This window comes from Macaca mulatta, chromosome 19 (genome assembly GCF_049350105.2).
Source record: "Macaca mulatta isolate MMU2019108-1 chromosome 19, T2T-MMU8v2.0, whole genome shotgun sequence".
Classification (NCBI taxonomy): domain Eukaryota; kingdom Metazoa; phylum Chordata; class Mammalia; order Primates; family Cercopithecidae; genus Macaca; species Macaca mulatta.
The window spans coordinates 63979426-64238439 of NC_133424.1; the positions used below are offsets into that span (position 1 = coordinate 63979426).

A 259014-nucleotide genomic window follows, 5' to 3' on the forward strand; every position below is an offset into this window, starting at 1 on the left:
GATCCACCTGCTTCAGCATCCCAAAGTGCTGGAATTACAGGCGTGGGCCACTGCGCCCTACTTTTATTTCTCAAACACACAAAACTTACTCTTGTCTCACAATCTTTGTACTAACCACTCCTCTGACTGGAGTATTTCTTCCCTTGAACTTCTGAAACCACCTTTGCAAAATTATGACTGAGACAGTGAAAGAGATCTATCTAATTTAATCAACTCCACCTTGCTTCTAACCTCCGAGCTGTACTTGTTCATTTCTGGGTGTAGGCTGAACTTTGGGAAAAACTTAGTTTGTAGTTTAAAACAAAGATAACAGCAGACCTTTCCCAAAGCAGACCTCCTTCTTGCCTGGGGACTAGATTGCCTTGTAGGACTAACATTAGCCGCAAGATTAGAAATTATGGTTAGGAGTCATGCAGCTGGAGGCTACAAGATTCTGACCCTCCCTAAACTGCTCCTAAGATCAGTGTTGGAGATATTTTGCAGACCCCACACTGGATGGATCAGCGGGCACCATCCAGACGGATAAACTGGCTCATCTGATCTTGTGGCCTCCACCCAGGAACTGACTAACCGCAAGAAGACAGTTTCAATTCCCTGTGATTTCGTCTCTGACCCAACCAATCAACACTCTTGACTCCCCAGTTTCCCCTTACCCACGAAGTTCTTCCTAAAAACTCTGCTTTCTGAATGCTTGGGGAGGCTGATTTGAGTAATAATGAAACTCCAGTCTCCTGCACAGCTGGCTCTGCATGACTTACTCTTTCTCTATTGCAATTTCCCCGCCTTGATAAATTGACTCTGTCTAGGCAGCGGGCAAGGTGAACCCACTGGGTGGTTACACTTCACATTAGCAGTTCATGTAATGCTGATTTCAGCTTACATGTCACCTCCTCAAGATATTGTTTTCCGAGCCTCTAAGATAAAGTAGCCTCTCAGGCACTCTCCATTCTAGTCCATGAAACTGTATTTATTCTCTTGATAATCTTCATTGCTGCCTTCTGTCAATCACAAAATTACCCTTTTCCCTCAATCTTTACAATCACTGATGTGAGTGCCTTTGTATCTCTCACTCTCTGTCTCTTCATCTACTGAAACAGCCTCTGCATTCACCTGCTATTCTGTGAAAGGGAGAGTAGATTTCCATCAAATGATGTCTGCACCAGTTCTGGTAGAGCTTGGTAAGTCTAAGTTAGAAATTTGGAAACCACTGGAGAATGAAGAGCAGGGTAACGTCATGATTTGATATGTTTAAAAATTTTTTTTTTACTGACTCTGAAGCTGAATAGCAACTTTCAAAAGAATAAGCATTTTCCATTTTAATTAAGTCCAATTTATACTTTTTTCTTTTATGGATTGTGTTTTTGGTGTCATATCTATGAACTCTCTGCTTAGCCTTAAGTCTTCACTATTTCTTCTATGTTTTCTTCTAAAAAGTTTGTAGTTCTGCATTTAATATTTAATCTGTAATCCACTTTGGATTAGCTTTTATAAAGGAGGTAAAACTTAGGTTGAGGGCTTTTTTGGTTTTTTTTCAGACGGAGTTTCACTCTTGTTGCCCAGGCTGGAATGCAATGGCGCAATCTAGACTCACCACAACCTCCACCTCCCAAGTTCAAGTGATTCTCCTGCCTCAGCCTCCCAAGTAGCTGGGATTACAGGCACCCATCACCATACCTGGCTAATTTTTTTGTATTTTTAGTAGAGACGGTGTTTCTCCATGTTGGTCAGGTTGGTCTTGAACTTCCAACCTCGGGTGATCTGCCCGCCTCGGCCTCCCAAAGTGCTGGGATTACAGGCGTGAGCCATCAGGTTGAGGGTTTTTTTAAAAAAAGGAATTGATAATGGAGCCTTCTGCAATGACAGGAGGATTCCTGCCAGTGAGAAAAAGCTGTGCCGTGATGACTCCACCATGGTTTGAGGGAGAAAACCCATGATTTACAACGAACAATAAACACAGCGGATACCGCTTTTTTGAACTCCTTCTTTGTGGCAATCACTGGATCACACTCTCATCATTCTCACCTCTGATCTCAACAGTGTTGACTCTACCTCATCCTCATTGTGGGACAGGAGAGGACACTAGGCCTTTGAGAGGGGAGGGGACCAGCCCAAGTCTGCAGTTCTTGAGAAGGTGGAGCTTAATTCTAGCCAAGTGTTCCATGCACCATGGAGGACCTGTCTCTTCATGTGGAGACTCATCCCTGCTCTGAAAGGTGACCACTTCCACATTACACCCATTTTCCCATTACCCGTAATAATCATTGGGGCCCTTCTGTTTTTCTTTTCAAAGCTGTGAAACTCCTCACTGATCCCCACTCATGCTCTCAAGCTGACGCCTCTGCCTCCTACTTCACCAGATTTAGCCTCCTGCCGGTTCCTGCACCACTGTTCTCTGCCTTCACTTTGATATTGAGAAACAAGTGTTCCTTCCCAGGGGTTCCTCTACTGGTTGCAAAACTCACATCCTCGTTTACTTAAGAACTTCCCTTCTTTACTTGCTCCCTGTGTCTCCTGCAGTATCAATACTTTATCTATATTCTATCATTCCTATTAGCACTCTGATACTCTCTGGAATCTCTTACATGTTGTCACTTATAAGTGGGAGTTGAACAATGAGAACACATGGACACAGGGAGGGGAATATCATACCCCAGAGCCTGTCAGGGCTGGGGGGCTAGGGGAGGGATAGCATTAGGAGAAATACCTAATGCAGATGATGGGTTGATGGGTGCAGCAAACCACCATGGCACGTGTATACCTGTGAAACAATCCTGCATGTTCTGCACATGTACCCTAGACCTTAAAGTAAAAAAGAAAATAAAAGAAAAAAAATTTTTCTTCCACTTCACATTCTTCTTCTACTCACTCTGAAGAGTCTATTGTACTCCAAAGGGTCTATTAAGTATGCCCTTAACAAGCTCCCCATCCCCAGAGATATGTACTTCATCTGGCTTTTATTTTCCACCAGCTGGGTCCTTGCTCTGGGAAGTTCTAGGTCCCAGTTCCAGGAGACAGTGACTGTCATGTAATTTTCACAGCAGAAGTTACCCCAAGGGACAGGAGGAGTAAGAGAACTAAAACCAGTTGGGAAACAGGAAACAGAAACCAGAGCTCCTTCCGATTTTTAATAGCCCTGAGAACACACCAGTATACTACTTGTTTTAATAGCATTTGTGGGTTGGGGTGGGCCCATTTAGAAACTAAAGTACCTGATTCTGTTTCTCAACCTCAGTCTTTGTGGGATGCAGAGGTTCAACCCTCTCAACATAAAGAGCCAAGGAATCTGGGTGTCCAGGCCCCTTCTCCCTTCAAAGGTCAAGGTAAGGAGAGGAGCAAGTGCTGTGATGATGTCAGAGGCACTGGAACCAGAGCAACTCCATCTTGAATAGGAGCTGGGTAAATGAGTCTGAGACCCACTGGGCTGCATTCCCAGACAGTTAAGGCATTCTAAGTCACAGGAAGAGATAGGAGGTCATAAAGACCTTGCTGATAAAACAGGTTGCAGTAAAGAAGCCAACCAAATCCCACCAAAACCAAGATGGTGACGAGAGTGACCTCTGGTCATCCTCACTGCTACACCCCCACCAGCACCATGACAGGTTGCCATGGGAACATCAGGAAGTTACCCTATATGGTCTAAAAAGGGGAGGCATGAATAATCCACCCCTTGTTTTGCATATCATCAAGAAATAACCATAAAAATGGGCAACTAGCAGCCCTCAGGGCTACTTTGTCTATGGAGTAGCCATGCTTTATTCTTTTACTTTCTTAATAAACTTGTTTTCACTTTATTCTATGGAGTCACGCTGAATTCTTCCTTGTGCGAGATCCAAGAATCCTCTCTTGCGGTCTGGATCAGGACCCCCTTCTGGTAACAGTGAGAAGAATCAGAGGGAAACATCTGGGAAGGTGAGAAGGATGGAGACCAAAACCACAGAGAGATTGAAGGGAGGCAGAGAAGTTGACAGGACAGAGCATCCACACCCAGGCACGTTGCCAAGATTAACCCCATAATTTTTGGCTCTATTGGAAGCTCATTTGTAGGTTTCCAGTGCAAAGAGGTGGTGGGCTTTCTGAAATACTAGGTTCTATCCAAGGATATCAGAGTGGTATAAAGAGAAATGGGAAGCAGAGGCAGAAATAAAGTAGTCATCCTAAAGCATTATTCCCAAGGCTTTGTGTCATTAAGGCTGTTTACAATTTTAAGTAGTTTAAAATTTAAAATTGCATCTAACAATGACTTAAACCAAAGACAGCATTTATGGTTTACTTTCCAAAGATTTTGCAAGTGAGTAGTACTCAGTTACGTTCTGTCTGAATAATATCATTAAAAAAAGTTTATTTTAATCTTTTCACTTTTTCATCACTAGTTTGGCATTTTTGTTTGTTTGTTTGTTTGTTTTATTTCCTGGAAATTGCTACCTCACAGCCCCAAGATAGCTCCTGACCTCACAATACAACATCTCATGCCAGGAAGATAGGGATGAAATGAAAAAATACTGAAGATTTAGATCTGAGGTGAGAGGCCGGGCGCGGTGGCTCAAGCCTGTAATCCCAGCACTTTGGGAGGCCGAGACGGGCGGATCACGAGTTCAGGAGATCGAGACCATCCTGGCTAACACGGTGAAACCCCGTCTCTACTAAAATACAAAAAAAATTAGCCGGGCAAGGTGGCAGGCGCCTGTACTCCCAGCTACTCGGGAGGCTGAGGCAGGAGAATGGCGTGAACCCGGGAGGCGGGGCTTGCAGTGAGCTGAGATCCGGCCACTGCACTCCAGCCTGGGCAACAGAGCTAGACTCCGTCTCAAAAAAAAAAAAAAAAAAAAGAAACATTCTCAAAGCCATCCCTTTGCAGGACTACAGAACAATATTTTTCAGAAGCACACACCTGACAAGTCACTTTCCTGCTTAAATGGCTTTTCATGTATTTATGAAGAGATTCCAAGTCCTTCTTGTAGCATTCAAGACCCTCCAACAGATGGCCTCTGCCACTTGGTACACACAGTGTTTATTGCTGTCTGCCTCACCATCTATGCTCCAATAACCACAGGTAACCTGCTATTTCTTGACCCTTTTCTGTGTGCTTTCACTCTCCTCTGACTGGAATGTATTTTTTTTCTTTTTCTTTATCTGAGTCTTTAAGACTCATCCCGGATGTTAGCTGCATTGCACTTGGAAGTGACCCTGGACCCTTTCAGTCTCAGTTAGTTGTTCCTTTTGGGAAATCTCATAATGAACCAGGTATCTGTCTATCACTGTATACCCCCACTCTACTGTGACTGCTTAGGGAAATGGCAGAGGACACCATTGTGCACAAAGGCTGCATAAGACTATGCTTAGTCATAGCAGAGTGACTCTCTCATCTCTTTACCTGGGTAGTTGGCATCTCCAGGGTAGAGCACATGTCTGTTTAAGCTCTATGTCTGCAGGAGCCAGCAAGGGAGCAACTCTTCAGAGGCCTCACCCGTGCAATACCCACCACCCTTTAGTATACTGATAAGTACATTTCATTTTAATCAGGTGGCAGGTAGCAATGTGCCACTGTCCTAGGAAATCAATCATGATTGGCCTAAGCCAATATGAGCAACTTCTTTATCTTTTTATTTATTTATTTATTTATTTTTTGAGATAAGGTTTTGCTCATTACCCAGGCTCGAGGGCAGTGGCATCATTATGGCTCACTGCAGCCTCCACCTCCCTGACAAAGCAATCCTCCTACTTCAGCCTCCTGAGTAGCTGGAATTACAGGAGCATACCACCACACCCAGCCAATATATATATATTTTTTTAGATATGGGGTCTCACTATGTTGCCCAGGCTGGTCTTGAACTCCTGAGCTCAAGCAATCCTCCTGCCTCAGCCTCCCAAAATGCTGGGACTACAGGTGTGAGCCACTGTCCCTGACCTTTATTTTTATGTATTGGTATTTTTGTTATTTCTTGGCCATTGATTGGTCTAGAGATGGCATGCTCTGGCAATGAAAGACAAGAAGAGGTCCTGAAGAGACTCTGGACTAGGTTTCCCTTTGTGGTAAAATGAAAGAAGCATGTGAATGAGTCACATTTTCTGCTTGTCTCATGCTTCTGGCTCAGGAGGGCCTGTTGATGTGATGTCCAGAACAGTGGCAGCCATTCTGTGGTCACTTTCAAGAAGGCCCTGGAAGAAAACCAATATGATGATGGAGTGGAAGGGTGACATTAAACTCAATTTTTGTTCAGACTCCAGATCTATCCCCTTCCAAAACTTTTTTTAATAATAAATTTCTCCATGGCTTATGTGCTTCATTGGTTTACTCTACCTTATCATTGAAAACATCCAGTGAATCAGAGAGAAACTAGAAAATAGTTGACTCTTGTTTTGTGGCTTTCTACTGTTTTTCATGGTTCTATTCCTTGGGCTTGAGAACAACATTCTGATGGTGTTTAAAAACTCAGAAAGAGTCCATCTCCTCAGATCAGTGGTCCATAGAGCATCTCCCTAAGAGCAGAAGGTTAGGGGGTTAATCTCGGCAATGGTGTGGGATGAAAGGTGTCTCTCATTCACCTCCCTTACCTCCCTCCATGCTCCTAGTTACTGCTTCTTTTTGTAACTCCGAGGTGTAAAATACCTCAAAGCATATTTGATTTTGTCACAGATTTCTGGTACGGGGCTCTTAAAACCCTTGGAATTCCCTGAGTGATAGGAGTGTTTTTTTGTTATTCGTAAAGAGCCCCTTTTGATCACAGCTGAGTTATGCTAAGGAGATGATGGCCTTTGGATGGGACTGGTCACCAGTAAGACCAAGGGATTAGAGGGCTAGGGCCATTGGCCCCACCTACTGACCTCCAGGAAGGGGAGGCAGGGACTGGAGATAGAGTTCTATAAAAACTCTTGAACAGTGAGATTTGATGAGTTTCCACATTGGTGAACACTTAGGGGTGCTGGGAGAATGGCTGCCTGGAGAGAGCAAGGAAGCTCCATGTGCCACCCAACCCCTTTCCTGCCACATACCTGCCATATGCTTCTTTCCAATGGATTATTCCTGAGGTGTATTCTTTATATAAAGCAGCAAACATAAACAAAGTGCTTTTCTGAGTTCTATGTGCCATTCTAGCAATTTATTGGTGTCATTGGAACACCCAGTTTATAGCCTGTCAGGCAGAAGTACAAGTGGTCACCTGGGACTTGCAACAGACGTCTGATGTGAGAACAGTTTGTGGGAGTGAGCCCTTTAACTCTTGAGATCTGATGATAAATCCAGGTAGACAGAATCAGAACTGGATTTTTAATTGCAGGTGGCCCAGTTGGTGTCCCCAGAGAATTGGAGAATTTCTTGGTGCGGAGAAAAACTACATTTGGTCAGAAGGATTGTGAAAGTAGAGAATCGAGTTTTTGTTTAACCATGCATCTTTGATATTTATTGTTGTCCTCTCATTCTTCTCACCTTGGTAATTGTTTCTTTCATTTTCCTGAATCTCTGAAAAGAAAGGGCCTGGACTCTCAGATTCCTTGGCCTTTCATATTTGGAAGGATGGACTCCGGTCTCCCACAGAGGGCTGGAGGTGAAGGAACATTCAGACACATAAGTTTCTAAGCGAAATGGTCTGACAACATCTCCAAGGTGTCTTCTGGGAAGGGTAAGAAACCCCGCGTTTGTGTCAGGGTTGATTCCAGCTCCATTGTCCCTGTGTCCTTCAACCTACGTCTCTGCTGAAACCTGTTCTATAAAAACAGGAAGTAAGTGGTTTGGACTGACCTACTGCACTAGGTTCTACAGAGCAAACCAAATGGAGTCAGTCATACTAAAACTCCACATCACCAAACCAAAACTAATTTGTTTACCTGAACTTTTGAGAAATCAGGAGAGAGAGAAAATGGACAAATTCCTAAAACAGGCCAGTTTCAGTGGACATGAAAATGAAGTTCTCTCTGCTTTCATCTTCACCAAACAAAAAAAAAGTAATCTGTGGTAACTTGACTTCAATCAATCAGTTGTTCCTTATTGCTGTCTCTCTATTCCTGCCGCACAGAAAAATGCAACGTCCAAATGACGAATCAATTTTTTGTTCTTGTTTCTGCTTTCTTTAGCCCTCCTGTCCCTATAAAACCAACTTTCTCGGCTCTAACCATCAAAATATTCGTGTTATTTTATAGCATGAAAGACTGTCTGATTCTATTATTACAAAGCCAATTAAGATCTTAAAACCAAACGTGTAACTTCATCTTTTGACAAGTCCTTAGAGCCTGAGTTGCTCCACAAGAATCCAGGAACTGGGCACAGGAAAAGGATCTCAGCTGGTGGTAAGTTGGGGTCTGAAAATTTTAAAGTTATTGTTGAAATGCCTGCTACATGACAGAGCCCTTCTAACGCTGGAGTAGTGCAGTCCAGTGAAGAATCCACTTCTCACACATGGCTATTGATCTCCTGCTGTTCCTAGTCTGACCTGAGTTGTGCTGTATGGATAAAAATGCACATAGTATGCTTGAAGAGTTAGTGTGAAAACAATGTTAACTATTTCATTAACAATGTTTAATTTGGTTACATGTTTCAGTAATATTCTTTTTGTTTGTTTGTTTGTTTGTTTTTTGAGACAGAGTCTTGCACTGTCACCCAGGCTGGAGTGCAGTGGCGCAATCTCAACTCACTGCAACCTCTGCCTTCTGGGTTCAAGCGATTCTCCTGCCTCAGCCTCCCAAGCAGCTGGGATTGCAGGCACTTGACACCATGCCCTGCTAATTTTTTGTATTTTTATTAGAGACGGGGTTTCAATATGCTGGCCAGGCTGGTCTTGAACTTCTGACCTTGTGATCTGCCCGCCTTGGTCTCCCAAAGTGCTGGGATTACAGGTGTGAGCCACCGTGCGTGGCCAATTCTTTATCATGTATGTAATTAAATAAAATGTATTACTAAAATAATTTCCCCAAAGGTGTTTTACTTTTAAAAAAAAATAATGGCTACAAAAAAGTTGTAAGTCCCATATGTGGCTAAAGTTAACATATTATATTTCTATTGGACAGTGTTAGTCTAAAGATGTAGCACTGGGGCCGGGCGCGGTGGCTCAAGCCTGTAATCCCAGCACTTTGGGAGGCCGAGGCGGGCGGATCACAAGGTCAGGAGATCGAGACCACAGTGAAACCCCGTCTCTACTAAAAATACAAAAAATTAGCCGGGCGCGGTGGCGGGCGCCTGTAGTCCTAGCTACTCAGGAGGCTGAGGCAGGAGAATGGCCTAAACCCAGGAGGCGGAGCTTGCAGTGAGCCGAGATTGCGCCACTGCACTCCAGCCTGGGCAACAGCGTGAGACTCCGTCTCAAAAAAAAAAAAAAAAAAAAAGATGTAGCACTGGATGATCTTGGCAGTCCTGTGGATCTTACGTACTAGTGTGGAGGGTATTTAAGAGAGAAAATAAATGAACAACAAATAAAGGAGATAAGTACCTGGTGAGACAGGCTGCACCTGGGCATTCTGCTTTGCAGAGTGGGTCAGGCGGGATCTCTCTGAAACAATATTTGACCTGAAATATGAATATTCAGGATGAGCCAGATGCGGGAAGCTCAAGACGAAGAGCACAGTAGTCAGAAGGAACAGAGAAAGCAGAGGCCCTGAGATGACAATGAGCTGCAAGTTCAAGGAACAAGAGCCCAGTGGGTGGAGCCCAGTGAGAGAGTACAGAGATGAGGTTTGAGGGATGCACAGGGCACATGTGGCAGTGAATAAGGGAACCTAAGATAAGGGTAACTTAGAAGTCTGGAAGCCGTCGGAAGGTATGGAGAATAACGTCACCATCTTATTGGACCTTTTTAAAGCTCATTTGGTTTCTGTCTGGAGAATGGATCTTAGGGGAGGGGGCAGCAGGACCAGGAAAAAGCTACTTGCAAGGTTTGCGCAAATATCCAAGCCTGACAGGGCCATGGAGATGGCAATAGTTCTGGCTGGGCATTCAGCATGTTCTGTAGATACAATGCATAAGATGTGGATGGCGTTGGGTGGTGAGGAAAAGAGAAATAAAAGGTGAGTTCTAAATCTGGAGCTTTAACAACTGAACGTTTAATCTCCAAATAGATACAGAATATTGGAAGAGTGGCAGGTTTGGGAGGCAGGGAACATCAACAGTTTGGTAAAACCATGTGAGGTTTGGAGTGTCTATGGGACTACCATGGGGAGAGGTTTTATCAGACTTGAGTGCCAGTGAGAGGCCACGGCTGATAATTTAGATGAAAAGACACACAATGGTTTAATCCCAGAGACTGGATGATATCATTTATAGAATGTGAGATGCCCCAACATTTGGAGTCAAATTTAGAATAGAAAACACCAGTAAATTGGACTGAAAAGAGGAAGTGAATTGAGCTGTAGAGAAGACCAAGAGTGTATTGTGTGTACATATCTCTTGGATATATCGCATGGCATAGGAAAAATGTGTTTGAAAAGGGAGAAAGTGATCCAATGGGTCCTGTGTCACTGGGATATCGGGATAAAAACTGAGAAGAACTCACTGGAGTTGTCAGCCTGGGGGTCATAAGCATTCTTGGGAAAACGCATTAGGTGGAGTGCTAAGGACAGAAGTCAATATGGAGTGGATTAAGGAGAACAGCTGAGGCGAGGAAGAAAAAGGAGGAATTAGAGACATTATCTTTGGATGTTTGGCTGAAAATTCCCCTGACAGAGAGGTCATTTGGCTGAATAGGGTTGAAACTGGAAAGAAATATGGTTCAAAGGAGGTTTCTCTTCAAAGAGAAGGGGGTGTGATTATGTGATAGAATGATCTAGTAGAAATACAATTTTCAATTTTTTTTTGGTATAAAAAACGGTCTTTTGTCCCTCACCACATCCCACCCCAATCTAAGTCTCAACTTTCTCATCTGTACAATGGTTATACGAATTAGAACTAACATTAATCGATATTCACTGTGTCTCAGGATGTGCTCAGTGCTTACACATATTAACACATCCCATCCGCAGAGCCTATGAGAGGAGTTGTGAGGGTTACGGGAGAAGCTCTTGGTGTGTGGATTAATGTTCATAAGTAGAAGCTACTATTGCTATGAGCATCGTTCTTGTCCCAACCCTGAGCTTCATAGTGCAGGGTTCGGGATTGCACCCCACAACACATCACACAGCCTGGTGAGGGCTAAGGGTTCTAATTTGTTATAGATTTACAGATCTATCCTAGACGATTTCCATGTCTATTCTTTTTTTTTTTTTTTTTTTTTTTTGAGATGGAGTCTCTCTCTGTTGCCAAGCTGGAGTGCAGTACTGCAATCTCAATCTCAGCTCACTGCAACCTCCGCCTCCCAGGTTCAAGCGATTCCCCTGCCTCAGCCTCCTGTCCATGTCTATTGTTATTTAATCCTCCCCTGAAAATCAGTCTTCATCAAAAAACCATTTCAGTTCTGCAGAGGGGAAAACAGGGGCTCAAAGAGATGTCACTGATCAAGAATTTACACTGTCGAGGTGTCAGAGATAAGATTATAGTAGAGATTTAACTGACTCCAGAGCCTGGTACTCTTTACACGGTCACAGTGATACTCAACTGGCAGGGGGAGGGAGTGGGGAGGTATTTTGCCTCCCAAGGGATCTTTGATAATGTCTTTTGGTTCTCACTCCTGAATGAGGAGTTGCTACTGGCATCTATGGATAGGGGCCAGGGGTGCCGCTAAACATCCTACTGTGTACAGACCAGTCCACCGCAACAAAGAATTAACCAGCCCTAAATGCCATTGGTGCCAAGGTTGAGAAAACCTGAGCTACAGTAAACAATGTCCCTTGGAAGGCCTCAGTGAAAGTGACTGGTAATGACAGGAAAAAAAGGAGGAAATGCGTAAAAGAAGTAGGAGAAAAAATTTATTATATGAGGGCAGGACCCTATCCTGGTAATTTTGGGAGAACGCCTTTCAGTGGCAGCGCTTGAGCTTGCAAAGGTAGTGGCTCTGGGCTTGTTCAGTCTGGTTTTCAAATTTTGCTGCCTGCACTGATTGGCTGGGCATGATGCTGAAAAAACTACAGAAGTCCCTGGGGCAAGGATTCTCCCTGGTAACAAAGGGATAATCATGGCTACCTCGCCGTGTTATTATGAGTATTAGATGTAAACAAGTGCTAGATAATTGCTATCATTCTCAAAGAGGTTAAATAGCCCACGGTGGGAAGATTCTCAAATTTTCACGATCATAGAAAATCACCGTAGGTTGGCTGGGCACGGTGGCTCACACCGGTAATCCCAGTACTTTGGGAGGCCGAGGAGTTCGAGACCAGCCTGGCCAACATGGTGAAACCTCAGCTCTACTAAAAATACAAAAAGTTAGCCGGGCATGATGGTGGTCGCCTGTAATTCCAGCTACTGGGGAGACTGAGGCAGAAGAATTACTTGAACCCAGGAGGCAAAGGTTGCAGTGAGCCGAGATTCACGACTGCACTCCAGCCTGGGCGACAGAGGAAAAAAGGGAACCATTACAGACATTTGCCCCTGAACTTGAAGTGCGCCACACCCCACTCCCACTGCCAGTTGCCACCCCCGTCAGCTCTCTTCCTGCCTGTTCTCTTGCTCCTCTGAGTGTGGCCTCTAGATGTCTCATGTACCTCCCAGGGTCTGTGAATACCAAAACCTCTCAAACTTTAACACTGTGGTGGCATCATTGAGCTGTGCCCACAATCTGACCAGCGATGTGAGGTTGCCCGAACGAGACCTGGGCAGGTGGATCCCCTCCTGATGTTCTTTTGTCCTGGCTTCTGGTGGCTGCTGAGGACGGTCACTACCAGCTGAGTTGATAGAGAAACTTGAAGAGCTTCATTTAATACCACTGGCATACCAGGCAGGCTTTTGGCTGTGTCTTGGACACAATCCCAATGTCTGTGTTTGTGGATGACTCACACACTTCCTGCCCAGTCGGTCTGGGATGGCACTACTGCTTGCTGGTGCTTGATTTTGCTGCTTCGTGCAGCTTAGTACTGCTGTCCTCAGCTGTTACCTTGGAGATTCTCCAGAAATTCCAGTGGCTGTGGACGGCTCTCCGAGGCTTCGGGCTCCCCAGCAGCTGCTGGAGGGCAGATCCTATCGTAATGAGGGTGTTTCCCTGTGGGACATCAGACACCCTTTCTGGGATCAGGCCCCTGACAGGGGTGCCACTAATGGAGGGTATGTTGCCCCTTGAGCCATACCTGTTTATCTGGTGACCTAGGGCCTCCGTAGTGGTCCGGCCTGTATTGGCTCTAAGTTGCAAAGTACTGGCCTCTGGCCAGAGAGAGCTGGTCAGGATGGTGAGCTGGCCACCTGGTAGCTGTGGCTCTATCCTCAGTTCTACCTCCATCTTGCTGACGATAGGGCCATGGGCCACCAGGCTCCTGGGGAGCAGCGATTCCCCCATAGTGAGGTTGAAGAGGATGACAGAATGCTGGCTTCACTGTGTCAGTGAAGGGTTGGTGGGTGAAAGGATCCAATCGCCTAACTCTAACCTGTGACAGGGCAACCGTACCTGAGTGTCCAGGACACCTTGCGAGAACAGGTGCTGCTGAGGCCAGCGCCTCCTTGGTTGCTGCATTCCTTGGTGCTATCACTTCTCATTCTCCCAGCCCCTCAGAGGTCGATCGGGTCACCCTGGAAAGAGAAGCAGCTGCCTACAAGGCCGGTGCAAGCGGAACTCATTGTTCGGTTTTGAAGAGAAAGTGAGGTTAAAGAAAGACACTCGAAGAGAGAGAGAGCATCTCAACAGCAAATGCAGGCATTTACGTCTAGCATAAACCTGCAGCGGTGCCAGTGCCCACCACTGCTTACAGGCTTTGGCAATTACAGGCCTGGGTGGGGGAGGTCTGGAAGTGGGGCATGGCCTGTTGCCTGGGAAAATGTTGATAACATGTTCCCATGATGAGGCGGTTTGGCACTTGTTCCTGCAGAATGTGATAGTGAAATGCCTTGGGCCTTTGCCCGGCTGGGTATGATAAGGATGTTCTTCTGCCTCGTGGTCAGGTGGTTAGGAGGATGTTTCTCATGGCCCGAAATCCCGTGGAATGTTTGCAGACCTTTGATCAAGGTCTGCAAAATGGTGGCGGGCTTACAAAGTGGTACAGTTTGGACTAACTCTCATTACCATTAATTTTTTCCTTTTTTGATAACAATGTGTAAAGTGAAAAGAGCAGAGTGCTACTCCATACCACTGGGATCTTGTCCAGTAAACATCCGGAGAGTGAGGATAGGAAATAAAAAGTGTATAAATATTGGATGCCTAGAAATGCAAGCCATTTTAAAGATTTTACAGAAAATAGAAAAAAAGAGAGGAGAGGGACTCATTGTCTTGTAATGGGGTCCTTCCCAGAGAGAGTTGACTATTTAGTGGCACCGGGCCCTTTTCCTCCTTCCCCTTTTTCTCTTATCAACCAGGGCAGAAACTAAGAATTTTGGCTTCAAATGGCTAAAAGACTGATGGGGGAAAAAAGAAAATAGAAAAAAATAACAGAGAGACTGATGCTCTAGGCAGCTACAAGTCCAAGAAAAAAGAGAGAAACTTTTAACTTTAAGTGCTGAGCCAAAACCAGGTCTAGCAAACATAATGCTGGCCCTAGATTACTTACTAATTTATGAAGAAAATTCTAGATATGGGGGTGACAAAAGGAAATTAAATCCATTATATAGGCATATATTTTAATGTAAATATATAATAGATAAATTATGTATACATAATATATAACCAAATTGAAACAGTTTTATAATTTGATTTGACTAGAAAGTCAAAATCCATATATTAATTTTTGTAGTAAAAGTTTATGTAAAAAAAAGACAAAAAGGACACTGATTGGCTTTTGTTCCTCTACAATATAGGTTCTAACTTAACTTTTAACATTAGTGGCCAGGTGCGGTGGCTCACGCCCGTAATCCCGGCAGTCGGGGAGGCCGAGGTGGGCAGATGACCTGAGGTCAGAAGTTCAAGATCAGCCTGGCCAACATGGTGAAAACCCATCTCTACTAAAAGTTACAGAAATTAGTCGGGCGTGATGCCAGGTGCCTATAATCCCAGCTACTCGGGAGGCTGAGGCAGGAGAATTGCTTGAACCTGGGAGGTGGAGGTTGCAGTGAGCCGAATTGTGCTACTACACTCCAGCCGCATGAATTGACAAAAATTTATGGACTTAATAGTGGGACTCAACTTATAGTAGTACATCGGGATCCCATTAAATTTACTTACTCTACCCCCATAATCTTGAGAAGCTAACTAAAATTTTGAAAAATGAGTAGACCTCACTTTATCTGTAGTGTCACCTAAATTTCCCAAAGCCATACAGTCATTGCTCTAAAATATTCCATGTTGCATGTAGACTCTGTGACACAATTAATAACAAATTAAAATTAAAGTAAGCTTTTGGCACTTACAAATTAGCTTGATCAAATGGGGCCCCTTAGTCCCACAGTTAAGATAATTTATTACAGCCCAACAGAAGTTGAAACAGCACCTTCAAGGATTAAAATGTATTATACAAAACCTGATTAATAAAAGCGTGATTATCGACACCACATCTCCATTTAGCAACCCAAAAGTTCTTCCTGTTCCCAAATCTAAAAAAAAGAATTTCCTAAAAATGCCTTATGATGGATGACTACAGCAGATGGGCTGTTGAGGGCTGCCTCAACCCCTCAGCCCAGACCAGTGACAGAGCTACAAACACTGCTTCACTTCCTGCAGAGGTGGAGTTACAGGCAATGTGAGGAGGGGGTCAGGGATATTTTTTAGCTCTTTCTCATCCTACCCTCATGCCAGTTCCAGCTTCATCTACCCTTCAGTCATATTAAGCCATTCAAGGATGAGTGATCAAGTTTTTAATCAGGAAAAAACACTTCTGTGCCACCTGATTTGAGAGTAAGAAATAGAAAATGAGGCTATTGTGAGTGTCATTTCTAATTTCTGGACCTCAGCCTGTACCCTGGGGTAACTGGAAGTGCAAAAAAACTACAAGAAAACAGAAAGAGTGGTTGGGGTTTGTCAGGCTTAGATGAGATCGTTTACATTAAAGGGTAAACTTAATTACTTTACCCTTAAGTATAATGTTTGCTGTCACCTTTTTGTATGTTTCTCTTTTTAATCAGATTATTGAAGGTGTCTTCTATCCTCATTTTTTAAGAGTTTTCTTCTTCTATTGCTTAAATTATGAATGGATGTTAAATTTTTTTAAATGTAATTTCTGCCAATATTAACATGATTATTTTTATTCTTTCATTTTCATCATTACAAATTAGGTTGATGAATTCTTCAATGTTATACTACCCTTGCGTTTCTGAAATGAATCACGCTTGCTCATGATATATCTTAGATACTTGTAATTGATCTTCTAGATTTGTTTAGAATTTCTGTATTTATGTTTATGTAAAGATGATTCTGTTATTTCACTTTTCTCTACTGTCCTTGTTAGGTTTTACATCCACCCCTAATGGTCTCCTGAATGGAGTTGGAAAATGATTTTCTGATTCTCTTCTGTAGTATTACATCTTTTTTAACACTGTTACACTTAAACTTTTTTTTTTAATTTTCAAAAAAAAATTTCTTTTGAGACAGTGTCTCACTCTGTCACCTAGGATGGAGTGCAGTGGCGTGATCTTGGCTCACTGCAACTTCCGGCTCCTGGGTTCAAACGATTCTCATGCCTCAGCCTCCCGAGTCGCTGGGACTACAGGCATGTGCCACTATGCCTGGCTAATTTTTAGTAGAGATGGAGTTTCACTATGTTGGCCAGCCTGGTCTCAAACTCCTGCCCTCAAGTGATCTGCCCGCCTCGGCCTCCCAAAGTGCTGGGATTACAGGCGTGAGCCACCGCACCTTGCTTCAAAATTTATAAAAAGTGTTTATTAAAAATACTTTTTAAAAACATTTACATGAAGCCAACTGGGTCTTGGGTTTTCTTTCTGGGAAGGATTTTAAATATAGGTTTAATTTCTTTAACAATTATTACATTGTTCAGTTTTCTGTTTCGTATCTTTCACTTTTGGTAAACTATTATTTTCAAGAAATTTGGCCATTTCATCCCAACTATGAAGTTTATTGGCATGAAGTGGGATAACAACTGTATACAAACTTCACATCGTTCCTTTCATATAATAAGAATGTAAGCTATCTGAGGGCAAAGATTGTGGTCTGTATTGCTTACAGATGGATCCTCACCCCCTATGTGTAAAATAGTGTCTGACACGTGGTAGGCACTCAATAAATACTGAATTAATGAATCAATAAATAGTAGTGTCACCTAGATATTTAGGTGAGAAACATTTGATGTCTAAAATTATCTCCAGCCCTCATAACATGAACCAAGTCATGTCTAGTAAATTCTCATCCTCATGTGCACAATATTTATAAATTCCCAGGTGGCTTCCATTTTCATGAACACCTTAAATTTTGAGTTTCCGCTTCAATAGAGTACTCTCGCTAACCACTGCCTAATGACTTTGTATTTAAATCAACCAGCTCATAACTCAGCCCTTTACCTTGCTTTCTCCACGTAAACACTCAGAAATTGTCATTTTTGTATTGTGTAACATACTTTCCTGATGCACTGGCAAAAGACACCACTCAACAAGAAGATCAAGGAGTCCTGTTATCAATGTCCTCTCTCACTCCACTGCTTTACTCACTCATTTTTCTCCTGTCTTCCCTAGAGTTCTGTGCATTTCCAAGGCAGAGCAGTTTGCCCATTTCGTTCACACTTTTGACTCCTATAAATGCTTTTAATTTCAAAAAAAAAAAAAAAAAAGTATATTCTTTAATGCCCAACTAAGTTGTGGCCATAGAAAATGAGGAACAATGAAAAAAAATGCAAGAGAGAAAGTCAGGAGCCATGAAGGACAGTGTGTGACTTCTAGATAAGAGAGCCAGGGCTTCCAGATGGGCTAATTAAGAGACTTCCTCCACCATCAGGACAGGAGATTCTTACTATTCCTTCCCACTGGCCTTGGTTAATTGCAGTAGAACAGTGCCTGCTGCATCTCCCCGTTTTTCTTTTCCTCATTAGGAGTTTCCATTGTGGATTCACAATTCTCATTGCATCGTGGTATATTGGGGCTTTGAATCTGAGTATTCTTTTAAGTTATGGGACAGTTATCACAAAGAAACTTCAACATAAAACGTTGGGGATATCATCCTTGGGAAGGATGGCTCTACTTCTTCTATTTGGGAGAAGAGTGTAAAGGGATCTTGAGTACCCGAAGGCATAATTCTGGCCAAGACTGACAGCTGCCTACCCAACATTCATCACTCTTCTTCACTGCAGTGAATGCTTATAAGGGTCTGTTGCCTCGGCATCCAGTCTGAAAACAAGCTTAATTTTCTCATATGAGGCTCAGGATTCAGTCACCCTTGACACAGTTTCCAGTTCTACACCACAGTCATGAGTCCAAGGAAAAAAAAAAGAAGAACTTTAAGTACTGAGCAGAATCCAGTTCTAGGAAACATAATCCTAGCCCTAGAATACTTAGTGATTTATGAACAAACTTCTAATGGGAGGGTGATAAAAGGAAATTCAATACATCATATTTATATATGTATATATTTTCATGTAAATATATGACAAATAGGTGGATTATGTACATTTAATATATAACCGCATCAAAATAAAGTTTTACAATTTCATTTGTTTGGGAATTCAAAATTCATATATTAATTTTTATACCAAAAAATCTATATAACAAAAAGATAAAAATGCACTGATTTGGTTTTGTGCCTTTACAACATAGGTACTAACTTAACTTCAACAACAGCAAAAATGCTCAAATTGACAAAAATTTATGGACTTTACATTGGGGCTCAAATTATACATGAGGATCTGTTGAGCACTCGATTATCTCGCTGTTCGGGGTGCCACTATGTAACCTGCCATGATCCCTGGTGGACTGAACAAAGAGGGGTGAACGTGGGAATAAAAGACAAGAGACAAAATAGTATATTTGGAAGAAGGGGTCAGGGGGCACCTTGCCTCTAGTGGACAAGGGCCCTGAACTTTACACAGCCCTCCATATTTATTAGTCAAAAGAGATAGTGAGAAAGGGGGTGGGAGAAGAGGTCAGCTGGTTGGTCCAGAGTAGGCTTACAAGACTACATTCTCTAGATGTCCCAGTAGATAACTTCAAAGAGCTTGGCGCCAGGAAGCAACTGCCCTCTGCAAACCTTCTGGCGGCAGGAGCAGTTGTGAGTCTGCTCACATCCTGTATTCATGATAAACAGTTTGCTCTTTCATCATATAGCCTCCAGTGGAATGCTGAGTTGGTCATGTCCCAGGGGCCTTCAGCTCCCTGCATATCTCCCTTTCTGGGCAGTTCTCATACTTCAATTGGCGGTCCATCCAATTTTACAGACTATAAACAGAAGATAGAGATAAAACAACATAATTCCAAGAACTACATATAAGATGTTACTGTGGTACTTTAGATAGGTCCAAGGGTTGAGGCTCTCCAGGCCTTCCTGGAATTCAGTCCAGTCTTCTAAAGAAGGCTGAAATTCTTGAGTTTGCCTATTTAAATGAAGAATTTTGTTTTGTAATTCACCAATATCAAAGGTGAGGTTGGATGTGAAAGCTCCCTGCAAATGGGCTTTCACAAGGTCCCATGGATACTCACTTTGGTTGTATTCTAAGTTGGTTACACAAATATGAGTGTGATTAAAATGATGACGCAATTGCTGCTGCAACTGCAAGCTTTGTACTTGTTCCCCTAACCACAGAACCGTGGATTTCAACATTGCCACTTCAGTTTGTAACTCAGTGTTAACTTTATTCTGAAGTAGCCACGCTTGTCTGTACGTGTCCAGTTCTCTACGTGCTGAGCCATTTGAACAGAATTATGCAAAGCTACAGAGGACATCACAACAGAAGTTATTAGTGTGACCAAGGAAACGATAACAAAAATTATTATGCTTAAGGCTCTATAGGCACAATGAGTAAGCTGAGTTAGAAGAAGTTTCACAAAATGCAAAGCAGGTGTGGCAGCCCAAGCCTTGGACAGATGAACAGGAATCCATAGCCCAGGGATGCAACCTAAAATGATCAATGTAGAGATACTATGTGTTCGCAATGTGCTATGATTAATGCAATGATACAACTGGCAAGCTTTACAGGTCAACTGGTTATTGTTTACCTGGAACTGGTCGTTCTTAGCTGCCAAAAAGACATAAGTATTAAAAACACAAACTGCAAACTGGTGATATTCTTTACAAATGTAACATTAAGACTGTGTCGTGACTCCAGTCGGCCTTCTCTCCATCTCTGCACTCAGGCTCAGCTGACTCATGGCTCGTACCGGAGGGACTGGGCCCATGGTTGGCCACCTTGGGTCCCTCCAGTCTCCCATTCCATGGTCGCACACACCTTGAGGGCACCCACACAGCTTGTCCATCTCCTGTAAAACACAAGCATATCCTCTTCCCCATGTCAGTAAATCCACCGGGCCTTTCTATTGTTCTTCTTCTGGGGATTTCCATAACATTTTTGGATAAACTTTCCTCTTTTCCTCTAACAGTTGCCAATGTCTTTCTGCTGGAGTCTTACCATCCGTACCGGGAGTCAAAAATTTTAAAGTAAGTAAGGCTAAATGTAGCTTTGATTGAGGTGGTAGTTGGCCTCCTATACCCCATTTTTGTCTTTTCAACATGCAGTGTAATGTTTGATGTGCCTGCTCTATAATGCCTTGTCCTCTAGGATTATAAGGAATTCCGGTTTTATTGGTTAGAGCCCAAAGCTGTAGGAAATTTTGAAAAGCATGACTAGTATAAGTGGGTCCATTGTCAGTTTTTAATTGTTTAGGTATCCCCACATGAGCAAATGATGACAGACAATGTCACTGTGCATGACCAGCTGTCTCACCTGTTTGGCATGTAGCATGCAGCATATGAGAATAAGTGAAACAAATTAAGCAGTTCTGGGCCTAGTGTACTTTCAACTGTAGCAGTTTCTATGCGACTGGCTACATTTACAACATAAGCTGAAGAAGAAGAATCTCCTTGCAGGGTTTGGTAAAGATGTATAAGTTGATAGGTAGCAATACCTAACATCGGGCGTAGCCAATTAATATCTCCTAATAATTGTTGAAAATCATGTAAAGTCTGCAACCTGTCTTTATGGTTGACAATGTTGATTGTAGCCTGCCATGGTCCCTGGTGGAGTGAACGAAGGGGGCGAGTGTGGGAATAAAGGCAAGAGATAAAAGAGTATATTTGGAAGAAGGGGTCAGGGGGCAGCTTGCCTCTAGTGGACGAGGGCCCTGAGCTTTACACAGCCCTCCGTATTTATTAGGCAAAAGAGATAGCGAGAATTGCCGGGGGGGGGGGGGCGGGGGGGGTGTTGTTGGCCAGCAGCTTCACAGCAGGCTTGCAAGACTGCATTCTTAAAACAATAGGCGCTAGATTTCTCAATAGATAACTCTCAATAGATAACTTCAAGGAGCCAGGGAGTGAGGCCCTCCGCAGACCTTTTGGTGGCAGGGCAGTGTGAGTTTGCCCACATCCTGCATTCATGATAAACAGTTTGCTGTTTGATCACATAGCCTCCAGCGGAATGCTGAGTTGCTCACATCCCACGGGCCTTCGTCTCCCTGCAGTTGATAGGATCTGAAGCTGTGAGCTGTAAAACCTCGCAGCTGACTGCAATTAGCTCTGAGTGTTGAGCTGAAACCCGAGATCATTATTGTTTGAGTATGTTTTGGTCCATAGATAGCGGCATGACCTTTGGAAGAGCCATCAGTACAACAAGTGTGCCCACCTGGTATAGGTTTGTGATGAGTAATAACAGGAAGAATGAAAGAATGGATTTTATTAAATGTAAAATTTTGTCTGAGGGTAATGGTTATCTATAGCACCCATGAAGTCTGCGAACGCAGTTTCCCAGGCAGTCTTCATTTCCCAAGCTGCAGCTTGTTGCTGGGAGTCTAAAGGAACAATAATTTTGTCAGGATCATATCCCGTAAGCATTTTTGACCTATGCCTGCCCATAGTTACAATTTGTGTAATTAAAGAAAGATAAACTTGCAAGGTTTTGACTGTTTGATTAGATAGAAGGAACCATTCTATCACTGTTACAGACTTGTCTATGAACTGGCCCAAAAGTCCTGTTGGAGAGTGGGGGGTAGGAAGAATAAACAAAAGCAAAGGTTTTTGTGGTTGTAGCCATGAGGCATATCTCTGTTGTAACATTTGCTCTACAAGCTGTAATTCGGCTTCTGCCTCTTTAGTTAGTTGCTGCCGGGAATTGAAGGAAGAATCTCCTTGCAGGGTTTGGTAAAGATGTGTAAGTTGATAGGTAGCAATACCTAACATCGGGCGTAGCCAATTAATATCTCCTAATAATTGCTGAAAATCATTTAAAGTCTGTAACCTGTCTTTACGGAGAACTACTTTCTGAGTTGGTACACTTCTCTCTGTAACAATCGTTCCTAAATATTGGTCTGGGGAAGTTGTTTGTACCTTTTCTGGAGCTATTTTGAGATTCCATTTAGTCAGAGCCTGCTTCGTTTCTCTGAATAACTGATGTAGCTTTTGATCTGTAGGAGCGGCCAAAAGAATATCATCCATAAAATGAATGACATAAGCGGTAGGAAACATATTCCGAGGCTCCTTGAATGCCTGTCCTACAAAATGCTGACATAGTGTAGGCCTGTTAAGCATGCCTTGGGGTAAAACTCTCCATTGATAATGGGAAACAGGTTCTCTTTGGTTAATAGAAGGCACAGAGAAGGCAAAACAGGCTTATTCTTCTCGTGTAAGGGTGTAGTAAAGAAACAATGCTTAAGATCTATTATACAAGAGGCCAGTCTCTTGGAATAGCCGCTGGAGATGGTAAAACTTTTTGTAAGGCACCCATCAGTTTTACGTGTACATGAATAGCTCTTAAATCATGTAGTAGTCGCCATCTTCCGGACTTTTTTGGAATAACAAACACTGGAGAATTCCAGGGTTATGTGTCTGGCATCCCATTGTTCTTTTACTAGCTGCTGAAGTTGCATCAGGTTCTCCTGAGATAGGGGCCATTGATTCACCCATACAGGTTTTTCACTGAGCCATTCTAATGGTAAAGGCAGTGGGCGGAGGAGAAATATCAATGACCCTCATCAGAAATCCTGACATCCTATCCCTTTTCTCTCTGTTTTTCCATTACTGATACTGGGTTAGGATTTCCTTGAAGAAATTTTCCTAAACATTTTCCCCTCTGATAGCCCATGTTCTTCAACATTTTAAATCCGGGGTTATGCAAGTTTTCATTTGTAAGTCTCCTATCCCATGCTGTCAGTCAGTCTCAACCCCATAAATCGATAGCTATATTTGCAACATAAGACTGAAAAGTACATGACTGTCCATCCGGACCAAGACAAGGTAAAATCTCAGCGCTCTGTTGAACACTTTCAGCTGTTCCTACTCCCACTAAGGATGGAGAAGTTAATTGCAAAGGCCAGGATGGGGGCCAATTGTCTTTAGATATTACTGACATATCAGCTTCCTTATCCATAAGACCATAAAATTTCTTTCCTTTAATTTGTACTACATAGGTGGGTCTATTAGAGGCTATGGGTTGGGACAGATAGATTTCCCATGTAGTTGTGCTCCCAAACCCTTTATTTCCTCATTTCTCCTTTCATGGAGAAGGGTGTGATTTGCAGAGAATAAGCAATAATTGAGCAATATATTCTCCCAGCTCAAAACCCCAAAGATTTTGTGACATTAAAACTACTTGAATTTCTCCATAATCAGAGTCAACAACTTCTGGGACTACAGTAATGCCCTGTAAGTTAAGGCAGCTTTTGCCTAAAATTAGTTCCACATATCCTGCTGGTACAGGTCCCCAAATACCAGTGGGAACTTAGATGGGTTTGTCTGCCCCAACTAACATTACCCATTCTCTGACTGGGAGATCTAATCCTTCACTCCTGGTGTTCCTGGGGTGAGGGAATCAATGTGCCTCTGGGAACCCATGCCTGAAACAGGGTTGAGGTCTGGACTGGGAATGCCCTCATTGTTTGTGGGGCCTGGGTCCAGGCCCCTGTCTCATTTCCCAGCAGGGGCGTGCCATTCTGATGAAATTTTGGGTGGCACTGATTAGCCCAGTTATTTCCTCTGTTACAGCAAGGACAAAGCCCTGGCGTTTCTTCCGCTGGGTGGGGCACTGCATTGTAAGGTCCTTTCTTTCCTGAGATCTGGTGGCATTCCTTTATAAGATGCCCAGGTTTTCCACAATTATAACATTTTCCCATTTTAGGGTTTGACCTTTGGCTCCTTTTAGATTTGTCAATTGCTAAATTAGCCACTGCTTGCATTAATATTGCAAAGTGATGAAGCTCAGTTCCTACATCTTGACAAGCTCTGAGAAAATTTCCCAAGTTTTTTATACACCTCACCAGTGCCAGTGCATGTTTACAATCCGTGTCTGCATTCTCAAAAGCTAGAGTTAAGGTTAGCATTTCTGCAGCCGTGGTATGAGGAATCTGATGCTTCACTGCCTCTTGTGATCTTGCAAGAAATTGCACATAGGGTTCCTGTGACCCTTGCATGATTTGTAAAAAGGATTGTACTGGGACTCCCTCTTCAGGAACAGTGGCCCAGGCGCATTCAACAGCCTGTGCACACTGCTGATAAGCAGCATCTGGGAGTGCCATTTGACTTCCCAGGTCTGAATAAGCGCCATTACCTAATAGCATATCCTCTGTAATGTCTCTGTTCAGCAACACGGTTCTGTTTAGCCTGGTCTGCACACATTTCTTGCCAATTTAAATTCCATGTCAGATATGCATTAGCGGACAATCAAGTGTGCACCAAGTGTCTCACATCAAAGGGTGAAAGACGCATAGCACCAAACACAGATTCTAGCAATCCTAAGGTGAATGGGCTCTGTATGCCATTATTTACCACTCTGCTTTTAATTCCTTCAACAACTTAAACTCCAGTGGGGTGTGTTCATGAATAACCTGCTGTGGATTGTTTGGATCAGGCCTTATGGAAATAGGAAAAACACAAGATCCTAAGGGCTCTTCAGCTATGGCAGCAGAGCATAAAATTCTTTGTATTGGGGTCTCTATTTCTGCTACCAAAGGAGGCGGTACACATGTTTCTGCAACTGGAGGAGGCGGTATAGGCCAATTTTTATCCTCCCTCTCCTGTTTTTTATTTTCAATTGGAGCTGTGAGTGGGACAACAGATTCAGATTTTTAGATTCAGCCTGCTGTCCCGCAGAATAATAAAGAGATAATGGCACAAGTACAGTATGAACTAAACTCCAAGTGGATAAAACAGAATAATCAATTTTAAGACCTTTTTGATGAGCTTGTTTTAATCCTTCTCCTGCTCTGTCCCAATTTTCCACATCAACAGTGCCTGCCTGTGGAAACCATCGGTTATGTGTAATAATCTCCTGCAGCAGCTTAGTTAATGTCTGAGAACTAACCTGAGCACCAGTTTGTTTCAACAAAACTTTAAGCAACTGCACATAATGTTTTTTTTCAGTAGACAAAATCTGCCCCATGTTACCCTGATTCAGAAAACTTCCCATTCCCAGTACTTCTTTAAGGCACTGCTCCCAGTACCTCTTTAGGGCACTGGTCAGTACCTCTTTAGGGCACTGACCTTATATCCACTGCCGGCCGACTCGTCCTGGGGTCCCCGTTTCCCCTGTTCCAGGAGATCTTCTTCATTCATGTCCTCATAGTCCCGTGTTCAGACTGTCGCCTGTTTGAGTGCCACCTGTAGAGCACCCAATTCTGGGGCTGTTCGGGACACCACCATGTAATGTGCCACAATCCCTGGTGGACTGAACAAAGGGGGATGAACACGAGAATAAAAGACAAGAGACAAAAGAGTACATCTGGAAGAAGGAGTCAGGGGGCACCTTGCCTCTAGTGGACAAGGGCCCTGAGCTTTACATAGCCCTCCATATTTATTAGTCAAAAGAGATAGTGAGAAGGGGGGTGGAAGAAGGGGTCAGCTGCTCAGTCCAGAGTAGGCTTGCAAGACTGCATTCTCTAGATGTCCCAGTAGACAACCTCAAGGAGCTCGGCACCAGGAAGCGATGGCCCTCAGCAAACCTTCTGGTAGCAGCAGTAATCGTGAGTTTGCCCACATCCTGCATTCGTGTGCTGTTTGATCATATAGCCTCCAGTGGAATGCTGAGTTGGTCATATCCCATGGGGTCTTTGGCTCCCTGCAAGGATCCCGCTAAATGTACTCACTCTGCCCCTATTGTCTTGAGAAGGCAACTATATATAAAATTTTGAAAAATGAGTATACCTCACTTTAACTACAGCCTTGCCTAAATTACCCATAGTCATACCTATTGTTCTAAAATAGCCTATGTTGGAGGTACGTTGCTCTAAAATAGAACATGTTGGAGGTAGAGCAGACATAATAAATAATACATTAAAATTCAAGTAAGTTGTTTGCACTTAGAGATTGGCTTGATAAAATCAGATCACTTAGTCCCCCAGTTAAGATAGTTAATACGGCCCAATGTAGGGTGAAACATGGCCTTCAATAATTAAAATTTGTTACACAAAACATGATTAATAAAAGAGTGACTATCCATACTGCATCTCCATTTAACAGTCCAAAGTGCTTCTTGTTCCCATATCTGGAAAAAAAAAATCATAAAGAATGTCTTATGATGGACGACTACAGCATTAAGGCTGTAGTCCCATCTATCAGGGCCCCCATATCTAACATCTAATATTATTAAAAATTGCTAATACTATTCAATCAAGAACTGGTAAACATTTTGCTCTAATTCATTTGGCTAGCATGTTCTGTTAAGTGCTTATTTCTACAGACCCTCAGCTACAGTTGCCTCCACCTCTGAAGAAACACAATACACCTTTCCAGGCCACCTAGGGGTACCCTCATAGCTTTGTCATCACAAACAAGCTTTGCAGACAAGAGCTTAATGACATCCACAATCTCCATGAGCACACATACAGCATTACGTTGAGGACATCCTCCTCCAAGAAGATTCACTTGATACACACATTATGGTCATTTAGACTAATTTGTCTCTTAGTCCATTCAAGGTACTATAACAACATTTATTATGCTGGATAATTTGTAAACAACATAAAGTTAGGCCAGGCATGGTGGCTCATGCCTGTAATTGTTGCAGGAAGTCAGGGACCCTGAACGGAGGGACCGGCTGAAACCATGGCAGAAGAACATAAATTGTAAAGATTTCATGGACATTTATTAAAGTTCCCCAAATTAATACTTTTATAATTTCTTACACCTGTTTTTACTGCAATCTCTGAACATAAATTGTGAAGATTTCATGGACACTTATCATTTCCCCAGTCAATACTCTTGTGATTTCCTGTGCCTGTCTTTACTTTAATCTCTTAATCCCATCATCTTCGTAAGCTGAGGATGAATGTCGTCTCAGGACCCTGTGATGATTGCGTTAACTGCACAAATTGTTTGTAGAGCATGTGTATTTGAACAATATGAAATCTGGGCACCTTAAGAACAGGATAACAGTGATTTCAGGGAACAAGGGAGATAACCTTAAAGTCTGGCTGCCTGTGGGCTGGGCAAAACAGAGCCATATTTCTCTTCTTTCAAAAGCAAATAGGAGATATATCACTGAGTTCTTTTTCTCAGCAAGGAACATCCCTGAGAAAGAGAATGCGTTCCTAAGGGGAGGCCTCTGAAATGGCTGCTTTGGGAATGTCTGTCTTTTACAGTTGCAGATGAGGGATGAAATAAGCCCCGGTCTCCTGTAGCGTTCCCAGGCCTATTAGGATGAGGAAATTCTCGCCTAATAAATTTTGGTCAGACCAGTTGTCTGCTCTCAAACCCTGTCTCCCGATAAGATGTTATCAATGACAATGCATGCCCGAAACTTCATTAGCAATTTTAATTTTGCCCCAGTCCTATGATCTCGCCCTGCCTCCATTTGCCTTGTGGTATTTTATTAATTTGTGAAGCATGTGATCTCTGTGACCCACACTCTATTCATACACTCCCTCCCCTTTTGAAAATCACTAATAAAAACTTGCTGGTTTTGTGGCTTGCGGGGCATCATGGAACCTGCCAACATGTGATGTCTCCCCTGGGCACCCAGCTTTAAAATTTCTCTCTTTTGTATTCTTTTCCTTTATTTCTCAGACTGGCTGACACTTAGGGAAATAAAAAAGAACCTACATGAATTATCGGGGGCAGGTTCCCCTGATATGTAATCTCAGCACTTTGAGAGGCTGAGGTGGGTGAATCACCTGAGGTTACAAGTTTGAGATCAGCCTGGCTAACATGGTGAAACTCTGTCTCTACCAAAAAATATAAAAATTAGCAGGACATGGTGGTGCACCTGTAGTTCTAGCTACTGGGGAGGCTGAGGTAAGGGAATTGGTTGAACCCTGGAGATGGAGGTTGCAATGGACTGAGATCATGCCACTGCACTCCAGCATGGGTGATAGAGTGGTGCTCTGTCTCAACACACACACACACACACACACACACACCATAAATTTATTGATCACAGTTCTGGGGGGTGTAAAGTCCAAGATCAAGGTGCTAGCAGATTCAACATCTGGTGAGGGCCATTACTCACAGACAGTGCTTTCTATCAGTCCTCACAAGGTAAAAGGGAAAGACAAGTGCCTATAAGACTCTTATAAGGCACTCATCCTACTTATGAGGGCAGAACAATCATAATCTAAAACCCCCACCTTTTAATACCATCACCTTGGAGATTAGAATTTCCCATACTAACATTTGTTTCTCCCCTCTGTATATTGGGGGAAGCTCCATACTGGTTTGAAGCTCCATCTATGCTCCATACTGGGGAGGGGAGAAACAAACATTCACATCATAGCAGATGAGTTACAATAAAGCAATCACAACTTAAGGAATGTGGGATTTATAAAGAGCACTCATTCTTCCTCACTCTCCATAGCCATCCAGTCTTCAAGGCTCATCTACTAAGCCTGGACAATCTCTCCCTAAACCACACCTCTTCTGTGTCACACTATTTCTCCCTGAGTAAGTCTTCAACAAGTTCACCTTGATCTCCAGCAACATTCTCCACTCTACAGCCTCTGCCTCTAATCAGAAACATTCTCAAAGCCATCCCTTTGCAGGACTCTAGAGCAATATTTTTCTGAAGTACACACCTGATAAGTGAGTCCCTTTCCTACTTATGTGACTTTTTGTGTCCTTAAAGAGAATTCCAAGTTTTTCTTGTAGATTCAAGATGCTCCAAGAGATGGCCTCTGCTTCTTGCTTGCACACTCAATGTGTATTGCTGTCTGCCTGTCTGCCTCCATCTATGCTCTAACAACAAAAGATAGCCTGCTATGTCTTATCTTTTTTCCTGTGTGCTTTCACTCCCTTCTGCCTAGATTGAATTATTTTTTTCTCCTTTACCCAGGCCTTTAAACTCAGCTCAGGTGTTACCTGCTCCAGGAAGTAATCCTAGACCCTGTCAGTCTGAGTTAGTTGTTCCTTTTGGGGGACCCCATAATGAACCAGGCATCTGTCTATCATTATATACCCCAAGTCTACCATGACCCAAGCACTGCACTCTCATCTCTCTATCCAGGTGATCGGCATCTCCAGGGCAGAGCCCATGTCTGGTTGATCTCTATGTCTCCAGCAGCTGGCAAAGAAGTACCTCTTCAGAGACCTACATCAACATAATACCTGCCACCCCTCATTACCTGATAAGTAAATTCCATTCTAATCAGGTGGCAATGTACCACTATGCTGGAAGATCCACTATGATTGGCTTAAGCCAATATGAGCAACCTCATTTTTATTTTTAATTTTTGCCTAGGGAATGATCTAAAGGAAGACAAGATGTTTTCTTTTTTTTTTTTTTTTTTTTTTTCCCCACAGAGTCTTGCTCTGTTGCCTCGGTTGGAGTGCAGTGGTGTGATCTTGGCTCACTGCAAGCTCCACCTCCTAGGTTCACACCATTCTCCCACCTCAGCCTCCTGAATAGCTGGGACTAGAGGTGCCTACCACCAAGCCCGGCTAATTTTGCTTTTCTATTTTTAGTAGAGACAGGGTTTTACCGTGTTAGCCAGGATGGTCTCAATCTCCTGATCTCATGATATGCCTGACTTGGCCTCCCAAAGTGCTGGGATTACAGGCATGAGCCACTGCACCTGGCCAATGTTTTCCTCCTTTATAAAATGAGACAGGCATGTGAATGAAGTCAGTTTTTCTGTTTGTCTTTATTCTTCTTGCTCAGGAGGGCCCGTTGATGTGATGTCCAGAACAGTGGCAGCCATTCTGTGGTCATTTTCAAGAAGGCCCTGGAAGAATGCCAATAGGATGGTGAAGCAAAGGGCTTAAATGAAACCCAGTTCTTATTTAGACTCAGATTCTATCACCTTGCAAAACTTTTTGTAATAATAAATTCCTTTTTGGTTTATGTGCTTCATATGTTTACTATACTTGATCACTGAAAACATCCTTTTGGTATAGTGATTGGGGGAGAAAAGAGAAAATAGTTGACTCTTGTTTTCGGCCTCTCCACTTGTCTTCACGGTTGTGGTGCTTCAGCTGGAGAACAATGTCTTGATGTTGCTTAAAATCTCAGAAAGGGCCCATCTCCTCAGATTTAGACCTTTAACTCTTCTCAGATTAAGATATTTGAACTAAATTTGTTGTAATTTTGTCTATTAACTAATCCTTAGAGCTATGTTGCATGTCCGACAAATTATCTCCCTCTGGAGCAGAAGGTTAAGAGGTTAATCTTGGTAATGATATTGGATAAAGGGTACTCTCTCATGCATCTGCCTCACCTCTCAAGGTTTTTTGTTTGTTTTGTTTTTGTTTTGAGACAGATTCTAGTTCTGTCACCCAGGCTGAAGTGCAGTGGTATGATCTCGGCTCATTGCAACCTCCATCTCCTGGGTTCAAGTGATTCTCCTGCTTGGTCTCCTGAGCAGCTGGGACTACAGGCATGTGCCATCATACCGGGCTAATTTTTTTATTTTTAGTAGAGATGGGTTTCCACCATGTTGGCCAGGCTGGTCTTGAACTCCTGACTCAGGTGATCTGCCCACCTCAGCCTTGCAAAGTGTGGGGATTACAGGCATGAGCCACCAGACCCAGCCTAAAAATCACTTTTTTTGGTTTGTTTGTTTGGTTTGTTTTGAGATAGAGTCTCGCTCTGCCCCACAGGCTTGAGTGCAGTGGCACAATCTCAGCCCACTGCAACCTCCACCTCCTGGGTTCAAGCGATTCTCCTGCCTCAGCCTCCAAAGTAGCTGGGACTACAGCCACCTGCCACCATGCCTGGCTAATTTTTGTATTTTTAGTAGAGGCAGGGTTTCACCTTGTTGCCCAGGTTGGTCTTGAACTCCCGACTTCAAATGATCTACCTACCTCGGCCTCCCAAAGTGCTGGGAATGCAGGCGCGAGCCACCTTTTATCACATCTCATTTTATGTTAGTGAGGTTATTTAGGGTGAGGTCCCTTGATAGCCTCAGTTAGGGCTGGCCACCACAAAAATAAAGTGACTGGAGGGTTGGAGTTTTCAGTTCCACCTATTGACTTCCAGGAAGGGGAAGTGGGGACTGGAGATTGAGTTCTATAAAAAAATGTTGGCCTCACGCCTGTAATCCCAGCACTGTCAAAGACCGAGGTGGGTGGATCTCGAAGTCAGGAATTCGAGATCAGGCCTGTCTCTACTAAAAATACAGAAATTAGAGAGGCATGGTGATGCGCGCCTGTAGCCCCAGCTACTCAGGAGACTGAGGCAGGAGAATCGCTTGAACCTGGGAGGTGGAGGTTGCCGTGAGCCAAGATCCCGCCACTGCACTCCAGTCGGGGGGAAACGGTGAGACTCTGTCAAAAAAAAAAAAAAAAAAAAGTTAGAGACCAGGCATGGTGGCTCACACTTGACATCCTAGCCCTTTGTGAGGCTAAGGCGGGCAGATCACTTTAAGCCCAGGAGTTTGAGACCAGTCTGGGCAACACAGTGAAACCCTGTTTGTACAAAAAAATACAAAAAAGTAGTTGGGCATGGTTATCTCACGCCTGTAGTCCTCACTATTCAGGAAGCTGAGGCTGGAGAATCCCTTGAGCCCAGGGAAGTGGAGGTTGCAGGGAGCAGAGATCATGCAACTAGACTCCAGCCTGGGTGACAGAATGAGACCTTGTCTCAAAAAAAAAAAGAAAAGAAATTAGCCAGGTATGGTTCCATGTACCTACAGTCCCAGCAGCTCAGGAGGCTGAGGTGGGAGGATCACTTGAGCCCACGAGTTTGAGACTGCAGTGAGCTGTGACTGTACCACTGAACCCCAGACTGGGGAAGAGAGTCAGATCCTATCAAAAAAAAAAAAAAAAAACCCTCTTGAAAAATGAGATTAGATGAGCGTCTTGAGTTGGTGAACACATAGAGGTGCCAGAAGGGTGAGTGCCTGAAGAGAGAGCATGGAAGTTCCATGTACCACCCCAACCTCTCCCTTGCTATATACTTGCCCTATGCATCTATTTTGACTGTTTTTGAGCTGTATTCTTTTCTCCTTTTTTTTTGATACAAAGTCTCACTCTGTTGCCCAGGCTTGGAGTACAGTGGCATGATCTCGGCTGACTACAACCTCTTCTTCCTGGGTTCAAATGATTCTCGTGCCTCAGCCTTCTCAGTAGCTGAAATTACTGGCATGTGCCACCACACCCGGTTAATTTCTGTATTTTTAGTAGAGACAGGGTTTTGCCGCATTGGCCAGACTGGTCTCCAAATCCTGGCCTCAAGTGATCCACCAGCCTCAGACTCTCAAAGTGCTGGGATTACTGGCGTGAACCACCATGCCTGGCCTAAGCTGTACTCTTTAAAATAAACCAGTAAATGAAAGCAAAGTGACTTATTGTGTTCTGTGTGCCATTCTAGCAAATTACCAAACCTGATGAGGGGGTCACAGGAACCCCTGATTTATAGCCCATCAGTCAGAAGTACAGGTGGCCACGTGGGACTTGGACTGGTGTCTGAAGTGAAGACAGTGTTGTGGGAGTGAGTGCTTTAACTTGCGTGATATGACGCTGGCTCCAGTTAGACAGCATCAGAACTGAATTTAATTGTAGGATAGACAGTGGTGTCTCCAGAGAATTGAAGAATTGCTTTGTTTGGAAAAAAGCCCACACATATGCTGTTAGAAGTACATGTGTAAATAGAGAAGTGAGTTTTTGCTTAATCATGCATCTTTGTTGTTTATTGTTTTCCTCTCATTTTTTCACCTCGGTAATTGTTTCTTTCATTTTCCTGAATCTCTGAAGAAGAAGAAGAAGAAGAAAGGGCCTGGACTCTCATATTCCTTGACCCTGGTTATTTGGAGGGATGAACTCCAGTCTCCCACAGAAAGTTAGAGGTGAAGGAACATTCAGACACATAGGTTTCTAAGATGAGTAGTTTGATGACATCTCCAAGGTGTCTTCTGGGAATGGTAAGAAACTCTGAGTTTCTGCCACTGGATTGATTCCAGCTCCATTGTCCCCTTGTCCTTCAGCGAAGTCTCTGCTGAAGCCTATTATGTAAAAATCACAGGACACCATTGGCTTAAACTGAGCTACTGTACTACACTCAACAAACAAACCCAAAATAGAGTCACTCATACTAAAGTTCCATGACACCAAACCAAAAATTAAGTTGTTTATCTGGCTTTCTAAAAAATCATAAAGAGGGAGAGAGAAGATAGCCAAATTCCCAAACAGGTCACTTTCAGTAGCCATGAAAATGCCTCTGCTTTAATCCTTACAAAAGAAGTAACCTAAGTAACTATGTCAGTCAATCTGTTTTTTTTTTCTTAAATTATTGTTTCCCTATTCCCACTGTACAGAAAAAGCAACTTCGAAATTACTATTCAGCATTTTTTTTCTTTGTTTCTGCTTTCTTTAGCCTTCCTCTCCCAATAAAATCAAACTTCTCTGTTCTACTCATCAACACATGCATTCTATTTTGAGGGATGAGGTGTTGATTCTTGAATTACAAATAAAGTCAATAAAAACTTTACACTAAATTAGTTGTAATTTTGTCTTTTGACAAATCCTTGGAGCTTGTGTTGCTCGACAGGAAGTCAGGAACTGGCCACAAGAAAAGGAACTCAGCTGGTGGTAAGTTGGGGTCTGGCAACTTAAAAATTATTGTTGGAATGCCTGCTCTATGACAGACATTTCCTAAACTCTGGAGCAGGGCTGTGCAATGAAGTATCACTTGCCAAATACAGCTTTTGGGTGCTTGCTATTTTTCTCATTTAACCTTAAGTGTGCTATAAGTATAAAATGCATTTCATGTCTTCTAAGACTTAGTATGAAAAAAGAATGCCATTTATCTCATTCATAATTTTTATTCTGATTAAATGTTCCAATGATATCCTTTTAGATATGTAGGATTCAAGAAAATACATTATTGGTGTTAATTTCCCAAATGTTTCCTACTCTGTTTACACATGGCTACTTGAAAATTATAAGACACAAATGTGGCCCATGTTTACAGATCACATTATGTTTCTTTTTTTTTTTTTTTTTTTTTTTTTTTTGAGACGGAGTCTCGCTGTGTCACCCAGGCTGGAGTGCAGTGGCGCGATCTCGGCTCACTGCAAGCTCCGCCTCCCGGGTTTACGCCATTCTCCTGCCTCAGCCTCCAAGTAGCTGGGACTACAGGCGCCCGCCACCACGCCCGGCTAGTTTTTGGTATTTTTAGTAGAGACGGGGTTTCACCATGTTAGCCAGGATGGTCTCGATCTCCTGACTTCGTGATCCACCCGCCTCGGCCTCCCAAAGTACTGGGATTACAGGCTTGAGCCACCGCGCCCGGCCCACATTATGTTTCTATTGGACAGTGCTATGCTAGAGACATAGCACTGAAAGAAGGTGCTACTTGTGGAGTTTGTATATCAATGCAGAAAGTATTTAGGATAGAAAATAAAGGAATGAACAAAGACGAAAAGCATCTGGTGAGATAGGTTGGACCTGGGGCAGCCATTTTGCAAATGGGTCAAGAGGATATCTCTGAGGACAAGCTATTTAAGCTAAAATATAAATATTCAGAAAGAGCCAGGTGTGGTAAGCTCCAGAGGAAGATCATAGTAGGCAGAAGGAAGAGAGAAAGCAAAAGCCCTGAAATGGCAAGAAGCTGGCATGGTCAAGGAATCAAGGAGTCCACCATGGGTCCAGCACAGTGTGTCAGGTGAGAGGGCAGAGATGAGGTCTGGGGATACACAAGACAAATCCCAGGGTGCTTGAGAAGTGTGAGTTAGAAATGTGGAAGCCATAGAAGAGTGCTGAGAAGAATAACTCATTGTCTTATTTTTCCTATTAAAACACAATTTGTCTGTGTCTGGGCTTTAGGAGAGGGAACAGCAGGGCCAGGAACAAGCTATCTGCAAAGTTTGTACAAATATCCAAGTCTAACAGGGCCATGGACATGGGTAGTGGAGATGGAGATGGCTCTGGCTGTGCATTCAGCATGTTCTGCAGATATAATCAATAGGACTTGGATTGTATTGGCTGGTAAGGAAAACAAAAGGTGAGTTCTAGATTTAGAGCTTTAATAACTGAATATTTAAACTCCAAATAGATAGAGAATATTGGAAGAACGGCAGGTTTGGGAGCATGGGACAAACAACCGGTTGGTTTGGGCAATGTTTGGTTTGGAGTGTCTATGGGACTCTCATGGGGCGATATCAAGAAGTCAATTGATTATATGAGACTAGAGCCCCAGGGGAGGCCAGTGCTAACAATTCAGATGAGAAGACAGCATGATACTTTAAGCTGTGAGACTGAATGATATCATCTATAGAATGTGGGACACCCTAAATTTAGAGACATTCAGAGCAGAAAGCACCAGTAAATTGGACTGAAAAGAGGTGGCCAACTGAGCCGTAAAGACAACCCAGAGTGGATTGTGTGTACATCTTATCATCTTATGATATGGAAAAAAATATGCTTGAATTAGGGGAAAGAGATCCAGTCGTTCCTATGTCACTGGAACATCAGGATAAAAACTGAGAAAGGTCCACTGGATTTGGCAGTCTGGAGGTCATGTGCATCCTTAGGAGAGTGCATTAGCTGGAGTGCTAAGGAGTAAAGTCAATATGGAATGGATTCAGCAGAATAGGTGAGGTGAGAAAAAAAAAAAGCAAGCAATTAGAGACAACCATTTCTAAGGTTTAGCTAGGAAATCTCTTTACAGAAAACACTTCTCTTAAAGAAATAGGGTTGAAGTTTGGAAAGAAATAGGGGCCAAGATTGGTTTCTTTTTAAAGGGAAGGAATAGGATAATGTTTATGTGGTAACAAGAAGTATCTAGTAGAAATAAAATCTTGAGAGTTTCTTTTTAGCAGAAAGCAGAAGGACAAATACCAGTTCTTGGGGAAACAAGAGAGAGAGGGATGGAAAGCAAATGTGAAGAGGGAAGTCACTGGGAAAAAGAAGTCTTTATTCACAATAACAACGGCAGGTAAATTGAGGGTTAGGAAAGAAAAGGCTAAAAAATGCACATCTAATTGTTACCATTTTCTCATTAAAATATCAGCCAAGGCCATCAGCTGAGAGTGGAACAGTAGAGGAAGTTGGTCAGTTTGAGGAGAAAGCAGAAGGGCTGAATGTTATTTTAATGCATCAGAAATCATATGTGCTGGAGAAGCAGATGCTAACAAGGAAGTGCTGAGTTTCCATTTGAAATCTGTAATCATACATCCATTTGAGCCTCTCAATAACTGTGACATTGAACAAGTCACTTCCCCTCTCTGAGCCATGGTTTCCTATGGATTACACAAGAACCGTATTTGTCCCAAAGCAAGGATATAGAAATAATAAAATATACATTGGTTGACACACATTGGGATTGCAACAAATAGCAGCCCTCATAATCAGTACAGGTGTCATCTCTAGTCCATGGTTCTCTTCTCCACTTTATAACTAGGGTGGATCCAAAATTTTACAACATTGTCTTGTTGGTCTGTCCCCACCTGTCACTGCACATTCATCTTTTCCTCTTGTGTCAACATTTCCAAATGACTTAGAGAATATGGATACATCATACTGTCTGAATGTCTTCTAGGATATTTGGAGAGTGGGTGGAGAAAATCTGAGTCTGCTGAGGAACTAAGGAATGGGAGAGGGTTAACCATACAATTCTGTTGAAATCAGTCTGGTTGAGCTCCAACTCTGGTTCTACCCCTTTCTGACCGGGGGCTTTAAATAATTAATGTAACCAATATAAGTCAACTTCCTCATCTGTGCAATGATTATACTAATTCAAACTAAGATTAGTCAATATGCACCATGTCTCAGGGTGTGTTCAGTGCTTACACATATTAACACATCTCATCTGTAGAGGCTGTGAGAAGCATTGTTAGGGTTAAAGGAGAAGCTCTTGGCATGTGAGTAATGTTCATAAGTAGTAGCCACTATTGCTATGAGCATTGTTCTTGTCCTGACCTTGAGCTCTGTAAGGCATGACCCAGGATTGAGCCCCATGACACAGCACACAGTCTGGTGAGGACCAAGAGTTCCCATTTGTCACAGACACTCAGTCTAGCCTAGATTTCCATGTCCAGTCTCACTTAATCCTCACCTGAAAGTTAGACGTCACCACAAAATTGTCCTTGTTAAGCAGAGGAGAAAACTGAGGCTCAAAGAGATGTCACTGACCAAGAACCCATATTGGCAAGGTACCAAAGAGTAGAGATCTAACTGACCCCAAAGCCCAGGGCTCTTTACTCTGTAACCGTGATGCACAACTAGGGGGAGTTTTGCCTCCCACGGTACCTTTGACAATGTCTATAGACACTTTCAGTTGTCACTCCTGAAGGGGGAGTTGCTACTAGCATCAGTGGATAGAGGCCAGGGGTGCTGCTAAATATTCTACTGTGTACAGAACAGTCCCCCACAACAAAGAATTATGCAGCCCCAATTGTCAGTAGTGTCAAGGTTGAGAAACCTGGAGCTACATTAAACAATGTCCCATGAAAGACCTCAGTGAATGTGACTGGTAATGACAGGAAGAAAAGAAGGAAGAGAGAAAGGGAAAGGAGGAAAAAACCATGATACTAGGGTATGACCATATGCTGGAAATCTTTGGGGAACTCCTTTCAAATGCAGCACTTTAGAGTTGCAAAGGTAGTGGCTCTAAAGTTGTTCATCCTGAATTTCAAATCTTGCTGCCTCCACTAACCCGCTGGACATGATGCTGAAAAATCTAAAAAAACCCGTAGGGCATGAATTCCCTCTGGTAAAAAAAAAAGGGGGTAATGATGGCTGCCCACAATGTTACTATGAGTATTAGATGAGAACAAGTGCTAGATAATTGCTGTTACTTTTAGAGAGGCTGGATAGCCCAGGGTGGGAAGAGTCTCTAATTTTCATGGCCATAAAAATCACTGTAGCTTTTACACAGAGAGATTCTAGAGTGGGGTTCATGAATATGCACTTTAACAAATACCTTGGATGCTTCTGATAAAGCCCACAGACCACAGTATAAGCAAATTTGGTCAAGTGGCAAAGACACAAGGGACACAGAGACCTTTGGGTTGAGTTGGATGCAACAGCTTCCCATGTGACCTGGTGCAGAGACAGGGACTGTAATTTTGTGATTCTGTTTCTTAAAAGCAAGGAAATAGATCCCAGAAACACACCAGGATATATTCCCATAGTGTTATTGCCCAGAATTTAGTCATGTGTCCACCAATAAGCAATCCCTTGCAAAGCAAAAGAATTCTAGTTAGAACAAATTAGAAAATCAAGATATGCCCGCAAAGATGGAGGAGGGATACCTTCCCCAAAGAGTGAGTAACTGAACAAAATTGCGATTTGATTTGCAGAGAAGAAATGATGAACAGTTATTTGTGGGGGAGGGGCACCACCAGCAATATCTGTCAAAATTGTTGCATAGAGATAGGGCTTAGAATTCAGACTAAGCTAAATTAAAGATCTTTGTCTACTGTTTCCTACTTAAGTGACCAGCAGATTTCACAATTGCTCTCAACATTGAGTCATTCCTATGGAAACTACAAACAATGAATATTACAGAGCTATTATGTAGACCAAACTACAACCCATACATAGCAATTAACACAGTGAATAGTCTCTGATAAGAACCCTACAAATATTAGCTAAATATTCATGCTCATTCTGTTTATCCCACAGACCTTGAAGATATACAACGAATGCTAATTCACTGCATCCCAAGCACAGAACTTTATATCAAGTAGGGACAATGAAAAGCAGAAGGGAGAAAGTAAATATAGGGTCCCCTTTGTTGACTTCCTCTAGCATAGAATCTATAGGATGTAATATATTTCTGCTCTTTTTTTTTTTTTTTTTTTTTTGGTGGGGGCAGGGGGACGGAGTCTCGCTCTGATGCCCAGGCTGAAGTGCAATGGCACGATCTTGGCTCACTGCAACCTCCGCCTCCTGGGTTCAAGCAATTCTCCTGCCTCAGCCTCCTAAGTAGTTGGAGTTACAGGCTCTCGCCACCACACCTGGCTAAGTTTTGTATTTTTAGTAGAGATGGAGTTTCACCATGTTGGCCAGGCTAGTCTCCAACTCCTGACCTCAAGTGATCCATCCTCCTCAACCTCCTAAAGTGCTGGGGTTACAGGCATGAGTCACCACGCCCGGCCTATAACACGTGATATTTGTCTACATATTACAGGTAATGGTTCCAAATCCTCTTCAGCTATGAACTCAACCCAAATCCTAAAACTTTAAATTAAATATCAACTAAAAAATAGGTAAAGGGTCCTCACAGTGGGAGGGACAGGAGCTGGGAGACTGGGAGAGCATGGGGCCGAAAGAAGTTGCAGAGCTTGCCAGCATGTTTGCATTGAGTGATAGAGGCCACAGATGTGAACCTTCTGACTCTGAGTCTTGTGCCTTCCTCACAACGCTGAAGCTGCCTATGCTCAATTTCCATTGTCCACACACTCTTAGTTCAGTATTTCCGCTGGTGGATAGAGCCCTTTAATCCTCCTGCTAATCAGCCTGATAGATGGAATGCATATTAATAATGACGGGGATATGGAGAACTATCCTTTCCCAAAGGAACTCTGAGAGAGTGCCAATTTTATGTTATAACTATTCACAAGGCTCACTAGGGCGGGTCTTGGTAGGAGGAGAAGCTATAGTGGAAGTTAATGAATAGTTGTACTGTAAGATGGTGCCACAGCTGAGAAATGGCCATTGCTGAAATGTTACAGGTGTGGGAAGATGGAAAGCGACTTCTCCATTTCTCTGAATGAATCTGAGGTGCTCCCTGAGCCTGCTGGCTACACCGTTCTGTGGATCTTCTCACTGCTAGTCCACGGAGTCACCTTTGTCTTCGGAGTCCTGGGCAATGGGCTCGTGATCTGGGTGGCTGGATTCCAGATGACACGCACAGTCAGCACCATCTGTTACCTGAACCTGGCCCTGGCTGACTTCTCTTTCAGTGCCATCCTACCATTCCGAATGGTCTCAGTCGCCATGAGAGAAAAATGGCCTTTTGGCTCGTTCCTAAGTAAGTTAGTTCATGTCATGATAGACATCAACCTGTTTGTCAGTGTCTACCTGATCACTGTCATTGCTCTGGACCGCTGTATTTGTGTCCTGCATCCAGCCTGGGCCCAGAACCATCGCACCTTGAGTCTGGCCAAGAGGGTGATCATGGGACTCTGGGTTCTTGCCACAGTCCTTACCTTACCAGATTTCATCTTCTGGACTACAGTAAGTACTGAGAATGGGGACACACACTGTATTTTCAGATTTCCATTCTGGGGTGACACTGTTGTAGAGAGGATGAACGTGTTCATTACCATGGCCAAGGTCTCTCTGATCCTCCACTTCATTATTGGCTTCAGCATACCCATGTCCATCATCACAGTCTGCTATGGGATCATCGTTGCCAAAATTCACAAAAAGCGCATGACTAAATCCAGCCGTCCCTTACACATCTTCACTGCTGTGGTGGCTTCTTTCTTCATCTGTTGGTTCCCTTATGAACTAACTGGCATTCTAATGGCAGTCTGGCTCAAAGAGATTTTGTTCAATGGCAAATACAAAATCATTATTGTCCTGCTTTACCCAACAAGCTCCTTGGCCTTTTTTAACAGCTGCCTCAACCCAGTTCTCTACGTCTTCATGGGTCATAACTTCCAAGAAAGACTGATTCGCTCCTTGCCCACTAGTTTGGAGAGGGCCCTGACTGAGGTCCCTGACTCAACCCAGACCAGCAACACAGACACCAATTCCACTTCACCTCCTGAGGAGTGGGAGTTACAAGCAATGTGAGGTCGGGGATATTTTGGGGCTCTGTCTCTTTCTACCCTGCATTAAGCGGAAAAAAAATTCTGACAGTGTTTTTCTTCTACATTCATACTACCACCACCACCACAATCATCAACATAAAAGAAGTCTGTACCAAACGTGTAGGAGGTTTTCCCCACAACCAAGCAGTAGACACCATCTGGGTGTCGTACAATTAAATTCCAACACTATCTACCTGGAGTTAGTGTCAGATCCCACAGATTTAAGGCTCATTCCCCAAGTCTGCTCCTCCAGTTGAGACACAAGTCACAAATCCAGCCTTCTGAAACTCTGGACCAACCAGCTTCAATCAGGGTTCCCACTACCCCCTCTTTAGGGGTAGAGTGGCTCATGGAACTCAGAGAAATAATTTAACTGCTAGAGTGGCTCACAGAACTCAGCAAACATTTATTTTGGCTTGCTGGTTTATTATAAAAGATACTACAAAGGATACAGATGAAGAGGCGCATAGGGCAAGGTATGCAGGAAGAAATGAGCAGGTTCCATGCCCTTCCTAAGTGCATCACCCTCCGGGAACCTCTGCGTGTTCACCTCTCATGAAGCTCTCCAAATCCAGTCCTCTTGGGTTTTTATGGAAGCTTCATGATGTCAGCATTCTTTCCTCCAGAGTACAGGATGGCACCCTCCCTGGGGAGGGTCTTAAGACCCACAATTAGAAAGGTGAGGGAAGATTAGAGTCCTGCTTTGGGGTAGATGAAAGGAAAGGAGAGAGATTCTGTTTCCTGAGGCTTAACCCACCCAACATTATAACAAAGGCGTGTAGCAAGGGATACGGGAGTTATGAAGCAGAAACCATGGGCTAAAACCAACATACATCTTAATACCAGATACCCTAATCTCAGTCCTAACTTCATTTAACCTTGGTCACATTGAGTCATTACAGGATGAGTGGCTCAAGTATTTCCTCAGGGAAAATATTTCAGTGCCCTCCCTGATTTGAGGGTAAGAAGTAGATAATAAGGCCACTGTGGGTGTTATTTTTCATGTCTGGACCTCAGCCTATATCCTGAGACTAAGTGGAAGTGGGAAAAGAGTACAAGAGAAGAGACAAAGTGGGGGGATTTGTAAGGCTTAGATGAGATAGTGTTTTTTTAGAAAAAATCTTTATCTACCATTAAGTAAAATGTTTGCCATAAGCTTCCTCGGGCTTTCTCTTTTTAAAGTCAGACTGTAGAAGGTTTCTTCTATTCTTATTTGTTAAGAGTTTTCTTTTATTGTTTAAATTGTGAATGAATATTGAACTTTATTAAATGCGGTTTCTGTAAATATTAACAAGATCATATTAGTTTTATTCTTTTATTTATATCATTATAAATTAGATTATGTTTTCAATGTTACACTACCCTTGCATTTCTGAAATAAACCACGCTTGCCCATGATTTTTGAACATTTATAATCTGTGTCACAGATTTGTTTAGAATTTCTGTATTTATGTTTATGTAGAGATGGCTCTGTTATTTCACTTTTCTCTACTGTCCTTGTTAACTTTTACATAAAACGCATATTTTCCTGAAAGGAGTTTGGAAGCAATTTTCTAATTCTATCCTCAGGTATTATATCTTTTTTAAACATTTAGAAAAATTTGCTAGTGAAGTCAACTGGATCTTGGGTTTGTTTTTTGGGAAGGCTTTTAAATATAGGTTCAATTTCTTTAATAATTATTAGACCTGGCCATTTTCTTTTTCACATTGCTCACTTTTGGTAGACTGTGATTTTCAAATTCAAGAAATTTGGCCATTTCATCCCAACTACCAAACTTATGTAATCACCCAGTGGGTTCTTCCTGCCTGCTGCACAGACAAAACCAGTTTACTGAGACTGTGGTATTGCAGTAAAGAAAGAGTTTAATTAACATGATGCTGGCCACATGGATGAACTGGAGTTATCATTCAAATCAGTTTCCCTGAGAGGTTATGGTTTTTCAAAGATAGTTTGGTGGGCAGGGGACTAGGGAATGGGTGCTGCTGACTGGTTGGGAAGGCAACCACAGGAGAGTTGAAAGTGGTCCTCATGCACTGAGTCTGCCTTGGAGTGAGGGGGTCACAGGACCACTTGAGTCATGAGTCATGAGCTCTCTGTGGGGTCAGTCAGTTGCTACAATGAAAGTCTGAAAAACATCTCAAAAGACTAATCCTAGGGTCTACAATAGAGGTGTCACCTATAGAAGTGATTGGGGAAGTTACAAATCTTGGCCTTTACTGCCCAGGTGTCACCGGCCACATGACACCTGGCAGTAAAGGATTATAGAAACTATAATCCTTCATTTTAGCAGAATTCAGACTCCTCACACAATCCTAATCTTAGGCCTTTCATTGCCTTTCAGTCCCAGAACAAGGAGGGTGTGAGTTAGGGAAGGCCTACTATCATCCTTGCTTCCATGTTAAACCATAAACTAAATTCTTCCCCTGGTTATCTTAGCCTATATACAGGAGTGAGCAAAGACAGACAACCTTTGAGGCTAGAGGCAGGAAGGAGTCAGCCACGTTAGACATCTCTCACTGTCAAAATTTTTGCAAATGTGATTTCACTTATTGGCATGAAACAGTATAATAACTGTATGGTAGTTGATATGTTTCTTTCAAGTAATGAGAATGTAAGCTATCTGAGGGCAGGAATTTTGGTCTATATTGTTTGCTGATGAATCCCAATCCCCTGCATATAAGATAGTGTCTGATATGTGATAGATACTCAATAAATGTTTACCTCATTAATAAACAATAATATCACTTAATGTCCAGTCAAAATTATCTCCAGTCCTCATAATATGAATCAGGTCAGGTCTAGGAAATTCCCATCCTCATGTCCACAATATTTGTAAATTCCCAGCTGGCTTACATTTTCATGAACATTGCTGATTTTGAGCTTCTGCTTAAGTAAACTACTCTGGCTAATTATTGCCTAATGACTTCATATTTAAATAAATAACTCATAACTCAGCCTTTTACCTTGCTTTCTGCACATAAACACTCAGAAGTTGTTAATTCTGTATTGTGTAACATACTTCCCTGATGCACTGGCAAAAGACACCACTTAACATGAATATCAGGCAGTCCTGTTATCAACGTTCTCACTCACTCCACTGCTTTACTCCGTTTTCTTCTCCTTTTCCCTTCTGTCTCTCCTAAAGTTATTTGCATTTCCAAGGTAGAGCAGTTTGCGCATTTCATTTGCACGTTTGACTCCTATAAACGCTTTAGAGTTCTCAGGAGGTGTATATTCTTAAATGCCCAACCAAGGTGTAGCCATAGAAAAGAAGGAACAAGGCTGGGCATGATGGCTGACTCCTATAATCCCAGCACTTTGGGAGGCCAAGGTGGGTGGATTATTTGAGGTCAAGAGTTCTAGACCAGTCTGGCCAACATGTGGAAATCCTGTCTCTACAAAAAATACAAAAATTATCTGCGCATGGTGGTGCGCACCTGTAATCCCAGCTACTTGGGAGGCTGAGGAAGGAGAATTGTTTGAACCTGGGAGGCAGAGGTTGCAATGAGCTGAGAATATGCCACTGCACTCTAGCCTGGGAGAGAGAGAAAGATTCCATCAGAAAGAAAGAAAGGAAGGAAAGGAAGAAGGAAAGGAAAGGAAAGGAAAGGAAAGGAAAGGAAAGGAAAGGAAAGGAAAGGAAAGGAAAGGAAAGGAAAGGAAAGGAAAGGAAAGGAAAGGAAAGGAAAGGAAAGGAAAGGAAAGGAAAGGAAAGGAAAGGAAGAAAGAAAGAAAGAAAGAAAGAAAGAAAGAAAGAAAGAAAGAAAGAAAGAAAGAAAGAGAAAGAAAGAAAGAAAGAAAGAGAAAAAGAAAAAGAAAAAGAAAGAAAGAAAGAAAGAAAGAAAGAAAGAAAGAAAGAAAGAAAGAAAGAAAGAAAGAAAATAAAAGAAGGACAAAATTTAGATAGGAATGCCAGGGCTTCCAGATGGGCTAATTAAGAGACTTCCTCCACTGCCAGGACAGGGGATTCTTACTATTCCTTCCCACTGGCCTTGGTTAATTGCAGTAGAACAAAGCCACTACATTCTCTCCATTTTTCTTTTCCTCTTCAGGAGTTTTCATTGTGGATTCTCAATTCCCATTTCATGATGATATATTGTGGGTTCAGGAAACTCAGATTTTTTTTTTTTTTAATTATGGGACAATTACCACACAGAAATACTTCCCAATGTGTGTTCATGTGGATGGCTCACTAACTTCCTGTATCAGGCCTGGTCAGTCTGGGATGGCACTACTGCTTGGTGGTTTCAGATTTTGCTGCTTTGTGCAACTTAGTACTGCTGTTGTCAGGTGTTGCCTTGGGGATGCTCCAGAAACTCTGGTGAATATAGACGGCTCTCTGAGCCTTCAGGCTCCCCTGCAGCTCCTGGAAGGCAGGTTTCATTGTAATGAGGATGTTTCACTATGAACAGCAGTCACTCTTTCTCCAATCCGGCCCCTGCTGACGGGCCACTACTTCAGGGCATGTTGTCCCTTGAGCTGTATATGCTGTTCTTGTTACATGGGGTCTTGGTAGTGGTCTGGCCTGTACTGGGTATAAGTTGCAAAGTCCTGGTCTCCAGTCAGAGTGAGCTGGCCAGTATGGTGAAACTCTACGTTCATCTCTGCCGGATCCGACCTGCAGAAGCTGGCTGAACGATGGATGAACAAATGCATTCTGATGCTGATATCCAGTGAAAAAGCAGGCTAGGGGACCGGGAAGCTCACAGACACTGAGGAGGGAGCTGTAAAGAGTCAGCAGTCACGGCCCTGACAAGCTGGCACTGCGGGCATTTATTCAGTACAGATTTAATGACAAAGGCCTCAAGTCAACACATCTTGTGGGTAATTAACATTGTCACCCTGCCCCCCAAAAGAGAGCAGTCCTGTGCATAGATGACTAAAGACCAGGTTCCAAGGCCTAAGTAAACAAACTTATCTAGATCAATTCCTTTACACTTCCTTGTTATCCATTCTGCGAAAATTCAGCTGACTTCAGCCAAATCCTCTTCTGAAGCTATGCAAACCCCAGGCCTTCCGAGAAGGCTTGTGTCCTTTTCCTATAATTTATCTTACAATTTTTCCCACCATCCTGACCGATCTCCTACACATCTCACTGATGAGAGAGCCATAGGATACCAGGCTCCTGGGTAGCAGCAATTCCCTCACAGTGAAACCAGAAAAGATGATAAAATGCTGGGCTTCAGTGTGTTCATAAAGGAGAGCCAGGATGAAAGGATCAAGTCACCTAAGCCTAACCTGTGATATGGCAACTGCACCTGAGTCCCCTTGGCAATTTGCAAAAGCAAGTGCTGCTGAGGCTAGTGCCTCCTTGGTTGCTACATTCCTTGCTGTTATCACTCCTTGTCCCCACCAGCCACTCAGAGGTCAAGTGGGACACCTTCAAAAGGGAAACAGCTGCCTACAAGGCCAGTGCAAATGGAGCTCACCCCCAGATTTTTTTAGTAACAATCGGTAAAGTCAAAACAACAGGGTGCCAAACCCAAGGTCATCTAGATTTTCTCCTGTTATCTTCTAGTTTTATAATTTTGTCTTTTACATTTAGGTCTCTGATTCATTTTCAGTCCTATTTATCTGGTGGAAACCTGACTGACACAGCATATGTTTCTAGTGTTTAAAAACAAACAAACAAAAAAACACAGAGGAAAGATGAAGCATTAACTAATAGAAATTAGTAGAAATTGAGTGGTAGAAATGGAAATAGTCTTTCTCTCTCGGTCTTCTTTATTACGAAATTTTCTTTTTGTGTTTTTGCCATCAGCATATACATCTGTTCTCTCATTTACTAACTGAAAATGTAAAAACCTCTTGTACCACACACATCCTCCTGAACTTTACAACCAATTTCTCTGCTCTCCTTGACAGCAAACTCAAGGGTCACTTCCAGTTCCTTTCTCTACTTCCTAATTTCACATTTTCTCCAGAACTCATTCTAAATGGGTTCATGTCCTGATTACTACAGTGGGACTACTCTTATCAAGGACAACAGTGACATCCATTGCCATGTTATTGCACTGCAGGTTCAGACATTTGGTGCCTGACTATGAATTCAACGGGGTAAATCTAAGTCATATATGCTTATCTGATAATGATGGGAATCTTAGGCCCCTAAGCATATATGACTCCCTTTTATTTTAAAATATATAATTCTCTTGGCAACATCCCACTTGTTTGGTTTTCTTCCTACCTCCATGACTTATCTTTCTCAATCTCCTTGACTGGCTCTTTTCTGACTTTTAAATGTTGGTGTACCCGAGGGCTCAATTCTAGACCCCCTCATCTACTTGCTTCAATGCAGTCATCCTAGGTAATGTGTTCCCATAACTTGAAATCCCATCTGTACATAAATGACTCCCCCTAAACATCCATCATAATCCACAACTTCTCTTCAGGATTCCAGAGTGGTATCTACCTCCTTCCTCTGCATTACCACTTGAAAACCTATGGGGCATCATCAAAGTAAAACTATCAATTTGATTTCCCCTAAAACAGTTGCTTGCCAAATCTTCTACATTTCTTCCAAATTTAGGAAAAGTCATCACACTCTACCAAATGTCTTAAGTTCCAAATACAAGTAATTATTGGTTCTTTTTATTTTGTTTATTTTTTATGAGACAGAGTCTCGCTCTGTTGTCCAGGCTGGAGTGCAGTGGCATGATCTTGGCTCACTGCAACCTACACCTCCCAGGTTCAAGCAATTATCCTGCCTCAGTCTCCCAAATAGCTGGGGTTACAGGTGCATGCCACCCCACCTGGCTAATATTTGTATTTTTAGTAGAGATGGGGTTTCACCATATTGGCCAGGCTGGTCTCAAACTCCTGATCTCAAGTGATCTGCCTGCCTTGGCCTCCCAAAGTGCAGGGATTACGGGCATGAGCCACTGCGCCCGGCCTATTGATTCTTTTAATCTAATCCATCACCATATCCCATTGACTCTATGTCAAAAACATGGACGAAATCTGTGTGTTTCTTTCCTGTCCACCACCACCTGACTTCAAACCATCACCATTCGGACCACTACAATAGTCTCCTAATCTTTCTGAATTCACTCTTGCTCTATAGCAGTCAGTTATTCACCCAGCAGCCAAAGTTTTTTCTTCTAATATAAATATGAGCATGCCCATCTCTTGATTAACACCCTCCAACAGCTTCCCATCGTGCTAATAATAAAAACATCTGAATCTGCTATCTAACTCCCAAAGCCTCATATTATCTGGCTTTTGCCTGTCCTTCTGATGTTCTTCCTCAACAGTTTTTCTTTCATCGATTATGTTGTTAGTAATTACACTAGTAATATCTTTATTTCTCAAACATACCAAATTCATTCTTGTCTCAGAATCTTTGTACTAACTGCTCTCCTGCTTGGAATATTCTTCCTCTTGAACTTTCATGTGACCAGTTCATGTAATTCCAATCTCTGTTTAAACATAACCTCCTCAGAATATTTTTTTTTCTGAGTCCCTAAGATAACGTAGCCTCTCAGACGCTCTCCAGTCTAGTTCAGCAAATATTTTAGTTCTTTTCATAGCACTCGTTGTAGCTTTCTGTCAATCACAAAATCACCTCCCTTCTCTCATTCTTCGCTGGTCTGAGAGCCTTCGATGCCTCTCTTTTTCTTCATCTATTGCAACAGCCTCCACATTCATCTGTCATTTTTCAGTGAGAAAGAGAGTGGGTATCCAGAAAATGAGGTCTGAGCCATATACAGCAGAGTTTGTTAAGCCTGAGTTAGATGCCTCGTAGCCATTAAAAGATGCAGAGCAATGTGATGATCTGCTCTATTTCTTTTTAAATTTTTATTGAGTATAAAGCTTAACCATAACTTTCCTTTTCATTTTTATTTTTTATTTTTTTGAGACAAGGTCTTACTCTGTTTCCCAGGCTGGAGTGCAGTGGTGCAATCTCAGCTCACTGCAGCCTCTGACCCCTCCGGCTCAAGTGATCCTCCTGCCTCAGCCTCCCAAGTAGCTGGGACTGGAGGTGCAAACCACCATGCCTGAGTAATCAACCATAACTTTCAAAGTAAAATTTTTTCATTTTTATGAAGTCCAACTTATTCCTTTTTCACAGATTGTGCTTTGGGTGTCATGTCAAAGAGTTCTTTGCTTAGCTCTTGGTCCTGGACATTTTTTAATGTTTTCTCCTAAAAATGTAGTAGTTCTGCATTTAACATTTAAATCTATAATCCATCTTTATCTTTTGCAAACAATGTGAGGCTTAGGTTGAGTTTCTTTTTTGTTAATATTTGTTTGTTTGTTTGTTTGTTTTTTCAGCCCAGAAGTCTTTTTTTTTTTTTTAACACCTATTATGCCATGAATTCATAGGGAATAGGTTCCAGCAGCTCAGGCTCCTTCCCATTGGTTCTCACAAAGTGTGCTTCTCTGGGTGGAGCAGGCTGGCGCTTCAGTTGAACCCAGGTACCTTTCTCTTTGGCTTCTTTCTTTTTCTGATCATTTTCCTTCACGCGTTTCAGGAAGCTATCTCGGCTCTTAGAGTGCTTAATGTGCTCAATACGTACATTAATTCTCTTGGCAAGAATCTTGCCCTTAACTTGTTTGTTTACAACAATGCCAACAGCATGCTGGGTAATGTTGTAGACTCTCCCAGTTTTGCCATGGTAACACTTGTGGGGCATTCCTTTTTGAATGGTACCCATTCCCTTGATGTCTACGATATCACCTTTCTTATAGATTCGCATATACGTGGCCAAAGGAACAACTCCATGTTTTCTAAAAGGCTTAGAGAACATATATTGGGTGCCTCTCCTCTTTCCCTTTGAGTTCGTCATTTTGGCAAATTACTGGAAGATGGCGGTTCCCTTTGTTAATATTTTTTAATCTCCAATTACGCCAGTACCATTTGTTGGAAACAATATTCTTTTTTCATTGAATTTTTTACGTATGTCAAAAGTCAATATTGTGTGTGGATCTATTTCTGGACTCTATTGTGTTCCACTGGTCTATCTGTCTACCGTTTAGCCAATATCACACTGTCTTGATAATTGTAGCTTAAGAGCAAGTCTTGACATTAAGTAGCATGAGTACTTCAATGTTGTTCCTTTTCAAAAGTAGTTTGGCTATTTTAGTTTCTTTGCCTTTCCATATAAATTTTTAGAATTTGGTTGTTAATGTTTTTTTAACTTGAATCACATTGAATCTATGGATTTGCTTGAGGAAGAATTGATGTCTTAATCATATTCTGTCTGCAATACTCTCTTATTTAGTACTAATCTTTGAAATCTATCTGTCTTGTTCTTCCCAACTCTCAACTTCATCTTCTTATTTCAAACTCATTTCAAAGGGTCTACTGGGCTCTACCTGTGTTTCCCCTCCTGCACTGCGGCCTGGAAACTCTCTTAAGTCAGTAAGCAGGGCAATCATGGGGATCATCTTATTTGTTTCCCCTTTTTTTGGAGATTACAATGCTACACTACTTGTTGTCCAGTGTCAGAAAACCACTCTTTCGCATTTTCCCTAGATTTTTAGTTGTTTAAGGTAGGAGCATAAATCTGGTCTCTCTTACATGTCATCACTGCTGGAAGTAGTTATGTTGATTGTGTTTTAAAGAGTCATTTTTTGCTTCTGTTCATGGAGAGAGAGATCTGTTCGCAAAAGCCAGTTCAGGCATCCAGACAAGAGATGGCATGAGCCTGTAGGTGATTCTTGGGGTGCATAAAATCAGCAGCACTTGGATTTTGCTTACCAAATGAGAGAAAAATCAATAATAAATTTTAGACTTGGCACTTAATCTATTGAGAGGACAATGCCTCTGATTCCTAAAAGAAAGAAAACTGAGGAAGGGGCAGGTCAGGGAATAGGAGAATTGGGGATACTGTTTTCAGAATGTTTAGTTTGTCATGCCTACTGCTTGTGTCCACAGAAATTCCAAGAAGTTGACTGATTTTATGAGGCTGAAATTTTGGGAAGTGGTCAGGTCTGATGGCTTAGACTAAGAGTTGGGGTACGATATACTTTTTTCTTTTAGTTTTAGTTCACATCATAATTGTACATATTTAAGGGATACAGAGTGATATGCTGATACATGTATACAATGTGTATAATAGTCATAGGGTAATTAGTATATCCATCACCTAAAACATTTATCATTCCTTTGGGTGTGAAGATTCAAAATCCTCTCCTCCAGCTTTTTGAAAACACACAATAAATTTTTTTTTCTAGTCACTTATGTAGCTAGCAAAAATAGTACTGGGGTAGGGTCAGGGTCTTGCTCTGTCACCCAGGCTGGAGTGCAGTGGCACGATCACAGCTCACTGCAGCCTTAAAATCTCGGGCTCAAGTGATCCTCCACCTCAGTCTCTGGAGTAGCTGAGGCATGTGCAGCCACACTCCTTTTATTTATTTATTTTTTCGTAGAGACAAGGTTGCTAGGCAAACTCCTGGCCTCAAGATAGAGAGATTTAAACATCACAATCAAGTAACCTAACTGACATTTATAAACTATTTCTTACACCTAAGAGTAGGATATTTCACATAATATCCAATCTAATTCTTTTCAAGTGCTGGGTTATAAAATAAGTTTCAATAAAAATCTAAGGCTTTAAATTATACTAAGTATATTCCATGACCATAATTTATCAAATTAAAAACCAGTAATAATAACATAACTAGCAAATGCCCAAATCTTTAGAAACTAAACAACATATAATAAATAACCCATGGGCCAAATAAATCTTAACGAAGATTAGAAAATATTTTAAACTGAATGATAAGAAGAGTAGATTTCAAATTTTGTGATTTAAAGCTAAAGGTAGTGTGCATAGGATTTTTTTTTTACACAGGGTTTTGCTCTATCATTCAAGCCGCACTGAAGTGGCAGAATCATAGCTCACTGCAGCCTCAACCTTTTGGGCTCAAGCAATCCTCCTGCCTCAGCCTCCTGAATGGCTGAGATTATAGGCACTCACCACCACATCTGGCTAATTTTTAAATTTTTTGTAGCGGTGGGGTCTTGCTATGTTGTCCAGGCTGCTCTTGAACTCCTGGCCTCAATCAATCATCCAACCTCAACCTCCCTTATGGGGAAATTTTTACCTTAAGTGTTTTTATTAGAGAATAAATGTGTGAACTCAATGATCTAAATTTACACCTCAAGAAGCTAGAAAAAGATCAAATTAAATCTAAAGAGAATATAAGAAAATAATCTTTAAAAGTGGAAATAAATGAAATAGAGGTCAACAGATGAGGAAATATTAAAATTATGTTAAGAGATCAATAAAATGGATAAGTTTCTAGCAATACTAATCAAGAAAAAAGAGAAAATGCAAATGACTAATTTTAGGAATGAAAAAAGGAACATTATTACAAAGACTAAACACATTAAAATGATATTACAAATCACTTTATACCATTATATTTGACAATTTAGATGAAATGGACAAACTCCTTGAAAAGCACACATATGAAACTGCCATAAAAAGAATTAGAAAATCTAAATAGTCCAATACCTAGTAAAGAAGTTGAATTTCTAATCAATACCCATTAAAAAAACAAAAAAACAAACAACAAAAAAAAACTTCAGGCCTGCATTGTCTCACCTGTGAATTCTACTAAATATTTAAGAAAGAAGTAACATCAGTCTTACAAGAAATACTTGCAAAAGACAGGGGAAAAAGGAACACTTACTAGTTTACTTTTAAATACATCTGTTCAATACAAAAATTGTGCTTGAAAAATAAAGTGATTTTTATGAACTGAAGTTAAAATATTAATTCATTTTTTAATTTTAACCAATATTTCAGAAAAGCTGTGTTTTCATTGACATGACCAGACGTAACTGAAATCGGTATCTTTTTTTTTTTTTTTTTTTGAGATGGAGTCTTGCTCTGTTCCCCAAGCTGGAGTGCAATGGCACGATCTCGGCTCACTGCAACCTCCGCCTCCTGGGGTCAAGCAGCTCTCCTGTCTCAGCTTCCTGAGTAGCTCAAACTACAAGTGCCCACCACCACACTCAGCTAATTTTTGTATTTTTAGTAGAGATAGGGTTTCATCATGTTGGTCAGGCTGGTCTTGAACTACTAACCTCAGGTGATCCACCTGCCTTGGCCTCCCAAAGTGCTGGGATTATAGGTGTCAGCCACCGTGCCTGGCCTTGAAATCAATATCTTAAGTAATGTTTGGATCATCCAATTTTAAAGTGACACATACTTTACACATTAGTGGTTTTAAAAAGTTTTTCTCATATTGATGTCATGGCAATAAATGGAAGAAAAAAATATCTAGTTCTTGAAAACAATAATGAAAACCTTTGTTTCTGATGATTACTCATCATGTGGAAATTTGCAGTGAAACAAAAATGAAGCCAAGTAATTTAATATCTACTCTTCAAAAATCTCTGCATGTAGTATTTCTGGAATACCTGACTAGTATAATAAGGTTTTTTTGCCTTTATTGTCAGACACTTCATTAAATCTTAAGGTGGTAAAAACAGTGTGAAATCATCATAAAATCTTACCGCTTAAATAAATTAATTCCTTGATTCAAAGTACTTATATTTTACACTTTTTTTCAAATAGATATTCTGACGGCGGTAAGATAATATCTCATTGTGGTTTTCATTTGCATTTCTCTGACGATTTGTGATGTTCGGCTTTTTAAATGTACCTGTTGGCCATTTCTATGTCTTCTTCTGAAAAACGTCTATTCATGTCCTTTGCTCACGTTTTAATGGAATTATTGGTTTGGTTGTTGTTTTCACATGAGCATTTTCAGATGAACATTCATTGAGGTTTTATTCATAAAAGCCAAACCTAAAATAAATAAATAAATAATAAAATATTAGCAAATCGTATACCAAAATAGATAGAAAAATATTGTACTATGACTAAGTTGCATTTATTACAGAAGTGCAAAGGAACTGATTTATGCCAACCACCTGACTGAGCTTGGAGCCAACTTCTTCCCCAGTCTTCAGATAAAAGCCCAGCCCAGACGACACCTTGGTTTGATTTTGGCCTTAAGATCCTATGCAGAACATTCAGCCAAACGCATTCAGATGCCTGACCTACAGAGCTATGAGCTAAAACATGAGCATTGTTTTACACTGCTAAATTTGTAGTAATTTCTACATAGCAACTAAGAACAAATACAAATATTATAATACCATTTATAAAACTTAAAAATCTAAATATTGAGTTCTTTAGGTATCCACATATAAGTACATATTTCTAAACATATTTCTAAAAATATGTACTTATGTGGAAATCACATACACAATTCTAGATGGAAATTTTCAGCGGGGTGGGAATGATTAGGCAAATACACGATTGATGCAAAGATGGGACAGAAATGAAAGACTTTGTCATTTGCATATTATCAAACATTACCTTTATTAAGCAAAAAGAGCCAATGGTTAAATATGCATTTAAATGTTTAATTAGAAACTAAATTATTCATTGTGCACATGTACCCTAGAACTTAAAGTATAATAAAAAAATTTTTTAAATAGTCATTCTTCCTGGTATAAGAGGGTAAAAAAACCTTAAATTATATTTATTATATAAATTTTATATATGTATAAACATAAATATATTATATATAAATTTATATTAAATTAAATAGAATTTAATTTAAAATTTAATTTAAAAGTTTATGCATTTAACCTGATCTGCTTTATATATTTAAAAAAATGAAATATTCATACTCTGCAGTTCAATTTAATAACATAGCACAAAAGATAAATTTGCTATAGGTGGTAAATCGTAGATGCTTTTACTATTACTGCCTGGTTTTTTATTTACAAGCATGTAACAATTTTTGTAATAAATAATTGTTGTAAGGAGATCTTTATTTAAAATCCTCAGAAGTTTTCAAATATGTACTCAAAGATAAATTCATATAGGAAAACGAACTATATGAAAGCAGAAAAGGAAAAGTTAGAGAATTAAAATTCCCACAGAAAGATATATATTTGAATAATAATAAAAGACCATTTCTCAATTATCTACTATAAACCAGGCACTTTGCTAGCATTTCAGGCACACCATTCCAATAATCTTCAAAAGAAATTTGCCAAGGAGATACCATCATTTTTTCCTAACAGTAAAACTTATAGTATTTCAATACCTTGCCCGAAGTCATGCAGACAGTAAATAGCAGAATCGGTATAAAGAATCAGGACTAAAATGTTATTTCAAAGGATTCATCAAGAAATAAACTACGTTAGCCAGGCGTGGTTGAGCATGCCTCTATTCCCAGTTACCCAGGAGGCCAAGGCAGGAGGATCACTTGAGCCCAGGAAGTTGATGCTGCAGTGAGCTATGATCACCCCTCTGCACTCAAGCCTGGGTGACAGAGCAAGACTCTTTCTCTAATAATAATAGTAATGATAATAATAACAACAGCAACAAGAAGAAGAAGAGGAAGAGGAAGAAAGAGAAGAAGAAAGAAGAAAGAAGAAAGAAGAAAAGGAGGAGGAGGAGGAGGAGGGGGAGGAGGAGGAGGAGGGGGAGGGGGAGGAGGAGGACGAGAAGAGAAGAAGAAATTACACACACATACCCATACACATGTACCAGGTATTTATGACACGATTTTAGTAATTGCTGAATCTAGGTGATGGGTACACAGATGACCACCATGTTGCTATTCCTTCAGTGTACTTCAAAGGTTTCAGTATGAAATGTTGGGAAATACGGTTGGATACTTAGCATAGCACCCAAATCCCTGACATCTGAAGCAATGAAGTACCTCCTTCCCTGGCCCCTCCCACCACTGATAGCCATAACGGCCCCCAACTCCGCATCGCTTGCTCGCTCTTCCTGGTTCCCCAGACACCGACTTCCACTCGACGCTGAGGGTGCTCCAATACAGACCACAGAAGCCCTCAGTGGCTAACCCCCAGCCTCAGATTCCACTGACCATTCCCTGAAGCCTTCTTACACCGCAAACCGGTCTCATCCGGTCAAGCATTCCACCAGCACCGGGAAACTCACCCGACAGCTGGAGTCGCACGAACACTCACTTGAGGACTAGCAGGCTTCCGTAGCCTCTTCACTCGTTGCCGTACCCACGCTCTTGCGCAGACTCGGTAGCACTTTCGCTGTACACAAGATGTCTACAGACTTTGAGGCCGCGCGCGGTGGCTCAAGCCTGTAATCCCAGCACTTTGGGAGGCCGAGACGGGCGGATCACGAGGTCAGGAGATCGAGACCATCCTGGCTAACACGATGAAACCCCATCTCTACTAAAAGTAAAGTACAAAAAACTAGCCGGGCGAGGTGGCGGCGCCTGTAGTCCCAGCTACTCGGGAGGCTGAGGCAGGAGAATGGCTTAAACCCAGGAGGTGGAGCTTGCAGTGAGCTGAGATCCGGCCACTGCCCTCCAGCCTGGGCGACAGAGCGAGACTCCGTCTCAAAAAAAAAAAAAAAAAAAAAAAAAAAAAAAAAGATGTCTACAGACTTTGAAACTAGGCGTGCATATGGAAGCAGCAGTCTTGGAAGATGCTTCTTACAGATAGCAAGATGGGCATTTTCTGGCGACTAAATTCCATTTTGCTGGAAAGGAAAGAGGCAATGCAGCTGATCTACTATCCTTTTATCCTTTTCACCACCTTCCCCGCTGTTACCAGCAGCATTGTGCATTCTCGGGAACAACATTCAGCGTTCTCACCTGTCTACTTCAAATCTAGCAACAGCCCTAAGCCAATCACAGACAAGACCTAAGCAGAAAATGGCTGCACCTACTGAGCCCTGTAGGCCCTTAAAGCAGCAGGTAAGGTGCAGCCATTTTGGAAAACGTTTTGGGATCTGTTGAACAAAGACTAGGCAGTGGAGCAAGGAAGTGGGAGCAGGAAGAGGGTGGATTCAGGGAATGCGTTTGTTGAGAAAAGTCTTAGGAAACCAGAATTGGGTCTGGAGGAGCTCAGGTAGTAAGCGGGGAGCCATCTGGGTACAACTGGGTGTGGGATTGTGGAGAGAGACCTTGAGGGGTAAGGACTGGGCCAAAATGGTTGTTGAGCAGACACTGACAACCACAACCCGTTCCAAGAGAGTATTACTTGTACTTCAGAAAGATCACATGTATTCTGAACAGTCATGTGAAATAGATGTAAAAGTCATGAAGAAATTATTAGCAATCAAATCTAGCATTATATGAAAAGAATGAACTTCAAGATCAGGTTCCCAGGAATACAAGGATGTTTTATACCTTAAAAATAAATATATGTAATGTCTGGTGCCAGCCCTGATTGAGTAAGCCCCCTAGTTTATCACTCCCACTGGTTACACTTAAAACTTTTGGAAAAAAAAAATAAAAAAATAAAAACGACTTGAGAACTTTTAAAATGAATAATTGCAAAGAGATCGGAGAATATAGAGTTGAAAACCAAGCAATACACAGAGTAAGTTCCCTAATTTTTTTTTTCTGTTTGTATCTCCTGCCTTTGACCTAAGAGTAAGACAAATTAGGAAAGTGCCAGTCCAAACTGCACCATTTTGGAAGCCCCTCACCATTTCACAAACCCTGATCAAAGTGAATCATTTCACGGGGGGTTCGAACTGTGAGAAACATCCTGCCTCTTATTATATTCCGCTGGGAAAAAGTACAAGGAACACTACTTTGCGCGGGAACCGCCTCATCCTGGGAACACGTTATCCATGCCACCCCAGGCCCCTCCCACCCAGGCCTATAAATTGTCCCAGCCTATAAGCAGCGGTGGGCACTGGCATTAGGCTGTTTCCCCACTTCTGTAGGTCTTACGCTGGACATAAAGCCTGCATTTGTTGTAGAGCCACCACTCCGTGTCTTTCTTTCACCCTTGCCTTCCCTTCAAAACCCAACAGAAATTTTACTGCTGAGGTGAAGAGCAAGGACACTAAGAAAAACCAGTCTTGATGGCCATAAAATAGAGAAAATGAATCCCCATGGGCCAAAAAGTGTGTTGTGGGGATCTCTATTTTATTTTTTTCCGTTTTTCTAGTTTTTCTAGCATGGTCTTGCTAGCTCTACTGTTGAAACTGCACTGCCACAGTACTGGCAGTGACATGGACACCTGAAACTCAGGGAAAAAAATCTATAGATAGAAAATATTAGGCCCAATGCAGTGGCTCACACCTGTCATCTCAGCACTTTAGGGGGCCAAGGCAGGCGGATCACTTGGGGTCAGGAGTTTGAGGCCAGCCTGGCCTACATAGTGAAACCTCGTCTGTACTAAAAATACAAAAATTAGCCAGGCATGGTGGCAGGTACCTGTAATCCCAGCTACTTGGGAGGCTGAGGCAGGAGAATCAGTTGAACCCGGGAGGTGGAGGTTGCAGTGAGCTGAGACTGCGCCATTTACTCCAGTCTGGGCAACAAGAGTGAAACTCTGTCTCAAAAAAAAAAAATTAAATTAATTTAAAAATTAAAATTAAAATTATAAAGAAAATATTGGGAAATGATTCCCTATTGTGCAAAGAAAATGGGGAAAATATCTTTTTTCCCATTATTTTTATTTCACTGCTTTGTCATTGGGTGAGCCTAGCATAAAGCTGCCTGACTTCATAGAGAGAACTCCATCTTTTGAGGCAAAGTGCTGGATAAAAGGGTCCCCAGGAAACCAGACACTGTGGGGGAAAAAATCCTGGAAAGAAGATAGTAAAGAAGTGAATTCCTTAAGACGTAAATCTAAGACTCACCCCCCTGCTTGCACATGTATAAAAAACACACGAAGAAGCAAAGACTCTGAAAATTACTACTGTGAGGTGGCTTATGTGAGGGCTGCATCCAAAGATCATAGCAAGGATTTTGAAAACTGCACTGACATTGGAACCACTACCCACAGAAAAATTTATGGTCTGAATATAACCTGATTGACTTCAGTCTAAGACAAAAGGAATTAACATTTTCAAGAGGATTTTAAAAGGACAAAGTCTCACAACATAATATTGAAAATGCTAAGGGTACAATAAAAAGTTACTTAACATACAAAGAACCAGGAGACCCTGACCAATTTTAAAGAGAATGTACAATCATCAGGTACCAAACTTGTGATGACTAAGGCATTAGGATTATCAGGGGAAAAACTTTAAAGTAGCTGTGATAAACTTAGTTCATGAGGTAAGTATAAACACTCTTGAAATCAATAAAGATGGAGTTTTCAAGTTCTCAGTAGATAAATAAAAGCAACAAAAAAGAAAATAATGGAAATTTTACTATTGAAAATATCTTACATTAAAATTTTATTAGGGTTACTTTATAGCAGAATGAAAATGCTAGAGGAAAGATTCAAGAAAGAGCAACAGAAAATTATTTCTACCATGATCATAACTATTGAAAAGAGTAAAGATGGAATGTTTGTGCACTTTATTGCAGTTCCAAAAATAGATACAGATAGAACCTGAGGATATGGGAAATGGGAGAGAATAGTATCAATACAATGTAAACACTATATGGCCCTCTCTGATAAAATCTTCCCCTGCCCCAAATCCCCACAATAATTGCAGCCCTCGCAAATTTTATCTTCTTACTTTCTCTTTTGTCTGTATTTGGCCGTATGTGGAAAAACATAGTTGTTTTGTAATTTTTCTAATTTAATAGAAGTTATTTTTAAATCACTCAGGGTTCATCAGGACTGAGAAATTATATCAGTAATTTGACATGTTCTCAAAAATTAAAAGGAGTTAACTATTCAATGGAGTAAAAGAGAACTCCAAGCAATGCAGAAGCAGCAGATGCAAGAAGTAGCTAGTAACTCTAGAGCTAAAGGAAGCTTAAAAAGAAGGCACTAAGAACGTCAAAGGGGAAACTCAATCCCCAAAAGCTAAGATGTACATTTCGTTGGAGAAATGTGGCTGCTATAGGTACATGCAACCTGCCAAGGGGAAAGTAACTTGAAATAAAAGCAGTCTACAGGGTGCCAGAACTCACAGAAGGGTGCCAGCAGAACACACTTGATCTGCAGAAAGTGGCCTAAAGGTGGTGGAGGAGCCTACTAGAGGGTACAAGAGAGGTGAGCTCAACAATGAGGGACACTAAAGTGAAGGCAACCAGAACTTCAGCTTGCCAATCTGCTGGCAGTCACATTTTCAGAAACAAGTACTGGAACAAGGAAGAGAAGCTCCTTTGCTATGACCGTGTATCTTTACTACTGCACTCAGTATGTCCTTGCCAGTGCCAGCTGACAAATAAATGTTCATCAGTTGCAGTTCCAGGACCACAAAGTAGGTTTAGGAAGGGTAGATTTGGGTCTGAGAGTCAATACAGGCAGTAAGTGGTACAAATACACTAAATATGTTCTTATCTAGTTTGTGTACCTGGTTTGTGATGGTCATCCCTCTGCCACTTATTTTTGCTGTTTTTGGCATTCTACTGTGTGAATAGTACTGCACATTCAGTGTAATTGGAAAGCCCCTGCCCCCTTTTTAAAGAACTACCATATTCATTTACATTAATCAGTAAACAGATGCATGGTGTTATATTGCAGAGTTCTTTAATCTTAAATCTGATTACTTCCCTTGCAATTTATATGATACACAAAATTTTACAGTCATGGATTATTCTGGATGGAAACTAAAGTTTTTTCATACTTATAACTGCACTTTAACTTCGGGTATGTCCACCATATTGGGAAGAACACTTTACATCATTCCTTTTGTGTTTTCACCTTGTTTTTCCAAAGGAGAAGTGAGGTATCATATTTGTGAGTTATGAAAATAGTTCATGGATGCATAGTTTATACTCTTTTTGTGTTTGGGTTTACCTGTCAGCAGAATGATACATTCCATCTCGTATGTGCTGTCACAGTAGTAAGCATCATTGGTATGGGATTCAAGGCTTACGTCAAAGAGACAGATATGCAGATTGTTCTTTTCATTCTTCAGTGGGGAGGCATGACAAGTGTACCTGTGTCTGAATGTGTCTGATCTGAAATTGAGACTATCTTTACAGATTTACATTTAAATCGCTAGGTTTTATGAATAGAATAGCCTCACTTCTTAAAAAATAAAAAAATAAATAAATAAATAAAATAAAAAAACAGACATTTTGAAGTCCTAATCTCTAGTACCTCAAAATATGACTTTATTTGGGACTAGAACAGTTGCAGATTTAATTAGTTAAGATGAGGTCAGAATATAGTAGTATGGACTCATAATCCAATGACTGGTGTCCTTGTAAACTAGCTATATGAAGACTCAGAGGCACATAGGGAAAACACCATGTGAATGCAAAGATAAAGATTGGAGTTATACAGCTGGAAGCTAATGAATGCAAGAATCTGAACAAACCATCAAAAGTTAGGAAGATGACAGGGAGGTTTCAGCTTTCAGAGGGAGCATGGCCCTGCTGACTCCTTGATTTCAGACTTCCAGCTTCCAGAACTATAAGACGAAAAATGTGTTAAGCCACCCAGTTTGTGGTACTTTGTTATGCAAGCCCTAAGAAACACATACACTAGGTTTTGCAGGGATACAGTAAGAAGCACATCTGGTAATAGGTCCAACCCCCATTCCCCATTTGAGCAATACCACCACCAAAGTGACATTTTAATTCCATTTCTTTGAAAATAGAAGCTGTGTCTACTTTTTCAGAACTCAGCTAGGGACAGAAGAGTTGTGATTACTGATCAGTTTTAGAGTTCAGTCTTTTTAATAAACTTTTTTTCCTGACTGACCAGAGTACAATTTGGTTTTAAAATCTTACTATTCAAGCTGGGCATGATGGCTCACGCCTGTAATTCCAGCACTTTGGGAGGCTGAGGCAGGTGGATCACTTGAGGTCAGGAGTTCAAGACCAGCCTGGCCAAGATGCTGAAACTCTGTCTCTACTGAAAATACAAAAATTAGCTGGGCATAGCGGTAGTAGTCTGTAATCCCAGCTACTTGGGAGGCTGAGGCAGGAGAATCACTTGAACTTGGGAGGCAGAGGTTGCAGTGAGCTGAGATCATACCATTGCACTCCAGCTTGGGCAACAAGAACAAAACTCTTGCTTAAAAAAAAAAAAACAAAACCAAAAACCAAAAACCTCTTACTCAACAGGCTGAAAAGAACTACCATATCCATTTACATAAATCAGTAAAGAAAAAAAAGATACACGCTATTATATTACATAGTTCTTCTTTAATCTTAAATTTGATCACTTCCCTTGCGATTTATATGATACACAAAAATTTACAATGATGTATTCTGGCTGGAAGCTAAACATACAAACTAGGACAAGTAATATCTGACAGACAATTTTCTTTCATTATCTTCTGAAATTTGAAAATCATTATATATATGTTCTACAAACTCACACACAAAGCAAATACATACATATGGGACCATTCTTAACTTACTGCTCTGACTATACCACATATTCAAATATGCAACAAAGTGATATTTGTCATACTGAGGTTATTTACTCTTCATAACTATTTGGTGTTGTTTTCCATGAATGCATGGTAATGTGGCAGGATGAGAACTTTTATTCTAAAATTGCTTATGTAGACAACCTTTCCCCTTATCACTGCACTATTTCTCCTCAATAAATATTCTCTGATGCACAGTGAGTTTTGGCTTTATGCCAGAGGCATCTCATCCACAGGTCTTCAGTTATCTGTATTCTCGGGTATAAAAATTCATTTGCTTGAAAAGCAATCCAGGATTCAACATATTCATGAGATTTTTTTTTCTCAGTAAAAATTCCCTATTTTATGATGGCCTATGCAAAAATATTTGCTGCACTCAAAAAGTTTTGTTTCTGTGTGACATACAATAGAATTTATCTTCTCAAAATTTCCAGCTTTCAATTAATTCATATTGCCTTTAACCGAATATGAGGCTACACTGTTAGGAGATAATATTCCCTTGTTCAATGCATTGAAAAAATCTGTCTCCTGAATAACTTTTCTGATGCTTACAAAGGCCAAAATTAATGAGAAAATAGCCAACTTTCTCTGAACTCATAGGTTGTCTCTCATATGAATCATCTTATATTCAGGGATATTTGACATCTTACTGAAGTCCTTCCAGCACTTACTGTGTTTGTGAAATTTGTTTCCTGTATGAATTTCCTGATGGGTAGTGAGAAAAGATTTGACAGAAAAAGATTTCCCACATTCACTGCACTGATAAGGCATCTCTCCTGCATGACATCTCTGATGGACACTGAGGTATGATTTCTCAAAAAAGCTTTTCCCACATTGACTACATTGATATGGCTTTTCTCCTGTACAACATTTCTGATGCCTGATGAGCTGTGACTTTTGGTTGAAGATTTGACCACATGGAATGCATCCATAGGGTTTTTCTCCAGTATGGCATCACTGATGGATAAGATGGCTCTTTTGGCAGAAGGCTTTTCCGCATTCATTGCATCTATGGGGTTTCTCTCCAGTATGAATCAACTGATGTCTACAGAGCATTGCCATACTGCTAAACGCTTTTTGCCATTCAAGACACACAAAGGGCTTTTCTCCTGTATGTGTTCATTGATGTATAATGAGCATTGCTTTTTGTATAAAAGCTTTTCCGCTCTCGGCGTTCGGCTCAGAGGGGGCGAAGGTGCAACCTTCTTCGGTCGTCCCGAATCCGGGTTCATCCGACACCAGCCGCCTCCACCATGCCGCCGAAGTTTGACCCCAACGAGATCAAAGTCGTATACCTGAGGTGCACCGGAGGTGAAGTCGGTGCCACTTCTGCGCTGGCCCCCAAGATCGGCCCCCTGGGTCTGTCTCCGAAAAAGGTTGGTGATGACATTGCCAAGGCAACGGGTGACTGGAAGGGCCTGAGGATTACAGTGAAACTGACCATTCAGAACAGACAGGCCCAGATTGAGGTGGTGCCTTCTGCCTCTGCCCTGATCATCAAAGCCCTCAAGGAACCACCAAGAGACAGAAAGAAACAGAAAAACATTAAACACAGTGGGAATATCACTTTTGATGAGATCATCAACATTGCTCGACAGATGCGGCACCGATCCTTAGCCAGAGAACTCTCTGGAACCATTAAAGAGATCCTGGGGACTGCCCAGTCTGTGGGCTGTAATGTTGATGGCCGCCACCCTCATGACATCATAGATGACATCAACAGTGGTGCTGTGGAATGCCCAGCCAGTTAAGCACAAAGGAAAGTATTTCAATAAAGGATCATTTGACAACTGGTGGAAAAAAAAAAAAAAAAAAAAGCTTTTCCACAATCAGTGCATTCACAGGGTTTCTTTCCTGCATGAGTCCTCTGATGGACAATGAGATGTGACTTATCTATAAAAGCTTTTCCACACTCAATGCATTCATAAGGCTTCTCTCCTGTATGAATTCTCTGATGTGTTATGAGAGATGACTTTTTATTAAAGGCTTTCCTACATTCCCTGCATTCATAAGGTTTTTCTCCTATATGCATTCTTTGATGAACAGTAAGCTGTGAGTTGTCTATAAAAGCTTTCCCACATTCACTGCATTCATAAGGTTTCTTTCCTGTATGAATTCTCGATATTATGAAGTGACTTTTTATTAAAGGATTTCCCTCATTCCTTGGATTCATGAGGTTTTCTTCCTGTATGATTTCTCTGATGTACAGTAAGCTGTGATGTGTGTATAAAAGCTTTCCCACATTCAGTGCATTCATAAGGTTTTTCTCCTGTGTGAATTCTTTGATGTGTTATGAGGTGTGTGTTTTTATTAAAGCCTTTCCCACATTCCTGGCATTCATAGGATTTTTCTCCTACATGAATTCGCTGGTGAACAACAACCTGAGATTTACTACAGAAGGCCTTTTCACATTCTCTACATCAATAGGGTTTATCTCCTGTATGAATTCTTTGATGGATAATTGGGTTTGACTTCTGCATAAAACGTTTTTCACAATCACTACACGTGAAATGTTTCTCTCCTGTATGCACTCTGTAATGTAATCTGAGTGTTGCCTTCTCCCTGTAAGCCTTTCCAAATTCTTTGCCTTCGTAGGGTTTTTCTCCTTTATGAATCCTCTGGTGTAGAATGAGATGATACTTTGTTCTGAAGGCTTTCTGACACTCAGCACATCCATGTGGTTTCTCTCCTGTATGAGTTCTCTGGTGCAGAGTGAGATGACATTTTGTACTGAAAGCTCTCTGACATTCACTGCACCGATATGGCTTCTCTCCTGTATGAGTTCTCTGGTATATGATAAGCTTTGACTTATACCCAAAGGATTTTGAACATTCACTGCATTCATAAGGTTTCCTTTCTGTGTGAATTCTGTGATGTCTTGTAAAATTTGTCACTACACTGAAAGCCTTTACACATAAATTATGCTCACAGTACTTGCCTTGAGAGTGGAAGGTTTCAAGTATGGTGCAGAAAAGTGATTTCCCATGACTGTTTAATTCATCAGAGTTCATTTTTGCATGGCTTTTACTCTGAAAATTTGAATATAAATTCTGTTTCAAACTTACTCCTCCTGAGTCACGTTTATGGGATCTGTCTCTGAAGGGAACAAAGCTTGCACTCCAAGAAAATATTTTTCCCAATGCATTATTTTCACAGTCTATCTTCAAAGGTTCATCCTTCTTAATATCTTCCTGATGCCAATCATATGCTTGCCACATTAGTTCTAGTGAAAAACAAACAAAAAACAATGAATTCTACCATTATCATGAAATGGAGAGGGATGGAATCTCAAGTTCATACACAAGAAAAATTCAGAAAGTGATCTGCAGATACACAGTGTAAGGCTGAGACATTCAATAAAAGAAATATATAATAGGCTTGAAGGACACAGGTGTCATCAAACTTGGAAAAGATTCTAGGAATATTTGAAAGCATAATAGAAGAGGTCTATAAATATTGGGAGGAGGTGAAGGGTGGTTGTATCTAATAGGCTGCAAAAGAAGAGTGACTAAGCAAAAAGGCAAGGGCCAAATAGGCAAGAATCTCAACCAGAGGGAGAAAAAGAGGCACATCTCCTATGAGTCATATATAGAAGCTGTGTCCACTTTTTCAGAACTCAGCTAGGGACAGAAGAGTTGTGATTACTGATCAGTTTTAGATCTCAGTCTTTCTAATAAACTTTTTTTCCTGACTGACCAGAGTACAATTTGGTTTTAAAATCTTACTATTCAGGCTGGGCATGGCGGCTTATGCCCGTAATCCCAGCACTTTGGGAGGCCGAGGCAGGTGGATCACTTGAGGTCAGGAGTTCTATGTGCTATGTATCATTTAGAAATTTTACATATATTAACATAATAATCTGCACAATAACCCTTGTTTAAGCACTATTATGTTATTTTTATGAGAAGAGATTTTTAAGTTTCCTAGCTGTGCCTTGTAGATCTGCCACATTTCCTTAAAGATTACTGTTCACTGGGTCCCTATGCTGGAACACAAAAACTGAAGAGGAAGAGGAAGATCCATCAAAGATATTTCTTCACACTTGATGCCCAGGAAATATTTACTGATATCAAGGAATTTATGTGCTTTCTCCTTCTGGACAAAGTAAATCTTGTAACTTTTAAAAATTCTCTTGTGATGGTTGACAGTACTGCCACAGAAATTTTTGCAACTTAATTTAGATCCTGCTACTTATACGGCATTGTCTAATTATTAGCACCTTTCAGGACCCTATGACCTGAAGATAGATCTCCCTTCCTAATTGGCTACTCTTGATCGTTTATTCTGTCTCCTAGTCTAACCACATCCCTGCCAGCCAGAGTGTACTTATATTTGTTTTTCTCTTCGACTACATATATTGTTATAAACTTCTAAAAATCTAATGGGAAGTAAATAAACACGTCACCTGGAACTCTGTCACGTTCAAGAGCTTTCAGAAAATGGCCAGTACTTTTAGTATCTGTTTGTCCTGCAATTCTGATAATGTCTCATCAAGGATATCCTCAACAAAGATGAATTTCTAGATATGAGATATACTTTTTTCCTTTACAGGAGCTGCCTCATTCTAAGAAGTCAGCATCTATGGATTCAAACAAAAATGTGTTTTAAGTAGAAATAATAAAAAGGAAGTCCTTATACATAAAAAGACTTTTCTTTTTAAAATTAATTCATTTCCTATACCTAACAAATAAAACTGTATTTATCAGTACAACACGTTGTTTTGCAATAAGTATATACTGTGGAATAGCTAAATCAAACTAATTAACATATATATTACTTCACATACTTGCCATATTTTTGTGGTGTGAACACTTAAAATCTATTCTCTTAAGCAATTTTCAAGAATACAATACTTGGCCAGGCACGGTGGCTCACACCTGTAATCCCAGCACTTTGAGAGGCCAAGGCAGGTGGATCACCTGAGGTCGGGAGTTTGAGACCAGCCTGACCAACATGGAGAAACCCCATCACTACTAAAAATACCAAATTAGCCATGGTGGTGTATACCTGTAATCCCAGCTACTCGGGAGGCTGAGGCAGAAGAATCGCTTGAACCCGAGAGGTGGAGGTTGTGGTCAGCCGAGATCACGCCATTGCACTCCCGCCTGGGCAACAAGAGCAAAACTCCGCCTCAAAAACAAAAAAGAAAGAAAAGAAAAGAAATACTACAAACCTTGTTATTTACTACAGTCACCATGTTGTACAATAGATCTCTTAAACATAAAAGTTCATGTCCTATCTAACTGAAATTTTTCATTCTTTCACCAACATTTCCACAACCCTCTCCCTCCCCTAGTCATGGTAACCACCATTCTACTCTCCATTTCTATGAATTCAATAATTTTAGATTCCACACGTAAGTGAGATCAAGCAATATTTGTCTTTCTTTGTGAGGCTTATTTCACTTAACATAATGTATTCCAAGTTCATCTATGTTGTCACAAGTGACAGGATTGCCTTCTTTTTTATGGCTCAAGAGTATTCCATTGTGTATATATGCCATGTTTTCTTCATTCATTGTTGCTGGACACCTAGGTTGATTACTTCTCTTGGCTATTGTGAATAATGCTGCAATGAACATGGGAGTGCAGCTATATCTACAAAGTGCTGATTTCATTTCCTTTGGATATGTGCCCAGTAGTAGGATTGCTGGATTATATGGTGGTCATATATATATATATATATATATATATTTTTTTTTTTTTTTTTTTTTTTTTGAGACAAGAGTCTTGCCTTATTGTCCAGGCTGGAGTGCAGTGGCACTGTCATGGCTGACTGCAGCCCCAACCTCCCAAGCTCAAGCAATCCTCTCACCTCAGCCTCCTGAATAGCTGGGACTACAGGTGTGTCCAGCTAATTAGTCCACCATGCAGCTAATTTTTTATTTCTTGTAGAGACAAGAACTCACTATGTTGTACAGGCTGGTCTCAAACCCCTATGCTCAAGCAATCCTCCTGCCTTGGCTTCCCAAAGTGTCAGGATTACAAGAATGAGCAACTTTGCCTGACCTATTTGTAATTTTCTGAGAGAAACCTCCTTAATGTCTTCCATAATGGATATACTAATTTACATTACCACCAACAGTGTGCAAGGGTTCCTTTTTCTCCACATGCTTACCTTTTATATATTTTTTATAACTGCCATTCAAACAGGTGTGAAGTAATATTTCATTGTGGATTTAATTCCCATTTCTGTGATAATTAGTGATGAATATCTTTTCACAAATTGTTGGCTGTTTGTATGTCTTCTTTTGAAAACTTCAGGCATGGGACTGTTTTAGGCATGTTATTATAATCTCATTTAATTGTTACAACAGCCCTATGAAGTACAGTCTAAGATTATTCAATTTTAGGAAAAAAAACAAGAAAGGAAAGACCACACATCTAGTTGACTTCTAACAGAATCTAATAAGGGTATTGCCTCAGTAATGGAGACCAAGTGATGCTAGATAAAAGACTGTTTAGGACCCCCCACGTAACAAAGTTTACAAGCAAGCCTCAAAAGAATTAAGCCATTTTAATGTAGCTTAACTACATCAAACCTCAAAAACAGTTGAAGAAATAAAAGAAGTCCAGTAAACAACAATGTAATGTTGACAATGTCTGACATCCAATTAGTCAAAAGTTACCAGACATGCAAAGATGCAGGAAATGACCTACTGCCAGGCTGAAAATCAAGCAAGAAAGACCAAAAATGTCAAAAGTGATAGAACTGGCAGGCAAGTCCATTAAAAAATGCTATATTATATATACTCCATATATTCAAGATGTTAGAAAAAAGCAAGAGCATGATGTGGAAAATAAAATGTTTAACAAATATGATCAAAACTATTAGATATTCATCTTTGCCTTGCACTTCACACCAAAATTAACTCCACATGGATTACAAATATAAGAATCAAAACTGTAAAACTTCAACAAGAAAGCATAAAAAATATGTAAGTAACCTTGTATTAGGCAATGATTTCTTAAATAGGACACTGCATAATAGAAAAAAATAATAAATTTAGACTTCGCAAATAGTAAGCAAGCTTCAGAATACCGTATTATAATACCTTCATTATAAAACTTACAAGCAAAACTAAAGAGTATAAATTCTTAAAGAATTCATAAATATGTGATAAAACTAAGTAAGTTTAAGTTGTTGTAAAACCAAATCAAAGGCTGTAATTATGCATTTAATCAGGCCTACTTTTATAAACTAAAAAAAGAAAAAATATCCATAATATGCACTTCAGTTTTAAAATGCATGACAGATACTTTGGTGTAGACAGTAAATTTAAGGGGAGTTTTATTATCTGCTTTTTATTGATGATAGGCATGTAAGGATATTGTAATAAACTTAAAGATCTCACTACTGAGCATATTTCCAAAGGAAATGAAATCACTGTGTGGAATAGATATCTGTACTATATATTCATTGCAGCACTATTCATAATACCTAAGATATGGAATCAAAGCAGTGTCTGTCAGTGGATGAATGGATAAAGAAAATGTGGCACAGATACACAATGAAATACTATTCAGCCATAAAAACAGAAAGAAATCTTGTCATTTGTGACAACATAGGTGAACCTGGAGGACATTATGTTAAGTGAAATAAGCCAGGCAGAAAAAGATGAATATTATATGATCTCCTAGCACTGACACCCATAATGCCCCCATGCTCAATAGCATAGGAATGGATAAAAAGGACTTCTGGAATGCTCCATTGCTTGATCTGAGTGGTATTACACAGTTGTCCACATATAGGTGTTCCCATCACATGTTAAAATGTCATGTGTGTCTAATCGTGTTTAATATACTCTTCTGTAATGGCATGAATGTTTTAATAATTGCATACGCCCTGTCTTTACACAGCTAGTTGTCAGGTAGGGTGAATGGCTCTACTCAAAAGACAGTTTTCTGTTTTTTGCTTTGTTTTGAGACAGGGTTTCACTCCCGTTGCCCAGGCTGGAGTGCAATGGCACAATCTTGGCTCACTGCAACCTCTGCCTCTGCCTTCAGGCTCAAGCAATTCTGCTGCCTCAGCCTCCAGAGTAACTGGGACGACAGGCACAGGCTGCCCCACCTGGCTAATTTTTGTATTTTTTGTAGAGACAAGGTTTTGCCATGTTGCCCAGACTGGTCTCGAATTCCTAAGCTCAAGTGATCTGACCGTTTTGGCTTCCCAAAGTGTGGGATTACAGGCGTGAGCCGGGTGATGGGCCCTGACCCAAAAGACAGTTTTCTTACTTCCTACTCCTTACTCCCTTTCTCTAACTCAACACCATTGGGTCTTAAGTGGTCTGCTCAGCAATTACAGATACTTCTTAGAACCCACTATCTCAAACTTCCCAATAGGGACAACAATTTTTGGCCAGCCACAAGTAAAAAGTGAGCCAGGAGCCAGTAATCTCATGTGAAAAGGGCACTATCCTAAGATTTAACATTTTTTCTCTTTCTCTTTTACCTGCTGGATCTTGGGTGATCTGCGTTGTATTCGTCTTTTTACAGATGCATTAGAGGATTTCAGTCCTCAACTGGACCAATCTAAAGGATAGTGGCTGTCCAGTTTCCAGAACAGGTAACTGTATGGGAGTCTATGTAGTACAGCCTGGTTCTGAACCTGGCCATATGATCTTTAAATATAATGAAGGCTCTGTTGCTACCTTCTATAATATCCCCAGATCTGTAGGCTTCTTGGCTTCAGAAAGTTTCACTGTTGCTTTCTTGCTTGAAACTTTCATTGAGACTAAGTTTCTCTTTTTCAGCTTGCTAGTCTTCTTCAGTGTGTAAGCCCCCTTCTTTCTTAAATACTACACCCTTAAAGGATTGACATCGTGACGGTGTTGTGCTTTGTAGGACAATACATTATTGTAAGATCCAAGTTGAGGCATTTGGGGGTGAAGGGTTATGATGTCTGCTATTTACCTTCAAATAGTTCAGTCAAAAGCAGCAAACTGGATAGAAGAGCGATATAGATTACAGGTAGAAGATAAAGAAAATATGGCAAAAATTAACATTTGTTGAATCTATGTGATGTATGTAAGGGTCTCTGCTATACTATTCTTTTAAGTTTTTCTATGTGTCTGAAAAATTTTATAATAAAATCCTTGAGAAATCTACCAGTGACTGATACTGGATTGTATATAATTGATTCTTGGGTTGCTTGTTTTCTGTGTAGCAGGAAATCCAAGAATAAAGTGGAGGTTCTGTCTATCATATATCATTGGCATAAATATTCTCAGTGCTCATCTGATAATAATCCATTCTGCACCCATCTGGGAAAGACCAGGTTTCTGTTTAGTTTACCAGGATGAAAGCCTGTGGAGAAGGTAATGAATTCATGCTACTTGGAATTTTTTTTTTTTTTTTTTTTTTTTTTGAGATAGGATCTCACTCCAGATGGGGTGCAGTGGCATGATCATAGCTCACTGCAGTCTTGACCTCCTGAGCTCAGGCAATCCTCCTGCCTCAGTCTCCTGAGTAGCTGGGACTACAGGCATACACCACCATGCCCAGCTATTTTTTTTTTAAGAGGTGAGGTCTCGCTATGTTACCCATGCTTCTCTTGAACTCCTGGACTCAAGCAATCCTCCAATCTTGGCTTCCCAAAGTACTGGGTTCACAGGTGAGAGCCACTGTGCCCAGCCTATTTGAAATTGATTGACTTTCTTAGATGGACACAATAATTTTCATCAAATTTGGGAAAGTTTGGCCATTATTTCTTCAAATATTCTGTTCCTTATTCCCTTTATTCATGCTCTGAGACTTACATTACATATATGTTGGTATGCTGGAAGGTATACCATATGTTTCTGAGGGTCCATTCTCTTTATGTTTTTCACTATTTTTCTGTTTCACTTCTTCATGTTCCACAGACTGGATAACTTCCATTGACCCAGCTTCGTGTTTGCTTATTCTCTCTTCTGCCAGCTTGAATCTGTTGTTGAGACCTGTTCTCTTTGTTGCTACTTCATAGGTCTTTATACATGGTTTATTTCAGTTCCTTGAACATATTTAACATAGCTGACTTTTAATCTTTGCATATAAAGTCTGACATATGAGCCTCCTCAGGGATAGTTTCAGTTGACAACCTCATTACCTGAATATGGACTACACTTTTCTGATTCTTTGTGTGTCACAAATTTTTCTTGAATACAGAAATTTTAGATCATATAAAGTTGTTTCTTTGGAAATCAGATTCCCTCTCTGCCCAGGGTTTATTGTTGCTGTTGTTGCTGCAGTTTGTTTAGTGGCATTCCTGGAGTAATTCATGTATTCCCTGCAGTGTGCAGTCACTTGAAGTCTCTTCTTGGTTAGCTAATGATTAATCAAGATTTCCTTCATTTCTTCGAGCAAGTTTTCCACTCTTTGCTGAGGGCACTGTGTGTGTGTGTGTATGTGTGTGTGTGTGTGTCTACTTCAATGCTCAAGCAGTTTATAAGTCTACTTTAGCCTTCTCTTCCTTCTTCTCAAGGGCTTCAAGATCAGCCAGAGGTGAACTACTGGTACCCTCAGGTATCTCAAGGGCATGCACACATCCCTGTGTATGTGTTGGGCCTTCTAGATCCTCAGGAATATGTCAGAGTATTCAAGAGCTCCCTATTAACATCTTCTTCTTCAGATGTCCCTTTAACAATTTTTTCAGAGCTCCTGTTTGCTCCCTAACGGTACTGCAGGCTTAGGTTACTACAACGTTAAACAATTGAAGCTGATTTTTTTTGACCAGTGCCCTAGTATCGCACTTTTCCTTCAAAGTCAGCTTTGAGTCAGGTGAAAGAATGACTTAGGACAAAGAATGGAACTGCATCATGGAGCTGTAAGATAACATACATAATGACATTGCTCTGAGTATGAGGCTTTTTGAGGACTTCCATGCTTATTTGTCTCCTCTGATGTAAGGGTGGTGATTGCAAGGCTGATGGTTTTCATGGCTACTGTGGTTCTGAGGCTGCTGTTTTCCAAAGGTAATGCAGATCTGGGGAAAGGGATATGGAAGTAGGCCAAAATTCCACATACCCCAGTATTTTTAATGAAGTTCAAAATGTTTTTCTTCAAAAAGAAAAATGCTGTTCAAAATACTGTAAGGCTTTGGTTATTTTCCAAACTTGACTGTGACAATATTTATGTTGATTTAATGAAAGAATGGATATACAGAGGCCTTGCCTCTGCTATTCTGGACATCATGCCTTATCACGTAATTTATTTTTTGCGCAGTAATCTCTAGGATAAAATTTATTAATTTTACAAGTAAAGACCCTAAGTCTTCTAATGATTAAATGGTTTACCATGGGTTATACAGTTGATGCACAAAGCCATTACTGTTTATCAATACATAATACTGCACCAATTTAATAATTGTGCTAATGAACCGTTAAAAATTTGAATATATCCCCAGATTATTTCTACCCAACCTCACCTCCATGCTTCCATCAAGTTATCTCAAAGGAAAAATACAGAGAGCATCAGGATAATGCTAACACACAGTTTTGTGTTTATTTGGTTGTATGCCTGCCTTCTGAGTAAAGCCTCTAGTCGCTAAGTCAATGTCATGCAAATCCTTTAATTATCCATATCTTAGGTGCATGTCTGTCATATTCTAGACATCCACACATCTGTGGGGAAAAGAAAGACAGATCAGACTGTTACTGTGTCTATGTAGAAAGAAGTAGACATAAAGAACTCCATTTTGTTCTGTACTAAGAGAAATTCTTCTGCCTTGAGATGCTGTTAATCTGTAACCCTAGCCCCAACCCTGCGCTTGCAGAGACATGTGCTGTGTTGACTCAAGGTTTAATGGATTTAGGGCTGTGCAGGATGTGCTTTGTTAAAAAAGTGCTTGAAGGCAGTATGCTTGGTAAAAGTCATCGCCATTCTCTATCTCGAGTACCCAGGGACACAATACACTGCAGAAGGCCACAGGGACCTCTGCCTAGGAAAGCCAGGTATTGTCCAAGCTTTCTCCCCATGTGATTGCCTGAGATATGGCCTCGTGGGAAGAGAAAGACCTGACTATTCCCCAGCCCGACACCCGTTAAGGGTCTGTGCTGAGGAGGATGAGTGAAAGAGGGAGGCCTCTTTGCAGCTGAGATAAGAGGAAGGCATCTGTTTCCTGCAGGTCCCTGGGAATGGAATGTCTTGGTGTAAAACTCGATTGTGTGCTCTATTTACTGAGATAGGAGAAAACCGCCTTAGGGCTGGAGGTGAGACATGCTGGCGGCAATACAGCTCTTTAATGCACTGAGATGTTTGTGTATGTGCACATCAAAGCACAGCACCTTTCCTTAAACTTATTTATGACACAGAGACCTTTGCTTACATGTTTTCCTGCTGACCCTCTCCCCACTATTACCCTATAGTCCTGCCACATCCCCCTCTCCGAGATGGTAGAGATAGTGATCAATAAATACTGAGGGAACTCAGAGACCAGTACCGGCGCGGGTCCTCCGAATGCCTAGCATTGGTCCCCTGGGCCCACTGTTCTTTCTCTATACTTTGTCTCTGTGTATTATTTCTCTTCGCAGTCTCTCGTCCCACTTGACGAGAAACACCCACAGGTGTGGAGAAGCTGGCTTCCTTCACAAATCCTTGCTTTATTAAGTCAATAACCAGATTCTTTGAAGAAGAGACACTGTTGTGAACAGGACCGTCAGTAATTTTGGATTTTTTTTTCACCATTTAAGACCAGAAACATGGTGCTCGGGGACCTCGAAGCATCACGATCAGGGGGCTGAGGGAGGGATAACATGCTGTCTGAAAGGTGGTAGTATGCTGCAGCCAGAGGCTTGATTGGAAAAGAACAGCATTATAAATGAGCAGGACAAAATTGAAGAAGTAAAACAAAATGAAAGTACTTCCTAGAAGCAGCATGATTTGAATGGCTTTTGCCTCAGGGGAGAATCTGTAGGAGTTGCTGAGGGTGTGAATATGCCTCACTCTCCAGTGGTGTCTATGTAGGAGGAGTACCATGTAGATACTAGCTCCAACCATGAGTCCCATGAACACAACATCCGGGAAAGTCAACAGAAATGTGTATTTTGTGTAATCTCAGCACTTTGGAAGGCCGAGACAGGCAGAACACGAGGTCAAGAGATCAAGACCATCCTGGCCAACATGGTGAAACCTCACCTCTCTAAAAATACAAAAATTAGCTGGGTGTGGTGGCACATGCCTGTAGTCTCAGCTATTCAGGAGGCTGAGGCTGGAGAACTGCTTGAACCTGGGAGCCGGAGGCTCCAGTGAACCAAGATCATGCCACTGCACTCCAGCCTGGCAACAGAGCAAGACTCCATCTCCAAAAAAAAAAAAAAAAAAGAAGAAAAGAGAATAAATATGTATTTTGTAGTAGATGTTTCAGGATTTTTAGAAGAGCATAGACCACAATTTCTTATCTTGACAGAATTGGGGATATGCTGAAGGGCCTCCACATGTATAAGAACAAAGATTTTTATTAGTAGGTTGGTGAACCAATACAGAAAACAGGAGAAACCAATGTTCTTCAAAGCTGTCTTTGAACTTCATCCATCCACCAGCTCTCAGGTGGGTGACTGCCGGACAACTGCTCAAGTGGCAAGTGACCGTAGCTTTCAGGCTGCTCACCAGAAATACATAGATACATATATATCTGCACACACACACACAAGATACATATATATCTGTACACACACACACAGGCACACACACTGAACTCTAATAACCTATTATCTCATATGCTGCTTTTAAATCTTCCTAAAATTATTATTTTTAAATATTTTATAGAGATGGAGTCTTGCTGTGTTGCCCAGGCTGGTCTCAAACTCCAGGGCTCAAGGGACCCTCCGACCTTGGCCTCCCAAAGTGCTGGGATTACAGGTGCAGGCCATTGTGTCTGGCCTGCTTTTAGTCTTTGAGCTTTACAGAGCCCTGAAGGCCTATCGTTGAATTCCCTTACTCTCACCAGATAGGCTTCCACTGCACAGGAAAGGCTCCCACCCAACTAACTCCCCAATCAGGTGAACAAGCTGCACCCAACATGGTCCTCAATCGATATTCAGCCCATGGAATTATACAAAGCAATTGCATTCTTCCACGGAAACCATGGGCACATTACCCTCTCCATTACTATAAAGCCTACTTCCCATAATCTAAGTGCCTGTTCACTCTATTCCTGAGTGCAATACCTATATGCAATGACCATCCCTCTCAGGCTGTGAGTATCTGTGACTAATAAACTGCTGTCAATTTCAACTAGCCAGTGTCAGGTGTTGTGTTCAGCCATGCCATACCATTTAGGGTAGGGGATCCCTCCCTCACCCACCAGGGTGAATAGGAGGTTGTCAGAATATATGACACACACAAACACACACAGAAAAATGTTGCAATGGTCAAATCCAGATTAGTGTTTACTTTAGTATTCCTTAAACATCTTTATGTCTGAAGATTTTCATAATAAAATGGTGAAGAAAAGGTTTCTTGACAACTGTCAAACAAAGTGGGGAAGGGGCAAAAATCTAGAGAAAAAAATAAGCAAGATTTTGCTGGTACATTTTTATAGAATTCCTTGCAAAACAATAGGTTTCACTGATAACTAAAATAGGTCAGGTATTTCACATGGAGGTAATAAAAACCTTGATTTTTAATAACTAGAATACTCACTAGAAGTTTTATAGACGATTCAGTCAAGTAAGTCTCATTTTGTTAAAAAAAAGTCCATATTTGAAGTGCCAGAGTTCACGCAATATTTTTCTTTTTAAATATAATTTTATTCATATAAAAATTCAAATATTAACAATTTCAGAGTGTACAATTCAGTGAAGTTTAGTACATTTACAATATTATGCAACCACCATCTCTAACTAGTTCAAAAACATTTTCATCATTCTAAAAGAAAACCCCATACATACTACACAGATGGTTTCCATTCTCCCTTCCCCTCTAGTGCCCAATAACCATTAATATGCTTTATTTCTCTATGGATTTACCTATTCAGAGGATTTGATAAAAATGAAAGTATAAAATGTGGAATTTGCATTTGGCTTCTTTCACTTAGTATAATGTTTTTGGGGCTCATTCATGCAACATGTCATCAGTACTTCATTCATTTGTATAGCTGAACATTCATTTATGTATTCATATGTACAGGCATGTAGCACATTTTATTTATTGATCCTTCGATAAGCATTTGAGTTTTTTCAACCAAATGCCATTTTGGCTATTGTGAACAGTGCTAAAAAACATTCATGGACAAATATTTGGTTGAGTACCTGTTTTCAATTCTCATGGGTATTTTACTTAGGAATGGAATTCCTGGGTCATATGGTAATTCTGGATTTAACTTTTTGAGGAACCACCAAAGCAATGGCATATTATCATAACAAATCAAAAGTTTCTGTGTGACACAAACTTGAAATATATAGCCATAAACTCACCTCATATAACCTCACACTTTTTTCTTCCATTACTCTAATGTGTTGCTGGATTTTAAAAATTTTAGGTAAATCTTTTATAATCTTTGGATGTTTCAGAGTCACAAGGCTTTAGAAAAATGTAAACTTTTACTTGTGATGGATCATCACAGTTGGCAAAAATACTACAAATGACAGTAAAAATAAGGAATTCACACTTACGTGGTATAATTCTTTAAACTCCTTAATAATGAGTCAAATTATGTATTACAAGACATTTTGATTCATAAGAAAAAAACATTTTATTTGCACTACATTGTATTATTCAACATTTTGTCTTATGTTGAGAATTTCTTTAACCCTGAAAATTGTTTCTCCGTGTGATTCCAAATAAACAATAAAGTTTATAAATATGTAAAGTCCATGTCACATAGTACAGTCCACAACATAACCCCTAAAATCCTTTGTCACTATTTGACTAATCCTTATTATATTCTTATTTTTCATATATTCAAAAGGAATATTTGACAATGAAATGTCTAATATTTATAGAATATTTTCTGGAATCCTTTCTGTAATAATGCAAAACCATTGTAAAATTATATATACAGGCAAGTGTAATTACTCAAATCTAAACTGCCATCACACATTTAAAAAGCCCTGACAATTGCTATGACATTCCAGATCACAAGATGCTTCACAATTTAAGACATGGTAGGATGTGAAGAAGTGAATCCATGAAATAAAAAATAACTTATCACTGATGCTTTTACCACTTTCACTGTGTTCATAAAATCTCTGTATGGAGCAAATTCTGCTCCTATATTTAAAAACTTATGATGCTTAATGCTATCTAATCCTCCACAGAAACTATTTCCTGTGACTATAACCATAGCTTTTAGGTAAATGTATGAATCTGCTGAAGCAGAATAGATATGGCTCCATTAGGATTTTATACCTCATTGAACCTAAATATTATTGCCTTCTTTGAGAATAGGATCTCTCTGATAAGTGAGTTAGGGGAAAATTCAGGAGCTCTGAATTTTAAATAAGAGTTTTAGACAATCACTGCAATTCTTTCCTGCTATGCAATGGGTTTTGTGGCCAATGGCCAAGTTTAACTCTATCATTTTCCCTTCTGATTTAAGTACCTGATGTATACGTCACTTTCAAAAGCTTTCCACATTCCGTTTCAGAAGGACCTATCTACTACATGGGTTTGCTGATATAATTAGTGACCTTCGGTATCTACATGAAGGTTTTACCACATTTACTGCATTAATAGGGGTTTCCTCTTGTATGAGTTTGCTACAATAAGGAAGATAAACATTAACTGGGAAGACTTTATCACAATCACATTCACTGTATCTATGAGATTTCTCTCTTAAACAAGATATTCAAAGAGTTTTGACTTTCTGGAGAAGGTTCTCATTATAAAAACGTTCATGAGATTTTAATTTTTACCTGCAATGAGGTGTGATTCTTCTTAGCTTTCCCGCATTCACTCGATCTGTAGGGTCCTTCTCCTGAATGAATACCCTAATGTGTAACAAATATAATTTGGAAATGACTTATCATTTTCATTACATCCACAGGTGCTGCCTACTAAATGCAAAGCCTCTCATTTTCTAATAAGCTCCTTTGACAATAACTGCACTCATGACTCTCTCTCTCCTCCACCCTTTTTTTTTTTTTTTTTTTTGAGACAGAGTCTCACTCTGTCACCCAGGCTGGAGTGCACTGGTGCAATCTCAGCTTGCTGCAACCTCCACCTCCTAAGTTCAAGAGATTCTCCTGCCTCAGCCTCCCGAGTAGTTAGGATTACAGGCGTGCACCACCACACCTGGCTAATTTTTTTTTTGTATTTTTAGTGGGGACAGGGTTTCATCATGTTGGCCAGGCTGGTCTCGAACTCCCAACCTCAAGTGATCCGCCTGCCTCAGCCTCCCAAATTGCTGAGATTACAGGCATGAGCCACTGCGCCTGGCCAATCATTCTTCTTGGTGAGATCCCTATGGTAAATGAGGGAGATCTTCAAAAAAGAAGGCTTAAAATATTCATGGCATCTATAAGGTTTCTCTCCCACAAGAGTTCCAAAAGGGCCCATTACAATCATAGTATTCATGGAACTTCTATTATGTCTGAGCTGATGTGACTAATCAAAAAAGCTTTCTCATATTCCAAGTCACTGCATGAAGGACTTTCTTCCTTTATGCTGGGTCTTCTGATGATTAATAAGAGCTGATTTCTGAGTGAAGCTTTTTGACATTCACTGCATCTATAGGGCCTCTTTCCTGTGTGAGTTCTCTGGTGACCAATGAGAGTTGACAAAGTAGCGAATGCTTTCTTACAATCACAGCATTTATATGGTTTCTCTCCTGTATGAATTCTCTGATGTAGAGTGAGACAGGATTTAACTATGATGGCTTTATCACACACGCTACATATGAAGAGTTTCTCACCTGTATAGGTTCTCTGTTATTTATATAATGAGAGTTAACTTACAGGACAAAACCTTCCCACATTCACTGCATCCATAAGATTTCATTCTTGAATGGCAAGTTTTATGATGCTTAGTGAGACCTGTCTTTTGGGTGAAAGCTTGTTGACTTTCATTGCATTGATAGGGTCTCTCTCCTGTGTGAACTGGCTGATGATTCATGAGATATACCTTACTGGAGAAGGCCCTATCACAGTCTGAGCATTCATATTATTTATTTCTTGTATGAGTTCTCTGATATACAATGATATTTCCCTTTAATATGAAGGCTTTATCACATACATTGCATTTGAAGGGTTTCTCACCTGTATGGGTTCTCTGATGTATAACAAAGTTTTTTTGGGGAGGATAAAACCTTCCCACATTCACTGCATTCATGGGATTTCCTTACTGCATGATGAGTTTTCTTATGATTGTTGAGATCCAACTTCCAGATGACAGCTTCTTGACATTCACTGCATCTATAGGGTCTTTCTCCTGTGTGAATTCACCGATGCTTCATAAGCTGAGCCTTTTTCAAGAAGGCTTTCTCATAATCCAAGCAAGCATATGGTTTCTGTCCTGTGTGAGTTCTCTGATGCATAGTTAGCTGTGTTCTAACAATGAAGGCTTTATGACAGACTTTGCACCTGAAAGGTCTCTCTCCTGAATGAGTTCTGAGATGCAAAATGAGGTTTGACTTCCAAGGAAAAGCTTTCCCACATTTACTGCATCCCTAGAATTTTCCTTTTCTATGAAAAACTTTCTGATGATAACTGAGCTCAGATCTGGTCTTCAAAGCTGTTTGACATTGAACACATTAATAGGGTATCTCTCCTGTGTGGATTCACTGATGAATCATGAGTAAAGCCTTTTTTGAGATGGCTTTCTCACAATCTGAGCAAGCATATGGTTTCTCTCCTGTGTGAGCTCTCTGATGTACAGTGAGATGTGTCCTAACCACGAAGCCTTTATCACATACTTTGCAAATGAATGGTCTCTCTCCTGAATGATTTCTTTGATGTAAAATGAGTTTTGACTTCCAAGGGAAAACTTCTCCACATTTACTGCATGTACAGACTTTCCCTTCTCTATGATGAGTTTTCTGATGATACACAAGACCTGAATTTGCAATGAAGGCTTTATGACATTGATTACATCAGTAGGGTCTCACTCCTGTTTGAGTTTGCTGATGAGCAATGAGCTTTAACTCACTAGGAAGGGCTCTCCTAAAATCATGATATTCCTGGGATTTCTTTCCTGCATGAGTTCTCTCAGGTATAGTCATGAGTAGTTTACAAGTATTCACTGCACATTCATTGCATCCATATGATTTCTTTCCAAAAGAATTGGTTATAATTAGCAAGCTCTGACTTCCGGATGTTATGAAAGCTAGTGTATGCACAACAGAGTAAGTGAGATAACAAGAAGAGGTCCAGAAAAGGGCTTCTTTTCCCATTTACTATAAAAAATATTAGTAAGATGGTTAAATTTGGTAAGCTCTGTAGTTTAGATAATAATACTGTATCAATGTCAATATTTTGATTTTGATCACAGTATTCTGATTATACAAAAGAATGCCCTTCTTTCTATGATATACACACTTAAGTTATAGGGTAAAGAGTTCAGAAAAACCATACCTGTGTGTGGTGTGTGTGTATAGATAAAATAAAGCAAATTGGCAAAATATCATATTTTGGGGAACTTGCAAAAAGAATGTGCAAGAAATTTGTATATTATTTTGGAACTTCTCATTAAGTCTAGACCATTTGGAGATAAGCATTTTCAAAAGCAGAAAAGAAAAAATAAATAAAGATATTCATAAAAAACATACATAGGGACACTAAGTATAATGGCCTGAATGTAAAACAGATAAACAGTGTAATATTCACCCAATGCCATTCTGCACAGAACTCTGATTCTTGATCTAGGTGCTGGTTGCACAGTGTGCTGACTAGAAAGTTACCTAGCTGTAGAATTACATTATATGTATGTTATACCAAAACATTTTTCATTAATAAGTAAACAAAAACATCTAGGCAGAAATCATGGCATGCTCCCTTGTAGGAGGATCCTGAAAAGAATTTGGATCTTGTGCTAACAGTAACAGGATGCCATTCCCAATGATAGTGGGAGCAGGATGACATGTCCTGATTTCCAATTTAAAAGCAACATCCTGTGTGTATGTTTTTCAGTAACTAACACTGACCATTGTCTTAAATATTACAGCATAAATATTTTTAGGCTTGTGCCCTGTGAATGAGTATAGATTTGCTATATCATATAACATTTTTAGACCATAATTTAGATATTTCCATCTTCCAACTAAGATTTACCTTCTTATATGAAGCTTTAATTACCTTCCACACTTTTGTCAGAACCTGAAGTCTTTAAGAACCAAGATGTTTCTGATAATTTATCTTAATGTTTAGGGATTTTGGAGGTGAGAGGCTAGAAACATTGACTCCTGCCCCTGACTCCCATATTCATTTTTATAAATAAAAATAGTAAAATAAATTCCTTAAGGGTATTATGTGGAGAACAGAAACAAGAGTAAAGGACTGAGAGTCTATTAGAGAAAACTATCATAATTTTGGCAAGAGATAATGGACATCGAAGCTTGAGTGAAAATAACTGTTAGAGAAAGGAGTAGACGACCTTGGGATATAAGGAGAAAGACTAAACTTGCTAAATGGACTGCATTTGTGGGATGAGTGAAATGGTGAAGCAAGGATGACTTGAAGTTTGAGTCAGCTATTAGATCTCCAAGAAATTCCCAGGCAAATGTAGGAGGATAAGGAAATATCTAGCCTGTAGAGAGAAATCTGTGAGTCATCAGCATATAAATAGTATTGTTAAGTCCATGAAATCGAAGAGATCACACTGGGAACAAAGAAAGGAAACTACCAACGATGAACTACCCTTATGCTGTCTGACTCTGAAGGCTTTAGGAGAAGGAGATGCCCAGAGAATGGAAAAAGTCCATCCATCAGGTTCAAACAATGAGTACCAAGAAAAGAGGCCAACTTAAGTCTTAGGAACCAACATCTGTCGGAAGCAAGATAGAATGAAGTCTTCTCAGCTCTTCACATAAAGGTAAGTGCAGTCATCCTGTTTCACTGATTCATTCTTCTTTAATTCTAAATGCAACAGTCAATGAACTTTCCCACAGATTTCTTTTTTCTCTTTTCTTTTTTTGAGACAGAGTTTCGCTCTTGTCACCCAGGCTGGAGTGCAATGGCACAATCTTGGCTCACTGCAACCTTCACCTCCCAGGTTCAAGCAATTCTCCAGCCTCAGACTCTGGAGTAGCTGGGATTACAGGGCACTCGCCACCATGCCCAGCTAATTTTTGTATTTTTAGTAGAGACAGGGTTTCGCCATGTTGGCCAGGTTGGTCTCGAACTTCTGACCTCAGGTGATCCACCCACCTTGGCCTCCTAAAGTGCTGGGATTACATGTGTGAGCCACCAAGACCGGCCTTCCCAAAGACTTCTAACACCGTATTTACAGGAACACCACTGTGGTGAGCACTCCCACCTTCTAGGTTGCTTTGATACATTCTCATATGACTCACTGAGGTCTCTAGGAAATACAAAAATCAGGCCAAATACCCTTACCCCAGGAAAAAAGGTAGTGCTGTGATGATGTGGCAATTGTGAGAATCTGAATCAATATAAAGAGAAAAAAAGGCACATTTTCTTTGAAACGCCAAACAAGAGAGCCTCATCAACGATCTAGGTATCTGTAGTCACCTTCCAAGTCTTAGCCCTGTTAAACACATTTGGAAGGGGTCCACCCCTCATGACCAGTTACTTTACTTTCCAGGTCTCCCATCTTGTTGGTTCTCACTCACCTGAAATGCACTGACCTCGCATTTTACCCTCTATTCTCCATGACTCTTCTCCATGTTTGAAATTAAATATCACTGGCTGGGTGCAGTGGCTCATGCCTGTAATCCCAGCACTTTGGGAGGCTGAGGCGGGAAGATCATGAGGTCAGGAGATCAGGACCATCCTGGCCAACATGGTGAAACCCCAGCTCTACTAAAAATACAAAAATTAGCTGGGTGTGGTGGCACACGCCTGTAATCCCAGCTACTCAGGAAACTGACGCAGGAGAATTGCTTGAACCCAGGAGGCAGAGACTGCAGTGAGCCGGGATGGTGCCACTGCACTCCAGCCTGGTGACAGAGCAAGACTCCATCTCAAAAACAAAACAAAAAAAAGAAAAAAAATTAAAGATATCTGGTTTGGTAGCTTGAGAGCCTGTTTATGGGAAATGACAGACTTGAACACTTATAATTGGGCTTGATGGGAGGTGTCTATGAACAGCGCAGAAATGTTTCTGGAACTGACACACTTCCAGCTCGGCAGATTCAACATCTACTATGGCAGAGGTTGCAGTGAGCCGAGATTGCACCACTGCACTCCAACCTGGGTGACAGAGCAAGACCCTGTCTCAAAAAAAAATTAAAAGTAAAAAAAAAAAAAAGTAAAATAAATAAATAAGAACAACCCCCAGCTGACAGCCAGCAAAGAAACAAATCTCAGAATTAGTCAGCCAACACCGTGAATCAGCTTGAAAATGGATTCCTCCCAGAGTCTTCCAGTAAGAGCCCTGTTGGCCCACACCTTGACTTCAGTCTTTGAAATCCAGATCAAAGAAACCAATCAAGCCAATCCAGACTTCTGACCTAAAGAACTGGGAGATAACAAATTTGTGTTGTTTCAAGCTGCTAAATGTTTGTGAGAATCTGTTTTGGCATCAACAGAAAATTAATACATTATTGACACCAGAAACATCAGAAACAGACCAGTTGTGGTGGCTCATGCCTACAATTCCAGCACTTTGGGAGGCTGAGGTGGGCAAATCATTTGAGGTCGAGTTTGAGACCAACCTGGCCAACATGGTGAAATCCCATCTCTACTAAAAATACAAAAATTAGCCAGGCGTGGTGGCACACCTTAATCCCAGCTATTCAGGAGGCTGGGGCAAGATAATCACTCAAACCCAAGAGGCAGAGGTTGCAGTGAGCCAAGACTGTGCCATTGAATTCCAACCTGAGCAACAGAGTAAGACTCTGTCTCAAAAAAACAAAACAAACAAAACCAGAAACTTAAGTACATCATACATTCTTACATATTTATTCACCTGTATTCAAACTTAAGGCACTCTGTATGAAGCTACATTTCCTCATTCTATCTTTGCCTGAACCTTGATTTGATGGTTTCTGAAATTTTTAAATTAGAAATGTATTTCCATTTAATAGTTATTTGTCTGAAGCCTTGCAAAGCCATTGGAAAGAAAGGCAAAAGTAAGAAACAAAACCTCACCAGGGCTTTTATGGTTTTCTTCGGTTCTTAGGAAAAGGCTATTATTTCTAAGGTATGATCTAGCTGTTGTCTTTTCTGATTCTGAACATCTGACAAAAGATCTCTTATCAAGAGTAAAGGAGACATTTCAGAGAGAGGCCCAGCTTTTAGAATTGTGACAATTACTCAATTTCCCTCCCTTAATGAAGGACAACTTTTTAAAAATACAAAGCTGGCCAGGTGTGGTGGCTCACACCTGTAATCCCAGCACTATGGGAGGCCGAGGTGGGCGGATCACAAGGTCAGGAATTTGAGACCAGACTGGCCAACATGGTGAAACCCCATCTCTATTAAAATACAAAAAAAAAAAAAAAACGCAGCCAGGTGTGGTGGTGGGCACCTGTAATCCCAGCTACTCAGGAGACTGAGGCAGGAGAATCACTTGAAACTGGAAGGCAGAGGTTGCAGTGAGCCACGATCATGCCACTGCACTCCAGCCTGGACAAAAGAGCAAAACTCCATCTCAAAAAAACAAAAAACAAAAACAAAAACAAACAAAAAAAAGCTAGGGTTGGAAAAAAGCCTTCGGAGGGCAGACTAATCAGCACCAATGAGGAATTTCCAGTTCTCTACCCCCACCCCTAAATACAGATACAGAGCAAGGCAATGAGAACCTGGACTGTCTTCTCCCTTGCATGGGATCACAGTCATGCAAATTCTGGTGGGAGAGCTGACACTGAACTTCTACTCTGAGGTCTGACGGGTTCTAGAATCTACAGACCCAAGTTCTAAACTGGGAATCAAGACAAAGTGGATGGAATCTATAAATCTGTGCACCAGGAGTTGTAAGTTTTTAAGTGTGTCAAATTTCTTTATACATAAATCATCTTCCCACTTGTAACAAAAGTTCTATTTAAAAGTTGCTGACTTAGTCCTCAAAGCACTGCACTGTAGACACTGTTCTAGAAGCTTTCTGTTAACAGTGATGCAGTTAATAGGCCAGTTCTGGACACCCCATAGGACACACAGACACCTACACACCTAAAAAAGTTTTATCTGGCGTGTAAAAGGAGAAAGTCAGCAGAGTAAGGTTAAGTAAGACCCATGCCCTGAGTGCCCTCCCCAGCCTCCAACATGGGATCCATCTGGCCCATGATGGCAGGAAGAACAAGGGCAAACATGTCCCACACAACAACGGGATTCTGTAGGGCTGCTTCCCACCTCAGCCACACAGCAGGGCAGACTCATCATGAACTGACTGGGTCTGACCCACCAAAGTCTGTCCCGGCCAAAGCAGAACTGCCAGATGAGCTCAGACTTAATATGCCCAAGGCCAATTCCCTCATAATGCTGCCCCAGCAAGCACTGGCTAAGGTTCTGTTACCCTCTTCAACTGCCTTGAAACCCAGATAGAATTCACTCACGTGGAGAAAAATGGCCAAAGGCAGATGTGTGACAGAAACCCCTACAGGGGCTAAACAGTCAGGACACACCAGCTGCTACCTAGAGTAACAGTTGTTAGGCCTCCTAACTATACTTCCCAGAAACCTCAACAGCCCAGCACAGGTGTCTCAGGCACTGCCCATGGCCAAACTACACTTCCTAGGAAGCTCAGCAGCCCTGCTCAGAAGCCTCAGTTCCCAGAAAAGGCAAAGAGGGGCTAAACACTGGGTAGACTACGCTCCACAAATTCAGCTGAGCTTGCTTCTGCCTCCCAGGGAACCTGGTTTCAACTGCTGGCAACTGCTTCCTTCCGGTGCCTCCCTGGGAGGATGAACATCCTAGGGGCATTGGCTCCTGTGCCTACACTGAGCTTCATCTGCCTCTTGTTCAGGTGGGGGGAACCCATCAGTAAATTATAATTTTTATAATCCACTTGATTCATATGGGACATTTATAGCAGCTGTTTCTAACATCCTTTTCTGCTATCAGTGTGTCACTTCTGGGTCTCTACTGACTTTTCTTCATGTTATGGGGTTATATTTTCCTGCTTCTTTGCACACCTGGGTAACTTTTGATTGGATGCCAGACATGGCCAAGTACTGACTGATAGACTGCTTTCTATTTCTTTATTAGTCTCTGTCTGGAAAACTGCTAAATTACTTGGAAAGTCTGGCCTTTTCGTGGATTGCATGTATGCTTTCTAAAGAGGGTTCCAGTCAGCCTTTACTGTACAGCAAATCTGAGCCACCCACAGAGGCAATACTTCTTACTTAAGGTCCACTGTGATTCTCCAAATGTTAAGAGGCGTTTCCATTCCAGCTGGTGGAAATGCCAATTACTCCCAACCTTGTGTATAATCCAAGGATTTTTCTGCATGTTCATTTCTTCCTGTTCTTCCTCCAGCCTAGGAGGGTTTTCCTCACATACATGTGCTGATTACGACTCAAAGGCTTGTGGGGGAAACTCGATAGAACTCTCAATTCCTGAGTGCAGCTCTTCTCCAGTAATCCAACTCATGAATTTGGGTCACCTTGAATTCCTCAAACCCTAAACTCTGTCTCAATTCAGAAAGATGGCTGGGATCTGCTTGGCTTTCTCCTCTCATTGCTGCAGGCTGGAAACTTTCTCCAAGCACTAAGCTGGGGCAATCATAAGGCTCATTTCATTGCTTCCTTTCTCTCATGGAAAGCCATCCTGAGCCCTTCACTTCCCAATGTCTGATGAAGTTCATTCATACATTTTGTGTATCTTTTTTAGACATTTAAGGCAGGAGATTATATATATTAGACATTTACTGTAAAAGAAAAAGGGACTGTTGGAGTTGGCTATGAAAAAGATTAGTCAATATCCAGGTGCATTATGTCATATGCATTCCATACTCATAATAAGGCACGTTAGTTCCACCCCCCTCCAACCTTTTTTAAGAAACAGAGTCTTGTCACTCAGGCTGGAGTGCAGTGGCACGATCATAGCTCACTGCAGCCTAGAACTCCTGGGCTCAAGCAATCCTCTTGCCTCAGCCTCCCAAGTAGCTGGAACTATGGGCACACACCACCATGTCCAGCTATTATTTATTTTTTTGTAGAGATAGAGTCTCACTATGTTGCCCAGGGTGGTCTCAAATTTCTGGGCTCAAGTGATCATCCTGCCTTGGCCTCCCAAAGTGCTGAGATTACAGGTGTGAGCCACCATGCCTGGCCGGGTATGTTAATTTATGTAATTTCGGAGTAGATATAAATTTATGTTTAGCAACATTTCAAGTATCATAAATCTCATGTTCTTTCTGGACATTTAGGAGTTATTTTCCATGCTGATGCAATTTTAACATTTCAAGAGCATCTACAATGTTCACATATAACAATCATAGCATAACATTCTGTGATTATAGAGTAAAATGTTAAAATATTTGGATCATAATCAGATAGGGAGATTATCCTGGCTTATCTGGGTTTTCCCAGTGTAATCACAAGGGTCCTCAAACATGGAAGAGGGAGACAGAACACTCAAGTGTTTGAGTGATGTCAGACTGATTGGCCATTGCTGGTTTTGAAAGAAGTCCCAAACCACAGAATCTGGGCAACTTCTAGGAGCTGGAAGGGCAAGGAAAGATGCTCCCCTAGAGCCTCCAAAAAGAAAAGCAGCCCTGTCTACAGCTTGATGTAGCCCCGTGAGATGCATTTGGACTTCAGACCTCCAGAACTCTAAGATAATGATTTTGTGTTGTTCTAAGTCATTAAATCTGTGTTAGTTTGGTGCAGCACTCATAACAAACTAACATAATTTTACTTCCATATTTGTTATATTCATAGGTTTTCATTACATAATACCATTCCTGGGGTTCACGATTTCATTTATTAACCATGTCCCTCCAAGACTCTCAAGACATAAAAGTGTGATACAGGAGTTAATTTGGTGAGTTTCCATCATGTCTTACTTTCAAGAGTTTTTCTTTTCTATAAATTATCCCATTTTTACTAAAAATGTTTTCCATATCCATTGCCTCTACAGTTGTCTTTGTTTCTTTGGCACACAAGGCACAATTTAGTGCTAAAAGCACCATCACAATCTTTCATAAACATTCCTGTAAGAATTCTTTTGATACCAATTGAGATATCATATCCAGGTAAAGGCTTCCTCATAACAGATGCATTTCTGCCCAACATGATTTCAATGGCATTTAACAGGTTTGACTTCTCACAGAAATGTCCTCCACGACCACTGCCTTCAGTGTTTCAGCCCTAAATGAGCTCTCCAGCATACAGTGGCTGCAGGATTCCTACTAAAGATTTTCCCACCTTTCTGGTATCAGATTTATTCTTATACAATATCTGTAACATACAAGATATAATTTATTACTGATGGGGCCACATTCACTTCATTTGCGAGGCTTATTCCCTGTTCAAATTCCTGATTAACTACAAAGGCTTGACTTCTTGGAAAAGGTTGTTCTACAATCACTACATTTCTACCCACTAGGCGCTCACTCTTGTTTAACAATGCTGGGGTTCCTGAGGCAGGCATTTCTATAGGTACAGTCTTTTGCTCTTGCATGTGTTCACTCATGTATAAGGAGGTATGACTCCTTGAAGAAGGTTTCTCCACCTTCAGTGAATGTATGGCTTTCTCTCTTATGTGAGTTTTCTTATGTTTAATGAGGACTGACATGTGGGCAAAGGCTTTGCCACATTCGCTGCATGAATATGGTCTCTCTCCAGTGTGAGTACGCTGATGCTGAATGAGCTTTGACTTGCTTCTAAAGGCTTTTTCACACTCATGACATTCATAAGGTTTCTCTCCTGTATGAATTCTCTGATGTCTGGTCAGGTCTGACTTAAAATAGAAGGTTCTCCCACAATCACTGCATTTATAAGGCTTCTCTCCTGTGTGAAGTCTCTGGTGTGCAATGAGGTATGCCTTCTGAGAAAAGGCTTTCCCACACACACTGCACCCATAGAGTTTCTCTCCAGTATGGGATCGCTGATGTCTATTGAGCCGGCACTTCCGGCTGAAGGCTTTTCCGCATTCGCTGCATCTGTAGGGTTTCTCTCCTGTATGGGTTCTCTGATGGACCATGAGCTGTGACTTTCTGGAGAAGGCTTTTCCGCATTCACTACATTCATGGGGCTTCTCTCCCGTGTGAGTTCTCTGATGCTCAGTGAGCTGAATCTTCCTCATGAATGTTTCCCCACATTCACCACATCCATGGGGTTTCTCTCCTCTTTCAGTTCTCTGATGTTGAATAAGCTGTGCTTTCCTGGAGAAGGCTCTCCCGCACACACTGCATTCATGTGGTTTCTCTCCTACACAAATTTTTTGATGGTCATTGAGCTGTGATTTAGGGCTGGTGGGTTTAACACATCTATGGTATTTAACTTCAGTAAGAGTTTTGTCACGCTTGATATGGAGGCATGATTTCCCATATCCACCAAATGCATCAGAATCTTTTCCTGTGTATCTTCTATTCTGGATAACAAACCCTAAATGAGATTTCAGACTTTTACAATGTGAGCCAAACTTATTGTGTCTTTATATTAAAGGAACAATGCTCTTAAATAAATCAAACTTATTTCCAAGGGCATAACTTTACTGACATCTTTTGAAATGTTTAAGCTCATTTTGGTTTTCTGGGTACCACTGCATATGGTCAATCCCCCCAAATTTCTTCTAGGAAAAAGAACAATAAGAACATCCATGATAATTTTTTGTGGAGGTAGCAGAAGGTACAAAAATGCCATGGTTTTGGCTGGCTTTTATAAGATCTCAGTCTCAGAGTAGTGTACCTCACCCTCTGTGAAAAAGGATGATACTATAAAACAGCAAAAGGAAAATTTAGCAACTTTAGCAACAACAATGGATACTCTATAATGAATCAATACAACTTGGGCTGCCTCCCAAATTGGACCTTGCAAATGGAGACAGAGTAGAAAGAGAAACACATTGTAACTGGAATAAATCAAAAACAGATGGAGGGGATGGATATATTCACCCAACAAACACTGAATGGACTGGTATTTGGGATACTACAGTGACTAATAATATATTCTCTCTCTCCATGAACCTGTCATTCAGGTAAAGATAGAGAATCAACAGGTATGCAAAGAAGTAAGAAAATTACAGAATGTGAAGAACAGTACAAAGGAAGTGGCTCACATCATAGGGTAAGAACGAGCAATGTTATGCAAAGAACAAAATAAAGAACATTCCAAGAAAAGGGAACAGCCAGTGTGAAAACCCAGAGGCAGAAAAAACTTAGGTGTGATTAAAAAAAAAAAATGTAAGAGAAGCTAGTTTACCTGGAATATCCTGAGCTTGAGTGAAGTAGAAATACAAAAGTTTGGCAAGGCTGGCAGAATTAACAACATAGAGATTTTGGAGGAAGACTTTGTTAGAAATTGGAATTTATGCTAAGAACAATGGCAGTAAGCCACAAAACATTTTTTGCCAAGAAAACATGCTCTGAATTGACAGTTCCAAAACATGACTGTTCTATGGAGAATGAATTGGAGAGATGAAATTATAGAAGAGAATACCCCAGAGGCTATGGCAGAATTCAGGTGGCTTGATTAGGAATAATTACAATGGAGATGGAGAAATGTGAAAAAACAAGGACATAAGTATGGAGGAGGGAAAGACAGGATTCACTCTTAGAACAAATATTGCCGGTAGAAAAGGGAAGAATTGAGGATAATTGCTCAATATGTGGCTTAAACACCTATGTAGGTGCTGGTGCCATTTAATAAAATGAGGGTAAAAGAAGCCTCATACCAACCAGTAAAATACACGCACAAAACAATACATGACCATTACTAAGTTAGTGCAGCATAGACACAAAGGAGATAAAAGTCAGAAAAGAGAGTGGCCAGGCGCAGTGGCTCACGTCTGTAATTCCAACACTTTGGGAGGTCAAGGCAGGTGGGAGGAGTTTGAGACCAGCCTGGCCAACATGGTGAAACCTTGTCTCTACTACAAATAAAAAAAAAAAAAAAAAATTGGCCGGGCATGGTGGTGGGCACCTATAATCTCAGCTACTTGGGAGGCTGAGGCAGGAGAATCCCTTGAACCTGGGAGGCAGAGGTTGCAGTGAGCCAAGATTGGGCTACTGCACTCCAGCCTGGGCAACAAGAGCAAAACTCTGTTTCAAAAAACAAAAAAAAAAAAAAGAGGGAGCTCCAAATGTACCCTGCAATAGTCAAAAACTACTTCTTGGAAGTAAAACAAGAGCTGACAGTGAAAGAGAGCAGTATCTGGATGTAAAAATGCAACATGATCAAATGCACAGATGTCAGTCCTCACGTTATTTGACATTATCTGTAGCATTCAATAAAACATATGCCTTCCTCCTCCTTGGAATAATTTTGTCACTTATTTCATGGACATCTTCTGATTTTCCTACCGCAACCCTAATACTTTTCCTATGTGGCTGGGTTCTTCTCTTCTGAATCTCTGAATATATGTGGACCTCTTGTTTCTTCCACATGAGGAGTGAGCAACACTCACTCCTCACGTCTTCTCATCAAGTTCCAGTGCCTTGACGGCCCCTGCCCAGAGGGGAATGAAGCCATCACATCAAATGGAACTCACAGAAAAACGGAAGTCAGTCAAACATGCAGCAATGGAGGTGATGCGAACCTCTATTACCATGGCCTACTGTGATTTGGGGCTTGAGAGTGGAGTATTCAAAACAATAAAAATTAACAGGAGCAGCTGAGACGTTCAGACATACAACAGAGTAAACCGAGAAGACTCAAAGCAACGCCAAGGTGAGCAGGAACCGGAGTGGTGAGCAATACAGCAGAACCTAAATATAATGCACAGGGAGGGAAAGGATTTTCCAGGAGGAAAGAGAATCCCAGCTTCTAACCCTGAAGCCGAGGGAAGAAGAATTTCACAGAACACTCGTCCTGGGTGCTGGCAAAATATAGAATAAGGCAGGTGAGATTACAGAAAAGGAGATATCTGCATGAAACTATTTGTCAGAAGACAGAACTGAAATCTTTAGTATATATGAGTATACTATATGATGGTAGAAACATCTGGGAGAAAGGAGGATTCCGGTTTCACATACTGGAATAAGGAAATATTTGGAGAGCTGTCCTGGCGGCTGGCGACACACAGAGGGTTAAAGTGCAGATGAGACATCAGTAGCAGAGATGTCTATTTGCGAGTCTCCAGCAGGGGCCAGAGAGCTTAGGCCTTGAGGGTGAATTAAACTTCTACCAGGAGAATCAGCAGAAGATAAAAAGAAAACAGAAGCTGGAAAGGTGGGAGCAGTGGGTGAGTAAGTCAACAGAGATGCCCCGAGAGACAAGGTGTGGGCGCTTTGACACGAGCTAAGGTGAGGTGATTTTCAGTAAAGGAAATCGGCCCTTTCCAAAGGGGCCGGGGTACGCTTTTAAGCGACAGAAGTGCTAAAAGTAACACAATCCGGCCAGGTGCAGTGGCTCATGCCTGAAATCTCAGCACTTTGGGAGGCCAAGGTGGGCGGATCATGAGGTCAGGAGTTCGAGACCAGCCTGGCCAATGTAGTGAAACCCCATCTCTACTAAAAATACAAAAAATTAGCCGGCCTCATGGCCGGCACCTGTAATCCCAGCTACTCAGGAGGCTGAGGCATGAGAATCACTTGAATCTGGGAGGTGGAGGTTGCAGTGAGCCAAGATTGCACCACTGCACTCCAGCCCAGCCAACAGTGCAAGACTCCATCTCAAAAAGAAAAATAAATAAATAAATAAATAAAGGCAACACAATCCAGATGGGTTACAAGGAGAGTTTCAAAGCAAGTAAGGTAGGGAGCAGGAAGGGACAAAAGCTGGGAGCAGGCTGGGAAGAATGGAACCAGCTAAGAATTCAAGGTCTTCAATGATATGGACTGAAATTAGATCCAGAAAATAGAAGAAAGGAAGACATGATCCTGTGAGAGCCAGGAAGGGACAGTTCTACTAGGGATGGACACAGATGCAGAAAGGCTGATTAGGTTTCTGGGCCACCAACTACTGCAAAGTCCTCTAAAGAACATTTTAAAAGCATCAACCCTTCTCCGACCCAGCTGGGATTTTTGTGCCATTTCTCCCCGTTTTCTTAGTTTTCACTCACTTACCTGGACAGGTTTGACTGTGGGCTGCTCCTTCTACTATCCATGGGGGTTCTCCTTGCTCCAACTTGAAGAGTGAATCTGGCTTGGTGCCTTGATACCCTGTAAACAGGAGATCACTGAACACTTGGCACGTGTGCTTGGGGAATGGATGAAGATAGAGAGAGTTATGTCTCAGGAACCACAGCATTTGCACTTTGATAAAGTAAAAGTCTTTCACTCAGTAAAAGAGCACAATCACTTTGTGCCAGGGAGGAAAATACAAGTCTATGACATACTCATACCCATTAGGATGGCTACTATCAAAAAAAAAAAAAAAAAAAAAAAAAAAGCAGAAAATAACAATTGTTGGCAACAATGTGGAGAAACTGGGACCCTGTGCACTCTTGGTGGGAATGTAAAATGGTACTGATATTGTGGAAAACTTCCTCAAAAAATTAACAATGGAATGACCATATCACCCAGCAATTCCACCTCTGGGTATATACCCCAAAGAATGGAAAGCAGGGTCTCAGATATTTGTACACCTATTTCATAGCAACATGATTCACAAGCCCTCAAACGTGGAAGGAACCCAGTGTTCCTTAACAGATAAGTGGATAAGCAAAAGGTGGTATATACATACAAAAGAATATCATTCAGCCTTAAAAAGGAAATTCTGGCACACGTGACAACATGGATAAACCTTGAGAACATCATACTAAGTGAAATAAGCCAGACACAAAAAGACAGACACTATATGATGCCACTTATATGAGGTACTTAGAGAAGTCAAAATCCTAAAGACAGAAAGTGAATGGTGGTTGCAAGGGGCTGGGGAGAAGTGGGGGAATGGGTAGTTGTTTTGTGAGTACAGAGTTTCAGTTTTAGAAGACAGAAGGTAGTGGTGGTGGGTGCATAACACTATGAGTGAATCCCAATGAACTGCACACTTATGATTAAGATGGTAAATTTTATGTTATACATTTTACCACCACAACAAAAAAATCTATGACATACAACACTTTAGTCTAAACCATTAAATATTTACAGGACCATACAGAGGTCACCAAATAAGAAAGAAAAGGTAAGTGACTGTGATGCTGTCCTTACCTATTGATACTAGGTTGCTGTAGTTTTCCAACATTACTTCCTTGTACAAGACCTTCTGAGACCAGTCCAAAAACTGCCACTCCTCCCTGGTGAAGTCCACAGCCACATCTTCGAATGACAATGATCCCTATAAGAGCAATTCCAATGCAATCTGAGGTGGATAACAATAGATGATGCAGAAAAGAGGCACAGGGAAGCGTCTTGATCCTTTTCTCCATGACAAATTATGCACACCATGACTATTTCACATACCAAAGGACCATGGAATTCCAGCAATACCTCCTACCCTAAAAAAAGCACTAAGGCAGTATTCACATAGATATGAAACAACGTGTAATAAGAATGTTCATTATTCCTTTGTTTCTGATAATGAAAAACTTATCAATAATCTAAATGTCTATCAAAAGCAGACAAGGTTAAATTACACCACCTCCATGCTATACTACAAAAACGTTAAAATCAATGAGGTAGATGTATACATAACCACGTGATTATCAATGATCTTCAAGGCATTCTCTTAAACGCAAAAAATTAAGCTCCCAAATAATATATGATCTAAGACATATTTTAAAAAATGTAATAATATGGCTGGGCATGGTGGCTCACACCTGTAATCTCAGCACTTTGGAAGGCCAAGGAGGGCAGATCACGAAGTCATGAGATTAAGACCATCTTAGCTAACACGGTGAAACCCCATCTCCACTAAAAATACAAAAAATTAGCTGGGCATAGTGGCGGGCATCTGCAGTCCCAGCTACTCGGGAGGCTGAGGCAGGAGAATGGCGTGAACCCAGGAGGCGAACCTTACAGTGAGCCAAGATCGCGCCACTGCACTCCAGCCTGGGCAACAGAGCAAGACTCCGTTTCCAAAAAAAAAAAAAAAAAAAAAGCAATAATATGGCTGGGCGTGGTGGCTAACGCCTGAAATCCCAGCACTTTGGGAGGCTGAGGCGGGGGGCTCATGAGGTCAGTAGTTCAAGACCAGCCTGGCCAACATGGTGAAACCCCATCTCTACTAAAAATAGAAAAATTAGTGGGGTGTGGTGGCACGCACCTGTAATCCCAGCTACTCAGGAGGCTGAGGCAGGAGAATTGCTTGAGCCCAGGAGGCGGAGGTTGCAGTGAGCCAAGATTGCGCCATTGCACTCCAGCCTGGGCAACAGAGCAAGACTCTATCTTGGGGGAAAAAAAAAGTAATAATATATACAATTATATAAGTACACACGTATGTATACAGAAATGTACCTAAATATAAATATATTCTATCAGATGTCAATCACAGGGAGGAACTAGATAGAGACCCAAACTATGAACACTTATTTATTACCCTTTGGGTTGAAGTTTGGGCAGAAAAATGGTGAAAGGAGATATTGTCTTTTGATACAAATGCTTCTATTTGCTTGAATCTCTTGCATGCAAATGTAGCCATGTATCATTTCAGTAATTAAACATAGTAAAAGCAAAACAAGCAGAACTGGTGCTTTGTTTTTTGAACCTGGAGTTAAGAAGGTAAGAAAGAAGCATTGTCAGTATCTGCATTCCAAGCTGTTACCAAAGAATGGAGCTGTTAGTTGTCTCCTGTTGTATCAATAACAAAAATCTGGCTGAAAGAATTCTACTTCATGGAGGATCAAAGGTCAGGCAGCCCATTCATTCTATTGGATGCTCCAGGCTTTACTCCTGGGCAAAGTCAGATGACCAGAAGCGTCTATTTTCAAAGCACCCTATTTTCAAAGAATTTTGTCCAATCCAGTTTTCCTTTGGCATTACTCCTTAGCTTACCTCCCTAAATAATAGGAAAAAGCCAAAGAAAACATCCCATGCCTTTATTACAAGGGTGACTTTGAGGATACTGTGAACCACAAAAGCTCTCTGAAGGAAAGAAATTTCTCAAGATCTAACAGCAATGACACATTTACCTCCCCTGAAGAACTGCCTTGCTCTCTCCTCACAGACATTACAATCGTGGCATTTTTCATGTGTTTCCTGTTATTTCAGCTGCCAAAAAAATGGAGACACAGTTTAAAGCAGAGAAAACCCACAGGGTCTTAACAGTCACTTAGCTATGTTCCGACATTAAGAACTTGGCACAAACCCCCCGATCTATATATCTCGTTTCTTAATTTGCCAGGATTTTAAGATTCCAACTTAAACTTATTTTCTGACAGATCCTGATTTTTATCAGAATACACTATCTCATTTAACCAGACTGTCTTTTACAAGCTTCCACAGATCCACTGGGAAACAAAAGACAAAATAGGTAAAACAAACCTCACCTGGGCCTTGGCCATTTTCTTCAACTCTTAGGGGCTAGCAACTCTAGGGTGTTCTCTCTCTTCTATCTATTCTGGGCCTTCCCAGAAGTTGTGGTCAGGTATCATCTCAGGTCAAGCTACCACTGGAAACGATGATCTTCCCCAGCCTGGAAGCTCTTTCTTCCATTACTGAAAATGTCTTGTTCCTATAGGCTAGAACCTGGGGGTTCAAGACCAAATTCAATGATGAGAAACATGCTCCTAGGACCACAAGTCTCCAATTGCCATCTGGACTCACATTAACATCAGGTTCCAATATTTCATCGGTCTCCTTAACACCCTGGAATCATGGGGCACTGGTCCATAGGAAGATACGGAATGAGCAAGAGGAATGCCTTTTTTTTTTTTTTTTTTTTTTTTTGGTTATGTCAGAAATAGAATGGATGTGAAACAGGAGATAGTAAACTAAAACCACCTTATGGTCTTGTCTACTGCCAAGTTCTCACATATATGTTTTAGGTAAGACAATGAAGGAAGTGGTAAAGCCAGGCATGGTGGCCTAGGCCCTAGGGTCCCAGCTATTGTAGAGGCTGAGATGGGTGGATCTCACCTGAGCTCTAGAGTTCAAGACCAGCCTGGACAACATGGCAAGACTGTCTCTAAAAACAAAAACATAAAAGAAGTGGTGGCTCAGGAAACTGACTTAAATTCACCGGCAGCCACATGCTCCTAAATTTTTTGTTTATTGCACTGTCTTACTAATCATACAAACCATACGCACTGTCTTACTAAACCCTCAATACTACTTTATAAGGTACTCGTTATTATTTCCATTTTAAACATGAGTAAGCTGAGGCTTGCTGAGACGAAGTGTGTTGTGCAGGTTAACATTCTTCCTAATTAGAAGCGTGGGAACTTGAATCTACATCTGGCTCTCTCCCTTGTGACACTTCCCTCCTACAACAGCCTCACAGTGCAAATTTGTTCTCTTTCCCGCTCACTTTTAGAACTCTACTTCCCAGCGCATTACACTGCGGGGTGGCCACACAGTCACAGCTACACAAACAAGAGCCTGCGATCTCCTAATGCAATATTCAGTGTGCATGCTCAGCCTGCTCCTTCCACACAGGCAGGAAAGCAAAGAGGGTCCCATCCTTGCCCCAGAAGCAGCAGTTCAGAGATCAGTCTCCCCAAGAGCCGCTCTAGAAACTCACACTCTGAGAACACCCACACTGTGAGACCAACTTGAATGTTGCTGTCACCCCAGCAAGTCATTCTCAAGACTCTCTAGCAAGCCTGTATCCTTTACACCCAGAGAGCTCATCTCCAAGCCATTTTCTGACCCACCGGTAAACACACTGGTCAAAATGCAAACCTCCTCTACCTTCAATCCTGAGACTGCTTCATCCCAGCCCCGGCCCTTCAGTCTAGCCTCCCTACAGGGCCAGTCCAAAAACAGTGGTACCCAACCCAAATGTAGAAATCCGTATCGATGGCTAAGAGGTAGAAAAGGCAGTTACGCATGAATGGGTTGGAGCTGAGATCTCCAGGGTTGAAAAATCCAGGATCCAGCCATTTCCCAGAAGCTCATGGCAGACTTTCCGTCATATGTAATACATCAGAACTGCACCAGATACTCACGCGGAGAACATGGCAATGTAACCGAGAATGGCAATGATATAGCACCCTGATTGGTAAGAATAATCTGGATTTCCTACTGAACTGAGGTTCAGGTCAAACGTCCAGAGGGACAGCTACCTAAATTAAAGAGGAATTTGCTTAACAAAGGGGGCTTGGATGTCAGATTGTCAGCCAACAGTATCCAATAAAAAAAAAAAAAAAAAAAAAAAAACTAGGGCCTGCTGTGTTGGCTCAGGCCTGTAATTGCAGCAATTCTGGAGGTGAAGGCAGGAGAATTCCTTGAGGCCAGGAATTCGAGACCAGCCTGGGTAACATACCAAGACCTTGCCTCTACAGAAAAATTTAAAACTTAGCCAGGCATGGTGGTGCATGCATGTAGTCCCAGGTACTTAGGACGGTGAGGCAGGAGGATCGCTTGAGCCCAGGAGTTCCAGGCTGAATTGAGTTTATGATCGCATCACTGCACTCCAACCTGCACAACACAGCAAGATCCTGCCTCGGGAAAAAAAAAAAAAAGGCAAAAAAAAAAAAGCCCTCCACTTCAAATAAAAGTTGGGATGCTTCCAAACCATTACAAGCCCTCAGCCTCATCTGCTTTTGAGAGGAATGAAGCAGAGAGGAAGGAAACAGGTAATTTCTCTCATATGATGGCCTACCTTTGGATCTGGCTGACTGCTGTATCAGGGTATCATTTTGTGTGGGTTTTTCAAAACTTTTTTTTTTTTGAGAAGGAGTCTCGATCTGTCACCAGGCTGGAGTGCAGTAGCGCGATCTCAGGTCACTGCAAACTCCGCCTCCCGGGTTCAAGCAATTCTCTGCCTCAGCCTCCTGAGTAGCTGGGATTACAGGTGCCCACCACCACGCCCGGCTAATTTTTGTATTTTTAGTAAAGACAAGGTTTCTCCATCTTGGCCAGGCTGGTCTTGAAGTCCCGACCTCATGATCCACCTGCCTTAGCCTCCCAAAGTGCTGAGATTACAGGCGTGAGCCACTGCACCTGGCTAAATTTTTTTTTTTTAATAGAGACAGGGTCTTGCTATGTTGGCCAGGTTGGTCTTCAACTCTTGGCCTCAAGCAATCCTCCCGCCTCAGCCTCCCAACGTGCTAGGATTACAGGCATGAGTGACTGGTCCCAGCCTCATGGTATAGTTTAACTTGTTGTTCTCTACCTACCCAACTCCCAATTTTTCCTTTTAATTAAGTGAGTAGCTCAACTTAGAGGTTTGATTAGTCCCATGTTCAATTTTTTTAGGTAAGAATCCTTCGTGGATGGTGCTGTGTACTTCCCACCACAACACATGAAGAGGTATGAGAGCAAAACAAAAACAAAAAAATAAAAAATAAAAAAAGGGGAGTTGTTATAAAATTAAAGAGATCTAAGAGATACAACAAGCAAATCGAAAGCACCCACATCATTTGGATCATGATTTAAACAATCCAATGTTAAAAGACAATGATGAGATGATCAGAAAAAACTGAATACGGACTAGCTATTCAATGAACTAAAGAAATAGGCTGGGCACAGTGGCTCACGCCTGTAACCCCAGCACTGTGGGAGGCCAACATGGGCAGATCACTTGAGGTCAAGAGTTCACGACCAGCCTGGCCAACAGGACGAAATCCCATCTCTACAAAAAATACAAAACTTAGCCTGGTGTGATGGCGGATGCCTATAAGCCCAGCTACTCAGGAGGCTGAGGCAGGAGAACTGCTTCAACCCGGGAGGCGGGAATTGCAGTGAGAAAAGATCGTGCCACTACACTCCAGCCTCAGTGACAGAGCGAAAGTCCGTCCGCCCAAAACGATAAGGAAAGAAATTATTATTAACTTGGATACACTGAAAATGGTCTAGGATGGGTGAAGTGGCTCACACCTGTAATCCTAGCACTTTGGGAAGCCAAGGCAGGAGGACTGCTTGAGCCCAGGAGTTCAAGACCAGCCTGAGCAACACACCAAGATCCTGTCTCTAAAAGAAAAAACAAAAAGGAAATGGTCTAGTGGTTATAAATTTTTTTAATGACCATACCGGTTAGAGATTCATACTGGGATACTTACAAGTTTCAAGGCATGAAGCCTTGAATTTGCTATGAAATTCTCCAGAGTAAAACAAAAGTGGAGGCACAGATAAATATGACTGATACGACAGATGATATGAATTGATTACTGTTGAAGCTAAGTTATAGGCAAATATTATACTATACTCTCAATTTCCATGAAAAAAAAGTTAAAAAGAGTCATCAGAGCCTGATGAGTTCTATCTAATCTTTACAATACAGATGACTCCAACATTTTGTAACATTCACAAATCACAGAAAAAGTGAAGCCTCTCTAACAATTACATAAAACCAGCATTTCCAAACACGAATCAATAGAATAGAAAAAAAAAAAGAATTATAGAGATAGGTGCTTATTCATTGATTTTCATCCTTCCTTTTCTAATACTTGCAATCAAGGTTATAAATTTCCTCCACTGACTGCTTAGGTTAAATTCAACAAGTGTTTACATGTAGAATTCTTATTAAAATGCAATTTAAAATATTTCCACTGTGATTTTTTTTTGAACTCAGATTATTTAGAAGTGTATGGCATAACTGCCAATCATTCTGACAAGAAAACAGCATGTTCTGATTTGATAGTTCCAAAAAGTCACATGACTATTCTATGGCAAATAAATCATTTTGATATTGATTTACAGCTTAATTCCACTGTAGAGAAAATATTCTGTATGATTTTAATCCTTTGAAATTTATGTAGACTTCCCTGAGGGCCAACCATATGGTGACTTTTTATAAATGTTCTATGTGCATCTGAGGAAAATTATTGAGTGCAGTGTTTTAGATTGGTCAAATTTGTTAATTATGTAGGTCTTTCTGACCTTTCAGGGGTTGGGACTATTGTGGGTTAGCTGCCCATTTTTGTAAATAATGTTTTATCAGAATACAGCCACACCCATTTGTTTATACATTCTGTATAGCTACCTTCATTCTATAATTGCAGACAGGAAGTTTGCCAGCAATGGTTAATCTATGCCCTTTTAACTTTTTGTCTGCCTGTTCTATCAGTTACTGAGAGAGGTATGTTAAGAATTTCCCATTATGATTGGGCATTTGTGGTTTCTCCTTGTGTCTAGCATACTCCATTTCTCTACACTTAACACACTAAGTATATGCTTAATTAACTTTTTTTTTTTTTTTTTTTTGAGACGGAGTTTCACTCTTGTTGCCTAGGCTGGAGTGCAATGTCATGATCCCAGCTCACTGCAATTTCTGTCTCCTGGGTTCAAGTGATTCTCCTGCCTCATCCTCCTGAGCAGCTGGGATTACAGACAACCGCTACCACGCCCGGCTAATTTTTGTATTTTCAGTAGAGACGGGGTTTCATCATGTTGGCCAGACTGGTCTCAAACTCCTGATCTCCGGTGATCTACCCGCCTCAGCCTCCCAAAGTGCTGGGATTACAGGCGTGAGCTCTCACGCCCAGCCCTGAATAGAACTTTTATGCACCAAAAGACATGTACAAAAACATTCATATCAACAATTCTCATAACTCCCATAAGCCATAACAATGTCTCTTGATACTGGAATGGATAAAAAACATGGGGTATAATCATCAATGGAATACTACATAGCAATGAAGAAGAAATGAGCTACTGCTATATGCAGCAACGTAGATGAATTTCACAACAAAAATACTGAGCAAAAGAAGCCAGCCACAAAAGAATGTGTACCTTAGGATCTCATTCACATAAAGGTGACAACCAAGCACATCTATGATGTTTTCAGGATAACAATTACCTCTGGAGAGGACAGAGAAGACGATGGCTTCTGGGAAGATAAAATTATTCTATTTTCTTAACCTGGTGATTTTTCAAGTATAATCATTTGGGAAAAAAACTTAAGAAAACTACAGACCAATTTCTCTTATAAATGTATAGGCAAAAAAATTTTTTAAATTTTCTACTGTGAAAAATTTCAAGCAAAAGAACAGTATACTCAAATTCCACATATTCATCATGTGACTTCAAGAATGATGAACTCACACCTGATTTTGTTTTATCTATACCACCATTCAGTCCCTCTCCACCAATGGATTATGGATTATTCCCAAGCTCATCCAAGATCTCTTTTCATTTCTTGATGCAAAAATATTAAATAAAATTTTAGCAAATAAAATCCAGTCTCATATTAAAAGAACAAACCATTATTGACAAGTATGGTTTTTTCCTCAGGAATACATGAAATTGGGAAATAAAGCAACATAAAGAAAATTTTTTTTTTTTTTTTTTTTTTTTTGAGACAGAGTCTTGCTCTGTCACCCAGGCTGGAGTGCAGTGGCCAGATCTCGGCTCACTGCAAGCTCCGCCTCCCGGGTTCCTGTTATTCTCCTGCCTCAGCCTCCCCAGTAGCTGGGACTACAGGCGCCCGCCACCTCGCCCGGCTAGTTTTTTGTATTTTTTAGTAGAGACGGGGTTTCACCGTGTTAGCCAGGATGGTCTCGATCTCCTGACCTCGTGATCCGCCCGCCTCGGCCTCCCAAAGTGCTGGGATTACAGGCTTGAGCCACCGCGCCCGGCCAAGAAAATTTTAAAGAGAAAAAAATATAAATGAAAATAATTGTAAAGGTCAAAAGCCCTTAGGAAAGAGAAATAAAAACTTGATAAATCACAATCATTATTTATTCAGACCATACTGTGTACCTAGTACTACACTTTGAACATACTTAAAGAACATTTGCTCACTTAATCTTCATAACGATTCCATGAAAAAGAAACTAGGACAGCTTTTTTTCCACCAATAAGGAAACTGACTCAGAGATTAACATACCCAAGTCAGAGGCAGAGGCAGGTACTTCTTACTCCACAGTCCATCCACTTGCCACCTGGCTAAAATTATTAGCAGATGACAAAAATGCTCAACTAGAAAAAAGAAAGACATCAATTTATAAGTTATGTGTAATGACATGAGTAGAATGAAGTGACAGAATAAACGTATATATTTTTAACTTCTGTTCTTGTCCACTAAGTAAAATTAGAAAGGAAAAAAGTAAAGAGGCAGGGGTCTTATGCGAAAAAAAGTCACGATTTACATCAAAAAGTATTAACTATGTAGAAATAAGCATAACCAGAAATGTCCAAGACACGTATGGAAAACACTACAGCTAGTCGAAGAAATAAAAACCTTGGGTTAATGGAAATCCATCGCATGTTCCTGAAAGTGTTGTATCTAGATCTACATCAGTTCTACCCAAATTAAAGCAACCACCTGATGGAACCGCAGCAGTTTAAAAAAGAAAACTCTCAAAGAGAATGTAATATGGGAATATGTAGTTGACAAGATGTTAGATTAAATACGAATAAAATTATACCAATACGTAGACACCTGAACCCAAAATACGAGTAAAATTATACCAATACCTAGACATCTGATCCCAACGCTAAACATGAAATATACTAAACCAGAGTTATTTTCTGGAGAGTATTTAAAATGATGGGGATGTTATTACTTGAGTCGCAATGATCCTGAAAGCAAATTTTCTACAGAATATACAGGAGCAGGGAAGCAAGGGGACCAGCAGACCCCTTTTTAAGCACGCATGTGATAAGCAATGAACACGAACTGCCCAGAGCTGTCTCCAACACCGACACGATTCGCTTCCCCACCACGACGCCCTAGTGCTACCGTGCAACGAAGACCTCCCAAGCGCTTGTTCCAATGCGGAGCGCATGAGCTCCCAGACTCTGGGAACCACAACACGACTCTGCGAAACGAACCCCCAGCGAGGACTCCCCACGAGCTCCCCGCAACACGGACCCCACGCGCTAGCGAACAACCAAAAAAAAACTCAACGCGCTCTCCCTGGCTCTGAAACATTCCCAGAAGCCCACGTAGACCAGATCGATGACCTTCTGTGTCCACTGCTGGAGGCGAGTCACGGACCGTAAATCCCTAAACACTCGCCTCTGCCCGCCGACCCGCAAACCCCGCAAGCTGCAGACGCGACACTCCCAAGTTTCAGGGATGGCGGCCGGCGAGGGCCACACAGCGTCTTTCCAGAGACGCGGAATCCGGCGAATGCCGTCGCTTCATGATGCAATATGTCTGCGCCCAAGGGATGCTTGCTGGGAGCAGCCATTTTCAACCCTACTGCCGTACAGCAGGCGGAGTTCCCCTTTTCGCGCCTTAAGACAGGTAGGCTCTGCCAATGAAAAGCGATTGAAAACGACCCACCCTTTTTCCATTCCACGTGAACTGCTGGACTTTGGCTTTGCAACATTCGCCAGGGGCGCTACATAAACTTCTTAGTTTCTCGAAAGCTCAAGCCTGCCCTGATCTGTCTGCAGGCTGGGTAGAGATAGTCACAGACATTTAGGCACTTTAATCCTAAGAAGAATGGAAAGAAACCATGTGGGCGCGGCAATCTGAGAGGAATTTCAAGAGGAAGGGACCTGAGCAACAATCGGAGGGGCTATTATCCTGAGGATGCTTCTGGCTGGAGGGACCTTATGGAGAAAGCTGCCTTTGAGAACTGCCTGAGAAGTATCTTTACATCTACATCAGATGTAGCCTCAGAGGAAGGAGTCAGTCAAAGAATGGGTAAAACGACGGCAAAGCTTAGGTTATAATTGGGGTGGAGAATGGAGAACAGGGTTGATCAGCGGGCCGACCAAAGTGGGGAACTGAAGGGGGCCAGCTCCTCAACAACCCGTGGGTGTTTCTCGTCAGGTGGGACCAGAGACTGAGAAAAGAAATAAGAGACAGAGACAAAGTATAGGGGAAGAAAAGTGGACCCACTGGTGCTCAGCATACGGATGAGGACCCACATCTGCACCAGTCTCTGAGTTCCCTCTGTATTTATTGATCATTATCTCTACCATCTCAGAGAGGGGGATGTGACAGGACAATAGAGTAATGGTGGAGAGAGGGTCAGCAGGAAAACATGTGAACAAATGTCTCTGTGTCATAAACAAGGTTAAGAAAAGGTGCTGTGGTTTGATGTGCACATACATAAACATCTCAGTGCATTAAAGAGCAATGGAATGTCTCGGTGTAAAACCCGATTGTATTTTTTATTTACTGAGATATACAAGAAAACCGCCTTAAGACTGGAGGTTGAAGGGGTGGCCTGCCCCTCCACACCTGTGGGCATTTCTCGTCAGGTGGGTCGAGAGACTGAAAAAAGAAATAAGACACAGAGACAAAGTATAGAGAAAGAAAAGTCGTCCCAGGGGACCTGCCCGGCACTGGTCTCTGAGTTCCCTCAGTATTTATTAATCACTATCTCTACCATCTCGGAAAGGAGGATGTGGCAGGACTGTAGGGTAATGGTGGGGAGAGGGTCAGCAGGAAAACATGTGAGCAAAGATCTCTGTGTCATCAATAAATTTAAGGAAAGGTGCTGTGCCTCGATGTGCACATAGGCCAGATTTATGTTTGACTTTACACAAACATCTCCGTGCATTAAAGAGCAGTATTGCCGCCAGCATGTCTCACCTCAAGCCATAAGGCGGTTTTCTCCTATCTCAGTAAATAGAACGTACGATCCAGTTTTACACCAAGACATTCAATTCCCAGGGACGAGGAGGAGACAGATGCCTTCCTCTTATCTCAACTGTAAAGAGGCCTTCCTCTTTCACTAATCCTCCTCAGCACAGACCCTTTACGGGTGTTGGGCTGGGGGGATGGTCAGGTCTTTCCCTTCCCACGAGGCCATATCTCAGGCAATCACATGGAGAGAAACCTTGGACAATACCTGGCTTTCCTAGGCAGAGGTCCCTGCGGCCTTCCACAATGTATCGTGTCCCTAGGTACTTGAGATTAGAGAACAGCCACGACTTTTACCAAGCATACTGCCTTCAAGCACTTTTTTAGCAAAGCACATCCTGCACAGCCCTAAATCCATTAAACCTTGAGTTAACACAGCACATGTCTCTGCGAGCACACGGTTGGGGCTAGTGTTATAGACTGACAGCATCTCAAGGTAGAATTTCTCTTAGTACAGAACAAAATGGAGTTCTTTATGTCTACTTCTTTCTACATAGGCACAGTAACAGTCTGATCTCTCTTTCTTTTCCCCACAATACACTGATTTTTTTTTTAAACTTGCCCTAATTAAGACAGTTTACCTACTGACAGGCCTAAGTGATAAGACCTCAAGCCCTTCCTCAAATATCACTTTTGCAGTAATAGACTTGACCTCAGCCTTAAGCTAGCATCAGTTTTGTGCCAGCACCTATTGACATTACCACTGACCACAGTTCAATTATTATATCTATCAGCCTCTGAAAATATCATCCAGATTGGACAAAGGCCTGCAGTATTCCAGTTTACAACTAGATTCAGCTCTTCCACAACCTCTTTGTCTTCCCCTAATCCTGTTCAGCCTCTTCAGCTCTCTGTGGAACATGAGATACCAGAACACAGTTGATTCTCCTTTAAAGATCTCTTTTCATAAGGCACGAGGATACTTACCTGCGAGTACTTCTGCAGTGCGAGGAAATGAGGGTAGATGCCAGGAAGAATGTTGGGTCTGTTCCATTCCACAAGGAAGGTTGCAGCTGGTCAGTTATCTAGGAGTTTACAAGTTCATATTCCCAGGATTCTGAAAACAACAATTTGGATCAGGCATGACATTGCCTGTCCTGTATTTATATAAACCCCAGACCACCCACAGAGAAAAATGTAGGTGTAGCTCTCAGGTGTACACAACACCCCTTCTCCATTTTCTTGTTCAGTGGCCCATTCGTGGGTGTGGAGGCATTGGTGTTTGCCATCCAAGTCTCAAACCTGTTACAGGAACTTAGTTTCTCCCACACAATGTTGTTCATGAAGCCCCTGCACAAATGGCTAACAACACTCCAGTCTTTCTTTTCATCATCACCAGTAGGACACTCTTCATGTAATCAAAAGTGTGGTGCATCAAAGTGCCAGCCCACCAAGGTTTTGTTAGTTGTGGCTGTGGCATTTTGTCATAGTTGATTACGTTAAAACAGGGCACCTCTGCTTCCTTTTCATGTTCGGTAAGCCAGTAAGCCACTCGAGTTCTGCTGGTATATGCTGTCATGTTAGGTATACTGGTGTAGTTTATCACTGGTAGGATGAGAGGGTCACTCTAGGTGGTGACAGGTGGGCCAGGATGGCAGATCCAGCAGGGCTTCATCAGGTTACCCTTGGTGGCCAGAGCTTGGGAGAGCATAAGGAAAGCTTTATGTTTCCAGGTCTCTGCTGCCTTGTCATTGTGAAAAAAGCATATTGACAGATCAGTGCCCTCCCCCTAACTCTCCTGGGGCCTCAGATGTTCCTTACCTATTGGATAGGGGTTGAGCTGAGTTGGGGTAGGAACCCAGTCTGTTTATACCAGTCCCTGTTGATTGACCCAAACCTTTCAGCTTCAGTTGCCTAGTCCAGGAAGGGAGGTCACATCCTATATAAACTTGACATCTGATATGTTGCACACTTAACTAGAAAGATCAGCTGTCTCTGGCCCCACTAGAGGGAACCTAGCACTGTAGTATTGCTTGGTCCTGTCCCTTACCCTTTCTTTTTGAAGGACTCATTTTCTGAAATAATATTGAATTAACTTTAGGGTCAGAAATTTAACAGCTAATCATCACATGATCTTGGTTGGGCACTGAAGATAGACAATTAAAAAAAGGAACCCACAAATGGGAGAAGTGAATATAATGTCGTTACAGTCTCACCGATGCATCACAATGTAGCAATCCCTGGTTGTGAGGTATCATCCAGACTTCTTTGTCTCACAACCAAGAAAATTAAGGAGTATGGACGCAAAGGGAGAGGTTGGAGTGAAAGTTTAATAAGTGAAAAAAGAAAGCTCTCCACAGCAGAAAGGGAGCCTGAATGGGTTGCCATTTTTACAACTGAATTCAAAAGCTTTTCTACGAAACTCATCTCTGTAGCTATTTGTATAACTTATCTGTGAAGCTGTCTGTGCAACTCCCCTTATCTGTGTAGCTGTCTTTAGGCAAGCACAAAGCATAGCTTCTCCTGTTTGTGTAACTGTGGGTCTGTTTTAAGTAAGACTCCTCACTCCCCCTGCAAGCTCCCATGGAGTTCACCATGTACATGCCTGAAAAGGGGAGGAAACTTCTTCCTGGGAGCCCACTAATCACACAAAGAACAAAAGGCTTCTATGCTGGGCCTTACTTTCTTATCAGAGTAGCTGCTGCCTGAGTTTTCCCCCACTCTGCTCTTTTCGTGCCTGTGCTTGATTTTTCAGGCTTTCTGTTTAAAAGAATTTTGCCAAAGGCCAGCTTTAGCTGTCTGCCCAATTAATTTTTCCTTTTTTCCTCCCTCAATGTGATAACCTTAACCAGTGATGTGGGGCAGACACTATCTCCTTTAACTTTTGGAATAATTAATGCAGTAAATAGTAATAGTTCAAGATATTCTGTCTAAAATAGACATCAGTTATACTATCTGACATATGATGAAGTCAGGAATGGAACAGAAAGCTCTCAAACAATCCTCATTTCCGCAGGGCTTCTTTGTTTCAAGAGTACTTTAATATTTTGATAAAGGCACTTCACAGTAGTGGGTTCACAGTGTTTTATTTCTATATTTCACCTGCTAAAGGATGTGGCAGAATGTACCACTGAAAATGCTGTCACATTAACTACCTTCCAGGAGTTTTTCTCCAGTGTGTACTGACACCTCTTAAGGACAAAGGCTCTCCCACCATCACTGTATTTCTACCCACTATGAGCTCACTGTTGCCATGGTGATCACCAATGATAGGGTCCCTCTTCCAAAAGAGGCTTTCCTACTTTCTGCATTCACAGGATTTCAAGCTTTGTATTGAACCATAAGCTTGAAATCTTATGGAGGACTTAACCAGGTAATCAACTAGATACTTTTGGTCAAGGCTTTTCCGCATTTAATATACAGTTTTCAATTACGTGTTTATAACATAAAAGAAGATGTAATTGATGACTGAAGGCACGACCACGTTCACTGCATTTGTAAGGCTTCTGTCCTGTGCAAAGCTTCTATTATCTCCCGAGGGTGCACATCTGGCAAGTGGCTGTCCCACAAGGACTACGTTCCTATCTGCTAGGAGCCCGCTGGTGTTAAATGGCATCTGCGGGTTCACAGAAGGTATCTGCAGAGTCACCATATTAACAGGGCTTTTCCCCTGCGTGTGTTCACTAGGACTTAAGCTATGACTTGCTGTGGAAGGACTGTCCACCTTCACTGAATCCCCCCGTTTCTCCCTTGTGTGTATTCTCTTATGTTTAACAAGGCAAGACATATAGAAGTAGGCTTTCTCACACTCATCACAGCCATAGGGTCTCTCTCCCGTGTGAGTTCTGTGATGTACAATGAGCATTGTCTTTGTAATGAAGGCTTTCCCACAGTCACTGCATTTATAGGGTTTCTCTCCTGAGTGAATTCTCTGATGTCTAATGAGTCCTGACTTCTGTGAACAGGGTTGTCCACATTCAGGACATACAAAGGGAGTCTTTCCTGTATGATATCTCTGATGTGCTACAAGGCAAGACTTCTGGCTGAAGGCCTTACCACAGTCAATGCAACCATAAGGTTTCTCTCCAGTGTGAGTTCGTTGATGTATAATGAGATTGCCCTTCTGAATGAAGCCTTTTCCACATTCACCGCATGTATAAGGCTTCTCTCCTGTATGAGTTCGCTGATGTACAATGAGTAGTGATTTTCTGGAGAAAGCTTTCCCACATTCGCTGCATTGATGCGGCTTATTTCCCGTGTGAATCCTTTGATGTTCAGTAAGCTGAGATTTCCTGGGGAAGGCTTTCCCACATTCACTACACCCATGAGGTTTCTCTCCTTTGTGAGCTCTCTCGTGTTCAGTGAGCCTGTACTTCTTGTAGAAGGTTTTCCCACACAAGCTACACCCATGGGGTTTCTTTCCTGTATGAATTTTCTTATGCTCAGTGAGCTGAGACTTCTTGAGGAAAGCTTTCCCACAGTCAGTGCATTCATGGGCTTTCTCTATATTGCGTGTTTGCTGATGTTTAAGGAATCGTGACTTAGTGCTGATGAGTTTTCTATTTTCATGGAATTCAATTTCCATAGGCATTTGTTCATGATTATCAAGGAGAAAAGCTCCATCTCCATTAAACTCAGCAGGCTCCTTTCTGTTGTATCTTCTGCTCTGGTTGGTTAAACCTAAATATGATTTCAAAGTTCTTCCATGTTCATAGTGTTGTCCCATCCTCTTCAGTATTCTTTGGTTTTGCAAGTGCTGCTGCGGATGATCATCAGCTTTCTCAATTTCTAAGAGACAGAACAATAAATCCTTCCATGATCCTCACATGGAATAAAACTGCTTCAAAGATGCCTCGGGGTTGGCTGGCTTTTTACTGGAAACCCTATGATACCAACATGGAAGGAATTCCAAGTATAAACGTTCCCTATCTGTTAAAAACCTTTTAAGAATTGCAGTTAAATACACATAAGATAAAATTTGCCGGCCAGGCACGGTGGCTTATGCCTGTAATCCCAGCACTTTGGGAGGCCAAGGCAGGTGGGTCATGAGGTCAAGAGATCGAGACCATCCTGGTCAAGATGGTGAAAGCCCGTCTTTACTAAAAATAGAAAAAATTGGCTTGGCGTGATGGCACACGCCTGTAGTCCCAGCAACTCAGGAGGTTGAGGCAGAAGAATCGCTTGAACCTGGGAGGAGGTTGCAGTGAGCCAAGATTGTGCCTCTGCACTCCAGCCTGCCAACAGAGCGAGACTCCATCTAAAAAAAAAAACAAAAAATTTGCCAGCCAGGCACAGTGGCTCATGCCTCTAATCTCAACACTTTGGGAGGCTGAGGTGGGAGGATCGCTTGAGCCCAGGAGTTTGAGACCAGCCTGGGCTACATAGGGAGACCCTGTCTCTACAGAAACATTTTTTTTTAATTTGAAAAAGAATAATCCTGAGTAGGGAAACAGCAGACATAGGGATTAGAATAAATAGAAAGTCACGTTAGAATGTTAGATACACAGCATTTGACTTCATCCTAATTCTATTAGACTGTTGGGTGCTAAAATATGCCCTTCTCCATTCTGTAGACCATCATCACACTAACTTTCCTAGAGCGCCAATCTCACATGTGAAGGAAAATTGCAGTCAGTACTCTAACCTTTGTTAAAATAGAGATCACAGACTGATGGAACAGACTCTTTGTGGCAATAAGATACCAAATTATAAACTAGGCCTAAGGAAACACAGGCAACGGTTAAGTCGTACACCCCCTACATTTAAAGAATAAACTATGTTCTAACTGCCACGACTTTTTTTGTTCTGTTTTTTTCTTTTTCTGTAGCAGCTAAACAAACACTGACCTTGGGACAAGCAATATTGAAACAATTGCAGCTCCCCGACCACCAGACGCTGACTAACTGATGCCCCTCACCCCCAACAGCATTCCGAACTGCAGCTATGATTGGACAGGAGACTGATCTCAGTATCTTTCTCCTGAGAAACATCAGTGAGGCTGTTTTGGTCAGTTGCTGGAGTCTGTGCAGACTTTTCTTATATCCTGTAAAAGACCTCCTAGCATAGAGTCAAATTCCACCTCATTTTAATGTTAAAACTCCACTCCAAAATGAACATGGATATGTTACATATATGTTTGCTTGCTATGCACACGTTTGCTGATTCTCATAAAGATATTCCTAAGACTCCCCCATCTCTCACTGAACAGGTATGCAAAGCAAATTCTGCAAGGCAGAAAGCCTCCTGCAAGGCAAAAAAAAAAAAAAAAAAAAGAGTTTCCCCTCTCTTCAGTGATGTGTGTTTCTTTCACTTCCCCAAGGTCACATTACTGAGATTTGCGAATCATCTTTTGTTAGAATATAAAGTTTCTCTTTGTCTCCTCGATTTTTCAATTAACACCTTGTATCTACCTGGCTATGACACATTCTCTTATGTTCCAACAGAAAGAGAAACACAGCGATCCCTATGGACTTTCAGAATATGCAAGCGGAACACGCAGTCCTCTCCGCACAGCTCTGCCACTGCACCACATGTGGAAACTGTCACCTTCTTTATCATGCCCTACTTGCATAGATGTCATATTAGAATTTTTTTTTTCCACTTTACTGTCCCTAATATACTAATCCCTCACCTTGCCACTAACAGCCTCTACTTCCTGAATTTTGTACTTATGTCTCTGTTGGCATCGGTGAAGGGAACCCTTAAGGAACACGTTCCTACTTCTGAATCAAGACTTGAGGCAGCTTTACTTTTAGTTTTTCTTAGAACATCAACTACACAGTATTATTGCTACAATACTGCCACCAGGTGAAAGGTAACCTCTACGTAGAGCTAGAAAAATACGCAACTTTACCTCCACCACCATCCTAAATTACTGGCACAGAAAACTCACAGCAGGAGCTGAACAATAAAAGTTTTACCATTACCAGACGCATCCACTTTAAGTTCCCACTTGACCGTTTCCCAGCAAATATCTTCTAACACTGGCCTCCATGTGACCAGTTTCAGGCTAATCTCTTTTTTTTTTTTGAGATGGAGTCTTGCTCTGTCACCCAGGCTGGAGTACAGTGGCACGATCTCAGCTCACTTCAACCTCTGCCTCCCGGGTTCAAGCAGTTCTGCCTCAGCCTCCTGAGCAGCTGGGATCACAGGCGTGTGCCACCACACCTGGCTAATTTTTTGTATTTTAAGTAGAGGCAGGGTTTCACCACGTTGGCCAGACTGGTCTCAAACTCCTGACCCTCGGGTGATCTGCCCACCTCGGCCTCCCAAAGTGCTGGGATTACAGGAATGAGCCACCGCACCTGGCCTTCAGGCTAATCTTCTGACAGTCCCCACATGGCCTTGCATTTCCAGCTCTACAACTTCTTGTCTTGTCATAGTTCTTCATCTTAATTCAATACCTAGCTATGTCTCTTGCATATCAGTCTGTCATTCTCCATCTTGTCTAGACCACTGTAGGTTACATTTCTTCTAAAGTCCTACAATTATTTCTGTATTTACTATTCACTTTATCTTTGTATAGCCCTGAATTGTAACAAAAACATTTCATATGTTCAAAAGTTTAATTTGTAAATATTACATAAAAATTTGCCCTATTTTTGCTAATAAAATCTTTGCTCAAGAGAGACATTTCTGTTTCTCAGTAAATTCAGTCTCTTCTACTGTGTATTATGGCTACAGTTCATCAACTCATGGAAACAGCCCCCGAGAGACAAGCCCAGGCCCCCAACCCAATTCTAACGAAACCAGACTCGCAGAGCAAGAGGCCTTGGGATGGATAGTGTCATGAAAACTCCTTTAATAAAGATCTTGCCTTTAAGAAATGCTTAATAGATAGAAAAGTATGATCTCTCTTCAGCCTGGCTAATCTGTCCTTCGATAAAGAAATGCATGAATGACCAAGATGTATTTCAGTCTTATACAAGGAAGAACGAAAACCAGGCCCTTGACTCCAGAGTAGCAAAGGAACCTCAAGCACCACCAAATCCCACTGATATGATATCTATGGGAGTGGCTTGTGTGTGATTGGGGTGCAAAGTAGAATGGGAATCTAGAGATGGAAGATATTATTATATTGTAGTGTATTATAAACCATGTCATGAAAAGAAAATTCAAGGTGAAAAATACATACTGTCAGAATGCAAAAAACAAACCATAGTCACATACCTATGCCTCAGGTTTTTTTGTTTTTCTGTTTTTTGTTTTGAGATGGAGTCTTACTCTGTCACCCAGGCTGGAGTGCAATGGCGTGATCTCTGCTCACTGCAACCTCCACCTCCTGGGTTCAAGTGATTCTCCTGCCTCAGCCTCCCAAATAGCTGGGACTACAGGCATATGTCACCACGCCCGGATAATTTTTGTATTTTTAGTAGAAACAGGGTTTCACCATGTTGGCCAAGCTGGTCTCAAACTCTTGACCTCATGATATGCCTGCCTCGGCCCCCCAAACTGCTGGGATTACAGCCACCATGCCTGGCCTCCTGTGCCTCAGTTCTTATCTCATTTGATGAATCAGCAACTCTAGACAATGCTTATGGCATTCTCTCTCTCTTATATAAATGTATATATAGATATAAAGTATATGTATAAATGTATATACACATATATAGACACATACACATATATATATACACACACATGCATATACATATAAGTGCTGTTCTAGCAAATTAATCAAACTTGAGGAGAGGGTCTTGGGAACCTCTACTTTACAGCTGGTTGATCAGAAGCTGAGGTGACAACCTGGGACTTGCCACTGGCATTTGAAGTGGGAGACAGTCTTGGACTGATCCCTTAACCTGTGGGATCTGATGCCGCATCAGGTAGATAGTGTCAGAGCTGATTTGAAATAGAGGACACCCAGCTGATGTCTGCTGGAGAATTGTCTGAGGTGTGAGAAAACAACCCTATATATCCAGTGGCATAAATGCTGGGTTGAGTGACTATGTGAGACAAAAAAAAAACAGTTTGTTGTTTTTGCCTCAGAAACACAAAATGATCCTCTGACAAGTGATGAAGAAGAATGGGAAGATGTGAAAATCCAAGCAAGAAGAACTTACGGGAAACAACATCTAAGAAGAAATGAATAGGGATCAGTTCAGTTCCAAGAAGGGATAAAGGGGTATGTATGTTTCTCTAAATTCCTATAAGAAAAAGAGCTCTTGTATCATATGGGGAGAAGGATATGTGGCAGCTGTTTCTGTCTCCCTAAACACTTTCACAACTGTCATGCCTTCTCTAAACGACCAGAATGTGACTTTCACTGCCTTCCTCTCTTGCTGGTTCTCTCTCACTTACCTGGATGAGTTGGACTGTGGATTTCATCTTCTAATGCCCATAGCGGTTCTCCTTGTTCCAACTTGGTGAGGGCATCAGGTTTGCTAGCTTGAAACCCTGTTTGTGGGAAATGGGAGAAGACTTAGGCTCACTGAATTGCACTACATGGCTCTGATGATAGGAGAAAGGTACATGTTAGGGACTGCATAATTTGCATGTTAGCAAATTAAAGCGTTTTTTTCTAAGATGAAGGAAGATAGTGCCTCTTCCTCTGGGACCACAGAGGGGCCTGAGGATCTGCCATTTGGGAGCATAGCAGACACACCAAAGCTTCCAGAAGCTAAGGAAGCAAAGGCCACTGACTGGGCACCCTCTGAGTGACACAGGGCAGCTGTCCTCACCCACTGACACAAGGTTGCTGTAGTTCTCCAACATCACATCCCGGTACAGATGCTTCTGAGCAGGGCCCAGGAGCTGCCACTCCTCCCAGGTGAAGTCCACAGCCACATCCCTCAGGGTCAGTGATTCCTGTAATAACACAGTCCTGCTTAATATGAAGTGTTTCTCTTTTATTGGCATGGAAGAAATATGAAGTTGTTCTGCCCATTTTCACCATATAAGTTGCACCTGTACAGTTGTCCCTTGGTATACCCAATGGAATGGTTTCAGGATGCCCCACATATACTGAAACTGTGCATACTCATGACCCACAGTTGGCCTGGTGGAATCTGCTTATGGCACTCTGTATAAGTGAGTTGCACATCCTGAGAATATTATATTTTTGATTCAAGCTTGTATATAAGTGGACCCTTGCAGTACAAACTCAGCATGTTCACAAATAAACTGTATTCCTAGTTCTTTCAATATACTGTGACAGAAGCAAAGTCATAGTAAAATATTCTATCTTTTATAATAACCATGCAGCCATCCATTAATCCAACAAATCGTAAGTTTCTGTAATATGCAGCCATTAAATCCTCTTGCTAACATAAGAACATCTGCAGTGTTTTTCAGCACCTACTTGCAACCCTGAACTATATGCTATAGTCATATAGCATGAGCAGAATAATCTAGCATGATTCCCTTCATGTGAACTATACCATGATGTTTAGCAAAACAACAAATAAACTATGCAGTGGCTGTAAAAAATAAGCCATCATACATGTAAACATTGACATGCATAGATACATGTATATGTATACAAATGCATGTGTACATACACACACACACACACACACACACATGCAGACATAGATGTCCTCACAGGTAAATCCCTAGAACAGGAAGACAAGCATTTGTTAATGACATACTAGGGAATTAGGTAAAAAAGTATACAGAGGGGGAACTTTGTGTACTATTTAACTTGAGTCTTTCACATTGAAAAATCTATCCATGAGGTCAGGCATGGTATCTCATGCCTGTAAACCCAGCACTTTGGGAGGTGAAGGCGGGTGGATCACCTGAGGTCAGGAATCAGAGACCAGCCTAGCCAACAAGGCGAAACCTGGTCTCAACTAAAAATACTAAAATTAGTTGGGCATGGTGGCGCCTAGATGAAGCATGAGAATCGCTTGAACCCAGGAGGCAGAGGTTGCAGTGAGCGGAGATCACATCACTGCACTCCAGCCTGGGCACCAAAGTAAGACTGTATCTCAAACAAACAAACAAAAAAACTATCCATGAATCTGTGGTTCTTTCTGATACCAAATACACAGTGTCTTTTCCAGCAACACTTCTCCAACCCTTTGATTCTCTGATGCCAACTGGGTATCCTAGAGTTCGATCCTCTGCTAACACTAACCACTGAGGGTTATCATCAGACTCTGCAAGTTTAAGGGCTCGGTCCCACAAGACTGCCCTCACATCATGTGCCGCTCTGGGGTCCCCACATTATCGCACTTCTGTCCAACTTGACCACAATTGGGGGCTGCCACAACCTTTCTGCTCAGGTTTGATAATTTGCTAGAATGACTCACAGAACTCAGGAAAATGTCACACAATTACAGTTTATTATCTAGGATACAAATGACAGCCAGGTGAAGAGGTACAGAAGTCAAGGTCCAAAGGGTGCCAACCCCATGGGGGTTTTTATGGAGATTCTACGATGTGGGCATGATTAAATCATCAACCATGGCTGGGCATGGTGGCTCACACCTGTGATCCCAACACTTGGGGAGGCCGAGGCAGGCGGATCATGAGGTCAAGAGATCGAGACCATCCTGGCCAACATAGTGAAACCCTGTCTCTACTGAAAAAAAAAAAAAAAAAAAAAGGGTAGCTGGGTGTGGTGGTGCCCACCTATAGTCCCAGCTACTCAGGAGGCTGAGGCAGGAGAATTGCTTGAACCCAGGAGGTGGAGGATGCAGTGAGCCGAGATTGTGCCACTGCACTCCAGCCTGGCGACAGAGCGAGACTCTGTCTCAGAAAAAAGAAAAAGAAAAAAGAAATAATCAACCATTGGTGACAGAATCTGGAGGTCAGGGGTGGGACTGAAAGTTCCAACTCTGTAATCAAGGCTTGGTCTTTCTGGCAACCAGCCCCATCCTGAGGTCACCTCATTACTATAAAAGGAGCCCACCCTGAGTCACCTCATTACCATAAACTCAGGTATGGTTGAAAGGGGCTGGTTAGGAAGAACAAAATAACACTCCTATCACTCAGGAAATTCTAAAGGTTTTAGGAGCTCTGTGCCAGGAACCAGAGATAGAAACCAAATATATACACATTTAAAACTATAATGAGTCATTTGCATAATTTTTTCAAGTTAAGGCATTAAAAGAGGTGAGAGGTTAACAACCGGATTTGAAAACAGGGAAGGGATCTGTATTTTCTGAGACAACATGACATTCTAAAGCAAACCCTGTGGATCTCAACAACCCAAGCCATTGCCAAAGGGAACTTTCAACTCCCTATGGTCAAATCTGTACTTAAACGCCAGTTTAGTGACCTGTTCAAGGAGCGCCTTTGAAAGCAAACCTTGCATTGTTTAGGCAACTAGGTTTATTCACAGACTAAACAGACTGCAACAAGGTTGGGTATATAGGCCGCGGTGCTGAGGGCTCCTGAAATACTGTGTTCATTAAATTCTGCTTGGTATAGTCCCAGAGAGGACTGAGAATAATCGTGTAGAAACAGCCACACGAAACTTGCTTGTGTATCTTTTGGAAGAAAGCTGTTAAGGACAAAAAGTCTATCTTGTCACCTCTAGCAGAAAGCATCAAACGAATTTTCCAAGATTTAAGTGCCATGAAATACTGACATCCCCTGAGGAAGGGACTCACATTCTCCTCAGAATCAGTGCACATCATGTAACTTACCATGATTCTCTGGGTGTGATGGTGGCCAAAGATTTTGGACACAAGTTGACACTTAATGTAACCAACAGGGTCCGGCAGAGTCACACATTATATTCCAACACTGGTCACATGTGAGCTATGTGAACAATGTATTCATGATCCCGCTTTGTCCTGGTTGAAAGGTACAGTCTAAGTCTGTTTCTCCCCAGAGCTCATTTTTTCCAATTTATTAATGTAAAGGAACTGATTTCTTTAGACTTCCACAAATCCATCAGGGAATCGAGTTAAGAATAAAACAAACCAAAAGTCACCTGGGCCTCTGTCATTTTCTTCTGTTTCAGGAAATACCCAAGAACTGGGATGCTTCATCTTTGGTTTCTTCTGGATCCTCCCTAAATTTTGGCTAAGAAATCCATTTAAGAGTGTTCCCAGAAATGATGACATCCACATGCAGGAACCTCCTCCTTCCTTCACTTGAAGTCTCTTGCTTCTGGGGAGCCAGGATCTGTGGAGTAAAAATCAAGTTCATTTGGTGACACATTCCCTCTGGGCCCAGATGCTGTCTCTGCTGCTTAAACTCTCCTGAAGTCAAGGCCAAGCAATACATCTAAGCATCCCTTTGTCAGGTGTCTCCACGTCTTTACATCCCAGGGCAATAAAACAACACTCTGAATGTGGAGAGTCATATGGGAGTGGGCTTAACTAGCAGCCGGCATATCTGACCACATTCCAGTGCTTCAAAGGAGTGTCTTTCTCCTTAAGCACAGTGTTTATAGACAAAAGAGCAGGTCAACGTGATGGCAATAAGGCGGCTTTCCTCCTCAGAGGCCTCCTGAGGCTTTCCACAATTTATTGTCCCATACTTTTATGACCAGTTTATACCGGCACCCTACAAGCCTTTTTCCCAACAATCTTGAGACACACAGAGAAGAAACACACAGGGAAAAGACAAGGCCATGTGAAGATGGAGGCAGAGACTGGAGTGATGCTGCCACAAGTCAAGGACACCTGAGAGTCTGTTGGAAAACGGGAGACAGGTGAATGAATGCAGACAGCTGTGCCAGGGGTCCCTGAAGACCACTCCCAGATGCAGTGATTCACTAGGTGAACTCACAACACTCAGTTTGTAATCATATTCATGGCAACCACTGATTACTGTGAAAACATACAGAGCAAAACCAGCAAAGGGAAAAGGTACATGTGGCAAAGTCTGGAGGAAGCCTGACACAAGTTTCAAGTTCAGTCTCTTTGGAGTCACACAGGATACACTTGATTCCTCCAGCCACAAGTTGTGACAACACACGTGAAACACTACAGACCAAGGAAGTTTATTAGAGAGAGATTGTGTGCCCATGGTTTTTACTGGGGGCTGATCATGAAGGTGCTTACTGGCTAACATACACCAAAACTCCAGAATCCTAGAGGAAAGCAGGTGTTCAGGATAAACCACATTGTTTGAAAAAACAGGCCGGGCGCGGTGGCTCAAGCCTGTAATCCCAGCACTTTGGGAGGCCGAGACGGGCGGATCACGAGGTCAGGAGATCGAGACCATCCTGGCGAACACGGTGAAACCCCGTCTCTACTAAAAAATACAAAAAAAAAACTAGCCGGGCGAGGTGGCGGGCGCCTGTAGTCCCAGCTACTCGGGAGGCTGAGGCAGGAGAATGGCGTAAACCCGGGAGGCGGAGCTTGCAGTGAGCCGAGATCGCGCCACTGCACTCCAGCCTGGGTGACAGAGCCAGACTCCGTCTCAAAAAAAAAAAAAAAAAAAAAAAAGAAAAAACAACTTAGGCACAGTGAGCCACTCTTATTAGGAAATGGTGAGACAGCCTCCAAAAATCTAAGCTTCCAAACGCCAGATGCTATGGTTTGAATGTTTGTGCCCTCCAAAATTCATGTTGAAACTTACTCTCCAATGCAGTGGTATCAAGAGATGGGCTTTTAGGAAGTGATTAAGTCATGAGAGCTCCTCCCTTGTGAGTGGCATTAAGGCCCTTACACAAGAGGCTTTGGCCAGGCGCAGTGGCTCATGCACGTAATCCCAGCACTTTGGAAGGCTGAGGTGGGAGGATCGCTTGAGGCCAGGAGTTTGAGGCTGCAGTGAGTTGTGACTGCACCACTGCACTCCAGCCTGGGCAACACAGCAAGACCCTGTCTCTTCAAAAAAAAAAAAAAAAAAAAAAAAAGGCCAGGTGTGGTGGCTCACACCTGTAATTCCAGTACTCTGGGAGGCAAAAGTGGGCAGATCACTTGAGCTCAGAACTTGGCAACATAGTGAAACCCCATCTCTACAAAAAATACAAAAATTATCCAAGCGTGGTGGCATATGCCTGTATTCCCAGCTACTCAGGTGGCCAAGGCAGGATTGCTTGAGCCTGGGAGGTTGAGAGGTTGAGACTGCAGTGAGCTATGATGGTGCCACTGCACTCCAGGCTGGGTGACAAAGTGAGACTCTGTATCCAAAAAAAAAAAAAAAAAAAAAAAACCTAAAGAAAGAATAATAGTAATAATAAAAATAAAAGAGGCTTCACACACACATCGGCCCTTTTTGCTCTTCCGCCTTCTGCCACGTGAGGGCACAGCATTATTCACCTCCAGAGAAATAGGGACAAAACACTATATTGAAAGCAGAAATTGGGCCCTCGCCAGACACCAAACCTGCTGGTGCTTTGATCTTACATTTCCCTGTCTCCAGAACTATAACAAATAAATTTCTGTTGTTTATAAATTATCCAGTCTCAGCTATGTTGTTATAGCAGCACCAACAAGACTAAGACAGCATCCTACAATTTAATTCAATTCTGAGACTGTGTATCTGGACATAGTGTCAGATACCACAGATTAAGTGCTCAGTTCAAGCCTGCCCCCAACTTCAGATGCAAGTTGCAAGCAGCAGGTTGTCACCTGTATCTCTGATAGACCAGCTATAAATCAGGATTCACACGGCCTCCTCCTCAGGTTTGATTAATTTGCTGGATTGCTCACAGAACTCAGGAAAACACTTAACATTTACTGGTTTATTTTAACTCTTTTCCTGTCTAGAAAAACGAAGTGCAGCTTGCTGCCAGCGCTTATTTAACTTGTCATAAATATGCTCTTTGAGGCTGCAGTAAATCTGATTTTCAATGTGGAAATAAAATATAAAAGCTGTTCTAGGAGTTATTTCTAATCAGAACTAACATCAGAATCATCTGAATCATCAGAATTGTCTATTTGGAAAAATCGGCTCCATCTAGCGAGTCTTCAGCCAAGAACTGCTTGAGAATGATGTTAACATCACGTGTAGGAATGCTATGTTTTTTAGGATTTGACATTTTCAGTGATCAAGAACTACCACATTTTGTAAATGGAAATACCACTACTAAAAACAGAATGCTATAAATAGAATGATGTCTTTTATTTCCAAAGTCCATCTACTAGAACAATATGAAAATAATAAAAGCGAGACCGTTCATGACGAAGTTATCTCGGGGTAAATGCTCCAGCTGCAAGCATCGACGGTGAATATTCTCAGGGCAAATGGGAAAAGGAATAAAGGATATTACAAAGGATACAGATGAAGAGCCAGATGGAAGGGATAGAACAGGGCAAAGTTTGTAGCAAGGGGCGTTGGACTTCCATGCCCTCCAAGGCAGCTTATTAGAGATTCAGTGCACCACCCCTCAGGCACCTCCACCTGCTCAAGAATCTGTAAGTTCCCCAGAAGTTCACCAATCCTTTTGAGTTTTTATGCCAGTTTCATTATATGGGCATACTTGATTAAAACACTAACCACTGGTGATCAACTCAACCTTCAACCTCCCTGTTGCCAGGCAGAGCTAAAATTTCCAACCCTCAAATCACACAGTTAGTTGCCCTGGCAAGCAGCCTCCCCCATCCTAAGGTCAGCCAGAAGCACCCAGTCACCTGCCATCTCAATGCCACACGAAGACACTTATCCCTGAAGAGGTTCCAAGGGTTTTAGGAGACATGTGCCAGGAAACAGGATAAAGATCAAGCACACATTTCTTATAAATCATAACAATCATAGCTGGGTGCAGTGGCGAGCACGCCTGTAATCCCAACACTTTGGGAGGCTGAGGCGGGCGGATCACCTGAGGTCAGGAGTTCAAGACCAGCCTGGCCAACATGGTGAAATCCTGTCTCTACTAAAAATACAAAAATTAGCCGGGCATGATGGTGCGGGCCTGTACTCCCAGCCGCTCGGGAGGCTGAGGCAGAAGAATCGCTCGAAGCCAGGAGGCGGGGGTTGCAGTGAGCTGAGATCTCATCACTGCACTCCAGCCTGGACAACAGAGCTAGATTCCGTCTGGGGGATGGGGGGAAACTTTGATCCTCAAATACTCAAGGAGACTGATGCTTAAGCAAACTAAATATTGCCTGAGAAGGGCTCCATACTTCTATATTTGAGTCCTTGTGGATAAACTGCAGACAAAATTGAAAACCGAACTTAATCGTATGCACCTGTAACAATAGCTGAGCGTTGCCAATCCCAGCGGCCATAGTGATAGAATGCTGAATGTTCCAATGGCGTTCAAATAAGGCAAACGACGAGTGGTAACCAATCTCACTGTTTCTGGACCTCGCTTCCGATTCCCGTATGTCACTTTTTTGTCTATAAATTTGTTCTGACCACGAGGCACCCCTGGAGTCTCTGTTAATCTATTGTGATTCTGGGGGCTGCCCAATTCGCGAATCGTTCATTGCTCATTTAAACTCCTTTAAAATTAATTCCGCTGAAAATTTTCTTTCATCACTGATTTGAGTAATAATGAAACTTCGGTCTCCCCGCACAGCCGGCTCTGCATGAATTGCTCTTTCTCCATTGCAATTTCCCTATCTTGACAAATCGGTTCTGTCTAGGCAGCCGGCAAGGGTGGGCGGTTATAGTTTCACAACTCAACCACCAGCCAGGGGCCTGGGCTTGTAAAATATCAGATTTTACAAGACTCTGAGCCCCATATACCTGGACCTTCCCTAAACACTTAACACACATCCCTGATTCACCCTAAAACCTACACCAGACACCCTCGTAGGCTGCCCAGCACCCCGGCTTCATCACCGACTTTAAACTGCGGCGTTTGAAGTGATAATAATGGGGTCGGTGATGAAGCCGGTGTGCTGGGCAGCGTCCCCCTACAGTTCTCGATCCAGTGATCGACAGCCCTACTAACAGAGTGACCCTCAGAGACCCCAAACTTTGACGCCGAATCTCAGTCGCTGAACTCGACAGACCGTTAACGCCCGACAACCAGAACTCTCCCATGCCGGACCGCAAAGGCACCCCAACCCAAAGGCTCCACCGCCCAGGCCGCCAGCTCTCCCCACAGGCTCCTCAGAAGCTCCCTGCCACTTTAACCTACTCCACGGAGAGACCCAAACGCTCACCTGATTTTCTCCTGGCTACACCTAAATTCCGTGATTGCTTCCTTTTCTGGCCCTTAAACCCCGGCATTGGCACCGGCCTACGGCGGCCGACGAGGGCGAGAGTCGATTCTGCTGCGCTAGGACGACCGGATTTAGGCTTCTCTTCAGGGACGTAACATGTCCGCACCCTGTGCCACGGCTCTCTGGGCGCGGCCATCTTGGTAGATCTGACGTACAGACGGGAAACAGTTGTTCTTGTATCATTAACCGGGATGGCTCTCCTGAAAACAAAAATCTGAAGCGCAGTAAACATTTTCTAGAGTTTACTGAACAAACAGCAGTTCATGAATTGGGAAGCATCACACCAAAAGAAGTCTCGTGGTCCTTTTATGCTTAAAGCATTAGACGCAAGTATTCATAGGGTGAATGAAGAAGTAAAACAAAGAAATTATTTGATCAGTTACAATTATAAAAATGGATTTTAAAATTTGCCTTGAAAAGTCCCTAATGACATAATAGTATGTGAATTGGCCGCTTTTGATCGGTTGAGATTGAGTTTTGTCTTTCCCTAACACAAGCATTTACCAGAAATGACTCAAGTGAATTGTTGCTTATGTTTACAGGTTAAGCAAGGTTAAGGCTGTTTTTAAGGTCTACCAGGTTTTGTTTTCTCAGGAGTTTTTCAAGTCTGGTCTGCATTTTAATTTTGCTTTGACACAGGAGACAGTGAAATGGCACTGATGTGTTCCCTCTCCTGACACCTCAACCCCTGCACTGTGAGATTAGAGCACCAACAACACTGCACAAGCCACACAGATATTCAGAGGCTCAAATGGAACCAAGGTCAGCACAGTACCAACTATGTCTACCTCAGTGAGCTGGGGAGAGGTGACTGCACCCTTTATTGACTGACTACTAGGAAACTGTCAAGAGGCAGCCCACTGAGCATGGCCATCTTAGGGGAATTTCAGGTGTCCCTACAGCAGAGAACATGCCTTGAGAAAGGGGGGAAAAATAGGCCACTTAGCTTGAGTAGTCAAGGCTCATGACAAGTCACTGCATCTCAGTTACTGACTTTAAAGTTGTGAGTGAGGATCGATATATATATTCATATTAAAGATTGCTTTTTGCTTCAGGCTGTTTGGAAAACACCAAGCATAGAAATTTGAAATTGTGTTCTATGAAAAAACTGGATACAAAAGCCACTATCAAGGCAGGGGGTGGGACTTGACTCAAGAGGCCAGGCTCCAACACTAGACCAAAAAGAGGACTAGCTAAAACAGCAACAGGGCAGAAGCAGCTTTTCATAAGACATACCTGCTAGTATGCCATGTCATGTTTACCATTTCCACGGTAACACCTGGGAGTTATTGCTGCTTTCCATGACAAGCTGATGACCTGAAAGTTACCACCTTTTCCTAGAAATTTCTGCATAATCCACCACTTACTTTGCATATAATTAAAAGTGGGTAGAAATATGACTGAAGGGCTGCCTCTGAGCTGCTACTCTGGGCATACTGCTCCACAAGGAGCAGTACCTCTGCTGCTGTTGTACATTGCCACTTCAATAAAAGTTGCTATCAAAGGCCGGGTGCAGTGGCTCACGCCTGTAATCCCAGCACTTTGGGAGGCCAAGGCAGGCGGATCACGAGGTCAGGAGTTTGAGAGCAGCCTGGCCAATATGGTGAAACACTGTCTCTACTAAAAATACAAAAATTAGGCTGAAGACCATCATTCTCAGCAAAGTATCACAAGGATAGAAAACCAAACACTACATGTTCTCACTCATAAATGGGAGTTTAACAATGAGAACATATGGACGCAGGGAGGGGAATATCACACACTGGGGCCTGTCAGGGGGTGGCAGACTGGGCGAGGGATAGCATTGGGAGAAATACCTAATGTAAATGACGAGTTGATGGGTGCAGCAAACCAACATGGCACATGCATACCTATGTAACGAACCTGCACGTTGTGAACATGTACCCTAGAACTTAAAGTATATATTAAAAAAATACAAAAATTAGACAGGTGTGGTGGCACATGCCTGTAGTCCCAGTTACTCGGGAGGCTGAGGCAGGAGAATGGCGTAAACCCGGGAGGCGGAGCTTGCCGTGAGCCAAGATCCGGCCGCCGCACTCCAGCCTGGGTGACAGAGCGAAACTCCATCTCAAAAAACAAAAAAAAAGAAAGAAAAAAAAAAAAGAAACGTAAGATGAAGTTTTTTTGTAAAATGGAGTTAGTTATGTCAATGTCAAGGGTGCTCTGTACATGTTGGGAATTCAAAACAGACAACTCCCCATTTTTCCCTCCCCCCTCCCCCGAGATGGGGAGTCTCTCTCACTCTTGTCACCTGGAGTGCAATGGCATGATCTTGGCTACTGCAATCTCGTGACCCACTACGCTTGGCCTTAATATTTTCTATTATCGTTTATGTTAACTCTTTTTAAAGAAATCCTTCCCCACATTAAGATCATAGAAACATTATCTTATATTTTCTTCTAACACTTTTAGAGTTTTGCTGTTCAATTCAGGTTTCCAGGGGTTAGCAAACTGCTGCTCATGAGCCATATCCAGTCCACAGCCTGCTTTGCCCTTGAGCTAAGATTGGATTTTAATATTTTTAAAGAGTAAAATAAATAGAATATACAACAGAGATCATATGTAGCCCGCAAAGCCTGAAATACTTACTATCTGGTCTTGCTCCAAAATAGTCTGCTGACTTTTATAGTCTAATACAGGAAATACTGATTTATGTAGGATATGAAGTGGCACTTGTAATCCCAGCCACTGGGGAGGCTGAGGCAAGAGAATTGCTTGAACCTGGGAGATAGAGGTTGCAGTGAGTGGAGATTGCACTAGTGCACTCCAGCCTGAGCAACAAAGTGAGATTCCAACTCAAAAAAGCAAAAAAAAAAAAAAAAAAAAAAATCCCAAAACTCCCCTTGAGGTGCATTTACCAGTTTGTTTACACTATCTTTTTTTTTTTTTTTTTTTTGAGACAGTCTTGCTGTCACCTAGGCTGGAGTGTAGTGGTGCGATCTCAGCTCACTGCAACCTCTGCCTCCTGGGTTCAAGTGATTCTCCTGCCTCAGCCTCCCAAGTAGCTGGGATTACAGGTGTGCATCACCACATCCAGCTAATTTTTGTATTTTTATTAGAGACAGGGTTTCACCATGTTGGCCAGGCTGGTCTCAAACTCCTGACCTCAGGTGATCCACTCGCCTCAGCCTCCAACAGTGCTGGGATTACAGGTGTGAGCCACTGTACCTGGCCTGTGTTTTGAAAATAGATAGATGATCTCTGTTTAAAAAGTCTGATTTTGGCTGCAACTGTGTATATAAAAGACCTCTCAGCAATCTTGTGCCTTGGTTCCCCTGAAACAGATACCTCACCTATATTTGGTTGTTGGTTATCTGGAGACAAATAGTATCCTGTGTGACTGAAAAAGATCCCTGGAATCTGTGCCTGTATGTCTCAGAACACCGTCATATTTACCTGTATTTTATTTCATTGGATTTTATTTTTCATGCTATACTGTAACCTTTGCCTTTCTTGGAGTCTTATGTAAATATAACTTGTGGAGTCATGTGAGACTGTTCAACATCTTACCCTGAGTAACTGCTATAATTGCAGTCACCTATTTTAAGGAAAAACATCGTGCTTGAAAAGGAAACATATTTTTGTAAAATTAAAATCAAGTTCAATGTATTTTAGAATTTATTCTCAATTTAAGAAAACAGTTTAGGAGACTTTCCTGCTACATTCTAGAGAGGGATTAAAAAAAACATGTCTTACATTTGGCTTATGATGTTTCAAAGGGAAACACATCTTGCACACCTTGTGGCTATGAAGGAAAGAGCTTATTTTATTTGACTATAGGATCAAGCCACATTATCCATTCATGCAATAGAACCAGGACTGCAACAATTATTTAATTTCCATCTCTCTGATATCAGGGACTATTTCTCAAACTATTTAGAATTCAGAAGGGGCATGAAACCTGGAAGACTCATGTTCCTCAATCCCCAAATATTTCGTTGGTTTACAAGAAACAAAACCCTGTATAAAGATGATGGCTTCTACTATATTTCATCCAATCTGAGATACCTTTGGTTGTATGGCACACCACAATTTTATACACCAAGTTCTCCATTTAAATACATTAAGCCATCAATTGTATGCCACATTATTTTAGCAGTGGTAATATGTTGGAAAAATGTCTACCTTAGAATTCATGAGACAAAGTTTTACCCAAGAGCAGCACAACATCTTCCAGACCCATTTACAAATACTAGCAAACACTAGGGGCATAAAGATATATAGTATTGTAATGAGTTTTTTACTAAAACAATGAACCACTGCAGTTCTGTGGGGACCCGAAAGCCTGAGGGTCATGACTGGCTCAGCATTCCACTGGAGGCTTTATGATCAAACAGCAAACTGTTTACCATGAATGCAGAATGTGAGCAAACTCGCATCTGCACCTGCCGCCAGAAGGTATGCTGAGGGCAATCACTCCCTGGTGCTGTGCTCCTTGAGATTATCTATTGGGACATCTGGAGCCTACTGTTCAAAGAATGCAGTCATGCAGGCCTGTACTAAATCAAGCAGCTGACTGACAACCACCCCCTCCTCATTTTCTTTACTCAGTAAATAGGAAGTGCTGTAGAAGCTCAGAGCCCTTGTTCACTAGAAGCAAGGAGCCCCTGACCCCTTCTTCCAAACATATTCTTTTGTGTTTATCTTTATTCCCACATTCATCCTCCTTTGTTCAGTCCAGTAGGGTCCATGGCACAGTTCAATTATAATTTACATAGCATTATACAAAGATTCAATGCAGATATTCTATGGGAAGGCTTTATGCACATTTAAGCATACATACTACAAATTCACAATTGTGATGCTAACACATGCAGTTCCCAAATATGAACAATCATTTTTTATAATAAAAATAGGTACAAAACACTTAAATATTTGGTATTATTCTGATATTTTTTGCTTTGTTTTCTGACAAGCATATTTATTTACATATTTAATACTTTCTATAATGCTGATTATATGAGAGCAGAAAAAAAATTATGAAAAAGCATGATTTCCCAGATTCATTAACATACAAATTTATTTTTTCTTTTATTTTCTTTCTTGGAGACAGGCTATCACCCAGGCTGGTGAAATCTTGGTTCACTGAAACCTCCACCTCTTGGCTCAAGTAATTCTCCTGCCTCAGCCTCCTGAGTAGCTGGGACTACACATGTGCACCACCATGTCCAGAAAATTTTTGTATTTTTTGTAGAGACAGGGTTTCACCATGATGAAAACACTGGTCTTGAACTCCTGAGCTCAAACGATCCTTCCACTTTGGCCTTCCAAAGTGCCGAGATTACAAGTGTGAGTCACTGCACCTCACCTAAAGTACAGAAATTCTCCCTTAGTGTCAATTATCTGAAACTGATGTAACTGCCTTTTATCCCAACAACATCCCCACAATCAATAATACATAGATGTTCCTTCCTGTTTGTTCCCACTGGCTTATATTCAATTGACATTTATTGGAAAAGGTATTACTTCCTGACTGGCATCATGCCCAGCACTATTCTCTGATAAGAAATGATGTGTAAGCTTGAAATTAAAGTTTGTTCACGTTTTCTGCAGCCTCGAGGTTTCACTCCTATATTAACCTTGTGGTATAATGAGCTAGCTCTTCTCACTGCAAACTTTCAGATATTCACCTCATTTATTATTTCTCTCCTTTGTGTGTTTTCTGATGTAGAATGAGGCTGAATTTGCGGGAGAAGGTTTTCCAACACTCAGTGCATTCATAAGATTTCTCACCTATATGCGTTCTTTGATGTATAATAAGATGTGACTTCTGGGCAAAAGATTTCTGACATTTGCTGCATTCATGGGGTTTCTCTCCTGTATGTGCTTTCTGATGTAAAACCAGGCTAAACTTGATGGGGAAAGTTTTCCCACATTCACTACATCCACAGGGTTTCTCTCCTGTATGGATTCTTTGATGAGTAGTGAGACTAAACTTATGAGAGAAAGCCTTCCCACACTCAAGGCATTCACAAGGTTTCTCTCCCGAGTGAATTCTCTGATGGATCAGGAGATAGGACTTCCGGCTGAAGGCTTTGTGACATTCTCCACATTCGTAAGGTTTCTCTCCAGTGTGAGACCGCTGATGAATATTCAGGTGTGACTTTTGGCTGAAAGCCTTCTGACACTGACTGCACTCATAGGGTTTTTCCCCTGTATGAGTTCTTTGGTGTAGGATGAGACTAAACTTGATGGAGAACATTTTCCCACATTCATTGCATCCATAGGGTTTTTCTCCCGTATGAGTTCTCCAGTAAGTATTGAGGAATGACTTTACACTAAAGCCTTTTCCACATTCACTGCAGTGATACGGTTTCTCTCCTGTATGAGTTCTCTGATGTCTACTGAGCTCAGATCTCTGGATGAAGGTTTTCCCACATTCATTACACCCATACAGTTTTTCCCCGGTATGGGTTTTTTTAATGTAAAATGAGGCTAAACTTAAGGGGGAATGTTTTTCCGCACTCATCACAACCATAGGGTTTATCTCCTGTGTGAGCTCTCTGATGGCTCATGAGCTGTGACTTATTGCTGAAGCTTTTCTGACATTTGCTGCATCCATAGGGTTTCTCTCCGGTATGAGTTATTTGATGTAAAGTGAGTTTTGACTTATCACTAAAACCTTTCTGACATATACGACACTCAAAGCATTTCTCTCCTGTGTGAGTTATTTGATGTTTATTAAGGCATGACTTATCAGTAAAAGCTTTCCGACATTTATTGCACTCATAAGGTTTCTCTCCTGTATGGGTTCTCTGGTGTAAAATGAGACAGGACTTCCTGCTGAAGGCTGTCTGACACCTACTGCATCCACAGGGCTTCTCTCCTGTGTTTTTTGATGCTTAATGAGGTCCGACTTCTGGGAAAAGCCTTTCCCACAGTCACTGCAGTCATACTGTTTCTTTTGTTTTTGAGGTTTCCAGTGTTTTATGAGCTGTGACTTATGACTGAAAGCCTTTACACATTCATTATATTCATTGTATTTCTCTTCAGCATGAATTTTCTCATGCTTAGGATAAAGAAAAACTTCGTCATACCCATTACATTCATCTTCATTTCTTGCATAGCTTCTATTTTGAATAAAGTACTCTAGATTAGGATTCAGGTGTTTCCCAAGTACAAAAGGGGTATGAAGGTTTGAGCTCAGACGAGATATTATTTTGCCAAATGTATGATATTTGTGGTGCCTCTCCATAGTTTCAAGGCTGCTTTGATTTTCTTGGTGCCATTCTGTGTGATCATTGAATTGCCAGACATCTTCTAGAAAGGAGACCAATTAATCCACTTGATCATGTAATAAAAGGGCTGGATGTTCACAGCAAGGGCCAAGGAGAGAAGAGGAAGTGAAACTGGGTAGAGAATGAAAATCTGAGACATTTGTAAATGGAAGAAGAAAAAAACAGAAGAAACTATGAGAGGTATGAAACACACATAAAATGAAGATAAGGGAGGAAAATTTAGGAATACTTGAAAACGGGGCTATGACTATGGATTAGGGGGATGGAGACAGGGAAAAGCAAGTAAACTAAACATGCCAGGGAGAAAGATTAACCAGGAAAGCAAGTTCTGAGATGAGCCAGAGAGGGATTTGATCAGAGTACCTAAAAGAAGAACATGGATTCTTTTAAAAGTCAAGCAAAAGAGTTCTAATATGGAGAGATTAAAAAGTGGAGGCAGTATTAAGGTATGTGAGGAGCTTACGTCAGCTGTTCTTAGTCACATTCACAGCTTTAAGAACTTCAAAAACATTTCTCCAAACAGCATTTCAGAGGTGCCCCCCTATTTCTGCTTAACTGGGGTATTACTTCACGTTCCCCTACAGGACTGGTTTTTCACTTACCTGGACAAACCTGACTCTGGATTTCTTCCTCTAGTATCCATGGTTTTCCTTGGTCCAACCAGAATAATGCATCTGCTTTGGCAACTTGATACCCTAGAAAAGCATCAAGGAAACTCATAAAGGACACATGAACGCAAATACTAGGGGTACGAGACTTCTGAAAAACTATGTACTTTTTTTTTTCAGCTGGAGTCTCACTCTGTCTCTAGGCTGGAGTGAAGTGGTGTGATCTTAACTCACTGCAACCTCTGCCTCCTGGGTTCAAGTGATTCTCCTGCCTCAGCCTCCCAAGTAGCTGGGACTACAGCTGTGTGCTATGACACCCAGCTAATATTTCTATTTTTAGTAGAGATGGGATTTCACCATGTTGGCCAGCATGGTCTCGATCTCTTGACCTCATGATCCGCCCCCCTTGGCCTCCCAAAGTGCTGGGATTATAGGCGTCAGTCACCACACCCAGCCAAAGATTACATTTAAGGAGTTAAATAATTTGTATCTGGGCCAAGTAAAGGCCTTCAACGTCCTTTGGAAATGAGAGAAAAACACTCTGTTAGAGGCCAGAAAAGTACTAAAAATCTATGATTAAACTGAAGTCTAAAAAAAGTAAAGTATTTGTGAGGCCCGACCCTTTTTAATTACTCAGAAAGGAAGGGCAATTGATTGCCTACACTACCCAGAAAAACTATGCTTACCCAGTGATACCAGGTTGCTATAATTTTCCAACATCACATCTTGGTACAGATTCTTCTGAACAGATGTCTTCTGTGAAACCCACAGCTACATCCTTGAATGACAGTGAGCTCTGTAATAGAACATTCCTACTCAAATTCTAAAGAATTACCATTGTGTAATGCTATTAATATAAATGATAATTTCTTATAATACATTTTCCCAGAGTAAGTTATTTGGCTGCCTTCCATGTAACTAGTTTTGCATTATAATATATAGGAAAAAATGTTTTAGTTAAAATATCCTATTTTGGTACTTCCATTCATTCACTGATTCACATATTTAATCATTCATTCACAAAAGAGAAACAGAACCTCCTTACATCCTTTAATAAAGTATTTAATCTGCAGTCCCCAACTTTTTTGGCACCACGGATTGGTTTTGTGGAAGACAATTTTTCCACATATCAGAGCAAGGGGATGGTTTTGGAATGATTCAAGTGCATTACATTAACTGTGTACTTTATTTCTATTATTATTACATTGTAATATATAATGAAATAATTATACAACTCACCATAATGTAGAATCAGTGGGAGCCCTGAGCTTGTTTTCCTGCAACTAGATGGTTCCAGCTGGGAGTGATGGGAGACACTGACAGATCATCAGGCATTAGATTCTCATAAGGAGTGTGCAACCTAGATCCCTCACATGTGCAGTTCATAACAGGGTTTGAGCTCCTAGAAGTATCTAATGCTGTCTCTGATCTGACAGGAAGGGGAGCTCAGATGGTTATGCACATGATAGGGATTGGCTGTAAATACAGATAAAATTTGCTCACTGGCCTGGCCCACTTCCTCACAGGCCATGGACCAGTAGCAGGGGTTGGGAACCCCTGTTCTAGAGAATCATTCAGCCTGAGGGTGAGCAAGAGACACTTAGCAAAAATTCACTCAAATTCACATTTAGATATGCCAATGCTGATACAGGAAACCATAAGAATACACAAAAATGTTTTGAGATTATTTTAAAGATGGTGAAAAAGGATTAAGGGGGAACTTTCAGGTTTTGCACTATAAACTTCTACATTGTTTGAAAGTTTGATACTGTGAATATTTTCTTTTTTGAAATTCATTCAAGTTGGAGAAGTATTATAAAGATGATGATTTTGTTTAGAGACAGAGTATTGCTCTGTTACCCAGGCTGGAAGGCAGTGGCATGATCACAGCTCACTGCAGCCTTGACCTCCTAAGCTCAAGCGATCCTCCCACCTCAGCCTCCTGAGCAACTGGAACTACAGGTGTGTGCCACCATGCCCAGCTAACTTTCGTATTTTTTTGTAGAGATGGGGTCTCACTATGTTGTCCAGCTGGTTTCAAAGTCCTGGGCTCAACTGATCTTCCCAACTCAGCCTCCTAAAGTGCTGGGATTACAAGGGTGAGCCACCACTGCCCAGCTGACATTGTGAATATTTTGAGCTTAATATAATTGGAATTTTAAAAAAAAAGAAGTAGATAAGTATTGACTTTGAACAGAGAGCTGACACTGCATTCTCGGGTATGAAGAGATTATGAAGGAAAAATCTAAGACTCTGTCAACATAACTTGGAACTGTTTACTAATCAATGTAAATAGGAGTTTCTCTACCTCAGCACTACAGGTTGAGCATCCCTGATTCAAAATTCTGAAACCTATAATGCTCCAAATTCTGAAATTCTTTTGAGGGCTGACATGATGCACAAAGGTCACACTCAAAGACCAGGACATTTCAAATTTTGGATTTTCAGATTAGGGATGCTCAACTAGTAAGTATAATGCAAGCATTCTGAAAAAAAAAAAAAAATCTAAAATCTGAAACACTTCCAGTTTCAAGCATTTCTGATAAGGGATGCTCAATCTGCATTTGTTGGAGGCCAAGAAAATGGGGTCGTGACCAATTCAGTATACCACTGGAGGCTATATGAGCAAACAGAAAACTGTTCTCATGAAAGTAGGATGTTGGAAAACTGACAATTTGCATTGCCTCCAGAAGGAGTGCCACGGGCACTCATACCCCAGGCACAGTGTTCCTTGTGGTTTGTAGGCAGCCTAAAGCCCATGGGACATGATCAACTCAGAATTCCACTGGAAGCTATATGATCAAACAGCAAACTGTATTTCACGAATGCAGGATAAGAGCAAACTCATGACTGTGCCTGCCGACAGAAAGTTTGCTGGAGGCTATCACTCCCTGGCACTGAGGTTATCTACTGCAACATCTAGAGCCTGTTGTTCATGGAATGCAGTCTTGCAAGCCTACTCTGGACCAACCAGCTGACTCCCTTCTTCCACTCCCCTTCTCACTATCTCTTTTGCCTAATAAATATGGAGGGTTGTGTAAAGCTCAGGGCCCTTGTCCACTAGAGGCAAGGTGCTCCCTGACCCCTTCTTCCAAATATATTCTTTTGTCTCTTGTCTTGTGTTTCCACATTTGCCCCCCTTTGTTCAGTCCACCAGGGATTGTGGCAGGGTACATAGTGCCCTCCCAACCCTGGAACAGTGACAGAATCGGGTGCTCCACATTGGTCATCTATAGGAATATCTGAAGACTGTTGTATAAAGAAAGTAATTATGTGTACCTGTGATGAGTCAAAGCAGCTGACCAACCATTACCTCTCTCTCACTATTGATTCCACCTAATAAATATGAAGGGCTGTAGAAGCTCAGGGCTGCCTTTGCTCACTAGAAGCAAGGAGCCCTCTGACCCCTTATTTTAAGATGTATCTTTTTGTCTTTGTCTTCACTTCTACATTCGTCCCCCTTCATTCAATCATGTAGGAACAGACTGCGACATGCACTGACATTTTGGGTTGGAGAATTCTTTATTTGAAGGCCCGGTAGTGTCATCACAGGATGCTTAGCAGCATTCTTAGCCTCTATCCACTAGCTGTGATTAGCACACCCTCCTTTCCCAGGTGTGACAATCAAAAATGTCTCCAGACATTGCCAAATGTCACCTAGGGTCAAAACTGTCTGAAAATGGAAACCACCGAGAAAAAAAAAAAAAAAAAAACAGAATATTGAGGACTCTTTGTGGAAGACCATACAATGGTCATAGAATCCATCCATCTTAAAAATCTCTACATTTTATCCCTGAAAAAAAAAAACAGACCATCAGGAGGCTGTGAACTTTGGCTACAATGTTTTGGAGCCCTGAAGCACTCTGATCACTGAGTTTGGTTTTGGTATTACACCACTGGCTTCTCTGTGGAGGGCACTAACTTCTATATGATCTATGTGATGACTCATCAAATAAATTTCTTCTTATTTAAGTGACATGAAATATTTACTTTTCTAGAGGAGCTTTATCCTCAGGAGAAGGAAACAATTTCTTACTGTGCCCATGTGGTAGACTGCATTTCCCAAAGATGACCACAATAATATCTCACATTCCAAAGAAAACCTTCTGCAAAACCTTGCCACTCCCACACAAAGAGATGGAGCCTATTCCCTTCCCCCTCGAATCTGGCTTGTCTTGGTGATTTGCTTGTACCCACAGAATGCAACAGAGGTGACACAACATAACTTCTGAGGCTAAGACAGAAAAGTGTGGGGGAAGAAAGAGAGATCAGACTGTTACTGTGTCTATGTAGAAAAAGGAAGACATAAGAAACTCCATCTTGTTCTGTACAAAGAAAAATTCTTCTGCCTTGAGATGCTGTTAATCTGTAACCCTAGTCCCAACCCTGTGCTCGCAGAGACATGAGCTGTATTGACTCAAGGTTTAATGGATTTAGGACTGTGCAGGCTGTGCCTTGGTGAAAATGTGTTTGCAGGTAGCATGCTTGGTAAAAGTCATTGCCATTCTCCAGTCTCGAGTACCCAGGGATGCAATGCACTACAGAAGCTGCAGGGATCTCTGCCCAAGAAAGCCTGAGTATTGTCCAAGGTTTCTCCCCACTGAGACAGCTTGATATATGGCCTCATGGGAAGTGAAAGACCTGACCATCTCCCAGCCCAACACCCATAAAGGGTCTGTGCTGAGGAGGAATAGTGAAAGAGGAAGGTCTCTTTGCAGTTGAGATAAGAGGAAGGCATCTGTCTCCTGCTCGTCCCTGGGAATGGAATGTCTCGGTGTAAAACCCAATCATACATTCTATTTACTGAGATAGGAGAAAACCGCCTTATGGCTGGAGGTGAGACATGCTTGTGGGAATACTGCTCTTTACTGCACTGAGATGTTTGTGTAAAGTCAAACATAAATCTCGCCTATGTACACATCAAGGCACAGCACCTTTCCTTAAACTTATTTATGACACAGAGTCCTTTGTTCACATGTTTTCCTGCTGACCCTCTCCCCAGCATTACCCTATAGGCCTGTCACGTCCCCCTCACGGAGAATAGTAGAGATAGTAATCAATAAATACTGAAGGAACTCAGCGACCAGTGCCAGTGTGGGCCCTCCATATGCCAGTTCCCTGGGCCCACTTTTCTTCCTCTATATTTTGTCTCTGTGTCTTATTTCTTTTCTCAGTCTCTCATCTCCACCTTGCGAGAAATACCCACAGGTGTGGAGGGGCAGGATTCCTTCATCTGGCGCCCAAGGTGGGGCACAAACCCACGACCCTGAGATTAAGAATCTCATGCTCTACCAGGTGAGCTAGCCGCAGAATGCAACAGAGGTGACACAACATAACTTCTGAGGCTAAGGCAGAAAAGGCCCTGTAGCCTCATCTTGGCTGTCTCAGAGCCAGCACCATGCTGTGAGAAGCCCATCCACGCCACATGAGAAGGTCACACACAGGTGCTCTGGCTAGCAGCCTCAGCTGAGCCTAGTTTTCAAGTAATCTCAGCCTGGCACATAGAAACAGAGAGGAAGAAGCCTTCAGATGATTCTAGTCCCTAACCTTCTGAGTCTTCCAGCTGAGATTCAAGACATCATGGTGTGAAGATAAGCTGTGCAGTAAAGGATTAACAGAGTGAGTCTGGGTTACCCATAAACTGAACATTCCAAAGAAAGGCTCAGCCTTTGCCTGTCCCTGGGAGGTAACTTCTAAATCAAACTTTTCCAACCTGTGGACCATGGGGTGCACGTGGCCCAGGAGGGCTTTGTTTCGTTTGTTGTTGTTGTTGTTGTTGTTGTTTGAGACAGAGTTTCACTCTCTCGCCCAGGCTGGAGTGCAGGGGCACAATCTCAGCTCACTGCAACCTCCAACTCCCAAGTTCAAGCGATTCTCCCACGTTCAAGCAATTCTCCCACTTCAACCTCCCAAGTAGTTGAGATTACAGGCATGCATCACCATGCCCAGCTAATTTTTTGTATTTTTAGTAAAGATGGGGTTTCACCATATTGGCAAGGCTGGTCTCAAACTCCTCACCTCAAGTGGTCTGCCCACTTTGGCCTCCCAAAGTGCTGGGATTACAGGAATAAGCCACTGTGCCTGGCTTCCAGGAGGGCTTTGAATGCAAAACAAATTTGTAAACTTTCTTAAAACATTATGAGATATTTTAGTTTTTCTTTTTTCTTTTTTCTTTAAGCTCATCAGCTGTTGGTAGTGTTAGTATATTTTATGTGTGACCCAAGACAATTCTTCTTCCAGTGTGGCCCAGGGAAGCCAAAAGACTGGACACTCCTACTCTAAGCCATTGGAATATACTGTCTGATGAGCGTCTTTGTTTGCTGGGAGCCTTGGGTCACACAAGATCATGTATGCTAACAATGTATGATGGGAGCCTTGGGCCACACTGTAGTATAGTGGCCTCTGAAGGGGCTGAAGAATAAGGTCAGCCACTCATGTGATCAGCCTTGCCCATAATAACTAAAGCCAAATAAAAACCCTGGACACCCAGGCTCAAGTGGGCTTCCTGGACTGGCAATATGTCATGCCTGTTGTCACACATCATGGCTAGGACAATCAAACATTGTCTGTGTAACTCCATGGGGTGAGGAAAACTCGAAGCTTCTGCACAGAATCTCCCAAAACTTGCCCTACACACCTTTCTCTGTTTCCTGCCACATCCCCCTCACTGAGATGGTAGAGATAGCGATCAATAAATACTGAGAGAACTCAGAGACCAGTGCTGGTGCAGGTCCTCTCTATGCTGAGTGCTGGGCCCCAGGGCCCATTTTTCTTTCTCTATACTTTGTCTCTGTGTCTTATTTCTTTTCTGTCTCTTGTCCCACTTGAAGAGAAATACTGACAGGTGTGGAGGGGCTGGCCCCCTTCACCTCATAAATATTGAACAAATATAATATGAGGTCTCACTATGTTGCCCAGGCTGGTCCCGAACTCCTGAGATCAAGTGATCCTCCCACCTCCGCCTACCAACGTGCTGAAATTACAGGTGTGAGGCCACTGTGCCCAGGCTCATAATATCCTTTTAATTATGATCATTATGAAACCTCTTCAAATCCACTGGAAAACCAGTAGGAAGTCAAAATATACATATATAACTCACTTGGGACTTGGACATTTTCTGGTGCCCTTAGATACAGCCAGCAACGGGAATATTTGTTCTATTGTTGACTCTGGCTCTTCTCTGAAGCTGGTCACTGGTCAAGGATGATGTATTGATCTTAATACCTTCACTTCCTTCCCTTATAGGAAATATTTTTTCCCAGGAAGCCAGGACCTGAGGATTAAAGGAATTCACTGCCTTAGTAAACTATGATTATAACAGATGTTTTGAGTTGTTTGAGTTGTGTATATGTGTGCCTTAGATACACACATATACACAATTATTTAACTGTTAACTGTGTTTTCTTCAGGTGATAGGTTAATCTAATAATTTAAAGGAAAAAAAAGTAACATACAGTACCAGATGGTTGGTTTTACAAGAAACACAATTATTTTATATAGCAAACACCAACAAAGTCATCTTCATTAAATTATGAAATCCTGCCAAAAACTATACCCAAAGGTCTTCATTTGGAAAAAAACAGTTATAAAGAGAAAGGGGGAGAAAAATCAAAGGAGAAAATTTTAAAAGCCAAAAAAAAAATCCAGAGAAACAGATAGAAGAAGTGGAATACTGTTTGTTAATCCATCTTGGGTACCTACTATGTGCTATGTATTTTTACTATATGAGTAGTTATTAATGATTTTGTTTTTATACAAATAAAAAAAGAATCTCAGAGAAGTTAAAACACTCGCCCATGTTCTCACAGTATAAATGCAGAATACAGATAAAAACCTAAGTCTGCTCAAATCCGAAGTCTGTATGCTTTGCTGAGTCAAACTTACCTGTAGATGTTCTGACTGCTTCCCTAGAAAACCTATACTTAAGGCCGGGCGCGGTGGCTCAAGCCTGTAATCCCAGCACTTTGGGAGGCCGAGACGGGCGGATCACGAGGTCAGGAGATTGAGACCATCCTGGCTAACACGGTGAAACCCCGTCTCTACTAAAAATACAAAAAAACTAGCCGGGCGAGGTGGCGGGCGCCTGTAGTCCCAGCTACTCCGGAGGCTGAGGCAGGAGAACGGCGTAAACCCGGGAGGCGGAGCTTGCAGTGAGCTGAGATCCGGCCACTGCACTCCAGCCCGGGCTACAGAGCAAGACTCCGTCTCAAAAAAAAAAAAAAAAAAAAAAGAAAACCTATACTTAAACATATTAGTAATATATTAATAAAACATATTAGTAATAATGCATATTATTACTAAATAATAAAACATATTATTTATTATTAAATAATAGTAATAAAACACATTAGTAATTGTAGAGAGCCAGAGGCTGGGGAATTGTGACCAAGTCAGCCTTCCACTGAGGCTATATGATCAAACAGCACATTGCTTATCATGAATGCAGAATGTGGGCAAACTCGCTTCTGTCCCGGCCCCAGAAGGTTTGCTGAGGGCCATCACTCCCTGGCGCTGGGATTCTTGAGGTTATGTACTAGGACATCTAGAGCTTATTGTTTGAGGAATGCAGTCTTGCAGACCTGCTTTGGACTGACAACCACCCCCCTTCTCGCTACCAATAAATCCTAAGACAGCTCAAAGTTTAGGGCCCTTGTTCACTAAGAGCAAGGTGCCCCCGACCACTTCTTCCAAATACACTCTTTTGCCTTTTGTCTTTATTCCCTCATTCGCCCTCCTTTGTTCAGTCCAACAGGGTCCACGGCATAGTGGCTCAATGAACAGCGACAGAATTGGATGACATGGTCACATCCGAACACAGGGACACAAGGACATGAATGAAGAAGGTCTGCTGGAGCAGAGGAACTGAAATTGACAAGATGAATGGGGACCCCGGGACGAGTTGGCTGGCAGCAGATATGAGGTCAGTACCTAAAGAGGCACTGTGAGCATTGCTTTAAAGAAGTACTGGGAATGGGAAGTTTTCTGAATCAGGGTAACATGGGGCAGAATTTGTCTATTGAAGAAAAATACTATGTGCAGTTGCTTAAAGTTTTACTTAAACTGGTGCTCAGGTGTGAGGAAAAGAGAGATCAGACTGTTACTGTGTCTATGTAGAAAGAAGTAGACATAAGAGACTCCATTTTGTTCTGTACTAAGAGAAATTCTTCTGCCTTGAGATGCTGTTCATCTGTAACCCTAGCCCCAACCCTATGTTTGCAGAGACATGTGCTGTGTTTACTCAAGGTTTAATGGATTTAGGGCTATGCAGGATGTGCTTTGTTAAACAAGTGCTTGAAGGCAGTATGCTTGGTAAAAGTCATCACCATTCTCTAATCTCAAGTACTCAGGGAAACAATAATACACTGCAGAAGGCCGAGGGACCTCTGCCTAGGAAAGCCAGGTATTGTCCAAGGTTTCTCCCCATGAGACAGTCTGAGATATGGCCTCCTGGGAAGGGAAAGACCTGACTGTTGCCCAGCCCGACACCCATAAAAGGTCTGTGCTGAGGAGGATCAGTGAAAGAGGAAGGCCTCTTTGCAGTTGAGATAAGAGGAAGGCATCTGTCTCCTCCTGTCCCTGGGAATGGAATGTCTCGGTGTAAAACCCGATTGTATGTTCTATTTACTGAGATAGGAGAAAACTGCCTTATGGCTGGAGGTGAGCCATGCTGGCGACAATACTGCTCTTCAATGCACCAAGGTGTTGGTGTACGTGCACATCAAGGCACAGCACCTTTCCTTAAACTTATTTATGACACAGAGCCCTTTGTTCACATGTTTTCCTGCTGACCCTCTTCTGACTATTACCCTATTGTCCTGCTTCAACCCCCTCTCTGAGATGGTAGAGATAGTGATCAATAAATACTGAGGGAATTCAGAGACCAGAGCTGGCGCATGTGTTCCGTATGCTGAGCGCTGGTCCCCTGGGCCCACTGTTCTTTCTCTATATTTTGTCTCTATCTCTTATTTCTTTTCTCAGTCTCTTGTCCCGCCTGATAAGAAACACCCACAGGTGTGAAGGGGATGGCACCCTTCAACTTATGAAAAGTCAGTGGGACTTTAAAAATCCCAATGCCTTGCAAAACCCAAAGACTTCCGAAGCTCCAACCCCGCTATGAATTTCTTGGGTACCCATGCCTGCCTACGTCATACTTAAAATACCAGCACAAGGCCACCCCAGATCATCCTAGTTGATTCCTACAGGGAAACTATCACTGGTCTATCGAGACACAAACACTCAGACCCTCGTAACTCTCAGTAACCACTGAAGATCCTCAAAGGCAAGAAAAACTTCAGCCCCAACAATGACCTCCCTACAAGGCCACCCCATTCACTGACCACCTCCAAAGATGCCCCAATACTAATCTAACTCAGGGACATTTCAGCCACTGACCTCACCTGTTGGACACTCCAATTAGTGACCCTGAGAAGAACGGGGGTCATTATCCTTGGGGATAATCACTGACTTATCCCCAAGGATGTCTCAACTGTTGACATTGTGCCCTTCAATGCTGTCCCAAGAACTGAACTTCCCCCAGAAGGCCTAAGGTACTGATACACCCCCAAAAGATAGGCAATTTCCTTCAATAACACGTCAATCACATCCTGGGAAAAATCACAATTGCTGAATCACTCTGTGGATCACTCCAATCACTAATCTGCCTCCAAGGTCGCCCTAGTCCGCGACCTTGGGGTTAGACAAAGGTTAACCTCAAGCACTAACGTCCTCTAGCCCACCCCAATCCCTCCAGCCCACCCCAATACCAATCTCAGGGAAAGCTGGCAGCTTTCCCTACCATCCCTTTTCCCCACACTGGCTAGCTCCCCTCATGGACGCCCCAGACTCTCCTACCATAAATCTCAAATCTCCACAAACCCAACTCCTGATTCTGCTCCGCGAACGTGAAACTGAGCCCCCTTAAAAGATCCTGGGCGCACCAGCTGGGTCGCAAGCGCCCTGGTCCATCACTTTTGCTACAGACTCACAAGCCTGGCTGCTCCACCTCACTGGTCAAGTTTAATCTCTAGAGCCGCCAAGTCTGCAGTCTTCCAGTCATCACCTTGGGCCCATTAGATTCAGCTTCCCGGTCTTTTAAGACACAGAGGCTGAGAGTATGGGGGTGCTCTCGTAACTGATACATATCAGGGCCGCCATCTTGAAAGATTCTCCCTACACAATCTCCCCGCCCACGATAATTTTATTGGTCCGGGTTGAGTCCATCGTGGGGGTCGCCAACGACAATGCGCATGCGCCATCCCATCGCTGTGCAACACAGGTCCAATCCTGCCCGGCAAGGTGCACCAAGCTTAGCATGGCCTATGTTTTTGCTGCTTGTAAGTAGGAAGCAGCTCCACGTTACAGCATGCGCGGCCATCTTGGAGAAGGTGTACATATCCGTACAGAAAACAGCGACGTCCCTTAGGGGAGCAGGTGAAACGACCTCCAGGAATGCTTATGGGGAACAGTATAGGGTTTGGAGATCACTGTGGGCACAGGGTAATCAGAGCCAGCTGAATGAAAAGATCTCCCTCACCCAGGGTTAGTGGTGGGTATTGGGTGACATCTCCAGGGTGAAAGGTGAAGGTAAAGGGACAGTAGGGGGCGGAGCTAATAGTGAGGGCGGGGCTTTTCTGTTGACCAAGTTGGAGCCCAGAAAGGATTGGTAGAAATTTTTGTGCAAGCTGCATGTCAAATCAATAATTTCTACTAAGTTTTGGAATTGCTGATCCAAAGAAAATGAAAAATTTTAATTGAGTAAATAATTCCAGATTGTTGTCCAAAAAATGTTCTATTAGTGTATATACTATACTAGCTGCTATCCATTGTTCCCAAGAACTCCACTGAAAACTACTAGTTAATATTTTAAGTGTATACACTTTTTTTGAATAGGTACCTATGTCAAGCATAATATTTGCATTATCTGACATAATACTATAAAAGCTGTAGATGGTAGACATAAATATTACCTTCATTCTGCATATTTAAAAAGGCTTAGGGGCTGGGTATGGTGGCTCACCCCTGTAATCCCAGCACTTTGGGAGGCCAAGGCGGGAAGATCACCACGTCAGGAATTCAAGACCAGCATGGCCAACATGATGAAACCCTGTCTCTACTAAAAATACAAAAATTAGCTGGGCATGGTGGCGCACACCTGTAATTCCAGCTACTCGGGAGGCTGAGGTAGGAAAACTGTTTGAACCAGGACCCAGGAGGCGGAGGTTGCAGTGAGCCAAGGCACTCCAGCCTGGGCTACAGATCTAGACTCCGTCTCAAAAAAAAAAAAAAAAAAAAAAAAAAAAACGCTTAGAAAGGCTAGGTCTATTGCAATACATATTTCCTCGCAACCTTGGCCGTTTAATTTTGTCGATCTTAAGGGTGAATTGCGGGGGAAAGAAAGAGAGATCAGACTGTAGAGAAAGGAAGATGTAAGAAACTCCATCTTGATCTGTACTAAGAAAAATTCTTCTGCCTTTAGATGCTGTTAATCTGTAACCCTAGCTGCAACCCTGTGCTCGCAGAAACATGTGCTGTGTTGACTCAAGGTTTAATGGATTTAGGGCTGTGCAGGATGTGCTTTGTTAAAAAGTGTTTGCAGGCAGTATGCTTGGTAAAAGTCATTGCCATTCTCCAGTCTCGAGTACCCAGGGACACAATACACTGCAGAAGGCCGCAGGGACCTCTGCCCAAGAAAGCCTGGGTATTGTCCAAGGTTTCCCCTACTGAGACAGCCTGAGATATGGCCTCTTGGAAAGGGAAAGACCTGAGTGTCCCCCAGCCCGACACCTGTAAAGGGTCTGTGCTGAGGAGGATTAGTGAAAGAGGAAGGCCTCTTTGCAGTTGAGATAAGAGGAAAGCATCTGTCTCCTGCTCCTCCTGATGGTAAGTTCAATTTACTGAGATAGGAGAGAACTGCCTTAGGGCTGGAGGTGAGACATGCTGGCGACAATACTGCTCTTTACTGCATTGCGATGTTTGTGTAAAGTCAAACATAAATCTCGCCTATGTACACATCGAGGCACAGCACCTCTCCTTAAACTTATTTATGACACAGAGACCTTTGCTCACATGTTTTCCTGCTGACCCTCTCCACACCATTACCCTATAGTCCTGCCACATCCCCCTTTCCGAGATGGTAGAAATAGTGATCAATAAATACTGAGGGAACTCAGAGACCAGTGCCGGCGGCGTGGGTCCTCCATATGCTGAGCGCAGGTCCCCTGGGCCCACTTTTCTTTTCTCTACACTTTGTCTCTGTGTCTTATTTCTTTTCTCAGTCTCTCATCCCACCTGACAAGAAATACCCACAGGTGTGGAGGGGCTGGCCCCTTCATGAATAAAAATCTTACCTTAGTTTTATTTCATATTTTATAAGTTGCTTGTTTATTTACTTCAGTATTTTTTTCAACTTTATATTGGTTCTCTTTTTCTTATTCATACTGTGAATATTAACACCTGTTAATTCTGCCATTCCCCCCACCTCTAGATTTGTCTATATGGACTTTTCATATAAATGCAATCATATAATCTTAAGTCTTTTGTGACTGGCTTCTTCCTTTAGGACGTTTTCAAGGTTCATTTATGTTTTAGCATGTTTCAGCACTTCATTCCTTTTTATACCTGCATAATATTCTAATGTATGGCTATAGTTGAAGGGGTGGCCTGCCCCTCCACACCTGTGGGCATTTTTTTGTCAGGTAGAACGAGAGACTTGAGAAAAGAAAGAGACACGGAGACAAAGTACAGAGAAAGGAAAGTGGGCCCGGGGGACCAGTGCTCAGCATATGGAGGACCCATGTGGGCACAGGTCTCTGAGTTCCTTCAGTATTTATTGATCATTATCTTTACCATCTCAGAGAGGGGGATGTGGCAGGACAATAGAGTAATAGTGGGGAGAGGGTTAGCAGGAAAACATGTGAACAAAGATCTCTGTGTCATAAATAAGTTTAAGGAAAGGTGCTGTGCCTTGATGTGCATGTAAACAAACATCTCCACAAACATTTCTATGCATTAAACGGCAGCATTGCCACTACCACATCTCACCTCCAGCCCTAGGGCGGTTTTCTCCTATCTCAGTAAATAGAACATACAATCAGGTTTTACACGGGTTTCGCATTGCCCAGGGACGAGCAGGAGACATATGCCTTCCTCTAGCTCAACTGCAAAGAGGCCTTCCTCTTTCACTAATCCTCCTCAGCACAAACCCTTTATGGGTGTCGGGCTAGGAGACGGTCAGGTCTTTCCCTTCCCATGAGGCCATATTTCAGACTAGCACATGCGGAGAAACCTTGGACAATACCTGGCTTTCCTAGACAGAGGTCCCTGTGGCCTTCCGCAGTGTTTTGTGTCCCTGGGTACTAGAGATTAGCGAATGGCCTTTTACCAAGCATACTGCCTTCAAGCACTTTTTTAACAAAGGACATCCTGCATAGCCCTAAATCCATTAAACCTTGAGTAAACACAGCACACGTCTCTGCAAGCACAGGGTTGGGGGTAGGGTTACAGATTAAGAGCATCTCAAGGCACAAGAGTTTCTATAGTACAGAACAAAATGGAGTCTCTTATGTCTACTTCTTTCTACATAGACCCAGTAACAGTCTGATCCCTCTTTCTTTTCCCCACAATACTACATTTTATTTTTCCCTTCATCAGATGATGGATAATTGAGTTGTTTTCACTTCAGGCTATTATAAATAATGCTGCTATAAACATTCATGCACAAATTTTTGTATGGACATGTTTTTATTTCTCTTGGATATAAACCCAGGAGTGAAACTGTCAGATCATATGGTCAGTATGTTTAACCATTTGAGGAACTGCCAGATTATTTTCCAAAGTGGCTGCACCATTTTACATTTCCACCAGCAGTATGTGAAGGTTCCAGTTCTTCCATATCCTCACTACACTTGTTATTCCGTGTAAATGGAATCATATAACATGTTCTCTCTTCTCTCTTTCTGCCTGGCTTCTTTCTCTCAGAATAAGGTGTAGGGGAAAGAAAGAGAGATCAGATTGTTACTGTGTCTATGTAGAAAGAAGTAGACATAAGAAACTCCATTTTGTTCTGTACTAAGAAAAATTATTCTGCCTTGAGATGCTGTTAATCTGTAACCCTAGCCGCAACCCTGTGCTCGCAGAAATGCGCTGTGTTGACTCAAAGTTTAATGGATTTAGGGCTGTGCAGGATGTGCTTTGTTAAAAATGTGTTTGCAGGCAATATGCTTGCTAAAAGTCATCGCCGTTCTCCAGTCTCGAGTACCCAGGGACACAGTGCACTGCGGAAGGCCGAAAGGACCTCTGCCCAAGAAAGCCTGCGTATTGTCCAAGGTTTCTCCCAACTGAGACAGCCTGAGATATGGCCTCATGGGAAGGGAAAGACCCGACCGTCCCCCAGCCCGACACCCATAAAGGGTCTGTGCTGAGAAGGATTAGTGAAAGAGGAAGGCCTCTTTGCAGCTGAGATAAGAGGAAGGCATCTGTCTCCTGCTCGTCTGGGAGGAATGGAATGGAATAGAATGTCCTGGTGTAAAACCGGATCATACATTCTATTTACTGAGAAAGGAGAAAACCGCCTTATGGCTGGAGATGAGACATGCTGGTGACAATACTGCTCTTTACTTCTCTTTGTGTAAAGTCAAACATAAGTCTGGCATACGTACATACCAAGGCACAGCACCTTTCCTTAAGCTTATTTATGACACAGAGTCCTTTGCTCACGTTTTCCTGCTGACCCTCTCCCCACCATTACCGTATAGTCCTGCCACATCCCCTTCACTCAGATGGTAAATATAGTGATCAATAAATACTGAGGGAACTCACAGACCAGTGCCGGCGCGGGTCCTCCATATGCTGAGTGCCGGTCCCTTGCACCCCCTGCGCCCACTGTTCTTTCTTTATACTTTCTCTGTGTCCTATTTCTTTTCTCAGTCTCTCGTCCCACCTGACAAGAAATACCCATAGGTGTGGAGGGGCTGGCCCCCTTCATAAGGTTGTTGACATTTATCTATAATGGTGCATACATCTGTGATTTGTTCTTTTATTATTGTTGAGTAGTATTCCAGGGTATGATTACATTACCATTTGCTTATACATTCATCTACTGATGGACACCTGGACTGTTTCCTGTTCAGGGTATTATGCATAAAAGGACCAAGAACATTCTTGTGAGACTTTGTGAGGACATATAGTTTCATTACTGTTGAATAAATATTTAGGAGTGAAATTCCTGAGTCATAAAATTCTTGCTTTTATTTTGCAGTTCTCCTAAGGAGTCATATAGTTCTGTAAAGCTTTTTACTCTTCACAGATTCGATATTTTAAGTAACATGGTATGCTTCTGAAATGGAGTTTGCATTTTGGGGCATTTTCTATAGATTTATCATGAAGGACACGTGAAAACTCTGTTAGAAATAGAAACACTCCACTACACGCGAATTTCCTTCTCATTCTTGCAATGGAATTGTCTTAATTTAGGTTGGATCAGAATTAGAATTTACATTATGATGACTATGTAAATAATATTTATAGGTCAGTCAGGTAGTATCCTATGATTTCTTTTCTTGCATAACTTTTTTTTTTTTCTTTTTTCTTTTTTTCCTCAAGAAGAGGTTGCCAAGGCTGCGTGGTGCAGTGGCTATTGATAGGTGCGATCATAGCTCACTGCAGCCTGGAACTACTGGGCTCAAGCGATCTTCCTGCCTCGGTTTCCCCAGTAGCTGGGACTACATGTGCGCGCCATCGCGCCCGGGCTTGCACAACTTTTCATTCTCCCAGAGTCGTCTTATTTATTCCTTATAGAATTTTAGGCACTTGGTTCTCGGAAAGCCCCGACCTTAAGATTGACTCCACCTCCAGCAGAGGGAAGCCCTTCTCCTCTCTTAAGAAAAATTCCCTCCTCCCACATTGGATTCCCTTTTCCTGTTGACTCCTGGCTGCTCTCCTTACCTGCACTGGGCGGTGACCATGTCCCTCAAACGTAAATAAGGTTCCGGCTGGTCGCTGTTTTTTCACTTTCCGTTGACGGGGTGAACAATATCCTGGTACCTCAATTGCTTCTCCACACCCTTTTTGTCCTAAAAAATCTTCCTCTTGCCCATGTAGCTAGAAGCGTTTTCGCGGTATATAACTCAGGGTGCGATTGTTCTTTTTCCTCAGCGGAGACAGCGTTTTCACTTGTACGGACACCTAACTTCTAAGATGGCCGCACCCATTGTGTCATTCCGGTCATTCTTTGTGCAAAGCGGATGACTTTTCCCCCCAGCCCGCTAAGGTGCACGTAGCCCATCCCGTGTTTGTCTTGGCTAAGCTCGAGCCTCTGAAAATAAATGAAACTTGAGTGCAGGATTTAGGTGCCAAAATATGGGGTTCTTCACGGTCCCGAGCCATCCCTGCATACTTGGGCAGAAAAGATCCACTTTACCTTCCGTACGTGCAGGATTCAAAGATGGCCGCCTTCAGTATCCGTGACGAGAGGACGCGAACTTACTACCGCCCAGTCGTCCGTGCTCCGTACACCTGCAACTTCAGACCTTCGTCGGCCGCCGTAGGCCGGCTTGGAGGCTGTGGGAGGGCCCAGAAGTGGAAGAATTCAGGAAAAGTGCAGGCTCAGGGAAGTGTCGGTGGGTTCCCCGGAAAATCAGGTCTGTGTGTGGGTCCGTCTGTCAGGATGAGGGGAGGAGGGTGTCTGTGAGCGTCCGTTTAGTGCGGAGTCGTGGAGTTTGTGGGGGAAGCTGGAGCAAGTGGGAGTCGGGATGTTGGAGTTGGGGCGTCTCAGGATTCAGCCCTGAGGGATCCCAGTGGTCAGTGGTCAGTCTGTCGAGCGCAACGCTTGGAAGTCCGTGATCAGGGTTTGGTGCCTTTACGGGTCACTCTGTAGGGCTCGGTGGTTGAGGACTGGAGTGAGGAGTGGTTTTTGTCAAGGAAAACGGTGTCTGCCGTGGATTCGGGATTTTATTTTTTTATTTTTGAGACAGGGTCTCGCTCTGTCACACAGGCTTGAGTGCAGTGGCGCGATCGTGGCTCACTGCAGCCTCCATCTCCCGGGGCTCAGGTGATCTTCCCACCTCAGCTTTCCCGAGTAGCTTGGACTACAGGTGAGCGCCACCACGCCTATCTATCTAATTATCTATCTATCTATTTTATCTATCTATCTATCTATCTATCTATCTATCTATCTATCTATCTATTTATTGCAGAGATCTATCTATCTATCTATATCTATCTATCTATCTACTTATTGCAGAGATCTATCTATCTATCTATCTATCTATCTATCTATCTATCTACTTATTGCAGAGATGGGGGTCTCACTATGTTGCCCAGGCTGGTCTCCAACTCCTGGCCTCAAACGATCCTCTCACCTTGGCCTCCCAAAGTGCTGGGATTACGGGCGTGAGCCTTCGCTCCAGGCTGTAATCAGGATTTAATATGTGACTCAGTGAGGAGGAGCCCGGGTTCATGTGAACCTGGGTGTGTGGTCCAGGTTTTAGGATTAATCTTAGGGGGTGTGACCAGCGTTAGGGAGATCTAGACGCTTGTGAAGGCTGAAGCCTTGGCAGCCGAGGCATGCTGATTGGTGTGTGTGCTGAAGTCCAATGGCAATTCCCTCTCAGTCCCTTTTAAGTTTCTCTGCAAGGACTGGTTTACAGACCTCATTTGACTTCTCACATCACTCCTCCCTCTCATCCTGGTAAATAGGAAACCTTGGGGAAGATCAAAGATTAATCAAATCTGGCGCGGTGGTTCACACCTGTATTCCCAGCATTTGGGAGGCCAACGTGGGCAGATTGCTTGAGCCTAGGAGTTGCAACCAGCCTGAACAACACAGCCTGTCTCTCCAAAAAAAGACAAAAATTAACTGGGTGTGGTGACACATGCCTGAGTCCCAGCTACTCACCTGACCCTTAGGAGGTCTAGGCTGCAGTGAACTATGATTGAGCCACTGCACTCCAGCTTGGGCAACAGAGTGAGGCCCTGTCTCAACAGAAAAAAAGAAAGAAAGAGAGAGAGAGAGACAGAGAGAAAAGGAAAAAAACAAAAAAAGAAAATGATACGGTTTCTATTAAAGATTTTCGTCTTTCTTCCTCAAGTTTACTGTGTGAATGTATGTATACACACACATAAATATTTTCTTTCAGGTTCTGACACAAGTAAAACAACATCTCTCTTATCCCAAAATGTGTTCCCCAGTAATGACTTTTGATAAGATTTTCGTATATTTTAATTTCAGTTTTCTATGCTTGATTTTTCACAATTCAGATAAACTACTGAAACATTGGTATAATTTGCCCTATTTAATTTTATATTATAACATTCTTATACTAAACATATCATACATGTTTTTGTTTAAAAACTTTTTTTAAGATTTCTGTAATAGTATACCATCAAGAGGCAAAACTGCACCATTGTGACTTGAATCACTAAGTATATGGATATATTTAGATAGAATTTTAAGACTTAAAATGTTCACTTATCACTTTTAAGAACTGGTTATGATTCTGTGTTTACCCAAACATGTTTCTCCCTGACTCTCATCAGCACCTTGGTTTTTAATTTTTTTGCAATTGTAAATGGTGTATTTTTATTTTTGACCTTTCTGTTCTCTTCCAATTTACTCTTACATAGAAGAGCAATTAGTTTATAAAATATTTACATTGTTTTTGGTCACCTTACTGAACAAGCTTCCCTGTTCTCCAGGTTACAAAACTTTTCAAACATATAACACGATTTAAAGAACTTTACAATTGAATACCTGTATGCCTACCACCTGGATTTTATCATCATTTTATTGTGTTTCTTTTATTACATATCTATCTGTATATCATCCTTCTACTCATCATTAATCCATCTTTTTTTCTTTTTGTAGAGATGGCATCTCACTATGTTGTCCAGACTGATCTTGAACTCCTGACCTCAAGTGATCCTCTCTCCTTCGCCTCCTAAAGTGCTGGGATTCCAGGTGTGAGCCACCTCACCCGGTCACATTTATCCATCTTGTAAAATATTGCTTTGTTTTTTGGGGGCATTTCAAAGTAAGTTGCAGACATTCATACATTTGCCCCTAAATATTTTAGTAGGTTTATCATAATTAAGTTCTACTGACAGCTTTTCCTAATTACAGGTCTATTAGTCACATACTGTATAATTCAGTGGCTTTTACTATGTGCAGTCATCACCAAAGTCAATTTTAGAACATTTTCATCACTTAAAAAGAAGCCCCGTACCCTTTTGTTGTACAACCACTACTTGCAGTCACTTCATATTCTCCCCTCCAGTAGACCCTGGCAACCACCCATGTGCTTTCTGTCTCTTTTTGTAGAGTGCCTGATTCTGTCGCTGTTCGGGGCGCCACTTGTAACCGACCACAATCCCTGGTGGACTGAACAAAGCGGGGCAAATGCTAGAATAAAAGACAAAGATAAGGCCGGGCGTGGTGGCTCAAGCCTGTAATCCCAGCACTTTGGGAGGCCGAGACGGGCGGATCACGAGGTCAGGAGATCAAGACCATCCTGGTGAACACGGTGAAACCCCGTCTCTACTAAAAAATAAAAAAAAAAACTAGCCGGGCGAGATGGCGGGCCCCTGTAGTCCCAGCTACTCCTCGGGAGGCTGAGGCAGGAGAATGGCGTGAACCCGGGAGGCGGAGCTTGCAGTGAGCTGAGATCCGGCCACTGCACTCCAGCCTGGGCGGCAGAGCGAGACTCCGTCTCAAAAAACAGACAAACAAACAAAAAGACAAAGATAAAATAGTATATTTGGAAGAAGGGGTGGGGGCACCTTGCCTCTAGTGGACAAGGGCCCTGAGCTTTACGCAGCCCTCTGTATTTATTAGCCAAAAGAGATAGAGAGAAGCGGGGTGGGGGAGGGGAGGGGGGGTGGCGGTGGGAGTGGTTGCGGGGGAGGCAGGTGATTGTTGAGTAATTGTCAGTCGGGCCCTTTGGTTCACAGCAGGCTTGTGAGACTGCATTCCTTTAACAATAGACTCTAGATGCCCCCGTAGATGGCCTCAAGGAGCCTGGCGCCAGGGAGTGATGGCCCTCAGCAAACTTTCTGGGACAGGTACAGAAGCAAGTTTGCCCACATTCTATACTTATGATAAACAGTTTGCTGTTTGATCATGTAGCCTCCAGTGGAATGCTGAGTTGATCACCATCCCTTTGGCCTTTTCAGCTCCCAACATTTTTTTTTTTTTTTGAGACAGAGTTTCACTCTCGTTTCCCTGGCTGAAGTGCAATGGCTTGATCTCACCTCACCGCAGCCTCTGCCTCCCGGGTTCAAGCAATTCTGCCTCAACTAGGATTACAGGCATGCCCCCACCACACCCGGCTAATTTTGTATTTTTAGTAGAGACTGGGTTTCTCTATGTTGGTCGGGCTGGTCTCGAACTCCTGATCTCAGATGATCTGCCCACCTTGGCCTCCCAAAGTCCTGGAATTACAGGCATGAGCCACCGCACCCGGCCAGTGTGCTTTCTGTCTCTATGCATTTACCTAATCTGGGTATTTTATATAAATGAAATCATATAATGTGACATTTAGTGTCTGATATTTTCTTTTTTTTTTGAGACAGGGTCTCACTCTGTTGCCCAGGCTGGAGTGCAGTGGTGTACTCTTGGCTCACTGCAACCTCTGCCTTCTAGGCTCAAGCAATTCTCATGCCTCAGCCACCCTAATAGCTGGGATTACAGGCGCACACCACCATGCTTGGCTAATTTTTTAACTTTTTATAGAGATGGAGTTTCTTCATGTTGCCCAGGGTGGTCTTGAACTCTTGAGCTCAAAGCAATCTCCCCGCCTTGGCCTCCCAAAGTGCTGGGATTACAGGTGTGAGCTCCTGCACCTGAGTGTCTGACATTTTCACTTAGTATAATGTTTTTGTGGTTGTGGGTTGTGTGCTGGGCTACTCCTTTTTTTTTTTTGAGACGGAGTCTCGCTGTGTCGCCCAGGCTGGAGTGCAGTGGCCGGATCTCAGCTCACTGCAAGCTCCGCCTCCCGGGTTCACGCCATTCTCCTGCCTCAGCCTCCCGAGTAGCTGGGACTACAGGCGCCCACCACCTCGCCCGGCTAATTTTTTGTATTTTTTAGTAGAGATGGGGTTTCACTGTGTTAGCCAGCATGGTCTCGATCTCCTGACCTCGTGATCCGCCCATCTCAGCCTCCCAAAGTGCTGGGATTACAGGCTTGAGCCACCGCGCCCAGCCTGGGCTACTCCTTTAATGATTAGCCAGGGCATCTGTAAACCTGCCTTACCCTTCACTTCCTGCTTGCACTGAACCTGTAGACATCAACTAGAAGGAACGTTTAGAGTCTTCTCAGGTCTTTTCTCAGCCAGCATCCTCCCCTGTGCATGCATGTGGCTTTATAAATTCCTCAGTCTATACGAGTGCTTTTGAATGGCATGATTTCCCCAAGACACTTTCCTCCTAGCTTTTTCTCTCAACCTTTCCTCTATGGCTCAAGTGTAATCTTTTGCCCCAGGCAGCTGAAGGTTGTTGTTCTGCTTCACAAAGTTTTTGAGAAATGCCCGTTACTTTTCCTCCCTGAGTGAGTTCCAAAACAGGAAGGGGCCTGTTGCGTAGGTCCTTCAGGTAGTTAGAAAAGACAACAATCAATTTTTTATTTTTATTTTTGAGACAGGGTCTCACTCTGTCACCCAGGGTGGAGTACAGTGACGAGATCATGGCTCACCGCAGACTCAAACTCCTGGGCTCAAGTGATCCTCCCACCTCAACCTCCCAAAGTGCTGGGATTACAGGCGTGAGCCACTCCACCCAGCTAAACAAAATTATTTGTGAATAAAGCCTATTCTGTTCCCTCCAGGGCCTGAATCCAGGATCCCACATTGGGGATGTTGGCCGCAATGTTTAAGACCATCACTGAGCTGGGGAGGGGGTGGAGCAAAGACAAGTAAAAATGGCCCAGAACTTTCCTACTTTTTTTTTTTTTTTTTTTTTTTTTTTTTTTTTTTTGAGACGGAGTCTCGCTCTGTCGCCCAGGCTGGAGTGCAGTGGCCGGATCTCAGCTCACTGCAAGCTCCGCCTCCCGGGTTTACGCCATTCTCCTGCCTCAGCCTCCCGAGTAGCTGGGACTACAGGCGCCCGCCACCTCGCCCGGCTAGTTTTTTTGTATTTTTAGTAGAGACGGGGTTTCACTGGGTTAGCCAGGATGGTCTCGATCTCCTGACCTTGTGATCCGCCCGTCTCGGCCTCCCAAAGTGCTGGGATTACAGGCTTGAGCCACCGCGCCCGGCCACTTTCCTACTATTTTTAAGTCACCGTTTTGTTGTTGTTTGTTTTGTTTCTCTGAGATGGAATCCAGCTCTGTTGCCCAAACTGGAGTGCAGTGGCGTGATCTCAGCTCACTGCAACCTCCACCTGCCAGGTTCAAATGATTCTCCTGCCTCAGCCTCTTGAGTAGCTGGGACTACAGACATGTGCCACCACACCCGGCCACTTTTTATATTTTTAGTAGAGATGGGGTTTCACCATATTGGCCAGGTTGGTCTTGAACTCCTGGCCTCAAGTGATCCTCCTGCCTCCGTCTCCCAAAGTGCTAGGATTATACGCAGGCATGAGCCACTGTGCCTGGCCAGTTGCCTTTTTTTTTTACTCAACATTTGCTCTGTTGTTGTGAACCTTTGACTATTTTTCAGAGTCCTGACCAAGTTTTTGTTTCATTTTTTATTGTTTTTACTTGATTTTTTGATAGTGTTTTTACTTGAGTTTTTGATTTTTATGTAGAGGGGCGGACTCTTGGACCTACCTACTCTGCTATTTTCACTCAATGAGATTTTCCTCCACAGTATACTTGATTTTGTTTTTTCTGTTGTTGGTACTTTTAAAAAAGAAATAAGCTGATGCAAGTGTACCTTCAGTGATATCCTCTAATCCACCCCCTTTCTTCTCCTCCATCCCTAGGGATAACTATTCTCTTGAACTAATTTCATATAATACATGTTTTATTAAATGTGTACATATCCAAAATTAATACATAGTCTTGTTTTATGTTTTTTAATTTTTTAAATATACTTTTCTTTGTTGTTTCTTTCATATGATGATGATTTGTGAACATGTCCTGTTTGGTAATGATGCTTTAGAATTTATGGAAATTTTCTTTATGGCTTCCTATACATACATGAGTTTTCAGGAAATGTACTCCTCCAGGGAAAGGACCTAGCCACTGGAGCAAACAGGTGTGATTACATTCTCCAGAAAGCTCGTAAGGGTCAAAAATGAAGTAGAAGCTCTTCAGCTGTTCCTGGGAAAGGGGCTGTGGAAGCTCATGGGAAAGGAAGCCTTGCCATTTGAAATGCATACCCTGGATGTCACTGAAATGTTGCATCCACCGCCTCCTGCCCAGGAATATTAGATCATTTGGGTTCCGCACCTTTCCACTGGTGGCATTCTAAGAAGAAAAGTGTGAAACATCTCTTGCCACAATTATGTGCTTCTGAGACTGCAGACGGAAGGGGAGCATTTGTAGCTGTGGGTTAGAGGATGAGTCAGTGCAGGCCCTGTGGGTTTGGAGCATGCAGGAGGGCCACCGGGAGCTTGCTACAATGATTCCATCCAGGTAGAAAGAAAGCTCAGGGTGACTCCATCAAGTTGATGCTCTCACCATGTGAGTCTCTTACTTGAGTTTTAGAATTGGGCCTAAAGAAAGCCTCTGGGGCTGCCACTCTCTGACCTGCTGCTTTCAGGCCAGGGGTGTAGCGTGCAGCTTTTCCATTTGTCTTTGTGCCTGTGTCACTGTTGGCAGTGCTGATTTCAGAAGGTCACATTATATGTCCGTGACGCTGGCCATCTTCCATGATGAATGAAACTCCCTCAAGGTAGTAGCAAAGAGAGCTAAGATGTATGATGACGGTATGCGGTCCAAAGGAATTCAGAGTGGCTAAGGTCATGTCCTTGGAGACAGGCCGTGTCGGTTCAGATTTTACTTCTGTGTTTGGACAATATAGTTCAATCTGTAAGCCTTAGGTCAATATTGGAATGAAAAATAATGATTGATACCTTATAAGGATATAACGCAGTAGGTAGTAATGAGAAATAAGACAGTGCCTCTGCTTGGCTTAGTACGTTTGTCTTCAAACTGAGGCGTGCCTACATGTGAGGTGTATGATGACTGTTGACCAGGCATGTGGACATGTGGTTTTAAAGAAATAAATATCCAAATCCTCACCTTCTCTGTCCTTTTTCTAAAACCTGATCTAAGAAGTGTCTTCGTGTTGCAGCATCATGTTGCTGCTGGTTCTCCTTTCCCAACTCTCCTCACAGTCACCCCACTTCCATTTCACAGAAGAAAGACAGTTTGTAAATGTATTGGTCATACATATAGAGTGTTATATTTTGTTGTCCCAGGATTTGTTGTTGCCCCAGGATGGGTAAAAACTTCTGGGGCCCCAAATAAAGGGACAGTTAGAGATGGCCTTGCATTAAGGTGAGTACACAGCAGCAGTGACAGCACCTGGGCCTGCAGGGAATGTACACTCCAATAAATTTACTCTTCAGCCCGCAGTTCCTGACTCCAGGGGCGAGACACTTCAAGTGAGGTGAGGAGGAGGTTCCAGGACCTGGATCCCATCTTTTGCAGGGATATAATTCACCAGAGACCAAGATTTCTAGCCAGAAATTGAGGGCAGCTCAAGGAGAGACTCCAGACACAGCATCCTACTTACTGGCTATTTCCCAGTAACAGAAGAAAATGATCAAGTCCCAGGTGACTTTTGGTTTGTTTTATTCTTTCCTTCATCACATGATTGATTTCTGGAAGACTTTAAAAGTCAACTGAATTAAGTGAAAAAGTATAAATTGGTAAACTAGGATTTGTGCATCAGTAAATTTAGATTTTAATTTCAACATCTAGGCAAAGTAGGATCGGGACTATATTGTTCACATGTGGTATCATAGAAAGATATTTGGTCTTTGTCTGCAGTTCCTGGCATAGAGCTCCTAAAACCCTTGGAATTTCCTGAATGATAAGGGTCTTTTTTTTTTTTTATTTTTGAGACAGGGTCTCACTTTGTCACCCAGCTGGAGTGCAGTGGTGCAATCTCGGCTCACTGCAGCCTCTGCCTCCTGGGCTCAAGCAATCATCCCATCTCAGCCTCCCAACTAGCTGGGACTGTGTGCCACCAGGCCCAGCTAATTTTTTGTATTTTTCTTGTAGAGATGGGGTTTCACCATGTTGCACAGACTGGTCTCTAACTCCCGAGCTGAAGCAATCTGTCTCCCTTGGCCTCCCAAAGTTCTGGGACTACAGCTGTGAGCCACTATGCCTGGTGCTCTTTTTTTCTAGTGAGACTACTCTCAGTGGACCCCTAGGTAGCTTTAGTACGGAGACTGGTTGCCAGAAAGACCAAGCCTTGATTAGAAGCTTGGAACTTTCAGTCCTACCCCTAATCTCCAGGGAGTAGAGGGAGGCTGGAGATTGAGTTCAGTCACCAGTGGCCAATGATTTATTCAACCATGCCTGTGTAACATAAAAACCCCTCAACAGCGGGGTTTGGAGAGCTGGGTTGGTGAACACATTGAGGTGCTGGGAGGTTTGTGCATGCAGAGAGAGCATGGAAATTTATGCCCATACACCACCATACCGTGCCCTGTGCAGCTTTTCCATTGGGTTGTTCCTGGGTTGTAAATAAACCAGTAACAGTAAAGTGCTTTCCTGAGTTCTGTGAGTTGTTCTAGTAGATTATTGAACCTCAAGGTGGGTTGCAGAAATCCCCACATTTGTAGCCAAGGGACAAAAGCCTTTGTAACCTGGGGCCCTCACACTTGTGACTGGTGTCTGAAGTAAGGTTGGTCTTATGGGACTGAAACCTTAACCTATGGGTCTTCCAGGAGTTGGTGTCAGAATTGAATCTTGTATTTGCTCTTTCACTAAATTGGTACATGCTAGACCTTACCTATCCTCTGTATTTATTAATCTGTCTTTTATGTATTGCATCATTCTGCCCTTTTGTTGCATTTTTGGTAGTTTTTTCAGATCTACTTACCAGTTCATTGACTATCTCTTCAGTTAGGCTGCTTACATGCCTGATAATGTAAATATAAATACTTCAAAACCATATGTGTGTGTATGGTTTTTGAATAATATTTTTTATTTTTTTATTATTTATTTATTTATTTTGAGATGGAGTCTCGCTCTGCCACCTGGGCTGGAGTACAGTGGCATGATCTCGGCTCACTGCAACCTTTGCCTCCTGGGTTCAAGTGATTCTCCTGCCTCAGTCTCCCAAGTAGCTGGGATTACAGGCATGTGCCACCATGCCTGGCTAATTTTTGTATTTTTAGTAAAGATGGGGTTTTGCCATTTTGGGCGAGCTGGTCTCGAACTGCTGACCTCAGGTGATCTGTCCACCTAGGCCTCCCAAGGTGCTAGGATTACAGGCGTGAGCCACCATGCCTGGCCTATTTATTTATTTTTTAAGCCAGTCACATTTAGCAGTAGGGGGTAATAATACTTAATTGTCTCTTGTTCTTTGGACATGTTTTGGAAAGGTTCTTTTATTCCTCCTAACATATAAAATACACTTATTTATTATGTAATATCTTGTAGTGTTTGGGGTTTCTTCCTGGTTGATTCTGATAGTGCACATGAAGATTCATTGAAGATTCATGGTGAATAAAGGAGTATGCTTTATTCATCCTGATATTGCTAAAATATATTTAGTGTCTGGCAAATATGTGTTCAAAAAAAAAAAGAGGATTAGCAAGAAGATTAAATGATTGGTTCTTATAGAAACTTCTGATTTGTTAAATGATAGATAATTACACAATTACAGAATATTTTGCTAGAGATAGATTTTGAATATAGATAGACTTTGGAGATGGATTTTTGCCTCTATGACAATGTTTTTTTTTTTTTTTTTTTTTTTTTTGAGACAGAGTCTCGCTCTGTCGCCCAGGCTGGAGTGCAGTGGCGCAATCTCCACTCACTGCAAGCTCCACCTCCCAGGTTCAAGCCATTCTCCTGCCTCAGCCTCCCGTGTAGCTGGGACTACAGGCGCCCGCCACCGCGCCCGGCTAATTTTTGTATTTTTTTAGTAGAGACGGGGTTTCACCGTGTTAGCCAGGATGGTCTCGATCTCCTGACCTCGTGATCCGCCCGTCTCCGCCTCCCAAAGTGCTGGGATTACAGGCGTAAGCCACCGCGCCCGGCTGACAATGTTATTTTTTAAAAAATCACAGCACCTAGATATATAGATGCAGACTATTTGGTGAAAATGAGCAGAACAATGTCCTTCACATTGCTTCCATATAAATAAGAGAAATACTTCATATTAAGCAGGACTCTCTTATTACAGGAATCACTGACCCTGGAGGATGTGGCTGTGGAGTTCACCTGGGAGGAGTGGCAGCTCCTCGGCCCTGCTCAGAAGGACCTGTACCGGGACGTGATGTTGGAGAACTATAGCAACCTGGTGTCAGTGGGTGAGGACAGCTGCCCTGTGTCACTCAGAGAGTACCCAGTCAAAGGCCTTTGCTCTCTCAGCTTTCAAAAGCTGTGGAGGGCCTGTGTTGCTCTCAAGTGGTAGATCTGTCCTCTCCGTAGCCCCAGATAAAAGAGTATAATGTGCCCCCTTCAGAGAGGAAATCCCTTTGCTTTGCAGACATATAAATTACATAGTTCCTAAAACAGAACATGGTCCCATGTTGATAGACCACAGCTTAATTCAGTGAGCCTAAGTTGTCTTATCATTTCCTATGAACAGGGTATCAAGCCAGCAAGCCAGATGCACTCTCCAAGTTGGAACAAGGAGAACCATGGACAGTAGAAAATGAAATCCACAGCCAAATCTGTCCAGGTGAGTTCAGGGTGAGAGCCAGCAAGGAGGGTAGCTAGCAAGTCACATGATAGTTGTTCAGCAGTGTCTGAGCTGTCAGGGCATCTGAGGCTGTGTGGACAGGGCCTCCATGTATCCCTCTCCCCACACAAAAGCTCTTTCTCCTTCAGGTGTTTAGAGGAACATCTACCTCTTTATCTCCTCTTGGATTTCATCACTGTTTATTTTTTATTTATTTTATTTTATTTTTTTGCGATGGAGTCTCACTCTGTCACCCAGGCTGGAGCCCAGTGGTGCAATCTTGGCTCACTGCATCCTCTGCCTCCCAGTTGCAGCAATTCTCCTGTCTCAGTCTCCCCAGTAGCTGGGATCACAGGCACCCACCACTATACCCAGCTAAGTTTTTTTGTATTTTCAGTGGAGATGGGGTTTCACCAAGTTGACCAGGATGATCTCGAACTCCTGACCTCTGGTGATCCACCTGCTTCGGCCTCCCGAAGTGCTGGGATTATAGGTGTAAGCCACCACGCCCAGCCTCATCAGTCTTCATTTAATCTAGGTTTCATTTGTTTTTCTCAAGGTTTCTTCCTTTTTAGGATTCTCAAATCTCATCATTTCTTGTTCCCCCATCAGAGCATCTCTACCTGTTCATTCTACTTCTCTTGCTGTGAAATTCCTCCTTCCATGTCTGTCTCCAAAGAGTGATCTTGAATATCAGCACTCTCTCCTGGCCACTATACCTTTCTGCCCCTTTAGATAATGTTGATTTTTCTTCCTAAGGTCTTCCCACACTATCTTGGACTCTGTGCCCCCTTAGTAACCTGGTCTGTTGCTTTGCATGTATTTGCTTCCTTAGCTTCTCTTTTTTCTCCCACTCTGAGGTCCTCCAGAGGTTCTGTTTTCCATTTATTTTGCTCTGTTCTCATATCCTTTAAAAGTTTCCTTCATTCTGATTACTTAAGTTCTTGTTCTCTATGGAGACTCTCAGATTAACATCTCCCTTAATATTTCCTAACTTACATGTTTGTACCATATTTTTTACCCACTTGCATGTCAACTCCTTGAGTCGACCTGGCCACCATAGGGCTACCTTGAAACTTCCCTGCCTCCTCAGCTCCCGTATTTAAAGTCCTTGTTCTTTCAATTGATTTTTGAAGAATTCTCATTCTCTTTCCAACCCAAACCAGATTACTAAACCTCACGCCTGCTTTGCTTCAATTTCCTTTTGGAATCATTAATTCTGCCCATTATTTAGTTTCTCTTAAATTATATTGCTGGGCTTATTCCCTTAAAGCTTTTCTGTTCTTACCATAGTCTGATGGCATTGAGTCCCAGTGAATCATAGCAGTCATATAAGATGGAAATTTCTCATCTGTCAAGTGATATTCTAGTTGAATCTCCATGATATGTTATCATCTTGCTCACACAGAGTTTGCTTTCCTTTTCCTTTTCATAAATTCAAAGCCAACTATATTTAAAGCGCTACATTTGAAGTAGTCTCCCCAGTGTGTCCCATACTTTCCTTGTTTCATTGCCTTAAATATTTTTTGATAGCCTATTACATACGGGCCCTGACAGCTGTGAACATCTAAAACAACAACAGAATTCTTCTTGGAGATTACATGCTAAAAGGAAGAGGCACGAAATTAATCAAAATGGATAAATGTCTTGTGGTGAAAAATGTTGGGAAGATCAATAACAAAGCATAATGAGGGATGCTGGGAGTGGGAATGGGTCTTTGGTGAGATGCCTTTGAGCAGCTGTATGAGAGATGTGAGTACATCCCTCAGGTGAATTACCTTCCAAGTAGACAAAATAGCAGGTCCAAAGGCCCAAGGCAGGTGTGCGTTTGAGAAACTTTTAAGGAAGCCTGTGTGAATACAGAGGAGTGAACAAGAGGGGCAGTGGTTGGAGATAATATGGAGGTAAGGACAGTGTGATGGGATCTGGAGTTTGAGGTAGTCATTTTAATGACTTGATTTTTTTTTTTCTTTTTTTTTTTTTGAGACAGTCTCTCTCTCTGTCGCCAGGCTGGAGTGCAGTGGCACGATCTCGGCTCATTGTAACCTCTGCCTCCGTGATTCAACCTGATTCAAGCAATTCTCCTGCCTCAGCCTCCCGAGTAGCTGGGACTACAGTTGCATGCCACCATGCCCAGCTAATTTTTGTATTTTTAGTAGAGACAGGGTTTCACCATGTTGGCCAGGATGGTCTTGATCTCCTGACCTTCTGATCTGCATGCCTTGGCCTCCCAAAGTGCTGGGATTACAGGCGTGAGCCACCACATCCGGCCATGACTTTTTAAAAAAACATTATGAGATGAGGAAACATGAGGGAGTTTTGAGTAGAAGAGTGACATGATGTCATTTATATTTAAAAGGATCACTTTGACTACTTTATAGAAAGTATACAGGAGAAGGCAGAGGTTGAAACCTGAAGTCCACTAGGGAGGCTATTGCTATAGTACCAGACAGAGTGATTCTCTTCCACCTAGGTAGAGGGGGTGAGTGTTAGTTAGTTGCAGAATACAGGAGTCCCCTGTTATCCACAGTTTCTCTTTCTACAGTTTCAGTTACCCGCAGTCAACTATGGCCTGGAAATGTTAAATGGGAAATTCCAGAAATAAACAATTCTTAATTACATTGCTCACCATTCCAAGGAGCATGAAATCTTGCACCATCTTGCTCCATCCTAGAACAGGAATCATTTTTTTGTCCAGCATATCCATGCTGTGTACCCTACCCACCTGTGTTGCTTAGTAGCCATCTTGGTTATCAGATCAACTGTCAAGGTATCACAGTGCTTGTGTTTAAGTAACCCTTGTTTTACTTAATAGTGTCTCCAATGCTCAAGAGTGTGATGCTGGCCTATTGTTATAATTCTTCTATTTCATGATTTGTTATTGTTAATCTCTTGCTGTGCCTAGTTTATAAACTTTATTATAGGTGTATATGCACTGTATAGGAAAAAACATAACGGATATAGGGTTTAGTGTGATTCAAAGTTTCAGACATCCGTGGTCGGCGGGGTCTTGGAACATATCGCCCATAGATGAGGGATTACTATATATTTATAAAAGAGGACATATGGAATTTCCTGTTGAAGTAGACAAAGGGTGTGAGACAAACATACAAATGAAAGATAATAGTAAGGTTTCTGGCATGAGTGTGAGCAGGAATTAACTTGCCATTTCCTGAGAAATTTACCTTGTTTATACACTGACTGCTTTTATTTTTTGTTTTCTTTGTTTAAATTATAATGGTTTATTCTTATCCAAGTGACAATAGGCATATCTACTTGGAGTTTTTTAAATCATGGAAATAGTGTGGTCAGTAGAGCCAGCCTGTACAAAGCTATTTGTGAAACAGTTCTATTCCATGCTCATGCAAAGATTTATTGTTCTCTTCTTTCCTAGAAATCAAGAAAGTTGACAATCATCTACAGATGCACTCACAAAACCAAAGATGTCTGAAGAGAGTGGAACAATGCCATAAACATAATGCATTTGGAAACATCATTCATCAGAGGAAAAGTGATTTTCCTTTAAGGCAAAATCATGATACATTTGACTTACATGGGAAAATACTGAAATCAAATTTACGTTTAATCAACCAGAACAAAAGGTATGAAATCAAGAAGTCTGTGGGGGTTAATGGAGATGGGAAATCCTTCCTTCATGCCAAGCATGAACAGTTTAATAATGAAATGAACTTCCCCAAAGGTGGAAATTCTATGAATACAAATTCACAATTCATTAAGCATCAGCAAACTCAAAAAATAGATAAACCCCATGTATGCACTGAGTGCGGGAAGGCTTTCCTCAAGAAGTCTCGCCTCATCTATCATCAGAGAGTTCACACTGGAGAGAAACCTCATGGATGCAGTATATGTGGGAAAGCCTTCTCCAGAAAGTCCGGGCTTACTGAACACCAGAGAAATCACACAGGAGAGAAACCCTATGAATGCACTGAATGTGACAAAGCATTCCGCTGGAAATCACAGCTCAATGCGCACCAGAAAATTCATACAGGAGAGAAATCATATATATGCAGTGATTGTGGAAAAGGCTTCATCAAGAAGTCTCGGCTCATTAATCATCAGAGAGTTCATACAGGAGAGAAACCACATGGATGCAGCCTGTGTGGGAAAGTCTTCTCCAAAAAGTCCAGGCTCACTGAACACCAGAGAACTCATACAGGAGAGAAACCCTATGAATGCACTGAATGTGACAAAGCATTCCGCTGGAAATCACAGCTCAATGCGCATCAGAAAGCTCACACAGGAGAGAAGTCATATATATGCAGTGATTGTGGAAAAGGCTTCATTCAGAAGGGAAATCTCATTGTACATCAGCGAATTCATACTGGGGAAAAACCCTATATATGCAATGAATGTGGGAAAGGCTTCATCCAAAAGGGTAATCTCCTTATTCATCGACGTACTCACACTGGAGAGAAACCCTATGTATGCAATGAATGTGGGAAAGGCTTCAGCCAGAAGACATGCTTAATATCGCATCAGAGATTTCACACAGGAAAGACACCCTTTGTATGTACTGAGTGTGGAAAATCCTGTTCACACAAGTCGGGTCTCATTAACCACCAGAGAATTCACACAGGAGAAAAACCCTATACATGCAGTGACTGTGGGAAAGCTTTCAGAGATAAATCATGTCTCAACAGACATCGGAGAACTCATACAGGGGAGAGACCCTATGGATGCTCTGATTGTGGGAAAGCTTTCTCCCACTTGTCATGCCTTGTTTATCATAAGGGAATGCTGCATGCAAGAGAGAAACGTGTAAGTTCAGTCAAATTGGAAAATCCTTTCTCAGAGAGTCATAGCTTATCACATACAAATGATCTCATACAGGATAAAGACTCTGTTAACATGGTGACTGTGCACATGCCTTCTGTGGCAGCTCAGACTTCATTAACTAACAGTGAGTTCCAAGCAGATAGCAAAGTAGCCATTGTGAGCCAGCCTGTTGCCAGAAGTTTAGTCTCAGCAGATAGTAGAATTTGCACAGAATAAAAACCTTATGAATGCAGTGAATGTGGTAGTGCTTTCAGTGATCAATTACATCTATGTCACAAAAAACAGGAGCAAACTGTGATACATTCAAGGTGGAAAACCCTTGAGTAAAACCTTATGGCTGATAAGCATATACTACAGAGAAAAATAGTATGATGTAGAGACTGGGAAAGTCTTTTATGGGAAGATAGATCCTCTCATCAGTGACCATAGATCACATCATCAGTGAGTTTATAGTTGGCAGAAATATAATGATCATGGAAAAGTCCTTGTTCAGAAATAATACCCTAGTAGGTATCAGGGGGTTTTCACAGGAGGGAAACTGTTGGAAGACCTTTGAAGGCTATGAATCTGGCAGGGTTGCTAGTGGTACATTCTGCCTTATCCTCAGAGGAAATCATAGAAATAAAACTATGAAAATAGTAACTAGAACATCTTAAGCAAAATATGGAAGAACACATGAGCAAGTAAGTCCTGTGAAAAGGAATATTTTAGAGATTTCTATCACAAATCTAACATCATTATACAGCAGATAATATACAGGATGTGTATTTTAGGACAATATACCTTGAATCACTAGTATATGTCAATGACTAATTAAAAGGGGTTGTCAGTGTTACACATCATTGGTTAAATTTATAACACAATGTACCTCTTCCTTCTTTTTTGATATGCGTCTTCTATTCCCAACCAAGATCATTATATGATTAGCTCTTATGTTTCTTTGATTCCAAATTTCTTCACTTGTTATTTCAGACTACTGAAGCTCTTCAAAAGGAAAAAATGTATTTAATTTAATCATGTAACACAAGTTTGGATCTGTTTATAAGTATCACCCCAGAGGAATGAAGTTCAAAACTTGTGAATAACCAATTGGCCGTGCTCTTAATTTAGAAGGTAGTCCTCATCCTAACCTTGTGGTTTGTCTTATTGTTGGCATAAACACCATTCAGAATAGTTTGAATGATCTATTTTCTTTACCCGAAACTGTTTCCTTTATGTAGGAACTGTGGATGATGGCAGTGGGAAACAAAGCAAAATTTCAAGCCAGCATTTTTAAAAAGCTGGATTATATGCACGTAGCTATTCTACCCTCCAGCAGCTGTAGTTAAAAAATGCATATGCCTGTATCCGTTGAAAGAGACGTACAATGTAAAGATCAAATTGTCCTGATAATTTCTTGTTCAGGGGACATATTTGGAGTGGGAAGGGGAAAGGACTCAATTTTCCTTACATAAAACAGAATACAAATAGTTTTCTAAAAAGTGTTCATGTCTTATCTCTGCCTAAATTATAAATTCCTTGATAGGAACTTTGTATACCACAGCAGATACCAAAATATAAATTAATTATATGTAGATTTGGAAGATGAATGAAGGTGCATGAATAACCCAGTGGACAATTGATAAAATTACTTTTGCCATTGAAGGAAAGGAGCGACCCAAAAAAAATTCTAAGGATTAGTATTATTCTAAAAAAAAACTTAAAAAAAATCCTGAATAGAGACTCATTTCTGTCATAAGAGGGGCAGAACAGAGAAGGAATAGGATTCACAGAATAACCCCAATTAAAATAACAAAATAACTTCATTCTCTAAAAATGAAGGACAGCATGTAAGATCAGTAAAGGTGAGATCCTTTTGGGTATCTTGGAGAAGAACCCTGAAATTTGTCTACAGATCTTTCACCTTGGAGAGTTGCTACTGTTTGAAAGATCCTGACTCCTCTGTGGTATGCTGAATTGGAACATACGGTTTATCTTCATCATTCCTTCTCACCTGGGGTTAAGACCCTTGTCCTCTCCTGTACTCAGAGTTCCTTCCTTTGATCTAATAAATATATGTCCATGTTAGAAACAGTCCTGCTCACAAGGAAAAATAAACTGGAAATTTGCCATAAAGTGGCTGCCTCACAATTGAAACCCAAACTCTGGGTTATTGGGTGATCACAGCAAATAGTTTTTGAGCATCTGCACTGTGGCAAACACTTGTACACACAGGATATACTGATGAACAAAATATAAAGTAGTGGCCTGTAACAGGAGGGATTCAGTACAGATGCTCTGCAGTTAAGAGTATAAGAAATGAACTCTTCTTCAACCTGGACTTCAGATTCTATTTCTCGCCTTGTGAATCTGCACATCCTATCATAGCAGTCGTAGCATCTTCTTACTCCCTGAACACATAAATTAGGGTGCACTACTGGGCTGCCCAGGCCTGTCCTTGGGACCAGGTGTTGAACTCACTTCAGAAGTTGGCATCCCAGCTAAATAAATTTAACTGGGTCCTCAATTCCAGGTTGCCTCTTTCAAAAGGCATATCGCCCCTCGCCTTCATAAAAATTGTAGCCGACATTTATTAAGCGTGCTGTTTGTCAAATGGTGACTGCATTATTTTAATAATTTTAAAAATTTAAACAGTTGTTTTTGTTTTGCTTTGTTTGAGACAGGGTCATGATCTGTCGCCCAGGCTGGAGTGCAGTGGCCTGATCATGGCTTACTGAAGCCTTGACCTCCTGGCCTAAAGCCATTCTTCCACCTCAGCCTCCAAAGTGGCTGGGACTACAGGTGCATGCCACCACACTCTGCTAATTTTTGTATTATTATTATTTTTTTTTTTGTAAAGGCAGGGTCTTGCTATATTTCCCAGGCTGGTCTCAACTCCTGGGCATAAGTGATCCTCCCAACTTAACCTCCCAAATTGCTGGGATTACAGGTTTGAGCCATGGCACCCGGCCTCTTGAGTAATTTAACGCTCTTATATGCTCCATTTCCATCTTCATGTGTTTTAGGGAAATATTTGATTAAATTTGAGGCCTCATTCCTTTTTCCTTATTACAGGTAACCACACACTGTATGCAGTTGCACGTGGGCATTGATCCTCATAGAGATCGCCCCCGTATTTGGCCTCAAGACAATTTTCGGCTAGACTAGCCTTGCCCATTCTTTTCTACATCCCTTGAAGGAGATTCACAATGTCCACAAATTTGGTCCACTCTGTGACCGCTGTCCCCCATTCCCCTTCAGCCAATTCGCCTTTGGCACACCTTGTTGGTCCTGAAGAGGCCCTCAGAAATACGATTTCGGCCTAAACTCCCAACAGATTGTATTTTCTATTGAATGGAAACTGACACCTCCTAAAATGAACTGCAGCCATGATGCTTCTTCCTAACGGCTCAGTATGGAGTAGAGCGCACGGCCATCTTATTTTTTTGCTCCGTCTGTTAAAAGTTTTTATAATTTTCTGATAATTTATCCAGTTTGCGCAGTGACTGAGGTGCCCTGAAATTAATTCACTGTCTTCCAACGCCGTGGTAACAGCCTTTCCTTCCGGGTTCTCTGGTGGGAGTCGCCGAGATGGGCGTGGCCATGATACGTCACAATGCGAGGCCGAGGGAGGAACTCTGACGTCTGGGAAGGCCTGGTTTCCCGACCAGATGCCGAGGGCCCTCAAAGTCCCTAGCAACGGCTGCGGAGGGAGATGGAAGTCGTTTTGGACGCAGGCTCAGTGTTTGGTCCCAGCGTTAGGTGGAGTCCGGAGAGACTCAGGATCAGATGGGTTGGGGTCTGGATGTGGCTCCAAGTGAAAGGCCTGTGGGGGTCAATGAAGGGGAGCCCTCTGTTCTGAGACCATGTGGGACCCTGCGTCCTGGGGTTCTCCCTGGGTTTACTCATTGGAGAAGACTGGCTTTGGTGATAGGGCTACTGGTGGTCAGTAATTAAGAGACTGGAAGATATTAACGATCGATAGCCCAACTGTTAAGGTTTATGGTCGTTGAGGGAATGCCGTGGGAATCAGTGGTTGAGAAATGGAGTAGGAAAGTGTGTGTCAATGAATGAACTTGGTGTCCAGTCCGGGTTTGCAATTTAATGTTATAGAGAAGCTTGGGGCTGGAGAAGGTTTTGGTGAAAGAGGTTTCAGATTTAATTTGGAGTCAATGTTTGAGGAGGCCTGTACATGTCTGTGGTTTAGGGGCCTGAGGAGGCTGGAGCTTTGGAGGCCCAAGGGCCCTGGAGAGTGGGTGGGTTGAGGCTTAATAATTGACTGCTGGTTACAGTTGTGATTAAAGCTACATTTACCTAGTGGATCTACATGCAGTTTAGTTCTTCAAGTCCAAGTCTGTCTTAAAAATAACAATGAAAAACATTTCCCTTCCTATATTCATATCACTGTCTATAAATTTCTGGACGAGGTAATTATGAGTTTGCTACTAAAGTCGAGTTTTTTTTCTCTTTAGTTCCCAACTTTACCGTGTCGTTTCATATTTTCTTTCAGATTTATTCCAACACAAGAAAAAAATCTCTATTACCCACACTTCTGATTCTTATTGAGGAACATTTTTTTTTTTCGTTTCTTCCTACAGTTTTCACAATTGCAATATTTTGGGTAAATATTTGATTTCATCACTTAAATTCTCATCACATACATACATGTATGTATGTATATATAGTATATATCTCTCTATATATCTATCTATGTATGTGTCTCTATCTATCTATCTATCTATCTGTCTGTCTATCTATCTATCCAGAGGGAGTCAGTCTTGCCCTGTCTCCCAGCCTGGAGTACAGTGGTGCCATCAGCTCACTGTAACCTTCAACTCCTAGGCTTAAGGGATCCTCCTGGCTCAGCCTCCCAAGTAGCTGGGACTACATATAAAATTTTTCAATGGCTGTATCATATCAGAAGGTTGTACCAGTGGCTTAGTAAATGGAGTCACATTAAATGTTTGCCTTAATTAGGATGGAATTGACAAGTATAAAATACTCAATTCTATTTCTATATTTTCTCTCTATATATAACATTCTCATTCTTTAATTACACAAGTTCTTCCGTTCCCACCCCAAGATTTGTGGTTCACTATTTTATGTCCTAGACCTTATGGTTATATTTATTCTTAAGTAGCTTATACTGTTTTTTCATAATTCCTCTAGAAGAGGAAGTCATTTTTTAAAAAACTGAGACAGAGTCTCACACTGTTGCCCAGGCTAGAGTGCAGTGGTATGATCTTGGCTCACTGCAACCTCCATGTCCCAGGCTCAAGGGATTCTCCCACTTCAGTAGCTGGGACTACAGGCACTCGCCACCATGCCCAGCTAATTTTTTTATTTTTTGTAGAAATGAAGTTTCACCATGTTGCCGAGGCTGGTCTTGAACTCCTGAGCCCAAGTGATCCACCTGAGGCATTACCTGCCTCAGACTCCAAAGTGCTAGGATTACAGGCATGAGCCACTGCTCCTAGTCAAGCATTTCTTAAATCCAAATATTTGCTGGAGTATGCCTACCTAATGCATGTATTAAGGCCTATTCCTCTGAGAGTCTGGGTTGATTCGATTTGGAGTACAATCCCTGATAGTGTTGATAAAATTCTCTAGGGGATGTTGTTGTGACATACTTGGTAACTCACAGCCCTAATATATGCTAAAATGGATGGAATTTTGTGAGAAACAAGAAAATATCTTCTAATAGTGATGATTTTTTTGTAGAAAAAATATGAAACATCTATATTTAATACAGGATTTGAACACAAGGTATTGTTAGAATTCTAGGTTGTGTGAAGTTACATGTCAAGATATTACTGAAATGCCAAGGGTTTGGTCTAGGTCCTGTTCCTTGCCACACAGAAAGACAATCACTGAGATAATGAGTATTGTGAGAGAAGAAAGCCTTTTTTGGGTAACATCAAGTGGGAGAGGAAGATAAATATCAAATCTGTCTCCCCACAACCAACCGAAATTGGTGGCTTATATAACAGGTAAGGAATATAAAACAGGAATTAGGGAAGGGTAAGGAAGGGGAGTTGGCTAACAGGAATCAGGTGGTCGGTTAGGCAATCATGATGGATGACAGGTCCGCCATCTCATTGTCTAGATGCAGTGATCTGGTAAGTTTCAGTTCCTTGATACTATCTGGGAGCCCTGATGGTTGGTTTCAGGAGAAACGAACTCAGATAAGGCAAATATAAGTTTCAAGCTTTAAGACTAGGAGGGTCAATGTCTATATTTATTCAAAAAGACTGTTAACATCAGTTCTGTGGGGAAATCAGGCCAGTTTAAAAAATGATTAGCAAAGATAGGGAATATGGTAGAAATGTAAAGGAAATAAAGGTTAAAGTGATATATAGAGCATAGGGAATGATGGCATGATATGTGAAAGGCATATCTAAATTTTGGATAAAGAGAATTAAGGGCAGAGAATGAAGAGATTAAATGGAAAATTTGTCAGGCCATGGCGGAGACTGCCAAAAGATTTGGTCTGAAGCCAGCCATATGAAAGCCAATGTTAGAAGCTGTCTGTAGGGAAAGTAGTAGAATGGAAATGTGGATAAGTGGGGTAATCATAGCAACATTAACTTTTATTGCCAGGCTGACTGGATTTTGTATTAGTAATTGAGGTAGCATGGTAGGGGATAAGTTTCTTTTGTATTTTTCTAGCCTATGGGTAGTCTTATCTTTCAGGCAGTAACAGTAATGATGCAATAATAAGGAACAGCCAGAGTTTCATATATAAGTATAAATAAATATATATATACACAAATATATATATACAAATTACATATATTTTTTGAGATGGAGTCTCGCTATTGTCCCCAGGCTGGTGCAATGGTGTGATCTTGGCTCAATGCAACCTCCGCCTCCTGGGTTCAAGCGATTCTCCCACCTCAGCCTCCCTAGTAGCTGGGATTACAGGTGCCCATAACCACACCCAGCTAATTTTTTGTATTTTTAGTAGAGCTGGGGTTTCACCATGTTGGCCAGGTTGGTCTCAAACTCCAGACCTCAGGTGATCCACCCGCCTTGGCCTCCCAAAGTGCTGGGATTACAGGTATGAACCACCATGCCCGGCCTCTAAGAAATATTTAAAGGTGGCATAAGTCTTGGTTTAAAAGGAAGAAGGTGGTCCCTTAGGCCCCTTGTGTGATGCCATCCAAGACATAATTGTAGAATTATAGAAGATGCTATTAGTTACATGACAAGGGATCAGTGTATTAGGGATAATGAAATGGGAAAAATTCCGATGTGACATCTGTGTAGGTACCACGTGCCAAATGTGACTGAAGAAGGTGACAGACAACACATCTGGGCACCAGCAGCAGCACCCATTCAGTAACACATCTTATCCTATTCAGAAGCACATCTGCTTCTGGAGAGATCAACATGGTTCATTGGCCTGTTACAAAATTTCCAAATGATCATTGTTTCTTATATTTCCCTCTTTCTTTAGAAGCACAGGAGAATGTGCCCACAGTGAAGCTAGAGGTTGAACACTGAGAATAAGTTTCACTCTAAATGTGAGATTGGTGCTTTGGGAAAATTAGTTTGATGATACAGAATGAAGAAAAGGGATACATGTTAAAAACAGGATGACCATCTAAGAGTGTCGCAGATACGTTGAAGTCAAAATCTGACATTCTGACTTGACTCTCTCAAGATATTTGTTTAAAATAAGCGTGTCTGCTTATTTCCCTGATGAGTGTTTGGTTCCCTTTAGTGGTCTTTTCCAAGCCAAATGTTTAAATGGCTAACATCTTGGTTTTTTGCCTTAATTTTTATTCAGTTTTGGCATTCTCTGAACATGATCTAGTCTTTTATCCTTAAATATTTATGTCCTGATATTTTCCACATTGCCCTTTTCAAGCCCTTTCTCAACATTTAGGTATCCAGTTGGGTACTTTGTACTTTAATATCTAATAAAAATCTAAATATGTATATATTTTTTAAAGTATACTTATTTCTCCTACATTCCAAACCTCAGTAATATTCACTCTCGCAAACGCAGTTTCCACTTATCTCTTGACTCAAGCAGAATACTTAGGAGCAAACCTTAATTCCTCACTTTCTTCATCCCCTCATTTTGAACTCATCAGTGAGCCTTGTCTTCCTCCATTATATATCCTTCTTTCTTCCCCCTCTGTCTCCTTTGCTCCTTCAGACCACTTCTCATAATTTGCAGATACCTCATTTTTTAGTTTGCTTGTGTTTTTATTTTGTTTTCCCCAACCAGAACGTAAGCTCACTGAGAATAAAGAATTTGTTTGTGTGTCACCAGCATCAGCACCATGGCCAGTACTTGATGGGCATTTAATAAGGATTTGTAGAATAACTGAATGCAGCCCTCGTAATTTTGGATCAGGTTTTCCTTCAACCTCTATTTCTCTCATCTAAAGGTGATTTTCTTGTTTGTTTTAATACTCTGCATGTTTTTCAAGATGATATTTAGAAAGTAGCCAAATCTATATTTATTCATTGTGAGTTATTTAAGCTTGCTTGTATACTTACTGCTTTTGCCACATGGTTTGTGTAATTTTTTTATTTATCAGTTGCCTATAGATAAGGAATATTATTAAATAGTATTTATAGGCAGGGTACAGTGGCTCACGGCCTTTGGGAGGCCAAGGCAGGCAGATCATGAGGTCAGGAGTTCAAGACCAGCCTGGCCAACATAGTGAAACCCTGTCTCTACTAAAAATACAAAAATTAGCTGGGCATGTAGCATGCATCTGTAATCCCAGCTACTCAGGAGGCTGAGGCAGGAGAATCGCTTGAACTTGGGAGGCGGAGGTTGCAGTGAGCCAAGATCGCACCACCGTACTCCAGCCGGGGCAATGGAGCAAGACCCCATCTAAAAAAAATAGTAATTACAATATTAATATTATAAAATTTAATTATATTAGATTCCTTAATATATTGTTATATAAGTATTTTATTATGTTAAGGAATCTAATATCATTAAATATTATACAATATTATTATTATTATACTGAGATCATGTAGTAGACAGTAAAGAGCCAATCCACACCTTTGCATTTATTGTTTTTTCCTTTTCTAGAAATAAAAAATGTTGGTCATCTTTTTCAGGGACATTTGGATAATCAACAATGTCTGAAGAGAATGGAACAATGCTATGAACATAATGCCTTTGAAAATATGGTTCATCTGGGCCAGAATCATTTTCCTTTAAGGCAAAATCATGGAAAAACTCAAATTTTAAACAGAACAGGAAGCCATGAAATAGAGTTCTTATGAGTGAAATGGAGATGGGAAATCCTTTCTCCATGCACAGCATGAGAAATTTTATACAAAATCACTTTCCCTGGACGTAGAAAATCCATTAGCATGAAGTCTCAATTTATTAAGCATTGGAGAGCTCCCCAAATTGAGAAACCTCATGTATGCTGTGAATGTGGGAAACTGTATACCACCAAAGTCCACGTTCACTGAACATGACAGAATGCATACAGGAGAGAAATCCCATGAATGTGCTGAATATGGCAATGAATGTTATAGAAAGAATGTATTATGCACAAAAGAAACAAAAGAGAAGAAAAACCCACCAATGCGTTGAATGTGGAAAGCTGTCCTCATTAAATCACATCTTCTTTTACATCAGAAAATCCATACTGGAGAGAAACCCTGCATATGCAATGATTGCAGAAAAGGCTTCACCCAAAAGGACAGTTTCATTGTACAGCAGGAAACTTTTACTCTAGAGAATCCCTGTATATGCAGTAAATGTGGACAAAGTTTTATCCAGAAGTTGGGTCTCATTTCACATCAGAGATTTCATATCGACAAGACTCCCTTTGTATGTAGTGAATGTGGAAGATCCTGTTCTCAGAAGTCATGTGTCATTACATGCCAGAAAATTCATAAAGGAGAGATGACTCCTGAATGTAGTGAATGTGGGAAAGCTTTCATAGGAAGCCACAGCTCATTGTACATCAAAGAATTCATATAGGAGAGAGAATTTTTGAATGTATCACAAATGGGACAGCTTTTGTCTACAAGCCTTGCGTTATTAAACATGAGAAAATACAAGGGAGAAATGTCAATTCGGTGAAGGTGGAAAATCCCTGCACAAAGAATTGCAGCTTCTTACAAGTGAAACTGTGAACACATAAGGAAAACCTGTTAATGCAGTGATTGTTTTAAAATGCCTCTATAACTCCTCAGATATCATTAAATATCAGTGGACTCCTAGAAAATAGGAACATAGTTCTTTTGGAACAGTCTCTTGCTCCATATGTGCCTTCAGGAGAGAGCAGACAATTTGCCCAAAGGAAAAAACTTATAAATGCAGTGAGTGTGGTAGTGGCTTCAGTGATCAATGACGTCACATTTTATGTCTCAAAAATTCAGGCTGGGCACGGTGGCTCACACGTGTAAGACTGAGGTGGGTGGATCACGAGGTCAGGAGTCTGAGGCTAGCCTGGCCAACATGGTGAAACCCCGTCTCTACTAAAAATACAAAAATTAGCCGGGCATGGTGTCAGGCACCTTAATCCCAGCTACTTGGGAGGCTGAGGCAGGAGAATCACTTGAACCCAGGAGGCAGAAGTTGCAGTGAGTCGAGATCATGCCATTGCACTCCAGCCTGGGCGACAAGAGCAAGACTCTGTCTCAAAAAAAAAAAAAAAAAAAATTTATATGCAATCATGAGGCATTTCATTCAAATTTAGGGGCAGTGTCATATGAGGTGCAGAAAGAAGTAGGGCTTCTGGGCTGGGCGCGGTGGCTCAAGCCTGTAATCCCAGCACTTTGGGAGGCCGAGACGGGCGGATCACGAGGTCAGGAGATCGAGACCATCCTGGCGAACACGGTGAAACCCCGTCTCTACTAAAAAATACAAAAAAACTAGCCGGGCGAGGTGGCGGGCGCCTGTAGTCCCAGCTACTCGGGAGGCTGAGGCAGGAGAATGGCGTAAACCTGAGAGGCGGAGCTTGCAGTGAGCTGAGATCCGGCCACTGCACTCCAGCCTGGGCGACAGAGCCAGACTCCATCTCAAAAAAAAAAAAAAAAAAAAAAAAGAAGTAGGACTTCTGAAGGTATCAGCCTGCTAACTAAATAATTCTGAGCATGGAGTGAATTTAAAAGTGCTTCCAGGCTGGGTGTGGTGGCTAATGCCTGTAATCCCAGCACACTGGGAGGCTGAGGCAGGAGGTTCTCTTGAGCTCAGGAGTTTGAGACCTGCCTGGGCAACATAAGGAGACCACCCTGCCTCTACAAAAAAATTTGAAAAATTAGCCAGGCATGGTGGCGTGCATGGCCTGAAGTCCCAGCTAGGTGGGAGGCTGAGGTGGGAAGATTGCTTGAGCCCAGGAGGGTTACTAGTAGGGTGATTGCTGTATTAACCCCATGCAGGCTGGTAGTCCTCTAGCCACTGAATCCAATTGCTGACTATTGTATTATGTAGGTCTATTTTGAGCCCCATGTTTTTTGGTCAGAATGTCTAGGGTGTTTTCTTGATTTTCATGTACAAACAATGTAAACAAAATTTATAATTTGGATTTTCCAGTGCTGGGGCATCTATGAGATCTTTAAATTGTTTCTAACATTAATTGATTTTTTTCTGTCCAATCCAGAGAGTCTGCTTGTCTCATTTTAAAAGAGTATAGAAAGGTGAGCTTTTTTTTTTTTTTTTTTTTTTTGAGACGGAGTCTCGCTCTGTCGCCCGGGCTGGAGTGCAGTGGCCGGATCTCAGCTCACTGCAAGCTCCGCCTCCCGGGTTCACGCCATTCTCCTGCCTCAGCCTCCCGAGTAGCTGGGACTACAGGCGCCCGCCACCTCGCCCGGCTAGTTTTTTGTGTTTTTTAGTAGAGACGGGGTTTCACCGTGTTAGCCAGGATGGTCTCGATCTCCTGACCTCGTGATCCGCCCGTCTCGGCCTCCCAAAGTTCTGGGATTACAGGCTTGAGCCACCGCGCCCGGCCTGAAAGGTGAGCTTTTAATGAAAAATTCAGACTCTAATTTCTGCAATAATTTTCCAGTTCCAGAAATCCTCTTAGTTGTTTTCTTCGTTTTTAGAGTAAGCAGGGAAAATATTTGTTTTATTCTATCTGGATCAATAAAAAGGCCTTTCTTGGATAACAGATAACTCTAAATATTTTACTCATTGTTGACAGAACTCAAGATTTTTTATTGGAGACCCCATGTCTCTTTGAAAGCAATTTTTGTAACAAGTGAATCCCATCTTTTTATAGCAGCTTTCTCATCTTCTGAAAAAAGAAGGAAATCATCCACATATTGTATTAAAGTGTAGTTTTCAAAAAATGCAGCATACAAGACATTTGGTTTCAATTTTTCTGAGAAATAAGTTGGACTCTGAGTATATCCCTGAGGCACAACCATCCATGTCCATTGTTCGTCTTTCCATGTGAAGCCAAGTAGTAACTAAATCTCTATCAACAGAAATGCTAAGAAGAGCACTACATAAAGTAACCATTAGCTAAGATGGCAGCTACCTACATATAGTGTTATTCAGTGTTGAATGTAGAGGAACTACATATAGTACTGTCCATCCCCATATGTTATTAATATGTTATTGATTGTTCTGAGATCCTGTACAGATTTCCACCCTTTATAGTTTGGCTGTCTCACAGGAAGAACTGTAGTTAACATAGGCTTGTACAGGCAATAGTCAATCCTCTTTTTAAAAAATTTTATTTTTAACTTTTGTGGGTACATAGAAGATATATATATATATTTATGGGTTATATGAGAGATTTTGATACAGGCTTATAATGTGTAATAATCACATGAGGGTAAATGAGGTATCTATCCCCTCAAGTATTTATCCTTCATGTTACAAGCAATCTGATGATACTCTTGTAATTATTTTAGAATGTACAATAAATTATTTTTGATGAGTCACCCTGCTGTGCTAGCATATACTAGGCCTAATTATTTCCAACTATTTTTATATCCATTAACCATCTCTATATCCCCCACCCAAAACTACGATCCTTTTCAGCCTCTGATAACCATTATTCTACTCTCTATCTCCATGAGTTCAATTATTTAAATTTTTAGATCCCACAAATAAGTGAAGATGTGAAGTTTGTCTTTCTGTGCCTGGCTTATTTCACTTAGCATAATGGCCTCCAGTTCCATCCATGTTGTTGCAAATGACAGAATCTCATTCTTTTTTTATAGCTGAATAGTACTGCATTGTGTATAAGTACCACATTTCCTTTATCCATTCATCTGTTGGTGGACACTTAGGTTCCTTCCAAATTTTGACTATTGTGAATACTGTTACAATAAATATGAAAGTACAGATAAGTCTTCAGTATACTGACTTCCTTTCTTTTGGATACACAGCTAGCAGTGGGATTGCTGGATCATATGGTACCTCTATTTTTAGATTTTTGAGGAACGTCCAAACTGTTCTCCATAGTGGATGTACTAATTTACATTATTACCAACAGTGTATGAGGGTCGCTTTTCTCCATATCCTCTCCAGATTTTGTTATTGCCTGACATTTGGATAAGTCATTTTAACTGGCGAGAAATGATACCTCATTGTACTTTGGATTTACGTTTCTCTGATGATCACTGATGTTGATCACCTTCCCATATACCCCTTTGCCATTTGTATGTCTTCTTTTGGGAAATGTCTATTCAGATCGTTTGCCCATTTTTAATCAGATTATTAGATATTCCCCCTCTAGAGTTGTTTGGGCTCTTTATATATTCTAGTTATTAATCCCTTATCACATGGGTAGTTTGCAAATATTTTTCCCATTCTGTGGGTTTTCTCTTCATTTTGTTAATTGTTTCCTTTGCTGTGCCAAAGTTTTTAACTCGACATGATCTCATTTGTCCATTTTTGCTTTGGTTGCTGTGCTTGTAGGGTATTACTTAAGAAATCTTCCACTGACCAATGTTCTGGTGAGTTTCCACAATGCTTTCTTATAGCAGTTTCATAGGTTGAGGTCTTAGATTTAAGTATTTAATCCTATTACTTGACATTTTGTATACAGTGAGAAATAGGTACCCAGTTTTATTCTTTTGAATATAAATATCCAGTTTTCCCAGCATCACTTATTGACGATAACTGTCTTTTCCTCAAGGTATGTTCTTGGCACCTTTGTCAAAAATGTGCTCACTGTAGATGTATGTATTTATCTCTGGATTCTCTATTCTGTTCCACTGATCTGTGTGTCTGATTTTATGCCAGTAGCATGGTGTTTTGGTTACTATAGCTCTCTGGTATAATTTAAAGTCAGGTTGTGATTCCTCCAGTTTTGTTCTTTTTGCTTAGGTTGGTTTTGGCTATTCTGGATCTTTTGTGTTCCCATATGAATTTTAGTTTTTTCTTCCCTATTTCTGTGGAGAAAGTCATTGGTATTTTGAGAGGAATTGCATTAAATCTGTAGATTGCTTTAAGTAGTATGAACATTTTAATCTGTCAATTCTTTCATTCCTAAACATGGAATATCTTACATTTGTTTGTGTTTTCAATATCTTGCATCAATGTTTTATACTTTTTGATTGTAGAGATCTTTCACTTGTTTTGTTATTTCCTAGTATTTTGTTTCATTTGCAGCTGTTATAAATGGGATTTGTGTTTTTTAATGTTTTCCTATGTTTTTCATATGGAAACACAAAAGACCCAGAATAGTCAAAATGATCCTAAGCAAAAAGAACAAAACTGGAGATTCTAGCCAGGGCTGATCTAAATGCTTCATCCATGAGTGCTAGCTAAGTTCTGCTCAGTGTTGCTGGCTGCTGTGACAGAGCAGCGCTGAGTTCACATGCATAGTCCCGCAATCACTGTACTCTCTCTGCCCAACCCAAGAGCACAGGTTCTCTCTTTGCACCACGCGGCCACCGCTGGGGGAAGGGGTGGGGTGGTGTTGGCAATTCAAGACTGTTTTTTCTACCCTACTCAGTGCCTCTTTCAGTGATATGAAGTAAAAACCAGGTACTGTAATTGCTCACCTGATTTTTGGCTCTTATGAAGCTGCTTCTTTTGTGTGGATAGCTGCTCAATTCCTGCAGGGAGGACGATTGATGGAGGCTCTTATTCAAATATCTTTCTCCACTTCCTACTTGATTAGTTGTTTCTTTAAATCACTCTCTATCCCATGCAGGCTGATCCACATACTGGAAATACATGACACAGTTGCTATGTCTGTCCTGTAAATGCTATACTAAACATAGATACCCAGACAAATATGCTCATTTGGCTGTAAGACAAGTCGTGGGCAGAGACCTGGAGGTGGCCTGTGTAGCAAAACATTTACCATTCCCAACAGGAAGTGTGGCCTTTACCCTTACCTACCTGGAGGTGATGCCCATTTTTTTCATATGTCGTGCCTGAAGAAAGTATTTTTGTTTTCCCATGGGCTTGACCATCAGACAGTCTAAGAATTTGCCTTATGGTGGGGGCTTTGGGTCTCACAGTAACAGCTTAGCCTCTGGAGGAGGTAGACTTAAGGGCAGCCAAGCAGGCAGTATGCACTGAAGCTTCAGAAAAAAACTCTGGTCTCCAAGGCTTAGGAGAGATTTACTGAATGAAAACATTCGTGAGTATTATCTCATATTGCTGCTGATAAAGTAACATATCATGACAACATGGAGAGAGGACAACTGAAAACTCAGCGTTTTGGGTACTAGTCCTGGAGTCTGTCTTCTATGTTTCTTCCCATTGCTGATTTTAATCTGTATCCTTTCCCCAGAATAGTGAGTAAAATAGCTCTCAGTGAGTTCTGTGTGTCCTTCAGAGAATTACCAATACTGAGGGTGAATTGGGGGACCTGAAATCTTACAAATGGTGTCAGAAGGAATGGTGGCCTTGTGAAAACTGAGTTTCTTCTACAGTTTGCTTGCCTACAAATCCTCATGAAGGGAATAGATAGTGGACCTTGTCAAATGTAGATTTGTCTGTTGCAAAATCCAAAGGATTGATTTTGATGATTAAATTTTACACGTCTTCATTAATTACATAACCAATGAATGCTCCTTACTTTTTGGCAAAAATAAGTGTGACAATTTTCATAACCATTCCATGCTGTTGAATTGAGACGTAGAGTTGGCTTATGTAACAATTAAAAGAATGATGTAATCTTCTGGTTAAACTGTCTGATACTGGTGCTTTCACCTCTGAGAGAATGCTATACATCTTTCTTTCTTCTAGGGATAAATTTCTGTCTCGATTTCTTATCTCTGCAGGGGTCAATATTGGTGGAGCACATTTTTCTAGAATATTTCTATATAATCATTTTCAAGTTATTTTGCCTTTAATTATACAAACAAGTCCAGTGACCTCCAATGTGAATTACTGACATTGTGTTCTTGCTTTTACTCTTACCTCACGAGACATCCTTCTCAGGAACGTTTTCCGATTCTGTGTATCTGTTGAATACTTAAAAGTGGTATAGCTCAGACATCTGAAAATTAAGGGTTAACTAATCTAGCTAACTAATGGGTAGAACTCAGGGAAGCCTGGAACCCAGTGAGACACACAAATCTCTCTGCGGGTCCCTCATGGGTCAGACCTCAGTATTTCCTGTTCCTTCCATATGAGACCCTGTGTGCCTCTAGAGATCATGAAAAAGTAAGAGCTTTTCCCAAACACTGCAGCAGCCTGTTTGAAGACACACATAAGAGACTTGTCATTGGTGTTGGTAATTAGCAACTGGGAAACAAAATTTCAGAAGTGTTCTCAGCTCCCCAGGCCTTCACTGTCATTTACCCTATAGGTAAAGTGACAATTGCAGTTCTGAGGGGACGTGAGGTCACAGAATCACAAACCTTTATTTGAGGTGTGGCTGCCTCCCTCCCTCATGTAATGGCTGTCACAACCTTCACACTGAGCTCACTGTCCTGGCAGAGGGAAGAAGTCCAGTGAGTATTTTCTGTTGCACTCTGAGATGCAGAGTCTGCAAGGAAAGGAAGTCTTACTACATGCTCATGTCTACAAAGGGAGTATTCTGGGGTAGAAGCAGATTCAGTGGCAAGGCCAGTCAAGGAGGAGGAATAATACCTTAGCTCTGAGTCGGGTTAGTAAAAAGACCGGCGTCCTAGACCATATGCCAGTCCTCAATGGCTCCTATTATAATTTAATAAAACTCTCACTGAGGATGTTAGTGAATAATTCAAGTGATAAAATCTCATATCTCATTTTGAAGATGCTTAAGAATTGTAATATGAAATAATTCAGGTTGTTCACATTGCCTTGCTTGAATTATAGACTACGTTTTCAAAATTATTGTTACGGTCACATTTATAATGCCTATGTGTTTATAAGAAAGATTAGGATGGAACTATAAGAACTACATAATCCTGTACAAAAACCATGATGTCAATTCATCTCTGGAATAAAAAATATTTTATATAAATCTAGGTTTATTATTATGTTAATGGAGGTCACAACTGTGTCTATAATGAAGTATCCATGTTCTGATGATTATGGGAGAGTGCATTTTCTCTTAAAGTTAAGGACTTATTAAAGGAAAAGGTAATATTTTAATTATGGATATCAGATGACATTGCCAGGACCATTTATGTCTTGTGTTATTTCTTCTGGTTTAATAACATATGAACATCAGTCTCAGGCTCATGACACGTTTTTCTGTTATTTGAATTTTTACATTGCAGAAGATTTCATATTCTTAAATTCCTACCCCCAAGAGCATAGTTCTGTTGGGTATATTTGAGTAGCAGAATTGTTGAGACATAGGTTTATATCTATTCCAACATTTAAGAGGTCACATTGCTTTTGTATGTTTTGTTTTTTATATAAATAAAATCATACAGCAAGAACCTGTCTATATTTAGCTCTTAAATTTTTATGATTTTTCAAATGTACTATTGATTTCCATTAGCATTGATACATAACATTCCTTCTGTTAATATCAAATATTTGAATCATTCTATTCTGAGGGAGCAAGTGGTTGGTCTTCTGGTTTGGGACTGTTATGACTAGTGCTGATATACAAATTCTGGAATTTGTCTTTTGATGATATATTTAGAAATTCATTTGGGGCATACTTATAAGAGGGGAATTGTCGAGACAGAGGTTGGTATCTGTTCCACTTAAGTAGGTACTGCCAAACAGTTCTCCAAAATGCCTGTGCCAATTTTAACGCCCATCAGCAGCACATGGAATTCCTGGCACATGTTTGCCAAAACTTGGTATTTCCTGCCATTTTAATTTTAGACTTCTAGTTGGCGTATGATGGCACCAGGTGGTGGTATTTGAAGTTTCATGATTACTGAGGACATCAAAACTTTCCTCATAGTTACTACTCACTGGACAATTTCCATTTTTTTGTTTCTGATGTAATGTTTTCCCTATACTTCATTATATTATGTGATATGTGTTCTTTATGCTACATACAACTCTTCCTACCTATGCTCCCCGCTGTGTGTACACGCGTGTGTGTGTGTGTGTGTGTGTGTGAGATGGCGGCCTACTCTTATTTAATGTTCTAATTTGTCATTTCACCCATATCATCAATGTGTTTCATACTGTTTATAAAACATCCTCAGATTCTAAGACCATAGCAAATATTTCATTTTGTAATTCTCAAAATTGCATTATCTGGTTGTAAATTTCAATCAGCAATCCATTAGTATTGGTTTGTTGAATGGCATGGGTAGTGAATGAGGCTGTTTCTTTTCTTACATATTACTAGCAAAATCACTGTATTCTGAAAATGTTGAATTACGCTTTTTTTTTTCTTTTTTTTTCTTTTTTTTTTTTTTTTTTTGAGACGGAGTCTCGCTGTGTCACCCAGGCTGGAGTGCAGTGGCCCGATCTCGGCTCACTGCAAGCTCCGCCTCCCGGGTTTACGCCATTCTCCTGCCTCAGCCTCCGAGTAGCTGGGACTACAGGCGCCCGCCACCACGCCTGGCTAGTTTTTTGTATTTTTAGTAGAGACGGGGTTTCACCATGTTAGCCAGGATGGTCTCGATCTCCTGACTTCGTGATCCACCCGCCTCGGCCTCCCAAAGTACTGGGATTACAGGCTTGAGCCACCGCGCCCGGCCACGCTTTTTTTTTTTTCTATTTGCTCTCACTTGTGGGGAAAAGAAAGAGAGATCAGACTGTTACTGTGTCTGTGTAGAAAGAAGTAGACATAAGAAACTCCATTTTGTTCTGTACTACAGAAAATTTTCTGCCTTGAGATGCTGTTAATCTGTAACCCTAACCCCAGCCTTGTGATTGCAGAGACATGTGCTCTGTTGACTTAAGGTTTAATGGATTTAGGGCTGTGCAGGATGTGCTTTGATAAAAATGTGTTTGAAGGCAGTATGGTTAGTAAAAGTCTACCCCCTCTCTGAGATGGTAGAGAGTAATCAGTTAATACTGAGGGAACTCAGAGACCAGTGCTGGCACAGGTCCTCTATATGCTGAGCGCTGGTCCCCTGGACCCACTTTTCTTTCTCTATTGTCTCTGTGACTTATTTCTTTTCTCAGTCTCTCATCCCACCTGATGAGAAACACCCACAGGTGTGGAAGGGCTGGCCCCCTTCATCTGGTGCCCAACGTGGGTGAAATACGCTAGAGCGTGGTCATCGAGGACAAGTCGACAAGAGATTCCCAAGTACATCCATGGTCAGCCTTGCGTTAAGCTTGTGCACTCGGAAGAACCCAGGGTAAAAATAGAACAAACTGATAGTAAATATGCCTCTTATCTCAGCTTAATTAAAATTCTTTTAAGAAGAGGGGGAGGTAGAGTCTCTACAGAAAATATAATCACACTATCTCAAATGACAGAACAATTCTGCCTATGGTTTTCAGAACAGGGAACTTTAGATCTAAAAGATTGGGACAAAATTGGCAAAGAATTAAAACAAGCAAGTCGGGAGGGTAAAATCGTCGCACTTACAGTATGGAATGATTGGGCCATTATTAAAATACCTTTAGAATAGTTTCAAACAGGAGAAGACAGCATTTCAGTTTCTGATGCCCCTGAAAGCTGTGTAATAGATTGTGAGGAAGAGGCAGGGACAGAATCCTGGAAAGGAACAGAAAGTTTACGTTGTAAATATGTAGCAGAGTCTGTAATGGCTCGGTCAACGCAAAATGTTGACTACAATCAATTACAGGAGGTAGTATACCCTGAAACATTAAAATTAGAAGAAAAAGGTCCAGAATTAGTGGGTCCGTCAGAGTCTAAACCACGAAGACCAACTCCTCTTCCAGCAGTTCAGATGCCTGTAACATTACAACCTCAAATGCAGGTTAGACAAGTCCAAACCCCAAGAGAATATCAAATAGAGAAAGACAGAGTCTCTGTCACGGCAATGCCAATCCAAATACAGTATCCACAATAACAGTCGGTAGAAAATAAGACCCAACTGCCAGTAGCCTATCAATACTGGCCGCCAGCTGAACTTCAGTATCGGCTGCCCCCAGAAAATCAGTATGGACAGCCAGGAATGTTTCCAGCACCTCAGGGCAAGTACTTCCACCCCACAGGGCAGCCTCAGCGCCCACTATGAGACTTAATCCTGTATCACCACCTAGTGGACAGGGTAGTGCATTATATAAGATTATTGACAAGGCAAGAAAACAAGGAGATATTGAGGTTCCCGGTAATATTAGAGTAATATTAGGTACAACCTGGAGAAGGGGCCCAAGAGGGAGAGCCTCCCCTAGCTGAGGCCACATGAGTCATTTTCTATGAAAATGCTCAAAGATATGAAAGAGGGAGTAAAGCATATGGACTCAACTCCCCTTATATGAGGACATTATTAGATTCCATTGCTCATGGACATAGACACATTCCTTATGATTGGGAGATTCTGGCGAAATCATCACTCTCACCCTCTCAATTTTTACAATTTAAGACTTGGTGTATTGATGGGGCACAAGAACAGGTCTGAAGAAACAGGGCTGCCAATCCTCCAGTTAACATAGATGCAGATCAACTATTAGGAACAGGTCAAAATTGGAGCACTATTAATCAACAAGCAATAATGCAAGATGAGGTCATTGAGCAAGTTAGAGCTATCTGCCTTATGGCCTGGGAGAAAATCCAAGACCCAGGAACTACCTGCCCCTCATTCAATAAAATAAGACAAGGCTCTAAAGAGCCCTACCCTGATTTTGTGGCAAGGCTCCAAGATGCTGCTCAAAAGTCAATTATGGATGAGAATGCCTGTAAGGTCATAGTGGAGTTGATGGCATAAGAAAATGCCAATCCTGAGTGTCACTCAGCCATTAAGCCATTAAAAGAAAAGGTCCCAGCAGGATCAGATGTAATCTCAGAGTACATAAAAGCCTGTGATGGAATTGGAGGAGACATGCATAAAGCTAAACTTATAGCTCAAGCAATAATGGGAGTTGTTTTAGGAGGACAAGTTAGAACATTTGGGGGGAAATGTTATAATTGTGGTCCAATTGGTCATCTAAAACAGAATTGCCCAGTCTCAAATGAACAAAATATAACAACTCAAGCTACTACAACAAAGAAAGAGCCACCTGGCCTATGCCCAAGATATAAAAAAGGAAAACACTGGCTAATCAACGTTGTAATAAATTTGATAAAAATGGGCAACTGTTGTTGGGAAAGGAGAAGAGGGGCCAACTTCAGGCCCCACAACAAACTGGGGCATTCCCAATTCAGCCCTTTGTTCCTCAGGGTTTTCAGGGACAACACACCCCACTGGGAAGCGACGGTTGTAGTGAGCTGAGATCGTGCCACTGCATTCCATCCTGGGCGACAGAGCAAGGCTCCATCTCAAAAAAAACACAAAAACAAAACAAAAGTTACCTAGTAACCCAGGATTTCTGTTGAATTCTGAGCTAGCCACAACAAGGCAAATTTTCATTTCTTTTCCTATGCGCAGCACTTACTGTAACTTGGACAGTGTATCCATATGGGATGAAGGTTAAAAAACCGGATAAAGAAGGCCAAGAGATCTACTCCCAGAAAAGGGAGAACGATGAAGATAAATCATGATCTCAAAAAAAAAAAAAAAAAAAAAAAAAAAATCACATCTCAGTTCAGCAGGTCACAGAGAAGCCAGGATCTTTGAAACGGTGACTTTAGCAAGGGATAGGTCTTACGGACAAATAAAAGGGTCATCTCTAAGACATCCCAAAAGAAACCCACCTCCCCCCATCTGTTACAGTCTCATCCATTCTCAGAGACTAAGATTTTCCTCCTCCTTTGTGTTCTACTTATTCTAAGGGTCCTTTTCCTTTTCTGCTCTGCCCCTTTTATATTTGACTAAGTCTCTCTAATCACACAAAAGTTGTGGGTGACAATTCCATTCTTTACAACTGTCATTCCCTTCAATGACAAAATACTCTTCTCTTTCCAAATCATTCTCTCTCCAAATCAATATAGTTTTTGATTTTCTATGTGTTGGGAAATATTAAATCATGCAAAGCAGCCTCTTCAGCACAACTTTCTGGGATGCTGGAAATGATGACAGAGAGTCCCCATTGTCTCAAAGTTCTGTTCACTCTGCTGTCCAGTTTGGTAGCAGCTATTCACGTACAGCTCTTGAGCAGTGAGGGAACTGAATTTTTAAATTTTGTGTTCAGTTTCTTTAATTCTAAAATTTAAGTAGCCACAAAAATTAGCAGGGAATTTGTAATCTTTTGGAGAGATGAGACCTGGGCATAAAAAACAAAACCAAACCAAACCTCATTTTTGTACTCAGGTGCTTAAGTACCATTAACAGCAGATCCCTCTGCAAAATATAAAGTTCTGAAAGTTTATGGTCCTGGTTTTCAATTAATCCTTCACACTGGTCTAAGGAAACTGAATTGACACAAATGCGTCCCACATCCCACCATTCCAGTACTAGCCCTTTCCCACCAACCACCCCTTATGGGGTTTTTCAGTCACTGCAACACCCCCGATACCAATTCTTTCATCTCTTTTAAAAATTCACAGTACTTCATTTCTTCCACTTCAAAGTACTTGGGCTTCCTTTACTCATTTATTTGACACAATAGAGCAACTGCTGTGTATGTGTTTAGGCTAACATCAGATTTTGCCTGTGCATCACAGCATACATTTAAATAGGATGAGTTTATCAGGCTTTCTCTGCCTTATACATTTTCTCTCAGTGTATGCTTTTCAGCCACATAATGAACTACAAATTTTTGCTCCACCCTTTTTCCACATAGATCTGAGTTCTCTTCCTATGGGTTTTCTGTAACATAAAATAAGACATAATTGATCACGGAAGGCACAACCACATTCACCGCATTCACAAGGTTTCTGTCCTGTGCAAATCCTCTATCATCTCCTGAGGCTGCACATCTGACCACTGGCTGTCCCACAAGGACTATGTTCCTGTTTGCAAGGAGGCCGCTGATGTTTAGTGATGTCTGAGGGGTCACAGAAGACACTTGTGTAGTCACCCCGTTAGCGGAGTTTTTCTCCTGCATGACATCACTGGTGTGTAATATGCTGTGCCTCTCTGCAGGAGGATTTTCCACCTTGACTGCATCTTGTTTCTCCCTCGTGTGTATTCTCTTATGCTTAACCAGGCACGACATATAAGCAAATGCTTTCCCACACTCGTTGCAGCCATAGGGTCTCTCTCCTGTATGAGTCCTTTGATGGACAATGAGCTTTTGCTTTGTGCTAAAGGCTTTCCCACATTCACTACATTCAAAGGGTTTCTCTCCTGTGTGAATTCTTTGATGTTTAATGAGACCTGACTTCTGAGAACAGGATTTTCCACATTCACTGCACACAAAGGGCGTCTTTCCCGTGTGAAATCTCTGATGAGCTATGAGGCAAGTCTTCTGAATGAAGCCTTTTCCACATTCACTGCATATATAAGGTTTCTCACCTGTATGAATTCGCTGGTGTACAATGAGATTTCCTTTCTGGATGAAGCCTTTTCCACATTCACTGCATATATAGGGTTTCTCTCCGGTATGTGTTTTCTGATGTATGTTGAGCCGTGATTTCTTGAGAAAGGCTTTGCCACATTCAGGGCATTCATAAGGTTTTTCTCCCGTATGAGTTCGCTGATGTTCAGTGAGCATGAACTTTCTGGAGAAGGCTTTCTCACACAGACTACATCTGTGGGGTTTCTCTCCTGTATGCATTACCTGGTGATCAGTTAGCCAAGACTTCTTGATGAAGGCTTTCCCACATTCACTGCATACATGATGCTTCTCCAATTTTCGTGTTTTCTGATGCTTGGGATTGATGAATTGGGACTTAGTGCTGATGAGTTTTTGACTTGCAGGGAATTTAATTGCAGTATGAAGTCGTTCATGGTTAGCATGAAGAAAGGAGTCCCCATTTCCAGTAAACTCACAAGAGTTCTTTATTTCATAGCCTTTGCTCTTATTAACTAAAGTTAAATTTGATTTCAAACTTTTTCCATGTAAGTCAAATATATCATGATTTTGCCCTAACAGAAACTGACTTTTGCTGCAATGAACGATATTTTCAAATGCATCATGTTCATGACATTGTTTCCTTCTGTTCACTAGGCTTTCACTATGCAAGCGCTTCAGCACATGATCATCAACTTTCCAGATTTCTAGAAAGAAAAGAACAAAGATTTCCATCATTTTGATTTGAGGTAAAAGTCTGTTCTGTTTTTTTTTTTTTGGTTTTCTTTTGTTTTTTTGTTTTAGATGGAGTTTCACTCTGTTGCCCAGACTGGAGTGCAATGCTGCAATCTCAGCTCACTGCAACTTCCACTTCCCGGGTTCAAGCGACTGTTCTGCCTTAGCCTCCCAAGTAGCTGGGATTACAGGTGCCTGCTACCACACCCAGCTAATTTTTGTAGTTTTAGTACAGACGGGGTTTCACCATGTTGGCCAGGCTGGTCTCAAACTCCTGACCTCACGTGAGCCATTGTGCCCGGACAAAGTATTTTTTTTTTTTTTTTTGAGTCGGGGAGATGGAGTCTCACTCTGTTGCCCATGCTGGAGTGCAGTGGCACAATTCCGGCTCATGACCAAACTTGTTTTGTTTTGTTTTTTTTGCGGGGGAGATGGAGTCTCACTCTGTCGCCCAGGCTGGAGTGCAGTGGCACAATCCCGGCTCACAGCCTAAGTAGTTTTTTTTTTTTTTGCGGGGGGCAGGGCGGAGATGGAGTCTCACTCTGTTGCCCAGGCTGGAGTGTAGTGCCACAATCCCAGCTCACCGTAACCTTGGAAGCGATTCTCTGCCTCAGCCTTCCATGTGGCTGGGATTATAGGCATGTGCCACCACGCCCAGCTAATTTTGTATATTTAGTAGAGACGGGGTTTCACCATGTTAGCCAAGTTGATCTCAAATTCCCGACCTCAGGTGATCTGCCCGCTTTGGTCTCCCAAAGTGCTGGGATTACAGGTATGAGCTGCTGCACCCGGCCCCAAAGTATTTTTTTTTAATGCCTTGATGTGAGGTGTCTCTTTAGTAATAACAGTATGACCTGAGTGTAAATAAAACTACATGTTTAATGTTCCTTGCACATTGGCAAAAAATAATAGTATAGACAAACTAAAAGGTGAAAGCAGTTAGCATAAAAACAAGGTTAGATCACTAATAATGAATAAAGACAGATTTGGCTGCATTCTAAATGTGCCTTGCAAAACAAAGACCTTAAAAATACAAGCAATTCACTGTGACCAGCAGACCAGAGGTTGGAGGGCCATTTCATCCAAAGAACAGATCCATCCATTCCACATCCTCTTACTGAATGATCACCATGTACCAGGTATGGTGCTAGTGTTGGGGATAGGCATGAGAATCGTTTGAACCCAGGAGGCGGAGGTTGCTATGAGCCAAGATCACACCATTGCACTCCAGCCTGGGCACACAGTGAGACTCTGTCTCAAAAAATAAATAAATAAATAAATAAATAATAATAAGTAATTTTTAAGGGAATGAGTCAGGGAAGTAATCATATGTGTGGAACACACCGGGGAGGGTTTAGGAAAGAAGATGGAAATCTCTTTGTGAGCAGGATGGTATTGTATCACAGAGATCACTGAAACGAGAACTTTGACGGGTAACATGGTTTACTGGGACTTAGTGGCATCAGAATATGACGGGGAAAAAAACAAAAGCAAATTATTAAACACAGAAAGGAATCAAATGGAAGTAGGGCAGGAGTTATGACCTGGTTTAAGCTGGCCTTGGGAATGTAGGATGTTTTAAAAAATGACTTTTTTACTTAGAGATTCATCATGACTAGCAGATACCTTTAAAGAAGAGAGCTCTTCGGACAGGTAATGCCTGGATGGCCAAGATTCAGGATGTACAGGAACAAACGAGAATACAAACTTAACAGGGGTTTTCTTGGAGGAAAGATGATTCTAGTTCTTTGCAGTTACTAGGAACTCAGGGGAGAATTGCCATCAAATAAACACAGAACTAAAATCTGTGTTAGGTAACAACCGGGAGATGTCAGTTTGGGACTCTCCTCCAGGGAATGGAAGGCGCTTAACTTACTAGAATGAAGGAAACTTTGAAGAGTGAAGGGCACAGATGAGAAAATGGAAAACGGGGCCTTTGGAGAACCTAAGAATAAGGAAAAAGAGAAGCCAAGGAAGCCAACGCACAGTGAAAGCCCAGTTTACCCTGAGGAAGCCACTGTCACATCCAACACAGCAGAGGTGTTAGGAGGGGAGGTCAGCATTAGTCAAGGGGCATGAAGGGGCGGGAGTTCTAGAAGTTTCCTCTTTGGAGAGAGGCCTGGAAGGTGGAATTTCATAACAAGAGAGGTGGAAGGACATGAAGAAGGGAAATACTTGAAACCCGAGGAAGAAGAAAATTATGCAGGCAAACAAAAAATATGTAGATAAAATAAAGAATCAGATCTCTGAAGAGATAAAGGGATTTTTTTTTTAAACTCTAAATTCCTACAAAGAAAAACAGGTCTCACACTGGGAGAGAGATGAGTAGAGGAACTGTTTACATATCCTCAAACCCCCTTCACAGCTGTGTTGCCTTCTCTGACCGACTTAGAATGTGACTTCCACAGCCTTCTGCCTTGTAGGTTCTCTCACCTGAACAGGCTCCACTGTGGATTCCATCTTCTGTTGTCCATGGTGGTTCTCCTTGTTCCAACTTGAAGAATACATCCGGTTTGCTGGCTTGATACCCTGTTCATGGGAAAGGATAGAGGACTTAGACATATCAAATTGGGCTGGCAATGTCAAGAGGAAGAACGCTACACTTCAGGAAACTTGAGTTTCTTAAAATATGGAAAGTTTAGTTTTATATCTGAAACTATGAAAGTTCAGTTTCATATCTGTAACATCAAGGTTTTTCTCTCACAAGAGGGTAGATTACACCATCGTGTGTGGGAGCAAGAGAAGGATCTGAGAATCTAACACTTCAGAGTACTGCAGGCACTCCAAAGAGGTAAGCATCTGAGAAAGGAAGGCCACTGACTGGGCACCCTCTGAGTGACACAGGGCAGCTGTCCTTACCCACTGCCACCAGGTTGCTGTAGTTCTCCAACATCACGTCCCGGTACAGGTCCTTCTGAGCAGGGCCCAGAAGCTGCCACTCCTCCCAGGTGAAGTCCACAGCCACATCCTCCAGTGTTACGGATTCCTGTAATAACAGTCCTGTTTAATAAAGTGATGTCTTTTTGATGATATGGAAGAAATGCTAAAGTTTTTCTGCTCATTTCCACTCTACAGGCTGTGTGTTTATACCAAATAGTTGTTTTTTTTAAAAAAAAATACATTGTGGAAGAAGTAAAGTCCTAATATAATATTATGTCATTGTATATTCAATTATCCTCCATTCACCCATGTGGGGAAAAGAAAGAGAGATTAGACTGTTACTGTGTCTATGTAGAAAGAAGTAGACATAAGGAACTCCATTTTGTTCTGTACTAAGAGAAATTCTTCTGCCTTGAGATGCTGTCAATCTATAACACTAGCCCCAACCCTGTGCTCGCAGAGACATGTGCTGTGTTGACTCAGAGTTTAATGGATTTAGGGCTGTGCAGGATGTGCTTTGTTAAAAAAGTGCTTGAAGGCAGTATGCTTGGTAAAAGTCATCGCCATTCTCTAATCTCAAGTACCCAGGGACACAATACACTGTGGAAGGCCGCAGGGACCTCTGTCCAGGAAAGCCAGGTATTGTCCAAGGTTTCTCCCCATGTGATAGCCTGAGATATGGTCTCCTGGGAAGGGAAAGACCTGACCGTCCCCCAGCCCAACATCCATAAAGGGTCTGGGCTGAGGAGGATGAGTGAAAGAGGAAGGCCTGTTTGCAATTGAGATAAGAGGAAGGCATCTGTCTTCTGCTCGTTGCTGGGCAATGGAATGTCTTGGTGTAAAACCCAATTGTGTGTTCTATTTACTGAGATAGGAGAAAACTGCCTTAGGGCTGGAGGTGAGACATGCTGGCGACAATACTGCTCTTTGCTGCACTGAGATGTTTGTGTAAAGTCAAACATAAATCTGGACTACGTGCACATCAAGGCACAGCACCTTTCCTTAAACTTATAAATAAGTTTGACACAGAGATCTTTGCTCACATGTTTTCCTGCTGACCCTCTCCCCACTATTACCCTATTGTCCTGCCACATCCCCATCTCCGAGATGGTAGAGATAGTGATCAACAAATACTGATCAACAAATACTGAGGGAACTTAGAGACCAGGGCCAGGCGCGGGTCCTCTGTATGCTGAGCACCAGTCCCCTGGGCCCACTTTTCTTTCTCTATACTTTGTCTCTGTGTCTTATTTCTTTTCTCAGTCTCTCCTCCCACCTGATGAGAAATGCCCACAGGTGTGGAGGGGCAGGCCACCCCTTCATTCCAATTGGAAGTTTCTATAAAGTGTGGAAGTTAAATCTTGCTAACCTAAAAACAACATATTTACACATTTTATATATGTAAATATATATGAATACATGTACATATATTTGTTTACATAGATGCAGACAAAAGACATATATACAGTCGTCCTTTAGTGTCTGTAGGGTATGGGTTCCAGGACCTCCTGAGGATGCTCAAGTGTCTGATATAAAATGGCACAGTATTGGTCAGGCACAGTAGATCACACCTGTAATCCCAGCACTTTGGGAGGCCAAGGCAGGAGGGTCACCTGAGCCCAGGAGTTCAAGACCAGCCTGGGCAACATGAGACCCAGTCGGTACAAAAAATTTAAAAATTAGCTGGGTGCAGTGGTGAGTGCCTGTGGTCCCAGCTACTTGGGAGGCTGAGGCAGGAGGCTCATTTGAGCCCAGGAGTTAGAGACTACAGTGAGTATGATCATGCTACAGAACTTCAGCCTGAGCAACAGAAAAAGACTCTGTCTCTAATAAAATAAAATAAAATGAAAGAGTACTTGCAGATTTGCATGTGACCCACGCACATCCTCCTACGTACTTTTTTTTTTTTTTTCAAACAGAGACTCACTCTCTCTCCCAGGCTGGGGTGCAGTGGCATAATCTCAGCTCACTACAACCTCCGCCTCCCGGGAGCAGGCAATTCTTCTGCCTCAGTCTCCCAAGTAGCTGGGACTACAGGCTGTGCCACTACACCTGGCTAATTTTTGTTTTTTGTTTTGAGATGGAGTTTTGCTCCTGTTGCCCAGGCTGGAGTGCAATGGTATGATCTCAGCTCACTGCAACCTCTGCCTCCCAGGTTCAAGCGATTCTCCTGCCTCAGCCTCCCGAGTAGCTAGGATTACAGGCGCCCACCACCACACCCAGCTAATTTTTTGTATTTTTAGTAGAGACGGGATTTCACTATGTTGGCAAGGCTGGTCTCAAACTCCTGACCTCAGACGATCCACCCGCCTCAGCCTCCCAAAGTGCTGGAGTTACAGGAGTGAGCCACCACGCCCAACCCCATATACTTTAAATTATCTTTAGATTACTTATAATATCTAATACAATGTAAATGCTATGTTAACAGTTGTTATACTGTATTGTTTAGGGAATCATGACAAGAAAAAGTCTGTGTGTGCTCAGTTCAGATGCTTTAAAAAATATATATTTTCAATCCTCGGTTGAATCCATGGATGTGGAAGTCATGGATATGGAGGGCCAACAATATATCACAAATCCAGGCCTCCTATTTTTCTGATGGACTAATTATAAATTGAGGGTTCCCATGACTTTCTCCTTGACTTTGATAATTTTTCAAGGAGAAGGAGAAAATCAAGTAATGGAGAAACAATATCCAAAGATGTAACACCGAAAATTTTTCAGAACTGATTAAACACTCCAAACTTCAAACTCAAGAAATCCAACAACTAAGAAGTCTACATGTAGACACAACAGATTGAAACTAAATTACACCAGATACAAAGAGGAGACTATAAAAGCATCCAGAGACCAAAGACAAGTTACCTACAAAGGAGACAAAATTTTCTGACAGCTGACTGCTCCAGAGAAATTATTATAGCCAATAAATATCGGAACAATAAGTGTTAAGGTCCTAAGCTCTTGAACAACACAGCCCAACCCTGAAGACAATTTGGGACTCAAAGGCATGGCTGGCAAGGGACCTACAGCCCTGTAATAGTGACAATTAAGACTGCTTATCAATGAATTGTCAATCTCCTGTCTCAGGATGCCTTTAAAGAATACTGCTGGGTGGAAAATTGAGTCACTGAAGACCCAGGGAACAGCAGAAGGTATACTCTACACTCATTTTATTATAGAGGCCAGTGAACACACTTGATAGATGATATAAGTACTTAATCCTGGTTGGTTTACCCATTCTAAATTATTTATGTGAGATATCTATCTATTTGGTAAAAAGTAAAGTGACAGTCCTACCTCAATCCACACTCAAAAATAATTTACTATATGACAGATCTATGGCAGGCAGATGGCTCAATGAACTCCACCCTCCCAGTGTTCACACCTTTATGTAACTCCTACTTGCAGAAAGCCAAAGGCCTGTGGGACGTGACCAACTCAGCATTCCACTGGAGGCTACATGATCAAACAGCAAACTGTTTATCATGAATGCAGGATGTGAGCAAACTCATGATTGCTCCTACAGACAGAAGGTTTTCTGGAGGCAATCACACCCTGGCGCTGAGGTTATCTACTGCAACATCTAGAGAATGCAGTCTTGTGAGTCTACTCTGGACTGAGCAGCTGACCCCTTCTTCCACTGCACCCCACTCAACTATCTCTTTTGCCTAAAAATACGGAGGGCTGTGTAAAGCTCAGAGTCCTTGTCCACTAGAGGCAAGGTACCCCCGACCTCTTCTTCCAAATATACTCTTTTATCTCTTGTCTTTTATTCCTGTGTTTGCCACCCTTTGTTCCGTCCCCCTAGGTCCATGCAGGTTACCAGTGGCGCCCAAACAGGGACAGAATTGGGTGCTCTACACCCTCTCCTTAAGCATGGACTGGCCTAGTGACTTACCTCTATTCAGAAGAATATGGCAAAGGCGTTGGAATCTCACTTCCTTAATTAAGCTATACGTGTTTAAAACAATTATTCAATGATAATTGTTAAAGTACAGTAAGGAAGACTTTATTCAGGGCCATTATGATAGGCATATAGACAAATGTAATGGGATTTTGCAGTGGTAGAGGGTGACTGAACTCAACTCTAAATACAGCAAAAGCAAGTGGGAATTAACAGCCAAGAAGCAGAATGAGGGTCAGTAATAAAAAATTACCAAGAGGGCCAGGTGCAATGGCTTATGCCTGTAATCCCAGCACTTTGGGAGGCCAAGGCAGGAGGATTGCTTGAGCCCAGGAGTTCAAGAGCAGCCTGGGCAACACAATAAGACCCTATCTATATTAAAAAAAAAAAAAAAAAAGAAGAAGAAGAAGAGGAGGAGGAGGAGGAGGAGAAGGAGGAGGAAGGAAGAAGGAAGATGGAGGAGGAAAAGAAGAAAGGAAGAAAGAAAAAAAGCAGAAAAGTAAAAAATAAAAAAAACATAGTCAACGCAACCCTGCCCGCCCCCCCCCCACACACACACAAAACATGTTTATGATCTTTTATCATTTTTCAAATTAAATACTTGATTCTCTCCTAACCCCCAATGGTAACAAATGCATTTTTTTTTCAAGTATCACTATAAACTGATGGAATTTTATACAATGAATGTTCTTCCATCATTTGCAATCATTGGTCTTTGGATGCTCAAAGTATAGCATCTGAGGCCAAGGAAGAGTCCCTTCAAGTTGGCTGGTATGTTCTTTGAAATATGATTCTATCATGTAAAAAATATATATATATCATAATAGATATATATGTTTATGTCTACAGGTAGATTCATATATACTCATGCTTTTGTTAATACATATATAGACATAGATCCACACACAGATACAGTGACAGGAAATAAATATTACCAACCATTTACAGAAGGGGATTAGGAAGAAAATATATGAAAAGGTAACTTTTTCTTTCTTTCTTTTCTTCAATTTTATTGAACAGAGACAGGGTCTCACTAGATTGCTCAGGCTGGTCTCAAACTCCTGAGACAGCCTGAGATATGGCCTTGTGGGAAGGGAAAGACCTGACCGTCCTTCAGCCCGACACCCGTAAAGGGTCTGTGCTGAGGAGGATGAGTGAAAGAGGAAGGCCTGTTTGCAATTGGGATCAGAGGAAGGCATCTGTCTCCTGCTCGTCCCTGGGAATGGAATGTCTCAGTGTAAAACCCGATCGTACATTCTGTTTACTGAGATAGGAGAAAACCACCTTATGGCTGGCTGGAGATGAGACATGCTGGTGGCAATACTGCTCTTTACTGCACTGAGATGTTTGTATAAAGTCAAACATAAGTCTGGCCTATGTGCACATCAAGGCACAGCACCTTTCCTTAAACTTATTTATGACACAAAAACCTTTGCTCACATGTTTTCCTGCTGACCCTCTCCCCAGCATTACCCTGTAGTCTTGCCACATCCCCCTCATTGAGATAGTAGAGATAGTGATCAATAAATACTGAGGGATCTCAGAGACTATTGCCGGCGTGGGTCCTCCATATGCTGAGTACCGGTTCCCTGGGCCCACTTTTCTTTCTCTATACTTTGTCTCTGTGTCTTATCTCTTTTCTCAGTCTCTCGTCCCACCTGATGAGAAACACCCACAGGTGTGGAGGGGCTGGCCCCCTTCATATTCCATAGTAGTACATAAGGAATCCTTCAAGAAATAGCCACAGGAAACCTGCATCTGCATTTATGAGAAAGCTGCTATTCTGGACACCATCTGCCACATCATCTCTAGGAAGAACCACTGAAGAAATTCCTGAGACCAAAGTGCCATGAAATAATGGCATCCCCCCGGGAAGTAATCTGTTTTATATTCAAAACCAGGACATACCATGTAAATCATGATTTTCTTATGATATTGGCTGTCAGAGATATTAGATGCAAGCTGACAGCTAAAATAACCCACAGGATCTTCCAGCCATGCATGATGTCACAAAATTCATAATTCAGTATTAATGCTATGAACATTATCTTCCTTATCCTACTATTTTGCATGATATTGAGTTTAAAACTAAGCTCATTTATCTCCAGATCCTGCTTTTTGAAATTTATGCTTTTTATATTAGTGAGATAGATGTGTATAGGCTTCTACAAATCTATTATGGAACAAAGGAAAGAATAAACCAGGCCGGGCGCGGTGGCTCAAGCCTGTAATCCCAGCACTTTGGGAGGCCGAGACAGGCGGATCACGAGGTCAGGAGATCGAGACCATCCTGGCTAACATGGTGAAACCCCGTCTCTACTAAAAATATACAAAAAAAAACTAGGCGGGCGCCTGTAGTCCCAGCTACTCCGGAGGCTGAGGCAGCGTAAACCCGGGAGGCAGAGCTTGCAGTGAGCTGAGATCCAGCCACTGCACTCCAGCCCAGGCGACAGAGCGAGTCTCCATCTCAAAAAAAAATAAAATAGGCCGGGCGCGGTGGCTCAAGCCTGTAATCCCAGCACTTCGGGAGGCCGAGGCGGGCAGATCACGAGGTCAGGAGATCGAGACCATCCTGGCTAACACAATGAAACCCCGTCTCCACTAAAAATACAAAAAAATTAGCCGGGCGTGGTGGCGGCGCCTGTAGTCCCAGCTACTCGGGAGGCTGAGGCAGGAGAATGGCGGGAACCCGGGAGGCGGAGCTTGCAATGAGCCGAGATCGCGCCACTGCACTCCAGCCTGGGCGACAGAGCGAGACGCCGCCTCAAAAAAATAAATAAATAAATAAATAAATAAATAAATAAAATAAAATAAAATAAAATAAACCATAAGTCAGTTACCTGGGCCTGGATCATTTTCTTCTGTTCTTGGAAAACAGCATTCAACTGGGATGGTCTGTCTTTGTATCTTCTGGACTTCTCTTCAGAAGTCTCAGTCTTCAATCAAGTGTGCCCCTAGAAATGGTGATACCCAAATCCACTTCCTCCCTCTTCGGGTGATGCTTTTTCTCCTGAGGAGTCAGAACCTGTGGGCTGAAGAACAAATTCAATGTAAGTGGTACATTTTCTCTGGGCCCAGATACTGTCACTGCTTCTCGGCACTCATCTTAAAACAATGCCCCCAATATAGTTAACTATACCTTTATTTGGAGCCCTAGAAGATTTTATCCCTCTGGCCAATAATGTCGAGGATGCTTATTGGGGTGGAAGTATGCCTTTCCTCTGTGATGTTTCTGTGAAAGGACTGTGAAGGCATGCAGGAAATGAGACCCACCGTAGCAGCACGCCTCAGGAGCTGCTGAACTCTCAGGCAGATTAGTTTTAGAAAACAGACAGTCAGCAAGGAGAGGAGCTGGTCTGTTTTCGTTTAAATCATGTGTGTTCACACACCTCTTCAAAAGTCTTTGTACATACACCCTGTGAGGACATGTACTTCAGTTTGAAAGCCAATGCACTGGGCAAATCATAAGCATTGGCATAAAAACAGTAGTGACGATATTTTAGGAGGTTTTAAATACATAAATAGCTAAAATACACAATAATTTACTGGATAAATTAGGTGATAAATGAAGTTGACGTGCTCTAAGGTTTCTGTAGAATGGAAAAGTCCTAATTAGCAGAAGAATATGACAAAGGTTGCACACTACATGTAATCTCTAGTGTTACAATTAAAACTAGTAAGTCCAGGCACAGTGGCTCACGCCTGTAATCTCAGCACTTTGGGATGCCAAGGCGGGCGGATTACCTGACATCAGGAGTTTGAGACCAGCCTGGCCAACATGGTGAAACCCCATCTCTACTAAAAATACAGTCATTCCGGAAGCTGAGGCAGGAGAATCACTTGAACCCGGGAGACGGAGGTTGCATGAGACAAGACCGTGCCATTGCACTCCAGCCAGGACAAAAAGAACGAAACTCTCTCTCACACACACACAAAAACAACAACAACAACAACAACAACAACCTAGTAATTGTTTTAAAGTACATAATTTCCAAGCCAACAAAAGGGGGAAAAATAATAGTAAGAAAATCATCCAAAAGAAAAGAATCAAAAACAGAGAGCAAAAAGAGCAAATACAATGCATTTAGATAGCTGTTTTAAAATAAAATGTACTAAGAAAATTACATTACATTAAGAATTTATGCTAAGTAAAAACAGAACATGGATTCCAGTTAATTACATTAAATATAAATGCCTCAAAACTGTTAGAATGGATTAAAAATTAAAATCGAATAACATCTGGGTTTTTTATTTTATTTTATTTATTTATTTATTTATTTGAGATAGAGTCTTGCTCTGTTGCCCAGGCTGGAGTGCAATGGTGCGATTTTGGCTCACTGCAACCTCAGCCTCCCGCGTTCAAATGATCAAACAGCAAACTGTTTATCATGAATGCAGGATGTGAGCAATCTCACGACTGCTCCCGCCGACAGAAGGTTTGCTGGAGGCAATCACTCCCTGGCACCAAGGTTATCTACTGCAACATCTGGAGAATGCAGTCTTGCAAACCCTACTCTGGACTGAGCAGCTGACCCCTTCTTCCACCCCACCTTCTCACTATCTCTTCTGCCTAATAAATATGGAGGGCTGTGTAAAGCTCAGGGCCCTTGTCCACTAGAGGCAAGGTGCCCCCTGATCCCTTCTTACAAATATACTCTTTTGTCTTTTGTCTTTATTCCCGCGTTCGTCCCCCTTTGTTCAGTCCACCTACGTCGGAGCAGGTTACAAATGGCAACTCAGAACAGGCACTCCAAGGACACCCAACTAGTGGCATCCGAACATGGGACTTCAAGGATGTGAATGGTTGAAGTTGTCTGCTGGAGCAGGGGAACTGAAATTGACAAGGTGAACAGGGACCCCGGGATGAGTCTGCTGGCAGTGGATATAAGGTCAGTGCCCTAAAGAGGCACTGGGAGCAGTGCTTTAAAGAAGTACTGGAAAATTTTCTGAATCAGGGTAACAAGGGAAAGAATTTGTCTACTGAAGAAAAACATGATGTACAGTTGCTTAAAGTTCTGTTGAGACAGTCTGGAGCTCAGGTTAATTCGCAGACACTTACTAACCTGCAGAAGCCACAAAAAGTTATTACGCATAACCCATGGTTTCCACAGGGAGGCACTCTTGATGTGGAAAAGTGGGACAGAGCAGGAGAAGGATTAAAACAGGTTCAACAAAAAGGTTTTAAAATTGATTCTTCTGTTTTATCTACTTGGAGTTAGTTCGTACTGTATTTCTGCCATTATCTCATTATTATTCTGCGGGACAGCAGGCTGAATCTAAAAATCTGAAAGAATCTGTTACCCCACCCACAGTTCCAATTGAAAATAAAAAACAGGAGGAGAGGGAGGATAAAAACTGGCCTATAACGCCTCCTCCAGTTGCAGAAACATCTATATAGCCTCCTTCGGCGGCAGAAATAGAAACCCCAATACAAAGAATTTTATGCTCTGCTGTCATAGCTGGAGAGCCCTTAGGACCTTGTGCTTTTCCTATTTCCATAAGGCCTGATCCAAACAATCCACAACAGATTATTCATGAACACACCCCACTGGAGTTTAAGTTGCTGATGGAATTAAAAGCAAGAGTGGTTAATAATGGCATACAGAGCCCATTCACCTTAGGATTGCTAGAATCTGTGTTTGGTGCTATGTGTCTTTTACCCTTTGATGTGAGACACTTGGCGTGAACTTGCTTGTCTATTAGTGCATATCTGACATGGAATTTAAATTGGCAAGAAATGTGTGCAGACCAGGCTAAACAGAACCGTGTTGCTGGATACGGAGACATTACAGAGGATATGCTGTTAGGTAATGGCCCTTATTCAGACCTAGAACATCAAATGGCACTCCCAGATGCTGCTTATCAGCAGTGTGCACAGGCTGCTAAACACGCCCGGGCCACAATCCTGAAGAGGGAGTCCCAGCACGATCCTTTTTATATATCATGCAAGGGTCACAGGAACCCTATGCACAATTTCTTGCAAGATTACAAAAGGCAGTGAAGCATTAGATTCCTTGTACTATGGCTGCAGAAATGCTAACCTTAACTTTAGCTTTTGAGAATGCAAACGTGGATTGTAAACGTGCACTGGCACTGGTGAGGGGTACAAAAATCTTGGTAAATTTTCTCAGAGCTTGTCAGGATATAGGAACTCAGTTTCATCGACCTGCAATGTTAGCATAAGCAATGACTAATTTAGCAGTTGACAAATCTAAAAGGAGCCAAGGGTCAAACCCTAAAATGGGAAAATATTATAACTGTGGAAAAACTGGACATTTAAAAAAGGAATGCTGCCAGATCTCAGGACAGAAAGGATATTACAATGCAGTTCACTCCCCAGCAGAAAAAAACACCAGGACTCTGTCCTCACTGTAACAAAGGAAATCACTGGGCTAACTAGTGCTGCTCAAAATTTCATCAGAATGGCACCCCCCCCACCCACCGTCAGCAAACGAGACAGGGGCCTGGACCCGGGCCCTTCAAACAATGAGGGTATTCCCAGTGCAGATCACAACCCCGTTTCAGGGATGCGTTCCTGGAGGCACATTGACTCCCTCAACCCAGGAACACCAGGAAGTGCAGGATTAGATCTACCCACCAGAGAAAGAATCACATTAGTTAGGGGAGACAAACCCATCAAAGTTCCCAATGGTATTTGGTGACCTTTACCAACAGGACACACGGGACTAATTTTAGACAAAAACCGCCTTAACTTGTAAGGCATCACTGTAGTCCCAGGAGCGATTGACTCCGATTACGAAGGAGAAATTCAAGTAGTTTTAATGTCACAAGATCTTTGGGTTTTTGAACCAGGAGAATATATTGCTCAATTATTGCTTATTCCCAGTGAAGTACACCCTTCCCCATGAAAAGAGAAATGAGGACATAAAGGGTTTGGGAGCACAACTACACAGGAAATCTATCTATGCCAACCCATAGCCTCTAATAGACCTACCCATGTAGTACAAATTAAAGGAAAGACATTTTATGGGCTTATGTATACAGGAGCTGATGTGTCAGTAAAATGTATAGGATGGGCACATCAAACATTACACTGCATGTTGAAAAGACAAAAAGGGTGTATAGGAGGCCAACTACCACCTCAATCAAAACTATATTTAGCCTTATTTACTTTAAATTTTCTGACTCCTGGTATGGATGGTAAGACTCCAGCAGAAAGACATTGGCAAGTGTTGGAGGAAAACAGGAAAGTTTATCCGAAAGTGTTATGGAAATCCCCAGAAGAAGGACAATGGAAAGGCCCGGTGGATTTACTGACATGGGGAGGAGGGTATGCTTGTGTTTTACAGGAGATGGACAAGCCATGTGGTGCCCTCAAGGTTCGTGTGACCATGGAATGGGAGGCTGAAGGAACCCAGGGTGGCCAACCATGGGCCGGGTCCCTCCTATACGAGCCATGAGTCAGCTGAGCCTGAGTGCAAAGATGGAGAGAAGGCCAACCAGAGTCACAATGACATCAACCCCCATAACCTGGGGACAACTCAAGAAAACCACGCAGGAAGTTAAGAAACTACTGGAGCATCAGGGACAGGCAAAAACCCCTGACTCCACGTTCTTGGCCATGCTAGCCATAATGTCCTGTGCGGTATGTTTTCCCTGTGCACAGGCAAAAACATATTGGGCATATGTTCCCATCCCCCAGTAGTACAGCCTATACTTTGGAGCTCACTCCTCCTGAGATTTATCACGATCAGGGAGAGTCGGCTCCAGGACCCCTCACTCCCCCTGACATAGAACATTTAGACTCTCAGAACAATGTCATTAATTACACCGCTCCACTGGAAGGATTCCCTTTGTGTATCACCACAAAGACATTGCTCAGCCACAGCTGTCTTACAATTCAAGCTCAAACATGGTTGAGTCACTATGGAAAAATCATGTACTTATTAAGTCTTGGTTCCATTAATGTAACTGGTGTGTTAACTGACCATTCCCGGTCTAATCGCCCTAACTGTGCTGATTATACAGAATGGATTCCATTCAATAGTTCCTACCCCACTCCGTGGACCCAGCGTCTTGGTCCACTGACTAGTAAACAATCTATGCTAACTGGAGACATTGTGGATTGGGGACCTAAAGGTCAATTAGATGGAAAAGGTGAAAGTCAGAAATCATGGCACAAACTTTGCTGCATTGGTGGCAAGCTTTTAATGCTGCTTCTTTATACAACACCAGGATCCAATCCCAGTCAGCCACTCAGATTGCTTGGCATGGAGCGGGCGTTAGCCCACCTCTTCCTTAGTGGCATTATCTGGGGAGGAAAGGACCAATTCAAGAAACGATATGGAAGGCAGCACTCCCATTTATGAATGGCAACATCTGGATTGGAACACTAATAATAGCAATAGTAAGCGACACAGTCTTAATGTTGCATTTGTAAGGAATATCACCAGTCAATTTACAGTTTGTGTTTTTAATCCTTATGTCTTTTTGGCAGCTAAGAAGCACCAGCTCCAGGTAAACAACACCCAATTTGTCCGGAGCTGCGTGGCCCGGCCATAGCGATTATAACTGACGACTGACGCCTGAGCTCTATACATTTCCACTTTATGCCTCCTCCCTAGATTTACTTTCTTCCCTGTTCTGCTGTCTCATTCGCCAGTACAAAATGGCGCTCTTCCTGGTTCTTCATCACCCATTTTCCCGCGCCCCAGAAAATGATCAACTTACAGCGCAGGCGCCATCCCGTGCCCGGGAAAATTACCAACCGACGGCGCAGGCGCAACATGACGTCCGACCGAAGAAACCGAGACCTACCTGGCCACGCCCACCGCAGGGCCACCATCATCGCCCTGGCCCAACTTCCGCCCCTGCCGGTCTATATAAGGCATTACACTGCCACCAATAAACAAGACTTGATCAGGATACTGTCTTGTCTCCATTTCTCGTGTCTCTTGTCCCCCCGAGTTCCCACTCCCTCTTCTAGGGCCTACATTGACGATCCCGCGGGACGGGACACCAATTGACCTGTAAAGCTTGTCAGTTATGTCACTGCATTAATCATAGCACATTGCAAACACATAGTATCTCTACACTGATGATTTTAGGTCGCATCCCTGGGCTATGGATTCCTGTTCATCTGTCGAAGCCATGGGCTGCCACACCTGCTTTGCATTTTGTGAGACTTCTAACTCAGCTTACTCATTGTGTCCATAGAGCCTTAGGCATGATAATTTTTGCTACTGTTTCCTTGGTCACACTAATAACTTCTGCTGTGATATCTTCTGTAGCTTTGCATAATTCTATTCAACCAGCTCAGTATGTGGAGAACTGGACATGCACAGCCAACCAAGCGTGGATACTTCAGAATAAAGTTAACACTGAGTTACAAACTGAAGTGGCAATGTTGAAATCCACGGTTCTGTGGTTAGGGGAACAAGTACAAAGCTTGCAGTTGCAGCAGCAATTGCATCATCATTTTAATCACGCTCATATTTGTGTAACCAACTTAGAATACAACCAAAGTGAGTACCCATGGGACCTCGTGAAAGCCCATTTGCAGGGAGCTTTCACATCCAACCTCACCTTTGATATTGGTGAATTACAAAACAAAATTATTGATTTAAATAGGCAAACTCAAGAATTTCAGCCTTCTTTAGAAGACTGGACCAAATTCCAGGAAGGCCTGGAGAGCCTCAACCCTCAGACCTATCTAAAGAACCACAGTAACATCTTACATGTAGTTCTTGGAATAATGTTGTTTTGTCTCTGTCTTCTGTTCATAGTCTGTAAAATCGGATGGACTGCCAATCGGAGAATGAGAGCTGCCCAGCCTGGCCTTACATTCTTTCAATTAATACATAAACAGAAAGGGGGCTATGCAGGGAGCCAAAGGCCCCTGGGACGTGACCAACTCAGCATTCCACTGGAGGCTATATGATCAAACAGCAAAGGGTTTTTCATGAATGCAGGATGTGAGCAAACTCACAACTGCTCCTGCAGACTGCTCCCACCGACAGAAGGTTTGCTAGAGGTAATCACTCCCTGGCACCGAGGTTATCTACTGTAACATCTAGAGAATGCAGTCTTGCAAGCCTACTCCGGACTGAGCAGCTGACCCCTTCTTTCACCCCCACCCCCGACCCTTCTCACTATGTCTTTTGCCTAATAAATACGGAGGGCTGTGTAAAGCTCAGGGCCCCTGTCCACTAGAGGCAAGGTGACCCCTGATCCCTTCTTCAAAATATACTCTTTTGTCTCTTGTCTTTATTCCCGCGTTTGCCCCCACTTTGTTCAGTCCCATAGGTCCATGTGGGTTACAGCTCGCCACCACACCTGGCTAATTTTTGTATTTTTAGTAGAGATTGGGTTTCACCATCTCAGTCAGGCTGGCCTTGAACTCCTGACCTCATGATACACCCGCCTTGGCCTCCCCACATGCGGTTATTATAGTTGATATGTCCGAAACAAAATGATATGGGAAGTTTGAGAATAAAAGGTTGGAGACAATATGTCACAGAGAGAGTAACAAAAGATAATCTGTTATAACTATATCTTAGACAAAACTGACCAGAAATCCTAAAAAATTATCAGAAAGAAAGAGAAACAATGCTCACTGAAAAGAGGTGCGATTTGGCTCTTCATTCATAGAAATACTCCACATATATAACAACGGTCTTGAAATGTATACAGCAAAAAATAGAACCAAAAACAAGAAATAGAAAATTCAGACTAAAAGAAGACTTTAACAGACCTCTCCTGACAGAACAAACACACCATCAACAAACAAAATAAAATGTAAAAATGAGAAAGAAATGAAACCTTTTATCTGAGGAATGTGACTCCTTTTAAATTATCAGGTCTAGAGAGGCATTAAAATGTGACAGCAGTCTTTCTGATACGGGTTCCCCTGAAAAAAAAAAAAAAGAAAAGAAAAGAAAAAATTAAAAACTAAAAAAAAAAATGTAATGTGACAACAGTCACATCTCATTTCCCCCTCAAGCTAAATAATTGTCTCTTAAAGCCACTTGTATGTAGGCTCTAGACGAACTCACACCAAGTAGCCATAAAATGCCATTCACTGGAAATGATAACTCATAAAACCCCATAGTTAACAATGTATAGCCAATCACTAATTGATGTTATTTCTGTAAACCAATGAGAATTCTTGCCAAACAACTTTATGTCAGCTCACGGTTTGTTCCCTTTTGCCTTTAAAACCTGCTTGTAACAAAATCCTAACAGAGCACTTACCAAGGCAACCTGAAAGTATTTTCCCAGGCAGCTGTCCTCATTTCAGCTCAAGTAAACCCTTTAAAATTTTATTTTGTGCAGTTTCCTCTTTTAGGTTGACATAAACAATATCATTTAGAAGAACTCGAATATATTTTTAAAATTAGAAATACTGAGATAAATTTTAACAGTTTTAAATAAATTCAAAGATGTACTATAAAGATGGGCTGGAAAACAAAGCATTTTTAAAATGTCAAGTCTCCCAAATCTACAGATTCAACGAAATCACAGTCAAAATCCCAAACTGATAATGAATAGTTTAAATAGCTATAAACTTTTTTTTAAGTTTGAAAAAAAAGTCAGAAGACTTTCCATATGAGTTATGAGGACTTATAAAGGTACTTTAATTAGGACAGCACAATATTAGTACAATAATGGACAAATAGGACAAAGGAACAGAATAAAATCCTTATAAGTGGAATTAACCACATATAGAGACTCAGTGACAACGACAGCACTACAGGGAAGTGATAAAGGCTGTCTTTTCAATAAATAGAACTGAGGGTGCTGTGGCTGGTGCCTGTAATCCTAGCACTTTGGGAGGCTGAGGTAGGTGTGGGGGAAAGAAACAGAGATCAGACTGTTATTGTGTCTATGTAGAAAGAGGAAGACATAAGAAACTCCATTTTAATCTGTACTAAGAAAAATTCTTCTGCCTTGAGATACTGTTAATCTGTAACCCTAGCCCGAACCCTGAGCTTGCAGAAACATGTGCTGTATTGACTTAAGGTTTAATGGATGTAGGGCTGTGTAGGATGTGCTTTGTTAAAAATGTGTTTGCAGGCAGTATGCTTGGTAAAAGTCATCGCCATTCTCCAGTGTTGAGTACTCAGGGACACAGTGCACTGCGGAAGGCCGCAGGGACCTCTGCCCAAAAAAGCCTGTGTATTGTCCAAGGATTCCCCCAACTGAGACAGCCTGACATATGGCCTTGTGGGAAGGGCAAGACCTGACCGTTCCCCAGCCCAACACCCGTAAAGGGCCTGTGCTGAGGAGGATTAGTAAAAGAGGAAGGCCTCTTTACAGTTAAAATAAGAGAAAGGCATCTGTCTCGGGCTCGTCCCTGGGAATGGGATGTCTCAGTGTAAAATCCTATCATACATTCTATTTACTAAGATAGGACAAAACCACCTTATGACTAAAGGTGAAACATACTGGCAGCACTACTACTCTTTACTACACTAAGATGTTTGTGTAAAGTCAAACATAAATCTGGGCTACGTACACAAGACACAACACCTTTCCTTAAACTTATTTATAACACAGAGTCCTTTACTCACATGTTTTCCTACTGACCCTCTCCCCACCATTACCCTATAGTCCGGCCACATCCCCCTCACAAAGATGGTAAAAATAGTAAGCAATAAATACTAAGAAAACTCAGAGACCAGTGCCAGTGCGGGTCCTCTGTATACTTACTGAACAGAGGACTGGGTCCACTCTTCTTCCTCTATACTTTGTCTGTGTGTCGTATTTCTTTTCTCAGTCTCCACCGGTGTGGAGGGGCAGGTTCCCTTCAGGCAGGTGGATCACTTGAGGCCAGAGTTCGAGACCAGCGTGGCCATCATGGTGAAACCCCGGCTCTACTAAAAATACAAAAAGTAGCCAGGCAAGGTGGCACATGCTGGTAATCCCAGCTACTCGGGAGGCTGTGGCACAAGAATCACTTGAGCCCGGAAGGTGGAGGTTGCAGCTGAGCCAAGATCCTGCCACTACACTCCAGCCTGGGCGACAAGAGCAAGACTCTATCAAAAAAAAAAAAAAAAAAAAAAAAAAATCAATAAATGGTACTGGGGATGGGGACAGAAGGTTAAACTACCCCTCACAACATACACAAAAACCATTTAGGATCAACTGTCAATTTCAACAGTAGAAACATATCAATAAAGCTTTAAAGAAGATTAATTTAGGAGAATCTCTCAATGTTATTAAGGTATGGCCAGATATTTTAAACAGGTCACATAAAGCACCCTATAAAGCAAACTCTATTCTGCTAGGGGAACAACCACTTTAGAAAACAGTTTGACACTTATTTTGCCTAAGTTTATACACACCCTATAAAGCAGCAATTTTATTCCGAGGCGTGCATCTAGGTATATACCTCTGCCTCCCCCAAATGAGAGCACATATGAACCAAAGGACATTTACACAAATTTTCATAGATGCATTATTCATAATAATACAAGCTTTAGGCAATACAAATGTAATAATAGAAAAAAACCTGCTATATTTTACATAATGGAATGTGATAGAAAACCTATTATACTTTTGGCCCAGCCTGCAAGAATGCTTTTTATATTCGAAGCAGACGCCGCATCGATCCTAAGCGCCACCTCCATCCTTTACAAGCAGAGTGATCCATAACTTGACAGTTAGGACACGGTCGTTGATCACCACAGACCCTTAGTCATTGTATTCACACCAAAGGGACGCGGCCCACAGACAGGGGGATCACAGACTCCCACCAGGTATCTCCCAAATGCCTGCACCCCGGCGCTCCCCGGTCTTCCTGCGAAACACTACGTGGTCCAGGATACAACACGTCCTCAGACCTCCCAAACCTTCCACTGAGACAAAACCTGAACTGGGACAAAAAACTTTCAGAGACAAAACCACACACTGACCTCTATCTTCTCCAGATCCACAAGGAGGGCCTCAACGTTACACTTCCGTAAACTGCTTCTACTTCTGGAGTCCTCGCACAGGTTTATGGTCCACCTACGGCGGCCGAGGAGAACCTAAAATGTTAAAAGAGCAAGGACAACCGCATTTACGGCGTTTCCTAGGCTGTAATATGGCCGCGCCCACAGCTGTGGCTCCATGACGGCAGCCATGTTTGAAAATCAGACGTACAGAGGCAATGGCAGGTTTTTGAGCCAGCAGCCAGGGAAGATGAGAAGTCACTGAAATCGCCTCGTTTCCTGGCACTTAAAGTCTTGAGAAAAGGGGCAGATTTTCAGAGACTCAAGCTTTATCAGGCAAATATGGGGCAAGCTAAATTTCCTTTAGCGCTTTGCCATCCACTTTGTTAAATTTAAAAAAAAAAAAAAAAAAGGATTTTGAAAAAGACAAGTAACAGTGCAGCCAGGTGTAGGTATCCCAGAGAATGAATTGGAAATGGAAAAGGTAACACATCAGGTAGAAAGGGAAAAGGCAACACATCAGGTAGGCAGACACCCACGGGAAAGCGTCTGGCAAAAAACAGCTTGCAGGAAGCGGTTTTTGAGAACAGAAAAATAGCAAGTATTCGGGGTGGGGGATGAAGAAAGAAAAAATAATTGTAATTTTCTTGAGGCAGAGTCTTGCTCTGTCCTCAGGCTGGAGTTCAATGGCAAGATCTCGGCTCACTGCAACCTCTGCCTTCCCCGTTCACGCGATTCTCCTGCCTCAGCCTCCCGAGTAGCTGGGACTACAGGCACGCGCCACCACGCCCGCTAATTTTTGTATTTTTAGTAGAGACGGAGTTTCACCATGTTGGCCATGACGGTCTCGATCTCCTGACCTCGTGATCTTCGTGCCTCGGCCTCCCAAAGTGCTGGGATTACAGGCGTAAGCCACCACGCCTGGCCTCGAAAACATAATTATTATTTAAAGAAGAAGAAGAGGAAGAGGAAGAGGAAGAGGAAGAGGAAGAAGAAGAAGAAGAAGAAGAAGAAGAAGAAGAAGAAGAAGAAGAAGAAGAAGAAGAAGAAGAAGAAGAAGAAGAAGAAGAAGAAAGAAGAGGAAGAAGAAAGAAAAGAAGAAAGGAAGAAGAAAGAAGAAAAGAAAGAAGAGATTTCGAGAAGGAGTTATGATGTGAGCCTGGCCATGACAGACTAAAGGAAAAGAGGAAGCACCTGAGTTAAGATTGGGGTTGGGCCTCCTAGGAAGGCCACTTTTAGTAAAGGTGCCAATGGGAAGAGCAGAACCAGAATTGAGAGTATAAAAATACTAAGAGCTTTTTGACAAAAGTGCCAAGACAATTCAATAAGGATAGTCTTTTCAACAAGCGGCACTGGGATAACTGGATATCCACATGCAGAAAAATTAGTTAAGACCCTTAAACCATACACAAAAGTTAACTTAAAATAGATCATTGATCTAAGTGTAAGAGGTAAAAGTATAAAACTTAGAGAAGAAAAAGGGAGATAATCTTCATGGACGTGGGTTAATTCTGAGAGGAGAGTAAAGGATGAGCCATAAAACGAAATAAAATTAATAAAGTGGACTTAATTTTTTTTTTTAAGTTTGTGCTTCTAAACACAACATTGAAGAAAGTGAGGTGGGGCACGGTGGCTCACACCTGTAATTCCAGCACTTTGGGAGGCCGAGGCAGGCGGATCATATGAGGTCAGGAGTTCAAGACCAGCCTGGCCAACATGGCGAAATCCGTCTCTACTGAAAATACAAAAATTACCCGGACGCGGTGGGACGCGCCTGTAATTCCAGCTACTCGGGAGCCTGAGGCAGGAGAATTGCTTGAACCCGGGAGGCGGAGGTTTCAGCGAGCCTAAATCGCGCCACTGCACCCCAGCCTGGGTGACAGAGCAAGTATCCTCGGTAAAGACACCACTTCGTCACCCTGAACCACTCTGATTTTTATGGGTGCAATGAGAAGAGTGGATGCAGGAAGACAAAGTTTTTTAATAGAAACCTTCAGGACAGGCCGGGCGCAGTGGCTCAAGCCTGTAATCCCAGCACTTTGGGAGGCCGAGACGGGCGGATCACGAGGTCAGGAGTTCGAGACCATCCTGGCTAACACAGTGAAACCCCGTCTCTACTAAAAAATACAAAAAAAAAAAAAAAACTAGCCGGGCGAGGTGGCGGGCGCCTGTAGTCCCAGCTACTCGGGAGGCTGAGGCAGGAGAATGGCGTAAAAACCCGGGAGGCAGAGCTTGCAGTGAGCTGAGATCCGGCCACTGCACTCCAGCCTGGGCGACAGAGCGAGACTCCATCTCAAAAAAAAAAAAAAAAAAAAAGAAAGAAACCTTCAGGACAGATTTGGACTTGAAAGACTGACAGGAAGTGTTTCCAGCATCCAGTTAGTCTCAAAGCAACCACTAACCTTCAACTGCACACCTCAAAGCCTCCAGCCTCATTACATTCTCAAACACAGACAAGCCCCGTCTTCCCTGAAATAAAATTGCCTTCAAATTCAATTTAAAACTTACTGCAGAGGCGCTCCTTTGACACTCCCCCCCCTAGACCTTTCATTCACGCACTCCTTTTCCTAGCTCGGGCTTCTCTGTGTCTGAGCCCCATATTAAATTGCAAACCTGAGCAAAAAACTGCATTCACTGAGAGACACTTTCCATCCAGTTTTCAATTACTGAGACCCATGAAGAGTGAATATGTAGACCCCAAGTTGTGTCCGTGGGACCCTCAGTCATTAAACTCTTAAAACTAAGCCTTAACCTTCGACCTCCCAAGGGTCCCTTTCTCACACCCATATTCCTCGGTGACTAAACTGAAATAAAACCCCTGAACATGGACATTCGCATGCATTTCCACTTCGTGGTCCCCACAAGCTCCCCATCCGGATTCACACGCTGCATCAGGCTCTCAAGGCTACAGTAGCAGCTACCAAAGGCCGAACACATATCAGAACCTACTTCCGATTCTGGAATTCTGGCGCTGCAACCCCATCCTTCGCCATCTCTAAGAACACCGAGAGGCTGGGAGGCGGGCTTCCGGAGAGGGATATGCGACGTTTCCCAAAGTCCAAGTTCTGGCTTTGAACATTTTATATGAGGTAACATAGGTGTTTTACCTCATAGAGCATATTATGTCATTTCTGATGGGAGTGACCGTAACGGTTGCCATGGCTCAGGGAGGTGGGAAGAAATGCAAATGTCTTTGGGGGACTCCAGTACCCTCCCTTCCTCCTTACAAGAGGCTGTCACGACACTGCGCTAACTGCCTAGGTTTTCAGAGGCCAGAAACTATCTAAGGAGCAAAATGGAAAGATGGCTGCATCCCTGAGCCGTTTGGCAGCAGCACCACGGGAACCACCATCTTACAGAAAGTCCAGGGTCCATAAAACAGAAGAAACTGCAGACAACTGGCTGGATGAGGTTTGTAGAAGCCAAGATGTCACTGGGGCGGCCACAACAAAAACACTGACGGTTTCAGTCCTGTTCAGGTCTCACTGGATGTGCTGTGAATTTTAGTAGTAAAAGGAAAAAGGAGTTGAAGATGCAAAATGTTCAGGTTCCAACAGCAGCAAAAATAACATATTTGCAAATAAACAGCCAAGAGTCATTAATACTCAGAAAACAAAGCAGTCATTAAAACTAACTCTGAGTCCGCCCTAGTGAAGAATAGTGGACAATAGCTTCAAAGCCAGTATGATAAATATATTAAAAAACATAAATGAAAATATTTCAGACATATTTAAGTGTTTAAAGGAAAATATGGCAATAATTCCATAAAAGAAAATCTCAATAAAGACATTGAAAATAAAGAATCCAATATAAATGTTCGTGCTGAAAAATACAGTAACAATTAAAAATTCACATGACAATATCACCAGCAGATTGCAATGTCAGAAGAAACGTTGAGCAAATTTGAAGAGCAAAAGAAATTATCCACCAGAAAGAAAAGAAGAAAAGTTTTAAATACTTGTAAGACATCAGATGTACCATTTTTTTTAAATAGAGCTGGAGTTTCGCTATTTTGCTGAGGCTGCTCTCAGACTCCTGATTATCAAGCAATCCTCCTGTCTTAGCCTCCCAAAGTGTTAGGATTACAGGCATGAGCCACAACACCCAGGCCAGATAGGAATCAAAAGAAAAAAGTTAACAAAGAATATTTTAAAAGATAATAGCTAAAATTTTAGGATTACAAAGGAACTTCCTGAACCTGGTTAAGAAAAAAAAAGTAAGTAAAAAAGATTCTATAGCTAACATATTTTTAAAGACTGAATATTTCTCCCCTAAAATTGCAAACATGGCCAAAACGTCCACTCTTACTGTATCTATTTAACAGAGTGGAAGCCCTAGCCCGTGAAGAAACGTAAGAAAAGAAAAAGAAAACACTGGAACGCAGAAATATCACTGCCCGTCTTCACAGAAGACATGATTATACAAATATAATCCCAAGGAGTCTACAGAACTAGACAAGTGAGTTTAGCAGTCATAAGGTGAAAAGTCAACACACACTCAAATTTTATTTCTAAAGAGTAACAATGAACAATTGGAAGCTAAATTATGAACACAAGAACATTTGTAATAGTTCCAAAAATATGGCCAGAAGCAGTGGCTCACACCTGTAATCTCAGCACTTTAGGAGGCTGAGGTGGGCAGATCACTTGAGCCCAGAGTTCGAGACCAGCCTAGGCAACATGGTGAAACCTCATCTCTAAAAAAAAATACAAAAATTAGCCAGGTGTGTTGGTGCATGCCTGTAGTCGCAGCTACTTGGGAAGATAAGCAGGAGGATCACTTGAACCTGGGAGGCACAGGTTGCAGTGAACGCAGACTGCACCACTGCACTCCAGCCTGGGCAAGAGAATGAGGCTCTATCACAAAAAAAAACCCACAAAAATGATGGCAGGCCAGGCACGGTGGCTCACGCCTGTAATCCCAGTACTTTGGGAGGCCGAGGCGGGCAGATCACAAGGTCAGGAGATAGAGACCAGCCTGGCTAACACAGTGAAACCCCGTCTCTACCAAAAATACAAAAAAAATTAGCCGGGTGTGGTGGCGGGTGCCTGTAGTCCCAGCTACTTGGGAGACTGAGGCAGGATAATGGCGTGAACCCAGGACGCGGAGCTTGCAGTGAGCCGAGATCGTGCCACTGCACTCCAGCCTGGGCGTCAGAGTGAGACTCCATCTCCAAAAAAAATAAAAAAATTAAAAAATCACTGCAAAAATATGATCCACTTAAATATTTACCAAGACATAAATAATGTATATGCTATAAATTCAGAAACACTGACTTAAAAAAAAAAAAAAGCAAGGAAAGCCTAATTAAGTGGAGAGACATAGTTGAAGATTCAACACAGTAAAGATGGCAAATAAACCAACTTTGATTATACATTTAATGCAATCTCAATAAAACTCCCAAAGGACTTTTTGTGGATATAGACAAGCGTATACTTAAAATTTATACAGAAAAGCAAAGAAACTAGAATAGACAAAACTATTTTGAAAAAGAAAAATAAAGCTGGCAGACTCTACTCCATTTTATGACTAAAATCACAATATGACAATAATCGCTATATGGTATTATTAGTGGAGTGATAGACATGCACATCAACAGAATAGAGTCAAGAAATGGACACAAGAACAGGCAACTGATTTTTACAAATGTTCAAAATCAATTTAATGGAAAGAGGACAGTGTTTTCAATACTGTTGAATCAACTGGGCAACCATAGGCTGAACTTTAACCCTTACCCTGTATACAAAGATCAATTTAAATGGATCATATTGCTAAACATTAAAAGCAAAACTGGCTGGGTGTGGTGGCTCACACCTGTAATCCCAGCACTTTGGGAGGCCGAGGTGGCCAGATCACAAGGTCAGGAGATCGAGATCATCCTGGCCCACATGGTGAAACCCTGTCTCTACTAAAAATACAAAAATTAGCTGGACTTGGTGGCGTGTGCCTGTAATCCCAGCTACTTGGGAGGCTGAGGCAGCAGAATCACTTGAACCCGGAAGACGGAGGTTGCAGCGAGCCAAGATTGCACCACTGCACTCTAGAATGGGGGACAGAGCAAGACTCCATCTCAAAAACAAAAGAATACAAAACAAAAAAAATACAACAGCATCAAGTGGAAGAATGCGGAGCAACTGAACCTCTGTATATATTGCTGGTGTGCAATGAAACACCACTCTGGTTAGTATCTTACAAAGGTAAACATACACTTACCTTATAACACATGAATCACACTTTTCAGTAATTATCCTAGAGAAATGAAAAATTGTGTTCACGCAAAGCCTGTGTGCACAAATGTTCATAGGATTTTTATTTGTAAAAATAAGAAAAACTGGAAACAACCCTAAAGTCCTTCAGTGGGTGAATAAACAAATTGTAGTATATTCATATCATAGATTATTAGTGACCAATAAAAATAAAACAATGCTACACAAAACAATTTGGATGAATTTCAGGTTAATTTGCTTTAGGTCAAATAGCCAATACCAAAAGGGTACATGCTGTATGATTCCATTTTTATAACATGCTACTAATGACAAAACTAAAGATGAAAAGATTTCTGATTGCTAAGGGTTAGGGTTGAGGAGAGGTTGTGACTATAAAAAGGTAGCATGAGGGAGTTTGCACTGATGCAAAATGCTGAATCTCGATTGTGGAGGTGGTGACATGAATCAATATATTTGATAAGATTTCTTAAAGCTACATGTAAAAACCAAACAAAAATGCACGCATGTTAAAACTGGTGATTTCCAAATAAATTCTGTAGTTAACAGTATTGTAACAATTTCACTTTCCTGTATTTGGTAATGAACTATGCTTATGTAAGGTGTTATCTTTGGAAGAAGCTGGGTTAAGCGCATTCAAGAATCCTGGGATATTTTGGTAAGATTTTGTGAATCTAAACTTATTTCAAAATAAAATCTTACACATCTTATTTATATTAATTTCATAACACCTGATGTTACTTATAAACTTAAACACATTCAAGTATGTTCAATTACACTTATGAATTGAATATACTGTATCCAGTTTCATTCTGAAGTACTTCAGTTATTCTGAAATAAGACAAACTTAGAACCAAAGAAATGAAGGAGTTAATCATATAACAAAATGAGGCAGGCAAAAAATATTCCTATATTGTATACAATATTACATTTTAATTCATGATTAGAGGAAGTCACAATTTAAAATGTATAAAATCAGTGACAAGGCAACTAGGAATATGGCTCAAGATATCCTGTTCCCAAATGCACATGAGGCTATTATCTTCTAAGGTTATAATTGTGACAGAAAGCTCTCATCCATCATTTTGTCAAGGCTTCTTTCTTGCATTAAGTTCTCTGACATTTTCCTGAAAGTCTTGTACATTGAATGTTTTCATAAGTTATTTTCTGCATTATTTCCTGGCACATGATGAGGCAAAACATTTTATTGAAAACCCTGCCATATTCACTGCCAGAGGAAAGTATTTCTCAAGTGTGAACTCTCTCAATCTATTGAGGTTTTATTTTTGGGCAAAGATTTCCCTATAATTATTACATTTCCACCAATTAGTAGTTTATTCATGATCTATGATCACTTCTGAGGGGGTTTATCCTCCCACCAAAGGCTTTCATAGTCTGCCACATTCATAGGGTTTTTCTCAGTATACAATTTTTAGACATAATGTCCTAAAATATTTTCTCAAATGTTTTGTACTGTTTTCTCTAACACAAAATATGAGGTAATTGATCACTAAACAAACAAACATAGTCTGCATTCACGAAATTACTCTTCTTTGCAGATATCTTGAGGGCCTACACTTGGCAAGAGGCTTTCCCAAAATGACTACCTGTGAATTCTCTTGTGTTTAACAAGGATAGACAAGTGGGCAAAAGCTTTCCCACAATCGCTACATCCATAGGGCCTCTCTCCTGTATGTTTTCTTTGATGAACATTGAGCCCTGACTTTGTAGTGAAGGCTTTCTCGCAGTCACTGCATTTGTATGGTTTCTCTCCCGTGTGAATTCTCTGATGTGTAATAAGATCATTTTTGCGCAAAGAGAATTTTCCACATTCAGTGCATGCAAAGGAAGTCTTTCCTGTGTGAAATCGCTGATGTTGTATGAGGCATGTCTTCTTCCTGAAGGTTTTATCACATTCATTGCATTTGTATGGCTTCTCTCCAGTATGAGTTTGCTGATGTATACCAAGAGTACTCTTCATGGTGAAGCCCTTTCCACATTCATTGCATATATAAGGTTTCTCCCCAGTATGAGTTCGCTGATGTGCAATGAGCATGCTTTTGCCAGTTAAGCCTTTGCCACATTCACTGCATACATAGGGTTTCTCTCCTGTATGAGTGCGCCGATGTACATTGAGATGACTCTTCTCAGTGAAGCCTTTTCCACACTCATTGCAAATATAAGGTTTCTCTCCTGTATGAGTTCGTTGATGTCCCATTAGCCGGATCTTTGCTGGAAAGCCTTTTCCACACTCACCACATACATAGGGTTTTTCTCCAGTATGAGTTCGTTGATGCACAATAAGGCGGCTCTTCACAGTGAAACCTTTTCCACAATCATTGCATGTATATGGCTTCTCTGCAGTATGAGTTCGTTGATGTACAATGAGGTCACTCTTCATGGTGAAACCTTTTCGACATTCAGTGCATACGTAGGGTTTCTCTCCAGTATGTGTTCGCTGATGTCTGATGAGTGGGCTCTTTAAGGCAAAGCCCTTTCCACACTCATTGCATTTATAAGGTTTCTCTCCAGTATGAGTTCGTTGATGTACCATGAGACAGTGCTTCATTGAAAAGCCTTTTCCACATTCACCGCATGTATATAATTTCTTTTCTGTATGAGTTTGCTGATGTGTGATAAGACTGTTCTTCAAGGTGAAGCCTTTGCCACATTTATCGCATATAAAGGGTTTCTCACCAGTATGAGTTCGATGATGTGCAGTAAGACGCCTCTTCTCAATGAAGCCTTTTCCACATTCACTACATATATAAGGTTTTTCTCCTGTATGAGTTTTCTGATGTGTAGTGAGACTGAACTTTGTAGAGAAGGCCTTCCCACATACACTGCATCCATGGGGTTTCTCTCCTGTATGAGTTCGTTGATGATAAATGAGCCGACACTTCTTGATGAAGGCTTTCCCACATTCACTACATGTGTAAGGTTTCTCTCCCATATGAGTTTTCTGATGTATATTGAGCTGTGATTTCTTGAGGAACGTTTTGTCACATTCAGTGCATTCATAATGTTTCAGTCCTGTATGAGTTCTCTGATGGTCCATTAGCCTGGATTTTCTGGAGAAAGCTTTCCCACATATACTGCATACATGAGGTTTTTCTCCAGTGTGAACTCTCTGATGATCAATAAACTGAGACAACTTGAGGAAGGCTTTCCCACATTCACTGCATACATGGGCATTCTCTATGTCATGAGTTCTCTGTTGCTTAACGACCTGGGACTTAATAGGTTTTGCAATTGCAGGAAACTTCATTTCAGTATAAAATTGTTTATGGTTAGCATGAAAAAGGGATTTCCCATCTCCATTAAACTCAGCAGAGTTCTTTAGGCCAGAGCTCCTTTTCTGGTTTTCAAAACTTAAATTTGATTTTAAAGGTTTTTCATGTAAGTCAAAGGTATCAGGATCTTGCTTCAGCAGGAGATGACTTTTGTTCTGATTAACACTATTTCCAAACATATTCTGTTCATGGCATTGTTTCACACTCTTCTGGATACTTTGATTTTGCAAGTGATGCTGCAGAGGATCATCAATTTTCCTGATTTCTAGGAAAGAAGAGAACAGTCAATCACTCCATCTTCTTGTTTTGAAATAAACTATTTAAACTATTTTTAAAAACTGCCTTGGTGTGAGGTGACTCTTTAGTGAAAACCCTATTTTATTTATTTGTTTTTTGTGTGTGAGCAATAAAGCTTTTTAATAACCTGGGTGCAGGCATACTGAGTCTGAAACTAGGTGCAAGCTTTCAGGCTGAGGTGGGAGGATCGCTTGAGCCCAGGAGGTCAAGGCTGCAGTGAGCCTGGGTGACAGATGAGACCTTGTTTCCAAAAAAAAAAAAAAAAAGTATGGAGAAACTCAGTATTCAGTATAGGAGGAATAAGAGAACTTAAGAACCACATAGATGCCAAATAGATGCCAATCATGGGCACAGCATCCAGAGTGGAGAAAATGAGGGAATAATGATTCCCAGAGTGGGAATAATGAAGGAAAATTATTATTTTCCTACTAGGGCAGGAAGATGCAGTAGGCAGAAAAAAGTCATGAGTGCAAAGGTCTCTCTTTCTGGAGAGTCCTGGAAAGTGGAATTTCATAGCAAGAGAGGTAATACACAAGCAGAGACAGAGTGACAGTGGACGAGAAAAAGCAGATTTGAAAATCCTAAGAAGATAATTATGTAGACAAAAACAAGATGTGTATAAAATAAACAAAGATGAAATCTCAAGGAAAAAAAAGTGGAGGCCGGGCCTGGTGGCTCACGCCTCTAATCTCAGCACTTCGGGAGGCCAAGGCGGGCAGATCATGAGGTCAAGAGATCAAGACCAATATGGTGAAACCCCATTTCTACTAAAAATACAAAAATTAGCTGAGCATGGTGGCACGTGCCTGTAGTCCCAGTTACTCGGGAGGCTGAGGCAAGAGAATCCCTTGAACCCGGGAGGCAGAGGTTGCAGTGAGCCAAGATCGTGCCACTGCACTCTAGCCTGGTGACAGAGCGAGTCTCCATTTCAAAAAAAAAAAAAAAAAAGAAAGAAAGAAAGTGGGGCATATTTTCCATACTACAACAAAAAAGAGCTCTTCCTGGGAAGAAGGAGTCATGGAGGGGCTGTTGCTGTGTCTTCAGATGCCCTCACTGCTTTGACGTCTGCTCTGTGTGAGCAGAACATGATGTCTGTGGCTGTCCACCTGGCTGGTCCTCTCACTCACCACAACAGATTCGAGTGTAGATTTCATCTTCTGTTGTGCAAGGTTCTTCTCCTTGTTCCAACTTGGATAGTGCATCTGGTTTGCTGGCTTGATACCCTGGTCATGGGAAATGACAGAAGATTTAGACAAATCGAATGGGGCTGGCAATGTTGAAAAAGGAGAGTGTTACATTTTAAGAACTACACAGGTGTCAAGTCTGTAACATCAAGGCTTTTCTGTCACAAGAAGGTAGATTATACTCTCTTGTGTGGGGCGAGAGAATGATGTGAGAATCCACCACTTCAGAGTACTGCAGGTAAGCAGCTGAGAAAGGAAGGCCACTGACTGGGCACCATCTGAGTGACACAGGGCAGCTGTCCTCACCCACTGCTACCAGGTTGCTGTAGTTCTCCAACATCACGTCCCGGTACAGGTCCTTCTGAGCAGGGCTCAGGAACTGCCACTCCTCCCAGGTGAAGTCCAGAGCCACATCCTCCAGTGTTAGGGATTCCTATAATAACACACTCCTGTTTAATGAAGTGATATTCTTTTGCTGATAGGAAAAGAATGTCAAGGAAGTCATTCTGCTCATTTTCCCCATATAGGAAGCTGGTGGGGTTTTTTCCTCAGTACATTGTGACAGAATAAGAATCCTAGTAAAATATTCTGTAATTGTGCAGTCATCCATTCATTCAACAACATTGAAAGTCAAAGAAATGTCTGTAATACACAGCTATCCAATCCTCTTGCTAGTGAAAGAACATCTATAATATATAGCATCTATTTCCCAATACCAAACTAGTTATAAGTATATGCTAGTTACAAGTAGATGAATAATACAGATTCTTAAATTCACTATGAGCTTTCAGGCCAATATCAAACTCTGTAATGAAGACATGGCAGATGCCAGTATCACCAGATAATGCATACTAAATAACTATGGTTAATATAGTTAACCATATTATTATTTTATTCTGAATGAAATAAAAGAAACGATATAAAACACGTATAAAGCACAAAGATTATTAGATGATTAAGCAAATTTATTTTTTTGTTTGCTTCTTTTGTTTTTTTGAGATGGAGTCTCACTCTGTTGCCCAGGCTGGAGTGCAGTGGCACAATCTCAGCTCACTGCAACCTCTGCCTCCCAGGTTCAAGCAATTGTCCTGCCTCAGCCTCCCTAGTAGCTGGGATTACAGGCGCATGCAACCACATCTGGCTATTTTTTGTATTTTTAGTAGACATGAGGTTTTGCCATGTTGGCCAGGCTGGTCTCATACTCCTGACCTCAGGTGATCCACCCGCCTCGGCCTTCCAAAGTGCTAGGATTACAAGCGTGAGCCACAGCGCCCGGCCATGATTAAGCAAATTTGGGAAAAAAAAAAATCCTTAGAATATATATGTAGACACATGTATCCACACAAATTCATATGTATGTGTATGTTATTAGACAGCATTAATAACATTAAATACAATGAAGAAACAGCTACAAGAAATCTACTTTTGCATTTATGAGAAGGCTGCAGTTAAGAACACCAACTACCACAACACCTTTGTGAAGAACTATCAAAGATGTATGTGAGTCTCAGAATTATATGCCACGAAACATTAACATCCCTCAAGAAACTGGACTGCTTTCTCACAGCTGATGTAACTTACTATGATCCTCTTGTATAGCTGTCAGAGATACTAGAGGCAAATTTACAGCCAATGTAACCTATGGGGTCCCACACAGTCACAAATTTCAACATGAATCATGTACTACGAATCCTATATCCCTGATCCTTCTTTGCCCAGATTTCTCCAGGTCCCGATATTTCCAATTTATTTATTTATTTATTTATTTATTTTATTTTATTTTATTTTATTTTATTTTATTTTATTTTTGAGACGGAGTCTCGCTCTGTCGCCCAGGCTGGAGTGCAGTGGCGCGATCTCGGCTCACTGCAAGCTCCGCCTCCCGGGTTCACGCCATTCTCCTGCCTCAGCCTCACGAGTAGCTGGGACTACAGGCGCCCACAACCGCGCCCGGCTAATTTTTTTTGTATTTTTAGTAGAGACGGGGTTTCACCGTGGTCTCGATCTCCTGACCTTGTGATCCGCCCGCCTCGGCCTCCCAAAGTGCTGGGATTACAGGCGTGAGCCACCGCGCCCGGCGATATTTCCAATTTATACTTTTCTGATTAATTACCTTGATTTTTACAAGACTCTAAAAATACAATGGAGAATAAAGGAAGGAATAAAACAAACCAAAAGTCACCTGGGCCTGCATCATTGTCTCCTAAATTTGGGAAATGACTGCTAACTTGGATGTTCTGTATTTGTCTCTTCTGAATCAGCTCTAAATTTCTGTTCAGAAACTTCAATCGCCAATCAAGGATGTCCCCAGCAATGATGACACCCAAGTCTTGGAAACTCTGCCTCCTTCCTTCACTTGATTTCTCCTGTTCTCAGCACCTGTGGGCTGAAGAGCAAATTACTCTGAGTGGTACATTCTTTTTAGGCCCAGATGTTGTCACTGTTCCTATATGCTCACCTTAAATCAAGGCCCCCAAATATCTGTCTGTTCTTTTATTTAGTGCTCCAGAAGCTTTTATATCTGGGCTAGTAAAATATAATATTCTGAGTATAGGGGAGGTACAGCACCCTTCCATATAAAGTTGACATAGTATGATTACTGCTAGTAAGTGAAAGAGAATGTGGGAAAAAGAATCATCACACATGATGCCCAGCAGGAGGGCAATCTTCAGGCAGATCAGTTTTAGGAAAGAGGTCACACAAACAGCTAAGATGCATACATTTTGTCTTTAAAACCATGTATACCCATTTACCTTTTCCAGAGGTCTTTTTACATTCTAGGATGCATATACTATAATTTGAGAACATTGTCCTAAGCAATTGATAAGCACTATCTTATTTAAATTATTCATTACCATCCACATCTTTAACTTTTTTTTTTTTTGAGACGGAATCTTGCTCACTCCATCGCCCAGGCTGGAGTGAGTAAGACTCCAGTGGTGTGATCTCTGTTCAATGCAACCTCCATCTTCTGGGTTCAAGCAATTCTCCTGCTTCAGCCGCCCAAGTAGCTGGGATTACAGGTGCATGCTACCATGCCCAGCTAATTTTTGTATTTTTAGTAGAAACAGGGTTTCACCAAGTTGGCTAGGCTGGTCTTGAACTCCTGACCTCAAGTGAGCCACCCATCTCGGCCTCCCAAAGTGCTGGGATTACAGGCGTGAGCCACTGCACCCGGCCGCCATGCACATCTTGATACTTGCAAAGTATTATAAATGTATAAAGGATACTCAGCAAAAATATCCTTGAGGAATTACATATTACAACAAATCCTAATGGATATTCTTCAAGCAAAAGAAAGATGACTCCAGTGCAAGCAGAGGAGCAAGGTCTGAAGAGCAACAAAATGGTAAGTAAGTAATAAAATCTAAATCAGCATTGACTGGAAAAACTTCCTGAAGTTTTAACATATATAGTGTTAAAATATTCCATAAGAACATATAAAGTAGGAAGATGGCAAACGAAGAAGTATTTTAAGATGTCTGCATAGCAGAAGAGTAAAAAATACTAATTACCATAACATTAACAAATAAGTTTATATGTTATTCGTAATCAATAGTGTCAGCAATAAAACTCATTTAAAAAAAATTATTTCCACATTAAAAGAGAGGTCTATGGTTTCCGTGGCAGCTACTCAACTCTAGCTCAAAAATGCCCATATACAAAAAAAACGGACTAATGATTGTGGCCAAGTCCCAACAAAACTTTATTAACAGAAACAGGCGCTGGGAGATTTAGTCCATGGGCTCTAGTTGCCCAACTGTGAATTAGTGCAGAAAAGCCATATCGTCACCTAAATCAACAGTCAGTAATATAGTATCCAGGACCTGAACCACCAATAAAGTCTTATGGGAACACAGCTAGATGCATTCCATGACATCTCGTCTCAGACTATTGTCACATTACAATGGCAGAGTTGAGAATTTGGGTCTAGAATGCTACTCAGTAGAATGCGGTATAAAAAATCATCAAAGATGACTTTTGAATATAAGGGGCAAATTATCAGTATTTGCTTAAAATGTCTGTATTCCGTTAGTCAGGTGGCTGGATACAAAATTTAAATAGAAAAATCTTATATCCTCCTAAAGCATATACAGATCAAGAGTCAGTATTAAGAGCAGAATAATTCTGGGAATAATTTAACATTCTATTGAAAATTGCCAGTAAAGGTACCCCTGGTAACCCAAAACCCCATTTCTAGAACTTTCTGAAAAGGTAATATTGGCAAAAGTGTGCTATCTGACAGGCCATTTTTACTTTCTTCACTGGATTTTTCATGGGGAAAACACAGGTTTACGTCCGAAAAATATTAGCATTCTACACTTAAAATAAAATCGCTGATGGTAGCTCAGTAATATAAGTTTATGGCTTTAAATGTTTTCATTAACAGAAAAAAGAGAGAAACAAGGCGGGAGAAAGGGAGAGAAAAAATGAATATATGTACAAATTTTACAAAAGACAAAACCATAAATAATCCTCAGAAATAACCGTGGAGAAAAGATGTTTAACTCCTCTTTTGGCCAACAAGGAAAGAGACACAAGTTATGCCAATCACACAATGAGCAAGAAGCAGAATCAGGACTGAAAATTCAGGTTTGTTTCACTTCAAAATCCACTTTTACTCCACTTTATACCTAACCAAAATTATCTGTAAATCAGATGCTTCCTTATTAAGTAAATAAAGAAAGCAATTAAAAGACTATTAGTGGCCAGGCATGGTGGCTCACGCCTGTAATCCCAGCATTTCGGGAGGCCGAGGCGGGCGGATCACAAGGTCAGGAGATCAAGACCATCCTGGCTAACACAGTGAAACTCTGTCTCTACTAAAATTACAAAAAAATTGGCCGGGCATGGTGGCGGGTGCCTGTAGTCCTAGCTACTTGGGAGGCTGAGGCAGGAGAATGGCATGAACCCAGGAGGCAGAGCTTGCAGTGAGCCGAGACAGCACCACTGCACTTCAGACTGGGCGACACAGTGAGACTCTATCTCAAAAGAAAAAAAAAAAAAAGGCTATTAGTAGAATAATTCTAATTGATCATATACAGAATTATTTAGAGGAATGGTACTTATGTCTGTAACTTACTTTGAAATATACCAAAATCAACAACAAATAAGGAATGATTCACAAACAGAGGAATGGATGAATACTTAGAAAACCAGTAGAGCGGATCTAATACAATGTTAATGGTAAAAGCTAGGTGGTAGACATACTGATAGTAACCTCAAACTTCTTTCAATATTTCCATAGGTTCAAAAATTTTCACATAAAAATATGTTAGGCAGAGAGAAAAATACTGTAATACTAAGAATTAAGTAAGATGACCAATTATAAAGTAAATATTTAAAATTAATTTATCTTTTGTTATAAATTATAAGGAAAGGGGAGTCAGAAAGCAATACACTGCAATAAAAGTAATAGTCTAGATTGAAGATTAAAGGCAGGAAAAACAAAATTCGTGGATAAATGGATAACCATAAAACGTTCCTAAAAATGATACCTAAACATTTTAAAACATTTCACTTCTATCCAATCGTATGCATAAACTTAATGTGAATGCACTTATAGTACCACCGGCTCAAACAGTAAAAACAACTTGTAAATGTTTATTACATAACATAAAGCGAAAAAGAAAATAGTACCATTTATGTAATTTATCTGAATTATGAATATTAAGCACATAACATACACGTCTAAAACTGAAATATTCTAAAAATTTGACAAAGGTTGTCTTTGAGTAACCGAGCTTACCATGGCAGAGATGTTATATTACTTGTGTCAGAAAGAACCTGAAAAGAAATATCCAAGAGGAAGACACTGGTAACTTGCAGGACAAAGGGTAGAAGCCGCATCTTAAATATAAAACATACTACTTTTCGGTATGCTAGATGATTGATCTCGCCAAAAACTTCCATTTCCGAGGATTCATCACCAAGGGGTGATGGAGGGTGCCAAAGGGGATTTAAAAACCAGTCGTGGAGAAGGGTCTTTGGCAGAACGGGAATGCTAACGAGCATCAACTCTGTTCCAGCAGCCAGGACTGGGGCTCAACCCACCACCTGCCATGGATCCCAGGCCTCCAGAGTTGCAGCCCACATCGGAATCTGTAGCGCTACCACCACCGTCACTCGGATTAATTCCAAAACCTGGATCAGAAACTTCCATACCTTAACCCCCAAGACAGTTCCTCAATCATTTAGTCCCAAACAAACCTGAACCAGAAACCGATTCGCTGAGAAAACAAACCCTGCAGTTCGCAATCACTGAGCCCCGCCAAAGGACAACAGCAAAGACAACAGAATGTGACTTGGGCACTCAGTAGCTGATCTCTAGAGATCTTTAACCACAAACCACACGAGGACCCTGTGACTGGTCCCAGAGGCACCCGGATCTCTCTCTCTCTCACACACACACACACACACACACCCTATCACGGACTCCTTATAGTTCCCCTGCGATAGGAATCGCACCCACGCTAAGCTCCTGAAAGAATTCCACTGGCGTCGCCAAACGCTGGCGCCGACAGACACCGGTCCATCACCACTGTCAACGAACACGCCCGGCCACGGACAGAATTTCCTCCCCCCGTCACCACAGCGACCGCCCAGTGACTGAACTTACTTCCCAGAACTTGGTCGGCTCTGGCCTCATCTCTCGGCCTCCTCACTGCCTACCGAAGGTAGGAGGCGTTCCCAGCGTTTGCGCAGATGCAACATGGCCGCGCCCTCGTCGCCGTGGCGGCCGCCATCTTTGAGTATCTGACGTACACAAGGCAAAGGGGCCGTTTTGGCGCTGGTGACCGGAGGTGACCGGGAAGATGAAAGGGCACTGAAACTGTTCCATATCCTGGCACCTCAACCCTTCATAAATACGGGTCCATATACAGAACCTCCAGTTTACACAAGACAAAAATGGCGTGGAGGTAAATCCCTTTCACCAGCTGACTAGAAGGCTAAGATGGCCGCGACGTTTACATTTTGTACAAAGGTTAGGAAACAGTTCCTTGTGAGGGAAAAGGAGAACCGACCAAGAAGGGACGCGTCCGCCCTTTGGCCGGATTTCTAGCAGAAAGTGGCCTGAAGCGCCTTTTGAACGCAGAAGAGGGCTGCTAGCTACGCTGACGGAACAGGGGTAGCAGTCACAGACTAGGTAATGAAAACGGTTGGAACGTGCCAAATTTATGTTGGGTGAAAGGCATGGGGAAAAGCCAGTAAAAGCCAGAAAGTATAGTTCCCAAGGCGGAGGGGAGAGCCTGGGACCCAGGTGGAGCCAAATATGAGGGCAGGACTCAGGAGAAGTGGCCAGAAATTAAGGGAACAGGACCACTTCAGGGAGAAAGAAAGGTTGGATAAGAGGCCGGGCACGGTGGCTCACGTCTGTAATCCCAGCACTTTGGGAGGCCAAGGTGGGCTGATCACCCGAGGTCGGGAGTTCGAGACGAGCCTGACCAACATGGAGAAACCCTGTCTACTAAAAGTACAAACTTAGCCAGGCATGGTGGTGCATGCATGTAATCCCAGCTACTCGGGAGGCTGAGGCAGGAGAATCGCTTGAACCCAGGAGGCGGAGGTTGCTGTGGGCCGAGATGACGTCCTTGCACTCCAGCCTGGGCAACAGGAGGGAAACTCCTTCTGGGGGGGGGGGGGGGGGGGGGCGGAGGGAAGGAAAAAAGAAAAGAAAGGTTAAGAAAGAGATCATATTATACTACGTGTGCCAACTGCGAATAGTATCCGCAAAGTCATGGTAATGCTGAACTGTAAATATAAATCCAACCAAACCTCGTGTATTAGAAGAATAAGGGAAAGGAAATGCCTGTGTGAATTTGTGTGTGTGATACAGATACCAGTATATGAATATACAGAGAAATTATCAAACTAAAGTCCATGTTCCATTTCCTATTCTCACCTTCTTCTCATCGTCGGTATATGAGATATATATTTTTTTTTTTTTCTTTTTTCTTTTTGGTCTCTCTTTTGAGGCAAGGTCCACTCTGTTGCCCAGTCTAGAGTGCCTGGGGAGATCACAACTCACTGTAACTTGGAACTCCTAGGCTCCTGAGTAGCTGGGACTGCAGGTGGGCGCCACCACACCTGGCTAATTTTTAAATTTTCTGTAGAGACGGGGGTCTCACTGTGTTGCCCAGCTGGTCTTGAACTGGCATCAAGCAGTCTTCCCACTTCATCCTCCAAAAGTGCTGGGATTACAGGTGTGAGCCACTTCACCCTTCACATGACCTATAAAGAGATCTGAAAAGAAATAAGAAAAAAGATGGGCGCGGTGGCTTGCGCCTGTAATCCTAACACTTTTGGGAGGCCTAAGCGGGAGGATTGCCACATGGCGAAACCCCATATCTACTAAAAAAAAAAAAAAAAAAAAAAATTAGCTGGGCGTGGTGTCCCAGGCCTGTAGTCCCATTTAGGAAGGCTGAGGCCCGAGAATCGCTTGAACCGGGAGGCGGAGGTTGCACGAGAATCGCTTGAACCCCCGAGGCAGAGGTTGCAGTGAGCCAAGATAACTGCCACTGCACTCCAGCCTGAGAGAACGAGACTCTTGTCTCAAAAAAATAAAAATAAGGAAAAGATGATCAACTTAAAAGCTCCCTAAAATTTCCTATAAATAGCTGAAGGAAATAAACAGGACACATTTTTTTAGTGTAAATGATCCTAAAGAATTTTTAAAATACCAGTTTTACTAATATTCAAACAAATGCAAAGTAAACGTGAAATATAAATGTTTTAACCCTTATTAAGATTCTTAAAGATTGAATGACAAATCATATTTAGATTATAAGGCCATGGAACAAAGGCATTCTGTTGTGCTAAGCCTCTTTAAGTCTTCCTTTTCTGCATGTTAGGTAATAATGTTGTCTATCGCATGCAACTTTAAATGAAGTATTATCATACTTGTCATAATTCAAAGTTCTTGGCCGGGCGCGGTGGCTCAAGCCTGTAATCCCAGCACTTTGGGAGGCCGAGACGGGCGGAACACGAGGTCAGGAGATCGAGACCATCCTGGCTAACACGGTGAAACCCCGTCTCTACTAAAAAAAATACAAAAAACTAGCCGGGCGAGGTGGCGGGCACCTGTAGTCCCAGCTACTCGGGAGGCTGAGGCAGGAGAATGGCGTAAACCCAGGAGGCGGAGCTTGCAGTGAGCTGAGATCCGGCCACTGCACTCCAGCCTGGGCCACAGAGCGAGACTCCGTCTCAAAAAAAAAAAAAAAAACAAACAAAAAAATAATTCAAAGTTCTTAAGCATTACATTATTTCTAGGTATAGGATTGTGTTTCTATATAAATTAGTAAAATGTTTTTGTAGTACAGTCTGTTATTACCCAGTTTAAACTTTTCCTTCTCTCTGAGCCATGAATTTTAAGAATTGATTCAATAGAACTTTTCTTTGTGAGAACAAATATGTGCAAGGATATTTATGGTGTTGATCTAACATGTATAAGGAAATAATTTTGTGGTTATTGCATTAATTTATTTTTACATCTCTATATTCACATCTTTGGATAGTATTCCCCATAGTGATTGACCACTGTGTCCAATAGGACAGTAGCAAGCGTAACACAAACAGAGGTGAGAAATAAGCTTGCTCATCGAGGCTTGCTTGTCTCTTGGAGATCTTCTAACACATTGTGATAAAGCCCAGACTAGCCTCTTGTTGACTGTGTAAATAAAGCCCTCATCCATTCCAGCAGAAGCCCAAATATGTGAAAACAACTGTTTAGACCATGCAGCCCCAGTCAAAATCCAACCACTAGAGCCTCCAGGCCAGCAGTCCCAATTGTTACTAAACTTTGTGGACAGGCATAATGCCATGAGTGGGTGGGAGTCACCTAATCTGCCATCCAAGTGCGTATCCCTGCTCCTAGCCAAGCAGGACTTGCCAGCTTAGGCGATGTCCAAGTAGGGAGGGGCCCTCACTCTTGGATCACCATAAGAGGTGAGACAGTAGGGTCTGCAGGACATTGGAAAAGTCCGGCGTGCCTTACTCTCTAGGGCCACCTGGCAAGGCTACAGCTGTCTACAAACAGTGATCTCTGCCTGAGGGGGCCCCGTGAGCAGAGGATGCCCAAGGTCTTGGGAACCCACCGCTTGCGCTAGATTTAATGACTACCCTGCTGGGTTTTGAACTTGTATGGAGCCTGTAGTCCCTTTCTTGAGGCTTTCTCCCTTTTGGAAGGGGAATGTTTACCCAATGTCTGTACCCCCATTGTATCTTGGAAGCAAATAACTTTTGATTTTACAGGCTCATAGGTAGAAGAGATATGCCTTGTCTCAGATAAGATTTTGGACTTTTGAGTTAATGCTGGAATGAGTTAGACTTTGAGGGACTCTTAGGAAGGCATGATGGTATTTTGCAATGTGAGGACATGAGATTTGTGGGGGAGGGGGACCAGAGGCTGAATGATATAGTTTGGATATTTGTTCTTGCCCAAATCTCACATTGAAATGTAATCCCCAATGTCAGCTGGGCGTGGTGGCTCACGCCTGTAATCCCAGCACTTTGGGAGGCCAAGGTGGGCAGATCACAAGGCCAAGAGATCAAGACCATTCTGGCTAACATGGTGAAACCCCGTCTCTACTAAAAATACAAAAAAAAAAAAAAAAAAAATTAGCTGGATGTGGTGGCACACACCTGTAGTCCCAGCTACTTGGGAGGCTGAGGCAGAATGGCATGAACCTGGGAGGTGGAGCTTCCAGTGAGCCAAGATCATGCCACTGCACTCCAGCCTGGGCAACAGAGGGAGACTGTCTCAAAAAAAAAAAAAAAGAAAGAAAGAAATGTAATCCCCAGTGTTCAAGGTGGGGCCTGGTGGGAGGTGTTTCAGTCATGGGGGCAGATCCCTCATGGCTTGATGCTGCCCTTGCAATAGTGAGTGAGTACTAGCAAAATCTAGCTATTTGAGTGTGCAGCACCTACGCCCTCCACTCTTACTCCTGCTCCCTCTTCACCTTCCACCATGATTGTAAGCTTCCTGAGGCCTCCGCAGGACAAGATGCCAGTGCTATGCTTCCTGTACAGCCTAGAATCATGAGCCAATTAAACCTCTTTTCTTATAAATTATCCAGCCTCAAGTATGTATTTATAGCAATGCAAGAATGGCCTAAAACATGCTGTCTCTACAAAAAAAAAAAAAGCCAGGCATGATGGTGCACACACATAGTCCCACCTACTTGGGAGACTGAGGCAGGAGGAACACTTGAACCCAGGAGTTTGAGGCTGCAGTGAGCTATAATTTGCACCACTGCACTCCAGCCTAGGCAACAGAGACTCTTTTTTTTGGTTTTTGTTTTGAGACAGAGCCTTACTCCGTCACCCAGGCCTGGAGTGCAGTGGCAGGATCTCAGCTCACTGCAACCTCTGCCTCCCAGGTTCAAGTGATTCCTGCCTCAGCCTCCCAAGTAGTTGGGATTACAGGCACCAACTGTAGAGCATCTGATCCTGTCGCTGTTCGGGGCGCCACTATGTAACCCACACAGACCTAGGGGGACTGAAAAAAGTGGGGGAAATGGGAATAAAAGAGACAAAAGAGTATATATGGAAGAAGGGATGAGGGGGCACCTTGCCTCTAGTGGACAAGTGCCCTGAGCTTTACACAGCCCTCTGTATTTATTAGGCAAAAGAGAGATAGTGAAAAGGGGGGTGGAAGAAGAGGTCAGCTGCTCGGTCCAGAGTAGGGTTTGCAAGACAGCATTCTCTAGATGGCCCAGTGGATAACCTCAAGGAGCTTGGCACTAGGAAGCAATTGCCCTCAGCAAACCTTCTGGCAGCGGAAACAGTCGAGAGTTTGCCCACATCCTGCATTTATGATAAACAGTTTGCTGTTTGATCACACAGCCTCCAGTGGAATGCTGAGTTGGTCACATCCCACGGGCCTTCAGCTCCCAACAGCCCACCACCAGGCCCAGCTAATTTTTTGTGTGTGTTTTTAGTAGAGACAGGGTTTCACCATGTCAGCCAGGCTGGTCTTGAACTTCTGACCTCAAGTGATCCGCCTGCCTTGGCCTCTCAAGAGACCCTATCTCTTAAAAAAGAAAAAAAAAAAAGAGGTTAAGATTGTAAATCCTAAAAAAAAAAAATCAAAAGCAAAATCCTATATGTAGATTTCACAGCATCTTTATTTATAACACTTAAAACCAGGAAAACAGTGCAAATATCTCTCATAGGTGAATGGATAAACAAACTAGTACATCAAATATGTATACTACTCTCTAATATAAACAACTTTCATCTGGTTAGATACATGGTGGTAAAAAAAATAATAATAAAACAATTATTCATCAACTCATATAAACCTTAGGAGTAATTTGCTGAGTGACAAAAATGCCAAAAGCTTACATACTCTCTATCAACAAAAATTTATATAACTTATTTATATAAAATTTACAAAAACCATTTACAAAAACAACTTTATTTTTATCACATTCATGAAATGATGAAAATTATACTGACAGGAGAAAAGTGGTTGGCAGAGTTAGGTTTGGATGGAGTGTAAGCATAAAAAGGTAGCATGAGGAAGTTTGTGTTCATTAAATAGTTTTATGTGGTTGCAGTGGTTACACGAATCTATACATGTAATACAACTTACAAACTAAGAAATAATCATGTAAAACTTAGTCAAATCCCAAATAAGATTAGTTTACTTTATGGTATCCTACCAATGTTGTTTTTTCTGGTTTTGATAATTATGGTTATGTAGGATGTTTTTCCTAGAAGTTGGTTGAAGGATACTAGCAAAGCCTCTAGATTAGTTTGGCAATTTCTTTTGAGTTCAAATTTATTTAAGTTGAAGGTGGTTTTATAAACTGATCATCTGTATAATCTTAGTCAAGCAAGTCCAAATATGTTGTTAATATATTTAACATATTCAGTTTCTTTTTAAACTACTTCAGTTTGCTTAATGGACTATTAAGCTTAGAGCCAAAGACAGGAAAAGAGCTAATCATAATATGGGGTGGTTCTGGGGTATTTCCTGACACCAATAAATTATCTAATTCCCCCACACCAACTGGGTGTTCTACAAGTTAATTCTGACACCAACTTCTCCAGGTTAGTGCAGGCTCCACAAGTTAAGGGGCTGAGTCCAAACTGCCCCCACATCAGACGCCACTCACAAGGACAACCTGCAGTTCTGAATGGTGATAAATTCCGAGTTCCCACTACCCCTACTCAGGTTTGATAATTTGCTACAGGGCTCACAAAACTCAAGAAAACAGTGTACTTTGTTTTACTGGTTATAAAGGACGCAAATCAACACTCAAATGAAGAGGTACATAGAGTAAAGCCTAAAAAGGGTTCCCCTAATCTTAGGAGTCGCTATCCCTATGAAGTTGGGGGTACACCACCCTCCTGGGCTATTTGGAGTTCTCTTAATCTCATTGTCTAATCTCATCTCCAGCCCCCCTCCCCTTCCAGGAGGTGGGAGAAATGGGCACAAAGTTTCCATCCTCTAGTTAACTTGATCTTCCTAGGGAACAGCCCCATTCAGAGGCTGTCTAGGCACCAACCATAAGTCACCTCAGTAGTATAATCAGGTGTAATGAAAAGGGCAGTGCTATGAATAACAACAGCAGCAAAAACCAACCAACCAAACAAAAAAACCCCACTCCTATCACTCATGAAATTCTAAGGGTTTTAGGAGCTCTGTGCCAGGAACCAGGAACAAAGACCAAATGTATTTCTTATTATACCACAATTTTACAAAACAGTAAAAATAAACAGTAATGAGACACAGTATATTATGGAATCATTGGCAAGGCAACTAGAAATGAGGATTAAGGTATCCTGTCTGAAAATGCACACCAGGTGTATTAGCTGATGTTTAAGGTTAAGCACTCAAATATTCATCATTTTCACCACATTTCATGCCTTCATGAGCTCTTGATATTTTGCTAAAGGTGTTCCACATTTATTTGATAGCATGTTCGGAACAATTTTACTTTCTATGTGATCTCCTGACAAATGATGAAGCTGAGTGCGTCACTGAAATCCTACCATTAATACTGTCACCTTATTCTCCAGCGTAAACGTTGACACTCACCGAGGTCATATTTCTGAGTAAAGGCTTTGTCATGGTCATCATATTTCTATCAACAATAAGCTCACTTACATTGAAATCTATGATGACACTGATAATAAAGTCTATCTTTCCACAGACTTTTCCTAGTCTCTGCATTCACAGAATTTATCTCTGTATACTTTTCAGACATATGAGCAGAAATTATTGCTCAAAACATCTCCACATTAATATAGTTTATTCAACATGTTTTCATTGACAGAACATATGAGGTAAAAGACCACTGAAGGCACTACCTTATTTACTGTATTCATCAAGTTGATCTCTAGGGCAAATTATTTTAACTCCTGAGGACAGACACACATCTGTCAACAGGCCGCACCATGTTTATGTTCCAAATGGCTAGAAACACACTGATGTTTAATGAAGTCTGAGTTGCCACAAAAGGCATTTCCATAGTCACTGCACTAGTAGGGTTTTTTTTTTTTTTTTTTTTTTTTTGAGACTGAGTTTCGCTCTGTCACCCAGGCTGGAGTACAGTGGCGTGGTCTCGGCTCACTGCAAGCTCTGCCTCCTGGGTTCACACCATTCTCCTGCCTCAGCCTCCCTAGTAGCTGGGACTACAGGCACCCGCCACCATGCCTGGCTAATTTTTTGTATTTTTAGTGGAGATGGGGTTTCACTTTGTTAGCCAGGATGGTCTTGATCTCCTGACCTCGTGATCCACCTGCCTCGGCCTCCCAAAGTGCTGGGATTACAGGCGTGGGCCACCGTGCCTGGCCTCACTGCACTAGTAGGGTTTTCATTCTGTATGAGTTCACTTGTAAGGAAGGAGCTGTGACTCTTCATTACAGGAGTTTTCAACTTGACTGATTCTACCCATTTCTCTTGTGTGCATTTTCTTATGTTTGACAAGGTTTGATAAGTGGGAGAAGGCTTTCTCACAATCACTGCATCCATACGGCCTCTCTCCTGTATGCGTTCTTTGATGTACATTGAGTACTGACTTTGTGGTGAAAGCTTTTCCACATTCATTGCACTCATAAGGTTTCTCTCCTGTGTGAATTCTCTGATGGGTAATGAGACCATATTTGTGTGAATAGGATTTTCCACACTCAGTACATACAAAGGGAGTCTTTCCTGTATGACATCTCTCATGTTGTATGAGGCATATTTTCTGGCTGAAGGCTTTACCACATTCATTGCATTCATAGGGTTTTTCTCCTGTATGAGTTCGCTGATGTATAATAAGAGTGCGCTTTGTGGTGAAGCCTTTACCACATTCATTGCATATGTAAGATTTCTCTCCTGTATGAGTTCGCTGATGTATAATGAGAGTGCGTTTGACAGTGAAGCCTTTTCCACATTCGCTGCATATGTAAGATTTTTCTCCTGTATGGGAGCGCTGATGTACAATGAGATTGCTCTTCACGGTAAAGCCTTTTCCACATTCACTGCATATATAGGGTTTCTCTCCAGTATGAGTTCGCTGATGTACAACAAGATAGCGTTTCATGGTGAAGCCTTTTCCACATTCACTGCATATATAGGGTTTCTCCCCTGTATGAGTTCGCTGATGTACAATGAGATTGCTCTTCACAGTGAAACCTTTTCCACATTCATTGCACACATAAGGTTTCTCTCCACTATGAGTTCGCTGATGAGCAATTAGATAGCGCTTCATTGTAAAGCCCTTTCCACACTCACTGCACATATAGGATTTCTCTTCTGTATGGGTTTGTTGATGTGCAATGAGACGACTATTCACAGTAGAGCCTTTTCTATATTCATTGGGTATACAGATTTTGTCTCTTGTATTAGTTTTCAGATGCTTAGTGAACAGGACACTTCTGGATAATTTCTCACATTGACCACTTCCAGGATTTTCTGGTATATGAATGTTCTCATGGTAAATGAGCTGAGACTTCCTAAGGAAGGTTTGCTCACATTCAATACATGCATGGGGTTTCTCAATTTTCTGAGTCCTCTGATGCTTAAAGACTTGGAATTTAGTATGGATGCATTTTGCATTTTCAGAAAATCTAGTTTTAGCATGCATACATTCGTGCTTAAGCGTTTTCTCACCTCCAATAAACTCAACAGGGTTATTTATTCCATGTCTTCTCTTCTGGTTTATTAAACTTAAACTTGATTTCAAATTTTTTCTGTACAAGTCAAATGTATCATGATTTTGCACTATAGGAAAATGTGTCTTGCTGAGATGTACAGTATTTCTAAGTGTATTCTGTCCATTGCATTGCTGCACACTCTTCAGAAGTCTTTGGTTTAGAGAGTGCTCTTGCAGAAGACTGTCAGCTTTCCCGATTCCTAAGAAAGAACAGAGTAACAAATTCTTCCATGAGAATTGTATGAGATAAAAATGCTTATGAGGCCGGGCATGGTGGCTCATGCCTGCAATCCCAGCACTTTGGGAGGCTGAGGCAGGCGGATCACGAGGTTAGGAGTTTGAGACCAGCCTGACCAATGTGGTGAAACCCCATCTCTACTAAAAATACAAAATTAGCTGGGCATGGTGGCAGCTACTCCCAGCTACTCAGGAAGCTGAGGCAAGAGAATCGCTTGATCCCACGAGGCCGAGGTTGCAGCGAGCCGAGATTGCCCCATTGCACTCCAGCCGGTGGGGGGACAGAGCGAGATTCAGTCTCAAAAAAAAAAAAAAAAAAAAAAATGCTTATGAGATGATTTGCTGGGGGCTGGCTCTTTATTGTCAACTCCATGATCCCAGTATAAAAGGAAATTATGAAGATATAAGCTGAAATAAGTAAGAATTAGATCCAAGAAAACACAAAAAGTCTTTAAAGCCATAACAACATTAAAAAAGTTATCAGATGGGGAGATGAATATATGGTGGAGTTGCTTAGGTAGCCTCAGATACTTCACATCTGTGACACCTTTCCTTAATGACTACAATAAGACTCCTATAGCCACTGTCCTTGCTGGTTCTCACTTACCTGGACAATTTTTATTCTGGATTTTAGCAACTGTTATCCATGGTTCTTGTCCATGCGCCAACTTGGAGAGTACATCTGGTTTGCTAGTTTGATACCCTGTTCATGAGGAAAGACAAACACAAACATACTGAACTGGAGTCCAATATGTCAAGATGGGAAAATAATACATGAGATAAAGAAAACAATTTCAAAGTAAGCATTCTCTCTTAGAAGAGATTATACCACTTTGGGGTCAGAGAGGGGACTGAAAATGTAACTCTTCCAAACACCACAGTGACTGTAAAGCTTTGATTAGGTGAGCATAGGACAGTGTCTGGGCATTGTAGGCACCTCTAGGTGACACAGGGGAACTATTCTTACCCAGTGATACTAGGTGGTTATAGTTCTCCACCATCACATCCCGGTACAGGTTCTTCTGAGCAGTGTCCAGGAGCTGCCACTCCTCCCAGCTGAATTCCACAGCCACGTCCTCCAGGGTCAGTGATTCCTGTAATTACAAAGTCCTATTTAATATGATATAAACTCCTATTGTTAATATAGAAGGATATATATTTTTTTAATTTCACAATACAGCCTGCATCTATATTCCTTTCTCAAATATACTTTGGTAGGAGCAAAATCCTCTATCTATACATATTAGCACCTATTTCTAAATATTAAACATAGGCAAATGACATCAGGACAAATAAAACATCCCTACATTACTAATGACTTCACGGCCAATATAAGGATCTGTCATGAATAGACTCCACATCTTGAATTCAAAAAATAGTGCTTTTAAATAAATGTAAGAGAAAAGAGGAAACTATATAACTATAAAGCACAAAAGGCCCTTAAAGTTGATTAGATTTTATTTTTTAATTTTTAAAGAGACAGGGTCTTGCTCTGTAGCCCCAAATGCAGTGCAGTGTCACGGTAATAGCTCAATGAAACCTTGAACTCCTAGGCTCAAGCGACCTTCCGACCTCAGCCTCTCAAGCAATTAGGACTACAGGTGGATGCTACTACCAATTTTTGTAGACAGGGTCTTGTTATGTTGACCAGGCTGGTCTTGAAGTCCTGGCCTCAAGTGATCCTCCTGCCTCGGCCTTCCAAAGTGCTGGGATTACAGGTGTGCGCCACTGTGCCCAGCAAAAAAAAACTTCTAACAGAAAAACATATGTACATATGTGTAATAATTGACAGATTAACAGCATATTAGATACTCTGAAGATTATTGGTGAATTGGAATATATAACTGTGGAAATGGCAGAAAATGCAGTACAGAGAAAAAGAGATAAATCATAACAAAGAAGTTAATAAATATGAAATACAGAGTTGCAAGACCCAATGTATGCCCACTTAAGGTTTCTAAAAGGGAAAATAGTGTAATAGAGAAGCAATATCTATTAATAAATATCTAAAACCTAAAATATTTCAGGACTAAATACCTCAAATCTCAAATTCAGAAATCCCAACAAGTTCAGAGCAGGAAGTCACAACTGGTGTGACACATCAGACTGAAACCACCATACATCAAATGCAAAGGGAAAACTATAGAATCATCAAGAGACAAAAGACAGATTACCTACAAAGAAATAACAAAATATACTGATGGCTGACATTTCAATAATAGAATCCAGAAATGTATGGAATACAATCTTCAAAGTCCTGATTCTTGCAACAAAAAAGGCCAATTTTGGACGGCCATTTAGGATTAAAACACATGGCTAGCAGATGACTTGCTGTCTTACAACTGTGATATCAAGGACCTCTTTGTCAACTAAACTGTCATTCTCCTGCTTCACAATAACTTTTCAGAGAACTACAAAGTGTAAAGTAGAGGTAACTAAGATCCAAGGAAATACTGATAAGAGAATCTATCCTATATTACTGTGTGGGATACTACATAGTCAAGAAAGTAGACTCATGAGAGAGCACAACTGCTCAAGTCTGGTCAGCTTATCTCATTCCAAAATCTTTATGTGAGATGTCTATTGACTGGGTAAGTATAAAGTTAAATTTCTACCTCACTCCACTGTCCAAAAGAATTTATTACTGAGTGGAAATCTTGCAGGCCAACTCTTAAGGTGGCCTCTGATAATCTCATTCTCTAGCTGCAGTGACTTCTGACATCAATTACCTGGGTTAGGCCAAACTTCCCAGGTTAAAAGCACAATCCTCCACAAGACTGCCCTCACTTCAGACACAAGCTGCAAGCTTAAGGCTACACAGACCACCCTCAACTCCAATGAGCTGGCTACAAATGTGTGGAGCTACCATGACTCTCTCAGGTTTAATAATTTGATAGAACAACTCAGAGAACCCAAGAAAGTGCTATGTTTACAATTAGCACTTTACTATTGTAAAATGACACAAATCAGAATCAGCTAAAGGAAAATATGCACAGGGTGAGGTCTGGGAAGGTTCCAAACATAAAGCTGCTGACTGTCCTCTCCTCATGGAGTCCTGGGTGGCATTACATCTTCCTGACTACATCATGTAACAGTATTCAAGAGTACTTGCCAACCAGTGAGGCGCACCCAAACTTTGATGTCCAGAGATTTTATTGAGACTTCATTATGTAGGCACAGTTTATTGAAGCATTGCCCATGTAGCTGAGTTCCGTCTCCAGTTCCCTCCCCTTCCTGACTGGTATTACATGGCTCAAAGCCACAACTCTCTAATCACATAGTGCTCTTTTTGGCATGGGCAGCCCCTATCCAGAGTCATGTCACTGCCATAAATTATCTAGGGACCCACTATGAGTCACCACTGTACATATAAACTATTAAATATGAGTGGCCCACTATGAATGACACAGACACTAACTTGGGTAATTACAAGGGTTTAGAGGTTACCTCCCAGGAACGAAAACAAAGGCTAGCCAAATTCTTTATTACACTCTAGGTGATTCCTGCCCTTGTGCAGTACCATCCTCCTGAGTATCAAATGGCCTAAAAGCTTGTTCCTAAAGAAAAGAATACAGCAAAAGTGATGAGATGCCACTTTAAGATTACACTCTTTATGACTTGCATCTTGCTAGCAGAAGCTGTCATTTTCTAGCTTTGATTAAACAATTTGGCACATAGGAGAGGTGCATGTGGCAAAAACTAAAGGTGGGCTTAGACAAACAGACAGGTAGAAACTGAGGACCCCAACAAAACTGCCTCATTTCTCATTCTGGAAATGAATCCTCCCAACAACCACATAAGTGAGCTTAGAAGCGTATCTTTTCCCATTTTAGCCTTCAGATCAGATTCCAACCCAGCTAACACCTTGATTATAACCGCATGAGAGACTGTGAACCAAAGTAGCCAGCTAAGCCTTGCTTTTATTCCTGAGCCACAAAAAAGTGTGAGATTTTTTTTTTAAGTGTTGTTTCAAGTCACTACATTTTGGAGTAATTTGTTAGCTACTAACAGGCAATGAATATAAGATATAAACTTAAGAAGAACTTATGAGGCCAGAAGTCGGGCACATATCTGTAATCCCATTAATTCCAGAGGACAGTTTGAGCCCAGGAGTTTGAGACCAACCTGGGCAACATAGTGAGACCCTGTCTCTACTCTCAACAAAGAACAAAAAATTAGCTGGGTGTGGTAGTGGATGCCTGTGGTCCCAGCTATTCAGGAGGCTAAGGCAGGCAGATAGTACTTGAACCCAGGAGGTTGAGGCTGCAGTGAGCCATGATTGTGCTGCTGCACTCCATCCTGGGGAAGAGAGCGAGTCCCTGTCTCAAATAGAGAAAAAAAAAAGGAATAAAAACATGTTGATGATATAAGTAAAAAGCTTTAAAAAAAAATGGCTCCTGCATGGGAAAAAATATTTTGAACAAGCTAAAAGAGAAGTAAGACTCTAGAAAAATATTTGCAACATATAAAAGAATCAATATCCAGTCAAGATAAACAATTATAAATCAGTAAGACCACAAAAAAATTAAATGAGCAAAGACTAAAGACACTTTATCACAGAATAATCCAAAGAAACAACAAAGAGATGAGAAGGATCTGAACCTCACTGGTGAAACAAGGCAAAATAATACTGGATCATCTAGATCATGGAAAATACACAATTTGATAACATAGTAAGTGTTGGCAAGATTTGCAGCACTGAATGTTCTTTTTGTGCAGTGTTTTCCAACACTAACAACCAATTCTCCAATTATCTAAACATCAACTAGATGTCCAACAATTCAATTCAATTCTGACACTATCTATGTCAGAATCCACAGATTTAAGGGTTCAATCCCACAAGACTGCCCCCTCTTAAGCTCCTCTGCCCGGCTGCCCCACTGTCTGGGAAGTGAGGAGTGCCTCTGCCCAGCCGCCCCATGCCCCCACCACCGCCGCCACCACCACCTTCTGGGAAGTGAGGAGCGACTCTGCCTGGCCCCCTGCACTGCCTGGGAAGTGAGGAGCGCCTTTGTCTGCCTGCTGTGCGACCCTCCAAGTGTGAAGTGACAGCCTGTGTGTTTTTTCTGCCCTCCCCAAGTTTGCATTTGACATTAAAGTTTACTTTTCAATTAAAAGTTTTAAATTGGAGAATATATATTTAAAAATAAATAAATAAATAAATAAACTGCCTCCTCTTAAGATGCCAGTCACCAGTCCTGGGCTACCAGTTTCTGACTAACTGGCTATAAATTTGGGGCTCCCACAAACCCCTCCTCAGGTCTGATAATTTACTAGAACAGCTCATAGAAGTCAAGAAACACTTTACTTATGGTACCTAGTTAATAATAAAGGATATAACTCAGGAACAGCCAGATTGAAGAAATGCATAGGGCGAGATATAGAAGAGGGCATCCAAGCTTCCATTCCCCCCTGGGTGTGGCATCCTCCCAGCACCCTGATACGTTCACCAACCTGAAGCTTGTTCAAGAGTTCAAAAAATTAGCTGGGCGTGGTGGCGGGTATCTATAGTCCCAGCTACTCGGGAGGTTGAGGCAGGAGAATGGCGCGAACCCAGGGGCGGAGCTTGCAGTGAGCCGAGATCGCACCACTGCACTCCAGCCTGGGTGACAGAGTCAGACGCGGTCTATTTAAAAAAAAAAAAAAAAACTCGCAGCCTGGGCGACAGAGCAAAACTCTGTCTCAAAAAAATAGTTATAACAAATAAAACTCTTTCTTTTTTTTGAGACGGAGTCTGACTCTGTCACCCAGGCTGGAGTGCAGTGGCGCGATCTCAGCTCACTGCAACCTCCACCTCCCGGGTTCAAGGGATTCTCTTGCCTCAGCCTCCCGAGTAGCTGTGACTACAGGCGTCTGCCACCACGCCCAGCTAATTTTTGTATTTTTAGTAGCGACAGGGTTGTTGGCCAGGATGGTCTCGATCTCTTGACCTCATGATCCGCCCAGGATTACAGGCGCGAGCCACCAAGCCCGGCCTGTTCAAGAGTTTTTATAGAACTTACTCTCCAGTCCATTCTTCCTTTCAGTTCCAATCCTCTAATTGCTTAGTCTTTCTGGGGACCAGTCTCATCCTGACACTATCTAGCGGTCTCATAATTAGTCACCTTATGAGCAGAAACTCAGGTGTATCACAGGGGCTCCTTATGAATAACAAAAGACACACCTATTCCTCAGGAAGAAATTCCAAGGGTTTTAAGCATACTGTGCCATGAACTGGGAACAATGACCAAATATACTTCTTATCCATGTCACTTTCTATATACCAGACTGTGAAAAATAAATATACATTTGGTCTCTGCCCTCCAAATCTTTAGAATTGCTGAAGTGTCTTTTATATATGCTATTGAGATTACTGGTGCCTGGGGCTCTTCCATGGCCTCAGGAAGGGAGCTGGTTGCCAGGTGAACCAACCTTGTGATAGACAGTTGAAACTTTCAGTCCCACCTCTCCAACCAACCCCTGACCTCTGTGGAAGGGAGAGGTGATGGAAATTGAGCTTACCACCAATAGTTAATGAATTAATAAATTATGCCTATGTAATGAATCCACAATAAAAGGTTGAGGTTGAGAGCTTCCAGGCTGCTGAACATATGGCAGTCCTGGGAGGGTAGAACACCCAGAGAGGGCATGGAAGCTCTGTGGCCCTTCCCCATTATCTGGACCTATGCATCTTTTCCAACTGGCTGTTCCTGAGTTGTACCCTTTCATAATAAGCCAGTAATCTAGTAAATAAACTGTCTTCCTGCATTTTTTGAGCCTTCTGGCAGATGAATAGATCTGAGAAGGGGGTTGTGAGGACATCCAATTGGTAGCCAAGTCGAATAGAAGTTGTGAGTAACCTGGGGACCCAGCACTTTTCAGGGGGGCAGGCTTGTGGGACTGAGCCCTCAACCTGTGGGGTCTGTCCTAAGTCCAGGCAATTAGTGTCAGAATTGAGTAAATTTTAGAATATCTAATAGGCATGGAGAATTGAATTGATGTGTAGGAAAAACCCCACATATCTGTTGTCAGAAACACTGTCTGAGGATAGAGAGTAAAACTGTTGTTCCTGCACATAGATACTCTTCTAAATGCTTTATATAGATTAACTCATTTTATGTCCTAACTTACTACATAGGTGCCATATCATTATCCCTCTTACAGATGAGAAAACTGGGTACATATGCTAAATGAAGTATGCGAGGTCACACAGCTGGCAACTGGCTCCAGAGTCAACACTTTTGACCATATGCCACGCTAACCATAAAGTGGAATGTACATTTTGACAGCAACTGAAAGTATGCATTAAAATAAAAAATGACTACATCCTATAATTGATTTATCTGTAAATACTGATATAATTTCACAAAATTATCCTCAAGTAATACTGATATAATTTCATAAAAAAAGCCACTAACACGACCATGTAAAACCTTGTTCATAGTCATGTGGTTTATAATAACATGCCTAAAAAAAAAAAAAAAAAAAAGGTGGGCACAGTGGCTTATGCCTGTAATCCCAGCACTTTGGGAGGCCAAGGCGGGCAGATCATGAGGTCAGGAGATCAAGACCATCCTGGCTAACACAGTGAAACTCCATCTCTACTAAAAATACAAAAAATTAGCCAGGCGTGGTGGCGGGCACCCGTAGTTCCAACTACTTGGGAAGCTGAGGCAGGAGAATTGTGTGAACCTGGGAGGCGGAGCTTGCAGTGAACCAAGACTACGCCACTGCACTCCAGCCTGGGCAACAGAGCAAGACTCCATCTCAAAATAAATAAATTATTTAATTAATTAAAAAAAAAAGTTGGTTGGCAGGCATCAGCATGCAAAAAATGCCAATATACCAAAAATGGTCTGGAGTATGTACATTAAAATGACACCCATAGTTCCTTCTTAAGAGGTGATTCATGTATCATTGTAATGGTCAAAAGTTGAACTACCAAGAAAGCATGCATTCTTTCATATTGAGTCTACTTTTTTTTCCTTCTTTTTGAGACAGGGTCTTACTTTGTCACCCAGGTTGGAGTGCAGTGGTACAAACATGGCTCACTGTAGCCTCATTCTCCTCAGCTCTAGCAGTTCTCCCACCTCAGCCTCCCGAGTAGCTGGGACTACAGGTGTGCACCACCACACCCAGCTAATTTTTGTATTTTTTGTAGAGACGGGGTTTTACCATGTTGCCCAGGCTGGTCTTGAACTCCTGAGCTCAGGCAATCCAGAATCTACTTCTTTTTTTTTTTTTTTTGAGACGGAGTCTCGCTCTGTCGCCCAGGCTGGAGTGCAGTGGCGCGATCTCAGCTCACTGCAAGCTCCGCCTCCCGGGTTCACGCCATTCTCCTGCCTCAGCCTCCCGAGTAGCTGGGACTACAGGCGCTGCCACCACGCCCGGCTAGTTTTTTGTATTTTTAGTAGAGACGGGGTTTCACCGTGTTAGCCAGGATGGTCTCGATCTCCTGACCTCGTGATCCGCCCACCTCGGCCTCCCAAAGTGCTGGGATTACAGGCGTGAGCCACCGCGCCCGGCCCAGAATCTACTTCTTAAGGCAGAATGAACCCCCACCTCTACTCCCAAAAGCAATCTAAGTTAATTTCTCCCTAGAACAAAATTATTCCAGTATATACTTCCTTAAATTCAACTGACATTTTCAGGCCACCATAAATCTATCAAAAAATCAAAGGGAAAATATAACAAACCAAAAATCACCTGGGTCTTGATCATTTTCTTCTGTGCTCAGAAAATAGTGGAAAACATGGACTATACGTCTTTGTCTCTTCTGCATTTGCCATGAAGTTTTCCTAGTCAGAAATATTAGTGTCCACTTAAAGTTGTCCCCGGAAATTATGATATCCAAGGCCAGCAACCTCCCTCTTCTTCCTTCATTGCTTCACTTGAGTTATCTTGCTTCTGGGAGCCAGGACCTAAGGACTGATAAACAAAATGGCTGTAAGTGTACATTCACCCTGGGTCCGGTCGTCGTCACTGCTGCTCTGCACTTACCTTAAATAAAAGACCCTAATATTCCTAACAGTTTCTTTATTTGGTGCCTCAGAGGTTTTCATGGTTCTAAATGTGTGAAAGCTATGCCTTTCTTTTGTGAAGCAGAAGTGGCATGACTATTATAGAGAAGGTGGGCAAGCAGAACTGGCACAGTACAATGCCTTAGAGGCAGGTGAATTCCCAGACAGATCAATTTTAGGAAAGAGAACACATGGAAGGCTCCAAGAATGTCTTTAAAAAGCATGTGTGTCCATGTACTGGTTCAAAAGTCTCTATAAGCTCTATGGGTATACATACCTCATGTCAAGACCAATGTACTAAGCAAATCGTAAGAACTGTCTCATTTTCACATTATGCGCTAAAGGATTAACTTTACCCAAGAGAGGTTTGTCCTTTGCCCACAGTTTCTATGAGGCAAACTCTAAGACTTTGGAATATGCTGCTTGATAAAACTGTCTTTGGTTATCAGGGCAATTTGAGTCATGCGAAATTGTCTATCCTAATAATGTGATTTACTATGGGAGGCCTTGGACCACGTGGTATTAGTTTGATATATGGAGGAGCTGGAGATTGAAGTCAGCCACATAGGCAGTCAATTGTGTGTATGTTAACTGATACCCAATAAAAATTCTGGACACCTGTAGGGAAAAGAAAGCGAGATCAGACTGTTACTGTGTCTGTGTAGAAAGAAGTAGACATAAGAGACTCCATTTCGTTCTGTACTAAGAAAAATTCTTCTGCCTTGAGATGCTGTTAATCTGTAACCCTAGCCCCAACCCTGTGCTCACAGAGATATGTGCTGTGTTGACTCAAGGTTTAATGGATTTAGGGCTATGCAGGTTGTGCTTTGTTAAAAAAGTGCTTGAAGGCAGTATGCTTGGTAAAAGTCATCTCCATTCTCTAATCTCAAGTACCCAGGGACACAGTGCACTGTGGAAGGCCGCAGGGACCTCTGCCTAGGAAAGCCAGGTATTGTCCAAGGTTTCTCCCCACTGAGATAGCCTGAGATGTGGCCTCATGGGAAGGGAAAGACCTGACCATCCCCCATCCCGACACCCATAAAGGAACTGTGCTGAGGAGGATTAGTGAAAGAGGAAGTCCTCTTTGCAGTTGAGATAAGAGGAAGGCATCTGTCTCCTGCACGTCCCTCTGCAATGGAATGTCTCGGTGTAAAACCCGATTGTTATGTTCTATTTACTAAGATAGGAGAAAACCGCCTTAGGGCTGGAGGTGAGCCAAGCTAGTGGCAATGCTGCTGTTTTATGTATGTGCACATCAAAGTATAGCACCTTTTCTTAACCTTGTTTATGACACAGAGACATTTGTTCACATGTTTTCCTGCTGACCCTCTCCCCACCATTACCCTATTGTCGTGCCACTTGCCCCTCTCCGAGATGGTAGAGATAATCATCAATAAATACTGAGGGAACTCAGAGACCACTGCCGGTGCAGTGCGGTTCCTCCATATGCTGAGCGCGGGTCCCCCGGGCCCACTTTTCTTTCTCTATACTTTGTCTCTGTGTCTCTTTCTTTTCTCAGTCTCTCGTCCCACCTGACGAGAAATGCCCACAGGTGTGGAGGAGCAGGCCACCCCTTCAGACACCAAGGCCTAGGTGAGTGGCAACAATGGTTACAATGGCTGGCAATAATAATATAAGGGTGTATATATAAGGATATGATAATTTAAAAACATATGAAGCAAAACAGAATGAGAGAGGATTAGACAATTCAACAATAATAACTGAAGACTGCATTACCGTACTTGCAATAATAAAGAAAACAAATAGAAACTCGGCAAGGATACTGAAAACTTGAACAACATAATCAACCAACTATACTTAACTAACATTTAACACTACACTCAACAGCAGTAAAATAAACTTTTTTTTCAAGAGTACATGTTGTATTCTCCAGGATAAGACCATGTGCTGGAATATAAAACAAGTGTCAATATATTCTAAATATATTTTCCAACCACAACAATTTAATTAGAAATCAATGTCAGAATGAAATTTAGAAGATATCCAAATATTTGGAAATAAAATAGCACAGATCTGAATAACCATGGTTAAACAGAAAATCATGAGCCAGGCACGGTGGCTCACGCCTGTAACCCCAGCACTTTGGGAGGTTGAGATAGGTGGAACACTTGAGGCCAGGAGTCCCAGACCAGACTGGTCAACATGGTGAAACCCCAAGTCTACTAAAAATACAAAAAATTAGCCAGGCACGGTGGCGCGTGCCTGTAATCCCAGCTATTCAGGAGGCCGAGATGGAAGAATCACTTGAACCCTGGAGGTGGGAGCAGAGACGGCGCCATTGCACTCCAGCAAGGGCAAGAGCAAGACCCTGTCTCAAAAAAAAAAAAAAAAAAAAAAGAGGGGAAAAAGAAAATCACATGGGAAATTGGACATATTTTGAACTGATTGGAAACAGAAACACAACATAAACATTAATTAGCTGTCCCTAAAGGAGTTGTTTTAAAAAAATAACTTTAAATCAGAAAAGAAAGAAAACCTGTATCAGAAAACACCCTCAAATGATTACTCATTGTCCAAACTGAGAAACTAGAAAACGAGGAGCAATTAAAACACAAAACAATTTGACTGAAAAAATAAACAGGAAAGTGGAAATCAGTGAAAAAAAAAAAATTTTTTTTTGAAAAGTGTCCAACAAAGAATATGAAAAGTGACTGAAAAGATCAATAAAATTGATACTCATTAACTAGACTGATCAAGAAAAAAAGACACAAGTTACCTTGTGTCTAAAGAAAGACATAGCTTTCGGCTGAGCGCGGTGGCTCACGCCTGTAATCTCAGCACTTCGGGAGGCCAAGGCGGGCAGATCACGAGGTTGGGAGATGCAGACCATCCTGGCTAACACGCTGAAACCCCGAAACCCCGTCTCTACTAAAAATACCAAAAAAAAAAAAAAAAATTAGGCGTGGTGGCGGGTGCCTGTAGTCCCAGCTACTCGGGAGGCTGAGGCAGGAGAATGGCGTGAACCCGGGAGGCGGAGCTTGCAGTGAGCCGAGATCGCGCCACTGCACACCAGCCTGGGCGACAGAGCGAGACTCGTCTCAAAAAAAAAAAAAATTAAAAAAAAAAAAAGGCAGAGCTTTCACACATTTAGAACCTTGTTTTATTGCCCCAGGGTGTAAAAGGCTCCGAGGCACCAAATAAAGGAAGTAGAAATATCAGGGTCCTTTATTTAAGATAAGTGCACAGCAGCAGTGACAATCAGGAATATAACATCACTGCTGGCTCTACAAAACTTAAACAGCTTACGAAGTGACGTCATGAATTTTACGTCACAGATCTGTCTCCATATGAGAAGAGTGGCAATGTGGGAAGACAAAAAAGTTTTTGGTGGCCGGGCGCGGTGGCTCAAGCCTGTAATCCCAGCACTTTGGGAGGCCGAGACGGGCGGATCACGAGGTCAGGAGATCGAGACCATCCTGGCTAATATGGTGAAACCCCGTCTCTACTAAAAATACAAAAAACTAGCCGGGCGAGGTGGTGGGCGCCTGTAGTCCCAGCTACTCGGGAGGCTGAGGCAGGAGAATGGCGTAAACCCGCGAGGCGGAGCTTGCAGTGAGCTGAGATCCGGCCACTGCACTCCAGCCTGGGCGACAAAGCGAGACTCCGTCTCAAAAAAAAAAAAAAAAAAAAAAAGTTTTTGGTAAGGACTGCGGGGACGGACTTGAACTGGATGGAGGGAAGTCGATTTGAGCAGGGGAAAATGAAGCCTTCAAGTCTGTCCCCGCATTCAAGGTTTTAACCGATTATCAAAGGGCTCTGGACCTCCTCACACACTGACAGTCCCTACCAGGCTTCTCCGTGACTCAGCCCCATATTAAATCCAATATGAAACCCCAAACATCTAGGAAACCGAGAGGACATCTCCCCAACCCAGACATCTCTAAGGCTGAGCTCCACATTAAATTGTGACCCTGAACCAGGCCCCCGCGTTCACAGGTACAAACTTCTCACTCCAGTTCCCAATCACTGAGCCCCACAAACCAAGTGACTCACAAGGACCTCAAACCCAGACAGCGTCGGACTCGAAGCTGATTTCCTCAGACTCTTCACCCCTACAGCCAAAGGCCCAGTCATTAACGCCCCGCTTCCTCAGCGACTGCGTTCAAATACAGCCCCAACCTGGATGCTCCAGGCACCATCGGGTACACAGACCTACAGCCCCGAGTCCATGTCCAGAACACGACTCACCCGAGCCCGAACCTCTCCAGACACCACTAGCAGCGACAAAACGCCGCATCCACGTCCGAAACCGCTTCCAATTCACACACGCTCCTGCGCGGCTTCCCGGACGCTGAGCGGTGACGACGATGAAGTGAGGCGAGAACCATGGAGCCTGCCTGGCATCGCGAGTTCAGACTGCGGGCGCCGCTCTATGAGGTCACAGGGCTGCGCCCGTGGCAGCGTTTCTGACAGAAGCGGCCATAATGGCTGTGGAAATCACTCTTGGCCACCCCAGTGCCTTTCTCAATTCGTTGCGAGGGACACTCAAGAGTCGGGTGCCCAGCCAAGGCCAGCACGGCGCAGTGGCATTCTATTCAGCCGGCTGGGGAGAAAAAGATGGCGGCACCCTCTGTGCCCGTTATAGCTGAGAGTGGAGCCTTAGCTGGAGCACCATGGGCACGGCCATCTTAGAGGAAGGCAGCAGCCATACGGCAGAGAAAATGCTTAGATCCAGGACAATTGGAAAAATAAACAAGGTTTGAAGAAACCACGGTGCTGGCCAGGAAGCGGTCACAGAATTGCCAAAACCAGTGGTCACTGAAAGTGTTAGATTTGGGGATAGGACGGGGGTTGTGGACTGGGTAAGGCTTTTGTAGGTTAGATTAGACGCTGACTAGATGGACGAAGCCGAGAATAGGAGTGATGCTCCATTAAGTGCTAATACCCACATGGGGCTTGCTATAAAACAGTGGGGAAGGGGAAGAAGAGGTGAAGGTGCAACTGTGTTAGTATCTACATGTTTCCTTCCAGAAGTAAAGGAAGATGACAGTGGGGCACTTCAGAATATGAAATTATTAGAATGCGATCATCCTACTTTGCCATGTTTCCAGATTGTTTTAAAAGTAACACTTAAGAAATGTTAGTTCTATTTTTGCAGATGTTGGCGTTGTAACTGTAGAAGATTTAAGTAAATACTGCCTTGTTGGAAGGCAACCTAGAGCCAATTTAATTTTTTCGTTTTCTTTGACAGCAATTCTAAAAGTTATTTGGTGAAAAGCTATCTTAATATTAACCACAACTTTGTAATTTACAAAAAAAAGGGAATTACAATGAGAGATGAATACTTTGGTAAATTATGGAACATCTGCTCAACTGTAAGAGTATATATCAATTTAAAAGAATATACTACAATTGTTTATAAAAAAAGGAAGGAGGGCCGGGCGCGGTGGCTCAAGCCTGTAATCCCAGCACTTTGGGAGGCCGAGACGGGCGGATCACGAGGTCAGGAGATCGAGACCGTCCTGGCTAACACAGTGAAACCCCATCTCTACTAAAAAATACAAAAAAACTAGCCGGGCGAGGTGGCGGGCGCCTGTAGTCCCAGCTACTCGGGGGGCTGAGGCAGGAGAATGGCGTAAACCCGGGAGGCGGAGCTTGCAGTGAGCTGAGATCCGGCCATAGCACTCCAGCCTGGGCGACAGAGCGAGACTCCGTCTCCAAAAAAAAAAAAAAAAAGGAAGGATAACTGTATTCGTCACAGGACAAAAAATGATCTGCAGGATAGTATATATTTTATGGTCTTGTAATTGGAAGAAATCATAAACATCTTTTGGAAAATTGTGATTGGTTAAACAAGACATTTAGTTTGAATTAATATTGTTTGTGTTTATAGGTAGAGAATGCCATGTTTTTGCTTGGAAAATATTCCCAATTTGTACTTCTTAATTTTAATATCTTCGTATCATAATCATGAATATCTATATTATAAAACAGATGTTGATCTTAGAAAAAAATTAGGTATGATGATGTATAAGTTCATGGCATGATAAATGCAAAATAGGCTGTTTTCTTTCAGAAAGTATACTCATGCATTTGAAAAATTCTGGAGAATATACTAACAATATTTGACTCTTCCATACAATTATGGTGACTTAAAATTTCTTCATTGTACTTATGTTTTGTAATTTCTAGAGTGAAGGGGGCCTGCCCCCCCACACCTGTGGGTATTTCTTGCAAGGTGGAGACTGAGAAAAGAAATAAGACACAGAGACAAAGTATAGAGGAAGAAAAGTGGGCCCAGGGAACCGGCGCTCAGCATACGGAGGACCCGCACGGGAGGACCCACACGGACACTGTTCTCTGAGTTCCCTCAGTATTTATTGATCATTATCTCTACCATCTCGGTGAGGAGGATGTGGCAGGACTATAGGGTAATGGTGGGAAGAGGGTCAACAGGAAAACATGTGAGCAAAGGACTCTGCGTCATAAATAAGTTTAAGGAAAGGTGCTGTGCCTCAGTATGTATGTAGGCCAGATTTATGTTTGACTTTACATAAACATCTCAGTGCAGTAAAGAGCAGTATTGCTGCCAGCATGTCTCACCTCCAGCCATAAGGCAGGTTTCTCCTATCTCAGTAAATAGAATGTACGATCGGGTTTTACACTGAGACATTTCCTTCCCAGGGAGGAGCAGGAAACAGATGCCTTCCTCTTATCTCAACTGCAAAGAGGCCTTCCTCTTTCACTAATCCTCCTCAGCACAGACCCTTTACGGGTGTCAGGCTGAGGGATGGTCAAGTCTTTCCCTTCCCACAAGACCATGTCTCAGGCTGTCTCAGTGGGGAGAAACCTTGGACAATACCCAGGCTTTCTTGGGCAGAGGTCCCTGCAGCCTTCCACAGTGCATTGTGTCCCTGGGTACTTGAGACTGGAGAATGGCGATGAGTTTTACCAAGCATACTGCCTGCAAACACATTTTTAACAAAGCACAACCTGCACAGCCCTACATCCATTAAACCTTCAGTCAACACAGTACCTTTCTGTGAGCACAGGGTTGGGGCTAGGTTTACAGACTAACAGCATCTCAAGGCAGAAGAATTTTTCTTAGTACAGAACAAAATGGAGTCTCTTATGTCTACTTTTTTCTACATAGACACAGTAACAGTCTGATCTTTCTTTTCCCCACAAGTGAGGATCCCATCATGGGCTGATCACAGTCCTGTGGACCAGGTGCTAAACTTACCTACCAGAGATTAACATTCCAGATGAACGGGACTGAAATTTAATCCTGGATGGAATATGTTATAACACTCAAGAAATTATACGAACATGCAATGCTTATTCTCTAGTGTGGGAGAAAGAGAGATCAGACTGTTACTGTGTCTATGTAGAAAGAGGAAGACATAAGAAATTCCATTTTGATTTGTATTAAGAAAAATTCTTCTGCCTTGAAATGCTGTTAATCTGTAACCCTAGCTCCAACTCTGTGCTCGCAGAAAGGTGCTGTGTTGACTCAAGGTTTAATGGATTTAGGGCTGTACAGGATGTGCTTTGTTAAAAATGTGTTTGCAGGCAGTATGCTTGTAAAAGTCATCGCCGTTCTCTAATCTTGAGTACCCAGGGACACAGTGCACAGCGGAAGGCCGCAGGGACCTCTGCCTAGGAAAGCCAGGTATTGTCCAAGGTTACTACCCATGTGATAGCCTGAGATATGGCCTTGTGGGAAGGGAAAGACCTGACCATCCCCCATCCCAACACCCAAAAAGGGTCTGTGCTGAGGAGGATGAGTGAAAGAGGAAGGCCTCTTTGCAGTTAAGATAAGAGGAAGGCATTTGTTTCCTGCTCGTCCCTGGGAATGGAATGTCTCGGTGTAAAGCCTGATCGTATGTTCTACTTACTGAGATAGGAGAAAACCGCCTTATGACTGGAGGTGAGACATGCTGGCGGCAATACTGCTCTTTACTGCGCCGAGATGTTTGTGTAAAGTCAAACATAAATTGGCCTAGGTGCACATCAAGGCATAGCACCTTTCCTTAAACTTATTTATGACACAGAGTCCTTTGTTCACGTTTTCCTGCTGACCCTCTCCCCACCATTACCCTGTTGTCCTGCCACATCCCCCTTTCTGAGATGATAGATAGTGATCAGTAAATACTGAGGGAACTCAGAGACCAGTGCCGACGTGGGTCCTCTGTATGCTGAGCACCGGTCCCCTGGGACCGCTTTTCTTTCTCTATACTTTGTCTCTGTGTCTTATTTTTCTCAGTCTCTCATCCCACCTGACGAGAAACACCCACAGGTTGTGGAGGGGCTGGCCACCCCTTCACTCACTGATCATTTCCAGGAGTGGGCTGATACGACTTTGCTGTGGCAGGTTGTGCTGACTCACGGGACAAGGAAGGTAATTCAAGGGCCTGGTTGGTGGAGCACTTTTGCCTGACTCATTGCTGTAGACAATCTGCCCTGAATCCATCCTGTTATACAGTGTGGGAGTCGTGATGGGAGCACGAATCCACAGTTTAGGGCAGAAATGTTCAAATTTAAGAAGGCTCTTTTTATAAATGTAGAGTCTGAACCCCATCCCCAGAAATTCTAGCTTGGAAAGCCGGGGAGTGACTCAAGAATTTGCCTTCTTTTACAAGCTTCTCAGAGAATGCCGAGGCAGGCACCCCAAAGAAAACACTTAGAAAATTCTATAGTGTTATGGACTTACAAATATGATGGCTGTCTCCCCACAGTACACTTAGGCTTTGGTTCAAATTACATCTGCACAGAAAAGCCTTCCCTGAAAACTCTTACTAAAATAACTCTTATTACAATCTATGAACTTGCTAGGCTTTATATTTCTTCCTAGCACTTATCTGAATTTGGTTTTGTATTTATCTTACTCAGTCTCCTTCACCAGACTGTATGTCATATCAAAGCCAGCACTTTGCCTGTTTTGTTCACTGATGTGTCTCCATTGTCTAAAACATGCCTGCCATGGTGTAGAAGCTCAAAAATTATTTTCAAAGGAGTGAATTACTCAATATGGAGTCAGGGATTAAATTCTGCCACAATACTATGTGGCAAATATCTATTACTTTTATAAAGAGAACTCACCGTTTATAAACTGGATTAAATCTCATTAGATCAAGGGAAGTAACTCTGGATAGAGAAAACAGGAACCGTTTCTAGGAAAAACTAATAATTTTTTGCCACCAGGCCTGCTCGAAATGATTAAGGAAGTTTGCATAAAAAGGAAATAACTAAAGGAAACATAACATCAGGAATGCAGAAAAAACAACAGAAAGGGTAAATATGTTATAAAATGTAATATTCTTTTAAGTTTAAAAATTGTGTTTGCTGGTTGGAAGCAAAAGTTACAATTTTACTTGATATGGTTCTCGGTGGATGTAGAGATGCTGAACGTCATTTTCTGTTAGGGATGTGTAAGTTGAGCCCATGATCATATACCACTGCATACCTAATAGGAAAGCTAAAGCACACTGGCAATGCCAAGAGCTAGAAAGAGCATGGAACAAACGGAATGCTCACACATTGGTGGTGGGATGTAAATTAGTACAGCCACTCTGGGAAAGAGTTTGGCCATTTCTCATAAAGTTAAACACAAACTTACCATATTCACCAGCAGTCATGCCCCCAGTGTCTATCCCAAATATATAAAAACTTATGTTCATACAATATCGGGTACACAGATAGTCACAGCATCTTTACTTATAACAGCAAAACACTGGAAACAACCCAAATGTCCATCAACAGTTAATGGATACACAAACCCTGGTGCATCCGTCTAAAAGAATACTAACTCAGTAACAAAAATTAAAACTATTTAGATACCCAACAATTTGGATAGATCTTAAGGGTAATCTGCTGAGTGAACGAAGCCCTATCTCAAAGGTTGCATACCTTACAATTCCATTTTAATAGCATTCTTGAAATGACAAAATTAGAGTGATGGGATCAGTGGTTACTATGGGTCATATTAGGAGGACAGTGTGAGTATAAAGAGGTAGCAAGAGGAGGCCGTGTGCAGTGGCTCATGCCTGTAATCCCAGCACTTTGGGAGGCTGAGGCAGATGGATCACCTGGGGTCAAGAGTTCAAGACCAGCCTGGCCAACATAGTGAAACCCCGTCTCTACTAAAAATACAAAAATTAGTCAGGTGTGGTGGTGAGTGCCTGTAATCCCAGCTACTCGGGAGGCTGAGGCAGGAGAATCGCTTGAACCTGGGAGGCAGAGGTTGCAGCAAGCCAAGATCATGCTATTGCACTCCAGCCTGGGCAACAAGAGCAGAACTCTGTCTCAAAAAAGAAAAAAAAAAAGAGGTAGCAAGAGGATGTTTCTTTCTGTTGGCACAACAGTTCCACATCCTGATTGTGGTGGGATTTACATAAATCTATACATCTTACAGAATTTCTTAGAACTGTACATAAAAATAAATAAAACAGCAATTACTGCACGCACAAAGTAGTGAAGTCCAAATAAAGGCTGTAGTTTAACAGCATTGCACTAATGTCATTTTATTGGTTTTGATTATTATGGTTATATAATATTGATGATGCTAAGCAAAGGATACTGAGGAAACACGTATATTTTGTAATCTCTTGTGAATCTAAAATTATTTCAAAACAAATTTTAGAAAAATAATATTTAAGGCATTTTTGTAAACTACATAATGGTACCTACTAACTTGGATAAACACATCCAAATATACTGAATTACATTTATCAATAAATTGAAAAAATAAATTTGGGGGCTATATGTAAGATCTAATAAATAATTACATCAGGTTGGCACAGAAAGCACCTGTTATATATGGCATTAAAATTTAATCAATGATAAGAACAGCCCACTTTA

The 259014-nt window shown here is 41.9% G+C and overlaps 8 protein-coding genes, 5 long non-coding RNA genes and 3 pseudogenes across 103 annotated transcripts; 7 read left to right on the plus strand and 9 right to left on the minus strand.

Annotated features, from left to right (window-relative positions):
• Positions 1–3729: 3729 nt before the first annotated feature.
• Positions 3730–13778, minus strand: LOC106994832 (uncharacterized). Its single transcript, XR_001441526.3, has 5 exons — positions 13449–13778; positions 9417–9493; positions 6991–8433; positions 6299–6477; positions 3730–6156 (listed from the first exon to the last, which is right to left on the minus strand). It is a non-coding gene; the product is annotated as an uncharacterized LOC106994832 (long non-coding RNA).
• On the plus strand, positions 8075–42603 carry FPR3 (formyl peptide receptor 3). 8 transcript variants are annotated; one of them, XM_028838625.2, is made up of 4 exons: positions 9623–9990; positions 20459–20516; positions 33976–34016; positions 40106–42603. In XM_028838625.2, the coding sequence occupies exons 1-4, from the start codon at positions 9746–9748 to the stop codon at positions 41172–41174; spliced, it is 1413 nt and encodes a 470-aa protein (XP_028694458.2). In that variant the 5' UTR covers positions 9623–9745; the 3' UTR covers positions 41175–42603. The 8 variants fall into 8 exon arrangements, with proteins under 8 accessions (XP_077837787.1, XP_077837786.1, XP_077837785.1 ...); XM_077981660.1 differs by lacking the exons at positions 9623–9990; positions 33976–34016 and adding an exon at positions 8110–8280; XM_077981658.1 differs by lacking the exon at positions 33976–34016 and having other exon boundaries at positions 9618–9743.
• Positions 11171–13757, plus strand: LOC144337325 (uncharacterized). Its single transcript, XR_013410299.1, has 2 exons — positions 11171–12118; positions 12671–13757. It is a non-coding gene; the product is annotated as an uncharacterized LOC144337325 (long non-coding RNA).
• LOC144337319 (uncharacterized) lies at positions 30323–54002 on the minus strand. The gene is made up of 3 exons (XR_013410293.1): positions 53814–54002; positions 31850–33430; positions 30323–30962 (listed from the first exon to the last, which is right to left on the minus strand). It is a non-coding gene; the product is annotated as an uncharacterized LOC144337319 (long non-coding RNA).
• Positions 49450–50011, minus strand: LOC114674062 (large ribosomal subunit protein eL21 pseudogene; annotated as a pseudogene). Its single transcript, XR_003725021.2, has one exon. The product of XR_003725021.2 is annotated as a large ribosomal subunit protein eL21 pseudogene (transcript).
• Positions 54003–63638: 9636 nt separating the features above from the next.
• Positions 63639–65327, plus strand: LOC720019 (60S ribosomal protein L12-like). Its single transcript, XM_015124731.3, has one exon. The coding sequence runs from the start codon at positions 63727–63729 to the stop codon at positions 64222–64224; it is 498 nt and encodes a 165-aa protein (XP_014980217.3). The 5' UTR covers positions 63639–63726; the 3' UTR covers positions 64225–65327.
• Positions 71074–71247, plus strand: VN2R209P (vomeronasal 2 receptor 209 pseudogene; annotated as a pseudogene).
• On the minus strand, positions 72305–108259 carry ZNF577 (zinc finger protein 577). 13 transcript variants are annotated; one of them, XM_077981649.1, is made up of 7 exons: positions 105614–105699; positions 104480–104571; positions 98037–98235; positions 97680–97758; positions 95761–95887; positions 94675–94770; positions 72305–73435 (listed from the first exon to the last, which is right to left on the minus strand). In XM_077981649.1, exons 4-7 carry the CDS (start codon positions 97737–97739, stop codon positions 73392–73394), a joined length of 327 nt encoding a protein of 108 aa, XP_077837775.1. In that variant the 5' UTR covers positions 97740–97758; positions 98037–98235; positions 104480–104571; positions 105614–105699; the 3' UTR covers positions 72305–73391. The 13 variants fall into 13 exon arrangements, with proteins under 13 accessions (XP_077837775.1, XP_077837770.1, XP_077837774.1 ...); XM_077981644.1 differs by lacking the exons at positions 72305–73435; positions 105614–105699 and adding exons at positions 89411–91054; positions 108125–108259; XM_077981648.1 differs by lacking the exon at positions 72305–73435 and adding an exon at positions 89411–90877.
• On the minus strand, positions 75136–75486 carry MACMULV1R-PS1041 (vomeronasal 1 receptor macMulV1R-ps1041 pseudogene; annotated as a pseudogene).
• Positions 108260–110159: 1900 nt separating the features above from the next.
• Positions 110160–150220, minus strand: ZNF649 (zinc finger protein 649). 17 transcript variants are annotated; one of them, XM_077981624.1, is made up of 12 exons: positions 149969–150220; positions 140127–140300; positions 134267–134324; positions 133714–133823; positions 133022–133114; positions 128040–132549; positions 127009–127248; positions 125101–126679; positions 120024–120217; positions 116818–116944; positions 116438–116533; positions 110160–111925 (listed from the first exon to the last, which is right to left on the minus strand). In XM_077981624.1, the coding sequence occupies exons 9-12, from the start codon at positions 120036–120038 to the stop codon at positions 110568–110570; spliced, it is 1596 nt and encodes a 531-aa protein (XP_077837750.1). In that variant the 5' UTR covers positions 120039–120217; positions 125101–126679; positions 127009–127248; positions 128040–132549; positions 133022–133114; positions 133714–133823; positions 134267–134324; positions 140127–140300; positions 149969–150220; the 3' UTR covers positions 110160–110567. The 17 variants fall into 17 exon arrangements, with proteins under 17 accessions (XP_077837750.1, XP_077837751.1, XP_077837753.1 ...); XM_077981625.1 differs by lacking the exons at positions 127009–127248; positions 128040–132549 and having other exon boundaries at positions 125101–125306; XM_077981627.1 differs by lacking the exons at positions 127009–127248; positions 128040–132549 and having other exon boundaries at positions 119734–120217; positions 125101–125306.
• On the plus strand, positions 118835–130307 carry LOC144337313 (uncharacterized). The gene is made up of 3 exons (XR_013410287.1): positions 118835–121189; positions 121329–126670; positions 128030–130307. It is a non-coding gene; the product is annotated as an uncharacterized LOC144337313 (long non-coding RNA).
• Positions 150221–150585: 365 nt separating the features above from the next.
• On the plus strand, positions 150586–176170 carry ZNF613 (zinc finger protein 613). 37 transcript variants are annotated; one of them, XM_077981522.1, is made up of 9 exons: positions 150586–150663; positions 150997–151116; positions 152889–152981; positions 154004–154081; positions 158532–158739; positions 161330–161456; positions 161738–161830; positions 165225–166609; positions 175700–176170. In XM_077981522.1, the coding sequence occupies exons 5-9, from the start codon at positions 158725–158727 to the stop codon at positions 175865–175867; spliced, it is 1788 nt and encodes a 595-aa protein (XP_077837648.1). In that variant the 5' UTR covers positions 150586–150663; positions 150997–151116; positions 152889–152981; positions 154004–154081; positions 158532–158724; the 3' UTR covers positions 175868–176170. The 37 variants fall into 37 exon arrangements, with proteins under 37 accessions (XP_077837648.1, XP_077837636.1, XP_077837645.1 ...); XM_077981510.1 differs by lacking the exon at positions 175700–176170 and adding an exon at positions 153342–153543 and having other exon boundaries at positions 151017–151116; positions 165225–166859; XM_077981519.1 differs by lacking the exon at positions 175700–176170 and adding an exon at positions 153342–153534 and having other exon boundaries at positions 151017–151116; positions 158614–158739; positions 165225–166859.
• Positions 176171–189493: 13323 nt separating this feature from the next.
• Positions 189494–211850, minus strand: ZNF350 (zinc finger protein 350). Of its 7 annotated transcripts, none has more exons than XM_077981622.1 (7): positions 211791–211850; positions 210586–210911; positions 208696–208783; positions 200754–200938; positions 193989–194115; positions 193563–193658; positions 189494–191101 (listed from the first exon to the last, which is right to left on the minus strand). In XM_077981622.1, the coding sequence occupies exons 4-7, from the start codon at positions 200766–200768 to the stop codon at positions 189738–189740; spliced, it is 1602 nt and encodes a 533-aa protein (XP_077837748.1). In that variant the 5' UTR covers positions 200769–200938; positions 208696–208783; positions 210586–210911; positions 211791–211850; the 3' UTR covers positions 189494–189737. The 7 variants fall into 7 exon arrangements, with proteins under 7 accessions (XP_077837748.1, XP_014980211.3, XP_077837747.1 ...); XM_015124725.3 differs by having other exon boundaries at positions 200754–200945; XM_077981621.1 differs by lacking the exon at positions 210586–210911.
• A 7095-nt stretch (positions 211851–218945) lies between these two features.
• Positions 218946–229490, minus strand: ZNF615 (zinc finger protein 615). 13 transcript variants are annotated; one of them, XM_015124734.3, is made up of 6 exons: positions 229426–229490; positions 228556–228593; positions 224989–225192; positions 223113–223239; positions 222750–222845; positions 218946–221590 (listed from the first exon to the last, which is right to left on the minus strand). In XM_015124734.3, the coding sequence occupies exons 3-6, from the start codon at positions 225001–225003 to the stop codon at positions 219636–219638; spliced, it is 2193 nt and encodes a 730-aa protein (XP_014980220.3). In that variant the 5' UTR covers positions 225004–225192; positions 228556–228593; positions 229426–229490; the 3' UTR covers positions 218946–219635. The 13 variants fall into 13 exon arrangements, with proteins under 13 accessions (XP_014980220.3, XP_077837432.1, XP_028695190.2 ...); XM_077981306.1 differs by having other exon boundaries at positions 228556–228656; XM_028839357.2 differs by having other exon boundaries at positions 229275–229490.
• Positions 229491–234913: 5423 nt separating this feature from the next.
• ZNF614 (zinc finger protein 614) lies at positions 234914–252528 on the minus strand. The gene is made up of 5 exons (XM_001115160.5): positions 252403–252528; positions 247880–248101; positions 240162–240288; positions 239802–239897; positions 234914–239157 (listed from the first exon to the last, which is right to left on the minus strand). The coding sequence occupies exons 2-5, from the start codon at positions 247892–247894 to the stop codon at positions 237647–237649; spliced, it is 1749 nt and encodes a 582-aa protein (XP_001115160.4). The 5' UTR covers positions 247895–248101; positions 252403–252528; the 3' UTR covers positions 234914–237646.
• LOC144337331 (uncharacterized) lies at positions 240301–243776 on the plus strand. Its single transcript, XR_013410305.1, has 2 exons — positions 240301–240795; positions 240913–243776. It is a non-coding gene; the product is annotated as an uncharacterized LOC144337331 (long non-coding RNA).
• Positions 252529–259014: the final 6486 nt, after the last annotated feature.

Excerpts from the sequence above, each read along its gene's own strand:
- FPR3 (XM_028838625.2), top strand. The coding sequence starts at position 9,746 with ATGGAGAATAACGTCACCATCTTATTGGACCTTTTTAAAGCTCATTTG. Across the intron at positions 9,991-20,458 it reads GAGGAAAAGAGAAATAAAAG|TTGCCAATGTCTTTCTGCTG; the intron begins GTGAGTTCTAAA and ends TTCCTCTAACAG. Across the intron at positions 34,017-40,105 it reads GAAAAGGAACTCAGCTGGTG|GTGTGGGAAGATGGAAAGCG; the intron begins GTAAGTTGGGGT and ends GAAATGTTACAG.
- ZNF614 (XM_001115160.5), bottom strand. Across the intron at positions 239,898-240,161 it reads TAACCACCTAGTATCACTGG|GGTATCAAACTAGCAAACCA; the intron begins GTAAGAATAGTT and ends CCTCATGAACAG. Across the intron at positions 239,158-239,801 it reads CCAGAATAAAAATTGTCCAG|GAATCGGGAAAGCTGACAGT; the intron begins GTAAGTGAGAAC and ends GTTCTTTCTTAG.
- LOC720019 (XM_015124731.3), top strand. The coding sequence starts at position 63,727 with ATGCCGCCGAAGTTTGACCCCAACGAGATCAAAGTCGTATACCTGAGG.
- ZNF350 (XM_077981623.1), bottom strand. Across the intron at positions 193,659-193,988 it reads CAGCAACCTGGTGGCAGTGG|GGTATCAAGCCAGCAAACCG; the intron begins GTAAGGACAGCT and ends TCCCATGAACAG. Across the intron at positions 191,102-193,562 it reads CCACAGTGGAGCCTGTTCAG|AAATCTGGAAAGTTGATGAT; the intron begins GTGAGAGAACCT and ends TTTTCTTTCTAG.
- ZNF615 (XM_015124733.3), bottom strand. The coding sequence starts at position 229,455 with ATGAGGCCAGAGCCGACCAAGTTCTGGGAA. Across the intron at positions 223,240-229,425 it reads AGCCGACCAAGTTCTGGGAA|GAATCCCTAACACTGGAGGA; the intron begins GTAAGTTCAGTC and ends GTGTTATTATAG. Across the intron at positions 222,846-223,112 it reads CAGCAACCTGGTAGCAGTGG|GGTATCAAGCCAGCAAACCA; the intron begins GTGAGGACAGCT and ends TCCCATGACCAG.
- ZNF649 (XM_015124727.3), bottom strand. Across the intron at positions 116,534-116,817 it reads CAGCAACCTTGTGTCAGTGG|GGTTTCAAGCTAGCAAACCT; the intron begins GTGAGGACAGCT and ends TCCCACAAACAG. Across the intron at positions 111,926-116,437 it reads CCACAGTCCAACTCATCCAG|AAATTGAGAAAGCTGATGAT; the intron begins GTAAGTGAGAGA and ends TCTGTCTCTTAG.
- ZNF577 (XM_028839364.2), bottom strand. The coding sequence starts at position 108,191 with ATGGAACAGACCCAACATTCTTCCTGGCATCTACCCTCATTTCCTCGC. Across the intron at positions 104,572-108,124 it reads CACTGCAGAAGTACTCGCAG|TTGAGCATTTTTGTCATCTG; the intron begins GTAAGTATCCTC and ends TCTTTTTTCTAG. Across the intron at positions 95,888-104,479 it reads TGCCTCTGCCTCTGACTTGG|GGATCATTGTCATTCGAAGA; the intron begins GTATGTTAATCT and ends TTGCTCTTATAG.
- ZNF613 (XM_077981506.1), top strand. Across the intron at positions 161,457-161,737 it reads TAGCAACCTGGTGTCAGTGG|GGTATCAAGCCAGCAAGCCA; the intron begins GTGAGGACAGCT and ends TCCTATGAACAG. Across the intron at positions 161,831-165,224 it reads CCACAGCCAAATCTGTCCAG|AAATCAAGAAAGTTGACAAT; the intron begins GTGAGTTCAGGG and ends CTTCTTTCCTAG.